At 54.8% G+C, this 285,170-nt stretch overlaps 1 protein-coding gene across 1 annotated transcript; it reads right to left on the reverse strand.

Moving 5' to 3' along the window:
• Positions 1–43,903: 43,903 nt before the first annotated feature.
• Tcerg1l (transcription elongation regulator 1 like) lies at positions 43,904–212,438 on the reverse strand. Its single transcript, XM_077105456.1, has 12 exons — positions 212,115–212,438; positions 210,099–210,245; positions 209,171–209,348; positions 175,513–175,710; positions 104,067–104,161; positions 100,983–101,071; positions 88,384–88,538; positions 76,535–76,604; positions 61,939–62,074; positions 53,605–53,694; positions 49,762–49,880; positions 43,904–44,140 (listed from the first exon to the last, which is right to left on the reverse strand). The coding sequence occupies exons 1-12, from the start codon at positions 212,436–212,438 to the stop codon at positions 43,984–43,986; spliced, it is 1,758 nt and encodes a 585-aa protein (XP_076961571.1). The 3' UTR covers positions 43,904–43,983.
• Positions 212,439–285,170: the final 72,732 nt, after the last annotated feature.

A 285,170-nucleotide genomic window follows, 5' to 3' on the forward strand; every position in this document is an offset into this window, starting at 1 on the left:
CTATTATCTGCCTGCTTACCTGTCAGCTTCCCGTCCACACAGCGCTCTGGCTCCCGGGTGACTGCCTGTGGCCCCGGGGACTTGCACTTGGATGATTGAGTGGTTTAAGATGATTGAGGTCTTAAAGCCTCTGGGAGCGGGGCAGACACTGTGGGAGCTGGGGAGGCACGTGGCCTGGAGCAGCTGCAGAAACACATGACCCTGGAAGGACAGTGGCAGGGGGAGCCAGCAGAGGAGCAGGGGAGGGCAGCACAGGTCCAGTGTGAAGGAGGCTGTCCACGGGCCAGCCGCCTTGGGAGAGCTGCCCGGTGCAGTGCTCGCTTGGTCATGGAGCCCATGGGGGACGGACAGCTGGGGAGGTGGGGTCCAGTCACAGGTGGAGAGGCCGGGTCCAGTCACAGGTGGAGAGGCCAGGTCCAGTCACAGGTGGAGAGGCCGGGTTCAGCTTTCTACTGTCCCTGGGACAAAATGCAAGAGAAAGAGGAGGAGAGGCTTCTTTGGGGCCACAGTTTTAGCGATCTCCGTCCATAGGCCCTTGGCCCCTCACTTGGAGCCTTAGGTGAGGCAGAGTGACATGGGGCCCGTGGTGACAGAGCTGCTCCCCGAGGGAGGCTGGGAGGCAGAAGGGAAGGTCCCCTTCAGGACGTGACCACTTGGCCTTCTTCCTCCCAGGAGGGAGCCCCCTCCTCTGAAGTCTCCACCATGGCCGTAGCCACAGGCTGGCGGCCGAGCCTTCCGCACAGGTCCAAGCCACGCGAGGACAAGGGTGACCATCTCCAATCACTATGAGAGGAAATGGAACCCGAGGAGCAAGAATCATTTTCTGCCTCAGCCGGGGGCTGAACCTGGGGCTGTTGGTGAGGTGAACCCCTCCTTGGCTGTCCCGGCTCAGGCTGGAGAGGGCAGGACCCACTGGTGACCCTCAGGTTGACAGGGTTTCTCTTCATGCCAGTGCTGCCAGTTCTGACCCCGGAGCCAATGCCACCCTCCGTGTGACGCTGAGTTCCTCATTGCACAAGCTCAGGCTGACCACATGTCCGAGTCCACTGGGCCAGAGGCATCCTCCACACCATGCCTCATGTCCTCATGACGTGCAGAGCTAGGATATGGCCGCCTTGAGAAGAACGTGGCTGTCCTCTGCCTCTGCTGCAGACTGCGGGCTCCGGCATAGAGTCCCCAGCGGCCCCGGAGAAGATCTGCAGGCTCAGAGCAGGACTCGCCATTCCTTCTTGGCAGGAGGGTGGGTGAGCACCCTCCACCCACTGGTTGGCCACCAGTTCTCTCTCATGTCCTCGTGCCAGGGCTCAGGTCCCTGTCTCAGGTGTGCGGCGTCCGATGGGCCAAGGCAAGCGGCCTCTGGGGAGGGCTGGCCCCGTGGGCCTTGTCCCCGTCAGTTTTCCTGGTGGCTGAAACCACGAAGCAGAAAAAGCACCTCTCCAACAAGGCTGCCCACCCTGAGGGGCTCCGGAAAAGTCGTCAGCGCTGTGCAGAAGTGACAGGCGTTTGGACACCCAGCAAAGGACAGGTATGCTCCGGTCAGTCTGAACTACCGGAGCTCTGCAGAGCACCTTCCCAGTCCCTGGGCCAGCCCCACACGACTTAGACCCAAAAGCCCTCGGGTGCTGACAAACCAGCTTTGGGACTTAATATCAAGCAAATGTCACATTCTTTTAAAAGATGAAGTTGGGGGACAGAATTGAGGGTGCCCCGTTCCCCTCATGGTCCCCACCTTGGTGGGCAGAGGGGTGTGACTTGCTTCTAAACAGTACAACCCGACAAAGGTGAGGGATGTCCTGATGACCAGAAGTCTGCCCCCTCAAAGACTCTCCCTTGCCACTTTCAGGAAACCAGCCACCGTGCTGGGAGGCCATGAGCTGCCCTAGGGAGTGACCGGCAGTCATCAGTCTGTGGGCATCAAAGGCCCCTAGCCTTTAGCCCAGGAGTGAGCACTGCTGACAGGAACATGGGCTCAGAGGCCTCAGGGAGACCTGCCCAGGCTGGCACTTTGCTGCAGACCCACAGACCTGGGGTGCTGTGCTTGGGTCCCTGACCCGTGGGACCTGAAGCCCTACTGCCTGTGCTCTCAAGCACCAAGCACGAACACATGGCTGCCCGGCAACGGACAGCACAGGGCGGGTGCCTCGCTGGCCTCAGGGTTGCATGTGGAATAACGGATCATGTGGAGCAGCAGGATGGCCAGAATCCCGCACCCCAGCCGGGGTGCCCAGGGCCTCCGCAACAGACGAGGTCAGATGAAATCAGCTGCCAGCGGTGCCCTAGAGATGCACAGCACCCTCGTGAATGTCTGCACGTCTTCAGGAGTGACCGGAGGTCAGGAGCAGCCCCGCAAGGCAGATGTGACACTTTGGAGTTGACAGCCAGCGGTTCCTGCAGGGTCAACACCTGGGCTTGGACTCGGTGCCCAGCCCCGCTCATCAGCCCCATTTGAAAGGAACTCTCTGAAGGAGACACTGCAGACCCGATGGCGGCCGGAACCCCCCAAGTTAAATACCAACACCACAGGCTGCGATCCCCTCCAGATTCCATGTCCAGGGAACGTCCCTCAAGCCAGTTCGTGGCTAAAAAATTGATTTTCTTTTTTCCAATGAGATGAAAAGGCTTTGAAAACAAGGAGGTGTTCATCTGAGCCTTCTCTGCATCCCCTCCCTGCAAAGGCTGGGGGCCCACGGGGGAAACGGCCCCCAGGCCCCGGCTCCGCACAGCTCAGTCCAGGCGCAGCCCTGCTCAGAGCCCCGGCCTGCTCTGCGTGGGTCCTCCACACTGTTGGCACTGCCGTCCTACCTGCCCTGGCAGCCGTGCCTGACCACAGTGCGCCCTTCCTGGGGCTGAGGTGGCCCTGAGGCTGCCACCTCCCCTGCCCATGCAGTCTTCGCCCAGGATGGCTGGTGTTGGGCATTCGGGGAAGAAGGTCACGTGGAGGGAGCACGGTGCAGCAGAGTGGCTCCTCGCCCTGACATGTGAGCCGACACCGCAGGGCTGCAGGCCCTGCCCAGCCCAGCCCAGCACTGCCCGGCCCAGCCCAGCACTGCCCGGCCCAGCCCAGCACTGCTCGGCTCTCCATTATTTTTTGGTGCCAGCTCCACTGTCCTTGTTGCACTTGGTAAAAAGGCCCTGAAGTGTGGCCTTGTCAACCTCCCACAGCCGCAGCTGACCATCCAGGAGATAGCTCACTCCCCTGCTCCTTCTGAGGCACTGCGGAGAGCCTGGGCAGCGGAGCCCAGGAGGGAATGTCTAGTTTTCATTTAACGTGAACTTAGGGGACCAGTTGCCTCTCCTGCACTGGCCAGAGAGGCACCAGGCGTTGGGCACCTGTGAGCAGCCAGAGTACCCTCCCCTGAGGCCTGGCAGGCTGGAAGGCAGACCTGTGCCCAGTCCTCCTCAGTGCCACCTCTCCACCCAGCCTGGCCCTGAGCCCCAGCTCCCAGGAGCTCCTGCCCCTGAGCGTCACCTGCACCTCGGGCAGGGACACTGGAGCACGTGGCATGGATGAGCTGGCTTTGTGCACTGACACTGTGGATCTTCACGGTGGCCCTGGGACAGGCTCCCAGGAGTGACAGGAAGAGGCCGCGCCCTGCCCTCCACCAGGACAGTCTACTTGACCTTCCTGCTGGCCCCTTGCTTTGCCTGTCACTGTCCCAGGTCACACTTTGGTGTCCCCAGTCTCCTTCCGTCACTTCACGTGACCCTAGGTTGGGTCCCCAAGTTTTCCTGTCACCCCTGGTCCTGTCAGGGGCCTCCTGTCCTCTTGCCTTCCTGCCTTGGCCTGAGGTCAAAGCCGCGGGTTGTGGCCACCTGAAGTGCTCTGCTATGGATGTGGCTTGAGTGGTCCCTGAGGTCCCCACACAGAAGGCTTGGTCCTGAGACGTGGTGGGTCCTTTAGGACGTTCTGTCCTCAGTTCTCCTGGGACCCTCAGCCAGTTCTCACAGGGGCTGTCACCAAAGGACCAGACTGGTCCCTCCCAGCTCCTTGGCTCACAGTCTCCCATGGGATCTCTCCCTCACGCACACTCCCACTATGTCATCTGCCATGGGGTCCATGCCTAGCCAATTGGTGCCGGCACAGTGCCTTTTGCCCCCCAGAACTGTCAGCTAGGTAAACCTCTTTTCTTTAGGAAGTCACCAAACCTCAGGTATTTCATTATAGCAATAGAAAACAGACTAACATAAAGAGCTTCTCAATTTCTTTTCTTTTATCATCCCTTCCCCCTCTGGAACCTTTCAGACATTTTTCTGAACTTACTCACCATGACATGTTAAGATCAGACACACCATATATCCGCTAAGTGCTATTTACATTTCTGTGCTAGATATGTAGAAAGAGTAAGAACTTTACGCCTTCCAGGGACCAGTGTTTGCCACCCCATTACCTCTGCTGAGGTGCACAGCTGAGCGACAGCACTTTAAACAGTAGGCTGCTTGAAGGGGTGTGGGCAGAATAAAGCCTGGGGAAGCCCTGAGGGCAGCCATCAGGACCACAGGGTCCCTCCCATGAAGGCACCAAAGGAGGCGGTGGTGTGGCCACCACCCCGAGAGCACCGGTCGCTGGAGATAGTCCCTGAAGGCATGGGGACCCTGGAAGGACTGGACATGCAGCAGCCCAGCCCAGCAGGTGGAGCAGCAGTGTTGGGGAGACAGGGCCTCTCTTCTCCCTGGCCTTTCCCGGGGGCTCTCCTGGGTGAGCTCTGCGCAAGCCAGCTGTGTTGGTTGGCAGCACTATCCTTCCGGGGTACAGGGAAGGACAGGGCCAGCAGAGAACAGAGGGTGTGTGGGTGGAGGGGCCTGGAGGCCTGTCCTGTGGCCGTGGCCTCCTGCTGTCCTTGGCCTCTACTCTTTCCCTGTGGACCAGTGCTCCCTGACGTCCAGCTAGGCCTTCTCCCAGTCTTACCTGAGTGAGTCAAGCGTGTTCTTGCCCCCACCAGCCCCTGCAGGAGCCTGGAGCTCTCCAGTGCCTAGGGCTCATTCACTCTGCTAGGACAGCTGCAGGCCTCTCTGTCCAGCCTCGCTGCTGCCCACTCTGTCCTGGGTCCGTGGCTGTGTCATACTCATGCAGTAGGGGAGCCAAAGGGCTCTGCCCCGCTCTGTCCTCGTCCTGGGAACACTCTTCCCTCTGGGAACAGGAGCACAGCTTCCTGCAAACCGGCACGTCCACATCTGCCTCCGGCACGGCCACTGCTGCCCCGCTTGGGCCTGGGCTCTGGGACCTTCCTCCGAGGGCCCACTGCAGCTGCAGTCACAGCAGGCCAGGTAAGAGCTCCTGGGCCGGTGGACGCCCTCTCCCCTGGGCCCCCTTTGGTGTGGGCTGGAGACCAGCCTGGGCATGGTGGCCTCGGTCCCTGCGTGGCCTTGACTCCACACTGGCACCCGATCCTCAAGGCTCATCCGGCTTCCAGAGTCTCCTTGCAAAAAGAAGCTTGGTCTTGGGCCGTCTGAAAACTCTCCCTGAGGCCTCCCATCTGGGTCGGGTCTTTGTGTCCTGGAGTGCATCTGCCACCACTCAAGGTCACAGGGGAGGGCAGGTGCTGCATTTGTAGTAGGAGTCAGACAACGCATCCCAGGGGACAGAGTGCCTGGTGTCCTTGGGACCCGGCCAGTCCTCCTTGTGGGCTGTGCTGAGTTCTACAAGTGGATGCAAGCTGCCTGCATGGAGCCCTCTGTCCCTAGTTGTCCCTTTGGCCAGCCCTGTGTGGGGTACGCTCTGCTCTAGGAGGGCCTCCCAGGGCTGTGCAGGAGGCCCTCGTGGGCACACCCAGCCCCAGAGACACCAGGCCTGGCTGTGGACCCTACAGAGCAGCTCATACCCCTCGCTCTTCCCAGGAGGGGAGGGGCAGCTCCATGCTGGGCAGGAACAGCCCCGAGGAAGGGCCCAGGTGCCAGGGCTGCAGTTGTGGGGAGGCCAGAGACGAAGGCAGACAAAGGGCACTCTGCAGTGATTTCAAGGGTCAGCACGTGCAGCCCACAGGTGAGCAGAGAAGGCACCCTCCGGAACCACACGGCTCTGCCTCCACGGAGCCTCTGACCAGAAGTCGGGACCCCCAGAACCATGCGGGGGCTGGGAGAGGCCAAGATCCCCCCGTGGGAGGACCAAGGTAGCACCCAGGGCTCCCGAGGACAGCAGGACACTCCAGCCCCCTCCTGTGTCCTCCCGCGATGGACGATGGGGTGGGGGAGATCAGAGGTTGTGAGAGGGACCAGACTCACTTTGAAAACAACCTCTTGTGCTAAGAAAGCCCCTCTGAGACCATGACTGTGACCCCTCCCCAAGGCAGAGCCCTGCTGACTGACCACTGCTTACGGGTCCCACTCCCAACCTTTGGGGGACACATTCAGACCAAGGCGCCACTGAGGCAGCCAAGGCCTCAATGGGTCACAACCGGAACATTCTCCTGATGTAGAGGCAAAGCCTATAAATCGATTTGAGAGTCAAGAGCATTAAAACTGGGAGTCTCTGTAGGTGAATAGAGAATGTTGTAGCTATCAGTATCATTCTCCCATACAGTTTCAGGGCGATAACCTCTAAAGAAAGCGATTTCAGTGGAAAATGACATCTTGAAGCAGTCTGTCCCTGCAGACTCTGCCCCACACCACACCATCCAATGTCACTGCCCAGGCAGGACACAGAGGTGTCCAGAGGTGTCCGGGCTGTCCTCTGAGCCAGCTGGGGTCAAGCCCTGTGGGTCTCCTGAGCTGGAGGCCTGAGCGGGGCTCATTCTCACCCCTTCACCCCCTTCTCAACCCCGGGGCTAGAATCAGAGACACGTGGACTCCTCACTGGGCCAAAGCAGAGAGCATGACCAGGCCAGGCCACAGCCAGAGGGTGACAGACAGCCAAAAGCCACCACAAATGTGACCATTTTCTCCTCCTTTTCTAATCCTGGGTCCTGAGGAGCTGAGTGGGTACAGAGGCCGCAGGACCTGCCTGGGCTCTGGTCCCAGGAGAGCGACCTGCCTGCTCCTGGGAGGACAGACTCCAGGCACAGAGGAGGGAGAGCCAGGAGCCGGGGCGGAGAGGCCAGGGCCAGCCCGGTGTGGGAGCCCCTGAGGCTGCAATGAGGTCGTCCTCTCACCTGACCTCACATGAGGTCTGCACACAGGTCAGCAGCGTGTGGGGTCATGAGGCCACCCAAGCAAGGAGGGCAGGGCAGAAAGACCAAACAGGGACAATAATATGCCATAGCCCAGTGCCATGGCATGTCTCGGGGACACTGGGAGAGCCTGGCACCAGGCCCAAGGAGGCGGCTGGCCCACCCGGGTTTCCGCAGGTGTGTGGCGGCCATCAGGCTGATGGCCCTGGTGCCCCAGAGTGGAGACACACTCTGAGAGACTTAAGTTGTGGTGGGAAAGAGATTTGAATTCACTTTATTAAAAGAGAAATACGTGCTGTGGGTTGTCACTGTGCATGGGGAGACTGGGAAAGGCTGAGCCAGTGGCCTTGCCTACCTGTGACCAGCCCTTGAGAGATCCAAGGGACAGACCGGGGTGAGCCAAGCCCTTCGCTGCTTCATGAGGAGGGGGCGCAGGCCCTCCTGGGCTGGCTTCAGGGGAGCTCTCGTCCAGCCCCTGCATCTCTGCGCCAGGCCAGCCATGTTTCTCCTGGAACCTCACCACGGAGCCTAGTGGTGCTCAGTTCCCCAGGAGTGCCTGCCTGGTGCTCCTGTCGCCATTTGTGACCCAGAATTTTGTGGTCACTACCCTCACCCTCATCTAGGAGACAGGGCAGATGGGCCAGTGAGCTGTGAGCTGCCCTTTGGCAGAGAAAATGGGGAAGGAGCTGGCGCTCACAGCCCTGAGGTTGACTCACACATGCATGCACACCTGTGTGCACCCACTCACAGATCAGCTCCAAACACGCCATGCAGTAAATGGGATCTTGAACCTTGACCTGAGTTTGGCTGTGAGTGGGGACTTTCTGGGAGTCATCAGCCAAGTAGGTATGACAATGTCCTTGCCAGCGTACCCCCATGTTTCTTTAGTGGAAGGACTCGTGGAAATAGGACATTTTGCAGCGACATTGCATGTAAGGTGACCTTGCTCAAGGACCAGGGCGGATCCGTGTTTAGGGTGTTCCCAGTTTAGCATAATACGAGATTAGGGCGTTCCCCGTTTAGAATAGGGCGTATCCTGCTGCCTGAGTTCCTCTTGAGTTCTTAGGGTCAGACAGTATATTTTGGGAGACAGAAGCCCAATGGAGTATGGATTTGGGCAGAGAACATGGATTTAGGCAGAGAACGTGGATTTCCCCAGAACGTGTTTGTAGACGGCCGGTTAACTCAATTGGTTAGAGCTTGGTGCTAATAATGCCAAAGTCGCGGGTTCACTCCCCATACGGGCCACCAGATGCCGCAGTCTCTGGCTGGGCACAAATCACGAGCCACCACACAGCTTGTAGATTCAAACAGCAATTCTTTATTCCCGATCTCACACTGGCCATCAGGATCCGCCCTGGTCCTTGAGCAAGGTCACCTTACATGCAATGTAGCTGCAAAATGTCCTATTTCCACGAGTCCTTCCACTAAAGAAACATGGGGGTATGCTGGCAAGGAAATTGTCATACCTACTTGGCTGATGGCTCCCAGCAGGGACTCACCATTAGGTCTCATGACTGATCTGCACAGGTGGCTGTGGGTGTCCCCTGAGGGGTCAGCCTGCCACTGGACATGGGAATTGTTCCGGTTAGTCACATCTGAAATGATAGCCATAAGAAGGCATGAGAAGCTCTTGTGTGACGTCCTTAAACAGAGGGTGAGACCCAAGCTGATCGCATGCTGACTGGTCCCTGCAGCTGGGGCCATGGCTGGGGGCACAGCCGGCCACTTGAGTCAAGCCTCACCGTCACCATAGGAAACCGAGCGCTTCCTAGTTCATGAGCCACCTGGCGCACCTCCACTCCCAGCCTCTGTTGTTTGTGCCTACAGCTCACTAGGTGACCAGTCAGGCCATTTGGCCACCCTGGAGGTGGACTCGGGGCAGGGGGTGGCAGAGGAGCAGCACTGGAGTGTCCAGCCCCCTGTCCTTGCCCCAGGCCTGAAGCTGACCTAGTCGCTAAGAGGAATGAGCACTGGGGCGTGTCCTGGTTAGCACCTACCCAGGAGGGACACTCAGCTGAGGACGGGTGGACACCACAGGGAGTGTGGCAGGTGGTGCTCTCACTCTTCACACTGGAGACCACACGGTACCTGCAGTCCTATTATTTTTCTATAACTAAAGATTATTTAAAAATACCAATTCTTATTCAATAGAAACAAGTGTTTGTAGTCGTACTCAAATGTCCCTGTCTCTTCTGTAGCAGAGCACAGTGGCTCTGCTTCTCTCCTGACCAGCTTCACACCGCACACGGACACCAAGTCAGTCCAGGAGCTGGTGGGAGGAGGAAGGAGAGAGCCGAGGTGTGGGGGACAGGAGCCCTCTCCAGCCGCCCCCACCCGTGCTGCAGTGGTAATTTGCTTCGTGCTGGTTCATCATCACAGACAAAGCCACAATCTAAAAGCCATCAGAGCTGACCTGACGCGGGCTTCGCCAGCCTGCGGCCCCTCCTCCCGGCTCGTCCAGCGGATGGCACTGGCTTCTTACTGGCTGTTATGTATGAAGAGACCAAATGCTTTGGAATGTCCTTGATTCCATAGCAGCTCATTTGCCTCTCAAAGTACCCTTGGAGGTAAGTCCTCGTCCCCTTTTGAATGGACAGAAGGCCAATGGCAGCTCACCTAAGGGCACTCACCTGGTATTTGCAGGTCAGACACTGAAACGGGGCTGAGCTCCCGACCCAAGCCTTTCCCTTCAGGTCCAACCTGCACGAGGCTTCACCTGGGCTGAGTCTCCTCCCTCACAGGGCCCCAGAGCCACCTGGGGCATCCAGCCCTGCTGCCCTAGAGGTTCACTGCCCTGCGGGACTGGAGAGAGGCTCCTGTGCTGGGCGGGCCTGCATCTACACCTGGCAGCCACAGAGGGAGGGAGCAGAGTCGTCCCAAGAAGATTGGGATCTTTCCAGAGAGACAGACCAACTAGCAAGAGCAGCTTGTGGGCAAGGAGGAGGCCAGGAGGTGCGCTTCACACCGCTGAGCCCTGCCTGGCTCTGCACGCTGTGGGAGGGCACCTGGCCCCGTCAGGGACGGGAGACGGTGGTCCCACTGATGATGGGGACTAGGTGGTCCATGAGGGCAGAGGCACTCGCGCTCTCCTGGGGACACATGGGGCATGTCTAACAGGCAGAGTGTGCCAGAGCGAGGGAGTGACAGGAGAGGGACAGGCTGACTATCCAGCAGGGTCTGGGAGAGGGACTGAGCAAGGGCTCTGCAGGCATTGGTTCAGGTGAGTCCCCTGAAAGGCCAGCTATCCTGTGCACCTGAGGGGTGTGGAGAAGCTGGGGGGGCCAGGTGACTGCTGTTTCTCTGCTCCCTGAGATTCCCCAGGACAGAGGGCAGCCAATCATCTTCAGGACAGCAAAGGCAGAAACACTCCCCCCAGCGACCCCTGCCCTACACACAGCAGGGTTCCCCACCTGGCAAAGGTACACGGGCAGGTGGAACCACGGCAACCTGCGGCAGTGACCACGGGGGGCACCCACACTCGGCCCCTCCATGCGTCCTCCAAGGACACAGGCAGTGCCGGGGAGGCCAGTGCTCACCCAGGGGGCCAGGCTGGGAGGGTGGGCTCCAGGGAGAGCAGTGCCAGGGAACCCTGGCCCTGTGCTGGAGGCATGGTGGTAATGGACAGATGGACAGGCATAGCAGGAGGCCTCGGGAGGAGGCTCCGGTCTGCGAGGTCACCGCGCTCATGCTTTAGTGTTGGCGTTTAGCTAAGCAAGATTTTAAACACCACCGGCCGCCGTGGAGAATGTCGTCAGAACACACAGAGGCCCCTCAGCTGCTTCAACAGTCAACACTCTGGCCACAGTTCTGCAGGTTTTAAGGTGTAAACTGACATCAATTTGAGAGAGTCCCCTGGGCTCCTCTCTGAACCCTCCACAGAGATCCCCTGCCCCTGCATGGCCTGGGATCAGTGCCCAGGTCCTGGATCAGCAGCCCAGGTCCTGCCCAAGGCGCCTGGCCAGGCCCGGGGGGCCACAGAAGGCTGAACACACTGTCCTCGGGTGTCTGCCCAGAGGGGCCCCTGACCCTGTTAACCAGGGGGAGCTGGACAAACCCATCCACGACTGCAGGTTCTAGCGTTTGCGGGAAGGCCCCCAGGCTCTAACGGCTCCCTGGCTCCAGAGACTCCCCGTGGAGACAGGCATCTCTCTGGAGTGTGTAGAGGTGAGTCCTGGGGTTGCCCAAGCTTCACCCACACGTTCTCCTACTCAGAGATTCAACTGTTTCCCTCCTCAAATCCTGCTGCAGGGCAGGGGCTGGCCTGTGTCCCCAGGGCCTTTGGAAGCCTCCTTCTGAGAGCACTGCTTAGGAACACGGCCGGGGAGCGAGTCCTCCAGCTTTTCCAGACTGTTCTCAGGAGTGGTGGAATGCTTGGCTCCCCTCTGTCCCTGGATGTGGCTCCTGTCACGGCCCTTCCTCATTGAGTGTGACTGGCTGCGTGGAGAGGCTCCTCTGCCTGTGCATTTCCCTGGGGACTGGTGAGGGCTGAAATCAGGCCTGAGGCGCGCTCCGTGTGCCTGCTGTGCATGGCTGCCCATCTGCACGGTCCTGTCTTCACACTGACCGGTGGCCGTCTGTGACCTTCGACATCAGGCAGGCGCTGCGAGGTCTGCGTGTGCCCCGTGTTCACTGGGCTCCAGGATCCTTTGTTGTTGGGAATGTGAGGCTCCCCGTCTCCAGGCTTCCCTTGACTTCTCTGATGTTTTCTTTATATTCTCTGCTAAGAAATCTCCCCACCCCCACAGTCAAAGATACACTCCTAAAAATCAATCTGAGACTTTGAAAATCTGTCTTTTACTTCTTTCTTTGGGTTCTATTTCTGACACACAGAAGCATCTTAGAATTATGTTTGTGCCTGCTGCGTTCCCGTGGCTTCCTCTCTCTATATTTTATGTGTCATTGATCCACACGTGGAGGTAATGGAGTGCAGCCGGTCGCCAGCCTGCAGCTCCTCCTGTTCGGCCTCAGCCCTGGAAATGGGTGGGAGGACTCTCGCTGGCCAGTGAGGTGGGGAGGCAGAGGAGGGTTGCCCTTGGCCTCTACAAGGAGCCCAACTCAAAGCTCAGGTCCCCCCCCCGACCTCTGCTCTCATTCCCAAGGTCAGCAGAGGCAGCTCGGAGTCTGTCGGGGTGCATGCCCCCAGCGGTGTGCTCAGGGGTCCGGTGTCGCGCCCTCCAGCCAGTCTCCTAGTGTCCCCACCTTCTCTTGCTGGGCCTTGGGGGCTCTATCGGGACGCAGGACTCACTGTGCAATTCCTCTGTCCTCAGCAGTCGCCTCTTGAACATGAAGCTCCTGGCACAAAAGCGGGCACAGAGTGGGGGGCCAAGGAAGCTGTCCCTGCCCCGGGCTCTCCTGGAGCGCTGCTGCGACTTGCCCTCGTCCTGGCTTGGCACACTGGACCCCCTGCCAGGTCCTCAGGCTATTTCCTGAGCTCTGACCTGGGCACCACTCATCGCAGACACGCAGTGGGGCCTCCACTGAAGGACGTCTGTGCCTGAACACGGGACATGGCCACACTGGCTGGGCCCAGGAACGGCAGGAGAGATAAGGCCGCTGGCAGAGCAAGGGGCCACTCGTCCAGCCCACATGTTTTCTCTGCGCTCTCACCCACGAGTGCTCTGGTTCTCTCACAGGTTAGCTCAGGAGACAGGAACGGCCAGGCAGAAGCACCCCTTAGACTCAATGGTGACCTTGGCTCAGATGCAAACTCAGGTGCTGCCCAGCTCTCAGGCCCTGGACAGCTCCCGTGACTTCCTCCAGCACTGGTGAAATCTGAATCTTTAAATTTCATAGTACACCTGTGGTGGCCACTGCAGGGTCTGCTGTCCCTCCTATGGGTGCCCCCTCCTCCCATGCAGTCCTCTCGGGGGTCCTCTTCCCACGCCCTCCTGAGAGCTCAGACCCACGGAGCCCCAGCACCTCAGCTTTTACTCCTGCTCTCCGGCTGCTCTCTGCCACGCCACCTCCCTGGGTATTCTCTCCTCAGAGAGGAAGCTCACCACCTGCCTCTGGCCCCGACCACAGCACCTGCGAGGCTGCAGTCAGGAGCGAGGCCAGATGAACTCTGGGTGGGCCGTGAGCCTGGGTCAGAGGGGCCCATGGGTCAGTGGACTTTCTCCCATCTGGAAGGTCCGGCACTTGCAACTCAGGGTGCTGGGTGATGCAGGGTGCCTGGGCTTGTACTGCTGCCAAGCAAGCCTCAAACACATCCAGCCACCTCCGCACAGTGCGGACCTTGTGCCAAGGGAACAAGCGGCCCTGCTCAGGGCTCCCCTGACCAGCCCTGGACTCTGGCCTTCCCACTTCAATCTCAGTCTCAGTTTTACGTTCAGGACTCAGACCCTCTCAGGAGTCCACGCTGGCGCTGCAGACGCTGGGGCTGCCTGCCACGGCCCCTCCCGGCCCCTCCTCATGGCCAGCACGTCCTGCTTGGGCTTGGACAGTGACATGCACAGCCCAGGAGAAAGAATCAGAGCAGGCACACGGAGGGCTGAGCTGCTCCTCTTCCTGCGGTGGGCCTGGGGCAGCCGCGACCCAGCTTTGACAGAGAAGAAGCAGAAGCCAGAGGGTATTTTGTAAACTATATTAATATATATCCTGTCACGTGTTTACGCTATGCAGTGATACAGGAATGCATTCATATTTTAAATTGCTCAAGACTCCCAAGAGTTGCCAACTGGTACAGGAGTTCCTGACCACCCTCCCCAGCTGCCCCTACGTCAGAGTCTGGTGAGAAACATAACAAGACTCATGGCGTGAAAAGGAATCACCCCACCTCCTGAGGCCCGAGACCTGCAGGCCTCCTGCTAAGTGTCCAGGCCTGTGTGATTTAGGACACTCCTGGGGATTCCTTCTCCTTCAGGTCAGTGCATACTCACAGGCCATGCTGACCTAGGAGGTGCTGGACACACCGTCCATCCAAGAGTCCAGATTCACAAACCCAACTGGGAAAAGAGGAACTTCTCTCGTGCATTTCCCAACAAAACGCAGCTGAGGTTAGAGGAGTAGCCAGCCCGGGCTGTGTGCAATGAGGTGAAGGCCCACAGCTCAAGGTGGGCCAGCCCCTGCCTAAGAGCCCCTATTCTGTCACAATGTGAGCTCCTTAGATGTTTCAGGTCATGCTCGGGGTTGAGTTTGGCCAAGGCTGACAGACATCCAGCAGGGCTACTTTTGTGGAGCAACAACTTCCAGACGAGGCCACTGTGGGAACCCAGGAGTCCCTCTTTTTGCATGATTATAAGGGGTTTTAAAAGGTTCCAGCATGAACTCAAATCAGGCTGCAGCTCTGGAGATATGGATCTGAGTTTGCTGAGTGGTTAATTGTGGCGAACAGGAAAGTAGTGGACATATGCCAGTATTTATGCAGATAGCAAAGCTGCCCAGGGACGGTGCCCTGGGGACTTCAGCTCAGCATGGCCATCATCCAAAGACTAGGGCCTGCTTTCACAGAGCAATTTAGGCTGCTTTGCAGATTGGATGGAAATAAATTTTGAATATTAATGTTAATGGTGTCAAAGGTTTGTAATCAGACTCCTCTCTCCTAAATATAGCCCCAGTGGTGTGTCTCTGAAGGAGCAGGTTGGAGAGCCTTGGAAACCATCCTGGCAGGAGGCTAATAGCTCAGCTGTTCACCTCTGCTGGCATCTGGAGGGCTTTGTGTGAGTATTAGGATGTAAGAGCCTGAAACGTGAAAGAAGCAGTCTAACAAATCCCAAAGAGCCAGAGTTTGCAAAATCTGCTTAGCTACCTGGCGTGATCCCTAGAAGCAGAGCTGGGAGAAGGGTGCATGTTCTGCTGATGCGTTGTGGGGAGTACTCCCAAGAAGTGGGGGCGGAACGAGAAGGACGAGGCAGGGGGCTGAGCGCTGGTGGGCTTCCTGGAGCCTGGCGTCACTCCTGCTAGCTCCCAGCATCTGGGTGCAGAGGCAGCAGCCAGGAATGGCACTGGGCAGGGGGCACCTGTGCAAGCCCCCACAGAGCCAGTGCCTTGCACTGCCCCAGCCACTGGCTCCTTTCAGCCCATCTGCTCTGTGCAGCAGAGGGCAGGTTCCTGCAGCCATGGCTGACCAAAGGCCTTAGTAGCTCCTCACCTCCCTCTTCACCACCTGCTCTAGACACCCGTCTTCTTGGCTGGCACTTCTCCTGGTCCCTGTGGCTTGTCTGGTGAGGTCACTAACTCCATCCCTGAAGGCTCAGAGCCTCGCATTACCATGTCCCTGGGACACAGGCTCTGAGGTGCCCTTAGGGTCACAATGGGGTATGGGGCAGCCAGGGACTCACCTGAGTGTCCACACTTTTCTCTGTCTCCATTACAGGTTCTGGGGGCCACAGCCAGGAGTGGAACCCCACCTAATCCTACGGAGGGCTGAAACATGGTGGTGAGGCGCTCTTCTGCACAGCGGATCAGCTGCTGCAGAGGGTGGGGAAGCTGCTCGCTGTGTGGGCAACGGGCAGCACACAGTGTAGAGGGCAGGGCGTCTTGGTGGGCACCAAGAGAGACCAGGGCTTGCCCAGAACCACACATCTATTTGTTAAAGATCCAGGGGGCCCCACTGCCTGCCCTGCCTCCATTTAGGACCACCACCCTGCAGGGTGCCATCCTGGTGCTGGCTGGAGGCCGGTCACAGGGGGAGTCAGGCAGGCCATGTCCTGAGGGAGCATATGTCCAGGACGGACCTGAGACAACAGCATGAGGAGCAGGAAGCAGGGCAATCGAGTCCAACTGGCTGTAAATATGAGGGTTTCGCGACCCTCTGAGGTTTGAGAATCCACGAGAATGTCTCAGAGAATTCAAGTAAATACCATGCTTAGGATTATAGCTTAACTCTTCAGGGTATGAACAGAGACCAGCCAAATGGAGAGACATAGATGGTGAGAGCTGAGATCCCAAACAGGGAGTTTGCTTCCTGCCATGGAGTCAGGACGTGTCTGCCACCCGCCACTGCTGCGTTCTCCAACCACGACATTTGTCTGAGGCCCCCTGTCCAGGTGTTTATTGGAGTCTCATTACACACATAGGATTAGTTGGGTCATTAATTCATCGTCAGGTATGAAGAGCTGAGCTCCATCTCCACTTCTCCTTTCCTTCCCACCAGCCAGGTGGACACTGCTTGGCTCAAAGCCCAACCATAAAATCACACCACTGGTCTCCACAGCAGTGCTAGCCCCCACCGCGAGTCTAGCAGTGTCTCCACACCTCACCAGTTGGCATGAACTCAAAGGTGAACCTGCGGTCGCACCCAGAAAACCCAAAGTGTCAACCTCCATCAGTGTTGTAGTCAGATTGCATCATTGTGATCAAAAGCCCCCCCAGAACAACATGGCGGAGCAAAGTTCATCTTGATTCATGGTTTCCAAGGTCTGGTCCATAGTCAGCCAACTCGGTGGCACTGGGCCCAAGGTGAGGCAGAGCGTCATGGTGATGGACACAGTAGAGGAAAGCAGTTCAGGACACAATGACCAGGAAGCGGGAAGAGCCTCCCTCACCACTGACAAAGCCCAAGGCCCACCCCAGTGCCCAGCCTCCTCCAGCCACACCCAACGGCCTACTTACCACCCGTTAGACCATTCAGGCGGATTGAGCCACCAACTAGGTTACAGCTCAGTCCAATCACTTCACCTCTGTGCATTCTTGCACTGTCCCACACATGAAATCTGGGGGGACATCTAAGCCCCAACAATCAGGAAGCCAGCGTTTGATGTTCCCTGCAGGAAACAGGAATAAAACCAGGTTCACTGTTTATTATGCAGCAGTTGGTTATTCAAGGCGTGTCGAAAGTTGGTTCATGTTCACAGTCACCGCCAGCACACCAAGAAATATCAAGTCCTCATTCTAAGATTATGAAGGAAAAGTGGAACACAGCACACACGTTTTATTGTTTGCTGTTGGCAGTAATAACCCCAAAGTCACTTGGAGAGATGGGTCCCCTGAAGGCCACAAAAGAGAATGACATTACAGCTCTCCACACAGAAGGTCGGTGCATGAAGAGCATTCTGGTGATGGGCTTACTTTTGAGCCTAAAGATAATCGTTTTCCACAATTGTTCCCCTCAACATCCAGAGAGTGAGCCACAGTTTCAGATCAGATTTCTGTCCCCAAGTTAGTGGGTGGGGCTGTTTGTCATGCGGCCCTTCAGCTTTTCATTTCCCAGCCACGTTGCCCGGAGGGGTGAGGAGGGACGCAGAGTCAGGAGTCTCAGGCTTTTCCCCTCAGAACCACTGCAGCAAGTTTTGCTATTAGGATGGAAAGTTGAATTTCAAAATATGGTAATTTTGGCATTTGAGAGAAAATAAACAGGTCAGGTTCTTGAGGCTCCGGTTCACTTGGGTTTCATTCTAAGGAAGTTTCTCTTGGTGAACGGATATTCAAACAGGAAATCGGTAGCTCTTCCTCTGAGGTCTCCTGGGTTACAGGCACCGCTGCAGCTGGAGTTTCTACACAGCACAGTGTCACACAATCTCATTAACACGTGGTGTCATTTCCACACACAGGACCCTCCTGAAAAACCTGGGTGGAACAAGCCATTACTGTCCCGTTGCCGCCTCTGTAATCTTTGGCCCTGGGGTAGGAGTCACAGGAAGCTGCTTTGCCCTGACTGGTGACCACCTGCCACATAACGGAGTGCACCAGGACAGACTCACACGGGTGGAAGGGTCGTTCAACTTGATCTTGGCCCAGAGGGAGCAGTGGCTCTGGTTGGGGGTGGTGACAACAGCAGCGTGCTCCTTCCCTGCAGGAGTCGGGTGGCAGAGCGTGGCTCCTTTGGCCCTTTCTGAAGACTGGGGTTTAAGCAGCACCCAGACCGGCCTGCAGGCCAAGGCCACACCTCTCTTGGAGAGGTCCTGCAAGCCAGGGGCCTCCCGGGTCCTGGGTGCTGGGAGGAGGCACCAGGTGTGTGGCCTGGGCAGAGGTCAGGGAGAGCTCTGTGCAGGGCGAAGGCCTGTCCAGGACTGCGGTCACCCCAGGCGGGATTGTGCCTGTCCAAGCCCAGCTCATCTGGCCATCTCCTCACACGGCTGCGGCTGCTTCCCGTCGCCCTGGCTCCTCCATCGCAGAGCCTGCACTCCCGGGCCCTCTCGTCCTCCTGCTTTCTTCTAACTTTAAAGGACGATCATATCTTTGAAATCGTGGAAGCTTCTTTTCCGAGAGCAGCTCGGCCAGGGAGGCCTCCGTGTTAGCATGCGGAGAGTGCACCACGGAGCCCGGGAACACGTCTGTGGGGGCCGTTGTGTTGTGGGGAGCTCCTTGACCACGGCCATGGCCACGGTGTCCTGCGCTCACTCCCAGATCATGCCCAGGGATGTCCTGCCCGGAAGTGTCTCACCCAACACCCGGGATTCCACCAAAGCCGGGACCACCTGGTATTACTGCTGGTCAGGAGGTCAGGTTTTCTCCTCTGAAAGCCTTTTGCTTAAGAAGAGCTTCTCAGAGCTTTGCTTGAACTTGGTACACAGACTGCTCTCAGGGAAAAAGGGAGCTGGCTCTAGGACTGATGGGACCTGTGACCCCTAGGGAGGGTGTCATTGCTGGCCCAGCTGCCTGGGTGCCGTGCTGATGTTGCCCAGGGTGGACACCGTGGTCACAAGCTGTGGCCACCAGGCTTGATCGGAAGAATGGACTTCTACCCTGTCCTGGCCGTGTTGAGGGCCCACCTCCATCCTCTCCTGTGGGACCAGCTCATGACCAGAGTCTCATCACTCTCCAGTGGCTGGACATTAATAGAAAACCACTCATTCCTAGGACCAGATGTTTCAAACTGAACTTAGGAAATCAGTTGGTGCCCAGATTGAGAGGACCATGACGTGAGAACAGGGCAAAGGTCTAAATCAGCCCGCATATAAATGCTTCATGAGCAATTATGAACACACTAAAAAAAGAAGAGAATAAAAGTATCAATGCAGAAATAGAAGGTTTATAGAACAAACGAGGGCTGAAAAATCTATCACTAGCAAAATAAACCATTAAAGTGAACAATGGAGAGAACCAAAGAGAGAATCACGTGGTATTGCACCTGGACGATTCTGTGCAGTGGGAACCTAGAAGCAGACCATCCAACCCCAACAGAAAACAACAGACAACTGGACAGACTCGGGGCCTACAGGACAAGAACAAAGACCTGACCCTTGGGCCAACATCCTGCAGGGGGAGAGGGGGAAGGTGGGCTGAAGAAGCAGGGGAAACGCACAGCTGCGGACACAGGGTGGGCTAAGGCAGCCAGCAGACCTCAGAGACAGCAGGCGGAAAACAACATCCAGGCGTGTGGTTGTCAAGCTGACGAAAACTAAGAACAAAGAAGATATTTTAAAAGCAGCAAGAGAAACGAACCCCTTGTCTATGGGGAAAATAGCCGAATAAGAGTCATTTTCACAGGACTCCCCTGCTTCACTGTTGGAAGAACCAACAAGAGAATCCTGAATCGCAGAGTGTCCTTCAGCCAGAAGGAGAAACAGGACATGCACAGACCGTGGAAAGCTGACGAGTGGCTGCCCGCAGGCCTGCTTCAACAGAAGGCGTCGAGGAAGTTCCCCAAAGAGAAGCTGAACAGTGGGAGAAGGGACAGGAAAGGAGAAGGCACAGCAGGATGGCGGTGGCTTCCTAACCAAGGCAAAGCACCTGCACGTGGCGTCCTCCAGACTGGAGCTGCGCTCTGGGGTGTTCATCCCCAAAAATTGGAAACTTAGGTTCTCACAAACCCCAAGCCGCATGCTCCTGCTCAAAAAACCAGAAACAACCCCATGACCTTGAGCAAGCTGAGGGGGCACCTACGCCTCAGAACACTGCTCCACAGTGAAGAAGAATGACAGTTGATCCACTGGACGACCTGAGGGGCTCTCCAGAGAGCACTCGGCAAACGCAGCCCACAGGCCAATTCGTTTGCATGAGGCATGACTTCATTTATCCAGCCCACTTGAAGGGAGAAAATCACAGGTAAGTCTGCCAGACATGAGGGTGGGCCTTGCAGTAACAGGCCACCTCAGCTGTGTCCTCCCCAGATAGGAGTGTTCCATTTCAACTGCATGGATAGGGACATCCTGGTCACGACACTGTAGGGGGTTTCCTGAGATGCTGCCACTGGGAGAAACCAGTGAATGGCACTCAGGATATTTCCATATTGTTTCTCAAAATTGCATGTGAACCTATAGCTACGTCAAAATCAAAAGTTTAATTAAAAATGTAAAACAGAAGACAACGTGCAGATACCCAGAGTCTCCGCGGACTCCTGTGATGAGCCATTTGCTCACATGACATCACCAAGGCGGGAGCTTCAGAAGGTGATTCCCAGGGCGTCCATGAGGGAGTGCGCTTATCCACCAGGCCCCTGGGAGGCGGAAGGAATGAACAGCCTAACCCCGCCGAACTCAGGAGCCTCCTGCCTCTGACAAACCAGACCCTGACCAGGCAAATGTGATCCTCTGAGCTCTACGACTGTCACAAACGGAAAAGCTGACAAATCAGCATTTTCAGCATCTATAGCCAAAAAATGAAAGTCAACATCAATTACATGTCAAAAGTGACAGTTGCCAAGCCTGGCTCCCTTCTTGCTTTTGATTTTGAATTTAAGCCCAGCTTTTAGAGCCTTCTTGTGCATTTTTTCTTGGTATGTTGTTAAAGTTCACTTTTTTCTTGCCCCAGCTAACAGTTGTACCAATGATTTTAAAAGAATTGGGAATCAACTGTTGCATAAGAAAATAAAACCAAATGATACTTCCTACTAATCATAGTCATTTGTCTTCATTGAAGATATTTATTTATTTATTTATTCATGTATTATGTTTTTTTTTTTTTGGGGGGGGTACTAGGGATTGAGCCCAAAGACTCTTAACCACAGAGCCACATTCCCAGCCCTTTTTAAATATTTTATTTAGAAAGAGGATCCCACTGAGTTGCTTAGGACCTTACTAAGTTGCTGAGTCTGGCTTTGAACTCGTGACCCTCCTGTCTCAGCCTCCCAAGCCATTAAGGTCACAGGTGTGCGCCAGAAAATATTTATTTCTAATGCTATACAATGACACAACTTGTTGTGAGTGTGACTAGGTAAATTATAGCTTTCTACAGAATCTCACAGGTCCACGATAAAAAAGAAGAAAAGGTTAAGAATCCCTGAAATTCTAGAGGCATGATTATATTAATGGGTTTCCCAAAAGGAATTACTCAAGGAGCATATTTCACATCATCTACATATTGTGTACCTTAAAGCAGAGGACAGTGGATGCTGTCCTCGGGAAACAGAGGTGATGCTATGGGTTTGGTGCAAACTCGTGCCTGAGCCTTCCCCGGCGCACCACCAAGCCCTGGCGGGACACTCCGGTCCAGCACACTGACCACGATCTATCTGAGAACTACCTACCAGCATGTGTGAAAAACGGGGCGCTTTAACTCTCGGTGACAATTTCCATCCCTGGGAAATGTGAGGCAGGGACCCTGGCTTCCAAAGTGAGGGGCGGGAACTGACGACGACCAGGTACCCAGGCACGAGGACCTTGAGCTTCCAGCAGGGGCCAGAGCCTCGCGCTCGTTGAGCGACCTCGCACCTTGGCTCTGACCAGGACCGAGGCGACTCTGCCTCTCCACTGAGAGGGCTTAGGGCTGAACCAGGCAGCGGCCCTGGCCCCACTTCCTGAGTGCCCTGAGGAGGCGGGCCTGGCGCAGAAGACGGGCGTCTCGGCTGCCCCCTGTATTCAGTGCCACCTGTCCCACCAACCGGTGGAAACGGGCCATGTTCTAGGTGGCACGGGAGCCAGAGGCTCGACTTACCAGTGGGTCCCCATCGTGGAAAAACCATAGAGACTGTCCTCTACCTGCCCTCCACAAGGGACAGCCCTTCCCTCAGAGGCCGTGTGCGGCCCCATCACACTGTGTCCACGCCCCTAACAGACGTAAGGACAGGTTGGACATCTTCTTGGGGCAGGGCTGGAGGGAGAGGGCAGCGGGAGGCACAGCCATTTCAAAAGAAAAGGGGGAAAGAGCTGACCTCCTGGTCCTGCTCACGCCCATTTGTACAGCCGGGCTTTATCTCCAATGAGGACAAAGGACCACGTTTAGTAGGAGGTCCGTTCAGCTTCCTCACCCAACAGTGAGCTCCCGGTTCTCGTAAAACAATTGGCACAGCCTAATGACAAGAGGAAGCCCTTTCTGAACTCGGCGTCCAGGCCCTTCTCCTGGGAGGTGTCCTTCTCTGGTTCCACTGAGGAGCCTCCCACTGAAAGGCCCGGCTTCCTGGGTGGGCCAGGACAGGGCTGCGGGGTCTGCACTTCCATCCTTCGTGTGTGGCAGTGCTGCGGGTGGGGTCAGGCGTGCGCGGAGTGGCCTCACTTCATTCTCTGCTGGAGTTGCAAGGCCACCCTCTGTTGTCCCAGGACAACATCCTGGAGCCCTGCGCAGTGCCTGAGTTAACCCGTGGTGACCCTGTCCATTTGAAAGATGCTGACAGTGAGATTGCAGGCTGCTGGCCCGGCCACCCAGCTGGTGAGCCCTGGGTCCAGATCTGTTGCTGAGGTGCCTCCTTCCTGGCCTCTGCCCATCTTCTTCTCCCTCCCAGGGGCTACGAGGTAACTGCTTGGAGGGGACACTTAGGGAGGCCCAGGGCACCCCTCCTCCTAAGGTGACCAGTATCCCCAAGCCTTGGAGAACACAGCCTAGCCCCGGAGAGGGACAGGGAAAGAGCCCTGGAGGGGACGCAGTTGTCCCTTGCTGCTTCTGGAGAGGCTGCAGTCTACATGAGCTCCAGTGGCAGATAGGTTTAATTTCTAAGGAGAAAACTACAGAAACCTAAATTGTGATTCCATCAAAGTATAAAAACAACTGAGTAACAATAAACCAAGAAAGGAAAAAACATCAGGCTGAAAAAAATCCGCCAATGCCTAGAAATACAGGATTTTGCAGAAGGGTATGCAGACGGTGGATCTGGTTGACATCGTGATGTGGGTTTGATGCGCCTGCATCCAAGTCAGTGTGCATGGCCCAGTTCAGCTCTGCATTTTAAAGGACTCTTGTTGGTTTTTCTTGTTATTACTATTATTTTTGGAGAGTGATGCATACTCATGTGAAAATATAAAGAAGAAACATTGTGTCAGACTGCGCTGGTGGAACCCAGGGGTAAGTGCGGTTAGATCCATCTGCATTTTCCTATAGTCTATGCACATAGATTTACATAATTGAGATTATACTGCATGTGCAATTTTATATCCTGACTTTTTTCACTTAATATAGTGTTGTAAAATTTTCTACCAGTCGTTGATGATTTGAGAGAAGCATCTTAATGGCTCTGTAATTATCTATTATATGATATAGTACTATTTAATTACTCCCCATTGTTGAACACACAATTTTTGCATTTTTTCACTATTATGGATAATACTGTCATGAGTATCTTTGCTAGAAGTCTTTGATGGTTAATATGGCTGTTTTCTTAAAATAGATTCTAAAGAAATGTGATTTTTGAATCAAATTGCAAATGTCAAGAAGCTATGAGCCAGTTGATTGTCCAGCAGAGACATAGCTTGCTGGCTTCCTTTTCCCTGGTGGGAAATGATGAGTCTCTTTATCTAAATTTTTTTCTAATTTAATAAGTAACAAGTATCTTATGTTGTGATAAATTCTCTACTTAATTACCAGAAAATTTGAATAATTTCATGTTAATTTGTCAATAACCTCTGTAAATAACGTATTCATTTCCTTTCCTTTTCTGTTAAGCAAAACAAAATTATTTATTGCTTTCTCCCGAGTTTTTAGACTTCTGAAAATTAGCTTTTATTTATGCCAGATAATGTTCTCTTGGCATATTCATGTACATCCTCTTCCCTAACCTCACTTCTCGGGTCACAAATCATGTGATGTGCTTTTGGAATACCGTGTTCACTATCCCTTTAGTCACATTCAGCAGACAGTAAACTTCCTGTGATTTATCTTCCTGCTTATATACCTCAGACACACCACAGCAACCAGACAAGCCCTTCCTCCTATGCAGGGAGCAGGTGAGACTCTCTCAGATTTCCTTCTTCTGTTGCTGTTTTGTTCTTTCTTCTCGTCTCGTGCCAGCTTTTGTATTTGACCCCCTGGGGCTTTGTTTTAGTGTAATAGTGTGATGTGAGGACCCTGAGCCCCTCTTTTTTCCCCCAAATAATCAAATTTCTGGATAGGCTGCAGGAACCAGTGCCCCCCTTCCTAATCCTGGTGTAGCTCCCTATTGAATATTAAGCCTGAATCCAGTTGGGGGTATTTCTCGATTTTCTTTTCCGCTCCGCTGATCTCTTTGTTCCTTCAATAGTATTACATGATTCTAGCTATTCGAGGATTATAGCATTTTAAGACTTTTTTCATGATTATCTCAGCTGTCCTGAGCTGTTTATTATTCAAATACACATTCTACAAATATCCGGGGGAGCAGTGGTCCTCTGGACCTCCAGGAATGGAGACAGCATCACCCCTCTTAACTGCAAATGCCTTTTTGCCGTAGCCTTGCGACCCCTGGGAGCAGAACAGTGGCAGCCAGTGGACCCGAGGCCCCTCTGCCCGCTGAGCAATGTACGCTGGCACCACAGCTCTCAGGGCTATGCCAAGCCCCCTCACACCCACCCAGCTTGTGCCCCACCGAGCCACAGGGGCGAGAGGAGCCCGCTCCATGGGAACACGTCTCAAGGTCTGGGGAGCCAAGTGTGAATACCCCAGTGTGCAGGACAGGGCACGTTTGAGTGCAAGAACCACGTGCTCTGGGGACTTCATCTGCTCCAAGACCACACAGGAAATGTTTCTAAGGGACCAGAGCCCTAAGTCCAGAGTCTCTGTCCAGCAACGCACCAGGGTGTCCAGAAGAGCAAACTGGGCTGGGAAGACATCGTTTCTGACATGAGAAAGTAACTAGAGTAAATACAGAGTTGACTTAAAATATGAACATTGACACAGAGGTCAAAGGAAAGCCACTATTTGGGAAATAAGAACATTGCAATTTGGGCACACAGAATCAGGGCAATTCTGAATATTGTCCCATAAGGAAGATGCAGGAGAGGGGGTCTGTAGGGTGACTTTGGAGGTCGTTCAGTGGTTGGATGGAAAACCTGAATCACAAACCCATCCCCTTGACTAATTAACTAGGATTCTCTCAGCTAAGAGGTGTCAAAGGTCAGGGTGATGGTTGACCTTGACTGATCATTTGGCTGGAGAGGCCCAGGAAACTGGTACAGCACACTCTGGGTGTGCCCATGAGTGTTCCAGAGATGACTGGAGTGTGGGCGGTGAACGGAGCCAGTACAGACACCCTGAGTGTGGGCAGCACCATCCCGTGGTGGGCAGCACCTGCGTGGAGGGCAGGAGGAAGGGCGTGCCAGCTCCACTCTCCTCCAGCAGGCGCGTCTCGGGGCTGCTGCCACCCCGGACCTCAGACTCAGCGGCTTCAGCATCTGGACCTGGGCTCACTCCAGAGACTCTCCAGGGAGCTCCCAGCCCTCCGCCTCGGCTGCGTCACACTGGTCCTTCCTGTTTTCTTGTTTTGGTTTGGTTTTTTGGTACCGGGGATCGAACTCAGGGCCACTCAACCACTGAGCCATATCCCCAGCCTTATTTTGTATTTTGTTTCGAGATACAGTCTCACTGAGTTGCTTAACATCTCACTTTTGCTGAGGCTGGCTTTGAATTCATGATCCTCCTGCCTCAGCCTCCGGAGCTGCTGGAATTACAGGCGTGAGCCACTGCGCCAGGCTAATCCCTCCTGTTTTGAGGCTCCAGCTTCTAAGGATGATTAGCTGCTGGGCTTCTCAGCTCTGCAGCCTGCAGACGGCATTGTGGGACTCTCCAGCCTCTGACCCTGAGCCAATCTAATCACTCCCCTTATAATTATATACATATGGGCATATACAGCTATATCTGGTTCTGTTCCTCTGAAGAATGCTGAGTAAACAGGCAGGGATACTGACTTGGGTGTCCATCCAGGCCTCCTGGACACTCGTGGTTGGACTCTGCAGGTCTAGCACACTCTGCTTGCAGCCAACTCTACTTTAGAAAGCCTTGGCTTTAATCACTCCGTTTTCTTTCATGATAGGACGGCAAGGAAATCGTTCCTGAGAAGGCTCCCAGTGCTGTTTCCCATCAGGAGACTGGGACACTCCTCTCAGTCCATCTGGGACACTCCTAAATCCACGTGGGTGACGCAGTCCATCTGTGCACTGTCTTCCAACAACAGGGACACAATGAGAATCAACAACTGATGGAAATATAAAACGACAGATGTCTGTTTTCAAAAAAGAGGGAGGAAGTTACTGTACTCTGTATACATGCTTAGTGCAGTTCACAGAAGGAAAACTCAGGGTTGGCCAGTGATAATCTAATGCAACAGATTCTGTTGAGAATTTTAAATGCAATCAGTCTCAGGGAAACAAAAATAAGTAAGCATGGTCCTATACCCTTAGGTATAAGCAGAAACTAAATGAGGCCTGACTCAGAGCTGTGTGAGGCAGGGACCCGGGCTCTCGGTTAGCTTTGGGCCCCCATCCTGCACATGCAAACACTCTGGAGGGAAACAGCCGAGCTCCTTTGCAACTCAGACCTTTGCTGTTCATGAGTGATGCTCAGGACCACTGACTCCTTTGGTTCTCCTGCAGTGAGGTGGGAGGAGCCTCATTACCCCAAGTAGGTCACCAAGAAGAGGCCAGCCACCACAGCAGCTCTGTGACAGCCTTCCCAGAGCCCCTGTGACCAACACGCTCACCAAGGTTGCTTCTAGGGTCAGGTTGGACACCCTCACAACAGGAGAGGCCTGGGAGGCAGGAAGCCACTCCTAGGAAGGCCTGTTCCCCAGTGACAATCAGTGCACAGTGTGCTTTGTGGGATCAGTTAGGAAGAATGGGTCCCCGTGTCTGCAATTCTGGCTTAAACCCTGGAGAGCCTCAGACCATCCCTGGGCTTCCCCAAGGCCAGGCCCTGAACAGTAGGTACACAGTCAGTCCTGGGCAGAACTGGTCCCACTCATGGGCAGCTGTATTGTCTAACAGGGCCTCTGGGTGCTCGAGGAGCCCTTCCACTGCAGGCTGTCCAGTGGGGATAAAGTTCAGGGGCAGAGTGCTGCTCCCGGGCAGCTCCCCCAGAACCACACAGCCCCTGAGCAGCAGGTGCAATACCCGAGTGGGGAATCCGTCAGTGTTCTCCCAAACCAGTCTCACCCCATTTTACTTTTAGAACCTTGGAGTCCAGAACGGAAGACCTTGTCACAGAAAGACAGTGCACGGCACTGGCTCTGGACATTCATGGCAGGTCACTGACTCTGGACATTAATAGCAGATATTTGTACAGGCCTTGAGCCCAGCACGTCGATGAGTTCAGGTGGCATTCAACTGTGGGGGCAGAGTAGATGGACGTTAATCTCAAACCTCATTGTCTCAGCATTGTGGAAGGGCCCAGGGCAGGGGACAGCACTCACAGGGCCTTCTGCCCATGGGGAATTCTCACTGAAACATAGGAACAGGTGTCCTGGACTCCCACCTGTACCTGAGCCTGTCCAGCAGCCAGGGACAAAAGTTGTCATGTGTGGGTTCCTTTCTGCTCGGTGGCCTGTGACCAGCATGTGACTGTAAGGTCTCAGGCTACTCTGCGGGGCTTTCTCAGCCCAGGCTGCAGCTGGAGCAGAGGTTTCCGAGCAAGCCGCTTTCAGCCCTGACGGAAGGTTGGTGCTTTGTTTGTGGCTTCTACTAATGTCAGCATCCTCCCTTGACCTGGATGTGGGGAAAGCTCATCTGAACTGATCTCAAGATTTAGAAGCAATCAAATGACATATGGCTAAGTGGAGTGGCAGGCCCTCCTAGGCACACGGTGCAGCTCACAGCAGGCACGTTCAGACAGCGGGGAACTGAGAGGAGATTCGTGCGGCTCCACTGTGATGGAGGGTGACATCCATCAGGACTGCAGACAACTCACACCCGGCCCCACTCACATCATACCGCCGGCTTCTCCAGGGGCAGGCGTCACTGTCACGTAGCGCCTCAGGCTGGTGCAGGCCCAAGCTGTCCTGTGGTGCAGAGGAGCCTGGGGTTGGGGGGCCTCCTCCCTTGGCAAGCGGCGTTCCCCGCGTTGGCCCTACCCATCACCATCCAGGGCAGCAGGGCTGGAGGGAGCCCAGAGGCCTCAGCTGCCCTGCTGATAGGGCCAGGCTCTCGCTGGAGGAATGCAGGGCTCCACCAACAGGGGAGGTGACCAGGCCTTGCTCTTTAGTGAGAAAAAGGAAGGGCCCAGGTGGAGGAGCCTGGAGCCCAGAGCCGGTCAGGAGGGCAGGAGTCAGACCTCTGGCTGGCCTGTTAGCCGTGATCCCAACCACATAAATATTTCACATTTAAAAATTAGCTAAGAAAGGATGAGGACGAAAGGAAGCCACAAAATTAAATTCAAACCGTAATACTTGAACCAAAGTATACATCAAATTTATAGCACAAAAAATAATTGATATACCTTTCAGGATATTTTTTTTAACTTAATGGGATATATTCTGAGGACACCAACAAAAGGTCTTGAATTTTAATTAGGATTTTTGTTGATAGTGGTAATGATGCAGTGATTCTGAAACTGTTCCTTGTACGTTGTGGGAAAGAGCAAGTGAATAGGGATCTTAGTTGATAAAAAGGTTCTTACTTTGAGAGAAGACAGACACAAATTCAGGAAGGAAGGAGGTGTGTGAGGCATCTGAGTCACCGGTTTCAAATCAGAGGTATTAGTAGGAACCCATGACTTTAAAGGTCTCAATGTTTTATAAAATATAAATAAGCTGGGGGTGGTGGCACATGTCTGTATCCCAACGACTTGGTAGGTTGAGGCAGGAGAATTGCAGTTCAAAGTCAGTCTCAGCAATTAGTGAGGACCTAAGCAACTCAGAAAAACCTGTTCTCTAAGTAAAATATTTTTAAAAAGGGAGTCTGGGAATGTGGCTCAGTGGTTAAGTGCCATAGGTTCAATCTCCGGTACCAAAATAAAAATAATAATAAACAAAAAATAAAATATAATATAAATAGACAAAACCCAATAATGATATGTGTATGTGTGCATAATGTAGTACACATGATGTGTGTGTGTGTGTGTGTGTGTGTGTGTGTGTGTAGGCATACATGGGGTGAGTGTATGGAGTTATGTATGTCTTTGCAAGTATGATGTGTATGTTTTTGTGTAAGCCTGATGTGTATGCATATGTACGTGTAATGTTGTAGGTGTGTATTTAAGTATGCATGGTGTGCACATATGTAGGTATGTTTGCACATAACTGTGATGCATGTTTCCTGTAGACATGACATGTGTAGAAAGGATGTGTGTGGATACATGGATGTCATACATGTGCATTGTGTGTAGGTCTGATGTCCGTGGATGTGTGCGTGCTGTGTGCTGTGTGTAGACATGACGTGTGCATGGTGCATGCATGAGGGGTGTGTGTATGGGGACAGACACACGTACATCATCTCCTGTCTGTCTACGACAGGAGCCAGGCTCCATGGAGAAACGACCGGTGCCCAGTTTGGGGCTGGTGAGCACCGGGTGAGCCTGGGCCCAGGTGCCAGGAAACAGGGAGATGCCCAAGACGAATGAAGGGAGCACACCCAGCTGCCTCCAGGGCCTCCCACAGGCTGAATTTGACACTTTGGGCGTCACAAAGAATCGTGACAGTGGTGGGTTGCAGCACATTGAAGCTTTCTCCACCATGACTGCGGGAGGCAACGGGCAGCAGGAGCTGTGGAGAGTGCCAGCACAGCCACGTCACAGGAGACACACCCGCTGCACAGCAGGCCTCGAGGGACACTCGCAGCCAGCTGCCGAGGGCAGGAGGTGGGGGACAGGGTCCTGAGGGCACAGGTGTGCACCTCGGGTGTGCACACTTTACAAAGACAAAGGGAAGAAGGTAGGCTTCTGGGGCAGAGGAGACGGCCCAGGGGAGTGATGGGATTGCACGTGGTCCCCCAGAACACAGGGCCACCGGTGCCTCCTGGAGGGAGGCACTGAGGAGTCAGCCTCGCTGCACACTCAGCAGAGACGCCTGCAGAAGCTGCTATGGCTGGTATGTGAGGTGTCCCCAGAGCTCCTGAGTGAGACAATGCAAGAAGGCTCAGAGGAGAAATGACCTATCAACGAACTAATCCCTGGTGGGATTAACTGAGTGGTCGCTGGAAGCAGGCGGAGATGGCTGGAGGAGGTGGGCATGGGGGTGGCTTTGGATTATACATTTGTATCTGGAGAGTGGAGTCTCTCTGCTTCCCGATCACCTTGTGAGCTGCTGCCCTCCACCATAACCTTCTCCCACAATGTCCAGCCTCACCTGGAGCTCCACGGAGGAATGGAGCCTGCTGTCTGTGGACTCACACCTCTGAAACTCTGAGCCCCCAAATAAACTTTTCCTCCTCTAAAATTGTTCCCTCCAGGTCTTTTGGTCACAGCACAACAACAACAAAAAACTGACTAAATCAGACCCTGGTCCCAAACAACCCATGAGGAGAGCGCGGTGATGTGGTGGTGGGAACTCTGGATCTTAGTGTCCAAAGAGACCTGGCAGCATATGGAGGGAGTAAGGCTTGATTGGATTGTGAGGAGAAAAAACATGAAAACATTTATTTAAATGGGTGGAACCACACGTGTCTCTCAGACGTGTCATCCGGTGGATGCAGTGTGCTCAGGGAGACATGGTTTGGCCAGGAGGACCAGATACTTGCTAAGGGTTCAAGGGTAAAAGAGGTTTTAAATTCACTTTTAAATGCTCTAGAAAAAAATGGAAGTGTTTCTGTGGGTGGTTTGGGTGGGTGCTGCACTAGCAGTGCTGAGATGCAGTGGCTGTTCCCAGGACCCCAGGAGAAGGGGCATGGTACCTGGTGCAGCCTCAGCTCCCTGAGTACCTTGTGCCTCGCCTTGTGGGCAGGTGCTGCAGCCCAGCCTGGCCAGCCCAGCCTGGCTCCATCCCTCCCTGTCCCTGTGCTTGGTGCTATTGCCAGTGGGTGCCCAACCCAGGGAATTTGCTCTGTTCTTCTCACTATCTGAACCCCAGATAGCTGACACAGAGCAAGAGCACAGTTTGACAGAATGCTGAGAAACCACAAACGTGGGAGGGCACGTTGTGTTGTTTTACAAACTTTCTGTAGTTTTAGGGCTTTTCCAAAGTAGAAATTGGGCAACCATGATGGTGTGCAGAGAGGGCCACTTGTTTACCCTCATGTGAGGAGGGCAGAGGTTGGAAAACCAGACCCTCAGGGGCAGTGCAGAGGCCGAGGCGGGCCTGGACTCAGGTTTGGGAGGCCCTAAAGGTGGGGCAGAGGTTCCCTGGCGGTCGAGCCCTCCTGGAGGCAAGCAGGTCCTGCCCCGCCCAGCCTGCCCTCTGCCAGCTGACTTCCTGCTGCCGGCCCTGGCTGGTCTTCAGGCCCAGGAGAATGCTTCAGAACTGTCCCTGCCCTGACCACCCTCCTCTGGAGATGTCTGCAGTGTTGCCCACACCAGCGCACCCGCTTGAGATCCCCTTGTACGATAGCTGCAAGATGTTCCCTGTTCATGCACTCATTAAACAAAAGACTTTTATGGCAAAATAAAATTAATATTTAAAAAGATAATATGATTTCATAATTCCAGGGCCCAAGTTAGGGAACACTTGCATCTTTCAGAGTAGAAGCAGGCACAGGACGGCTCCTGCTGGGGACGAAGCTGCGTCCCTCTGAAAGGAAGCCTGGGTTCTGCCCTCTTTCTTCCCAGAACTCACACGTGTGAACACACAGGTGCACAGGCACACACATGTCCTTGCTGCCCAGCTCTCCTCCTCCCTGTGGCTTGCTCCACTTGGGCGTGCGCTCATGGGCCACGTCCCTGCAACGTCTGTGCCTGGAGAGCAAGAGAAGAGCGTCCTGCCCCGGGCAGTGCTCCCAGCAGGCCGTCCTCCGTGCCTTTGAGCGGGTGGGAACTCAGCTCGCCCAGCTTCTCCCTCAGAGAGGTCCATGTGTCCAGGCCACTGAATACTGGTGTCCAGATAGTGAGAAGAACAGAACCAATTCCCTGGGTTGGGGACCCACTGGCAATAGCACCGAGCACAGGGACAGGGAGGGATGGAGCCAGGCTGGGCCGGCCAGGCTGGGCTGCAGCACCTGCCCACAGGGTGGGGCACAAGATACTGAGTGGAGGCTGCACCAGGTACCATGCCCCTTCTCCCGGGGTCCTGGGAACAGCCACGACATCTCAGCACTGCTAGTGCAGCACCCACCCAAACCACCCACTCTTTCTGTGCCAGAGACAGCCTGGAATGCAGAGCAGAAGGCAGCTCAGGAACCCAGGGACCCAAACTCCCAATCCCAGGGAGAAGGGAACGGCCCAGGTGGTGTGCACCACGGACAGCTGCTGCCCACCAGCCAGGAAGGACCTGTCCTTCTGGGAAAAGCCATGCCTCAGGTGTGCTGGGGGACAGGCTGGGACGGGACTCCAGAAGGACTCTGGAACCCGAGGCAGAGGTGCTCCACGGCCACTAACCCCCTGCAAGGTTCAAGACCCTTTAAGGGACCCACCCTGCACTCGCCTCCAACATGTGGCTTCTAAATGCTTAATGTTTTCACACACATTCATCTTTAGGCTCATGCTAAAATTACAAATGGTCCTGGAGGTAAACACACAGCTAAGAGGCTGACGTTTTTTTCTGAAGATATTTTCATTATTTGATAAGGATTTAAATGGATTTTAACTACCTCCCTAGATAGTTCTTTTTAAATGTTTTAATTTTAAGGCCTTCCTGGCTTAATACATTATATGGTGCATAATCAGGTTATATATTCTCTATCCTATCTCAGCCTGAAGAATAAGAGGATGGGATTGTAATAATACCTCTGCAGGGCAATTAAACACAGCCACCACGGCCCAGGGCTGGTGTCCTCCCCCTCAGGCTGGTGGAGGCTGACTCCCTTCCCGCACCTGCCAGCTCCCCAGCTGCCCCACCCCCAGCTCCTCCAGGTCCAGGGCAGCCCGCCCATAGCCCCTCCCTGGGGCACAAGGACGTCTCCAAGGCCATGCCTACAGCCTGGAGCCACTCTGACACAGTGCAATGCCTCTCACCTTGCAGCCTCCACAGCTCGGGAACTGCTACCTGGCGGAGAAGCTCAGGCTCTGAGTTTAAACACCTTGCCATGCCAGTCGGCAAACCTGGGCTCTCTGACCGTCTGCAGGCCCAGGAGGGTAACTGAGGTCTGTGTGCAGCAGATGGATTGCGCTGGGCAAGTTGCTTCTGCTGAGCTTCAAAGGGGCATAGCGCAGCCCTGAGGGCTAGGTGGGCACTGTGGGGAGACCCAGGTGTGAGGACACGGCTCAGGGACTGAGAGCAGAAGCTCTCTGTGGGTCTCACCTCCCACCTGCTGCTGGAGGCCTTGCAGAGGATTGGCTGGGCACTTAGGCATCCCTGTCGGCCTGGACATGCTCTGGGCCCAGCCTGAGTCCTCACTGCCTCACCACGACTCAGTTTGCTCAGCATGAAATGGGAGCAGTCGCCTTGGGGGGGTCCACGTGAGGACCGCACAAGTGGCCCACGGATGCTCTCAGAGGAAGCCGCCCAGAGGGTCATGCAGCGTGGTGGCTCCCTCTCACCGCAGATGTGACGTGCTCCTTCTGCCTCTTGCTCTCTGAGCCTTCCAAGAGCAGAGGCTGGTCTGAGTGTTTCTGCCCCGGGACACATAGGCTCTGGCATTTGGTGGCACCCAATGTTTGGGAAGTGACCCCACGTGACTCAGATCTCTGTGGTCCACAGCTGGGGAGAGGGTGGGGACCCCCCCGGGCAGGCACCCTCAGCTGTCACCCCAGAGTTTACTGGCCTGACTTCCTGAGAAGCCGCCACAGTGCCAGAGCGCTGGCTGGCCGAGGGGGCAGACCCGATGAATCAGCACAAGGAGCGATTTACTGCTGCTGCTGACGCCCGCGGCTGCCGAGAAGGGCCGGGAAAACTTCATCTGCTTCCAGGGCACTGAGCCGTGTCCTGCACTCACAGCAGAGCAGCTGAGGGCTTTATGGACCATTTCCATCCCTAAAGTGTGGGCTAGGTCGCAGCGACGATGCAGATGGCAAGAAGTATTTATTATGTGTAGGACCATAATAAATACTTCTTTTATATCCTAAATAAAACCTAAAAATTCAGAATATTTTGTGGGCCTCTTTTATGTCTTGCCATTATGGTCCTGGGCCGGTGATTTAACCAAAATTTAATGGCAGTGAACATGAGCTATAGTGGCCGGCCCCGCACAGAGCCCTCGTGAACAGCATTCAGCAGGTGATCCCTGTGTCCTGGAGGAGCACGGTCCTGGAGGATCACGGTCCTGGAGGGAGCACGGTCCTGGAGGATCACGGTCCTGGAGGATCACGGTCCTGGAGGGAGCACGGTCCTGGAGGATCACGGTCCTGGAGGATCACAGTCCTGGAGGGAGCACGGTCCTGGAGGATCACAGTCCTGGAGGGAGCACGGTCCTGGAGGATCACGGTCCTGGAAGGAGCACGGTCCTGGAGGGAGCACGGTCCTGGAGGATCACGGTCCTGGAGGGAGCACGGTCCTGGAGGAGCCCCGCCCAGAGGTGCACTGGAATGCCAGGGGGTAGCTGCTGTCCAGCAGACAGGTGACTTCTTCCTGTGACATGCACATCCTCACTCAGTGCCAGGGGCAGATCACTATTGGTCTTTTCATCCCTGCGAGGGAGGACACAGAAAATGAAGACGACACCTTTGCAAGCACATTTGAATCGAGAGCCTTTCAATTCTGTCAGCCTCAGCTACCAAAAAATGAGGGCGCAGATCTCTGACTCTGTTATTAAGTGCGAGCATCAGAGGAGTGCAGGAAGCAGAGATGGCAGTAAAAATGATTCATTCCTCAGCACACTTCGCCAGGAGGTGATTTATTGTAGAGAACATATGGCACGCCCACATTTTGGGACTTCACAGGAGGAATTAGGGGACTAAAATGGAGAGATCTGTCTTGGATGGACGTGCAGATGAATCAAGTGAGATCCCGGCCGAAGCCGATGCCGCACTCTCTGAAAGTATGGAGAGGTAATTTGCTCTCTCTCGGGAAGGAGCTTCCTGTTTGTTTTCATTTCCTCGACTTCTATCTGCTCTGGTAGAGTTTATCTCCAACAACGATCGCACACGGCCAAGGCCAGTCCCAGGGGAGGCCTCCATCCAGAGGAGTTTGCGGAACTGACAGCTCCGGGCAGCGCTGCCGGAGGCGGAGACGCGGATGCCTCCGGGTTCCCTTTGTGAGCTGTGCCCATCTGGGGGGAGAGCCCCTGAACCTTAGAGGTGGGAGAGGTGGGAGACGGCAGGGCATGTTAGTCTGCTGGTTCACCCTGTGACCGACAGACCCGACAGGAGCTATTTGACAGGAGGAAACCTGTGTTTGGCGTTACTGGTTTCAGAGGTCTCAGCCCACAGGCAGCTGACTCCATTGCTCTGGGCCTGAGGTGAGGCAGACCGTCAGGTGGAGGGGGTGGAGGGGGACAGCAGCTCAGGACAGGGCAACAGGAAGAGAGACTCACCAGGGACAAAATAAATACCCTGAAGGCAGGCCCCAGGGACCCGCCTCCTCCACCACACCCCACCAGCCAGCAGTCACCACCCAGCGACCCACTGCTTAGATCAAGCCTCTCATAACCCCATCTGAACCTTCTTGCACTGGCTCACACAGGAGCTTTTGGGGGACACCTCACATGTAAGCCATAACAGAGAGTCAAACTATTTTGGACCTTTGGGTATGCACACACACACACATTCACAGGTGTGCACACACACGCAGGCACCAGCCCCACATATATACCTGTGTCCACATCAGTGGGACCTAGCTTGCCTCTGCTGGCCCAACCCAGGGTAAATGGTACCATGTCAGGAAAGCTTGACCCCAGGCCCCGCTCTCCAGAGCACACAACCCCCAGGGGATATCTGTTGTTTTTTTTTTTAAGAGCGGGGGGAGGGGGGCAGAATTTTTTTTCTAATATTTGTTTTTAGTTTTCAGCAGACACAACATCTTTATTTGTATGTGGTGCTGAGGATCGAACCCAGGCCGCACGCATGCCAGGAGAGCACGCTACTGCTTGAGCCACATCCCCAGCCCAGGGGTATCTGTTTTTGATAACCCAAGAAGACTTCCAATATTGGAAAGTTCCACGTAGAACATCTTCTTGCTCCAATTGGCCAACTTAAATCCCAATTCAGCCTGTTCCTTGCACAATCCCTGCTTGTTGGGATGGGTGAGCGTGGACAGGCCACTCTGTGATAAAAGAGGGATAGGCTATGGCAGCAGGTGCAGGAATGACATATGCTGGGTCCAGTGATCTTCACTCTTAACACAAATACCTGCCAGGAAATGTGGCAGGTCACAAAACGCAGGGGAAATCAAAAGGCACGAGTCATAAAACAAGAGAGCCTTCTGTGTGGGCACTGCGGGTCCATCTGTACCCGGCACTGACCGCGCCGTGGTGAGCAGGCGCCTGCTTAGTGGGCAGGAATGGTGGGGGACACCCCTGTGCCCCAGCAGAAGGGACATGGCCTTACGTGCAACAGGCCAGGACCAAAGCTGCTGTGTGCCACGTGAACTGAGCCGGGGCCTGGGCCAGCACTGGCTCCCAGCCCTCCCAGCAGACAGGAGCTCTGGAGGAGTCGGGTTTGCATTGGCAGAGGAGGGATTTGGGCACAGGGGTGTTAAGGAGGAGGCCGAGGCCAGTGTTAAGACTTTTCCTCCCCCATGACCTTCAGCGAATGTCCTGTAGCCTGTAGACTCACGGAGTATTCAGCGGTCATCTGGCCCCACATGGGCCTCCACACAAGGACACCTGCCCAGCAGCCCTGCCACAGGAAGAGACAGCATGAGGCTGTTGGGCAGATGGCGCTCAGGAGTCCAGGGTATGGGGTCCAAGTCTCTTGGCCTCCAGTGAGTGTACATGAAGTGGACACAAGTGTCCCTGGCCACCGTGGAGCACCAGGGCTGTTCCTGCTCCCTCCCTCCCAGCCCTGCCCAGATATAATAGCAGCAAATGGCAAAGTTACATGTTCATGAGAGTCCCAGCCACCTGTCCCCAGATGGGCTGGTTTTTGCCAGGACACTAGCTGGAGCCTACAGTCTGGGGCATCCCCACCAGGTGAGCAAGGCTGCTGGGCCCACTGAGTGTGCTGGACCTCTGGACAGGGGCACCTCAGGAGGGAATCTATTTTTTTTTGTGTGTGTGTGCCAGGGATTGAACCCCTGGGCGCTTAGCCACTAAACCACACCCCAAGAAATTTTCTTTTTAACATTTTTTTTTAATTTAGAGACAGGGTCTTGCTGAGTTATTCAGGGCCTTACTAAATTCTGGGGCTGGCTTTAAACTGGCAATCCTCCTGCCTCAGCCTCCTGTCAGAAGGGAGCCTCTGAGAGCTGCCCAGGTGGAGGGCACTGGCTGTGGGGAGCTGAGCCCTGGCTGGCCGTGCGTGGGGCACTGAGGGCGGGTGTGAGCCTCACCACCTGGGTGCAGCACTCTCAAGAAGGGGAGCCCCAAGCTCCCAGGGAGGGTGTTTGGGCCATCAGGAATGGGAGCTGGTGTCCTCAGGGACTGTCTGTGGGTCCTGGCCAGAACCCTGTCCCACACAGGAGCAGCGGGGACGCCTGCACACTGAGGACTGAGCCGTACAGAGGGAGTCCTGTTGCCACCCTGGAGCCAACTTGGACTTCCAGATCAAGCCGGCCTGGCAGTGTATCTCAGCTCCCGAGAGCTGTGGTGGATGGAAAAATGGCATTGCTGTGTGCCAATGGGGAACCCCCACCTCACCCCCAAAGCTCCCTCTGCTTCAGAAAACTCCTGACCACAACCATTCCTGAAAGTGTCCCTTTTGCCTCTTCGGTGTCAAAGAACAGTGGCTGCGGAAGTCCTGGGGCAACGGTGCAGCAGGACCTCTTGATGTGTGCGGGCAGCGGCCTGGCGGCTGGGGCGAAGGGAGAAGGAGCTGGCTCAGCTGCTCGCCTACAGAGAGTGTCCGTCTCAGCCCAGTCTCTGACTCTGGCTTATCCCTGCAGTGCTCAGAGCAAAATGCCTATGCAGGGCTTTGGTGAGGGTCACTTGAATACAAACTTTAACACACAGAGGAGCAGGCCGCAGCAGCTCTTCTCATCGTGCTTTGCAAACCGAGGTCACGGTGGGTTGAGAGCGCCCAGCGAGTGCCTGGGCTGGACGTCGTTCGTCACTCCAGGATGGCCTCGGCCAGCACTGCAAATCCACACACCGCCCAGCACAAACTGTACTGGAGACCCAGCCGTGTGTGCTAAGTCAACGGGGGCGGCCCGCTCTCCCGCCTGACACCTCTTGTCGGGTGCCCCGGGGTTCAGAGCAGGAACAGAGCTGCAGTGCGCGTTTCCAGCTCGTCCCTCATACTGCCAGAGCCTCTAGCCGCCCAAGTCACCTGTGGGCCTCCTGGTCTCAGGGCAACAGACATCTCAGCCACCGGAACCTGGTCCTGTGGGATGGAAGGCCACACGGGGAATGAATGTGGAGATGCCCCCATGACTGCTCCCAAATTAAACATGAAAAAAACTTACAGGTAACTGATCAGGGACAAGAGATGCCCAGAGTCACGCTGAGAATGTCTAGTAAACTGTCCAACTCGGCTTTACTGTGACAGGGCCACACTTCTGCAGAAAGATACGCTAGTGTGAGCCGGGACACTGGGGTGTGGAAGGATGGGGGTGGACAGGGAAAATCCAGCAGAGCTCTCGATGGGCTACCTGGCCCCCGGGACCAAGGGCTTGTGTGAAAGGCCATCCCCGTGGGAAAGAGATGCAGCCCTGATGTACTCCTGCCACCCATGTGCCACCCACGTGTGCCCCTGCCCTGGGAGGGCCTGCTGGCTGTTAGTCTTTGGATCAGGTGGCTGTGGCGGGCGCCTGTCTCCTAAACCCCAGGGTCTTCTGGGTAGAGAGGGCAGAGGAAAGCTGAGGGACCCCATGAGGCAGGGGCAAGGAGCCCAGCCCAGTCTGCTGGGGGAGTTCTCTTGCTGAATTACCCACTAAGGTTACTTTCTGAGTTCTTCACAGATCAAGGGTCACCTCTCAGTCACAGAGGCGGCACACCAAATTCCCCTGAGACGCAATGGCTTACAGCAGCAGCAGCTCTTGGTCTGCTCATGGCTGTGACTGGACAAGGTGGACGTCAGCTACCCTGGCTGTCGGCTGGCGTCTCTCAAAGGCTGGGCTAGAATCCCCCACGGCTCACTCCCTTGCTCACCTATTGATGCCACTTGTCCTGGAGACGAGAGCTGACACATGGCCAGCCGGTCAGCTGGGCCTCCTCACAGGGTGGCAGCCCCAAGGGAGGTGCCCTGAGTGAGGAGCAGGGCCTGGCCTGGCACGCCATGCAGTTCAGTGCCCGTCCCCCACTGTGGAGAAGGTTCAGGGGAGCAGACCCCCCATCAGACCAGGCCAGAGGAGCAGAGCCACATGTGCAGGTGGCACATAGGGTGACCTCAGCTCTGCCTGGCCTGTCCCTGGGCAGAGCCCCGGAGTCCTGGAGGACCACCTCAGCCTGGCTCCCCCATTCCACACCCACGTGTTGCTCTGATGACCGCAGACTGCTGTCCGTGTGACGCTGGGAAACAGAGGAAGCAGGGGGCTGGCATCACAGGAGGTGAGACTCAGCACTCGTGGAAACTGCTAGCCTCAGGTTCTGCTGTCCCGGGCAGTGTCGATTCCCTCTCCTCCCAGGGCCATCCTCCGTCCATACCACCCAGTCATGGGCAGGCTCTCCCAGGTGGGCAGCGGGCCCTGCCTACTGTGCAAGGGGAGCCCAGTGGCTGCGAGCACCGGCCTCCAGGTAAACTCCACACAGGGTCCTGACAGCACCTGTGAGCCACCAGGAGCCTCCACAGGTCCCACTTTCCTCACCTGATGGGGAAAGGTAAGCAGAGCAGAGTCTAAGTGTTCAGAAAATGCAACTGAGCGAGTTTCCCTTATGTTGATTAAATTCTGGAGCACATCACACGTTGAAGCCACACCAGGACGGTTAAGAGTGGGGCCCAAGCAGCGAGGAGGAAAGAACCGCTTGGCCCCTGGGACCCTGGCCAAGTCACTCTAAGGTGAGGTCAGCTCCCACAGCCCAGCCATCCACAGGACCCTGAGAAGAAATGGGGAAGGGTGGGAGCAGGGGCCACGAAGAAGGCCGTAGAAATGTCGCCCCAGCTCCCTCTTCCAGAGCCAGGGACCTCAGCTCTAGCCAGCGGCCCGAAGCGCCTCGCCACTCCCCCGCCCTGCAGAGCAGTGACCCGTCCTCTAGGTCTCCCTGCCTCTGACTCTAGGAGTCCGTGAGCTCCTGTTGGCCAGCGCTAAGCCCCAGAGCCCTGCCCACAGAGCCTGGCAAGCCCAGACCAGATGCGTCTTCCCTGTGAGCCAGCCGGCAGGCCGTGTCCAGGCAGCCAGCAGCCATGTGCTCCACCCAGTGCTTCAGGACAGGAGGCGCCTGAGGGCCAGGAAGCAATCCCAGACCTCAAGGGAACCAAGGTGTCCCCGAGCTCCGGGCTGTGGGAGGGAGGGCTTAGTCACAAACGAGAGGGCCATGTCTCTGTACTTCGTGGTGACCAGAGTCACGCACCGTGACTCCAGGGGGTCAGCTGCTCATGTGGGCACTGGCCTAAGGCCTGTGCCATGACCCCGGGACAGCATCCTGCCTCCTGGATTCGGGCTTCTCAGCCCTTCCAGACCCCGGAGCCGGCTGCACCTGGGAGGAGGGTGCTCGGGGATATCCCTGGCCATGAGCCCATGACTGCACTACATCCTCCTAAATAAAGTCCTGGGCTGAAGAAACATGGCAACAGAGGGCTCATTCCACCTCCATTGTGGAGACTGTGGAGATGGGAGAAGCAGGTCCAGCACCTGAGGGGTGCTTAGTTAGGAGAACAGGCTGTCCCAGCAACAAGAGAGGATCCCACATGACCGGCCTGCAGAGGGTGCCCAGTGGCCACAGCCTTGGTGAGTGCTGCTGTCCAGCTCAGGTGTCCCTGCACCCTGGACACCAGGGTTGCTTTGGCATTGGTCAGTAAGCTATACTCAAGGAATCCAGGGAAAGACACTGGCCAAGGCACAAGTCCACTCTCCATGTGCACCCCGCATGTGACCCCTCACTGCAGGGACAGGAGCATCTCCGCACCCTGCGCCACCCCACTGCTCTGCTGGATGCGGCTGAGAGGTCCCACAGGCTGACCTGCTGGGAGGCCCTGAGAGGCGAGGTCCACCACTGTGACGGAGTACCCAATGTCAGCACATGCCAAAAGAGGAAAGGTTGGTGGGGCTCAGAGTTTGCAGTTTCAGTCCCTGTTGGTTGGCCGGTGACTTTTGGTCCTGGGGCAAGGTGGCACTTCATGGCAGGGGCATGTGGCAGGGGAGGTGACTTCACCTCATGAGAGCCAACAAGAAAAGAGACGTCAGAGGGGGACCCAACATCCCCCTCAAAGTTCCCTCCCAGTGACTAGCTTCCCTTACCTCCCCCAAGTGCCTTGGACTGGGAACCATGCCTTTAACCAGGGGACTTTGGGGACATTCATCATCCAATTGATTGCATTAAGTCATTGAGGGCCTGTCCACCAATAGGGTTAGTGCAGTTCACACGGGGACCCAGGTAGTACCTGCTGACTGTCCCTCCAAGAGAGTACGACAGACTCTCCTCACACTCTGACCTCCTGCCTCACCATGTCCCTTTCTCTTCTGCCACTGTGATGCCATCAGCCAGGTAGCCTTCACCAAAGCTCTCAGACTTCCAGAACCATGAGCTAGATAAATCTCTTCACTGTAAAAACTGCCCAGACTCAGGTGTTTTGTTTTAGCAATGGAAAGCAGCCCTTCACCACTGACCTTCAGCAGATCTCGTACTCTCCAGATCCCCAGCAGCCTCGTCAAGCCCCGCCCACACCTCAGGGCCTTTCACATCCAGGAGGACACAGTACACAGAACTGCCCTCCTCTACAGCTTCGGTTCCCTGCACAGACTTCCCTACAGATGCAGGCCGCTCTTGATGGAGCAGCACTAGAGAGGTTCGACGTGATCCGCCTGCACACCCCTCCTCTGTTGGGAGGTGCCAGGGAGCCCAACCCCAGGCAGAGGCCACGCACCGGGAACAGCCCCAGGGGATGCGAGAGCTGCCCAGGGCACCTGGTCCAGGCCTTTCCCTCCCTGTGAAACCCTCGGAGCAAACCCCACGTGAGGCTGGTGGATGAGCTCCAGCTCAATGTGGCCAATCAGGTTGCGGCCGGTTGCTCTGTGGTCAGGTCAGTGGCCCCTGCCAGGGCATGGGCTTGCCAGAAGGCCCTCAAGGGGCACCTCTCCCTGGTGGGTGGGAGAGGGCCTCCCTCCATGCAAACCCAGGGGCCCAGCAGCTCCTCCCACCCAACCCTGCAGCACCTGGCCACCCTGCCTGGGCCGGGTGCACCCACTGGAGTGCCCACGAGGTGACCCTCCCACCAGGCACCAGCAGACTCGCCGCACAGAACCGCTGGGCCAAGCCTGTGCCCTCTCCAGCAGGGCAGCTGCTCAGCTTGGTCAGGCTGGGGCCCTCTCTCCTGGGCTCGCTGAGCCCTGCGGGGGCCCTGCTCTGTCTGTCTGTCAGTCCTGCATTGCCCACGGTTGCCTGAGCTCACCAGCCCCGGCTCCTTCACCGGGAGAGTCACACCTCTCCCCATCAGGAAGGTCCCTGTTGGGGTGACGGGCGGTTTCTAGCTCCCACTTGGACCCGACTGGTCCTGAACTGGCACTGGGTCCTTGGAAGTCTGGTCCTGCCATGCTGCCCGAGCCGTGGCCTGGGCAAGCTCGCTCAGGGCCCTGAACCGAAGCCCAGGCCCAGGCAGCTGGAGTTGCTGACGTCGGCGGTGACACGCTGACCACCCAGCTGTGAAGGCCAGGGCATGTCCCAGGAAGGTCCAGCGACATTCTGGTACACGCGGCAGAAAGTGCTCTTGTGCGTACTGAGGAGCAGGAGGCCCTCGCTGCTCCCTGAGGCCAACAGGCCATAACTGGCCTGCAGAGGTGAAGAGCCCTCTGGCCATCTTTGCCCGCCCAGGCTGAGAGCCTGCCAGGGTTCAGGGCCCTCAGCTCCCGCGAGTCACAGTCCCCGCCCGAGTCTTCTGAGATCTGTGTCTCTAGTCCATTCGATTTTACTGCTGACGATAGAAATCTCTGCCACAAAAACACACTGGCTTAAAATATTTATTGATTAAAAAAAATTTAAAATTTTTATACAAAGATGATGAGAAAAATCTCATGCAAACTCTGGGCATACAATAAAAATAACTCAAATATTTAATATGATGATTTTGTACAAAATAATTCTCTGTCGTAGGACCTCTGACGGACGGCCAGCGTGGCTCCTTGCCTCTGGCCTGGACGCCCCTCAGGGAAGAATGGGCAGTCACCTGTGGCCACCGCAGCTGGGGCAGGGTCCACGTGTGGAAATGTTCTCTTGTCACTATGATGAGCGATGAGACCCTATTCTACTACTCAGAAACAAGACAGAGACCAAAGTGCGCTGGAGCAAGGGGACTTCCTGCCACACAGAGACCCCACAGGGCGGAGCAACTTGCAAAGGTGCCCGGGAAGTCACAGGTAATCTTTTCCATGAAGAAAACACCCCAAGGTGATTATAGATGGTTTCTCCTTGTTACAAACCTGCAGTGGGCTTATAATTTGTGTATATTACAAGTAATTTGCATAATTAAAACAATTAAGGAATCAACATGGCAATTAGAAATGCGTCAAACTCGGAATGTTGTACAAAAGAGAGCTTCAATATGAAACAGTAATCCTCTGAGAAGGAGCCCCCAGGCCTCGGCCCCCCCGCCACCGTAGGACCCCGCCGGCGTGCTCCATGCCTGGCCCCTCACCACGCTCTCAGCTGCCCGTGGTCTTACTGAATTTTCCACAGACTCATCTCATTTTCCGTAGCCTTAGTCTGTTTTCTTTGTCCCGTTTCTTAAGGATAAGTATAAATTGATTGAAAAAATGCTCCTGATCCTTTCTTTTCTGAACAAGTCGAAACCTCTGATCCCGACCATACTTCTCAGCAAACTCCTTAAATGTGGTCCTGAAAAAGAAAGAGTTCTCTTTATTTTTTTGGAACGGGGATTCAATCCAGGGTGGCTTAACCACTGGGACACATCCCCAGCTCATTTTTTATGTTATATTTTGAGACAAGGTCTCGCCAAGTCCTTAGGACCTCGCTAACTAAGTTGCTGAGGCTGGACTCAAACTTCCCATCCTCCTGCCTCAGCCTCCTGAAGCAGCACAGAAGGAACTGGATACCTGAGGGATTTCAGGGAGCAGGTTTATTGGCTGCAGCCAGTCCACAGTGCTACTGGACAGTCTAAAACATTCTCTGGACCATGAGTCTAGAAATTGTTTAAACTTTATACCCAGCATGGAGGGGTGGGGCTTGGAGTTTACATACAGGAGGAGTCTATATAAAAGTAACATTTTTTTCTCTCTTTGAGTTCTCAGAAAGTGCTTTTTAGACCAGACGTTTTATAAGTCTTTACCAAGAAAAGAGAGATAGTATCTTTTGTACAACAAGCTTACAGACCCTAACCCTGTCACACCTTTTGTGCACAAACACGGCATTTACAAGAAAGAGGAACTGCCGACCTCATGACCTCTGCAGACATCCTGCTGATCTGACCCGACACTCCCATCACTCTGCACCCCCTAGAATCTTCTCCCCGCTGCTCCTGCCACGCTCCTACCTGCTGCTGAACTTTGCATATGCTGTTCCTTCTGCACACCCTTCCCTCTTTTCTTCTGCCCACACCTCATTAGAATCCAGGGCCAGCATGCCTTCTGTGGGACATGCCCTCTCTAGAGGCCCCAGTAGCTGGGACCCACTCCTCCTGGCCCTGGTCACAGTTGAGATCTTGTTCCACCTTAATGGACGGTGGGTTGGACCTTGTCCACTGCAGTGGAGCTCTGTGATCCCCCCAAGGGACACGCTGAGTATGCAGCACGCTGGGGTAGAGCACCCAAGGTCAGGGGTAACCCACCTGCTAGGCACCAAGTCCTTTGGTGGAAACGTAAGGGGCCATCCTGGGCCGGCGAGGCCAGGCTCATGGGTGGTGAGGGGGACACGCGTGGGCCGTGGGTCTGTCCTGCCAGCTTGAACTAGAAGCCAGGGACAGTGACACTAGAGGGCTGAGGCTCTGGTGGGCTGTGTGAGCCACTGTCCTCCTCCCAGCCACAGACAGGTCTCCACCCGCCTGCCGCCTGGGCCCTCACCAGGTGGGGCTCCTGGGGAAGAGCCCAGGGCAGTGGGGATCGGCTCAGTCCCTGTCAAGGGTTTTCGCCATGTCCTCCTTTCTCTCTGCAGATCTCATGTTTCCTGCAGGCGTTTCACGACTGTATGAAATGTGGCTGCACCTGCACAGCTTCTCACACCCGGGCAGGACCACTGCCACGCTGCTCTCACCTGTCCTCATCAGAGGAGCCCGCGCCCTCCTTGGCAGCTGCCAGGCCCTGAGGCCTCCTTCCTTCCCGTCTTCCTCTTCCTGGCGGCTCCCCTTTACCCCTTCCTCTCTCTCCTTCGTTCTCTAATGTTTAACAATTGTGGGCCACAAAACTAGCATGCTCTTGTGCTTCTCCACTCCCTGCACCTGACAGGTGAGGGCTGCCATTGTGAGGGCTGCCACTCCTCTGCCTGTCTGCTGGGGGACAGGCATGCCCAGGAGCCTGCACAGGGGTCAGGCCTGCCTGGGAGGCCTGCACAGGGTCGAGGCATGCCTGGAAGGCCTGCACAGGGTGGAGGCCTGCCCAGGGTGGAGGCCTGCCCAGGAGGCCTACCCAGGGCCACTCCCACTCAGCCCTACTGACATCTCTGCAAGGAAGAGGCCCTGAAGAGGAGGGGACTCCAGCTCTGTGCTCCTGGGCTGTGCTGAGGGGCAGTGCTGGCTTTCTGCAGATCTGCCAAGCTGTCACCAAGCTTGCGAGGCCATCTGGCTCTGCAATGCACCTCTGTAACCAGGGTCTCTGGTAAACAGGGCCTCTTGCCTGCTGGCCACTGAAGGAGGTGAGGCCGTAGGGCCAGGCATCAATCCTGCTGCCCAAGAAGTGCACCTGGCTCGGCTGACCTGGAGTTCCCGGGACTGTCCCCGAGGCAGCTGTTTCCACAGCTTCTCAGGAGCCACCTGAGGTGGGCCACGGGGATCAGCCTGGATGACCACAGGATGAGACAGAGCCCCAGATGCTGCCCCTGAGGCCTGGGCTCGGTTGCCCGGCTTTCTAGAGCACAGCCACCTGTGTCACTGGGATGGCTGTGACCCAGCTGGAGACAGGGAGGGGAGACCCTGGAAGGGCTTTGGGGATGCTGAGGACTTGGTTGCTTTTAAAGTCAAAACAGTAACATGCCAAGTACACATGTTAAAGGCGTGTTGATTTGCTACGTGTGCGTGTGGACCATGGTGTGTGTGTGTGTGTGTGTGTGGACCATGGTGTGTGTGGTCCATGGTGTGTGTGTGTGTGTGTGTGTGTGGGTGGGGTGTGTGTGGTCCATGGTGTGTGTGTGTGTGTGTGTGTGTGGACCATGGTGTGTGTGGTCCATGGTGTGTGTGTGTGTGGTCCATGGTGTGTGTGGTCCATGGTGTGTGTGTGTGTGTGTGTGTGTGTGTGGACCATGGTGTGTGTGGTCCATGGTGTGTGTGTGTGTGTGTGTGTGTGTGTGTGTGGACCATGGTGTGTGTGGTCCATGGTGTGTGTGTGTGTGTGTGTGTGTGTGGTCCATGGTGTGTGTGTGCGTGTGTGTGTGTGTGTGTGTGGTCCATGGTGTGTGTGTGTGTGTGTGTGTGTGTGGTCCATGGTGTGTGTGTGTGTGTGGACCATGGTGTGTGTGTGTGTGTGTGTGTGTGTGTGTGTGGTCCATGGTGTGTGTGTGTGTGTGTGTGTGTGTGTGTGGTCCATGGTGTGTGTGTGTGTGTGTGTGTGTGTGGTCCATGGTGTGTGTGTGTGTGTGTGTGTGTGGACCATGGTGTGTGTGTGTGTGTGTGTGTGGTCCATGGTGTGTGTGTGTGTGTGTGTGTGTGTGGTCCATGGTGTGTGTGTGTGTGTGTGTGTGTGGTCCATGGTGTGTGTGTGTGTGTGTGGTCCATGGTGTGTGTGTGTGTGTGTGTGTGTGTGTGTGGTCCATGGTGTGTGTGTGTGTGTGTGTGTGTGTGTGTGTGTGGTCCATGGTGTGTGTGTGTGTGTGTGTGTGTGGTCCATGGTGTGTGTGTGTGTGTGTGTGTGTGTGTGTGGTCCATGGTGTGTGTGTGTGTGTGTGTGTGTGTGTGGTCCATGGTGTGTGTGTGTGTGTGTGTGTGTGTGGTCCATGGTGTGTGTGTGTGTGTGTGTGTGTGTGGACCATGGTGTGTGTGTTCCATGGTGTGTGTGTGTGTGTGTGTGTGTGTGGTCCATGGTGTGTGTGTGTGTGTGTGTGTGTGTGTGTGTGGTCCATGGTGTGTGTGTGTGTGTGTGTGTGTGTGGTCCATGGTGTGTGTGTGTGTGTGTGTGGACCATGGTGTGTGTGGTCCATGGTGTGTGTGTGTGTGTGTGTGTGTGTGTGGTCCATGGTGTGTGTGTGTGTGTGTGTGTGGTCCATGGTGTGTGTGTGTGTGTGTGTGGTCCATGGTGTGTGTGTGTGTGTGTGTGTGTGTGTGTGCGTGGTCCATGGTGTGTGTGTGTGTGTGTGTGTGGTCCATGGTGTGTGTGTTTGTGTGTGTGTGGTCCATGGTGTGTGTGTGTGTGTGTGTGTGTGTGTGTGGTCCATGGTGTGTGTGTGTGTGTGTGTGTGGTCCATGGTGTGTGTGTGTGTGTGTGTGTGTGTGTGTGGTCCATGGTGTGTGTGTGTGTGTGTGTGTGGTCCATGGTGTGTGTGTGTGTGTGTGTGTGTGTGGTCCATGGTGTGTGTGTGTGTGTGGACCATGGTGTGTGTGTGTGTGTGTGTGTGGTCCATGGTGTGTGTGTGTGTGTGTGTGTGTGGTCCATGGTGTGTGTGTGTGTGTGTGTGTGTGTGGTCCATGGTGTGTGTGTGTGTGTGTGTGTGTGGACCATGGTGTGTGTGGTCCATGGTGTGTGTGTGTGTGTGTGTGTGTGTGGTCCATGGTGTGTGTGTGTGTGTGTGTGTGTGTGGTCCATGGTGTGTGTGTGTGTGTGTGTGTGTGTGTGGTCCATGGTGTGTGTGTGTGTGTGTGTGGACCATGGTGTGTGTGGTCCATGGTGTGTGTGTGTGTGTGTGTGTGTGTGTATGGTCCATGGTGTGTGTGTGTGTGTGTGTGGTCCATGGTGTGTGTGTGTGTGTGTGTGTGTGTGTGTGCGTGGTCCATGGTGTGTGTGTGTGTGTGTGTGTGTGTGGTCCATGGTGTGTGTGTGTGTGTGTGTGGTCCATGGTGTGTGTGTGTGTGTGTGTGTGTGTGTGTGCGTGGTCCATGGTGTGTGTGTGTGTGTGTGTGTGTGGTCCATGGTGTGTGTGTGTGTGTGTGTGTGGTCCATGGTGTGTGTGTGTGTGTGTGTGTGTGTGTGCGTGGTCCATGGTGTGTGTGTGTGTGTGTGTGTGCGGTCCCCCCCTCACTGCGCAGCAGCCCCAGGGGCATCATGGGCTGGCTTGTGGCTAACATTTGCTGACCATCTCTAGTGAGGACAGCAGCAGGGCTGATCCTGTGGCACCTGCTGTGTCCTGAGCATGCCATCCTCTGGGGGTCTCTGAGGTCGGTGTGGTCACCCCCATTCCCGTGAGGAGGCAGAAGCAGATGAAGGTCCAGCACCTGCCTACTGGCTGGGCCAGGACAGGAGCTGCATGGGCGTCAGGGCCACCTCCCTCCTCTCCCCTCCCTCAGCCACCCCTGGGGACGGAGACGAGTCTAGAACCCACTTCTCACAGCTGCGGGGCCACAGGAAACCCAGGCTCCAGACTTTTCCAGATGAGCGTTCCGTGATGGGGATGATTCATGCTCAGCTTCTCCCCATCTGGAAGGTAAGACGCTTTGCCAGGTGCTGTGAGCACACTGACTTGGCCACCCAGCCGTCGACCACGTGGGTCACACCGAACGTGGAACCCTACACCTCCACTGAGAGCACCAATGCCATGCTGATCTGCAGTAGAGTGCATCAGAACCCGTCATGTTTATACCTATGAATGCTGCATTTCATGTTCTAGAAGGAGCACATGTTCACTTTTTTAAAAGATGAGTCAGCTCAGGTGACTTTGAAGAACTAAGCTGAGGGGCGCTGCTGCTTGCTGCCACCTCTCCTACGGCTTTCTTTGCCCTCCTTGTTATCTTAGGCAGCCTTGGTGACCAAGTCAACACAGGTCACTCGCCCTGGTGGCCTTCAGTTGACCCTCACATGGCTCTGCTGAGTGGTCAGACGGAGGTAGGGTGGTGGGAGCTGCTGTGCCCTGTCGGCCTGGGTCTCGGGACTGCTGTGGGCAGCCCAGGTCCTGGACCTTCATACGTGTGGGGAGGACACAGGTGGTGACAGAGGGTTGACAGACCCGGGAGGGCCACACCATGGTGTGAAAGGCAAGCCGCTTTCCTTCCCAGAGGGAGGAACGGTCCCATCTTTACCGTCAGCGCTCTCAGGGTCCCTGGCATGTTAGGTCACCTGACTCGACAGGGAGAGTCTGAAGGCCTCCCGTGACCGCTGACAACCTTCTGGCCCCGGAAAACACCCTGAGTGCTCCCCCGGCCATACCTGGGTGACACTTTAGATTCCTCCAGGAGCTTTCTGAACTCTTCTTTGGCTAGCAGCAATTTACTTTTCTTTTCCTTGTATTCTTCTTTTATTCTCTTCTTGACAAACTGCTCAAATATCTTGAAACACACAGACAGAAGCATTATGGAATTACACAGGAGAAATGGAACCCCTGGGTGAGCCACCCCGCTCCTCGTGGCCCGGCCTGTGAGCCGTGGCCCTTCTGCTGCGCTCTCAAGGGCACCAATTAGTCCACAGAGTGGACCCCACGCTGAGGCCCAGTGCTTGTCCACACACAGGCCCCACCTCTGGGCCACACCGTGGCCTGCAGCCGGAGTCCCTGGAGCTGCGGGGTGGCCCTCTCTGAGCCCCTCAGGGTGTGCTTCTTGTCTGGACCCTGAGTAGCTTCTGAGCAGTCCCCGGCCTGTCAAGTTCCCCATCGCCAATGGGCACAGTGACCCTGGGTACTGAGCTTTCTCTGGTCTCCTCCTAAGGCAAGTCATTGGCTTCCAGGTCTCCAAAAATGACATTAACTTGGGAACAGAGGATTCCTAACCTCTAGTTTCCGAGAACCCCACCCTGCAACGGGGGCTGCCAGCACTCTCTCTTGAGGAGGGCAGGGGGCTTCCAGGCTGGGAAATGAGCACAAGGAGCCCCCGCTGGGCTTGCCAGACCCCTGCTGGGCCAGAAAGGTGTTCAGATGTGACCAAGGAAACCTACTCTGTCCTGTCTGCAGGGAAATCCCCCGAGACTCCAGGATCTTCCTCTCAGAAACCAGAGCCACATAAAATGATGAAACCTCTCTGCCACGGTCCGTAGAAGCCTCATGCTTTTTATTAGAAGAAGATTGCTCATCGTTCTAACATCTGAAAAATTGTCACAGACTATGAAGTTGGCAGGGAGGGGACAAAGTCATTTCGTTCCTAATGCTAACAAAATCTCAAAAATATTAAAAAAATAGACTGGAGGTAATTTAAATTCTTATGCAAATATAAATAAAGCATCAGTAAAAAGCCCACACGTGGTGCCCCATCTGTACCAACCCACGCAGGCCTGGGGGTCGCACCCAAGTGCAGGCGGCTGCAGGTCTCCAGCAGCAGCAGCAGCCCGCTGTGGGTGGAGGTGGGAACCGGCAGGAGCCAGCTGGCCCTGGCCCTCTTTGACCTTGTCTTCATGTTTCAGGTCCCTCTTTAATGGCAAACATTTATGGGATCATAAACACAGAGTGTTACTTACCACCCGGGACGCAGCAGTGCTTACGGCTGAGCCTTAGAGCAGGGGACTGTCTATTTAAGAATCTGACTGGCTGATTCCACTTTTAAGGCAAATAATAAGGTATGGAGTCTAGTCACCTTATAATTTAAACTAATAAAAGAGGTGAATGCAAGGTTATCATCCAAATAAAAGCATGTGGCTCCCTCATTAGCCAGAGTTTTGCTCTATTAATTTTAAATCTGGGTAGAAAGGCTGGCTGGCTGTGGGGTCAGAGCTCCCGTGGAACACCTGCACCTCTCTGCCTGGAACCATTTATCCATCTAATCAGATTTTTCTCTCTTGTCTCTCCTTTTTCTCAGTTGCTTTATTTATGATGCTATAATTTAATATAGCAGGATTTTTTCCTCCTAACAATCAGACCATTTTTTTCCAAAGTGGGGCATGACTTTTTAAAAGAGAGAACGTTGGCCATTATCTTGTTATGTGAGCTCTGCTGTGATGAGCCAAACAGTACTTGTTGCCATGGAAACAGGCCCAATTTGCACTCTCTGGCCCTGTTCTCTGTTTAGGCTCTCTCTCTCTCCTCCTCTGCAGCCCCAGGTGGAGGGAGGGTGGCCTCCCCATGGAGGCACTGGGGAGGCAGGTCCTCAGCACACGCTTGCTTGCACTATTTATTTGTCAATAGGGCTCTGCTTTTTGCATGAGGCCCAAACACTGTTTCTTTTCCCAGTCCAGCTTGGTGCCCTGCTCACACAAGCTGCGGAGCTTCTGTGCCGGCGCAGCTGCAGCCCCTGAGCTGACGTGGGCCCCGATGCTGCAGTCTGTCCTGCTGGTGGCTGCCTTCTCTTCACTGGGCCTTCTGGGGACCACAGCTTCCTCTGGGAGACTCCACAAGGACATTTGAAGGTTTCCCCCAATAATGACTCCGGATGTGGGCTGACATTCCCACTGGATCTGTCTGCAGGCCATGGACGAGGGCAGGACTCCCCACCAGCGTGGGCAGGCACGGCCCTCAGGCTGTCTGGCCCTCTGCCTGGCCTGCCCCCGTGCAGCCCCCAGCTCTCTGCCAGTGGTGCGCAGGACAGCTGTCTCTAGCATCGAGGGCAGTGGCGGCCCTGCTCCTGAACCTGCTCCAGCTGCAGCGGCCAGGCCCTGCCTCAGGTCCTCCCTGGACCTCCGGCTCAAGCATCCAGCCGGAAGTGTTCAAGGGGCCTCTTCTCTGCTGGCCCTTCTCTTGGGGGTGGGGGGTCTTCCTTCTTCACCTTCCTCTTGAGAGAGTGGTGGCCGCTAGAAATATCTGTGACTTAGAGAAAGGACCGCTGACAGCAACGGACGGCAGCAGGAGCCGCCCTGCAGGTGGCGGTCAGACTCCAGCCGCTGGTGGCTTCCAGGGTGCAGGGCGCGGCTGCCACGTGGACCAGGCTCCCTGCTCTGTGCCGCTGTGGTGGGCGCTCGAACCTTCCCATCTCATGATGCAGCAAAGGGGTGAGACGGTGTCAGCGATTAAACTCTGGTTTCCCAAACCAGCCCCCTCAATGGCAGGGTTCTCCGGAGCTTTGGCTCACACCTCTCAGGTGGTTAATGATGCTTCTTTCTCAAAATTGAAACTCTGCTAAAGGTAATCAGTTCCCAGTTCCTGAGGACTGTGGCCATCTCAGGAGCCTCCCACTTCCAAGGCCACCTGTGTCTGCTCCTGGACTTTACGGCTCCAGGGGTGGCAACCGGGCTGAGACTCTGCCTGGGCTGCTCCCTGCCATCGTCTGGCATCTGCTCACAGGGACTTCATGAGCTGGTGACTGAACTGAGAATAGAAAGGCAGTCTCCCCGCTCGCCCTGGGTCTTGACCACACTGCCATCTGAGAACCCCGGAGGAGAGCCCGTGGGCCCACGGCAATGGACCTTCTTCTCTGGGATGACCCCCAGGCCCCTCTGCAGTCAGTCTTGGTTCTAGGTGACTCACTGCCCAGGGTATAGTGAGAGGGAGGACGTGGCCTCATGTGAGGACTCAGGGTGAGAAAGCCGGGCCTTCCAGCAGGCATCTCGGGCCCTTCTCAGGCCCCGGTGGTGCCCTCACCCTGCCCTGGCCATGACACACCCCTCCCAAGGCCCAGTCATCTCAGTGTCCTCTCCATCTGCCTGGTCAGCCTGGAAACAGAAGGCTCAGTGACCTCACCACAAACAGAGCCCTGGCCAGTCTGTCTTTAAAAGAGCTTCCAGACTCCTGTCTCCAAGCCAGCCCTGCTGTCCTGGGACCTGCTTTCCAGAACACCCACCCTTTGCTTATTCCAGGAGTGTGCCCTGGACCTCTCCCAGTCACTCACATCACGTGGCATCTTACATGCCCGGTGACTTTACACACTGAGTACAGTCACTGGAACATGGCTTATGTCCCCCAGTTTGCATTTTTACCTCTGGTCAAGTCTGGACGGTCAGGTAAGAAGGATTCCCAGCAGAGACCCCACTGCACCGCTGACCCCTGTTCACAACTCGAAGCTCCAGCACGCCCCACACGCTCCCCCTTCCCGCTGCACGGGCAGTCAGCGGGCAGCTGTCCACCAGCAGTGACAAGCCCAGAGCCACCGCCTAGCCCTGTGTCTGCAGTGATCTTCCTGCTGGACGCCACCGTACCTGTTTCCGCTCCTCAGAGTTTAGCAGGAGATAGCGCGGGTCAAACACAATTTTGTGCAATTCTTTCTCCCAAGTAGAAAACGCTGACACCTGGAGAAAGATATTCAATGGAATTGGTATTAGCATCAGATTCTGAGCTGGGGTTGCGCTGAAATGATCAATGGTTAAAAAAAATGCAACATCGGAGTACAACAGATCAGCGACATGGCATTGTATGAAAGCGTGCGAACATTTCGAGAAAATCAATGCTTAGAACATTAGGAAATTTAATTTCTAGACTCGTGACACTGTTCCTTCCTTGGGAGTCTCCAGGGCTCAGCTCTGGTCTGCAGGCCCCGGTCTCCATGGAGAAAGCACTGCAGCCAAGTCTTGAGAGCAGAGAGGATATTTGCAAAAGTTCTCAGAACCTGCAGGTCACAACAGAGGGCTACGTCTTGCAAACAGGCTGGGTTAGCAGAACTTTGGTTGGTATTTTAATCAACCTCAAGCATCTTTTAGGTGGGTTATTGTTAAAAGCAACGTATTTTATTTTATAGTAGTTTTAGCATTACTGAAAATCTGCTAGAACCTTTCGGGAGGCTCCCCTGCCCCCAACTCTGCCAGTGGGCCAGGCTTGTCATGCCGTCACCCTCCCGCCACTGTTAACAAAGCCACTCATCCTGCGGTTGCTGCAGGACTTTCTCTTTTCTTCTAGGGACCCCTCCTGACGTCTACTCTGGGTCTCCAGAGGCTCCTCTACACTCGGGGGTGTCTCAGACTCCCTGGTTTTTGATGGCCTTGCTGCTTGGGGTGCTGACAGGTGTGTGGCAGGATCCCCAGGGCTGGGATCATCTGGGGCTATGGGTTTGGGAAGAAGACCACATCTTGTGTCATGTGTAATGCATGACATCAGGGGTCCCCACCATGCCCGGCTCTCAGCACTGGTGCCTGGACCCAATCACCTTGCTGAGGTGTGTCCGTGTCTCCACCTCCAGGTTACTCTGCCCTTTGCCCACTGCACCCTGATGGAGGTGGACACTTCAGCCCACACTTAGCAAGCTCTGCTAACCGAGGGAAGTGGCTACATAAGTGATTTGGATTCTTCCACATTCACTCATTTATTCAGCTGTTTCTTTCATCTGTGAGGACACATGGTATGCAGCGCGTACTCTCATGATCCAATTCCACTGCATACATCTTGCTGCTCACACTGCTCCAGCGTCAGCCCTGGGAGTTCTCCGTTGGCTTCTGCATGCCTGACATGTGCTCCTGAGACTGCTTTGCCAGCCCCATGCTCTGCAGCTCTGCACAGGGCTCCAGGCTTAGCTGAAATGTGCCCGCCTGAGCCCCAAGCCAGTCATTCCTGCAGGAAGCCTTGGATCCTCTGTCCCAGCGAGCTGTGATAGGAACCACATCCAGATGGGTTTGCTGCATGGGACTCGGCAGAGAAAGCAAGGGAAGGCTGCCTAAGTCATTTAAAAACGATTCATTTTCAGAAACATGGGCTTAGGATAAACTCTGCCTTGGTCCTGTGCTGGGTGCTGAGAATTCAGAGAAAATGATTCAAGGTCCCATGATATCAGGAAGCCCTGGTGTAGGAGAAGGCAGATGGGGAACTAAAGGACCTCTGAGAGGGGACTGGCACCACAGCAGACAGGCCTGGATGCCCAGGGACCCAGGGCATGCTGACAGCCTGCAGGGACCCAGAGTACCAGCTACCGTGGCGCTCTCCTCGTGTTCCCGAGCACTCACGGCAGGCGGGGACTCTGCAGGGAAAGAGCCCTGTCATGCCTCAGTGATGGCTGCCAGGCACCCCCACTGGGGACGGATGAGCGGGGCCTCTGTCACACCCACTGGAAGGTGACTGAGGTTTGGTGCATAAAGAAACCTCACTCGGTGGAGACCACGCAGAAGACAGCCAGAGAAAATTGCTCTGGCCTCCACCGAGCGCCAGCAAAGCCTCTCCAGAAAGGGGTAAAAGGATTTTGCGTTGCTCCTGGGGACAATTCAGCTTCAAGACAAATGGCTTCCATTTAAGTAAAGTGGCCGGGAGAGTTCAGAGAAGGCTGAAACGTGTGAAGACAGAGGTGCTGACAGCGCCCGGTGCCAGCCAGTCATCTCGGGGTGAGGACGCGGTCAGGCCTCAACAGGGGAGCAGCCTCCACGGCAAGCACTGGGCTTTCAGTCTTCTCCCCTAGAAAGCCGTCGAGTATGTTTCAGTCCTTGGATCAACAAGGGCCAGCGATCCTAATGGCCAGCGGAGAGGGTGAGTGTCACGGGTTGTGTATTGGAGGGTGAGTCCCCAGCCAAGGAGACCCCTGCAGAGGCAGCCCAGGGCCCCCCTCACTGTCACTAGGCACCTGGCTCCCACCTAAGGCCAGCCCTGGGGACACCATCGTTCCTGTGCATGCACAGAAGCACGTGCCATCCGTCTGTCTGCACTGGCCCCCGTGCATGTCCCAGGGGGAGCAGCAGCTGTTCAGCCAGGTCATGGGGAACAGGCTGATTTCCACCCTAGATATAGACCCAGTTACTTCATACATTGTCCCTCACCAAGTTTGATAAGCAAGACACACACATTTGGTCTCTCACTTCCTTGGCATATTAAAATGGTGATAGTGAAACTGGGACGTCAACTGTTGGCCAAGGTCAAGGTCCTGTTTCCTTGTCCAGGCATGGATGTCCTGCAGAAGAAGTGACCAGTCTCAAGGGCGCTCATCTCTGGTCCAGGCTCTGGCCCCTCCAGGGCTGGCCCTTTCCCCCAGCTTGTGCCCCAGTGGGGACAGCACTTGAGCGGTGACATTGTTGCCTTCAGAGCCTATTGAGGTGAACAAAGGAGGGAGGTGGCCATGTGACACGAGTTGTGATGTGTTAAAGACAGAAGGGAAAGAGGCACAGACAGTGCCCCTTCTTGCCTTGTGTGCAGTGGCCTCTCCTTGCAGCTGCCAAGAGAGCCCCGGTCCCTGGTCATTGACAGTCCCCTCCCCTGAGCCTCTGCCCAGCTCATGCTGGGCCCTTGACAATGGCTGGGGCCTTCTTCCCTTTCTGACACTTGTCTCTCCTGTCCCTTCTTGTGCCCGGCTCTCAGGGAATCAGCCATAACCCTCAGCCAGGGATGCAGCAGTCCTTCCTCCTGGAATGTGCGTGGGGTTCTGGAGTGTCACCGAGACCACTGGGGGCAGGTGGAAGTGACACCCAGCCACACAGAAGTGGGTTCTCCAGTCTCCCTCAGGCCTGAGCCCAGGAGCACCTGGGTCCAGGCACCCGGGGGTGGAGGCAGGAGGGCGTCCTGCTCTGTCACTGTCCAGCCTCTCCGCCCACCCCTGGACTCCACATGCACACTCAGACTGGGAACAGGGCCTTTAGTGCCAGCGCGCTGTACCCCACTTTCTGGAGCATGTTGCTGGGCCTTCTCTTTCTGGCTATAGTGTCCCAGTGATTGAAGGTGACTGCCCCAGGATAAAGGGACCAGGCTTGGGGCAAGGGGCCAAGCCCTGCCTCGTCCTGGAAGGTGGGCCCCTGGTCACTGCCTCAGCTCTGCCAAGAGCAGTGCTGCATAGAGGAGCAGGTGGCCCGAGTAGACCCCACTAGAGAACATGCCCACTCTGACAGAGATCTCTATGACCAGGATGAGCAAGCAGCATCCTGCGTAGGACTCCCATCCCTGCTTGGATACAGGTGCCCTTGGAGGGCTCAGCATGCAGAAAGCCCCGTGAGCCCAGGTGAACTTCAGGTAAATGCAGACGTGGGCAGAGGGGCCTTCAGCAGGAATTGCCAATTTTTACCAATTTCAGCATTTTTTTCCTATTTTAATAGGTGAAATTTCACTGTTATTCCATAATGTACTCAGTCCACTTCATTTGGTTTTGAGGATTACTTTCACATTAGGGACAGTTAAAATCCTATCTAGAAGCTGCAGTGGGCAGGTCACAAGCCCATGGGGGCAGCTCTGTCATTAGAGCTGATTCAACTGCTATGAGTGAGGCGTCTATCCCAAAGCCTGAGCCGACAGCGGAGCTCCATGTCCATCGAGAAGGGGACGCAGGCCACCGAAGCCCAGAGGAAGCAGGAAGGAAGGAAGAAGAGTGTGATTTTTAAAAGGACACATGGTAAATATTTACATCCCTTAGTATTCAGTGTGGCCAAACACGTTCTGCAGGAACCTCAAACATCGCTGCTGGGAGAATAAGCTGAATTTCAACAACCTTCTCAAAACAATTGGGTAACAGAGATCAAATGTTTACAGCCCAGAGGAAACACATTCCACTCACGTGCATGAGCGTACACACACTCACACACACACCACTATTTGTCTATATGATCAGCCAAGTATTATTTAAAGTAACAAAAATTGGGAAGTATACTTAATAAATTAAAATGCAGGATATTTGAACTGACAATGAATGGGGTAATATGAGCACATCAGAAGTGTTTTCTGAGAGTTTACCCTAATGAAGAGGGAAGAGGGTGATATAGAGTATGAATTAGGTTCAACCCTGTGAAATCCATTGACGGCTAAACAAGCCACTGGCTCAGCTGTGCTCAACTGCAGTTCCATATTGGTTACGCTGGAAGGTAAAAATCTTTTGTTTTGATTTTTCAAACTCTGTTTTCATCTTAATTTAGTTTTTCAGTGCTAGAGATGGAATCTAGGGCTTAGTGCATGCAAGACCAGAGTTCTATCACCAACTTGTATTTCCAGCCCTTAAAAATCTATTTTTAGAGGAATAAAATTTTGAAAGAACATAGACCCCAATGGTAGTGATAGTCACCTCTAAGGGTAGGATTTAGGTGGATTTTTTCCTTGATATTCTTTTCTTGATTGACCACTTTACTAGTGCAATGTCATTTGTGTATTTAGGGCATGCAGCATGGTGTCATTCACACTCTGAGTCTCTCTTCGTCAACGTCTCGTCTTATTAGCAATGTGTTAAGTGCCTGTGAGGCTCAGGGGAGCTGTCGTAGCTGCCGTGGGAGTGTGAACAGCTTCTCCAGCCTAGACTTGGGCACAGAGCACCCAGCACTGGAGCACACAGCCTCCTCTGCACAGCTCAGCCACTCCCCGTGAGGACGAGCAAGTGCCCTGGCCTGGTGCCTGCCACAGCTCTGACTGGCAGTGTGCTCATGTGCCTGGGGCAGGGAGGGGCCAGGCGTGACTGACAGTGGGGCACAGAGCTGGGAACCAGGCTGCCCTTCTTGCTGCCTGGGAAAGGTACCCGCTGCCCTGTTAGCCCAGGACCTGAGAAGGAGCCGCTGTCTTGCCTACAGCAGCCTGGCACCACTCCCTGTGCTGGAAGGCCATCTCAGGGCGGCTTCAGGCCACGAGGCCAGGCCAGGGTGGGCCTGTGAATTCCTTCCTCACTGTGACAGGACGTGGGCCCAGCCCCAGGGGCTCTCATTCAAGCTGGCCAGGGTCATCCAGGGTCCCCAAGGCTGACCCCACTGCTGGAACGCTGGCCAACGGTCGCTCACAGAGGAACATGAGAGGACTCTGGGGGCACTCTGAGACCCAAGTCGGGTTCTAGGGTCTCTAAGGGCCTTTGCTCTCCTGGCCCCTGCATAGGAACTGCCTACTTCCAAAGGATGCTGCAAATGAAAATGTTCCCAAGGAAAGTGTCCTGCTGGATTCCCTGGACAGGCCATTAAAACTTGCTGCTCAGTCAGATGTGCTCCTTTATAGACCAAGTTTTAAGAGAAAGCTCCATTGCAATTTGTACCAAAATAGAAACAGAACATACTATTGACCCGGGGCAGGGGCAGGTAACCAGAGCCCCTGCCCAGGATGCCCAGGGAATAGCTCCAGCTCTGCCCTTGGTTAACCACTAAGAAACCCCGGGGCCTGGCCTCATCATTCCATGAGCGCAGGAGCCTCTGAGCTGAAGTATTGAGCAAAGGCAATAAAAGTCTTATTAATCACTTAGCCATGAAAAAAGTGACCTTTTAGGCCTCATTCTTTAAGCAACTACAACTCTTACAAGGCTCAGCTCTAGAATTCTCATGAGCAGGAGCAACTTAAGAAATCTGCTGGCATAGTTTATAAAGTCCCAAATCGTAAATGGTGGCAGTGCTTTATGGCATGGGCTGTAAATTGGACTGGTCTTTCTATCTGAGTGAGCGTGGGCCCTGCAGGACGGGGCACAGCTCCTGCCTCTCCCAGGAAAACACAGCACGGCACTGGCTTCCTTTCCCTCCTGCCTATTTTCACTTAAGAACCTTAGAATCAGAGACTGAAATGAGCTGCTCAGGTCAAAATGCAGGTCAAAAATGCACTGCAGCTGGGCACAATGGTGCAGGCCTGTAATCCCAGTGGCTCAGGAGGCTGAGGCAGGAGGATCGTGAGTTCAAAGCCAGCCTTAGCAACTTAGCGAGGCGCTAAGCAACTCAATGAGAACCTGTCTCTAAATTAAATACAGAAAAACGGCTGGGGATGTGCTCAGTGGTTGAGTGCTCCTAGGTTCAATCCTGGGTACCAAAAAAATAAAAAGGAGGAAAGAGAAAAAAGAATGCACTGCAGAAGTCATTGGTGAAAACCCTCAGCAAGGCCCTTTGGCCAAACTCCAGAGCCTGTGTGAACCCAGCCCTCCAGCCTCTCAGCCCCTGGTTGTGTAAAACTCTGTTGGTAAATTGGGTTTGCTGGTTTCCAAACTAAAGAGATGGGAAGACTTGACAGTAAGATGAAGTGAACTGTGCTGCTCCTATTTCTCAACAGTTCATGATGCCAACGTGTCCTAGGGAGGGAGATCCCTTCTCCTTCCAAGTAATGCCCTTGGACCAGCCTGGCTAGGGCCACTCAGAAACACAGGTTAGGGGTACTTCTGCAATGTCCCCAAAGTGGGAGATAAGGAGGGCATAAGGGCAAGAGGCTCTGGGCGGGTCTGACAGCCAGCCACAGCCCTGAAGGCTCACAGGAGCATCCGGTCTCCTGCAGGCCCAGGACCCACAGCTCTGGGCAGAGGGTGGGGTGCGTCCCGTTCACAGGGTGCTTCTGGGACCCTGTGCTTCAGCTGCTCTGCGGGAACAGGAGTGCGGTGAAGCAAGCAGCAGCGCTCGTGGAAGGCTGAAAAGCTCCCCAGGACTTGTTGGGGACCACTGCCGAGCCTGTCCAGGGGTGGGGAAGGGGACATCAGCCCCACCTGGAGCAGCCTCCACACACAAGGGGGAAATCCTCGGGAAATCCTGGAGCACGCTCTGGGATTCCTCTACCCTCCAGGAGCATGGCCTGGCAGAGGGACGGGTACTGGGGCAGGGACAGGACCCCGCATGGCAGTCATCAGCAGCCTAGGGAGGGCCTCCCGGAGAAGGGACCCTGAGACAGATTTGTGTGACACTGCAGCCTGGACCCCCTTTCCAGACCCGACATGGGTTTTGTTTTGTTTTTTATTCAAGGGCTCTTGTGGCCCACCTCCTTTCTCCAGCTCCTGATGCCAAGGCCTGCACCTTCCCGTCAGGGGCACGGCTGCATGGAGAGGCACACCTTGGCATCCACAATGCCAGGGAGAGGGCCCAGGCAGCGGTGGGAGGCGCTCCTTCCTGCTGAATCCGGAAAGGCTGGAGCCGCCTGGGCTCTTTGGGTCTCAGGTGGGGTGGGCGCTCAGACTGGGCTGCCCTCACTCTTCCCAGCGCCCTGCACCAGGCTCCAGCTGCACCTGCTGCGGAGGGCCCAGCCAGGAAGCAGCCTGGGGGCGGGTGGACCGTGGAGGGAATTGGCTTTGTATTCAGGAGGCCATTCCAGTGCTCATTATAATTATCTTCCCTCGGAGGTTCCACTGCTACCTTCTGTGTTCAGCCTCATTTTCTAAGGAAATCCAACTGGGTCACAATATTGTATCTGGCTCATTTTATACCCAAAAGCCAAAGCAAGAAATTAAAAGTTGTTGGAAAGAGATTCAGATATTACCCCCTCCATTCAAAATGAGATTCAGAAATTGGCTGCAATTAGGATATTCTAATTTTATTCACAAATAGTCCTGTTAATCCGAAGGCGTGGGAGTCCCTGGTGGGTAAGATATCCCCAGGGGGGCATCCCTGTGGTTGGGGCACCAGGGCCTGGCCCAGCGATAGCAGCAGTTTTCCTCACAAGGGCAGGAGCCTCCTTCTGTCTTCCTGGAGACCTGTTCCATGGGGCCTCTCCGCCTCCCTGTGGGGCTTTCACATGGGGACACCCCACACCTCATGGCTGCCTCTTTTCTCCTTTAAGACAAGAAGCAGGGGCCTTTCTCCATGCCAGCTTCCCCGCATTCTCAGATGATCTAGTGCCCACCACTGCTCCATCATGGACCTGCAAGGTGATGTCCCTGCTGCTGTCCCCGAGGGGCCTCCCAGGCTGAGGCCCGCACCCGCCCTGCATGTCCTTACCCCTCTCTCCAGGAGCATGTCTCGGAAGTGGGTCGCGCGCTCCTCCAGGGGCAGCAGAATCTGGGGGGGCGGTGTCCGTGTGCCCCTGTCCTCTGGCTGTGGCTCCTCAGGGCCAGGACTCTCGCAGCCTTCAGTCCTTCAGGGGAACGAGAGCAAAAAATGACACAGGCCCTGGGAGGCCCAGCCGGTTTTCACTGCAGCTTTAAAACTTCTCCGAAACAAAGAATCTTTGGAAACTCTTTCAATAAAGCCCTGTGCAGGCAACAGGTGAGTGGGGATCTCTGCCTTTGGCTGCAGACTGCTTGGCTGCACTGGGCAGGAGATGGAGACTGAAGCCCGGCCCAGGGCACCAGTCGGGGATGGTGGGCGCGTGCTAGTGGAGCTGCAGGAGCTGCCGACAGGGCGCCTGTGGGTGAGACCCTCACTTCAGGTCCCTGTGATGGCCACCTGCACAGGATAGAGGCTGAGGTGCCCATGTCACTGCACAGATGCTCTCAACCACTGGGAGGGGAGACCTGCCACTCACCACCGGTTCCCTTTATTGGACAAATGAGTGAAAGAGTTTCTGGAACGGAAGTCACTGCCCTGAGGTGGACCAAAAGGGTGACTTAGTGACAAGGAGGGAGTGGGAGTGAACACCAGGTCCCTGGTAAAGTCCCCAGCAGAGAGGGGTGGCTGCAGCCAAGGCCCCGGAGGCTGGCTGCCATGGGGGGGGCCTATCTCACCAGGCAGGGAGCTCACCACAGCTCCCCCAGGATCTCACAGGGGGGACCTCCTTGTCCTGGAAGGAAGGGAGACACCGACCCTGCACAAGTATGGTGCTGCCTCAGCGCCACTGGCCCTTGGCAGACCTCTGCAGGGCTCCGTGCCTTATGCTCGAAGAATCTGCAAGCTCCTTCCAGAAAACCTTGCTGAGTGGGAGAAAACAGTGGGCAAAGTGCAGACACTGCTCCCTTCAGGCCAGGATTCCCCTCCTCCCCAGCCTGGCCCAGCGTGGGAGCAGCTTCTGACCAGCCGCCATCCCAGTCCTCGTGGCTGCAGCCTGCACCGGCCTGCCACGGAGGCTCGGCCCACACTGGCTTCCGGCACTGCTCACGGCAGCCACTCTGACCCTGGCAGGGCCTCTGTGCAGCATGACCCTGCTGCACACCTGTCCATGCCCAGCCCCCCACAGCCACTGTTCGAAGCAGCAGGTGTGGAGGCTCCCTGGTCAGCTCCAGCCACAGGCCACCGCTCTGCAGCCCCTCCTCGCTGCACTGGGTGGAGCTGGCCAGGGGTGGTGAAGTGCAGGGACTGGGAGGGGCACCTCGGGGCTTCCTGCACTCTGGGCATGTCCCAAGGAAGTGGGCAAACCTGGTCTCAGGATGGGAGACAGAATGTCGCGTCCCTTAGGCCTCACCAGCCTGGATTCCCTGATCCTGGGCTGGAGATAAGGCTTCTCTCCTGGACCACACCCCACTCAGCTCCTGTGCTTTCTAGTAGCCTGGAATCTGGCCTCCATAATCTGGCATCCACGTGCTGTGCACTGTGCAATATGAGTGCAAGTAGACAACATCCGATCCCGCTGTCCTTCAGGGTCCCCCCACCGACCCTCCCCAGGGGCTGTATGGACACTCTGTCCTACCTTCAGCAATAACCTGCAGTTAGCTTTGCCAGACCCTGCCCACCACTGACCTGTCTTCTTGGTAGTTTTCTGTCCATGACCTCCACCCTCCTCCCTGGCTGCAATTTCCTGCTGCTCCTGCTGATTTGGAACTGAGCCCTGTTCTGTGCTGGGATCTCCCCATCGTGACAGCCCTGAGTGCAGCGTCATCACCACTTCACTGCCTGGCTCTGGCTTTCTCTGACATTCGTACAGCAGTGTCAGTGGGGGATCTGCTCTGGGAAGACAGGGCCATGTCGGCAGACAGCTGGGGAACGCCTCTGGCATCTAGAAGGAGATGTCCGTTAACCACCACGCGATGCACAGGGCAGTCACCGTCGTGAGATTAGGTGGCCCAGGTAGGCCTCCTCCAGGCCATTGACATCAGGTGGAGCCTGCACCATTCCTCCTGGGGTGCAGGACAGGGACACAGGTCATTCAGCTGTCAGGCCAGGCTGATCCAGGCTGCCCAGCTTGCCAAGTGTGCTTCTTCCCTGCACCGACTGACCCAGGTACTTAGAGAATGTGTTTGCTGAGAATGCCCAGCTCTGTCCAGCAAGGGGTCCCCACACACGGGGGCTGTCATACCGACTACTGGATTGTCCTGTCAAACCAAAGTGAGTGTACAGGGAGACAGAGGGTTGCTGGCCCATCAGGGATTTTATTTATAGACCCAGTGCTCACAAGAACTTACATCCTGTGCTGCTTCTGCAATGATTTGGAATTTTGAAATAGAAATTTCTAGCATTTGCAATTGTACTACACTCCAAAAGGGGTATAATTAGGATTTCTTTGTAATAAATTTTCATTAGTTAAAAATAGAAGAGTGGAAACAAGGCTCATATTGTTGTAACTTGAAATAAGATTAAGAGGAGCATTGTGAGCGCAAAAATGGTCGCACATTACCACTTGTTCAACAAAATACTCTGTGCAGAACCATGGGACGCGTCCAGAGTGCCCAGCCACCAGCTCCATTAGAAGAGGTCAGAGGCAAATGCAGATGAGCTGAACGTAGTTTTTATATTCCTGGGACTGAATGATTTTTGTACATTTAGCCAAAAGTAACTTCTGATACTTTTTGTTGAAAGTAAAGCTGGGTGGGCCCCGAGCGTCACGGAGGGTGAGAGGCGCTGAGCACAGGACTGGCTCCTGACAGCCCCACAAGGTCTGGCTGACCCTGGGGGTGGTCTGACTGCAGCACGGGAATGACGTCACGGAGCGTCACGGAGGGTGAGAGGCGCTGAGCACAGGACTGGCCCTGACAGCCCCACAAGGTCTGGCTGACCCTGGGGGTGGTCTGACTGCAGCACGGGAATGACGTCACGGAGCGTCACGGAGGGTGAGAGGCGCTGAGCACAGGACTGGCCCCTGACAGCCCCACAAGGTCTGGCTGACCCTGGGGGTGGTCTGACTGCAGCACGGGAATGACGTCACGGAGCGTCACGGAGGGTGAGAGGCGCTGAGCACAGGACTGGCTCCTGACAGCCCCACAAGGTCTGGCTGACCCTGGGGGTGGTCTGACTGCAGCACGGGAATGACATCACGGAGCGTCACGGAGGGTGAGAGGCGCTGAGCACAGGACTGGCCCCTGACAGCCCCACAAGGTCTGGCTGACCCTGGGGGTGGTCTGACTGCAGCACGGGAATGACATCACGGAGCGTCACGGAGGGTGAGAGGCGCTGAGCACAGGACTGGCTCCTGACAGCCCCACAAGGTCTGGCTGACCCTGGGGGTGGTCTGACTGCAGCACGGGAATGACGTCACGGAGCGTCACGGAGGGTGAGAGGCGCTGAGCACAGGACTGGCCCTGACAGCCCCACAAGGTCTGGCTGACCCTGGGGGTGGTCTGACTGCAGCACGGGAATGACGGCGAGGACATCACACCCTGCTTAGGGGAACGCTCTGGGTCCAGGGTTGGCCTGGGCTGACCTCCCACCCATGCCGGTGTTCCCCAAATCTGGGCACCACACCCCGGGGGTTCCTCGCTCCAGAGCCACACGTTCCTTGTCCTCTTTCCCACACTCAGTGTGGACACGATGGTGACGGTCTCCACCCAGACGGAGGGTCTGTTCCTCCCGACTCTGTCCCTCAGCCCCCCTGTGCACACCCACTGACACAGGCATCTCCCCTGAACCCTCACCCAGGCCTCTTCCCCTGGATTCTTCTGCAGAGTATCCAGAATAGTTTACCTGGTAAAGAGACGACAGCGCCACCAGCCACCCCTGCAGGCCCAAGCAACAGCTTTTGTCACTCAGCGTTCCCTGCAAGTGCATGGCATCCACCTGTGCTGTGCTGAGCACAAGGATGGTTTGGCCAAACCAGTGGTGCCCTGCCCCCGGGGTGCAGTCTGGTGGGCCTGGACTGAACCGTGGCGTGCCATAGCAAATAGCCACCACCAAGAGCCAGGGCTGAAGTCCCCATGTTCAGGGGCTGGGTGCAAGGGTTGGCATTCCCACCAGCACTACCATTCGACAGGCTTTGCAGGAATTGAGGGCGTTTGAGTTGCCCCAGAGGCACTTGAGGAAAAAGTCTGCCTTGGGCTGAGGCTGCAACAGAACAGCTGGGAGGCCACCGTCTTGTGCAGAGAGCCCTGCATCTTGGGAGAGGTCTGCAGAGGTCCCCATGGGCCCGTCAGGTCCCAGGGCTCCTGAGCCTCGTGGGGAGGCTCACTTGCAGGACAACCTGGGCCTGACTACGGCCACTCTCTGGACCTTATTCACAGTAAAATTCATGGTAAGACAATAGGATATGAAGCGCCATGCTGCACCACGGCTCTGACCAAGTGTGAGCCTGTTAAGTTCACCCTGTAGAAGTGTCCCCACGTCTTGGCTCTCCACGCGCTCAGCTCTGCCTCTCGACCTTTGCAGTTTAGATAAACATGATAGACGGGCCTCTCGAATCTTCTTCCAACTTGTTCATAAAAGTGTTCAGCAGGAAATGCCAAAGACAGACACCTCCAGCAGGTCCCACCTTGGGACTCCAGGGCTCCTTGCGGCTGAGACCCTGAAGCTGAGGTCTGCCGACGTCCTCTCAGACATGTTTCAGGCCTGGTTTCCTAATGTGTGATGGTTCCTGATGAGGCTCCTTGATGCGTTTTCAAGTCCTCCATTACTTGGGTGGATGTGCACTGACGGCTGCTGCCCATGGCAAGGACAGCACCCCGTGGAGAGCCGGTGCATGTGCCAGCCCAGGTGATGCCTCTGCAGGGTGCAAGGGACGCGATTTTCTGTCACTGCACTTCTTTCTTTGACCTGCTGATGCTGTAAGGTCAAGGCAAGGCCGCACAGGACAGAGCCTGGCCATCCTGTTTGTGCTTTGACTTCTGAGGTAGCAACAAGGCTGTATTTTGGGGCCCTGTTATCAGACTGTGAGCTGTGGAAGTCCATCAGCAACTGATTAGTGTCCTGGTCATTCATTTTGCTATTCCTTCCTCCCCTGCTTCAACCCAGAGGTTTTGGAGTGATACAGTTTAACTTAGAAAAGTTCTTTCCTCGTGGACGAGAGAGTGGGGTGCCCACCAGGGTTCTCACTGAGTGTCTTCTGTGGTCCAGGTGGAGGTGCTGGGCCAAAAGCTAGGAGCCCTGGGTTTTCTGGGTGTGAGGCACAGGATGGGACCCTTCCAGCCCAGTCCAGGGGGCACGGTCACCTCCCCACACTCCAGCGGCCACCCAGCCTCAGGGTTTCCTTGGGAACTTGCCTACAGTCCCAGTTGCTCTGCTGCATGCCCCTGGTCACCTCGGCTCCTCGGGGCCTCCCTTCAGTGTATTGCACCCTTGCATGGTCATAGGGCCAGGGTGCCCAGTGGTCCAGGTCACGAGCACCCAGCCTGTGACTGCTCGTCTGGGTTTTCCCGACACAGCCCTGGCAGAAGGACCACGGGCTCCTCCTGGCCTCATCCTCACCCATCCACAAGACCCTCCTCCCTCCTCCCCTGGCTCTGGGCATCTCTGTGCCTTTGTCATGAGGACCTCTCTCCCCAGGTGCTCTTCCTGCCCCTGTCCACCCACAAGCCCTGGCTCAGCTTGTAGCTGGCCACCTGCCTGTCTCCCCTGGAGGTGGCATCCCCCTTCCAGTGGCTGAGCCATTCTTTCCTCTGAGCTCCCAGGACACGGCCTTCCTGCAGCAGGGTGTCACCTCCTGTAACGCAGGGCCAGATCCCCGAGGGCAACCAAGTGCTTGTTTGGTGGCCATCAACAGCTCTAGGCTTTGTCTTTGGTGCCCAACAAGCCGTGACAGGTGCTTGCTGGATTAGATTTTGTGGTTTATTTGTTTCTTGTAACTTCCACAGAGACATTTTAGACACCGCTGAGCTCCAGGTCCCAAGTGTTGTCACATTTAGGTAAGTGACATGTGACTACTGAGTTCTCTTCTCTGATACCCACTGCTTCCCACCATGCAGGAGCTGAGAGCAAGACTGTGGACTCACACAGGGCTGGAAGCCCTAACAGGTCTCCTGAGGGCGAGTGCACCTCACCTTCTGCCCCCCATGGTGGCACAACAAGAAAGGACCTGCTCTGAAGGGATGGGAGAGGAGGCCGACTGCAGGGAACTCATGGAGAACTCCAGCTCTCCAGCCACACAGGCCTGCCCTTCCCACGGAGATGCTGTGATCTTAGACAAGGCTTCTCATTTCACTGACTGTCCAGTTACTTTTCATCTAGAAAGTTGAAATAATAATAGTACCTACCACTTAGGACTTGTTTGTAAAAATTAAATGAAATAAGGACACCTGATACTTGTTTGCAATTTTTGGCAAACACATGGAACTGAGATATTGCATTTAATTTATGTAGCAGGAGGCTGGTCTGTAAGTAGCACTGGTGAGGGTGGTGGTGCTGATGCAGGTGAGGACAATGAGGCCAGTGGTGGAGGTGGAGGTGATGATGGTGTTGATGCTGCTGCTCTTGCGGTGGTGGGGATGATGATAACATGGTGATGATGGTGGTAGTGACGCTGGTGGTGGAGGTGGTGAGATTGTGGTGATACTGCTGCTGGGGGTGGTGGAGGTGATGATGGTGTTGATGATGTTGCTGTGGCGGTGGTGGGGATGATGGTAACATGGTGATGATGGTGGTAGTGACGCTGGTGGTGGAGGTGGTGAGATTGTGGTGATACTGCTGGTGGAGATGATGACAGAGATGCTGCTGCTGATTCTTCACCCTCGTTGTCTCTGGAGGCTTCTGACCATCCATCCATACTAGCTCCTCTCAGGCTGGGTTCCAGGCCTCTGTTCATCTGGGGGACATCTCATCTTTTATTTGATTTAATGGATGCCTTCCAGCAAATAGGTCTGGGAATTCATCATCGAAACAGCACCCTCCTGTGACTCTGGTGTTATATCTGGTGTTAGACGACAATTCTACAGGAATCAAAGTTTCTATGAATCTTTTTGCCACGGGGCCTCAGACATCCTACCATGTGTTATAAAAAATGATCTTAAGATGCAACACACTCTGAAAGATCTGCGTTCTCTGGTTCTCGGCTCAACACTGTGGTGCAGAAGCATGTGTCTGGCAGCTATAAACAGGTTGTCACACTAGTCAGGGACGCTGGGACCCTGGGCAGCAGCGGAGCACAGGAGTGTCAGCCCTTCCACACTGTCCTGCTCGGGTGGGGTCTACAGCCAAGGACTGCACCAGGACAGATGCCTCCCCAGGTTGGATCATGGCCTTGGGCAAGACCTGACTGTGGGGCCTTGGCACAGGACCCAAGAGGGGATGGTGCAAAGAGACCTCTGAACTCGGCAGGAATGGCCATCCCCTGACTATACTCAGAGGCAAGGCTGCCCGTGTGCAGGCTGCGGGGAGCAAGGACTCCAGCCGTCCAGAGGAGTAGGCCTGGGCTGAGCCTCCACTGGTGCCAGGTGCTTGTCCCCTGGCCTCAGCCTCACAGTGGCTCAACTGACTGATGCCCATCCACCACCCCCTGCTCTCCCCACCTACTGTAGCTTTGCCCTGAACCCAGCCCCTGGACCTCGATATGGGTGGTCCTCTGGCACTGAAAGCACTTGCCAAGTGGCCCTCAGTGGTCACCAAACCCCTTCTCAGCTCTGCCAGGTCAGGCAGGCCCTTGTGGGTGAAGACTCCCCATGCATCATTGGTCATCTTCATTCCTCCCTCTGCCTCGTTCCCCACATAATCATGGGAGCTAAGATGGGCCACGGGCCACGCGAGGCAGAGGGCACAGAATGGGGGCACCACCACGGTCAGGAGCCACTGCTGCCCTGGGCTCTGCGGCCCAGCCAGCAAAGGCTCTGGAGGCTCTTGTCACTTCACCTGCTCTCAGAGTGCCCTGGCATGATGCACAGTGCTCTGCTACTGACAGCAGGTGGCCCCTTTCAGACTGGGTAGAATCCAGCGAGCAGGGAGCCCGCCCCGTGCTCCCTGAGCCACGAGGAGAGTCGGCTCTGGTGCTCTTGGGGCAGTGGCCCTGGCTCCAGCACCTGCTTCACAGCGTGTCTCTTCCAGGAGCTTGTCTGCTTTGCTTCAGGGCTTGGCTTGGCCAATCTGGAGGGTTTGCCCAGGAGTTGAGAGGTCTTCCAGCACCGCATAGGGACGTATTTTTGCACCTGTGACCCCTGCAGCTCCTCACCTGGGAACACACAGTGGTGGATCCAGGGAGCTATCTCCTGTCACCTGCCACCCACCCACAGCACAGGGATGTGAGCTGGCCACCAGCCTTCTTCTTCTGCAAGGGTTCCAGAGCATGCTCAGAACACCACAGCCCTCAGCCCGGGGTGAGTCTCGGCCAGCGGGAGTGGGAGCTGCCTCTGGCTTGAGAGTCTGGGGCAGGGCTGGCAGCAGCTGATTGATCACTTAAAACAAAGCCAGCGACAGCAGCAGCAGCAGCAGCAAGCATACTTTCCTGCCTGAGCTGCTGTCTCCAGCTGCTCTTTTCAGGGACTCCTAGAGAAAAGAGATTAGCGCAGTCACGTACATCTCAGGACACAGGCCTCTAGGAATTCTAAAACTCAGCAGCAAAACTTGTGACACTAAGTGAAGCCAAGGCCGAGGGAAGGGTCCAATCTCCCCAGACCCACACACAAAAACAGATGGCGCTGTCAGATGGACAGGACAAAAGGCCCTTGGAGGACACCTGCACAAACTGAGGACTGAGGGAGGCGTCCCCAAGAACTCGGACTGTGAGCAGGTGCAGCCAGACCACAGGCCACCAGGGACCAGCAGGCGCTGGCAACCACCAAGGAGCTGGAGAGGGCAGGGGCACCTCCTGTGGCCCCAAGCACAGGGAGCCTGCAGCGTGGGTAGGTGGAGTCCCCAGGTTACAGGTAGCCCTTGGAACTCGGCCACTGAGCAGCTCATCGGGGTGCCTTCCAGGATCCAAACTGCAGGGCAGCCAGGGGGCCCAGGGAGGATGAAGCATGGGATCTGGGCCCATGAGCGCTCCCTTCAGGTGATAACTGGCACTACAGAGAAACTGGGGTGAGCACAACCTGAATTAAACAGAAATGACCAGGCCAGGTGAGGCTGTGCAGCAGAGAGGACCTAGCTCCAAACAGCACCTCGCCCCAGGCCCAGGGGCTGTGCAGAGCCAAGAATCCAGGAGCACCCTACCAGGCCCCTGCCTCTTCAGCATCTCACTTCAGCACGGGTTAGCAAAGGACCGCAGTCCAACACCACCCACAACCACTCTGAGCTTAAGGAGACGAGGGGACACAGGGCTGTGTCCACGGCAGTGGCCTCAAGGCAAAAAGACGTGATGAAGTCTGGTGGAAATCTAACTGTTTGAGAATGAGCTAAATCTTAAAACAAATGATAAATGACATAAAACAAGAGCATACACAGAACAGAAAAACTGAGAGAGAAAAAGATATTAGATGCAAACAAGCATTAGAGAGGAAAAAAAAGGTATGAGAAAATCCAGGAAATAATTAGAACAAAAGGGACGAATAAGAAATGAAAGTGAAGCAAGAGGAGCAAGAGGGAGTGAATATCACGGTGCCCCTGGAGAGGAAGAGCAGGGCAACAAGGACGCAGGAAGGGACATGTGACCAGGGGCACAGAGAGTGGCGCCATGGGAGGGAAGAGCCAGGCGGCCTGGAATCCCGCAGGAGAGGAGCGGCCACCCAGGAGCAGAGCAGTGGACAACACCCTCTCAACTGTCCTCCTATCAGGAGACACCCGCTACGTTATGACAAGGAACACGTTGCTCCTGTGCCTTGGCCAACCACCACGAAGAGTGGCAAGTGGTCCGTTACTGTCTTTTAAAAACGGCAGATGACAGCTGACCGCAGGGGTGGTGAGGGAGAGCTGGGGACTACCGTGGCCACGCAGCACCCTGTGGAGTCTGTGGACGGTCGCCGCCCCAGGAGGGTCGGGAGCCAGTACCCTGCTCTTAAGTCGATGGCACAGGGAGAGTTGAACATGTGCCCCGTGTTTCTGCTCAAGCCACAGCCAGGGAAGGCAGACGGTCTGCGGGGAGAAGTCTCTCTCTGTGGAAGAGTTCATGCTCCTCTGCGTCAATGAAATGGAGAACTGAGAGGTTCCAGCTAGCAGCCCCTAAGGAAATAATGGATCAGACAAGTCACCTGCTCACAACACAAAAAGACAGATGGCCAAGATGCGGCAGGCTGGAGAGGGAACGCCGCACCACTGCCAAGAGTTCTCGCCAAAACAAGAGCCCAGCCTTGTTTACCAGGGAGGAAAGACAAACAGGGACCCAAGAACACGGTGAGCAAACCAGAGACGGGGACAACGATAAGCTCCAAGCTGGAAAAACTCCACAGGAGAAGAAACCACTTGTTACAGAACAAATGGAGAAACGCGTGGATGGAGGGGAGGGGCTCGTCTCGGGAGAGTGCGGCCACGGACCTGGGGTGGAAACTGGCTTGAGATACAAAATGCAGAGAAAGGAAGCCATCCAGGAAACGGGAGCAAGGGGCACATCTGAGAATGTTGAGAATCACTGGTTTTTACCACACTTACGTTTTTTAATCCTTATATTTCAGTCATTATCCTAAAATATTTACAAGTGGTACTCACATGATAGCTGCGATTTGTTTAAGGTAGTTTGGGGGACAGGTGGACAGCACCTGCCTTTCCAGTGGTTGAGGCTGAGAGGTGGGCGGGAGAGGAAGCATATGGCTCCAGGTTCCCAGTGAACTCTCCCTTAATTAACACCAGACGATAGCCAAAGTGACCACTGCTTCCTTGTGGGCCACCCATCCCCTTGTCGTCACGTTGGGCCCTTTTCTGCAGCGTCTGCTAGATGTGTGCCGAGTCCTCGTCCCCAGCTTAAGACCCGCTTGCTGACTTTGGGTCTCCCCTCTCAGAAATGCTAAGGTTCAGGGTCCTTTTTGCAAAGAAAATAAGCACCCGGGAATATCTTCCACATTTCAGCCTAAAAAGACACATCGAACCCCCTGACAAATGGCTGCTTCCACTCAGTCTTCTCACAGACAGATCAAAGGAAGGCCCCATACAACATGCCCTGATGACATGTGGCCGGGCTCAATACCGCGTAGACAACCACAGGTTTCTTTACAGAACTGATTGAACTACCGAGGATGACCTAAGAGGTAAGTGGGCCTTCATGATCCTCTCCCTGCACGTTAAGGACCAGGAAGACCTGGTGCACCCTCCTATCTTGTATCCCAATCTTACTGCGGGGGTCCCCAGAGAATTCAACCAGACCCCCCGTGCAAAGATTGGGATACAAGTAACCCTGCCGTTATCCAGCCACGAGTTAAAGACATAAGTTTATAACGATCTTCATTTAGAGTCCACTTACTTCATAGGATCATCATGCCGCATTTTCAAATGTTCCCACTTTCTCAAAAGTCGATTTTCCTGGGATTCCAGATATCGAGGGCACAGGGAGGAGAAGGGCTCCTTCTCACTATGAGAACAGAGGCCTGGTGTGCTGGCCTCCCGCCTGCTGGACACACTGGCTGACCTCTGTTCACCTCTGCCTCGACAGCAGGGCTCTGGCTGTACAGGAGTGTCTCCTCCCACAGTGAACTGTGCAGGTGTGGGCTGGGCTCCAGGACCGTCCTGGGTGGTGGCAAGTCTCCAGACTTGGCCTGGCGTAACAAGGATCGAAAGCTGCCACCAAATTCTTCTATTTGCCCTTGAGATGTGATGTGCTTCTTTTGCTCTGAAAGGACCCACCCTGCCCCAGGTCACCTGCAGGTGAAGGGCAGAACACAGGGAGCTCCATCACAGTCACCCAGCTCCTTAGAGGGCATCTCAAGGTCATGCCTGGGCAGGAGGGTGGGGAGTCCTTGTGGGAACTGCCTCTTGAGGGTGGCCTGAAAGTCCCCTAGGTCCCAGATCCTTCCAGAGGAGGAGCTTCAGGTGTCCTGTGGCCACTTGGTTTCCTGAGAGTAGGGTCATGGAGAGGGATGTGGAGAGTTTAGGAATATGGGCCCCAGGGGCACATGATGCCACCCCAGGCCCTCAGATCTTCAGCCAGAGCTGAGCACAACCTCAGGAAAGCTCCAGTGTGACACCCGGGCTATGGTAAGTCCACTGGCCATGCACGTCCAAAGCCGGCGACGGACCTTCCCAAACCCCTCAAACCACCACAGTAAACAATAGGCCAAGCCAAGAGATTTCCTTGGGCCTCCTGTAGTGCAAGAAACCCACACCAAATGCCATGAAAATGTAAGAACACTTCAAAGTCATTGGGCCAATGATAACTGAGGACACAACAGAGCAATTCAACTCTCCAGTGCTACGAAAAGCCGTCAGCAGAGCAGAAATCCCAGCTCCCGAGGCACCCTGGCCCCAGGAGGGGGCTAGAAGACACGCACGTCCTGGGAACTTCTCCAGGGTGTTTGTGGATGCTTTCATTCTGGTTTTTTAAACACTTGACATACTTTAGCTGAATCCCTAAGACAATCCGACTGTTTGAAAACAATCCCAACTCCTTAAAATAAACTCGAGAAGCAGACACAAGCTATGAAGATGTGCGCATCAGAACCTCCAGGACCTCCCGGCACCCTCAGAAAGGGGACCAGCAACAATCAGCCACCTTTCTGGTGGCAGGGAGGGGGGTGGCCCTGCCATGAGCACATCTGCCAAGCAGTGAGCAAGCCGCTTTCCCTAATGGCCTGGCCAGGGCGCCGACAGCTTGTCATTGTGACACTTTTCTCTCCAAGGGAAGTTTAGGAAAAGTACCATTTGGGCCTCAATTACTGGCCCAATCCACTTTGCTCGTTTGCATATGAATGCCCTGAACATGCCTAGGTTGTGCCAGGGTTCCTAAGAAACCAGGAGGCAGAGGTTACTTCCAGAGCCCTCTCCTCAGCTTTACTCCTTTTTTCCCCCAAATATCATAAAATAGCTGCTGAATAGTCCCACCTTGAAGGAGGGTTTTAAGTGCTTTTTGATGAGGAAAATTCTATTATTTACACAAAAAGGGCCAAACAGACGGATTTCAGTAGACCCCACAGGCATGTTCCTTGATGGACAGGTCAGATTGCCCAACAGGAAACACAACCAACACCTTTCAAACTCAGCATGCGTGTGCACAGACAGCAGGGCTGGCTTGCGAATGTCCACGGTGTGGCCCTGGGGCCAAGAGGCAACCCCCCCCCTTCCTGGACCTTTGCCATCATCAGAGACCCCAAGTGTCTACCACTGGTGGCCACCCAACTTTACCCCTAGAAGCAGCCTTCTAAGGAGATTTGGGGCAGCAGGAAAATAGGCCCTGAGGTGGGCAGAAGGCCCACCCTGGGGCCACATGGAACTGGTTTCTGCTGCATGGCTGCCCTGGTATCCTCCAACCGCAGTCGCTGGCTCCAGGGTGCTGTAGGTGAGGCAGCAGGTGACCAGGGAGAAGAGGAGGTTCCCACCTCCTGCCAGACCCCTCCTTGAGTTGGGGAGGACTGTGCTTATCCTGCCCTTCTTTGTTCTAGAAAGTTCTGTGGTGTCTGCTTATCATAGAATGCAGGTCTTGTTCCTGTCTAACCTGGGGTACCCTTGAGTGCACCCTGAACCCCCACTTGCCAGAACAGTGGCACTTGGTCACATCAGTGCCTTCATCCTGTACTAGGACATCCCAGGAGGAAGGGCCGGGAGGTGGGAAAGGCACGGTCTGAGAGCATCTCCTGCTTGCTGGGCTAGGACAAGTGTCGGTCACAGCACATTTCTCAGAGAAGGAAGCACCACAGCGCCACACTCGGCCCCTGCCCTAGGATCCCTGCTGCCGGCCAGGGTGGTGGTTCTCATGAAGGGGGCTGGGTAGAGGGACAGTGCTCGTGTGGACGCGCCCACTGCAGGAGACCCAGGCTCCAGGGCCACGGATGACCAAGCCCAGGAAGCAGCCTGTGAGGGCGCGCCTTCTGGAGTCACTCCGCCTCCTCGGCCAGGACGGTGTGCAGGCCACAGCCGCCTCCCTCTGTGGGCCACACTGGGGAGCTTAGACACCTGCTCCCCAACTCCGCCTTCTATGTGGAGCTCAGTGTAGGAAGAAAGGCTGACCAGCTGCCTGCAGGAGGGACCAAGGAAGAGCCACGCCCTGCTGGGAGGAAAGGCCGGTCCTACGGCGATGGGCAATGGGCCAGCTGGGATGGATCCCGTCACCGAGTGCCACAGGCATTTCTCAACCCTGCAGTCCCATCTAACAGAAGAGGCCCCTGGGACCAGGCTGGATCAACCGCCCAGAGTCACTCAGCCGGTCAGGCACGGGGCTGGAGTGTCATTCCACGATGCCCACCGGAGCCTCGCCTGCTCCTCAGCGCCTGGCCCACCCTGACCACTCCCTCCACTCCAGAAGCTCAGGCGGGGTTGGAAGTGGCCCTGGGAGGACAGGGATGGACCAAGACTGTCCACAGTGTCTCAGAAGCCAGAGCCTCTGTGAGGTGCCCAGAGCAGGTTCCAGGACGGACCCCAAACTCTCTTGCCATCCTTCATTTGCAGTCAAAGAGATCTCTCTGCACACCACCCGAGTCCCCATTAGGGAAGCCCCACAGGAAAGGACACTGCCACCTACCGATTCCTCTTGGTTTTCACACTTTGGTATTCCCTGCCATCTTCCGAACTGGATCCATCGCTGCTATCGGCTGAAAGAAAATCAAATGAATGAGGCTGGAGGGTCAGACTCAGTGCTCGGCACAGCAGCAGGCTCGTCTGGAAACCAAGGAAACAGACCTCCCTTAGAGGCTGACTCCAACCCAGCAGCTAGCCTTCTCCTCCAAGGGCACATGCCTGTGTCTCAGCAGAAGAGGGCCCTCATGCTGCCGACCTGAAGAGAGGTTCTTTTGAGCTGGTGTCCATTAGAGGCTGCTGCACTTTCCAGGGGGGTGGAGTGTTCAGGGTGGGCAAACACCGGACCCTGGGCCCGGCCCCAGGAGGAGCCTCCTCCCACTCCTCTGTCTCCCGTCCAGGTGGTAAGGGAACTGCCAGCCCAGCCACCTCCCTGTCCACTGGCTAATGAAGAGGAGGACGCTCAGCAGCTGCCTCGTGGTGCCCCAGAGCTTCGACCTCCTTCCAGGGAAGCTCACATGAGTGCACCCTTGGGAGGGGTGACTCTGTACTGCCTGAGCCTGTGCGTTTTCTCTGTCAACCCGACCATTCACTTCCCACCAAATCCTACTGGTGACCTGCTGCAGTCTGGCTGGGCACAAATCACGAGCCACTCAAGCAGGAACAAACTGTATTTCCGAACCCCCTCGATCGCCACCCACAGGGCTTTCTCTGGGACACACCACAAACCAACCGGAACTTCCTCCACCGGAACTTCACCAACCAACGCGAACTCTCCAGGAATCCCCGCGAGAGCTCAACTGGAACTCAACGGGAACTCCGCGAGAACTCAAAAGTACTGGCAACATGCTGGGCGCCATCCCATCGCCTGTGGCTCTCAACAGTGACCCATTCTAGGCTCAGCCCATCTTATCAGAGCTCTGCTGTGGGGTGTACTGGGCTGTGGGTGAGAGGGAGGGTCGGGTTCTGGAGGCTCACGGCCTACCTGAGCCCTGGCTGCTTACCCTTCAAGTGACCTCGTTTCACCAACAGCCTGCCCACACCCCCTCCTTCCTGCCATGCACACAGCCACATGGTCACCCTCCCAGGGGACCCCAACTGCTTCCCAAGCAAAAACTGGCTGTAGGCCAGCCACCCCTCCTCCTCCAGCAAGGCCAGCAGTTGTACGTTGCTTGGTGTGGCGTCTCCACTAGGAGCGGGACACAGCACGGGGAGGGTGGTCCTTCCAAATGCAGCTGGCTCAGGACCCAGGCTTCTCATAGGGCAGCAGGTGAGCACGGCGCTCGGGCCCCAGTGAGCCCACAGGGGCTTCCCAGGCTCTTGGTGGCTCTCTGTCCCTCTCACCTGGAGCAGTGTGATCTGACACTCCCCCGGCCATGTCCGCACTTCATGCTGTGTAGACCTTTCCCCAGGCCTGCCTCCTGCCTGGGTGGCCAGAGGTATGAAATCCTGGCTCGATTCTGAAGAACGATCAGATTTTTGGGGGAGGGGGCTTATCCATTCATCTTCCAGGCAGATGAGGTGGGAGATGAAGGGGAATGAAAAGGTCAACCGTGGGAGGGATTCAAAGCCCACTGACACCTTGGTTTATAAGGGCCCACGTGACTCGATAATCCTAAGCCGGATTGTGCTCCAGGGAAGGCAGATGGGGAACACAAAAATCCCTTAAAATGTGAAGAACGGAGCCGCACACTCACACTGCTGTTATGAAGAGGACTGTGCGTACTGCCAGTCAGGGTTTAGACTGAATGATCTCAGCACCAGTGGGGGCTTCTTTGCCTCTGAACACACAATTCAGAAACCATAAAGGAAAATATCTGCAACTTGTCTAAATTTAAAAGCAGAAGACCAATGGGCGACAGCTGAGAGGCGCTCTCAGGTAGCCTCTGCACCTGCCACCGAGCTGGAGGGCTGCCTGGAGTCACCACTCAGAGCTGACCACCACAAGCACAGTGAAGAGAGCAGAGGGGGTGGCTGCCCTGATGACCACAGGTAGGGACAGGAAGAGCTGTGACCAGGCCATGAGAACAAGGTCCTCTGAACAGTACAGACGAGGGTGGGAGCCCGCGACCAGCCAAATCAGCCAGGGCCTGAGGGGGTTTAACAGAGACCCCCCAGAGGAAGCCCACGCTCAGAAGCCAACTTGGGATAGTTCAGAAACAGAACAAGGGGCTGAGAGTTCACGACTCCTACAAGAAAAGGGGAAAGCTGCCCCACCCTGGGCAGACGACTTCCTAAATGTGACACCATAGCAGCCAACAAGACACCGATGCACTGGACTTGACCAAAATGAAAAAGTCACTTCTCAAAAGACCCCGTCAGTACAGCGAGGAAGACGCACCAAGAAAACATCAGTGGGTCCCAGACACAGGGCTTCCAGGGCCCAGAGGACTGGGGCACAGGGAGCTCACGCCCAGTCCTCGGGAGACTCTGGTCCGTCACCATGTGATGACAGACCACATCGTGGACATACTTGATGCCACTGAAGTAGACACTTAAAACTGGCTAAACGGCGAGATTCATGTTGGGAGTATTTTACCATAATAATAAAAACACAGGAATGGCTCATCTCATGGCAAAAGGAAATCAAAAGACAAGGACAAATATTAGAAGGCTATTCCAGCCGAAGCCCACTGACACCTTGATTTACAAGAGCCCACCTAACTCAATAAGGAAGACGAGAGCTGAAGCGCTTCCCAGGAAGACAGAACAGACAGGGGCCCCAAACCTGCGAAAAACGATTCCATTTTGCTCAAAATTAAAGAAATGCCAATTGAAACAAAGAATGCCTTTTGGAATTAAGTTTTGATGACTGACGGCGCTGACACAGAACGAGTTCGTGGGAGTGGGAACAGATCGGTCCCTTCGAAGGAAGATGTGCTGCTACTTGTCACAGGCGTGTAAGATGCATGTACCTTTTGATGCGGCAACTCCAGTAAGGCCCAATCACACAACAGATGCACTTACAAAACGTGAGTATATGTGCGTGTGCTTCTAAGTCACCGAGTTCATGGAATGAGGTTGGTGGAGAAGTCCCCAGCCTGTGAGCCCAGGGTCTTCCCTGGGAGGGGAAGTGTGGACACCGTCATGTCTGGCCTTAAGGGGGGAGGAGTCCCTGCTAAAACTGACTTAAGTCTCAGGAGATGAGTTGTGGGTGAGGCCTCTAATCCTAACCCTAACCCCAGGGACCAGGTGACTGCCACGTGGTGAGGACGAGGGAGTCTGTCCTAGCACCACCTGCCTGGAGCGCAGCACTCTCACCCAGGCATTGGACAGAAACTTCCGGTCCCTCCCTTCAGGGTGGGTGTTCCATGAGGTGGCAACGCTGCCCAGCACCCACACGGGCCTGCCAGGCGTGCTCACAGCCCACTTCAGTGTCCCTGCCTTGGCTTCAGGAAGCAGCTGTCCCCCAGCAGAGGTGCACCCTGGAGCGAGCTGGCTGCAGATATGAACTCCTGGGAGCTCTGGGGCTGACTGCAAAGATCAGCAGGGAGAGACTATGGCCAAGTGACTTCAACCAGAGCAGCCTAAGGTCACTCAGAGGAACAAGGCATCAGGCCTTCTCCCCATCCCCTGCCGACCCGGGGCAGTCCCTGGGTGGCTGAGCACTGCTGAGAGGGCCTGCTGGAGTGGGGTCCAGCGTCTTTTACGGGGAGTCTGTAAACAGAGAAGCTGGGGAGCCTGTGGACGAAGTGGCTCTGAGCTTCCATCTGGATGTGGAAAGCCATTGACCCTGGTGTGGCATTGCTGCAGTGGCACCGAGTACCACCTGGGCCTGCACACAGCCCCATGAGCCCACAGGGTGCTGGCTCAGTGGGAGGCTGGCTGGACCAGAGTCCCACCTGTGAATCTGCCTGTGGCAGAGACTCAGTGCTCGCCAGGCGCAGGCCAGGCCACTGGCTCTGCTCCCTCAGAGCTGGGCTCTGCCGCCGATGGCTCTCTGCACCTGGTCTGAAATCCATGAGCCCCTCAGTGGACTGGTCAGCCACTCGCAGGCCATCTTCTTCTGTTGAAGTTTTGCAAATATAAATGAGAAAAAAAGGGTGATGAATGGTGTAGTCTTATCCCTGTGAGGGGCACCTGGGCTCCTTCAGGGGTGCAGAGGAGTGACTGCTTCCAGCACACAGAAGGCCAGATGAAGCGGCTCTCCCTGTCGACGACAGAGAGCACCCGCAGGGCAAGCCTGGGCAATGGGCCTGCCAGCAGGTGGCGGGTCTGACCTCATGTCCATCAGCAGTCTCCCCACCCAGCAGGCAGGACAAGTGGGCAGGTGGGGGCTGCAGCAGGACCAAGGCCCTGGGTGAAGGAGCAGATCAGGCCCACCCAACGGCAGAGGGGCTGCACCTGCAGGTCCAGCCAGACACCGACAGACACTGAAGTGGCTTCTGCGTTCTTCTGGGGTGCAGTCAAGACCAATGCCAAGAGTTCAATTTAGGCAAAGAAGAGCCTGCTGACCTGGCTGATGGCTGCAGCTGCCGGCACGGTGGCTCCAGGGACATTCTGTCTGGGTAGACTGGGGTCCCCAGCTGAAGCGCAGGGAGGAGGCGCTGCGTTTGGTTGAGAACCGTGGTGGGCAATGCACACAGACAGCCCTGGGACGGGGAGGCAGCAATGTGCTCTCGGTCCAGCGCCACAGGCATCCCAGAGCTTCCCAGGCCCTGGGCACCCTCCTCTCAGCCCACGGCCTTTTCCCTCTGGCCTCGGGGGCTGCAACAGACTTCTTTCCTGCACCCCATCTTCTGGGGTCTTGTGTGGGTGCCTTGCTCCAAGGAGGACGCTGGGCCAGAGTTTGAGTGCGCACTGTGCTCCGCCACCCACCACCCTGACCTCTTCCCGCCCCCAGGGCACGTGGCTTCCTGCCCACAAATGCTCCTAGCGGGAGGCCTGTGCTGGACCCAGGGCAGGTCACCAGAGTCCCTAAGACTTAGGAGGGAACTGTGTCCCCACTCCCCACTTCCTTCCTTTGCTCCTGGGCATTAAGTGCAGGGCACTACTCTGGAAAGTGCTGCTCCAGCCCTCCCGTGTGACAGGGGCCCAAGGCACAGAGGGTGAGGAGGCCTCCAGGAGGTAAGAAAGTGCAGTGCTAGAGCCTGGTTCAGCCCCTGCCCTGTCCGTCAGCCTCCCTTGTGGAGGCCAAACAGCTGAGAGGCTCGTGACAGGAGTGAAGCTAAGGCCCAGCAGAGCCCAGCACCCAGGCTGGTCCCTTCCCTAACAGGAGCTACCTGGAGGATCCCACAGGTGCTGAACAAGAGCACCACCCTCGGCTTCCTGCCTCTGTCAACGGGGAGCCTCCCAAGGGACCACCTGCCCCTTGCCATTCATCTGGCATGTCACATAGAGAGGCTGACTAATGTGGCCACTGAAATGCAACTTGGTAAATAGGGCGCTCACTGTGCCAAGAGCAGGCCTGACCCTGGGTGGCAGGAGGTGACCGTACTGACTGCAGCTCCCTCTCGAAGGGCCCCTCCCTCAGAGAGGGGCGATCCTGCTGTGTGTGGGGAGCACCTCCCACACGCACCTGAGCCCCTGGACTCAAGGAAGCACCTCGGCTTATGAAAGCTCCAACGTGTGTATCTTGGTGGCTCTGGGTCCTGCTGAGTACCAGGGCCACCTGGTCCCATTGTGATGTGGAGACCCAGTACATGCTGTCTGGACCAATTAATACTTGGACAAATGACCATTCACTAACCGCAGCTGTGTTTACCCACAGGCCAATTTCATACCCTGCTTGGTGGAATAAACGTCATCATGAATCACATTCGTCCTGAATATCAACAACTGAAATGTTGGCAGAACAGTCGAAGCTCAGGAGCCTCCTGACTGTACCTCAGGCAGGGGAGGAGGGGAGGGACCACAGGGCAGCCCACAGCAGGCCTGGCCAGGCCTCCTTCTCAGACCGATTTGGGGTGAAAAGCCCAGTTCACAGGGATAGCAGCGTGACCTTGGCAACTTGATTAATCCCTGTTCTTCAATTCTGTCTTCTTCACAATGGGCATGAAGACCGTGGGGCCCAGAATAGTGCCTCCCAGAACGTGGGCGTCCCGACCTGGAACCTGATCTGTCCAGTGTTGGTAGGGGCAGTCCAGTTTGCTCCAGCTCGCCTTAGGATGGGAGACCCTCCCCACCACCCAGGTGAACCCGTGGGAGAGTAGGAGAGGATGCAAGTCAGACTTGAGATGCCAGGGTGCTAAGCTGAAGCTGGAGGAGGGCACCGTGTGGCAGGGGAACCAGGTGCCTCTGGAAGCAGGAAGAGTGGGGTGGGGATCCTTCCCAGAGCCTAGGAGCACGGCCTGCCCAGGCCCGGGGACTCCCACTGGACTCCACCCTCCATACCTGGAAGCTGGCCGTGTGTCTTGTTTGAAGCCTCCTTTTTGGAGATGATTTGTTATGGTAGCAATTGGTACCCAATACCCAGGGCACTCACCTGCAGCCACACATGGGAGCTCCTTGCCGTCCGTGTCCCCCGACTCTCCTGGCCGGAGGACACTCACCTCTTCAGTTCTCTCCCCAAGCCTCTACTCTACTTGGCCAAGCCATCCGAGGCATTGAAAATACAGGGGTGGGGCTTCCACTGCCTATTTCTCCCTGCTTCTTCTTGTCCCCCAGAGGAAGAGCCCAGCTCCCAATATCCAATCGCCTCTGCTGTTTCCCACTGGCTGTAGGGGCTCCCAGCACGGAGTCGGTATGCGCTCGGTGGACAGGGCAGGCAGGGCTGCAAGTCGCTGAAGCCGCGGCACCCCAGCCAGACTGCAGGGAGAGAGGCTCCGCAGCTGCCTGGGAAGGCGGAGGACCTCGGAGAGGTTTGAGGAGTAGAGCTGGTGGGAAGACCAAGGCCAGTACTCACCACCGTGAAGAGCTGGTAATCTCCCCAAGAATGGCAGGGCATGTAATGGACGGGCTTGGGGTGAAGCCTGGTGCTTCTCATTTCACTTTAGTTCAACAGGCATTTATTCTCAACTAACAGCAAAGCTACAGAGCCATAAAGAATCTGGATGCATTGCAAGGTAATTAGAAAATAATTCAGGCCTTCACTTGAATCCCTCAGCAATGCTAACAGAATGAACAAGCGGCTTCTTCCCTAATCTGCCGGGTGATGAGCAGCTTAGTGCTCTGGGCAGTTCTGGATCCCACCCATAGACTTCCTAATACCATGTGCTGCCCATCCACACACCGTGCACACCCAACAGCAGTCCATTTAGTGGACATCTATAAAATCCACTTATTCCATTTGTCTCTTGAAAAATAATGGGGGTCAACTGGAATGCTTAATTGTTGCATTTCAGACTAGAAACCAGAATTAATAGCCTGAAATCTGGAATGATTCATAGATGAACAAAATGTGAAAGCAAAATTCTCCACCAAGAGCTTATCAGTCTCCCCAGAGCGTGTTGCAATAATGAGGGTCAAAGCACTCCATGAGTCGTGATGAATGACCGTCAGGATGGTGCCACACTGGCTGGAGGTCATCCACTCAGCTCCCTCATCATTAATTAATCCTCCAGAAACAACTTCTGCCCTAATTGTTTGGCTGCAAAACTCTCCAGATGAATTTTAGGAAATAGAAATTACACTCTTCAGGACCAATTCTACCCTGGCAACTGGACATTGAAAGTTGAGGTCATGGTCATTTGCATATCTTTAAGAATCATCTAAACAAAAAAATAATGTTTTAAGACCATCTCTTCCTCTATTTATAAGAGGAGGTACTATTAAAAATAGTTTTATAACCAGGTGGTAGAAAATAGACCCAAGGCCAACATCATACTGAACAGAGAAAACCTGAAATATTTTCTTTAAACTCAGGAACAAGACAAGGATGTCCACTCTCACCATTCCTCTTCAACATAGCTCTTGAAACTCAACTCAGAACAATCAGGCAAAAGAAGGAAGCTCAAGGGATCCAAAAAGGAAAAGAAGAGGTCAAATTACCTCTGTCTGTTGGTGATATGATCCTATGTCTACAAGATGCAAAAAATTCCACCAGAAGACTTTACAGGAAAATAGCAGAATGCAATATCAACATTCATAAATCAATAACTTATGAATATAATATCCCTATAATGAATCTTCTGAAAAGTAAATTAGAAAAACTATCCCATTCACAATGACCTAATAAAATACTTGGGAATTAATATAGGCAAAGAGGTGAAGACCCCCACAATGAATATTATGAAACACTGAAGAAATAAATTTAAGAAGACCTTAGAAGATGGAAAGACCTCCCATGTTCTTGTACAGCAGAATTAATATTGTCAAATGTTCATAATACCAAAAGAGATATACAGACTCAGTGCAATCCCCATTCTGAATACCAATGACATTCTTCACAGTACTAGAAAAAAAAAACAGTTATACAATTAATTTGGAAGAATAACAGATCCAGAAGAGCCAAAGCAACCCTATTTAGCAAGAAGAACAATGCAGGACACAGCACAATATATCTTAAATTCTATTACAGAGATATAGTAGCAAAAACAGCAACACGCAGACATGAAACCAATGGAATAGAATAGAAATGTAGACACAAGCCCCATGTTGGGACAGTCATCTGATATGCAAGAGAAAAGATGATCATTTTAACAAATGGTGCTGGGAAAACTGGATATCCATATGTAAAAGGAGAAACTAGATCCTTTTTTTCATCCTGCATGAAAGACAAATTAAAGTGGATGGAAGTTGTAGGAGTTAGAACAGAAACTTTGCAACTGGTAGAAGAAAACTCAGGGTCAACACTTCAACATATTGGTATAGGCACTGGCTTCCTTAACAAGACCCCTAAAGCTCAAAAAATAAAATAAAAAAATCAACAAGTAGAAGGCCATCAAACTAAAAAAACATCTACACAACAAAGGAAACAGAGTGCACAGAGAGAGCCTGCAGAATGGGAGAAGATCTCTGCCTGTTCCTCCATAGAAGATGAATATCCACAATATGTAAAGAAGTCAAAAACTTCAACACCAAAAAACAAATGGCCCAATTAATAAATGGGCAGAAGAACTAAACAGACACTTCTCAAAAGAAGAAACACAAATGGCCAAAAATATATGAAAAATGTTCAACATTTCTAGCCATCAGGGAAGTTCGAATTAAAACTACATTGAAATTCCATCTCACTCCAGTCAGAATGGCAAGGTCAAGAATACAATTAATAATGAATGCTGGGAGACTATGGGGGAAAGGTACAAGGTTGGTGAGACTGCAAATTAGTACAACCACTCTGAAAAGCAGTACGGAGATTCCGCTAAAAACTAAGAATCAAACCAAATGACCCAGCTGTCCCACTCTTCAGTATTTATCCACAAAGAATTAAAATCAGCATACTATAGTGAGGCAGCCACATCAATGATTTAGCAGTGCAATTCACAGTAGCCAAGTTGTGGATCCAGCCCAGGGGCCAGCAGATGAATGGATCAAGAAAATGTTGGTATATATACACCATGGAGTTTCACTCAGCCACGAGAAGAATGCAGTTGTGGCATTTGCTAGTAAATTGATGGAACAAGAGAACATCCTGCTAAGTGAAAGAAGCCAGACTCAGAAAACCAAGGGTTGGATGTTCTCTCTCATATGCTGGAACTAGAGCAAAATAAGGCGTGGAAAGGGCGGTCAGATATCAAGAAGTCAGAGGGAAATCAGTCAAGTAGAAGGAGATTAAGGTCGGGGAGGAGGGACAGGAAAGAGGGGTAAATGCCAAATGAACATGACAAAATCATACTGTGTGTATGGCATAGCATACCACGACCTCCACCTTTATGTATATCTATAAGGCACCAAGTAGAAATAAATATTACAGATAACAGGTGTAATCCCAGCAGCTCGAGAGGCTAAGGCAGGAGGATCACAAGTTCAAAGCCAGCCTCAGCACAAGTGAGGCACTAAGCAACTCAGCAAGACCCTGTCTCTAAATAAAATCCAAAATGGGTCTGGGAATGTGGCTCAGTGGTCAAGTGTTCCTGAGTATAATCCCTGGTACCTCCAAAAAAGTAAAAATAGAAAAATAAGTGAAAGACAGACCAGTAGAATAGAGAAAGGGGAATAGGGGGAGGGAAGAAGGGAGGGAAAATGTGGGTACTGGAGGAAAAACAATAACCAGTTCGCAAATTATGGAACAAAATTTGTGGACAAAAAATGTTTTTACAACTACATACAATTTTGTACTCTCTCGTCTATCTGCATAGAACAGTCAGGTCCACCAGGATAAAGTTGGTGGGAGATAGAATACCATGGGCATAAATTTAAACTAATGAGGTCTTTCCAGTTGGGTTGGGCCGATTTAAGGCTCAGCTCTCTATTATAAGCATGAAATGAGGGTCCTGTTAACAGAGGGAAAGGGAGCATCGACCTCTGGCAGGCAATGCAGGATCCTGTCCTCCACTCTCAGGCCCTCAGGCCTTGAGATGGCAGAGGACCCTGCTTTTGCTCAGACCCGGCTGGTGTCCAGATGATAGAAAAGGGAGAGCCATCATGCACGGCCTTTAACAAGTTCATTTCTTTCTTATTTCTACTAATTCTTCGGGGAAAAAATGGAATCACATCCAATTATCTGGAAGCATGCAAGCTGAAGAAGAGAGCAGGGAGTCTGCCCACTCACTCACCCTCTGCCAGGGGATAAATCACCATTAGGGTAAACTGGCCTTAATGCTTCCTCTAGGCCTGGAAGTTCTCACGATCTTCCCCAGCTAGGCACTGTTCTGTCCACGAGGAAGAACCTTGAGAGACTGATTTCTATAATGGTTTTTGAGCCTCTTTCAGGACACAAAACATCTCTTTTAATACTGGATGCCACTTGATCAAAGGAGGAAAGAGAATCACCAAATCTATTGCTATTGTCCCTGAACCCAGGGCCATTTTTATGTATCTTACAGTTAAACATGTACCTAGGACATCTTTGACTCAAGCTGTCTGGAGGATGTTCTCAGTATCTTAAGTGAAATAAATAGTAAACCTGTCACCTCTCAAATCTTAGAAGGATAATACTACGTGGCAAGAGCACATGTCCACACCTCTTGGCACTGGTAAAAGAAAACTTCAGTAACACCATTTTCTAAAGGCCTCTGGATTTGACAGGTGCAGGCTGCTGTCATGCTGTGTTAGCCCCATATAATGTGAAATGAAAAGTAGCATTACAAAAACCATAAAATAACTCCCAGAATTAATCAAAGACCCTCTTTCAGGGGATCGAGACCCATGTCCACTGGCCTGCCTTTCAGCCATGCATGCCCACCTCGGGGTGGCAGAGACTCCTCTCAGGCACCTCTCTGGAGGAGCGCTGCTAATTTAATCCACGTGCTCAGCGAGCAGGGCTTCCCTGGCACGGCAGTTCATAAAAAATGCATCAGCTCTAACCGGAAAGCAGCCTTCTGGAAATGCTGAGCGTTCTTCTCTGACTCTTGGTGAGACAAGATCTACAAGGGCCTCCTCACAATCAGCCGCCTCCCGCCCCGCAGCCCAGTCTCTAAGGGAAGAGGTCCTCGCCCCTCCCGACATGGGCTGCCCTTGCTGCCGCGCTGTAGGGACTGAGCGCCAGACTCAGGGAGCCCGTGGCAGACCAAGGGCAGGGTCTGCAGTGACGCTCAGCAGGCCTTTGGAACAGAACAAGAGACTGGCCAACGGCACATTAGACAGGAATGTGGGTGCAGGGGGTGGCCTCCCCGCACTCACAACACCCAGTGCACAGAGAAGCCGGAGCCGAGCACCCAGAAGGGACAAGTTTCTGCCCTGAAAACGTCAGCAACTGCGCCCCATGCCGGGAACGTGGCCCCTCGTAGCCAGTCCCCAGCCGACCAGGAACAGCGCCCTGTCACGGCCCGCCCTGGCACACGGCCCCAGCACGCAGACGTGGCGCCCCTTAGTTACTTGCTGAGGCCTGCAGCTTGCGTTTGTGGGGTGGGTCCTCGAGGATCCTCTTGAGGTCCCCACGGTTCTCCAGGTCCACAGGCTTCTCCCAGACGGACAGCTGCATCGTCGGGTTGAAGAAGAAGACCCGGTCATCGCCCGTCCAGACCACGCACCTGTGGAGCCGAAACTCCCCTCAGTCACTCTCAAAGACACTAAGACCAAAGCCGCTAGCGCGTGCCCTTCATGGCTGGAAGCCACAGGTTGGTGAGGTCATTCACGTGAAGCATGAACATGTCTCATTGGCAGGTGAATGTCCCCAGGCCTGTTCTCCTCCCAGCCAGGGACCCCAAAGCTCAGGGCAGGCCAGCAGCTCCCCAAGGCTACCCCAGGTGGGGCTCTGTTTAACGTCATTCCCGCTCAGACCTGGGTGCTCTGGGGCACCTCTCGCGGGGAGGGAGTAACTTGGAGATGGTTTCCCTAAACCTCCCTAGTTTGGCACCTCAGGGCGATGGAGGAGCCCCCAAGTCACAGGAAGAAGCTCACTCTCTCAAGGACCACTCCACCAGTGTCTGAGCCCTGCTCCTGCTCACCTTCAGGAGAACAAAGAATCCCATGAAATGGGATTTTCGCGTATGGAGATCTATATAATCTGAAAGGCATCATCTGCAATCATCAAACCCCTCACTCGTGGAGAGTTATCAGAAAAGATTAAGAATTTAAAAAGAGAAGAGAGAGAGGAGAGGAGTCCCTTCCTAAGATCACCACCAGGTAATGCACAGGGGAGTCTGGGGTCCGACCTCTATGAACCCTGCAAAAGCAGCCAGCTGAGGCCAGCTAGGGTGGCCCTGGCCATGAGCTGCCCCCAACTGCTCTAGGGGTGCTGCAGAGTGAGCTCCTTACTGGCCCAATCCTGTTTCTTGTCTGGGCCTCTGTGAGGTTCTCTTGGACCAGGCGTCCCTGGGCCTCAGCTTCCTTAGCCTCTGAGTGGCCTGGGGCTGTGATTTTCTGTCGACCTCTCAGCTGCTGGGGCGATGGGCAGGGGTCAGCCACATCTGCAACCATCAGGCTAAAGTTCCCTCAAGAAAGGACCCTGACCAAAGGGGAGCACTGCCAGGCACTGCCCAGGCCCAGCATCTTGCTCACACCTCACCCTGCAGCCGGCCTGGGTCTGTGCCCGCATTGGTCTCTCTGTCCTGCCCTGAGAAGACCTCCCATGCTCACCCTTTCAAGGCTAGCCATGCTCGTGGGCTGCACAGAAGGCTCAGGGACCCAGCCCACATGTGATGACCTCCGGGCAGATCAGGGCCCTCCAAGAAATAACCCTGAGAAAATCTACTGGACTCCTATCCTGACCAAGCAGGGTTCAAGGATGTGGTAGACAGAAGGATGGTCCCAAAGATGTCCACATCTCCTTACTTGTTGGTCCAGGTGTGCAGACCAACAAGTAAGGAGCTCATTCTGCAGCACCCCTAGAGCAGTTGGGGGGCAGCTCAGGGCCAGGGCCACCCTAGCTGGCCTCAACTGGCTGCTTTTGCAGGGTTCATAGAGGTCGGACCCCAGACTCCCCTGTGCATTACCTGGTGGTGCCGTGATCTTAGGAAGGGACCTTCCCCAGAACCCAAGCATGAATCGCTGACTCAGCAAAGGGACTCTGCAGATGTGGTGAGATCTTGGGTGGGAAGAGTTGTGGATGATCCAGGTGGGCCTAAATGTAATCACAGCTGTCCTTGCAAGAGTGACACAGGAGGGGAGGCTTGAGGGCAGAAGCAGAGGTGGCAGAGAGAGACAGGAAGAAGCCAGCGACCCGCCGTGCAGGTGGAGTAAGAGGCCAGGAGCCCAGGAATCCAGATGCCCTCTGGAAGCTGGAAAGGCAGCTGGAGGAGCCAGCCCTGGGCAGCCGGGCGCCATCTTCCAGGCACTCCCTTCCCTGTCCTAACAAGGACCCTCCAGCGCAGGCCCTGGGTGCTCTGGGCGCCTCTGGCCTGAGCCAGGGATGGATTGGTCTGGAGTGGGCTTCCCTAGCCCTCCCAGCGAAGCACTGCCTGGCCATGGAGACAGGCCCAAGGCCACACCCACCGCCCAGCAGCAGAACCAAGCACACACTCTCATCAGCCAACGCTAGTGGCTCTGGCCTCCAGAACTGGAGGAGCCCTGGCGCGCAGACCAACATGTGGCTCTGTCCCCAGAGGCTCAGACCGAACATGCAGCACCCAGGCCCTGAGCAGTGCACCCAGAAACACTGGCCACGGCAGGCCAGCTCATGACACCCAAAGAAGACTGCAGCTCCCCTTCCTGGCCAGCATGCCCTCGGCCTCCTGGGGACCTTGAGAGAACCTCACTCCATCTTCCCTGCAGGTGAGGGGGATGTCCACCTCATTAGGGGAGAGGGGACTAGGGCCGAAGAGCAGGGTGCTCCGGGCAGGACCCGTCTCCCACTGACCAGTCCTGTGCCGGGGGCTAGAAGACCAAGACAAGATCCATGAACTGAACCAGGACCCCTACCCAAGTGGTCAGGTCCCTTTCCTGTTCGCAGGCCAGGCAGACCTCTGCCCTGGGAGATGGTCAGGAGAAGTAGAGCCCCGTGGGGCCTGGAGGGAGGCTGCAGGCCTCCACAGGGAGACCAGCTGGCACTGAGGGCTTTGCTGAGTGCAGAGCCGGAGGTGATTACGCAGTGCTGAACATCATGCGGGATTCATCTGCTGCATGGACTCCCTAGACCGCATGGCCAGCAGGGAGCACAAACCCCTCATGGGAGCCACGCTCCTTCCCCTGGACGCAGGGCTGGGGAGGGCTGGCCATGTGCATAGCTTGCCAGGACCCCACTAGACCCCCCCGCCCACTGGGCTGCACCCTTGGGGACTATTGTGCCGGGGAGGGAGCCTGCTGAGAGTCAGGCCAGCTCCAGCTCCAGTCCCCCACACGGGCTTCAGACGCCCTCCCATTTGGGCTGTGATGGAAAACAGCTCTGAGAGGAAGCCCAGGGAGCTGACAGTCCATTTGCAACAGTGTTGCTCGAGTTCTCTCTCCTTCAGGACCTTTGACTGGACTTGGCTTGGGTAGGAAATTCTAGAAGTATTCCTTGTTCTCTATATCCATCTGTCCACTCATAAGGTCTCCCTAGAACAAGGACTGCTTCCTGTGGTCTAGCCACAGCAGGCAGACTGACTGGCATGGCCATCATGTCAGAAGGTCATCCTGCCCTGAGGTCCCACAAGCACCCGTGACCTGGGCACCACACCCCAAGGTAAGGCCCCATGGCCTTACCAAGGAGATAACAGACCTGTTCCCTCCTCTGGAGCCCTGGGCTGGGAGTCCAGTGTGGGCTTTGCCCCTCTGTCTGAGCACCTTAGAGCACAGGTCCATGGCTGCAGGCCTCCAAGTCCTCATTCCCAGAAGAAGGCTGCTTTCTTCCACCCTCAGTCTCCACCTCGGTCCTAATTCTGGACTCCTTTCCTCTTATCTCCCAACTTGGAACCAGGACCCTGGTCACAGCCATTGCTGAGGCCGCTCCCTGCCAATCCACCTCACTGGCAGGATGCCCACTCTGATCACCATGAGCGTTGGCTGTGCCCTTGGGAAGCCTGCAGGCCCTGACTGTCTGGGTGGGGGTAAAAGTGTGGCCAAGTCTCTCTGGTGCAATCACAGTCTGAGGCATGGCTGGGCTCCGACCAAGACCACCTGTCCTCAGCGCCCCTGCCCGGCCTCCTTTCCTCCTCTCTGGCTGACATCCCCTATAACTTTCAGGCATGGGCGCTGCATCCAGGAAGGCCTGCTCAGGACCAGCCCCACAGGTAGGGAAGAACCAGGTGTTCTCGGGAAGCCTCCCAGTAGACTGGGAGGAACTCGCAAACCTCACCTTCCTAAAACACCTGCACTTCAGGTTTTCGGAGAGAAACCCGAGACCTCCCAGCATGGCACAGCCTTTGCCGGACCCAGGAGGTAATGAGAAATGCTCACTGAGGTGCACCGGTTAATTAAGATCTGGTGCTTGGAGAATGCATCGGCTCATTTAATCAATGCCACCGTGGACAGGGCATTTCTGTCCCAACTACTAAAAAGCTGGAGGCCTTGGAGAGTCAGCCTCAAGGCAGAGGGCCAGGTGGGCGCCAGCTACCCCAGCCTCCAAGGGCTCCGCAGGCTTTCCCAGTGTGGGCCAGATGGGCTCTCCAGGTGTTCTGTAGTACCTGCTGGCTCTCCTGAATGTGAGGGCCTCCTGGGTTCTGAGCAGGCCCTGGTTAGAGGAGGGGACGAGGACAAGGGACTAGGGGCTGAGAAGCAGGTAAGTGAAGACGTCCATGAGCAGGCCAGGAATGCACAGGACCCTGTGGTGGATGCTAACCATGGGGGGTTCAACTGGGGGCCCCAACGGCCACTCACAGATGTCCTGCCACCTGGACCCCAGGCTGTGGTCAAGGCAGAGGCTCTGGGCAGGTGGACTGGTGGTTTGGGAAGCCACAGTGGAGGGTTAGCCACACGGAAGCTTCCCAAGGGCAAGGCTGCATGGGGAGGTGCGGGCACCTGGCTTCCTCTAGAGGAGGGAGGGCGGGGCTGCCCAGATCAGGCTGAGCCCTGGGGGAGGCACCTGGGAGCCTCCCATTTCCACTGGAAACCAGTCACCAGACCAGAGTGACCCAAGGGAGCCAGGCCTTGACTCCCTGCTGGGGCTGCTGGCCTCCACCTGGCATGCCTCTCTCCCGAGGGGCAGAGGTGTGGGGTCCCTGAGAACGTGAATCCCCAGGCCCTTCTGATGGCTCCATTCATTTCCTCATCGAGTCCTGAGGTATTTTGCCTTCTCACAGCTAACTCTAGACAGGGGCTTCACATTCAGGAATTCATATTTATTTGTCCAAATTCTCCCCGATTCCAGATCAGTCTTGGTTTTAAATTTGCTGCTTCAGTGGATGCACTGGTGCTGGCTCCTGGTGTCCAGAGCAGAGATGCCCATGGACCATCTAATGCCCTGGAATCCTGGAACACCACCGGTGCAGGAAGCATCACACACCCCTACTTGCACCAGCGAACTTGAGCTTCTAATGCCAGAAGGAATGGAGCTAATTAGGGACTAATGGGGGAGTGTGGTCCAGGAGCGGGAAATGGCAGCAATTAACACCGTGCACATTAATATCCAATACAAGGGCTGGAGTTGTGGCTCAGCGATAGAGCGCTTGCCTGGCATGTGTGAAGCCCTGGGTTCAATCCCTCAGCACCACATAAAGATAAATAAAAAAAGGTATTGTGTCCACGTACAACTAAAAAGTATTAAAAAAATATTCAGCTACAAGAACCAGCTCCTGTGCTGGAGAAAGTGTGTGGAATTGAACCACAGAGCTGGTGGCAGGTAAATAAATATGGTTCCCGAGAGAAATCTGCCCCTCCACTTGTTACGGTTGGTTTCAACTAGACGGAGCCAGCTGTAACATGCAAAATTAATTTTATGTATCATTTTATGCCCATTTTAAGTAACATGGAGAGCTCCCCTTCTTTAATCATGCTGCATAACTCCTGGCTGGCCGCCACATCCCTCTTCTCTTTAACTGTCCCCATATCCCGGAGGATGTAATTAGTGCATCAGTTATTTAAGTCTGGTACGGGATACCCACACTGAGCCGCTGAATATAAGAGGATCTGAATTGTATCCGATGAAATTGGAGACGTCACTTTGTTGCAGACAAGACTTATCAGGAGCTCCCTTCAACAGCAAACCCCACGTCTGTAAGTTCTATGGGTGGACTCCATCTCTGTTTCTCTCCCAGACCTCATCTCAGCCCACTGGGGAACTGGTGCCTGGCCTCAGGGATTCATATTTATTTGTCCAAATTCTCCCCAATCCCAGATCAGTCTTGGTTTTAAAGTTGGTGCGTCAGTGGATAGCCTCTGGCCTCGGGCTTCTGGCCTCCTCGCCTCCCACATGAAAGCCCACCAGAGGCCCTTGCCATGGATTGTGCCGCTGTGTGCCCTGTCCCAGGAGCATTCTGTATACTGGACAGAGCCTGGTGCACACTGGGTCTCATCTCTGGCAGGGGCTGACCTGGGCAGGGCTGAGGGTTCCCCCTGCCCCCGCATCCACTTCCCAGGCCAAGAGAGAGCAAGGACGTGAAGATTCAAGAAGGACAGATTAAGTGTGTTCTCTGGCCATGGCTTCCACCACCATGATTCAGGAAGAGTGCACAAGTGATTGGCTGGGTCTGACACTGGACAAGGATAAAGACCAACATGGAAATGGGCTGTCCCCTGATTGACAGCAACTCTGTGCGCAAGACCTGCTGTGTGTGTGTGTGTGTGTGTGTGTGTGTGTGTGTGTGACGTGAAGGTTGTCGGGTGAAGGTGCTCCAGTTGGTGGCAGAGGCTTGGGATGCGCAGGGCCCCTGAGGCTGAAGTCCAGGAGGTCCAGGGCCTTGACTCCCAAAAGCAATGGCTTGGCCCCTTACCTGTTGCCCTCTTTCCTCCGATTCTTCCTTCTGAGGCTAAGCACATGCATAAAGTTTTCCATGCAGACGTGGAAGGAAAGAAGCCTGGGAGAGGGTGGGAGTGCATCCTGCCCCTGCTCAGACGCACTCACTGTGGCTTCCGGGGAGGAGCCGGGCTCACAGGCCCTGCTCCTGGGGTCTTCCTGTTCAGCTTCCCTGCAGAAGTCCTGGCAGGTGGTAGTTATCCATCCTTAGCCATGTTTTTTTCAAGTCTAGAGCAGTAAAGACTACAGGTCTGCGATCAGCAGATGCTGTGGAGCCCTGGCCAACTGTCCACCTGGTCCTGCAGAGAGTGGACACAGAGCCCTCTGGAGCCTGTCCTCAAGGTCTGTAGGGAACCAAAGTCTTCAGTTTTGGTCCAGGTGATGGGCTTCCGCACGTTTCTGCCTCCGTCTGCTGTAACTGAGCACTTTGACATTTAATTCAGCAGTAGACTCCCCTCCCCAGCAAATATCACCTCAGCTGTCCCTTCCTGACATAATGAAAGACTCAATTATGCAAAGGGGACAAAGTGACATTTGGTTTCCCTTCAGTGGCATGTACTCAGAGCAGAGTGCGTTGTTGCTAAGCTTTGTGAGCCTGGTGGCACATCAAGTGACTGTGAGAAATGAGGTGCTTAGTGGCAGCCGGGCCACCACCTCTCTTACTGACAATGACTCCTAAGGACCTTGCTTTGTCAGTCGCCATCCTCCAACCGCACCCAAGCGCAGGCTTTCGTGCCAGCTCTTTTCCAGTGAAATGATTCAATGCTTGTATTTTTTAAAATGCAGAGAACCATTTTCAACATCTCATACCCATTAAATTGGTAGTTATAAATTATTTGAAAGATATCAATAACAGGTGTTGAAATATCAAGTCTCGGAAGGTCAGAATTAAAGCCCTGCTATTCACATGGCAAGGATGTGCCTGGGATCTCAACATGGCTCAGCTGTCAGAGGATTGTCACCAGCCTGACGTCTGCAGTGATCCTAGCAAAGCTGGCCTCTCACATCATCAGTGTCTGTGACCTGCTTACTTCTCCCTGGCAGAAGTGTGGATCAGCCAGAGGCCTCTGGGCTGTGACACCTGGGAACGCACCTGTTGACCTGTCGGCTTTGATACCAGCCTCGCACAGTCCAGCTGCCTGCGCTTCTGAGGCCAGAAACCTGAATGGGCTCCACCAGGAGGCAACCTCTCAGACACCGCCTTCCCCACCGCCGCGGGGGGGGGGGGGTGCTGCTGGTCGTGGGAGCGCACTGCCCCTCTTCACTTTAAAAAATACTCTATGCTGTGCTATTCATAGATCAGACTAACTGAGCGCTACAATTTGGATTTTTCAGAAAATGCTATGATGCTAAAACCAAAGCTCAATATATATTTTCAGTTTCATGAGACCAGCTAATTATTTGTACATCCATAATTTTTAAGATAATTTTTAAGGTGCTATTTTATCATCCTTGCTGACATTTATTGTCATTTTAGCCCAAAGCTCATGGATTTTACCCTTGTTTAACAATTACCTCTGCAACCTCCCTGTGACATCAACACCACGAAGAAAAACATTTTAATTACCTCCAATGAAAGAGTGGTTTAATTCCTTCAAAATTACCATTGGGAGCAAATTCCAAATTATAAAGAGGAGGAGGAGCAGGAGGAGAGAAATAGAAATCTCCTAAGAGACTGAAACAGTGCTATTCTGCTATGGACATACCTAAAGACAGAGCAGATCTGAAAAAGTCATTCAAATTCCACTCCAGAATCTCAGCCTTCTCCTTAGGGTCTCTTGGCCGCTCTGCACAGAAGTGGGGGGACACCCTGCACTTCCTGCCTCTCCCTGGGAACCATCCAACAGTGTTAGGCTAAATGCCTTTCTGAATTGCAGAGCTGGCTGAGGAAGTCATTCTGAACTCTGAAACCATTTCTAATGGTTAACTGGCACAGGCGGCAAGGGGAGAGTGAGTGGAGGCTCTCGCTCCACCGTGGTTCACCGACAGGCACTGATGTGCGTTTCTCAGGGTTCAGCATGACGTAATATGTCCAGGGAGCCTGTGCATCTGGCCGGCTCTCCTGCAGCTGGGATGTCAGAGGGAGTCCCACACAGGAGGAATGACCAAGGCGCAGACCACTTGCTGGGGCCCTCCATAGGTGGCTCTCCATAGGCTCCTCAGGTGGCTCTCTGGCACAGACAGAGCCACCATCGGAGAAGGAGGACAAATGCCCCTTCTCCTCTCACCACTTGTCAACCAGTTTTACAACCTCATCACCTTCTAGGTGTTTTCCACACGCTGGATGAAAACAGAAAAAGCACTGGGCAAAGTGCTTTCCTTCCCCACAAACACGCCTGAGGCTTAGCGCCCAGCTGACCTGCTGTCCTCTGAAGCATTCCGTTTCTCAGTCACCATGCTGTCAGCCCAGAATGAGAACCACTGCGTGTTCACTCTCATGGGTTCCAAGTCTTCTTACCTCCTGTGACTGCAATTGTGCCTGGACAGCTCTGAGCTGAGGACGGTCCTCTCTGAGCCACACCAGCCCTGCTCACGTGGAACCTTCAGGAGCCAAGGCCTCCTCAGGAGCGTTTGGTGGGAGATTGAATGGGAAGCTCTGCTGCCAGTCTCCTCCTGGGATCTGACCTGAGGGGGCTGCCTGGACCCTCCCCCTGGCCTGCTGAGCCAGCTGGCACTTGACTGGCATGGAGCGCCTCTGAGAGGGCATCCCTCACCATGGACGAACCCAAACAAGATTCCCCTGAGATGCAAGAGGCTAGTCAGAGCTCCTGCCAGCCCGTCCTGCTACCTGCCACCGGACAGTACTCCAGGGACTCCCTGGTGTCCTGGAGCTCCACTTCCAGGGACCTGTCCCTTCCCCTATCCTTTGACCACTCACATGGGGCGGCTCACCCTGATCCTCAAGTATGAGACATATTCCTGCCCACCAGCAGCCACAGTGACCGTCTGAGGGCAGCTCTGGGTGGACAGGCAGACTGTGACAGCCAGGCCAGACCTTTAGAGCCACACAGGTCTCCATTCTTGGCCTGAGCTTCTGTTGCCAAGATGAAGGCCGAGAGCTCTCAGTTGGGCAGTAACGGGCAGCTGTTTCTCTGGCTGGAGCTATCGATGGGGGCCCTGCTCATTCCAAATGCCTCCCCAGTTCTGGTGGGCTGTCAGCCATCCTACTGGGACCTCCTGTGCTCTTACTTGTCGAAGGGCCACCCTGGAGCATGCTCCTCAGGACGAGGGCAGCCTTCTGCAGCCAGGGCTCTTCCAGATGGGCAGCAGAAAGAAGGCCAGTGATGGAGCCACAGCTGCCTGTCCCCCCGTGCCTCAGAGGTCCCACCCAGCACCTGGCTGGGTCGAGCCTCACATCAGCAAAGCCCAGGAGAGACTCACAGTGGAGAGTCTGAGTGACGATATAGAGTGACAAAACAGCATCAGCCCTGGTGGCAGGAGCTCTGCTCCTGGTGGCAGATTGCCGTGTGGGGAAGAGGCATGGTCCGCCATGCCAACGCGAGCGAGGCTATCACTCCCACACACCTGTGCACAGCAGGAGAAGCGGGCTCTGGCTGCCCTCACCCCACACATCAAGGCCCTGCACCTTGCAGGGGAAGTGCAGATCTGGCCTCTGGAAGGTGGGCTCTTCCTTGAGCTGCAGGGCTGCTCAGCAAAGCCAGAGGCTCGGGTTCCGGCTTCCTGAGATAGAGGGAACAAGCGAAGGGCCCTGGAGAAGGGTCAGCAGCTTGGCGGTCACCTCTGTGACACTGCCCAGGCCCCAGCAAGTGGCCTGGTTCTGATTCACACCGTGCACTCCACAGATTGAAGCTCCTCCTGGCACGTGTGGGTGTCTGGCTCTTCTCCCGGGGCAGGAGGACACGTCCACTGCCTGGCTGGGCTCCTTGGAGAGTCCCTTTCTCCATCAGGACTGCCGGTCAGAGAGAAGAGCATCCCCGGTGAGAAGACCAGCAGTCCGCGGGTGTGGCCTCCACAGCTCTTCCTGTTTCCTCCAGGCCACCCCCAGGCACGTGGCCCTGTCCCAGCCACTCTGCCATCCTGGGAGTTCTCAGTACCAGCACCAAGTGCTTGTTCACTCCACCACTGGAGGTACTTGTGCTTGGTTGCTCCCCTCTCAGAAGTCTTTCCCAGGGTCAGGGTCTTCCCTCCCAGTGTGTCCAGCCCCCACTCTACTCCTGACCCCAAACAGCTGCTGGCACAGAACTGGGCGCCTTCCGTCATGATCCTGGGACACTTGAGGTAACCCCCACCCAAGGCAAGAAGGCCACACAGGGATCTCTGATTCACAGACTGAGGGCCCCAGGAGGGGCTGGGCCAGATCAGGGCCCTGCTGACTTCCAGGGTCCTGCTCAGCGCCCTGCAGTGCAGCACCACACCACAGGTGGGGAGACCGCAGCTTTCATGTTGGGATGTCCCAGAGAGCAAGACACTGCTGTGGTCACACCCCCAGGGGAGCTCTGCCAGACTGTGACAGGTCCAGAGGGTGTCAGTAAGCTGTCCCCCAGTGTGATGGGCTGCAGTGCACCTGCCCCTGAGGCTCACATTGGCAGAGCTTGGCATCCAAGATCCCACACAGCATGTGTGTCGTGTGTGATGGGATACACTCGGTCCATCTGCACGGTCCGTCCCCCAGGCCCCTGGACAAAGCTCCTACGACTGCCGGGCTTGCTGAGGGAGAGGAGGGTCCTTCACAGCTCCCAACAGGCCCCCCTGACCACACCTGAGTTTTGCTAACTTGAAGGCCTGGAGAGTACAGGTTGGGGGCTGGTGTCCAGAGACCAGCCCTGGGATCAAGCCCCTCCCCAGTCTCCCAGGGGAGTCAGAGGGGCTGAGGCTGAGTGGCCACTTGGTTAGTGACTTTTCAAATCATGCCTATTGAGGATACTCCACCCATTTGGGGATCTGGGGGTCCTCCTGGGCTGTGCACATGTTGAGGTGCCTGTGCGTAGGGCGGCGACACCAGCTTTAGGTCCCTGTCTGTGCATCTCTGCCCCCTGGCTGCCCATGTCCCTGGTGGTTAGCCGTGATCGTAATCATGGCACTCTCCTGAGCGCTGCAAGTCACTCTAGAGAATCATCATCAAAGCTGAGGGTTGTAGGGGAGCCCCTGAATCTGTGGACAGCTGAATGGAAGTGTAGGTGGCCTGCCAGGGCCACTTGCAGCCAGCATCTGCTGTCAGTGGCCTGTGAGGCAGAGCCCTGAGCCGTGGGTCTGAGGCCACCCCCACACTCCTGGTGGGCACACTCAGATGGAACTGCAGACACCAGGGCACTGAGGACCCGGGGCCTTGGGAAGCTGCTCCCCAGGGTGCTCCTGGCACAGGGCAGTTTCCGCTGAGGGCAGAGAGCCAAGGCCACCGTGCTGCAGACCTGACCACGGCCACCAACAAGGAGGGGCGTGGACTCTCCAGGCAGGCAGGGTCTGCATCATCAACGGTGACCTTGGCACAGCCACAGGCAGAGAGGCCGGTCACAGGAGCACTCCCACCCAGTGTGCAGAGTTGGGCAGTCCCGCGGGTGGCCAGCAAGTCTCTTCTCTGAGCCTGGATGGCATGGTAAACTGACACAGGCTGGGGCCATTTCTGGTCTCTCCCTGATCTGTTCCTCTCAGCTGTACCCTACGCTCTAACCTTCAGGTTTTAAAACTTAATTTTTTCTATAATAACCTTTTTATCCTGGTTCCAAATGACTCCATTATAAAAGGGCACTTTTAAAAACCAAAGACGGTGGCTCCCTGGTGGAGGGTATTTTTGAGTATAGCACACTCAAAGATCAGGAATCCTCACAGGCCATGGAGGGAGCCTGATGCATCTTTAATTAACAGCAGCTCCTGTTCTTTTTCTTGGAGGCGAGGGGAGAAAACCCTGTGAAGCTTCAGCAAGCTGCACCCACGTCAGGCCGCTGTCTCCCCCTGATCTATATGCAGGAGCATTACTGTTTTATACACATTCCCAAACACATCAGAGCAGGAGAACTTATCACTTAAGTGCCGTTTTTCTTTCTGCAGGATGTGACAATGGTGTAGATTATACCTGCCATGAGTTGCAGATTCATATATTAAAACACAATATACCTGGGAAGCTCTTTTTTTCTCTTTGGCTGCACCAACCAAAGCCAGGGCGACAGGATAGTATTTCTCATTGCTCTGGGGTTTGGGGGCATCTTACCAGGGGGATCCAGGCACTGGGGTGGAGGCCACAGGTCTGTTGCCTTTTGGGGTGCTGTCCTCCCCACTTTCCAGCATGGATGGAGGCTCCTTCAACAGAAAGAGAGGAGAGAGCACTGTCTGTAATTGTAAACACTCAGTTTCAGCATCCGAGTGAAGAACTACAACGTCTCCTGCAGAGAGTCTGCCCTCAGTAGCCACTGGATAATGACCTTCTCAGTGCAGCTAGAGCAGAAAATCAGGGCTGGGCAGTGGCACCAAGGACAGAATTAAGAACACAGTTGACCGTAAACAATAACTCAGCACAGGTGCCCCTAACTATCTTGAGATGCCGTTCCAGAATCAATCAGAGACGTGCAGAGAGCCCCAAGGAGGCTTCCAATCCCCAACGTCTGTGGCACAGAAATCCCAAAGGATTCATCTCTGGGAATGAGCCTGTCCCAGTGTCTGGAGTCACCATGTCACCAAAAGCCTGTATAAGGTGGCAGTATCTCCAGCTACTAGGACCCTAGACACAGAGGGACCTGGCAGTTCAGGTCTGCTATGGCAGGAAGAGTAACAAGCCCCCATTCTCAAATGACAGCTGGGCTCTTGCAGCATTGGGTGGCTCCTGGGCAACACCTGCCCCTGGGGTGTGTCTACTGGGGCGGGACCCCAGGGGTCCTGATGGCCCACCAAGTGTGAAAAGCCCCACTCTGTCTCTATCCCACTTGAAAAGCAAGAGAAATGTTTGAACATTACACCACCTGGAAGACAAAGAAAATTTACTTCCTAAAATTAAAAAAGAAAAATACAACTATGATTGGGAAAACCTGGAGAGGAAAATGGTTGTTTGAAATAAGGAAATGTGACAGTCCTAACTGCAACAGGAATGTAGTGCCAAGGCACAGACGCTGTGCCTCTCTGTGTGGGAGCTCCAGACGTGAGCTCTCTGTTCAGACAGCTACTGCACCGTCTCCACCTGGAGCTGAGAAGCATGAGGAGGAAGTAAGGAAAAAGAAGCCCCCCTGCAGCTTCAGATTGACTAACAAACAAACCACAGAGTCAAGTCCATTCTAGGGGTGAGGAACTTTTGGCCTCCCCAGAGATTTGCCTAGCTTTGACCTCTGATCTAGACCTACTGTGACCCAGGTGGTGTCCTCTCTGCAGGCTTAACAGGTAGCTTGCTTGCATCACCCAAGCAACACTTCAGTTCTGAGCTCAGAGTTTAACAAACTGGTTGCCATCTTCACATTTGGAATCCGTGTTTCTGACAGCAGTGACATGGCTACTTGGGAGAGAGTGCAGATGAGATGGCCGACCACCTGGCCAACAAAACCAGATGGACTCCGTGCTCATGCTGCCAGGAAAGAAGATCTACATTACAGAAGTACGACGTATTATATTGCAACAAGAAGTAAAAGATCCTCAAAGAGCCGGGAGAGCCAACAGCAAAACATGCCCACAGAGGTAAACCTGTTGCTGACCACCTTAGCAAGAACAGCCCGTCCAGGAGACCCACCACGAGGGCAGGACAAGAAGGGCCGAGGCCGATGCACAGCCACAGGACCTCTGCCAGGCTCTGGGGGGTCTGGGAACCCAGACGAGCCTCACTCACGCCCACTCCTCCCGGTGTCCCTCTGCGCTCAGCTTCATGGTGATTGATAAGTGCACTGGACAAATGGTCTGTAACTTAGGCAACCATCCTTAAGATCATTGTGGGTTTTTTTTTTATTCCCTCAGAACTTTGTGTAGTAGAAAATATCTTTTTTTTCCTATGAGAAAATAAGGTCAGGATAAATAATTAGCTTAACAAGGAGTATTCAGAAACACTTGTCTCAAAAAATATATATTAAGACCAGAGTTTATATTACTAATCCAATTAGGAAAACTGGAGGGGATTTTCATTATGAAGTTAATTGAACAATAGAACTCAACGAGGAGTCTCTGAGTACTAGATTACCTCCACTAATTATTCAAGTAAATATGGAAGGGTGTAATTTGTGTTGGAGAAGAACACTTAAATTGGGCGATGCTGGGATTCTCTTCACTAATTACCAAGGTCTTCTCCACGAGGCGCACGCTGGTTATGATTTCCTGTTGGTGATAAAAATGGCTAATCATGGCATAAAACTCCTGTTCCTCACTGGAGTAATGGAAGTGAGTCAGCCTCGAGGAACTGGAGATAGAGCGGGTATTTCTGGGCGGCACCAGCAAGGCCATCTTTGTAATTAATATGGAATTCTGGCTCCAGTGCTAGTCCCTTATAGAAGAGCCACAGGTTGGGGGCAAACACGTAACTCACGCTAACATCTGTGGTGAATGTTCCCCCCTTAACCACACTGATGACGGTGAGCAGGGGTGGGCACAGGCTGATTACGTCCCCAGCTGGGGCCAACAGGGAGCTGGCACAGAGACCTGGAGGAAGGAGAGCTCCCAGGGAGCTGCGGGGCAGAAGACTGACAAACAAAGCAAGAGAGAAGGTGAGTGAGATACTAAGTTGGACTGGAGGCTCCAGGATGTTCGACAGATGAGGAAAGACAAAGTGCCATTTGGTATTTTCAAATGCAGAGACAAAAGTGAGTCCCTGAGGTCATCCAGAGGAAAGGCCATGTGACGGTGAGCCTTAAACGCACCAAAGGCACCATCCCGGTGAGTCGTTAAAGGGCCACTTGGCAAGCAGGAAAGGAGAAAGACCTAAAATCAGATCTCACAGCAGTCCATGTGCCTCGGGCTTTCTTTTTTCTCTGATGGTAAAATCTAACTCTGACCAGCACCCGGGCTGCAGCAGCCTGTCTTGACACAGCCAGACCACCTCGCGCATCCCCCCTTCATTCCAGAAATGGACAGGGTGAGAGCAGGAGGCAAGTCCCTCCCAGCAGGGTGCTACCAGGAGCCAGGAGCCCAGCTGGAGAGACAGAGGCCCCTTCCCAGAGGCTCCCCTTGAACTGCTGGGCTGCATCAGCTGCTGCTCACAGAACCAGTCCATAAGTGCCTCCTGGGAAACAGGTGGGTGGAGGGCACCCTGGGCCTGACCTCTGACCCTGGGCTTGGTGCCTCTAACACACACACACACACACACACACACTTACACAGCCCGACCCACCTTGTCCTCCTCGACTCCAGCGGGGCTCTTGCTCTCTGCGCTGTGCAGCATCAGGGCTGGGGGGCAGGGCGCTCGGCTGAGCTCTTTGCTTCTATCTGTGGGACCAAAGCAACCGTCATCAACATTCCAACTGCCACTGTGGTTCTGAAATTCAAGCCACCAAAGATAAAAGGTGCCCTTGAAAGCTCAGGTCTATGGGCACACGCTGCAGTCTGCCGGCCGTTGTGCAGGCCTGGCATTCCCACTGTGCCCCGTGACGAGGCTCTTGTCCTGACCGGGCGTGTGCAGAGCATCACGGGCCAGGCCTGCACAGCTGGCCACTTTCTGCCACAGCTGGGCATGCCCCCTTGACACCCAGGCCCACCCGCCGGGCAGCCCTCTCCTGTGCGTGTCTCTGCTGGTGCTGACTGGGATCCTCGGCCTCCCACTTTCCTCCCACTGGAAAGCTTGGTGAGCAAGTCCTATGCAGAGGCCCTAGAGTCAGCTTGTCCCCACAGGAACCATCGAGGACAGGGGAAGTTGTTCTGGTGATTCAGCAGGCAAGGGGAGGCCATGAGGTCACTCCCAGCAAATGGCTGCCACTGCCCATGGCTCACAGGCTCGGTAGACCCAGAGCAAAGGTGCCATGCCAGGGTGTGTGGGCCGATCAGGCTGCTGTCTTGAATTCCCAGAGGTGCCCATGTCCTGGGCAGCCAGGAGCTTCCTCAAAGCTGCCTCAAGACTCCAGGACCATCCTAATCACTGCTGACCACATGGGTGGCCAGGCAATGTGAGCTGAGGATGGTCAGGACCTAGGCCCCACCCTGAGGCAGGAGAACGTGAGATGGGGCTTCTCCAGGTAGCGCAGCCATCGTGAGCCAGGGGCACAGGAGAGCTCCATTGGCTCATCACCAGGTCGACACTGACGCCTGTCCTTGGGCTGGACGCACCTCGCGGTGAAAACTAGCTGGTTGCTGTGAGGGAAGTGGGGAGGGAAGCCAAGAGTTCCAAGTATCAAAACAAAATGCAAAATTTCACTTCCCCAAATTCCTACCCTACTCTCAAAATTGTGCAGACAGCCAACACTTCGTATCAAGAGCCTGACGGATCATAATAAAACTAAAAAGGCAAACCAGCCCACCACCTGCCCACGTGGCCAGGAGGAACACTCCTGAGGGAGGGTCCTGGCAGGCGTCCCTAGACTCAAAGGTCAGCCCACTTGGGACAGAAAACTGCTTATCCTGGAGTCCCGGCCTTGTAGCCCAGAGGGGGCACTCCACAGAGGAGCATCGGGGACAGAGTCGCCTCACGTGTGTGTGCACACACATACGCACACTCGCACACACACGCACAGCACAGAAAAACATACAGGCACACGGACTGGTGCCTGTGGCCTCCCTGGAGCCACACGCCTGCGTGGAGCGGGGGCGAGCAGGGGGAGCAGATGCAGAGTTGGAGGCCAAACCCTCCCTCGCCTTCCAGGCTTCCCACTGGCCAGCTGCCTACCCCACGGCCCTGCTGCCTGCTGTGCACAGGTGTGCAGGGCCCACGAAGCCCAAGGCCTCAGGGGCTGCAGCCACGCCCACAGTGGGCCTCTGCAGCTGGAGGGTGCTGCTGGAGAGCTGGGCGGCCAGCTGCATCCCTCCCAGAGCTACGGGGCAGGAAGCCCTCACTGAGAGGTGCTCAGGCAGTAGTCATGCTCTGACCCGCAGCAGCAGCCCAGGCAGCACTGGGCCAGGACCCAGCGGCCCTGCGTCCAGACCAGGCAAAAGCACATGGACTCCCCACCCCAGCTGGGAATGGATGGATGAGAGGCCCCAGGACACCCTGGGCACAGCAGGCCCTGTCCACAGCCATCACCCTGAAGCTGTGCTGTCCTACAGGCTCTCCATGGCAGAGGGCTGGTTCTTGCTATTAAAGCAGCAGCGGCCTCAGCCCCAGCTGTGGAGAGTAAGCAGAGCAGAGTCCCGGTGCCATGGCCTCCCTGCCTCCACACTACAACTCATCCAGGCTGAGCCTCTGCTGGCACGTGTCCTGCCACCCAGAGGCCAGCTCTGCTGACACAGGGCTCTAGGGCAGCCGTGACCACCAACAGGAGACACCCAGGCCTGCCAATGCCAGAGAAGGTCCCATTTCAAGACTGGACTTGGGGGTGCAGTGGTAGAGCACTTGCCAGGCCAAAAAAAGAAAAGATTGTCCTTGGGAGGAACTGTCACCTTTCCGTGTTCCCATGGAAGGGGGTGGAAGCCCAAGCCTGGGTGAAGAAACTAAGTCCAAGAGCAGTGGAAAGGTTTTACCATCACTCAGGACAACAGGCAGGGCCACCGGGTTGCAGCGAGATTTCCAGAAATCTGCAGAGCTGCTCCCCAAAGCCCACACCTTGTCCAGGTGCACTTGACCTTGACCCTGGGCACTGCGTCCACGCTGGGCAGTTCTGTGCCCAGCCTCATTCCTGTCTTCCTCCACAAGACAGATCGGCAGTCACTAAGGTCTCATCACAGACAGGTGCTAAGAGATGGAAGCCTCTAGGAGTGGTCCTTCGCCACATGACTCCAAGGGAAAGTGCTGCAGAAACCCAAGCGCCATTCGAAGGAACAAAGGCAAAGAGACCAGTGTGGCTGGGTCAGCCAGAGACTGGGGAGAGCTGCCTCCCGGGCACACACGCACACATCCCCAAAGCCCCATGCTACACCTGGGGACACCTGTCCTCAGCTCCCGCAGGTCCGAGCCACCCCATGCACATGTCTCCACCTGGCGGCCTCCTTTCTTTGCTCAAGGGACTTAACGGTCCTGAGTCCTGCCACTCCCTGCCCACAACAGTCCCTTCCTTGAGAAGAGGCAAAAAGCGGTGTGAGGCCATTCAGTGATGTCACCTAGATCAGGCCACCTTGCCACCCTCGCCCATCTCACTCCCCATAGGGCACGTGTGCATAACGGGCTGCTCCACCCAGGGAGCTCAGCCAGTGCCAACACTGGGCCAGGGCACAGCCTCTGCCCAGGGGGCCTCTGAAGGGTGGACATGTCCACCTTAGCTCTTCTCCCACCTGCAGCCCAGGGAAGGGGATGGGGAGAGGGCACCGTGGGTGGCCACAGGTGGAGTGAAGTCTGGGGGTGGCAGGTTGCTGTCCAGAGAACTGGGATAAGTGTTGGGGAGGTGTCTGGAGAAGCCACAGGGCAGCTTTCGAGACAGAGAGGGGGCTCCCCAGCACTGCCACCCTGAAAACCATGTCAATGGAGCATCAGAACTGGCCAGGCGGGGCCCTGGGATCCCTGCCCCTGTGCCTCCATCCTGTGGCTTAGGGTGAGGAGGAGGGGACTAAAAATGAGCTAAGCCATTCTGCTGCCCACTGCAGTGACCTCGACAGACCTGGGCAGGCCCTGCAAGGAGGAGGAAAGCTGAACTCTCAATGGAGTCAGGAGTTCCGATGATGTCCCCGAACTCCTCAGACTTAACTGCTGAACCGAAACCTCTTTTATGACTGAAAACGAGTGGATGGATTTTTACTGCTCAAGAATGAGCCGAAAGTCGTTTGGTTTGAATTTCACCCAAAGTGGGGCAAGGAGCAATCCCACAGAGTGGGACCGGACAGGCCCACGGGGCAGGATGTGCCTCATCCTTGATTCTGAGCACACACCCTGTTGTCACCCAGTGTCACCTGCAGAACACAGAGCCATGTTAACAGGCAGATCGCTAGTCAGAGCAGCCTGGGGGCTGACAGAGGGCCCCGCCTGCAAGGCTGCTCTCAGGATAGAGGGCCGCGTGGGCTTATCCCCGTTATCTTCAGGAAACATACTGAAGTCTTTCTTTTATTGAAAACAGTTGATCTTTGTGAAAATCAGGTCTTAAAACCTAGCTTTGAGATAAGCGGATTGATGTTGCTCCCCGAGTGCTTCTCAGAGAGGGTGGCGCTGACGATCATCTCGAAGCCCTGATCACAGCCGCACGCCCCAGAACGCCAAGGACACCTGCTGCCCCATGTCCCCGTCGCTCCTTAATAGCCGGCACTTTTTAACAGCCATTGATTTTGCAGGCCCCGGGGAGGCGGGGGAGGCCCCGCCGCGCACACTCTAATTGGGTCTGTTCCTGGCTGTTTCACCATGGAAGCGCTTGCTGGACGGCTCTCTGCGGGCCACTTGGGGGTCCACTCTGGCCTGCTGAAGTGCTCTTTGCTTTGGGCCTGCCTACAAACTCTGATGATGGGGTAGTAAAGGGCTCCCTGGAGTGGTGAGGAGAACTAGTTTATGGAGGAAACTCCACAAGTTGCAAGACTGTGGGCCCCAGTGCACCTGGGGGAGCACAGGATATATTTCTGCCCTGCGGTTCACCATTGATCAAACCCTACTCTGCGGCCTCAGTGCTGCCCGTCAGCCTTCACTTTGATTTTCCTCCTGGCAGTGCTGAGTGACAAGGAGAGATGGGAAGGTCACATGGCAGTTGGGGACAGGAGCCTGAGCTGCAATAGTCCAGGTGGCTGGTCTGTGTACTTCTCCTGTGATCCTGCGCAGCCTGCGCCGGGGAAGAGCTGAGGGAAACCGCGTGAGTGGTTAGCTCCTCATGGGCTGCAGGAATCCAGGGACGTCCAAGAGGGGAGAGCCCAGAGCCCTGGGTGCAGTGTGGCAAGACGTCTCCCTGAGGAAAGCACAGAGGAAGCCTGGCTCCCTCCCTTGGGCCAGACGTAGCTCCACAAATTCCCAGAGTGCAGCCGTCCACCCGTCTCAATGACAGTGGGCATCTTGCTGGCCTCCTGATCCAAGGTCAGGGCTCTGGTATTTGCTTCCTGGTCATGAAGTCCAGAACTAAGCCACCTGTTCCCTAGAGTCTCTGAGTCAAAGGTCTCTGTCATCATCTGGTATTGGACTATGGGTCAGAGATAGGGCTTGTGGGAGGGCTGTCAGGCGGAAGGCACTGAGAAACCACAGCCTGACTTGAGCCAGCCATGCGTAGACTGAACAGGGAGCCAGCAGTCATTATTTCTTTAATTATTAAAATGAAAACCCCTGCAGGCACCAGGAGTTGTCTCACTTGTCAGAAGACACAGAAATGTATCAGATCTCCCGATTCAAGAGGTGAGAAGCCCATCTAGTTTTAATGCCTTTTAAATATTGACCTCTCTGGCCTCTGGGTCCTTCTCCATGCCATGGACTGGTTTCTTGAGTCTTCGGATTCCGGGTTCCAAACGTCAGCCATCAGGCGGGGTACATCCCACAGCCGACTATGACCCAGAAGGCTCCCATCTGGGAAGGGGCTTACGCAGGGATGAAGTGACCCCGGGGACGGGAGGCAGTCAGCCCTTCTACGGAAGCTTGATGGCGACCGCTGAGCTTCTGTTCTTTGGAACAAACCTCTTCTAATGAATTTGGGGTTAGGTAAGAAATCTGCTGGGGGGACCCCAGATCCACAAACAGCTGCCACTATGTGACTCTGACAGTGACTTCCTTGAGGTGCCCCAGAGGTAGGGGAACAGCAAGATGGCCTCCTTGGACAGTGGCCACTATGGGAAGGGTCTACAGAGAAAATCATACTATTGGCCTGTCCAGCACATACTGTCCTCAGCATGCAGGTCGTACAAAGAAATGGAGACTTGGTCCTCCAAAAGGGGAGATCTGTGTGACCCTTCAGCAACCTCCCCCTGCAAGGACAACCAGGCCTGTGCCAGATGTGTGGGTGGCAGGAGGCGACCAGAGCCCCATGAAGCTCTTTTCCTGTGTTTGCACAGGCTACAGGGCCATCCACACGGAGGAGCCAACTCAGGACAGTGACAACGCCTGGTCCTGCAGGCCATCTCCCCACGAGCACCGTTCTAAAACAGCGTCTGTGATGCTTGAAGCAGGCCAGAGTTCTCAGTGCACCCAAGGCGGGCAGACAGGGTGCACTGCTTCTGAGGTACAAAGGAACCAGGAGGGAGGGCTTGCGGCAACATTGGACATCCCATAATAAAAGAAGGGGAAATGCAATGTATGCCTAAGATAGTAAAAATGACCCCTGGGGGGTCCACTGCCTGTGGCAAGGAGGCCTGGTGAGTGACCTGATTCACAGTCCACCTCCACATCGAGACCTCAGTGGTCAAAGGAGAATCCTCCTTGGGAAGGCTCAGCTGAGCCCAATCTCAGCACTGCCCAGTGTCATTAGCAGGAGCAAGGAGGGAGGGACACAGAGCTCAGGGATTCAAAACAAAGACAAGGGAAGCCCAGGGATGGAAGGGGCTGGAATGGCGCAGGGCTGGAGAGACTTGGCTGCAGCTGGCCCAGGGTGCTGGGAGCAGGACCAGGGGTGCTGGGAGCAGGCGCTTTTCTCTGCCAGCCTCCCCACTCCCAACAAAGACCCAGGTGCACAGAGTGCTGCTCAGCCCTCAGCATGTGCAAAGCCACTGCGGCAAAACCAGGCTGGTGGGGAGCTGTGGAGCTGCCCGTGGAGCAGCTGTCCTTGGATCCTCAGGCAGCAGCTCAGGGTCTGGAGAGAGGAGGGGGACTCCTAGAGGCCTGGTGCTGCAGAGGAGGGGCCCTGAGGTGCAGGACTTCTCCCCTCTTCCCTGTGGGGGCTCAGTGCCAGTCACCACGTTGAGGTAACCAAAGCATGCAGGTCAAGCCAAGGAGAGCAGGCACGAGTGGGTGTCAGCAGGGGACAGGACTGTCCCTCTGGTGCACAACTCCTGGGTGCAGGGCAATGAGCTTACCAACCCATGGAGAACCCCAGTTACAGAAGGCATAGCCTCAGCACTGGCCTGGCCACAGGGCGGAGGTCACAGCCACACCTGCCAGGACACTGTGTGCAGGGGACCCAGGCTCCTTGACAGCCACCTGCAGCACACCCCTGTGGCCCCCCACTGCCACTTCTCCCCAGCACACCCGGGGTGCCACTCTGAACTCTGCTGAAGATTGTTTTCATAGAAACGCAAATCACTTCTGAGTCCTCCTAAATTCTGCACAGGTAGCGATTCCACAGCATGACAAGCAGCAAAGAGGATTAATTTTCCACCCATTTTTAAGACCCTGGATCTCCCCCGTGCCAACAAAGGCTGTGAAGCACTGCCACAGGAGGACGGGCCTGGCTGCCCTAGGTCCTTCATGGCGGCATGCTGCTGTGCTGCTCCTGCAGGCCACCCACGGTGAGGCTTAGATCTGGACTGTGAGGCCAGCCACTGTGCCCTCCATGAGCAGGTGTTCAGTGATGAATTCTTGAGCTACAGGTGGGTCTCATGAGATGTCAGAACTTGTTCCCAAGTTCTACTCTTCACCCAAAAGCAGATGGAAAAGGTGACACAACGCCTCAGCCAGAAGGTTCCCATGGGAAGTTAAATGTCCCCTGAGCACCCTGGTGCCAGGAACTGGTGACGAGCGGGACCTGGCCAGAGGCTAAGAGCAGGGACGGGAGACAGATAGCCAGGGGTGGCTTGGAGATGAGATGGGACAGAGCTGGCGATGGAGAGAAAGAGGAGACTAAAAGGAGAGATCAGTGTAAATCTGCAGCTGTGTCTGAAAGGTCTCCCTGCGACTTGGTGGAGCAGCGCGCAGCATTCAGCTCCTGCCCAAGAGCATCCATCCATGTCACAGGCGCAGGCTGAGTACCTCCAGCAACATCCACCGCTCAATAAGCGCAGGCATTATAGCCACTGAAAGAGGGAGGACAGGGCCTGCCCGCCATGTCCTGGGCTGCTGACCTCTACACCTGGCTGTGGTGGTTCCACTAAACTGGCTGTCATGACAGGGACGGTCGGCTAGAGCTGGCACCTCATTGCTGAGGTGCCCAACCCTCCGAGAGGCAGCACTGCCCAGACAGGCAAGCACAGGACAGGCTGAGAGACCCCTGCACACACAGAGGTGGGTGTGCCCCGGCCTCGGCCACACCTCCCTTCCCGGCAGAGCCCAGAGCAGCGGGTGCCCCCAGCCCTCCAGCCACCGCAGCTGGGACTCTGTTCCTCTTGTTCTTCCCTCCTGGAGACGGCCCGGCGCATTGCTGCTTTGCACCTGAGAAGCCCCTGCGCGTCTCTCCTCTCCCTCCCTTCAAGCCCTCTTCTCTCTTACTGCCTCCTCCCGTCGACTTTCAGCAACCACTGCTTGCCCAGGGACCAGACGCCACAGGGAGGGCGGCTCCCAGGGTGGGGTGGCTCTGAGAAGCCACTCCACACCATGCAGCCCATGAGCTGCCAGAGTACAGGGACCCAAGGACCCTGTGTCAGCTGGGTCTCTCCAGGGAGCAGGGCTCCACCTCCCCACCTGCAGAGTAAGCATCTACTTTAATGGCATCCTGGATTTAAAACAAGACAATGGTGCAAGTGACCTTCCCCAGAACCTGGGCATTTTCTTGGGTTAGGGTTAGGGTTAGGGTTGGGGTTAGGGTTCAGTCACATGCAACCCTTGAAGTGACTTGATGCTGGAGTGTCTCTGCTCCTCTCGGCTGAGATGCCATAAACACACAACCCCCTCGAGGCCCTAGTTCCCAGTGAGGCTCAGACAGCTGGAAGGCGCTGTGGCCTTGGGCATGCACGGGGGTCTCCCTGGAGAGGGCAAGGCTTCCCCACGAGCCTCATCACCTGGGGAGGGACCTGGGCCTCAAAGGAAACTGGGTGTGGGACTTCCCCAGGTGGCCCCAACACTGGGGTGAGCACCTGTCTACCTGGAGGCTCCAGGAGACACAGCACTGGGCTGTGGTCTGCCTCCCCCCAGGGCCCAAGATCCCTGAGCCCCTCTCCTGAAGCCCTTGCTCAGATGCTGCAGGGGCTGAATATCCAGTTTCCACGCTTGATGGCCCTCTCTCTCATCCAGTTAAACCACAGAAGCAACAGATGGGACTCCACTGGACACCCCAGAGAGCCACACATTACTGTCTAAGGAGGAAACGAAGCAATTCCAACAGCACCGTGCTGACTCCTGTAACCCGCCTGCTCACGGGGACACACCCTGGCATGGCCATCGAGAAGGTTCCATCTCACGGGGCCTGAGTCCCTCCTTGATCCCCAGTAGCCAGTGCCCCTGGAAGCTGGGCCCCCCTGCTATCCCTTGGCGTCCTCCCTATGGTGGGCAGAGCAGAGAGCTGGACAACCTGAGGGTCATGAGCCGCAGCATGGGCCCCTCAGAGTGCGAGCAGGGCCAGACAGGGCCCACCTGTGGCCACGGGCAGAGCCCAGTGAGGAGGCAGCTTTGGCCCTGGTCACAGTGAGCGACCTCACTGAAGGGCAGAGCCGGGTTCTCAACTTACACAGAGACACCAAAACCTGCGTCACCTCAGCTGGACTTTAGCTTCCTTTCAGTCCAACAATGTCCTGGCCAGGTGTGAAGAGCTGCCCTCGGGGACCTTTGTGCCCCTGGGGGAAGTCTGAGGACGGCATCCCTGCCCTTCCAAGAGGCCACGGGCAGCCCTGGACAGCTCTCCATTACTGACCGGTCAGTCGCAGGGTGGCAGAGCCAGCAGACGAGACCTGGCCAGGTCCGGCACCTGTCCACCTGACACCACACCAGGGCTGGTGACTCTCCAGCACTGGTGATCTTGACCGTGAAGTCAGTGAGACCCTTGCCGGTCCACGGGGACAAGCAGCACCCCCCGTCCCCGTCCTCCAAGGAGGCAATGGTGGTGACCACCACCGACAGCCTTGTCAGACACTGGAAGGGCTGTCTGTCGAGGCCCTGCACCTCCACCTCGCTTCCCCAGCAGCCCCTCCAGGCCGACCCAGCGAGGGGACCACCACGGCTCAAAAGCCCGGAGTCCCCACCTCTGCCCCTGGCACCCACACACGGTCTTCCCTTCTCGGTTAGAAGCACATGCCAGGCTTCGCCCACGCTAAGCCTGGGCTCGAGGCCCAAGGGGGTTCCAAGGGAAAACAAGTCCCAGCCTCAATCGTCTCATGGGCACTTGGTGACCACCAACCCCCTAGGTCACTCATGCATATGTCCCATGTGGAGAGACTCTGGGGACAAAACCTTAAACAAAGAGCCTCAGGATGGGAAGGAATCAGACACAGAAAAACAGAGATGCATCCTCTCTACATATGGGTAGTGATGTGGGGACCAGCAGGTCCCACAGCTGAGGGCACAGGGACAGGGGTGGTGACAGAGAGAGGGACGAGGCCAGCTCAGGGTCAACCTTCAGACCAACCTCTCCAACCCCCACCCATCACCAGGAGCACTGAGAGCCAAAAATACACAACACACACACACACACACACACACACACACACGCTGACTGGCTGGATTGCGGACATGATGCTAATGTGACATGTACCTAGAGTGTGACACGTGGTGTGTTGTGTGACACCATATAAATACAAAACCAGAAACATTCACATTTGATTCTCACAGTGAAGACTTTTTAAGGCTACTGTCTGCTGTCACTGTGATTCTGTAGAAGGGGGACCTCCAGTGGGGGCTGGGTGTGGCTTAGGTGTGTTTGACAATATCAACTCAAGTGTTGCAGTCCTAAAGTTCAGTGCCGTGCATGACACCTGAGTCACTTTAGCAGGAGCACTTATGACTTCATATTTTAAAACTTAAAGTACCTCTCTATATGACCTTGAGTTAAATGTAGAAATGTATGATTGAATATATTCATTTTCTAAATTGCATCATTAAATTTTATCAAATAGGAACATTTTGTTAAGGAAAGAGTCCATATTAGAGCAATTGTAACGTAACAGGGAGATCTGGGAAGGCATGTTTCTAGAATAGGAATTACAATGATCACCGAACAAATCCTGCTGTCAGGGAAGGTGGCCCTGGGCCTCTGAGTGTGGTGCTCTGTTCAGGAGGAGTCACTGCCTGAGACTGCTTCTCATGGCCGGGAAGTTCAGCAGGAGGGCGCAGCCCCTGGCTATGCCCCCTGGATTTTGGGAGAGCTCTGCTGCCGTGGTCACCAGGGCCTGGAGCTGGGAGAGGCACGGGCAGGAAGCAGAGAGCTGAGCCCGGGACCAGGCCGCTCACTGGGCATGACGTGTGGGGACAGCCAGCTGCCGTCTGTGAGTTCTAACTTCTCCATCTACAGAACAGGGGAGAGAATGCCACGTGGAGGATTCCGGCTATGGACAGGATACTAATTATTCGATGCTGTGTACGATGTCTGCTCAGCGGGGTGCTCCCTCCCCCTCGGCATCCCAGCAAGTGATGAGGCAAAATCCAGAGGACCCAGGCTCAGCCCCCACCCAGGTCTGCCTGCGGCTGGACAAGCAGGGAGCCTCCCACCCCCACAGGGAGAGGGGGTCAGCCCATGGTTCAGGAGCATCAAGGGCTCCTGGTCCCCATTCAACTCATGTGCAAACTTAGCCTCTCAGGACCACGTCTCGTCTTAGGAAAATTCAACTATCCGTCACCTAGGTCTTCTGAAAAATTGTAGTAGTGATTATCAAGAACATTTAAGGGAAATCGCCGATGAACGTTCTTGTAAACACACGTGGAAAGACAGCTCATTCCCCCAAGGCAGCATTGCCCCTGTTAAGATGCGGCTGTGAATCAGGACACGACACCCATGCCATTCTGAAGCAGGGTACACCTGTGTGTGTGCACAGGCACAGGGCGTGCGGGTGTGTGTGCATGTGTGTGTGCTGAGGACTCAAGCTCCTTTCTCAGGTTTCCCGCGTGAGTGAGCACGGGAGAAACCACTGGAGAGCCTTCTCTTGCCTCTTGCTAAATGCCTCCCACGTTGTCATGTGGCAAGAGGAAGATTCTCATTTAAGTCCTATCAAAGCCACACTCAGCGTCTTTGTGTCCGCTGCTGCTAGCTGTGGGCCTAGCACTATAGGGCTTGGGAAGTGCATCACGTAAACTCTAAACTCGTGAAACATCTCTTAGCTGTAACCACAACTTGCAAATGGTCCATTGGCAAGATTTAAATGAACACACACTTAGGGGGCCGGTGAGCCCACTACACAAAGGAGTACTCATGCTTCTGGTAACCCTATAGGACCAAAGAGCAAGGTGACCTTGAGGGACTGTGGGGGTCCCTCTGCACCTTGGGCTGGAGCAGCTTGATTCACACGCGGGCTTCAGCAAAGGCCGGCCACTCTGCTCCTCAGAGCTCAGAGTGAGTCCACTGACTCCTGCAGCCTAATCTGCATGAAGATGCAATCCTTACCAAGCGGATTTATTTTCACATTTAGATGTAATAAAATTAATAGTGCAGTTCTCATCTCTGTTGATGAAATTAACTCAGACTTTCTTTTTTAACCTTCTTTCAGTTATTTTCTTTATTTTCAAAAGGGAAGTTATTCCAGTCATTGGATACAAATGGCTTTAATTAGCTGAAGGCAAACATAACCTTTAGCGAATCCAGGCTTGGAGCTCAGGTCTGCGCTAAAAACTGGAAGCGCTGCCTCTCCCAGGGATCTGTGACGTCAGCACTAGGGTTGGCATCAGAGCAGCCCACCCAGCACCGGAAACAGTGACTCCTCTGCCAAGGCCATCAGAAAGCCAGCCTGTCCCCAAGTACACACAGCTGCATGTTTGTGGCAAGGGCAGGTTCATTTTTCAAGGGGTGGGAAGGAAGAGGCCCAGGTGACCATGCTCTATCTGCCACTTGCCACGTCGGGGTTGGCTCTGCCAGGGTGCACAGTATGTTTTCCAGAGAGCTTGCATTTTTAATGACCATTTCTTTTAGAGCTATTAAAAATTTAAAACAATCAATCCTCTACCTACTGCGAAGCATCTGGTGAAGAGATCCTTTGTGTGGGAAACACACCGAGGAAGGTTTCTATCTGGGACGGGCCTTCCCCCAGTTCTGTTGGGCTGCTTCCCCCTCCGGCCAGCTCACCACCAACTAGCATCAGAATCGGGGTCCACGAGCCAGCAAGCCGACCTTGGGCTTCCCGCATCCCCCAGTGGCTCTCACCCTCCTTGTGGAAGCTGACCCTCACCCTCCCCGCTGGGCACCTCATTCTCCAGGAGCTCCCCACCACCCCACCTAGGACAAGTACTCCCCTCGTCGCTGATGGGCTCTCCTCCTCTGCAGGCTGGGCTCAGGCTCCTCCTCCCTGAGCCGCTGGACCCCACATTGTGGGTGGCACCCCTGCTCCACATCAGCCTGCACCTCTACACAGATCCCACTAAAGCTACGAGCTCCTGTGTCTGCGTCCTAGAAAGACAGGGACCTCGTCTGCAGTATTCGGTTCACCAACTACCTACACAGGCAGCACTTGACTCTCCCCACTCCTAAGAACGGCCCCTTCCCCAACATGTCTGCATCAGGAGGGGTCCAGTGTGGGAGGCCCCTGGGATTTACTCTCCCCACTCTCAGCCTCTTTGCCTCCATACCTTCTAGTACCTGGAATTTGCTTCCCTTTCTACCCGAGACTTTCTTCTCTTCTCAAGAGAGAGCTCCAAACACTTCCCCTGCAGCCTGCACTGTGCCTGCTGCCCCCAGCAAGGACCTCATGGTCCTGAGACTTAAAATGCGTAATGCTGGTTTCTATCCTAGCACGTCATATTTAAATGACCCATTTCATGTCTGCAAGCTCTCTGGAAATGGAAGTCATGTCTTTTAATCTCTGAAGCTACTTTAAATCAACTGTGTGATTGACACAAAATAGATGCTTAATAAACACTGCACGGCTGAGTAAGTGTAGACCGAAACAAAGAACCACTGTCCAGGGGACGCAGCAGGCGGTCACCTGCACTTCCCACGTGCAGAGCAATCAAACGAGAGAGAAGCAAGTCAGCAAACAAATAAGAGGGCAGTGCAGCCCTTGACAAGAGGTCAGCAGCCGGCCTGGGGTTCTCCATGCTGGAAGGAAGACTGCCCAGTCATTCAGGAACCCCACTACCAAATGATGGCTCCTGGTGCACCCAACCTCGAGGACAAACTGGATCCAGCAGGTCTGCAGAGCTACAGTGGAGCTGGACACTGCCCTTCCATAGTGCGAGCAGGCAGGGGAGCACCACCCGTGCCCAGAGCTGCTCAGCACGGTCAGCAGGTGTCAGTGGGCCTCATGGAAGAGAGAGGAAAACCTACCTCCCCTGACCATGGTCTGCTCAGAGGCTGTGCAGTGAGCAGTGTCCCCCAAGCGAGTGCAGAAGGTACCTTGTCCATGCGGCAATTGCCTAAGCACAGCACTACTACCAACTCGGTTAGAAAGCGTGATAAGCTCAAGAAAGCTGCATACGTGTGCAAGTGCTGTATCTTACTGTAGTTGAACACACTATGTCTCTCAGGGTGCCACCTAATCGGAGCCCTGCCACTGCCAAGGGGCATGAGGTCTGCCCTCCACACCACCCCGTTGTTCTGGACACAAGGATGGGTCCATGGGACCCAGAAGGGAGGATCCTGCCTGCCGCCCGGCTCCTGGGTGCTGACACAGTGGGCCTGGCTGAGGGCTGCCCTCCTGCACTTGTCAAAGGTCACAGGCTTAGGGCCATGGCTCTCATGCCGCCACGGCTCTCTCCAGCACTTCATCCTGCAACCTCAGGAGCGAAACCCAAGACCAACACCACCTGCCCCTTTTGGATAGCAGGGGCACCCCCTCCTCCCTGCTGCCTCCTTCATTGTCCATTAGCCACAAAACCACCTCAAATGCAGCTGCAGGTGCCGTGTTCTCCTTGGAGCTTCCACGCCAGGCTGCTGCAGCCCTCAGGGCCGAGGACTCGGTTGTTAACAGGCAACAGAGGAGAAAGAACAAGCCTGTCCCAGGTGAGTGCTCCGGGCACTGGCCCCGGTTCCCAGTCTCTGCTCCTGTGCTGAGCCCCATGCTGGAGGGAAGGGGTCCACACAGACATGAGCTCAGCGCTCAGCCTGCTCTTAAGCTGCACTTGGCCTCCCACAGGACGGCCCCTCCTCTCCTTGTCCCCAGCACACGTCCCAGGCAAGAGGCAGGTGGGGGACATCGCCATTCCCTGCCTCCGTGCAATTAGAGCCGCACGCGCCCGCTTCTGACAAGAAGATGGAGAGCTCGGGCGCGCTGGCAGCTAATTGGCGGTGTTATTTATGTGTTTAGAATGCTCGTGAAGTTCCCTGGCTGCTCCTGATGCAATTAGTCTCATCGATGGCAAGGTTTATGAGTTGAAATAGTGGGAATTAAAGTGCAGCCTAACACAATAGAACACAATCAAAATGGGTGTGCTTTGCAGAATGGTTAGAAAACGGGCTTCAAAGTTTTTCCAGGGAGAGAAAAGATCCCTCTTGCCTGCACAATTGCCTAGTCCACGCTGGAAATGCACAGACCATGGTCAAGAGAAATGACTTCTGAAACAAAAGACAGAGCCCACAAAAATCTTTACTTTTGGGAAGCCCCCAATGTCTAGTTAGAATGGTGGAAACAACACTGAATTTCTCAATTTCAGTTGCTCCTACTTTCAATGACATGCATGTAATTAGCATTGAGTCAGGAAAAAAATTGTTACAGGACACGCAAAGATTTTTCACACAAATGTGTCAATAGTTTTGACTGAATTTTTTAAATATGCATAAATCATTTATATGCATGGGATATGACTGTATTTTAAAAATCTATTTAAACTACTACTGATTTTATAGTCACGATTTAAATTTCAAAAGGTAGAGATGGGTAGAGTATGTAATATCCCCCTTCCACCTCTAAGTCCAGCCACATGATTCACAGGAATGTCACCACCCTCTTATGAGTTCCTGTCAATATCCATGCGTTTACAGACAAATAGGAGTCCGCATCCTTTCTATCCTTCCTCCTGTACATAAATACACAGCAGCGCAGAGACTGATTTTGCATCTTTCAAAGAATGTGACCTTCTAACTTTGAGATCTGGCTGAACACAGGGACATCGTGATTTCCAGAGGCTCACAACACCCACTGTTGGAGGTGCCCACGCTTGTGTAGCCTTCCTGGAGGGATGGCCTGCCGGTGCCCCTGGTGCTACAGACTTCCTTGCCAAGAGCAGCCCTGTGCACACCTCACCTAGCACCCCAGGGCATTCTGTGACAGGAGCCCTGGAAGGGGACTGGCTGGGTCCAGACTGGGACCTGAACACATCTCTGTGATTCCAAGGGTGTTGCCAAGCGGACCTTCCAGAGAGGGAGCGGGTCCCCACCATACCTCTCCCCTAGCAGGAGCACTGGCTTCTGCTCCCAGGCCATGGACGCAGCACTGGGCTCTTGCCCAGGCCAGTCTGCAGGCCCCAGGCTCGTCTTCACAGAGGCTCCCTGGGCTTTTCTCTCCTCCATTCAGCAAGTGTCCTGAGAACTCGTTGTGGGCCAGGCCTGTTGGTGTCTGTGGCTGGGGAGTGCAGGAGGGGACCAGCAGAAGCACTCCCTGTCCCTGGGACTTTACAGACAACAGTGACGGCAGCCTTTGAGCATGTACCCAGGCTCTGTGCTCTGGCCCTGCCCGACTCTTTCTTTTCGAGCATGGCCCTACAGGAAGATGGGCCCTTCTGTCTTGGCCGGGGCCTGTGGGTTGCTGCTGTCTTGAGGGCGCTGTCCTGGCTCTGGCAGCTCATGGTGGCTGTCCCTTGCTTTCCTCCACCAGGTGCGTGATTCTGTTTTCTGCAGACATTCTCAGCTTCGTCAGTGTCGTCCAGGGAGGGTGCAAGGTGGGACCCGCCTTGCCTTTCACCCGGGCTGCTGTTTGCTGAGCACCATGCCTGGACTGTCCATCTCCCCCTTGGTCTGAAATGCCCTCCTTTCCGAGCCCTAAGGGCCTGGGGGTGTCTCAGCTGCTCCTGGACACACACGCTCATGTTCACGATGGCCGCACGTCTGTGAGCATGTAGGCACACGTGCTATTTGAAGACCAAAGCAAGGGAAGTTGATGGTAAAGTTTGGCTGCTGATACTCACATGTGACTGAATCCAGCCAAGTTTCCACTGTGCCATTAACTGAGGCTGTGACGGGGCAAGACTCTGTTGGTCCCAGGATGCTGCCCGCAGCACGGCAGTGGGAGTGTGGGCTGAACAACCCAGGTGACCACAGAGGGTGTCACTGCCCAGGCCTGTTTCAGGAGCTCCTTACACTCGGGCTGTGGCCTGCTCACACCCACCTCCCTGCTTGGTGGCTTCCCCTGCTGGGACGTGCACCCCTTGCCTCACTGGATCTTCATCTGGTGGCACCACTTCACAGCCAGCCAGGCACCATGCCCTCTGCCAAGCCTCCTGCACTTGGGGGCAGAGGCCCCTCTGCTGGCCGCCCACCTTGCCATCCTCGCTCAGTGTGATAGAGGCCATGGACTCCCTGGCCTCCCCTGGCTCTGGGCTCCCAGAAGAACCCTGTCACTGGATGCAGGAGGGTCCCGCAGAGCCCGCCCAGGCCTGTCCTCTGAGCACATGCTGAACCGGTGAGTGAAGAGAGCACCTGGTCATCGACCTGCCCTCCACTCACCACGGCTCCGTGTGCCTCAGTCCCCCTGATGCCAGTTCCCTTGGGGTTCGATTTGCACGGTGCTCACATCACAGAGGACAAAAAGAAAGGTCTCGATGGGATATTCAGGCTCCTGTGGATGCAGGTGGAGGCTGACCCAGCCCTGGGGAGGAGTTTCTTAGCAGGTGTGGCGCCCTCTGCAACGCCCCAGCCACCACGCCAGGGCAGGCTCATCATGTCTCCTTGAAGACGCAGAAGGAGGACATGCTGGCATCTCCCCAGAGAAAGACGTGGCACCAGGGCTGGGCACACGGGTTAGTGGCACTGGCTGGGGTTGCCATGGCACGGCTGGGTTTCACCCCTCACCCACAGCCAGAATGTTCTCCAAAGACAGCCCCCACACACAGGCAACTCCCCTACTCTCCCAAACTGGGTGTCCAGTCTCCATGCCCCAAGCTCTGCTGGGGACGTGACCTGGGCTTTCACCCAGAAGGCCTAGAGTGAGGGCTGGGCAGCCCAGCTTCCAGGACCTGCAACCACCGCCCAGAGTCTCCATTCTGCTGTCTGAATGGACGCGCTTCACCCGGCTGGACTGGCTGGGCTGCCGCTGCGGAGCAATCTGTTACAACTGATGCGCACTCCAGAAGGAGAAGTCTGCACCTCTGCCATGGTGATCGGCTGGCAGCCGTCCCGCTTAGTGGAGGATTGGCAAGAACTGCAGGTGTCTTAATCCCAGGTGTACTAAGAGGGAGAACCTTTTAGAGAACAGGCATTTAGGGAGGGCAACTGACCTGCTCTAAAATGAGAGGCTCCTGAGTGTCCTGGGGATAAGGACATTGGAGGAGGAGAGACCCTCAGGGAAGTGGAGGCAGAGAGGTTGCCACAGCACAAGTCCCAGCCAAGCCCAAGGACCCGGACCCGCCTCTCCAGCCCTCGAGGCACGGTCCTTCCCCAGCTGTCCATCAGCATCAGGGACCAGAAGTTTCATCTCAGCTCTCCGTGGGAGGCCCAGCTTATGTCCTGCTACTGAATATGGCCAAAGGGTTTCCTTCCCTTGTTTTTTCCTGACACAAGCAACAGGGGTTTGTAAAGGAACAAATTGCAAAATGAAGCAAAAAATAAATTGGTCCCAAGTTACTATCAGGACACAGCGATGTAAACCCTGGGGACATTTCATCAGATTCTGATTTTTACCAATGCATAGGGCTGCCCAGTGAGATGACCCAGAACAGAAGACACCTCGCAGATGGCCAGGCTTGCTGCCCAGTGCTCACACAGCCAAGGAGCCTTTTCCAGAAAAACACTCAAATTAGAAAAAACAAAATCAGATCCAAATGGGAATCTTCATTTAGAGTGGGGAAAGAAACCACAACACATCCCAAACTCTTAAAAAAATCAAATCTCACAAACATCACAAAAGCCAGAAAATCATCCTAAGAATTGTTACCAACTGCCCACTATATTGCCAAGTTGCTTTTTGTTCCTACATTTTTGGACTGAATTCTTGCCAATCACCTAGTCATAGGAATCAAATTTTATAGCATTACTTTCTATACAAGGAGACATACAATGAGGTCTCGGCTGCAGCTTCATGGCTCATCCTTGAGTGTCGCCAGGTCTAGGGGGACGGGCCTGTGCGTGCCCAGCGGCCTGGGAGCTCTGTGAGTCTACCTTGGGTTGCCTGGAGGTTCCAGAGGCCATCGGTGCTGTACATGCTGTAGGATCAAGTGGATCTGGACAGAGAGAACCCGAATGTGGCCAGCTGGTGCTGCCACCTGGAAGGAGAGCTGAGACACACCTGCCGATTGGGCCTAACGGAGGGTGGGGTGGCCACCCAGGGAGAAGCATGAGATCCAGTGGCCCAGAGTAAGTGCTCCAAGATGGTGCCTGACGGGCCTCGGCTCACGGTTGAGCAGGAGGATCGAGCGGGAAGTTGAGAACACCCATGAACCAGAGCGGCGCGGGATGCTTGCCCGCACCTGTTACTTGTGTTACGTACCCCAGGTAAGAGACGCAGGAATGAGGCCTTCTCCAAGTGGGGTACCACTCAAGAGACCTGTGTCACTATGTCTTCAAGGAACTCAGGTGAAGTGGTTCAAAATCAAAACTAAACATCTCAGTGTTTCAGTGTCTGAAGGGCATGACACTTTCCCACACCCATCCCAGCAGCCCGAGAGGAGTTTGCAGATGCCCTTTCTAATTCCTACACCTTTGATGTTGAGAAGTTAATGCTCATCTCACAAGTTCACACACCCAGCAACAGGAAGAGTTCCCCAGGGGTGACCTGGAACCCACCTTCTCCCTGGGGGCGATAGGGCGTGTTCACAGCAAGACAGAACCTCCAGCCCGCACCATCAGATCAGGACGCAGGGTGAGGAATCCTCGGGAGTCACACCCAACCTGGCACCCTGACTCGAATTCACCGGAAAATGATAGTGAGCCCATAACACCCCCACTGCACCACTACATGACCCCAACTCATCCCCGGCCAGATCCTGCCATGCTCACAAACACCACAGGCCCTGGACAGGATGGGACATGCTCACCAGGTGTACGATCCTGAACCGAGTTTCTGGGAACACCCTGGGCCTGGGAAGAGCCAGGGGAAGCCAGGAAGTGGGCCTCCCTGGCGTCATGGTGCACCCACCACCTGAAACGCAGGACTCTTAGTATTTTCGCATCCGATCCCCCTGTTGTGCAAAGTCCCTGCAGTGTGACTTCTGCAGAAGCCCAGGCTGCAAGGCACCCAGCCCCTCCCTGCAGTGGGCACTAGGCGGCCATCGTTCTTAGCTCCCTGTTTAAGTTGTATTCTGTGCGGGGTCCTCACACATCATTCTCTGTGGGCCTGCATTTGTCCTGGTGCCCAGCCGTCACTGAGGTCAGAGATCTACTGGCCACCTAGCTACATCTTGTCACCCATTCTTCTCCTCCACGTCCACAGTGCCCTGTGCTGAAGGACACCCATCACTTCCCCTGGCCACATGAAAGGCTCTAGAGAGACGCCCAAGTCCCAGGGCCACGTGGGGCAGGGGACAGGACACAGCTGGTCCACCCAGGTCTAGAGGGTCCTGGTCCAGGGGCAGACCTGATGGCAGTGCTTCTGGGACCAAGCCCCGGGACTGGGACTGCTGGGTCCAGTCGTACAGGAAAACCAGAGTCTTGAGCCGTGCTTCCCATTTCCCTCTGGACACGTGCTAAACCACGTAGCAGCAGCTGCCCAGGAGGTCCCTGGCTGCAAGTGGAAGCCTGGCAATGAACCCATAGAGCACCCACACACCCACCACCACCACAGCGCAGCTCACGCCCACCCAGGAAGCACTCGGAACGCCATGCAGGCACCCGAAGCGGTGATGGCAGGGAACTGTTACCAGAAGGTTCCTCTGCAGGAAGGATGGGGAGGCCGAGGTGGAGTCCATGTGCTTCTAAACTGTTTCCATTTTGTTAGAGAGAATGCTTTCCGTTTTATAACTTAATTAGAAAGCATTTAGATGATTCAATCTCTGCAGAAACATGCAGCCCAGGCTCTGGTTGCCTGGTGATTTATTGGATCAAACGCCCTCCTACGTGGAAGTTTGGGGCGGAGAGGCTTATTCTGGTTCACAGATTAAGGGCAAGGAGTCAACGCTGCGCTGAGTCCGGCATGCTCGATTTGCCACGCAGCTGCCAGGAGCGCTGCTTGTAAATCCAGCCGCAGCCCCCGCGGAGCCAAGTCCCCGAGGACCAGCTGCGCTCCCAGGGGTGCTCCAGCCCCATCACTGCAGCTGTGCGGCGGGTGGTCCTCTTAGGACCCTGAGCAGGCCCTGCAGTCAGCTCACCACTCACCGCCTCCCACCAGCTGGCTCCAGGAAGGACCTGGCTAATGAGGTCAGTGGAGAGAAGGGCCCCAAGACAAACCGCTTCTAGGAGACTCTTGGGTTGGTCCCAAGCACGAGCGGACATTTCTGTCTCTAGGAAGTGCTTGCAGGCCTTGCTAGGTTCTGACGGGAAAACATTCCAACTGGTTAAATCGCTGAGTTTGGAGACCTGGCCTCACAAGAGGGCCAGCAACAGTGACTCCCGGGACCCTGCCACCTCACAGCCTGGGGGCAGTCAGAAGGCAGAGGCTGGCAGAGCACAGAGCGGGTGCAGGAGCCTCCCTTTGCTGGCCCACTGGCGCCACGCCCCTGCGGCCCCCGAGGCAGGTGGAACTCTGGGATCTCCTCATTCTCAGGAGGATGGGCAGCAGCGTGGCTGCTGACCCAGACCCACTTTCCAGGTATGACCCTGCACTTTGGGGGCAGTGCATTTCAAGGGGATAGCTGGCCATCTCCAGCACAGCTCAGCTTGGACTGGGAGACGGGAAGGGACATGGCAAAGGATGGCCAGGGGCTGCCGTGACCACGGCACCTGCTGGTGGTCCACAGCTCCTCAGGTTCCTGGTCACCACACCTCAGGCATCTTTGCTGGGCTCCCGTAAGAGTCCAGCAGCCCCTGGAGTGTCCAGGCGGAGGGTGTGGAACTGGCTGGTGTTCTCTCAGCACACATCTTTACTCTAAGAGGACAGGGTTTGTCTGATGTGGAACGTGATTCTTGTAGAAGAGAATTAATTACAAGTCTGTTCCTAATTATAGTCATGTTAATTGGGACCCTTGGCCCCCGTGTGTGCCTGCTAGGAGTCGGTTCTAGTCAGTCGCAGGGATAAGTAGAGTGTCTGGCCATGTCTGTGCCGGGCGTGAAGCTGCTGAGGACGTCTCAGCCACCCGCTCCTCTCTGTGAGATTCCGCCCCTTTTGCTGTTAGTTCCCCCCTCGGCTGCCACTGCCTTTGTGTCCAGTGCCCAACAGAACCAGGCCTCTCACCCTGGGAGAGCCCGCTCCAGGCAGGGCGGGCGGGAGGCTGTCAGCATGGCCTCCGGGGTCAGCTCCTCCTGTCTAGAAAAGCCCTCTCCACTGGAAACCGAGTGTGCTCTGGATCCAGGAAGGGAGGGCGGTGGCTGGGTCCAGGGAAGAGGGCTGACCCCGGCCAGACCCAATCCTGGCAGCGTCGAGAACCCTGACAGGCCACGTGCTCTCAGCCTGCTCCTGCACAGTGGAAACTGGGTGACCATGGATCCCTGGGAGGCACGGCCCTCCAAGCACAGGGAATGTGTGTCCAATAAAGCAGTGAGCCCAGGGATGGTTTTCTGGGGGACAGAAGACTCCCTTAAGGGAGAGCCCCCTTGGTAGGAGACTGCCCACCGCCCCTTCCCAGCCTGGGCCCAGGCGAATGAGTCGGAGACCAGCACTGTAGCTATGCAGGGGAGGTCCCCTGGCCCACGTGTCGGGGGCTGAGACACACAGCAGTGGGTGGGTCACCAAGGGGCCCTGTGCCATTCCCTGATGTTTGTCAGTTTCCTGGGACTTTCAGAACAAATCACCACAAATTTGACATCTTTTTTTTTTTCTTAATATTTATTTTTTAGTTTTCGTCAGACACAACATCTTTGTTTGTACGTGGTGCTGAGGATCGAACCCGGGCCGCACGCATGCCAGGCGAGCGCGCTACCGCTTGAGCCACATCCCCAGCCCCAAATTTGACATCTTAAAGCATCAAAAACTTTAGCTGGCAGTTCCGGGGCCTGGAGGCCTGACATCACAGAGCGGGCTGGGCAGCTGTCCCTGGGCAGCTGTCCCTGGGCAGGCTCTGGGGAGGATGCTCCTTTCCTCTTACAGCCCTCAGTAGGCCCTGACCACATCGCTCCAGTCTCCATCCCACATGGCCGCGGTCCCTCTCTGTGTCCCCTCCTCTCCTTACAAAGACCAAGACGATGGATTAATGGCCTGCCCTAAACTCAGGGTGATCCCATCTCAGATCCTTAACTCTTACACCTGCAAAGACCCTACTTCAAAATAAAGTGATAGTTGAGGTTTGGGGTAGGCTGGATGGGGCTCCATTCAGCCCAAGACACTGTGGAATGGATTCAGTTCAGAAGCTGCCACACAGTACAGTTCCTGCCTCCACCTCGGCTATCAGGAAGTCCGCACAAGAGAGTGGTAGACAGTGGATACCAGGAGACATCTGATGTGCGACAGAGAATCAGGTCCTCTCTGGGCAGAGGCTCACCCTGTCTGTTGTCCAGGATCTGAGCTCAGGCCTCCCTCTGGGTCTGACCCCCAGCCCCCACCCTGCCCCTCTGGGCTGCTCCAGGGATGGATCCAGTGGAGCAGACCAAGGGCCCACCTCACAAAGTCAGACCCATCCTCTCTCCCCATCTAATGTCATGGAGCCTGGTTTTATCACCTTTTGTGACTGATAAGTGGCACCTAAAAAGGGAAAGAAAATGTCAATCTTAGCAATTTATCCCTCATCCCAACACTTTTCTTTTGTGGAAAGCCACCTAATTAAAAAGCGAAGCAAAGGTCTCACTGTGAATCACACTAGTCACTTCTGGCCAATGGCTGTGTCCTTTCCTCTGAAATGTGAAGCTGTGAAATCTAACCAGGTTTCCAATTTCTCCTAATGTCAAAAAATGGCAATAAAACTAAAAAGTGAGAGCCAGCCAAGAGGAAGTGGGCTCTGGATGCAGCTTCTCTCCGGAAACCACATTAGATGAGAATTGTCCCCACACTGATTTCTCCACGGAATAGCCTCGCTCCAGCCTCTATCTCATGCCAGAAAACTCTTCAATGGCTCAACTTTTATTAAAGAAAATCCCTCCTAAGTGGCTCCCGCTAAGCCCTGTCAGAGCCGAGGTGGACACACTTTCTGTGGCCTTCTCCACGTGTGTCCCCAGCCTGGGGCCATGGGGCACTCTGATCCTCCAAGGCTGTTGCCAGGAAGGCAGCAGTTCTTGGAGGTATTGCCAAGAACACCTGGTCCCACAGGCTCAGCGTCACAGAGAGCTTGTCCTTCCCAGGTGGCAGCCCACAGGAGGCATGAGGCCTTGGGTGCCCCGGGGTGGAGCCGAGTCCAGGAAGTGGCTAGTGACAAGGCCGAGGACACAGCTTCCAACCTACCTGAGGTCTCCACAGGGGTCTGCAGAGCCCTGGGCATCTGTGTGGGCAGCCCTCGGGACTCCGCAGGCCTGAGAATCAGCCCGTGCTTCTGCACCTGGAGTAAAAAACCACCGTGGGAAATTAAAGGACGCCTGGGGGACACCTGAGCTGCCCACAGTGTGGCCACCGTCTAGAGCAGAATCCTCACAAGGCAGGCCTGAGGGGCACCAGGAGTGTCCGTCTGCAGACAGGCTCTCAGCCATGAGGGCCTCCACTCAGTGAGGCGCAAGAAGAGCCAGCCTGCAGGGGCCACACAGACCCGGGGCTGGGGGTGAAGACGGGCTCAGCAGCCCTGGGGGCCTCTGAGGGCCCCAGTCCTGTGTTGACCGGGTTTTCCAGAGGATCAGAATCAACAGGAAGTATGATTATAAAAAGGGGATTTATCAGGTTGGCTTCCACGACCAGCAGTGGGACAGTCCACAAGGCCTTCTGCAGGCTGGAGCTGGGGAAACCAGTACCTGTGCAGCCCAAGAGGCTGAGCCCCAGAACAAGGGGGATCAAGGTGCTACCCTAGTCCAAGAGGAAGGCTTCTGGGGAATCGCTGGCAGAGTCCCCTTTGGAAGGGTGAAGAAGCGAGAGTCCAGATCCTCAAGGATCCCGGCAGGAACCAGGATCCCCTTCAGGAAGAATCCCGCTTGCACCTGCTGCTGCGTCCTTGTTCTTATTCCACCCAAGCATCATCCTATTGGTCGGCGCTGCCCACACTTAGGGGAGTCTCCATTTCAGCTGGCTATCCCACATGCCAATCATTCCTAGACACACCCTCATGGAAACACCCAGAAGCCTCTCGATCATGGGCATCTCTTAATCCAATCAAGTTGACGATTCAAATTAGCCATTGCAAATCCCCAGGCCACCCAGGAAGGACAGAAGCCTTCCACAGGACACAGCCCTCTGAGAAGCAACAAGCCTCAGAGAGAAGGGCAGATGCCAAGCAGGGAGCCACAGGAGAGCAGCTCCCTGACACGTCATTCGTCTGGTAGGCACCCCGAGGGCCACCCTGAGCCAGGCAGGGCTCGGGGGCAGGCACCTGCAGGAGGGCAGAAGCAGCACTCTGGTGGGGAGAGCACAGGGTCCCCTCGGAGCACAGGGGACCAGCACAGGGCACTCAGGAGCCCGGGGGCAAAGCTGAGTGCAGGAGGGGGAAGGGGGCAGAGGCAATCCCTTGGCAAGCCAGCCTCCTGGCTCAGGCCTGAGGTCACCATGAAGGGGACGAGGCCGCTGGGCCCATCCCAGGGAAGATGAAGTGGTCCCTGTGGGTAAGTGAGGGCTAGTGGCAAGGGGGACAGGTGTCCTTTAAAACTCTCCCTCAAGTCTTCCAGCCTACCTGTGACCATGGGGTCCACTCAGGCTCCATGGGGAGGAGACGGTCAGCCACCACGGTGCAGCACGGAGGCCCTGCAGGACTGGCCCTGCACAGCACAGGGCAGGGGTCGAGTCCACATCAGCCCGTGGCACAACAGCTCCATGTGAAGACAGACACGCCCTCGAGCTGACCGTGGGCCTCTGCCTGCCCTTCATCTGGCACCAGCTGCCACCACCCTGTTATCCCCCCCGGTTCTCACCAGGCGAGGAGCCGAGGCAGGTTTCAGAGCATCCATGGAGCACACTCTTCAAATGGGAACAGCTTTCTCCACCAGCATGAAGCATTGTGCACCCTCACCCTGCGTCAGCCACACCTGACCCTCAGCCTGAGGGTGTCCACCTGGCCAACCAGAGCTCAGACTTCAAACTGGCCAGGCCCAGGAGCTGGGTCCTGCCTGAGCACCTCCCACTCCTGGCCATCTTTGGAATGCCCAGCGCCTAAGCTCCCCCTCAGCAATCTTTCACAGGGTGGCAGAATCCGAGGAAAGAAGACAGGACGTCTAACTTGAGCAGGAGCCCTGTCTGTGTCCAGCTCCAGGCAGGCGAGCTCAGGAAGAGCCCTGCTGCCGTCAGGCCACCAGGTAGCACAGCCAGGGACCCTAGGGACAAACCCAACCACAGAGAGACCAGCCCCAGAAGGGACCCTAAGACCACCCTGAAGGTGCTGAGAGGGCAGGTCTGGACATGGTCAGTGTGAACATCCCAAGTCTGCTCTGACCCCTTTTGATGCCCAATCCAAGGCCCTTTCCTCTGGAAGAAATCCCCCCAAATCCAAATGATCCTCCAAAAGGGGTTTTCTGATTATGTGACCTGGGAAAAGCTCACTCTCCTCTCAGCCACCATGGTACCTCCGTCTGTCCCCTCTGGCTACATGACACAGTGCCTCAGAGGGGCTGTGCAGCCTGCTGTCCCTCAGCTTGGCCAGGGCACGTCCAGAGCTGGATGGAGCCCTGCCTGCTGCACACCAGGGTTGTGTGATGCTGGAGACAGCCCCCTGCAGCCGCCACGCCTTCCCAGTGTCACTCAGGGCTCCCGTCCTCGGGTCCCTGCTCACTGTCTGTCACAGGACAGAGCAGAGCTAACACACTGGCGCCCGCAATCTGCCCCTTGCCCACCTGTCCCAGGGAGGAGAAAAGGTCATTGTCTTCCTTACAGTGCAGCTTTAACAAACAACTGGGAATCTGGAAAGATGGGACACTTTCCATAGAAATGTGCACTAGGTTTACTGAGAACTTCTAGTTACACCAAGGAGAAAGCGGACACTTGCATACTCTAATTACGATTTTAAATAGCTCTGTTTTGAAAGCATTAGGGAATCACCCTCACAACTTCAAAGAACAGACCTTGCAATGTGCACATGGAATGATTGGGGAAATCATCACTGCAATGTAAACGTTCCAGAAAAGTGAACTCATGGGTATGAAATATGCTGCCAGAGCTATTCCTGAGCCTGCCAGCCTCCTCCAGCCACCCCTGGACTGCAGGGACACGGCCTCCCTGTCTTCCTACCACAGTGACACACAGTGTATCATAGCTGGGCAGTAACTACATTTTATAATTATTTAAGTAGTCACTAAAATAAGTAATAAAATAAACCATTTTGTAATTATCTAAATACATATAATTATTTAAATGATTTTAAGCTTATAGAAGTTTTTATGTTTCAAATATTAATTTCCAAATCTAAGCGCCTTCAAAATGCCATCAGTTAATATATCAGAATTTTAATGATACAACACCCAAAATAGCAAGATGATAAATATACTTTCCATCCACTTTTTCTACTGCATCGTGATGCCACTGTAATTTCACAGGGCTGGTCCTTCCAAAGATGTGAGAATTATAAACCTAGAGGACATTTTCCTAGTTTACAAAAAAATGTATTTTCGCTGCGCAAGGAACACAAGTGAGATGCAGATCACCTGGGGGGAAAGAACACGCAAGACGTGAAATTCCTCAGCACACGGGATCTCAAGCATCTGACCTCTTCCTTTCTCTCTTTTGTTATTACCACATGTCTAGAAGAGCCAGCAGAGCCATTACTGTGCCCACTGCACACATGAGGAGACTAATGAGGGCACAACCACCCTGACGTGCAGCTAGGCAGGCAGTGCCACCGACAGACCACACCAGACACCCCTGGAGCCTCCTCCCACACACCGCCCAAGCCTCAGCCATCACATCACACTCCTCAATTTAGTTCCCACAGGAACTGAAGCCAGCTTTGGCTGTACCCTCCTCCAGAGCACCCCAGCAAGCGGACTCCCTAAGGACCGGGCCAACATAAGGGTCGAGGGCCAGAACTGCCTGAGGAAGCTCCCCTGGTGAGCACTTGGCCTCTCCGTGTCATGTGGGCAGCTTTTCTGGGTCATTGAAGCCTCCAGACTGTGCAGGATGGACACTGAGGGGGATGGCTGGTGGTGCAGGGCCACAGGGTCCACCCGCAGCCCCCGGCAGGCTCTGAGGTGGAGCCTTCCTCCCCCCTCCAATCCCACGTTTCTCTCCCTGCTTGCTGACTACTCCATCAGCCCAGTTACACACAGATTGTGCCTATTAGTAATAAATTATATCTGAGTCGATAACTCATTTTCCAAAAATTAATTTGAAGGCGACAACACACAGCCTCCCCTGTAAACCTAGCAGGCCTTGCAATCCACCCAAACGGAGGCCTTATTTCACGTCCTCACTATTTTCTCATTTTCCTCCAGTAAAGATTTACAATTTCCATGAGGTGCTGCCGTGCACTTTAATGTTTTAATCAAAATAAAACGTCTAAAGACACCGATCAGTCTCCCCTTCTGCCTCGACCCCACAAAGCCCTCTGAACTACGCAGCAGCGCAGTCTGTGGCCTGCGCTTCTGCAGTCAGCAGGGACGGTGGACAGGTGCCCCTGGCACTCTGGGGAGGGGGCGGGCAGGGCTGCAGGACCCTGTCCTCCCTGCAGGAGGCGCCTCAGCCTCCACCCACAAGTGGAGGACAGAGGCCATCCTGGAGGGGGGCTGGGCCTTGCTGGGTCCTCAGGACGAGCAGATGGAGCCAGAACTAGATGAGATGCCTCAGATCAGGACGTGTGGGGTGAGCCTTGTCACCCTGTGGCCAGCGTGTGGCCAGTCACCGCTCTGCCTTACCCTGCACATCGCCCAGGGTTGTGGGGGCTCCCCAAACCCCGTCCCTGTGTTCTGAACCAAGGCTGTGCAGGAACTAGATTTGTTAGGACTCCTATTTTATAAGTTGCCACTGAAGCAGTGTCCCCTGTGAAGGGACATCGTCACTCACATCCTACAGTGAGCTGATAGACAGCAGGGCCATTGTCAGGCAAAGGGCTGGCACCGTCAGCACCCAGAGAGGAGAGACTGGGTGGCACAGAGGCTGAGGATGGGCTCCCCCAGGAGTGTCAGAGAGCAGGGGCCACCTGCCAGCAGCCCCCGTCCCATGTCCTGCAGCCAGCAGCATCCACTGCTCTAATAGGAACAGAGTGTGAAAGATGAAAAAGACCTGAAAATGCCCAAGTGCCCAATCAACAGGAATCTGCACAGCACGATCCCTGTAAGATTCTCTCTCCTGTTGCTGAGGATCAATTTGACCATCTTTAGTTATTTCTTTCTTTTCCAGGTTATGAAGCAACGAAAATAATAAAATGAGGCAAGCCTCAGGTTTTGCTCACACTTTCCCAAATACATTTGCGGACACTCTTTCCCTCTGTGGGAGCCAGGGACAGGACTTCAGAGAGCCACCTCTCTGCCCTCCAGCTGTGTGGCCTTGGAGAGAGGCACAAGCTCTCTGTGCTCCAGCTTCTCCATGTGAGAGGGAATGACAAAGTTCCTCACAGTCCTCCCCCCACGGGGCTGCAAGGAGAGCAGATGAATCCCATACCCACAGTGTAGCTCTCCTGACCTTGGTCTGAGAATACCAGATGGAAAATTCCGGAAGTAAACAATTCAAGATTTCAAGTGCACATCGCGCCAAGTGGCATGATGAGATCCTGAGCCGTCCTACCCGGGACCTGTATCATCCCTTCATCCAGGACACCTAGCCACCTGCTCACTGGTCACTCGGCAGCAACTCTGGGTATCAGATCCACTGTGGGGTGCCACAGGGCTCAGGTTCAAGTGGCCTCGTTTTACGTAACAGTGGCCCCGAGTGCCAGAGCAGCAACGTTGGCAAATCCCAGGTGCCAGGGAGAAGCCGTGATGTGCTTCCCTGAGTGAGAAGGTGGAAGTTCTCAACTTGGAAAGAAAGAGTTGCCCGCTGGGGTGGCCAAGATTGACAGCCACGACAAGTCTTCTATCATAAAGTTCTGAAGAAGGAAAAGGACATTCGCGTTAGTTTTACTGCTGCACCTTGAACCGCAGCAGTCACGGCCACCGTGCGAAAGTGCTTAGCGAAAACGCCTTGGAGAGGCGTGAAATGTGTAGTACAAGACGGAGCAGGAGACGTGGCCGGAAGGGTGAAACGGGCAGTGCCAGAGGCACGGAGCCGGGCAGGACTTCAGCAATGGTGTCCCGCAAGCCCTGTGTCCCCCACGTCGTCACAGGAAGGGTGAGCACAGGGTGGGATGTTGGGGGGCATATTCACGGAGCCGTCACTACAGAGTATGGTCATAATTATTCGATTTCATTATTGGTTCTCATTGTCAATCTATCGCCAGCTCTAATTCATGAACTAAATACTGCCATGGACAGGCATGTGTAGGGAGAACAGTGTGGGGGCTCTGGTACTAACTCAGGTTGCAGGGATCTTGAAATGCACCCCCGGGGATGAGAGATGCTGCAGTCCATTTTGTGCTGCTATGACAGAATCAATGAGGCCGGGGACTCTGCCTTTTCAGGTTTATTAGAACACATTCCTGGGGCTGCTGAGCATGGTGCCAGCATCTGCCTGGCCTGGTGTGGGTACCCTGGAGGGCATCAGAGTAGTGGGAACACATACAAGAGGGTGGGAGGTGCTGGGGAGGACTCTGGGCAGGTGCCAGGCTCCCTTAGAGCAACTTCCTGTGGAAACCAGCCTGGTCCTGCAAGAACTAGACCCATCTGTTCTGCGGGTGATGTCCCATGACCTGGCTGCTTCCCAGTAGCCCCGCGATTAACGGCTCCTCCACCTGGACATTGCTACCCTGGAGACCGAGCTCTGGCACATTGACCTCTGGGATGTCCAAACCGTAACAAGGGGGAACTGTGCAGAGCCCCGCCTAACCCGAGCCCTCCTACCGCTGTTCCTGTTATCTCATGGTATTACTCAGAAGACAGTGAATACAGGGGAAACCTAAATTTTTGGTGTGATTTAGTCAGCTTGTTCGTTGCTGTAACTACGATACCTGATGAGAACAATTTTAGAGGATGAAAGTCTATTTTAGGGTTCACAGTTTCGGAGGCCTCAGTCCATAGACAGCTGCTCCAATCCTCGGGGCTCGAGGTGAGGCTGAACATCAGGAGAGAAGAGTGTGGTGGAGGGAAGAGCTCAGGACATCACACCCGGAAGCAGAGAGGGAAGGGCCTGCTCAACAAGGACAATGTACACCCCGAAGGCACGCCCCCAGGGACCCGCCTCCTCCAGCCACGCCCGACCTGCCTGCACACCCCACTCAGCTAATCCCTATCAGAGGATTAATCCGCTTATTAGGTTAAGGCTCTCATAATCCAATCATTCTCTAGACCTTCTTCGATGTCTCACGCATGAGCTTTTGGGGGGCATCTCACATCTAAACCATAACGGGGGCAGGGGGGGGGAGGACAATTTAGAATCACAATTGGCTCAGAGTGAATTCTATTTCCAGGCTGAGAGCTTACAGTAGCCCTGCTAACACCTGCGGGCTGAGGCAAGCTCTTGGTCTCATGCTCAGTCCAGGGAAGGTCAGGGGTACAAAGTACCAAGACCCTGTGACTCCCACCCTAAGCCCCAAGGAGGATAAGAAAGGCCACTCACACCCTGGGGGCAGGTGCGGGAAGCCACCTTGTGCAAACGTGTGGCTAAGGTGGAGTGGCCTGTCTGGTCACGCCCCTCACCAGTGGGATCACCGTGACTCTGACTCAGACAAGAGGCAAGAAGGAGCTGCCCACTGGCTTCAGGCTCATGCACAGTATATTCTGCACCACTGCCACAAAAGGTCTTAAGGTCCCTTCCAGGTCCAATCCCGTGGCCTAAATTTAAGATTCTCTCAAAAGATTGTTGGGAAAGTTCATGCATCTAGCCCACAGGCGTGACGGGAGACTTCCTCCAGATGTGAACTCTAGGCTTCATGTATAATCAAATGTCCTTCCAAAGTGGAATGCGAATAAGAGAGGAGTCTCCAGGTGATTTGACAAGTCCACCCAGCTAGCTCCTTGTGGTCGTGGATTCCTCCTGAAAGCGCCCCTCTATTTTCCACTTATGAGTCTGTTGCTAAGATTCTTAATCACACTGGAGAACATCAAGTTAGGATGATTTATGGGTGACTCACAAATCTAGTTCATGGGGGGTGCAAGCGAGAAGCCACAGATGCAACTAGACGGGTGTGTACAACAGAGGGAGGCAGACAGGGCCTGGGAAGTGGAGAAGTGGCAGCGGGTGCCAGCCAGCCCCCAGGACGTGTGTGGTAGGGGAGCGAGGGCACCCTGCCTGGGGCCGCCCCTGGAGCACGTGCTACAGAAGGTCGGGAAGGTGCTCTCCTCTAACACCCACTGGGCGGCCTTCTGAGGGGTCTGGAGACCTCACTCACCAGCTTCAGTGCCCCTCCTGCCTCTGAAAGGCAGGCAGCCAAGAAACCGCTCCCTAGTCAGCCTCATCAGGCTGCATCAACAAGGAGGGTGCAGGTCCTGGCCACAAGGGGCCAAGGGCTGGCCAAAGCCCCCTCTAAATGAGACCCTCTCCTGGGGCCAGAATGGCCACCAGGGGGAAGCTGGCTCCACCAAGCCTCAGGCCCGGGCACCAGGGAGATGCACAGGGCAGGGGGAAGAGAAGCCCAGACACTGTGGAACCCACACTGCACCCAACTTCTAATGAACTCAGGAGGGCTGGATGTTCAGGGGCTCCCTTACTGGAAATTTCTACAGAAATTCAAACAGAGAAAGGAGATATTATGGGAACAATATTTCATGTTGCAAAATTATTCTTCATTAGAACCAGATATGTGTAACCCCCCTAAGGTATTTACACATGGTTCTCTTCTTCAAATTCTTCATAAAATATCAGTGGGCAACTACACTCTCAGGGATCCAGAGCCTCACAGCCTCAGTTCAGCTTCCAGCTCCTGGGCAGGGCATCTGGGCACCTGGGCGGCTGGGCCTCAGGTTCCCGCTATGCAGGGGGGATGACAGTGTGGTCAGCAGGGCTGTGGTGAGTCTGATGAGTTCATCTGGGCAGGGCACCTGCATCGGCCTCTGGCTCCAGCTGAGCCTTGAGCCAAGGCGGTGCCAGTACCCCCACCTCCTAAAGTCCAGGTGTCTGCTGAAGGAACCCTACATGAAGGAGCAGAGGACACACCCGTGTGAGGATTCACTGCCACACAGCGTTGGGCTGGCGGTCAGAGGAGGTCAGGGCTTGGCCGGGAGGATGTGGTTTCCCCAGGTCCTGAGCAGGTGCTCGCGGCATCACCGTCCCCTCCAGCAAGGACAGCTCGGATGCCCAGGGCCAGTCCATTCCCCAGGCAGCATGGCCCTCCCTGTGCAAGGCCATGTCAAACAAGCAAAACGAGATGAGCTCAGGGACTCACTGACTGCAGAACCGGGCACTGTCCCTGCTCACAGAGCTGCAGCCTTGGCTGCCGTGGTCAACAGCGCAGCCCACGTCCCCTCTTCTCCTGCACACAGAAGATGTCAGGCCCCAGGCACAGGTTAGACTGGACCAGGTGGGCAGCCTGAGGGGCCACACATGCTTATGGGCTTGTGACTGGCCACCTCACTCCTTCACAGAATGCGGTTGGAGCTGGTGTCTCAGTGAGTCCCACAGTGTCTGCCTTCTGCCCTCGGTCAGCAGCGTCCCTCCTGGGGCTGGAATGCCTCTCAGGAGTCTAGAGCCTCCCGTGTGCTTCGTGAGGGAGGCTCGTCCTCCTTGTTTAAGCCTCTGTCTCTAAGTAACCAAGTCTGCTGGGAGGCAGCCCCTGTGCACACACGTGTCTCCCACAGCTTCCCGCTCAGCAAGGGCCAAATGCTGGTTTGGAGGGGTGGGGGGCTTCAGTTCGGCTCAGAGGAGGGTTTCCAACTTTGATGATGTTTGAAGGTGGAACTGGTACCTGGGAGGCAGGTGGAGTCCACTCAGTGAGGACAAGCTCACAGATGGCCAGCTGGACCGGTCAGTGCTGGATCATCAAGCCTACTGACCATGTGCCAGGAAGAGACAGTTAACAGCAAGAGCCAGCAAGTACAAGCTGATACTTAATCAATTTATTTAATTTATTTAACAAGCACATTTAACGCTTACCCGGGCCAAGGCCTCCTCTATGGCCTTCGTGAGAACCACCCTCCTGAATTTCCACAGTCCTCCCCATGAGCACGGATACTGCCCCACTCACAGCCAGAAAAGCCGGGGCTCAAAGCTGGCACCAGCGGCTTGCCCAAGGTCACAGGTAAGGGGAGCAGCCAGGCGGCCAGACCAAGACCTGGGCTGACCTTTCCCAGCTCTGGCAGGGCCCATGCAGGGCTCCTTGATTTAAAAGCATCTCTGGTCCTGACCTGCCATCGATTTCTCACCATTGAAAACCTCCAGACTGTGAGTTATTGAAGGCCCTTTCCAACCCTGCACACCTGTGATGTCCACGCTGCACCAACAGCACCCCACAGGAGCCGGAAATGAACAGCTAATCAGAGAGAAGCCGTTTCAAGGCAAATGTAGCATTTTAAATTGGGAACTCACCACTAGACAAACACATCAACTGCGGAGAGAAAATTACCTTAAAACTTACACTTAAAGATGAATGGAAATGTTTGATTAAAACTGAATAAAAATAACTGGTGAAAGACTAATTCTCTGTGGGGCTCCGTGTTGGTTGGCAGCAGGAACGGATCCGACCAGTGCTGGAGGGGCAAAGCCAAGGCTGAGGGGACAGCCACCTGGAGGACTGAGAGGGGAGACACAGGCTCTGAGGGTGCCTGGTGCAGCCCGGGAGGGTGCTCAGCCACAGCCAGGCTGTCGGGAAGCCGAGATCCGTCATGACAGGGACAAAGGCTGTCCTGGGCCAAGGGTCCACTAGGACCCCTGATGGATCCAAAACTGGAAAAGTGCCCAAGAAGAGGACAAATTAATTGTATTGTAGGGAAGCATGAAAGCACTGTCCTTGGGGAGCAGCCACCAAATGTGATGCCAAAGTGGCCCATTCACTACTTGTGCAGGAGCAGGAATTGGAGGCCACACTCTGCCCTCCACCAGGAGCCCTCCCAGGTAGGAGGAACAGACAGACAGCCCTGTCTCACAGCAGCCGGGAAGGCCCTAGCTAGTGTCAGAGCATGTTGGTTCTTGCTTACTCTCACCTCCTTCAACAGGGGAACCGGGAAACAGTCCTCCAGGGCACACAAAGCCCTGGGACTGGCGGTCAAGGCAGAAGGGTGTCCAGGCCGTGAACCTGAAGAAAATCTCAAGGCAGGGTGGTCACCTGGGCCAGCACCAGAACGGAGCCTGGCAGCCATTGGCTGAGAGTCCCGCACTTTCTCTGGTCCTGGAAGGACCAAGAACTGAGCCTGCAGCCCTGCTGAGATATCAGCCTGTTCCAGCCACCAAGAGAAGCAGCCAGTGGAAAGGTGTCTTCACCCCAACCTGCCGGGTCACTGCTTGCACGCGGCACCCCTCAGTGGCACAGGGTCCAGGGGGGTTACCTGGGGGGAACTTGCTCTGTAGAAGTCTTCAGAATGTACTACTGTACCTGGGGCCGAGTCTCCTAGTTGGCAGACTCCTCCTTCCTTCCCTCCCTCCCTCCCTTCCTCCTGCCTTCCTTTCTTTTATGAAATGATGTCCCTCCCTTTTTCTTGAATTCTGCCCTAATGCGTTTTGACTGACAGACAAGAGACAATAGGGTGGAGGAGATTGGGCAAACTAGGTCTCAGGGAGCCCCTGGGCAGTGCTCCGAGGCAGTCCACTGATATGCACCCTCTGCGGTTGCAATCCCTGCCCCTGCGGCCTTCAGTTTGGATGGTGGTGGTTTGCCTCTTCCTGGGGTTGAGAATCTGGGGAGGAAAGTGGCCACAGGCCTACCCTGGAAACGAGGTAGCCCTGTCCATCTCTTCCCCATACGCCGCAGAGGAGGAGATGGCACCTTCTCAGAGCTGGAGACGGGGTTTTTCTGTTATTTTGGAAGCTTTTTTCCTTATTTGGCTCCTGCGTCAGAGGCAGGCTAGATCTGGCAAAAGTGGGAGCTCACCTGGCCCCAGGAGAAGAGGTCAGGTCAGGAGGAACCTTCTGGGCTGAGCTGACCAGCCTGGGGAAGGAGAGTTTTGTCAAGTCCAAAATGCACGGGGTAGCCCTCTGGGCTGGGCTCTGGCCAGCTCAGGCTTCCTGGGTGCCCACTTCCCTGAGGTCCGCTCACAGGGAGCCATGACCCAGCCAGCCCCGGCTCCTCTGGGTCCTGTATCTCTTTCCTGATGCAGCCTGGAGCAGGCTGATGCTGAGCCCCTGAACCCTCAGGGCCACCACCCCTGTGCTGATTCCCAAAAGGGATCCACTGGTTCACCTACCATGTTCATCTAAGGCAACCGCAAACTGCTCTGTGAGCGGAGATGCGGCCCGGCTGGCCACGAGCAACCTGGCTGAGCCCAGAAGCTGGCCCGAAGCGTCCAGCACCTCTGACCTCGGGCTGCTCACCCCTCAGTGGGCAGGTGGCTGGGTGGGAGGCAGAGAGGCCAGAGACAGCACCTGTCTATACAGGTGAGAGGGGAGGCCAGGGAGACAGGAGGGAGTGGCCCCAGCCAAAGACCTTGATGCCATGAACTGAGCCACGGGGTCACCTCACAGGGAAGCAACTGGGTTTCCTCAGACTTGATGGGCAGACCAGAGGGATCCTCCCAGTCAGGTGCCCTCTCTGTCCTGGGGCCAGGGTGGGCCACTGGCCAGGGCTGAGTGACGGCCACCATGCATCCCTGCACAGCTGTCATTCATCTTCCACCCCCCACACAGCGTCCCCTTCTCTGATGCCCCATCTGATCACCACTCCTGCGGGCCCCTGGGAACCATCCACAGCGGCAGTGACCACCAGCTACGGTCCACCTCTGGGCAGTAAACACATATGTGTGCAACAGGGCCTTGTGGTGCTGGGGACTGAACCCAGGGCACTTCGCCACTTAGCTGCCTCCTGGACTTTTCCATTTTGGGGACAGAGTCTTGCCAAGTTACTGAGGCTGCCTTCAACCTTGTGATCCTCCTGCCTCAGCCTCCCTGGTCACCAGGGTTCCAGGCATGTGCTACTGCACCAGCATATGGGGGCTTGGTTAGGAGCACCCCCATCAGAAACCCTGGGGCAGGGAAACCTTCCCTGGGGAGTTGGGAAATGGGGACGGGGGTCAGCGAGGAGGCAGCTGTAGGCCTGAGCAAGCACAGTGCACGGTGGCTTGTCATGGTGCTCAGGGGTGGAGCCGTGCACTGCGTTAATGAGCCCAGGGAGCCAACAAGCAGGGGCTGAGAGGCCATGGGATGCTCAGAGGAGGCCAGACCCATCCTCGGGCCAGGACTCCTGTGGTGGCCGCCCGCTGCGTTTTCTCTCGACCTCTCACCCCAGCCCAGCCCTGCTCCCCACCAGGGACCTGGCTAGATTCCACCAGGCTGTGTGGCACATCCCTGGGAGTAACCCTGTGGTGTAACTTGGGAGACGTAACCTGCTGAGATACCGGCAAAATGGACATCCCCAGCAACACAGGCTGCTCCTCCACGTCCTCAGCTGCCTTCTCGCAGCCCTAGCTCCTCTGCACAGGGCACTGAAGGCCAAGGGCACAGGCTCAGGGCCCACACAGCCTTCATCTCAGTCCTGAATCTGCCTCCTGGAATCCCCAACCTCGCGTCTGTTCCCCACCCTGGGTGCAGACCTTCCTGCTGCAGAGCCACCTGTGCTCTTCCCAGCACCTGTCAGGAGACCAGGCGGGTAGGTGGAACCAAAGCTGCACGGCACGTGGCTGGCGCTCTCTCGGGGGTGGCTCTGCAGCACTCTAGCTGTCCTGTCTCTCTTGGACCTTTGAGAACCAACCAGAAGGTCCTGATCAGAAGCCTCTGCCCGCAGTCGGGTGGCACAGAACAAGCAGCAGGGCCCTTCTGAGTGAGCATCTCCACTCTGCAGACGCTGGAAAACTGACCCAATATCCTGAGCTGACTCTGGAGCTCAGTCAGGTTCAGAGCTGCTCCTTTCCTGACCTGTGTCCAGGCAGCAGGTGAGGCCCTGGTTTCCCAAGGAGAAGTAGTGAGTTCAGAGTGGTTTTCTCTCCCGGCTGAGATCCAAACGTCTCACCTAATTCTCTAGAATTTGCAGCCCACTCCACACTCATTGTCTGAGTTTAGAGAGAGAATACATGCCGAGTTCCCAATCCCTGCATTTTAGACATGATTTGAGCAGAATGCAGCTGAAATATTTATCAAAGAAATGATCGCCTTTTCAGAGGTGAATTTCACTGGCAATGCCAACTGTACATTTATATGCCTTTAATTTATAAAGATTCCCAAAGGATACATTTCCTGCTAATTTTTAAAATTTAACCATGGTTCTTCTTTTGTGCTAAACGAGGCTAGTCATGTATGTGCAGAGATTGTTCTCATCCTAACAAAAACGCACAGGTTGAGCCTGCCGCAGAGACTGGGTGACAACACCAAAGAGAACAGATTCTCTCATCAGTTTGCTACAGAAACCACCAGGAGGTCGCCCCGAGGGCTGGGGCGGGAAGGCTGGAGGGGCAGTGGAGAAGGACCCCTCGGGTGATGGCCAGGGCCCTGCAGATTGGAAGACAGCATGGAATCACAGGGCCTCCCAACTGTGGCCGGGATCCAAGTGGGGCATCACCTTGCACCAAAGGGATGCGGCCTGCAGAAGGGAACACACCTCTCAGCCACCAGGCCTGTGTCTCGAGTCACTCTGGTCATTGGGGCTCACCAAACACAGATGGGAGCTCTTCCCAGGACAACTGCATCCCAGGGGGTCCCCCAGGCTTCCACTCAGGGCTTGGACGACCCCTGGACACACAGAAACCAAAGGCAGGCCTTTGGATTAGCTCCTCCTGGGGCTCTGATCCTACAGGAAGAGGCAGAGACCTGCAGCCCCTGCTGGAGTGGCTTGTGCCGCATAGAATCCGTACAGTGCAGATGTCCCAGCGAAGTCCCCTCGACCTCCAGGTAGCAGATGAGGCACAGCATGGTCAGATCCTTTTCAATTTCCCTTATTTCCCGTAGTTCACAGAGCTTTAAATTCCCATGTCTCCTGAAAGCACGGAGGGACAGTCAACCTCTCGTGTGGTTAGTCACATCCGGCCTTCTATGTAAGATGGCCTTACACATCCCAGGCTATTAAGACACAGGTCGCTGGGCGTGCCAGCGTGAGCGTGGCCAACAAACCATCCATCAGAGATCGATGCAGACGCAAGCATCGCACATGCCCCAAGTCTGACAGATGCTTCAAAATCACCCACAGAAGATGCTCGGTGAGGCTGCCATGGCTGCATGCCGGACCAGCTGACCAGGCCATTCGTGTATGAACCAGGGCTGCTGCGACGGGCCTGATCTGAAAGATGGATCAGCAGCCCAACAACACTCAGCCTCCTCAGAAAGGAGGCGCCCTCCCTCGGACAGGCGTGGGACTCACAGAGGCCACCTCAGGCTGCTGAGAGCTCTTGGAGGACACGGGACCCCCAAGGGGAAAGGAGAGCGTCCTGGGTGTCCAGACTCCGCCTCGGCTAGAGGACGTGCACAGAGGCTCCTGACAGACAGGAGTCTCCTTGGGAGTTGGTGGCATGGCCTGGCTGTCTGGGGTCCCCCTCAGGACAGCTCCCCGCTCCTGCAGCCGCGGATATGGTCATTAATGTGGGCATGGCCCCTGCTGTCCCCCTGACCCTGACATGTTGGCTTAGAGGGTGGAGCGGTCCCTCTGGAAGAGGTCATGAGAGAAGTCTAGAAGCCGGGTTTTCAGCCCTGGCAAGAGGAGTGCTCCACCCTCCAAATCAGCACACAGGACGGCATACGGGTCCTGGTGAGGACAGCCCCCTGACTACAGGGACAGATCTGACCACCCTCTGAGCCCACCAGGAGGGTAGGCACTCCAGAGGCTGCAGGTCTGGGGGAGCAGAGACCTGGGGCCTGAGAACATCCTCGGAGCCGGGGGACGCCCCATGTCCACGAGCCAAGGAGCCTCACTGCTAAGTTAAGGCCTCAGCTATGTCTGGATCCCGGCAGGAACCAGGGGCTCTCCCGCCCTGCTCAGTGCACAGGGGAGACCCCCACAGGCACCCAGGGGAGGCTGGGTCCTGCCCGCCCCGCCCTGCCCCGCCCTGCTCCAGTCTCCAGCCCAGGGGCTCCCTCAGGCCATCTCTTGCCTCAGGAAGGCAAAGCGGCAGGCTCTCTGATCTGGACAGGCGTTTCTTTAGGTCCACCCTCCCATTCTACTAGTTGGAATATGGATATAAACATATCCCAATATTTTATACCTAAAAGTCTGACAGGTACGACCACAAAGCAAAACAAAGCCCAAGTGTGTAGGTGTGCACACGCCAACACATCTGCACTATGACTCACACCCGCCCACACACGCACACACCCAGTGTGAGCACACCGGGGTCCAGCTACTTCTCCATCAACTTTCCTTCTTCCAGAGAACATTCCTGAAACCTCAGTCAGCCCTGCCGTGAACTCCCACAGCCCAGGTACAGAGGCCACCAGCTGATGCCCCCCTCCGGCCTCCCAGGCCTCCGTGTGATCCTCTGCATGCTCCCCAGTGGGCAGCACAGCATCCCTCATGCTAGGCACTGGTCATTGCCCACTGCCGAGAAGTGGGCCCCCCACACTGCCACACTCAGGGCAGCAACTTGGCCAGTTGCTGACCTCGACAACTTTGAGACAGGAGGAAGGCCATCTCCTGACGCCGTTCCCCGCAGGAGGCCTGCAGAGCTCCTGACCCAGCACCCTCCATGCTCACAGAGACCACCCTGCCCCCGAGTCTCCCCCACTCTCCCAGGAAAACACCAACTGAGGAAGTGGCAGTGGCAACCCCTTCCTGCCCTCGCTATGCCCCTGAGCACCAGGAACTCTGGGCAGGCGTGGGACAGGCATCACTGCTGGAGACGACCGTGGGGTGACCTAGTGAGCACCCTCTTGCTACCTTGCTGTGTACCAAGCACTAACCTGGGCACTTCTGCTTATTGACACCAGGGACATGTCAGCTTGGGTGCAGAGTTCTGAGATGCCCAGGCCCTGCCCTCGGCCTAGAGACCCAGGATTCCACCTGACTCCAGGGCTTGGCCTTCCTTCCAGGTCAGGCATTACTTTAGCTCATTGGAGCGGAGAGAAAGCGCCTGTGCCTGCTCAAGTCTCCTCTGTGAAGACCGCACGCCACAGACCATGAGAAACTCCTCCAACACACAGCCGAGCAGGCTCCAGCCAGGCAGCTCACGGGCACACAGAGCCACAGCAGGATCACCCATGAGGGCCAGGAGCAACAGGGGACAGGGCCATCACGTCCAGTTTGCAAGCACATCACTCTACCCATGAGCAGAGAGGGAGGCATCTGCGGTATCCCTCATCTTCCAAAAACAATGGTTTCCAGGACACCAGTCAGCCCTGAGCCCAGGCTCTGAGCTGCCTTCCCCTCCCGTTTCTGTCTTGGCTCCAGATGGAGGACGCATGTTAGATGATTTCAAGACTCACCACTGAATGCTGATGAGCAAAGCCACAGGCGGAAGGGAACCCCACCTCCCAGCTATACAGCCACCCTCCCCTCGAAGGGTCCGAGGATGGGCTGTGTGGGGCGCAGGGGAAAGGGACATCAGCACAGCCCATGTGACCTGGCTAGCTTCAGGATGCTGGTACATGCCATCCATCTCACAGCATGTTCCAAAATCAGTGATTTGTTTGAAATCTTTGTCTTCTTTGCAGTACTGGGGATAGAGCCCAGGGCCCACCATTAAGCTACATCCTCTGTCCTTTATTTATTTTATCTTGAGACAGGGATCTGCCAAGCTTTATATCATCTTAACGAGACGCAGGGATTTGAAGAATGCATCTCGGAGCAGCACACCGGGACCCAGGCATCAGTTTCCTTGAAGCCTAACTTTCCCAATAATTCTTCACTCAGGACTCTAGCCTGTGTCTGAGACAGGTGACCACCTTCCAGAATCGTGCAGAATCCAAAAAATGACCGGGCTTTCAGGTTTTCCTTTAGAACCGTAAACATCAGAATCACAGCCACGGAAATCAACATTCAGCAGAAGTGGGTTTCCACTCTGCAGAGAACCGAAGCATGCTCTTATTAGGCAGACAACTAAAGGAAGTAGAAATAATCAATAGAACAGCTGGTGTGAAAGGGAGAAAAATACATCCCACAAATTCAATTTCAAGGCATTCAAGGTAAATTAGCCACATGGTAAATACAGGTAATCAAAAATAATTATAGTTTAGAAGTTTAAAAGCCCAGGCAACAAAACTAGGCTCATTTTGAACAAAAAGGTGTCCTGTCTCACTGGGACAGATGGACAGGTAAAGCCCTGCATTCCCACGTGTGGAAACTCAGAGGAACTGAAGGGCCCTTCAAAATGGAAACACAGAAGCCAAACCGAAGCAGAGCGTGGGTGCTCCTGTGCCTAGTGGCCCTGTCAGCTCTGGGTCCTGCTGCCCGGGACCAGGAAGATAGCCCTCCAGTGCCCACCTGGCCACCCAGCTCAGTCCCTGCTGCTGGCCTCCTCACAACAGCACGGCTAGACACTGGCCTGGCCCTCTGCCTCACAGGCCCAGGAGAGAAAAATGCCCCATCCAGGGACCAGTTCTCCAGATCTTTCCAGGAGATGGCCACTGGCTGCAGGAAGAAGCCCCTTTGACGTGGCATGTCCTGCCATAGTTGGAAGTGACAAGGGTTCATCTAAGCCCAACCCAGAGACTGAACCCAGGGAAACTCCCAGCTCTGTCCCTATCCATGGGTAGTCCTTGGAGAGGTGGACCCAGTTCCCATTCTTGCTGGCTGGGCTTGGGCCAGCAAACTGGAAGAGCACAGGACACTGGGAAGGCCATGAGGTAGACAGAGTGGGCTGCACAGTGACCTCTGGATAAGGCTGGGTCCATCCAGTCAGGACACTCCCCGTTGCCAGGACTTGAGTACGAGAGCGACCACCAGCCTCAGCCCAGCCCACAGCCAGGGCAAGCCCGAGACAGTGGCACTGCCCGGGGGGTCCCTCTGACCCAGGGGAGAGTTGGATCCATGCCCTCTTGCACCTGTGGCTTCCCCTTGGACTGTCCTATGAGCTCGGCAGCCAGCAGACCACCGAAGTGCTTGACTCACCCTGCCTGTCCCTCTGGACTGGCCATGATAGACCAAACACATAAACGAGCTACAGATGTGAGCAAACAGGCCACATTTTGATTGTTACAAAAAGATTACTGTCACATTCATCAAAATATTGATCGCTTATGAATAATGTTCTTTTCTCATTTTTCAGACAGAAAAGGAAAACTCTTCTCATGGTCTCCTGTCTCATATTTAAATTTTAATTTGAGCCTGGTTCTCTTTGGGGCTAATGATCTGGCACAGTCTGGAAGCATCAGCAGAGGCCCCTGTGGCTTGGTGACCTTCAGACTGGCCGTCCAGGCCCCTCCTGCCTCCCTGCACCTGACTCGGGTCTCCTCTCCTGGGTCAGGCCACCATCTGCTCACCCCTCCCATCCTTTCTTTCCTCATGGAATCCCGGCAGGACCACAGTGGCCATCTTCACAGGCCTCAGAGTCCAGCAAGGCAGCTGTGTGCCCGCGAGAATCAGCTGCCCATTTAACCTCCACTGTGGACTCACACTGGGGCCACACATGGCCAGCACGACATTGTTCAAAGACGAAGCCTTTGGCACTAATTCTCCCTGCAGAGTTTCATTCCCATTTCTTAGTTCTGAGTGGATGGCTGGGGAGGAAGGTGGGTGACTTTGCATACAATGTCAAGGTCTTAAAGAAGCATGTATCTTGGCCTCCGTGCCCTGGACACGTTTACGTTTACGTTCCCACCACAAGCCAATTGCTGCGGCCAGGCAAGGACCGTGGAATTAACTGTCCAGCAGCAACCCAGCAGTGAGGGCCGAAGCCATGGAAGGCTGAGAAGGCAGAGTGCAAAGGCCAGCCACCGGCCACTCTTGACTCCAGGAGTAAATGAGATCCCCAACAAACAGCCAAGAAGTGCGGGCAGCTCTGCAGCTGAGAGAGGAGCAGAGCGCGGCTGGGCAGCCTCGCAGCTCGAGTCTGACCAAGGTGGCTCTGCCCGCTGCAGCTGCCCTTCCTCCGACACACCTCGGGGGACAGGGCAGCAGCTGTCACTGCCTTCCTCAGCCTTCCTCAGGGCTGAAACCCACGGTTCCTCTGAGTGGACAGGTGGCAGCAGTCTGGGAGGTCCATGAACTCAACTCTCAGCAGGAGAACCGAGAGCCAACACTCCCCACGCCAAAGGCCGCGCTGGATGGCGCATCTGTGTCACACGGTGCCTCCGTTCCCAAGGACCTTCCGTCCAGCAGTGGCCACCTGGATGAGCACTTGGGTCCATGGAGCTCTGGCCCTCACCAGTCACCGCAGGGAGAGGGGCTTAGTAAGTCAGTGATTTGCCTGTTTTCCTTGGATCCTGTCTGACCAGCGCCCCAGGGAGCGGCTGCCCCGCATGTGTCCAAGAAGTAGCTTCCCGCGGACAGCATGACCTGCCCTGGTTCTCAGCACACACGGGGCTGGGGTCTCTCTAGATGACAGGTAGCTGGGCATTGTGGCCCAGCTCTCAGACCCCTGGACTTGGCTAGATTTCTGCAAACATTCCTTCATCTGAGGGACATGGAGCTGTACTGTCCCCCTTTTCTTAAGAATGACACACAATCCAAGAATGAACTAGTAGAAGCATCATGGTCCACGGGCAAGGGGGACAGCCATGGCAGGGAGCCCAGGATGTTGAAGAGGATCCCTCAGGTGGCCCTGGCTTCTGTTGAGACCCTAAATCATCACCCACAGAGCTCCCCAGGCCTAGCAGGCTCACTTTTAGAAATGCACCAACAAAGTATCTTTCTAAGGCAATTTCAGCAATGGCCACATGACTGCACCTGGGACACTGGACCTCAGGGAGGGCAGGCATAGACCCCTCTAGAAACAAGGACCCCCGGGGAAGTGGCTCTTCTTGGCTGGTGGGAGAGGACAGGCGGACACTTTCAGGAAAGCCACCTTCCTGAGAGGGAGAAGGGGCTTCACTCTGGCTCCCACAGGACAGGCGTGCGCCTCTGCCGGGAGGAGTCCTAACGGCTCAAAACCCTGGAACACTCTGGTGCACTTCAACAGAATGAGGTCGATTTCTAGGCAGTCACAGGGAAGCTGTTCCCACGAGAGTTAAGTTTAAGAAATCAGCCTGTGGAAGAGCATTTATAGCATGACCCCATGGAGGTGAGCCAGGCAGACAGACCTGCACACGCCGGGCAGACAGCAGGCCAGGTCTCCACCCTGGCTCGGTTAGAGGTGGTCAGCTGGAGTGCCTTGCGTGGGGTGTCCTGCTCTGTAAGGACCTTATAAAAGGAAATGCATTCCCATGTTTGTTTAACAGAGCACAAATATCCCTAGGAACAAAGAACTCTACAGTAGGTGTAACAGGATGGTGGTGCAAACTAGGCCCCTCGGTGGGAGCAGAGAGGGCACCACCGCAGCCAGCGAGGTTCACCTGGACAGCTGTGCCCGCAGCAGTCACACAGAATCGTCAGTTAAAACGCCAAACATCAGGCAGGATCCTGGTGTCTCACTAGGACACCCCCCATCTGTCCTCATGTCATCCCTGCAGGGGATGCTGGGCCTCCATAGGACCCCGTTTCTAGTCTGTGCCTATCATCTGATAAATTCAACTATGAAAACCCCTCAATGCTCTCAGTAAATTAGTTACAGTCGCCAGTTTTTCAAACAAATTAATTAATTAAAACAGTCACTTGGTCATCAGCTTCAGAAATCAGCCCCAAAGCCAGGCACAGCGGAGCACACCTGTAATCCAGCGGTTCAGGAGGTCAAGACAGGAGGATCACAAGTTCAAGGCCAGACTCAGCCACTCAGTGACCTTTGTTAAAATGAAACATAAAAAGGGCTGAGTGTGGCTTACTAGTGAGTGCCCCTGGCTTCAATCCCCAGGGCCAGGTCAGGCAGCGAAGGAAACAAAAAAACAAAAAGAAAGAAAGATGAGCCTCAAAGTGGCAGCAGACGAGAGGATGCGCCATGTCGGCGTCTGTCTTAGTGGGCTTTTACGCTGCTGTGACTAAACGATCGCCAGAACAACTGTAGAGGAGGAAGTTGATTTGTGGGCTCACGTTTTCAGAGGTCTCAACCCATAAACAGCTGCTCCATTCCTCAGGGCTCTGGTGGAAGAGTGTGGCAGAGGGAAGCAGGCTCCACCCACCAGATACAAATATGTACCCAAAGCCACGCCCAGTGCCCACCCCTCCAGCCACACCCCCTGCCTCAGTTTCCACTCAGCGCGTCCCACAGGATCAGCTCACTGGCTGGATTAAGGCTCTCAAAACCGTCATTTCTCGGCTACACCTTCTTGCGTTGTCTCACACGTGAGCTTCTCCGAGTCAGCCCCCCAGGCCTCGGGGCCACCCGTCGCCCCTGCCCCAGAGTTGTCCTGGAGGTGGAGTCCCCATCCCGACTCTGTGCCTTGCAGCACAGGCCTCCTGCTGGACCTGTGTGGGGTCCCGTCGGCACCTATTCAGTGACAACGCCCAGTGAGTAGGGGGCCTGGGTCCTTCATCAGCCCTCGCCCGTCTGGGAGCACAGTGTCGACTATCAGGAGGGGGAGCGGAGTGCAGGTGACTAGGGAACCACAGGGCTCAGACTCAGGACGAGCCCCAGGCCGGTAAGTAAGAGCAAATACACACACCCCAAAATGCCGAGCCCCGAGGGCCTGTTCTCAGAGGACGTCACACCGCTGCCCGGAACCCTGCAGGGGCCGCACCCCACTTCACCCTCCTCTGCCTCCGTCCGTGTCCCCTCCTCCTGGCCTCCTGACCCACCTCCTCTGCTCCCTCCCCAATGTCTCACTGGCTCCTCAGCCTTTGCACCAACCATGCCCCCTCTGGAACGCTCTTTCCCCAGAGCCACACAGAGAACCTCTCCAAGCCATGTCTGGGGGTCATCTGCTGGTGGGCCTGCCCTGCCCTGCCCAGCCCAGCCCTAGCTTCCACATCTAGTCTCGGGACCCACGCAGCAGAACGCTCGGCCCTCTCGCTCACCGTAGAGTTCACCCCACACCCCGCCAGGCGCTGGGTGTGTGCTCTTTTACTCGGGTGCAGCCCCCAGGCACAGAGGTCTTACTGCATTCCTCAAGTGTTTCCAAATTCCAAAAACCATTCCTCACACTTAGTCAGGGTTAATGAGCATTCATTGAAGTGAGTGAACGCGTAAACCAATGAAGATAAATTCGGGCACCGACTTGTTTAATAATCGAGTTTCACTGAAACTGATTATGTAAAATTGCAGATGGATTATTTCCGGGACACACATAAAATTCCATCATTTATGTAGAACTCTAAATGAGTTCCAATGACCCCAAGACGAAGAAGCTTCCCAGGTGTCCTGTGGTGGTCTGTAGTCCACGAGGAAGTGCTCAACAGAGTCAGGACTGTGCTGGGCACAGCCAGGGGCAGTGCGGCCAGCCCCCACATCCAGCACAAGGCAGGGGCAGTAAATATCGCGGAGCAAACAGAGGTATAAAACTGTGGCCGTGTCACACCTGACCAGGCCCAGGGCTGAGCGGGCCGTGCTCACCCAGAGAGTCGGCAGAGAGAGCGGAATGCGGAGGGTAGCCGCTCACTCCCCCGACTCCCCATGGCTTGCAGCAAACACACTGAGGGGGCAGCTTCGTGGACTTACTCTGAGAAGTGAGGGGAAGACACCAGGCAGGCTGGGCTGCCCAGGGGCCATGATGCCATCGTCACCCTTTACAGTGGCTTGGAGAGTCCACTGTGAGTGCCAGAGGGACAGCCGCCAGGCAAACCGCTACTCTCCTACCTACCGTCCGCAGGCAGAGGGGGCTGCCCCCGTGCACCTGGGGGTCTGCAAGCCCCATCCCCCCTGGTGACCCCTGGGGCTGCGCTGCTGCTCCCTCTCCAAGGGCTCCTTGTTTAGACACATCGGTGGCAGAGGTGCCCCTGGGGTGACCCTCCCACTCCACTGTCCTACTTCAGAGTGCCCAGATCCTAGCACAGTGCAACAAATCACCTTATTTTTATCAAAACATTGCTTTGTTTTAAAACAATAGGGTAACCACCGGCGAGGTCAGGGCCTGCCTGGACCCTTCCCAGCTCAGGCTCTGTCTCTCAGGGTCTGTGTCCCATCCCAGGCCAGGCACTTGCCCTACTCTGACCCCTGAGGTTTGTGTGCCATCTCACTAAGGAATCCACAGCAGCGTAAAAATGCTGATTGCTAGAAATGGGATCAGGACACATTTCGGCAGGAGATAGGAAGCTTCCTCCGGAGAAGGGTTGGAGGAAAGGCGGGCCCTCCGAGGGCAGGCAGGGTCCCAGCAGGGTCTCCAGGCCCTGCACAAGTCCCCCCAGGAACCAGCTGCCGGCAGTCCTGGCACAGGACCCAGGATGTGGTGGTGCACGAGGGCCAGGCCAGTCAGCAGGGAGGGTTCACTTCACACGTAAGCGTCACGAAGCCCAGGAGACGCAGAGGCTTCATGCCCACCCATCGGGAGCTCCTCCTTGTTCGCAACCCCTGTTAAGCACCCGTGTCCCCTGACTCTGGGATGCAGAAAGCCCACTGGTGCAAGTACGGACAGCTGCATGCTGTAGACGGGCCCTCGCAGCCGTGCCCAGGTGGCCAAGGCATTTGCCATCATGTTGCTGAAGCTCTGACTCAGCACCACGGCGTCTGGAAGCCTGTCTCCACAGGCAGTGCAGGGAGACAGCATGCTGAGCGGAGTCGGAGCCATTACTTTGATCACTAGAGTGTTCCCTGCAAAGTGTGGCCCCAGGCTGATGTCTCCACTCGGGGGTGAGCAGGACGGCTTCTCTCGCCCCACTGCCTGCCACACTCTGAAACTCTGAGCCAAAGCCCCCAGGTCCATGCAGACCCTTCCTCTGCTGCAGACCCAGAGGCCGTCCTTCCCAGAAGATCTGCTGCTGGTGTCCGGGAGCCGGGCTGTGGCCACACTCAGACAAGCCTGGGACGGGACCCTGCTCTCCTGCCCTGGAGCAAAAGGAATTGTGCAATTTCCTTTCTGGAATATAATTCCATACCTTCACTTGGATGCAGCCTCAGTCAGCTATTAAAAAATAAATAAACAACAGCCCGTAAATTGTTTGCTGATACGGAACCAAAGATATGCAGACAGAAAAGAGGCGGCTGTGGAAGGCATTCATAGCGGTGCCCAGAATGAAAATGAGAATGAAATGTCAACATAGAGCTTATCTCCTAAAAATAAAAGCATGTAGAAAAAGGAATATGCTCCCTTGTTATCTGTTTATTTATTTATTAACGCTAAAGAAAGCTTTTTGCAGATTTTGACAAGTGGTCAAATAATGGAAGCAAGCTTGGCAATAATCAGATGTCTTTCACAAACCCCAGCTCAGCACTCCAGAGTGGAGCTCCTGGGGCTGTCAGACGTGTCGGCCACTCAGAGCCCCTCATGCTGAAGAGGAAGGGTGAGGAGGGTCAGCAGAGCCGGGCAGCACAGGTGTTTTTATGGGGTTGACCTTGAGGGCTTCAGACACAGCGCACCAGGCAGGAACTGCTCCTGGCTGCAGAATCCTGCCGCTTGGCTTTCTGCCCGGCTCCCGCATAGAGAGAACCGGGTCTTCTCCCTAGTGTTCAGATGCAGCACCGGCCTGTGGTCAGAGCCAAGACCCTCCCAGGCCCCTCCTGCCCCTGGAATGGGGTGGGGTGTCTTCCCGAGTACAGAGTGAGCTATCTCTACCCAGGACACCGCACGTGGTGTCAGGAGTGGGGTGGCTGGAGCTGGGGGAAGAGCCTTGGCCCACACCACTCTGGTCCCTATGACGGGTCACACCCCAGCCATGGACACCAGGCCCTGGGAGTCCAGCAGCAGCCTGTCATCCCCGTCATTAATTCTGTCCAGAATCACATGGCTGCATTCCAGAAACACATCCTGCACAGGATGCGAACCTCCTCAGGCCTCGCTCTGTGTGGGCCGTGGAGCAGGCACTGGGGCCGAGTGTCAGAGCCCAGGCAATACGAGCAGAGACCGCGGCCCTCTGTGCAGGAGGAGCTCGGTGGTCTGCTGAGGATTCACCACCCCCAGGACGCCCTGTCCATTCGCCTACGGAACACACTTGTGGAGCTGGTGGTTCCTGTGTGCTCCCCTCGCTCCTAGAGAGCAGGGACTTCTATACCTTGGCAACGTCAGGCACCCGGCACAGGCGCTGGCACGAGCAGCCCTGGCAGAATGTGCTGAGGGAGTGACCCCGTGAGTCGGACAGTGTCCTCGCGCCCCCTCCCCAGGCCCTAGTGCCCCTGCCCAGCACACCCACCCACCAGGCTCACGGCTCCCAGGGAGACTGGTCTCACATTTGGGGACCTTTCATGGTCACAAAGGAGGTGGAGTGCCGCCATCCCTCTGTGGCCCCTCCAGAGGCAGAAGGACCCAGAGGTGAAGAGGGAGGGGGAGGACAGGAGTCCAGAGGCCTCTAGGAGGCGAGGATCAGAGGGGGCCAGCCATGACGGAGAACTGCTGCCAGGTCACCCCCAGGGGCACATGGGCATCGGGGCCTCGGACTAAGCTGAGAGGCCCGGCCACGGCTTTGCCAAGCAGAGGAGGCCCACCCACGCCGAGCCTTCCCGCCTGGAGCAAGCAGACGAGGCCCCAGGGCCACCAGGGGGGCTGGCAGCGAGAGGGCGGGAGAGCCAGGTGCCGAGGGAGTGAGGGCAGGGCCAGGGTGGAAACCTGAGAGGCCGGCGGGACGGGCAGACCGCACCCAGGAGCCCAGCACCTGCCCGAGACACAGCACACGCCACAGGGGCAGCTGGTTTCAAACCCAGTAGAGCTGGAAAAGAAAGGCTCCAGACGTGGGCAAAGGCCAAAGAGGCAAAGGGGCGAGGAGGGACAATCCACGGTGCCTGAGCCTGGATGGGACCCAGGACAGAGACACCTGTGAGGGGAGGTGCACAGAAAGTGGACCTGTGTTAGACTGCACCATGTGGTCTGGCCTGTGACAGGCAGTGTGACAGGAGGTGGAACAAAGACACATGTACAACAGGTGTCAACTCTGTGGGCACAAATGACAGCAGAGAACTCCCCAGAGGCAAGAAGATCATGAATCTTTGGATTGAAAATGACCACAGTTTCCCACTGAATTAATATTTTTTTAAATAGTCTCAATATCCTTATAAAATCACTGAAAACCAAAGGTAAAAAGATACCATCTCACTCCATTTTCATTACCGTGATAAAATACCCAAGGCAGGCTACTTTACACACACAAAAAAAGACATTTATTTAGTTCGCCCTTCTGGGATTCAAGGGCATGGTGCTGGCATCAGCCTGGCCTCTGTGAGGGACCTGTGAAGGGGGCATCATGGCAGCAGGAGTTCATGTCACAGGGGGAGCTCAGGTGACAAAGCCTCACTCAGCCTTAGGACAACTTGCTCTAGTGCGACCAGCCCAGGGTCCCACAAGAATGACCTCCAGCCTTGGCGGGCGTCCCCCCATGGCCAAGGACCTCCCTCCAGGTCCACCTACAGGTTCCACATGGCCACCGCCTCCTAGCCTGAGGACAGCACAGGAGCCTCTGGGGACCACATCCAAGCCGCAGCTGGAACCGTCCCCAGGGCACAGCCACAAAGGGGGACCCAGAGGCGCCTACAATGTAACAGACACAAGTGAGACTTCTTTCAAGTTTGGATTTTAGAAGATGGAGCAATTCCTTTTAATTTTTGAAAAAACAAAATTCAAGTTAATATTGTCCAATCCTGACATTCTGTCAATCGAGTTTGAAGTCAAAGCCAGGATTTTAATCATCAAAGGATCAGAAATACCTTTTGTCACTATTTTAGGACACATTGGCCAAATGAGGTTTTGACCCAGTAAAGGAGAAGTTCGTGAGATCGTGGGCCCAGGCCAGTGGAGCAGGGCAGGAAGGTCCACGTAGCAGCCCTCAAAGTTGGGGGCAAGGCGTGGGGAGGGGTCCCAAAAGGGAAGAGGGGCCACAGCCAGAGGCGGGGGCAGAGCTGGGAACAGACCTGACAGTGCAGGAGGGGCAGTGTGTCAGTCAGCATTTTGCCGCTGTGACTAACGGACCCGACCAGAACAATTGTAGAGGAGGAAAAGTTTATTTGGGGACTCATGGTTTCAGAGGTCTCAGTGCATAGACAGCAGACTCCATTCCTCAGGGATCGAGGTGAGGCAGGACATCATGGCAGAAGAATGGCAGAGGGAAGCAGAGAGACTCCACTCACCTGATACAAATATAAACCCCAAAGCCATGCCCCAATGCCCGCCTCCTCCAGTCACACCTACCTGCCTCAGTTTCCACTCAATCAATACCATCAGGTGATTAATTCACTTATTATGTTAAGGCTCTCATAATCCAGTCACTTCTCCTCCGAACCTTCTTCCATTGTCTCACACGTGCGCTCGCAGGGACACCTCACATCCAAACCGTAACGGGCATCCAGACGGCAGGCCCAGCCCCAGGATCCCACCATCACCGTCCGCCTTCACCCCAACAAGGGCCGCTGAGACCCGGCACAGAGATGCTTGGGGGCGTCTGTGTGGCTGGCCCAGAACCCAACCCCGGTGGGTCAGTGAGCGGCACCGGCTCCCCCTCCCAGCCCGCAGGCTCAGTCTGTGAACCAGCCACTGTCTGCTGGGTCCCTGGGGCAGCCTCCAGACAGGAAGCACAGTGCGACGCCGAGGGCGGGAGGGCAGAGCAGCTGCCCGCGAGTCATGGGGACAGGGGCTCAGCAGAGAGGGCATCCGCAGGGGACCTCGATGGAGGAGCAGTGAGAGGTCTGAGTCACGGTCACATTGTGAGTCACTTAAAGGACTTTGGTTCTAAATGTCTAGAATTAATAAGGTGCCACCAGGAAGCCGTGAGCTGAAGGTGGAGGACGGGGCTCTGGTATGGGCCTCCTGTGCTCAGACCCCTGCACCCTGCTCTGGCCTCCTCCCACCCTGGCCCAGGCGTGAGCAGTGGACCTGCCCCGACCCACTGGACGGTCACAACGTCACCGCGTGCAGGTGGGACCCCCACTCTTGCTGCTCCAGAACCACCCCCAGCCCCACGTGAGAAAATGGTCGTGGTGAGACACAGGGGCCAGGGGACATTCTGGGAATGTGCCACCCCAGAGCAGTGTCCCCAGGCAAAGGGGAGCTGCCAGCAAGAGGTGCAGGGACACAGCAGAGACCACAGAAGAGCACCCAGCCAGGCCTGGCTCCAAGTGCTGAGCCCGCGTCACTGCACTGCAGCCCTCTACGCCACTGCGTTTTGGGGCAGCGTGTGAGGCTGCAGTGGATGACTGACCCAGGAACTGCGTGTGGCCAAAGCAGAACTCAAAAACGTCCCTGAAGATCTTTCCCTGCAGCCCAGGCAAGAGGCACGTGCTAGAAAATGCAGGGAGACCTTGGCCAGGCTGCAATAGGGGTGAGAAAGCCCAATCCAGGGAAGCAGATCCACGTGAGGTGCGGCTGGGACAATTAGCAATGACCCCTGGGGCAAGTCCAAAGATAGAAATCAACCCAATCACCCAGGGATCTTGGAAGAGGTTCCAGGGAAATCCTGAGACTGTCTCCAGCCTCCTGTGGCTGCCTATGAGAAGATGCAAGAAGAAAGAGTTGTCCCACTTTCAGGCAGACTTGAGAGGGGTTAAGACTTACTGGGTGAGGAGAAGAAAATATTTTTAATTCCCAATCTTCCTGTCTTAGTGCATTTTCCATTGCTATAACAAAATACCTGAGACTGGGAACTTTATTTAAAGAAGGTTTGTTTAGGTCACCAAGTTGGACTGAAAGCTGTTTGGACTCTGAGTCCAAACACTATGGTCCAGGCTCTCACAGTGGCCACCTGGCTGCATCACATCATGGAGGATGGCCTCGTGGTGTGGGGCTGAGAGAGGAAGAGTTCACGTGGTGACCCAGGAGGCCAGAGGGTGGGGTGGAGTAGGCCTTACAACCCTCCTGTGAGAACTGGAGGTCGGAGCTGCGTCAGTCCTGAGGGCAGCGCCCCCACTGACCCAGGTGCCTGCCCTGGGCTGCACGGCTCAGAGGTTCCTCCATCTGCCACACACCACCAGAGGACCAGCCTCCGACAGGAGACCCCGCAGCACCCAAGGCAAACGCTCCTGCTGTGGGCTGGGGCCTGGGCCGAGGTCCCCGAGGAGTGGTGCTGGGGTTCCTCCTTCAGGAAACAGGGTGGCGTCCAGGAGGCCCTGCAGCTGGAGACAGTGCTCTGGAGACTCTCTCAGGTGCGACCCCACAGAAACCCAGCCCTGCAACTGCTCTATATCCAAAAGAGGCAGGTCTCGCACCTGCACTTGGACTTTGTTGAATCTAATGCATGAAAACACACGACAGCTTTGAACCTGTCTCAGGACCCCCACCCGATCCCAGGCCACACTGCTGACCCACGAAAGTGAGTCACACAAACAGCCACTACTGGGCCACTACTTTAAGCCCCTCTTGCTTGGGACAGCTTGGTATTCAGCAGGAGCTAACTAACTGTGTAACTCTCCTGTTACTCAGTGGTAGAGTAATGAGATCTTCGTCTTCTGCAGAAGGTCGACAGCTGATGTTGAAAGCTGAGGATCGAGAAGTGAAGATTCAACGACGGGAAAGCCTGTGCCCAATACAGCCTGGCGGCTCCCACCGAGGGCTGCTCCCGAAGGAGTCCCCCGGGAGCACTCTCCATCAGTCTTCTGCCCTTGGGGACTGAGCCAGAGACACCACGCAGCTGAGACTCCCTCCCACCTGTCACCGTCCCGGGGGCTCGGGGAACTTGTCCAGGGGACAGGAGGTGAAGCTGCAGGTGCAGCCTAGGGTGGGCTCTCGAGGCGGGGCTTCTGGGGGTGCAAGGGCAGCACCCTGGCAGCCTGCAGAGGTGGGTGGGTGCTCTGGGTGGCGTGGCTGCAAGAACCCCCTCCCTCTGTGCCCAGACTGGTCCAGGGCTGGCCAAGGGTCAGGGAAGACACTGGGGGGAGGCTTCCAACAGCTGGTGACCACTAAGCTCACGGAGCAGTGGGAGTGCTTTCCCTCCAGAGGAGAGGGTCACCTGTGTGGACGAAGGGCGCAGCTGCCCAGCCCAGGGCCTGGAGACACTGGGCAGGCCCTGCAGACACTGGGCAGGCCCACTCCTGTGTCCCAGGGGGCAGCCTGCTGTCCTGCCCCCAGGGCTGTGGGGAGCAGGAGAAGATGACAACCACAGGAAGAGGCAGGAGCTCAGGGGTCCCAGGTGGGGGTCAGTGGCACAGGAGGAAGAGGCCACCACAGAGCAGTGGCCTTTACAAGGCCAGGTGAGACCCCAGGAAGGAGACTGCAGATGGGAGCATCCCTGTCAATCATGCCGTTTCTGTAAAAATGAGCCTGACTTGAGGGACGTCCCCCTGTGAGAGGACACAGGATTCCTTGCCGTGATGAAGCCTGCCAGGGCCTGAGCCCCCTGAGGTCCCACTGGCATCAACGCACCAGCGCCCGGAACGGGACCCGTGACTGCCCATGGGCTGGAGGAAGAGACGGCAAGACGCGATTAAAGAGTCAGATGAGGGCAGGCCACTGGAGCGACATCCATCACAGCCCTGGTCCAGTAGGAGGCCGCCCAGCTCAGCCTCCATGGAATTCTTCAAGTTTGTCTGTGATTAATTATTTTCAGGGATAACAGCCCACACTAGCGCTCGTTAACAGGTTACAAATAATAAACTAAAACCAAAACAAAACCCGGAGACTGAAGGTGTGTCCGCATGCTGAGGGTGCGGCCACTGTGCCTGGAGTCCTCTCCCTCAGCTCACAGCTCGGCTCCAGGCCCTCCCAGGCAGCTGCCCCGAGGGAGGCCAGGCTGCTCCGGAGCCAACCTCCAGCTCTGAGCCTGAGGTGGGCTCCAGGCCAAGTTCAAAATTCACTCCCCACAGGGAGCCTCCAGGTTCTCAGCTGGCAGCAGGCATGCGGGGCCCCTGAGCAAACGTGGGGAATGTGGGCTCAGGGAGGAGGGCCAAGGGGCCACAGAGGGCCAGACAGGCGGGCGGCAGGAGACCTTCTCCAGGGTCATGCCGCAGACGGGCAGGTGGCAGGCTCTGGCTGACACTCACTGAAGCCCTCCTTCCAGAACATGCAGAGGATGTGAAGCATGAGGAAGAGGCAGCACAGGGGTGAGGGGCAGGGCCAGGTCAGGCCAGGGTCCAGCCCAAGCCCGGGGCGTCTGGAATGATGGATGATTTCAGGGCACAGGGCTGGGCCCAGAGAACCCAGGTCAGAGCAAAATGGTGGATGGAGGAAGGCGTAGGCCCCAGGGACGCAGAAGAGGCTGAGCATGAAGAGGGAGGTGGCAGGAACCCTGGAGCGGTCTGCTGGACCCAGGGACAAAGGGCAGAAGGTCAGCAGAGCAGAGATCACAGGGCGGGGCTGCCCAGTACAGCAGGCAGCTGGCCATGGAGAGGACAGACAGAGCAGGCTGGGGAACCCCGGGGGCTTGTACCAGCTGGAGAGGGGAGGACTGGAGAGCAGAGGGAACGTCAGGGGGACGTGAACACATGCCCATTCTGCACTGCACAGTAACCGCCGTGCCTCGGTCCTCGGTCATCTCCAAGTTCTGCTTGTTCTCTCTCACCAGCATCAGATTTCAAAATGTGTGTCTGTGAGTCAGTGTCACCTGCCAGGCACAGCGAAGATTCTCCCTTAAACCACTCGGGCAGTTACAGGATGATGCTTGGACCCCCCAGGCCCCTGCTGGCCAGGGCCTGGGACACACAGATGTAAAAAAGGCTTGGGCCCCTGCAGAGGTCACCACTTGTTAAGAAGGAAAAGATGTGACGGAAATGATGAAAAGAACTGTGAACGAATAAAGTCATGAACGTCCTAACAGGTGGCTTCCCTGCTACTGCCCACCCAGGTGGCAGCTGGTCCCTGGCTGCTTTCCACCCCGCCCCACATCTGATGCCAGAGCTACCTGTCCATCCCGCCTGCCATCTCTCCCACCAGGCTGCAGCCACACCTGTAACCACGCACACCCGCATCCACGCACACCCTCAACCACGCACACCTGCATCCACACACACCCTCAACCACGCACACCCGCATCCATGCACACCCACATCCACACACACCTGCATCCATTGCACACCCACAACCACACACATGCTAGTAAAAACCCTTCTTGGGTCCACCAGACTCAGGTGCATGCACACGTGCCCACAACCTGGCAGACACGTCCTTGAACACATTTGCATGAGCGAGTTCACAAGAGAACCAAAGCAAAGAGCATGAGTCTGGGTAGAATGCCTTCTCCTGACCCGGCTAGTCTTTACAATGACCAACAAAGATGGGGGAGACGTGTCGGGGCTCACAGGAAAGCTCGTGTTGATGAGAGTGAGGCTGTTCTCCTGGGAGACGTCTAGCTGAGGGACCTGCCCAACTCGCCCAACTCCTCTTTTCCCAGTGATGAGCTCTGCCAAGGGGCCCTCTGGCCACGTCCTGGACGGCCCAACAGGGACAGCTCAGGGAGGGCAGGTGGGAGAGTGAGCTCCTGGCTCTGCACCCAGGGCCCTGAATGCCCCTCATGCCTGATGGAGGAGGCATAGGTGGACCCTTCTAGCATCTATTGTGCAGGGAGCAGTGGAGCTACTGAGTGTCATGCAGTGGTTGCAGCACCCCAATTGTTCAAGTAATGCTCCTACAGCACCCCAAGTAATGCTCCAACAGCAGCACCCCAAGTAATGCTCCAATAGCAGCACCCAAATAATGCTCCAACAGCAGCACCCCAAGTAATGTTCCTGCAATGGCACCCCAAGTAATGCTCCAACAGAGGCACCTCAAGTAATGCTCCTGCAGAGGCACCCCAAGTAATGCTCCAACAGAGGCACCCCAAGTAATGCTCCTGCAGAGGCACCCCAAGTAATGCTCCTACAGCAGCACCCCAAGTAATGCTCCTGCAGAGGCACCTCAAGTAATGCTCCTACAGAGGTACCCCAAGTAATGCTCCTGCAGCACCCCAAGTAATGCTTCTGTAGTGGCACCCCAAGTAATGCTCCTGCAGAGACACCCCAAGTAATGCTCCTACAGAGGTACCCCAAGTAATGCTCCTGCAGCAGCACCCCAAGTAATGTTCCTGCAGCAGCACCCCAAGTAATGCTCCTGCAATGGCACCCCAAGTAATGCTCCAACAGAGGCACCTCAAGTAATGCTCCTGCAGAGGCACCCCAAGTAATGCTCCTGCAGAGGCACCCCAAGTAATGCTCCTGCAGCATCCCAAGTGAACAGTTCAGCAATAGCCCCACAAGTGAATGCTCTGTCCTTGCTGCAGGTGGAGGAGGGGCAGGGAGGACAGTGGGAGGCCCTTCAGTGACAGAAACCTGCCGCGCTCAAGACAAAGCCTGTGTCTCTCAGGCTTCTGCCCTTTCTTGGGGCTAGAAATGAGGAATGGGGAGCAATCATGTGGGTCCTTGTCCTCCCTTCCACGGTCTCAGCCAGAAGCAGTTTATCCATAAAGGAAGCTAGAATATAAAATCACCTTGTGACAGAGTCGCCATGAGAAGGGGACTTGAGAAGCCACTACCGTAAATATGAACACGAGTGTTAAACCATTGTATACGCCATTGAGAAAATAAGAAAATCAATGTTAAAGCTCAGGTTTGCCAGTGAGTTAATGTGTGTGAGCACCTGCAGGGATGCACAGGGAGACGGGTGGGTTCCCAGAGCCACGCAGTAGGTCATCTGCTTGCAGCAGCACCCTGGGTTTCCACCTACTTCCCTACTTACTTATTTAATTTGTGCTTGATAATCGTGCATGTTTCTGGGGTGCAGTGTGACATCTCAACACATGTATGGATCGTGTAATGATCAAGAACCATCTTCACCTCGCCCCTGCCGTGTCCTCCAGCTGTCCTAAGACACACACAACACTGCAGACGACTCTCCTGCTGTGCAGTGGGTAAGGGTGGCTGACAAGGGGACGTCAGAGAGGGGCCACTTTCCCTGCAGCACACAGTGACCCCTGAGGGGCAGGGCAGGACCCGAAGGCCCTTCACGGCCCTGAAACGAACCTCTCAGTGCTGCTTCTCACGCCTCCTCTGCCACCGCCTCCTGAGGTCCTCTCCCAGAGGGTCCTGTCCTGTCCTGCAGCTGCCCGGGTCCAAGGCCCAGGGCTCATCCAGTCATCTCTCCTGCCTCCCCATCCCTCTGCAGCCAGCCCCGTCTGCTCTCAGCCTGAGCCGCTCCATGCACCCATGGCTGTGTCTCCTGCTTGGGTCCCTCCAGCCCAGCTCAACCCTGTGCCTTGGTGGTGTGACTGACCCCGACTTCTCCCTCACACCACACTGCAACACCAGGTCTCCAGGATCACAGCTCCTCATTCAGAAGCCTCCAGGCCCCAGTGCCCCGTGCTCTTGCTGAGCAGTGGCGTGCAGCATCTGAGGGGCCTGGAATCACCCCAGAAGGCTGTGCCCACGCCCTGCACACAAGGAGCTCCTGGGAGCTTGTCACACACCCCCAGGGCTGGAGGGAGGTCCCTCCAGTAGGAGGTGAACACCTTTCTGACAAGCTGGCACAGTGCTGGGCTCGTGGGCACATCCTGCCACCAAGGTCTGCTGGTCCTCCAGGCTCCACCTGCCACGTGCTCTGGCCAGGTGGTGCTGCTGTGCTGACAGGACTCTACACGCAGAAGAGAAACATGACTCCCAGGGCCTGTGCCCGCTGCCGTCTGCAAGGCCCACCCCATGACAGGCTCTGTGCCATCCTTTGGTTTTTCCCTCATTCTCATGTTTTGTGCAGGGCCTCTCTGCTCTGCTCTTGATGGCCACAATGATAGACACCCTGCAGCCCTTCCCAGCCATCCCAGAGTCCCTTGCCTGGTCTTGGTGAGGGGCCAGGAACCTCAAGAGTAAGAAAGGTGCAGCAAAGCAGAGAACCACTTTTCAGCAGAGCCCACCCTGCAGGCCCTAGGGGCTGGAGGGTGTCCTGGAAGGAGCAGGAGAACCTGCACATGCTACATGTGCTGCACGTGTGCCCTGCACACATGACACATGCCACACAGGCTGCGTGCACTGCACACGTACATGCTCTGCAGGCACCACACATGCTGTAAGCAGCCCAGGTCCAGGCTGCCAGGCTCCCTGGGGCTTCTCAGTGCATCCTCGCCCTCTGCCTTGCTGAGAAGAGATCCCAAGGGAACCCGGACATCGACTCCAGGCCATTCCCATCACAAAGGCCAGCCACACAGGTCCTCACAGCTACCAGCACAGACATGAGGTGAGCAGAAGACACACTCAGATTGAAAAGCATTGAAAGTGGCCTGTCCACACACGGGAGTTCAGACTCCCCGGCACAGAAGGGGTGTGCAGTGTTGGGATCTGGGACAGTGTCCACTCCTCCCTCTCTTAGACAAATGTGAACATGTGGCAGCGTGCAGCTTCGCACCCTCCCAGCAAGCTGCACGGAAGCAGCTGGCACGTAGGCGGGCACATTAAGGCACAAGTCACATACCTTTCAACTCACTCAAAGCGCGCGCGTTGGTGACTTTTACCAGTTCCACAGGGGTGTGCGGCCCTCGGCAGTCGATTTCAGAGCACCTCCTTCCTGAGCCACCTCCCTGTCCCCGGCCCCCAGGACACTGCTTGCGTCCTCTCTCTGTAGCTGTGCCTGCTCTGCACCTTCACACAGACGGAAAGCACATGCCACATGCTCCCGACATGTTTTCAGAACTGATGTGCTCTCCTCAGCAGGGGTTTTCAGTGTCCACCCATGCTGAAGCACGTAGCTCATTTCCTTATGTTTTCACAGAACATGGCATCGTGTGGGTGGACGACCACACCTAGCTGACCTTCATCAGCCAGCAGACATCTGGGCTGGGTCCACTCTGTGGCTCCTGTGGGAATCCTGCTATGGGCACTTGTGTGTTTCCATGGCTCTCGGGCACATACCTGGAAGCAGAACTGGCAGGGCAGGTGGCCCCTGTGTCACCTGTTCCAGGAACTGCCAGGCTGTTTTTCACAAGGACTGTGCCAGTCTGCGTTCAGCCAGCAGCGTGAGGGTTTCTGTCCTCAAACCCAGGCCCGTCATTGCCCACTGCTCTTTCTGAGCCCCCTGGAGGGTGTGAGGACAATGCTTGTCACTGCCCACCCTTTTAATCTTAGCTACTTAAGAGTGTGCACAGTGGCACCACTGTGGCATCTTGGGATGGCGATGGATCCGAGTGTCTTTCCGCGTGCTCACTGGCCACGGTGTGTTCCCTCCACTGCTGTTTATTAGTTGAGTGTCCTGCACCTGTGGTTTTGCGAGCCCACGGGAGTCTTTCACAGACTCCATGATTCTCCGACACCCGGGCGGAGGCAGCTCCCTCTCAGGCCTGACACAATTCCCCGGCATAGGTGTGGTCACGAGCTCCTCCCTGTTAGACCACCGGCCTTCCCGAAGCCTCCCGTCCATGTCCAGGACTCTGTGCCAGGGAGCCAGGCAGGCTGACTGCGGGCCACCAGATCCCCGTGCCCTCCCCGCCATTCTCCACGGCGTGTCCTTCTCCATTTCCATCCCAGACACCTCGCTTCTGTGATTTCTGTCCCTAGGTGCTGCCTTGAGAAAAATGAGTATAATAAAAATCATAGCTTATTCAATAAAGTTATAAGGATGTCTGAGCTCAGTTTAGGATCCGCTCATTGCAGTGTGGGTATTAAACATGCAAGAGGGAATGTGAGCAGACTTGGGGAACACAGGTTGTGTGGAGGGAATCAGGAGTCGGTGTGGGCAGCAGCAGGACACGGCAGCTCCGGCTGTGGTGCTGCAGTAGAGACTGTGGACGGGGAAAGGAGGGACCTGGGGGAGGGGTGAGCCCAGAAAGGAGGACAAGCAGCTCACCGGCAGAGGTCCCCCAGGAAGTTCAGATTATCCAGGAGTTAACCTAGAGACCAATGAGCTAACATTCAACAAGGAGAAAGTGACAGACCATCAAATGCTGGTGCAGTGTCAGTGGAGGAGCAGAGAATGGACTGCTAGGATTTAGGACAATGCGAGCGATTGGTGGCCTTGATAAGAGCAACGTCAGGGGTGACCAGGAGCCAAAGTCAGCTCCAAAAGAAAGTAGGCGGAGATGGGTTGAGCCCCGGCAAGTAGGTACGCACCTCTCATCTGGAAGAACTCTCAGGAAGAGAGCAGAGGCTGGGAGCAACAGGGAAAGCAGAGACCTGCCCCCCACATCTGCAAGGCACAGATGTCCACTGGTCAGTGGCATTCCATCCACCATTTGCTCAGGACCAAGCCTTTGAAGTCATCCTTGAAGTCATCATTTCTCTAACATGCACAAGCACCCTGCTGTCCACCCTGCTGTCTACAGCTTTAAGTTAGACTGACCACTACTCAATGCCCACACTTCCCTGCCTAGTCTGAGCCTCTAGCACCTTTGATCCAGATTGTCCCTCAACGCCTCCCTGCCTGGTTGACTGTCTGAAACCAAATCATTCACCTAAAATGTCCGTATCAGAAGGGCTAGACGGGGTGCCAGAGCACCGCACCTTGGGGACATCTGTGGGCGATTGCACCTGACCGCCCAGCTGTGGTCCTGCTGGGATCTTGTGGGCCATCCAGCATGTGTCCCTGCCTCGCCTGGACCATGGCCTCACTCCAGGGAAGCAATGCCCTGCGGAGCCAAGTCTGCTCTGCCCTCCGAGTCACCAGCTCTTGGACTGCGCCCCAGCCCAGTCTCCACAGACTGACTGATTCCTGAGAGGAGCGGAGCTGGAGGGGCAGCCTGTCCTCTGCTCTGGGTGCTGGCCTCCTGCTGGGGCAGGGTGCCCTCTCTGCACTCACTGCTGAGTTCTAGAGCACCACCTGGAAGGGCCTGGGGAAGGTGGGGTGGACATTTGTAGAGGGGGATGGCAGGTGTTATGGTTTAGATATGCAGTGTCCCCCCAAAGTTCAGAGGTGAAATGACTGGGCTTGAGAGCCTCAACCCAATCAGTACATTAATGTCCTCGTGGGACTAACTGGGTGGTGACTGTAGGCAATAGGTGTGGCTGGAGGAGGTAGGTATTGGGGGATTGACTTGGGGTATGTAATTGGGGGTACCTATTTGTGAACTGAGACCACTGAAACCGTGAGCCCCACATAAACTTTCCCTCCTCTGATTGCTCTTGTCGGGCCTCTTGGCCGTAGTGGGGAAAACGCCGACTACAACAGAACACGTGGTCCACTTAAGAAAACCCAGACTTTCTCTGTACGTTTGCTGCTGAGAATCCCATGACCTGAAGTGTCTTTCCTGCCACCTTAGCAGACACAGTCCCCTCTGAAAGAGAGCAGGGAGGGAGGCCGGCAGCCTCTGGAAAGCCATCCTGGGGGACCATGTGGACAGCCCAGGAGGACGCCCTCTGGGGGCTGCAGGTGCTCTGCTGGCCTCCCTGCAGGAGAGCATGCTCCTGTCCTCTGCCACCCACTGTGCCTTCAGTTCTTTCCTGAAGGCCTCACACGCAAGCACACACCATGGACCTGCCGTGGATTTGCTCAGCTCCTGCTTGGGCTTCCGCTTGGGCTGGGAGCTCAGCCTGCAAGCCTCCTGGCAGGCGCTCGCGCGCACGCGCACACACACACACACACACACACACACACACACGGCTTGTTTACCGTGAGCTGAGCAGCAAGGCCTCCCCCATTTCAAAGCATTCAGCCTGGCAAATAAGAACCTGAGGACGGAACACAGCACTCTGTGCTCAGAGAACAATCCAGACCCCAGTCCTCTCCCAGCCAAGACGGCGCTGCTTACGAAAGCAGCACACCCTGCCAAGCATCCAGAAAGACCGCGAGCAAACCCTGGTCCTGCCAGGCAGGGGCCCTTGAAAGCAGTGAGGTTTGAAGGTGTGTTAACAAAGAGGCCGAGGCAGGCCAGGGACATGGCCTGCAGACTTAAGGCGCTGGAAGAGCCCCCCTTGCCTGTGCAGATCCCTCCAGAGACCTCCAGGCGAAGCCCCAGCCTGGCTGGCTGCATGGGGTGTCCCACCTGCCTGGTGAGATTTTAACTGTAATTTTAAAGAGGTAAATGGAATTTCAAGAGTGTAGGCAGGGAGCAGCCTGCTACTCACACACTGCCTGTGCCAAAGGGGGGCACAGGGACGTTTGGTGGCTTTTGCTGAAAACACGGGTTCTGCATATGGCCTGCAGGTGCCCCGTGGCTGGAGTGGTGAGAAGAGACTCGGCCCCTCTGCCTTCATGTCGTGTCTGTCCTCTGCTGCCTTCTCCTTTGGGTCAGAGTCTACCCAGCTCTGCATGCAGATGTGTTGGTCACTTGAGAAAGATCCGTCCACAGCGATGACACGGGCTGACTTGGCCTGGACCTGCCAGCCCGCTCCCTCCCAAGGTGGCCAGGTGACTGTCATAGACCCTAAACCTTGTTGGAATCCACGTACTTGCTAAAGGACACACCCTCCAGGGCCGTGTCAGTTGACAACCGCCATGACAACCGCGGGAAGGAGCAGGAGAGGAGCGGAGGAGGTGGCACCGTGGTCCTGGAAGTCTCTGGTTCTTGGCGCGTGCTTGTCTTGGTAAGGGCCGTCAGTACCCGTCACAGTGTCACTGGTCAGCAGACCCTCCCAGGGAAGAAGGCCTGCATGTCCCAGCACAGCAGCCTCCTCCCGGGAGCCCTGGGAGTCCCCAGGAGACATGGGTGGAGGCAAGGGCTGCTAGACGTCACCCAGAGCTAGGACCCAGCACAGCCGTCCTCAGCCTGTCGCAGGGGCGGAGGGGACAGGCGCTGCTCCTCCTGGAGCTGGAGACTGCGGGTCAGCACGCACGGCCCCTCGTCACGTGTAAGACGCTGTGCATGCTGACCCGCCCTCTGCCTGCCTGTGTGCCTGCTTAGCTAACAGGGGCCCGGCCTTGTTCTTCCTCAACCTGGGGGCGTGGCATGCTGGGCACCTTGGCCTGCACCAGGTCCTGCGTCTTCTCGGCCAGGGGGCTTCACTTCCACCCCTGCCTCAGAAGGCCGTGCCAGGGGCACTGAAGTCGGGACGATGGACATCACTGTGTCCTCAAGCAGTGGGTAAACTGCCAATGTCCCAGAAAAACACTTGAGAGCAGAATGTTCCAAGTCAACCCTGCCCCGTCCTTGGTGCTCTGGGCCTCGCCCTGGTCCCCCCCTGCCCAGTGTCAGTCCCATCCTCGCTGCCTTGACCCCTACCCATCCCTGCAGGTCTACCTCCTCCCTTGGGCCCCTCCCAGCCTCTGTGCCCCCAGACCCACCCCAACTCAGGACAGCACTTCACCCTATTGCTCCGGGACCACACCCTCACCCAGCACAGACCCCCGGGCCAGGCTCTGCCTCTGCCAGCTCCCTGTGGTCCCCACTGAAGTCTGCCTAGCTGCCCAAGAAGAGTGCAGGCGCCTCCTCCTGTTGGTGACCTCGCTCAGTTACGGGGCCCAGGTAGGCAAGGGGTGTGGGGCATGCATGTGCAGAGGGGGGAAATGCCTCATCACCGCCTTGGATGGGACAGGCTGGCATGGACACCACTGTGTCTGCTGAGACCCACCCTGAAGTCCAAGCACTGCAGGACAGAGCTGTGCTCCACGTGTCCACGAGCAAGGTCCTACCAAGGGAAGACCGTCCCCACGTGTTCTACTCGGTGGTGAAGAAGGCAGGGGGGCCTGCCAGTGGCCCTGACTCCCAGCGAAGGAGGAAATGTGCAGAAATGGACACCAAGGATGATTCTGAGCCAAGATGAAAATCTCCAAGTAAATGCCCAGCAATGAGGAGGCTCTTATTGCAGAGGACGCTGCTGGGGCTCGTCTCTGAGTGGGGAAATAGCAGAGCAAAGGTCCTGAGGCAGCCAGGCTATTTCTTGATATGTAGAGGAGCCAGCAGCAGCCGGCATGCGAGGGCTGCGGGGCAAATGCGGGTGGCTTGTGCAGGCCAGGCACGAGAGCGCCCAAGGCACGGTGGGGGGGGGGGATGCTTGCTCTAACCCGTGGAAGGCAGTGCCAGGGGGGTGAGCAGGGGGCTGGTGCATGACTCCTAGAGCTGAACGCTGGCTCTTCTGTGGGTTGTGCAGGTGCTGTGGAGGCAGAGGAAGTGTGCAGCAGCCTCCGTATGAAGGTTGTGCCGCTTGGACAAGAGGAGAGGACAGAGAGGCATGGCCCTCCCCCCCACCCCAGTGTTGGGGAAAAGGAGGGACAACGGTGCTGACCAGTGGGACGTGAGGAGCCAGCAGGAGGAGGATCCGGGTGACCTCCAGGCGCTGGGCTCGGCTCCTGGACATGCTGGTGGCATTGCCTGACTGGAGCCCACGGGGGTGGGGTGGCTGGAAGACCTTGGGACGGAGGTTTGCCGGCTTCTCATGAGAAGACCCTGGGGTGGGAGTCAGCCCTTCCTGTACAAGACAGGGGAGCTCGAAATGTCCTAGGGAAAGTGGGGCGCCCACCAAGAACCTGCAGCCCAGAGCCCAGAGAGCAGGAGGCCTGCTGCTACCCTTACGACCCAGGGGGGCTCAGGGGACACAGAGCAGGGCCCGGGGCTCCTGAGCGCTTGACCCAGGGGGAACCCAGCAGAGGAGCGTCAGACCAGGAAGGCGAGTGCATCCCAGGGACACAGGTGACAACTGTGTCTCGTGTTCCACGGAGCAGCTCAAAGGGCGCCGCCTCCTGTGCCCGCTCAGAAACCTCTGGCCATAGGGGGCAGCGCCCAGAGACACCTCCCTGACAAGACCAGCTGCACCAGGTGCGTACCCAGGGGGCACTCTGTGAACTTCAGAGGAGACAAGTCTGCAGGCCCTGGAGGGTGTGGCGAACAACTGTGGAAAGAGCGGCAGAGGGTGCCTGGCACGCACGTGGCACAGCGGCAGGGAGGCTGGGCACCGGGCGCCGCTGCTTCCCCTGGGAGGGCCACGTGGCCTCTGGGGCACTCCTCACTTTACTCCTGACGTAGATGCACAGGCTTGGCCAGCAGCAGCTCCAATTTTTCTTTTCAGAGAAAGAGTGGGTCGTATCTAACGGTGGAGATGGCCAATGCAGACAGAGTCCTGGGGGACTCGGTCACAGGAGCACCTTCTGGGTGCGCCACCTAGACCTGGCCGAAGAGGGAGACTCGTGTGAAAACGGGTCCTGCCCTTGGGTCCCAGGGACACTCTCCACTTGGAGAGGCTGCCGCACACCCAGTCCTAGCGCCAGCCTGGAGACCTGCACAGGCGTCTGGACACAACCTCGGTCATCACGGGCAGCAAAGCGCACGAAGCCCATTGCCTGTTCAGGTCCCCAGGCTTTCTCCTCACGGTGGCTTGATGCCTCCGTCCAAGACGCACACGCCTTCCCCACAGGAAGCTGGGCTCCTGCATATTGGGCTGTGAGTAATTATGTTGTTACCGTGTTCCTGTATTTTTGTCTCAGGAAAACTCTAAAATGTTAATATGTATTATGACATTTTTGATTATAGTGGAGGAGAAAACAATTCCTGGATTAAAAAAAAAAAAAGAAAGAAATGAAAGCCTTCATGCCGCATGGCTGACGGCGGCTGTCGCGGGGCCTGCCTGAGCATCTGCAGGCTCCCTTACGAGGGAAACTTGAAAGGCCGCGCTGGCTCTGGCCTGGAGACTTCTCGGACTCGTTACGCGGCTTGGCTGGCAAGTTACTGGCAGGAAAAAAATAGTCACTCCCAGCTGTTCTGTGGCAGGACAACACGTTAAATCTAGACCATTAAATAGTTCTGGAAGCAAAAGAACAGGTGGCAAATGATCTCCAAGGCAGATGGCACCTTTTAATATTTGTATTTGATGGTAATTTTTGCTACTAGAGACCGACTCCTCACTCACACAGCACCTTTCTCACTCACATGCTTAAGAAAATGGCAAGTCACGTCGCAAAAATAGACAGGATCATTCTTAAAAGAAAAACCACTTCATTTATCCCGTCCTGTGGGGCAGCTGCCAAGTTCAGTCAGCTCTGAGCCCACCTCACCGTTCCTGGCACAAGGTCAGGGCAGGACCCTGTCTGGTGGCTGCAGGTCTGGAGAGCTCTGGGGACACCCCAGCCCGCTCATCCCGTCTCTCACTGTGCCCTGGCCCACAGCTCCTGACGCACTGAGCTGGCCTCCCCTGGAAGCCCCTCTGCAGTCTGAAGCCAGAGGCCTGAGGGAGCAGGGAGATGCCAGCGGCTGGCTGGAGACCTGGTGGACAGGGCGCCTTTCTGTCCAGCCTCCTGGTGGCTCCTCCAGCCGTGCAGCCCAGCTGTCAGCAGAAAGGGCAGGGCTCATGACTGCACACGCTGTCCCCAAAGCTCTGTGCTCACCAGGCACAGTCAGGGGTGAAAGGGTTGCATTGTGAGAGCGGTAACTGAACCAGCCCCCGGGAGTCTGAACGATGGGGTGGTGACTAGGCAGGTGGGCGTGGCTGGAGGTGGCAGGTCACGGGAAGGCTTGGTTTTCCTGGGGCCTGTTCCTCTCCCCCTGATTCTCCATCCTGAGCTGCTTTCCTCCTCATGACCTTCGCCATGATGGCCACTCACCTCTGACCCAGACTGTGGGGCTGGCTGGCCACGGACTACGTCTCTGAAACCGGGGGCCAAGACAGACCCTGCCTCTGCTAAGCTGTTCTTGTGGGGTCTTTTGGTCACAGGGACACCCATCTGAGTAACAGACAGCACATCTGCAGTGCGCTGTGCCCTCCACTCTACGCTGCCCCCACTAGCCGTAGCAGACCTGAGCAGCGGCATTCAATGCAGAGAGCAGCTCTGCTCAGCCTAGCCCTGGGGACAGTGGTCCCTGAAGGCAGGGCCCTGAAGTCAGCGGAGTTCAGTCAACCCACTTGAGCAGAGGGGCCAGGAGAGAAAGACCCAACCCTGCCTGCAGGTAACCTGGGGCCCAGGAAGGGGACCAGCAGGAGGCTGAGGGCCCAGCAGCAGAGAGGCAGTGCAGGGGTGTGCTGAGTGGCAGCCCAGGAGGAGACCCTGCTCACGCTGCGGGCGGAGCCAGTCCCGGACATCCAGCTGCTCCACCTGAGGGCAAATAACCTGAGGTTCTCCTGGCTCCCTCCTCCCAGAGAGCCTGGTTCCTTCAGGGTTCAGGCTAGAGGAACAGGAACTCCCAGGTGGTCCGCACCTGCCAAGGCCTCAGGTTCTGGTCGGCACTCTCCTGGCATGAACCAGGATTTCCTGACGGCAGCCTCGCTGGTGTTGGCCGGGGGATCACTGTTATCATGGGGACTGTCCTGGGGCCATGGGACACGGGCTACTCCCAGCAGCAGCTCCTGAAGTTCCGACAACCAAAAGCATCTCCTGCCACTGCCAGCTACGCCCTGGGGACCAAGGTGCCCCGAAGAAAACCATTGACCCCGCCCTGTGTGGCCTCTGAGGGCGCCCGGCTCTCTCACCAGCAGGGGAGTCATCGCCTTCGGGCGCACACGGGTGGCTCCCCTCTGGACTCACCCAAGGCACCAGCGTTCACACGGAGCAGACTCCACTGACGCCTCCCCTCTGCTCTGGGTCCCCCGAGACCTCCCAGGGACCTCTGTCCTTCTCCTGCCCCTCGCCGTCCACCCGTTTTAAGGGGCGTCAGGAATTCCCCAGCGCGCTGCTCGTCAGAACAGCTGACTCCAAGAGCAGCTGCCTGCACGGGCTGCGGGGAGTGGCCTGGAGACAGCCTGCCTGAGCAGCCCTGGCCGGCGAGCTGCCCGGCATCTCCTGCAAGCCTCGCTTCTCTCCAGCTTGGTGTCACATGGGCCTGGCTGACCTCCCTCACTTCTGAGATGGCTAGAGGAGGTGCCCTGGACAGTACTGCAGGTGGCCACCCCTCCAACACCCTCCCTGCGCACCCCTGGGAGAGCTGCAGGGCCTGGGCTGCCTTGCAGCCCGCAGCTCAGTGAGCTCCTTGGTCCTGGTCCACCCCCGACTGCATTTCAACCTCACCCTCCTCCGGAGCAGGGCTTTCAGACCAAACGTTCAAGGCCAACACCCCCATGGGGCAGAGACTACATCACAGAGGCTTGACCTTTTCCAACTGAGCGCATAGTGTGGCTGATTCGGTTACAGAACCTTTGAAAAGGCAAACCCAGAAGGGGGCTAATGTTTACGATGTCATTTCCTAAGTGCCTGAGAGACAGAAAGTGAAGCCCCCTGGCACCCAGGTCTCCCTTCTAAGATGGATTTCCCAGGATCAGTGTCAGCTGATCAAATGTCGGTGACTGACAGGTCTCAGGCAGCATCTTGACACAGCTGTGAGCTGAGCTCCATACAGGATTATCCACACACTTATTTTCCCAAACTCCAAATGTGAGTTCACTCACACACAGAAACGCAAACGGGACCTGGTTCTTGAGAGTACATTGACCAAACACTCGTCAAACCAATGTGGAAACAGAATGCCAAGCCCAGCGAGGAGAAGACCACACTAGGTTTCAGGAGGAAGGGTCCCAGGGCCAAACCACGCTACAGAGACTGGGAACCAGGGCACCAGCCCGCCCTTCACCCTGGGCGTGACGCCTGGACACACTTCCCAGCCTCGAAGGCAGCGACGCAGGCGGAGCATCCCTCCTCCTAACTGCTGGGGACCTCGAGGGTTTGGATCAGGGATTTTTTCAGATTTTTGCACATATGTGTGAGACATCTTGGGGATGAGACCCAAGCCTAAAAGGAAGTTATTTATGTTTCACGTACCCATTGTACACACGGCCTGAAGGTTTCATACGATATTTTTAAAATAATTTTGTGCAAGAAACAAAGCTTTATGGTGTGGAAATTCCACCGGGACACCCTGCCGGCACTCCAAAGGGGTGGATTGGGAGCATTTCAGATTGTGGACTTTCGGATCCAGGATGCTGTTTCAACCCCCGTGTGTGTCCTTTTTCACAGAACTCCCATTCAGGTGAACAACGAAAGCCAGACCAATCCTGGAGGGCTCACCCAGTGCTGTTCTACCCTAACGGGCACCTGAGGGAACCAGCGTTTCACAGGGACACCCGGTCGCCGGGCCTGCCGACTCCAGCAGCCACGCTTAGTGAGCACGGGCAGGCATGGATCCACGGCCAGCCTGTCTCCCTCCTTGGCCCTGCATCCACGACTCCTAGCACCTCCCAGAAAGCCAGCGTGTCCGCCAGCCCGACGCCCCCGGACAGCTCAGGGGCTCGGGGCCATCACTCGTCCTGCCCCAGTCCCAGCCTGGCCAGGGAGGGGTGAGTGGCTCAGCACTGTGCTCTAGTGCCTCGCGGGCTGCTCTTGCTATTTTGTGTGCCCCACGCGAGGAAAGAACAAAGGTCTGGGTCCCTGCACCACCAGGCTCCTGCACTACGCCACAGAGTCCTAGGAGTCAGCTCAGTTCTTCATCATAGGCAGAAAATGCCGGGTGGCACAGCAAGGCCTGGCTCCTGGTGGAACCCAGGTGTGTCTGGGCAGTCTGACGTTGAGCAGACCCTGCGTGACCTCAGAAGAATGTCCGGCAGCACAGGCACCCCTGGCCACAGGCACTGACCAGAAACCAGGGACAACCTGATGTCAGGAGGCTGGCCGCATCCTGCAGCCACAGGCCGGGTCCTGTGAGCCAAGAGGCCAGCGTCCCTGCCTCTCAGCGATGGAGGATTCTGTCTGCGAGCAGCGCGCGGCTCTGTGCCTACCTGAGAAGGGGGCCGTCAGGAGCGGTATTTTGATGGGCGCCAATGTCAGGAAGTGGCAGGGCTGCACGCTGGCGGGGGATGGACCCCGGAGTCCCTCAGGGTCCACGGAGACCATAGCGGCGGCGGCAGCTGCAGCGGCGGCTGCAATGGCGATGGTGGGACTGTTGCTGATCGGCTTAAGGCTGTTATGGCAACCACCTGCGGAAGAGGGACAGGTCAGAATGGGATGTGCATCATCCACGGTGACAGATGCCTGCTGCACCCAAACCCCGCGCCAGCTCCCTCCAGAGAAAGCCCATCTATGGGCCTCCCTCCCCAGAGGAAGCACTTGAGAGTGGACTATGTAACTACACACGCCCTGCAGGATGTCCAGTGCACTGCAGAGCCCGCGGTCACCCGGGAGAGGAGTGAGACCCCTGCACCCTAACAGAAGCAGCCCAGCTGCGATGCACATGGGTAGTGCACAATGTCAGAAATCACAACACGCCGGGGCAGGGTGCACCTCTGTGACCCCAGCAACCAAGGATGGCAAGTCCAAGGCCAGCCTGGGCACCTTGGTGAGACCCTGTGTCCTGGGATAAAATAAAAAAGGCTGGGGATGTGGCTCAGTGGTAAAGTGTCCCTGGGCTCAATCCTCAGTGCACAACAGGATGAAAGGAAAGGGAAGCCACGGTGACAAGAGCGTGGTCACTGGAGCCACTCAAGGCCACATACATGGGGTGGGGAGGGCTTGCTGGAGGGGGCAACTGTGGGTCAGGGCAGACATTGAGGGAAGGGCCAGCCCTGACCCTTGTGGATGTCCTGTTTGGCTGTTTGGGGTGACAGGCAGGGCTCCGTTCAGCCCAGGCCCAGGGACAGTGCCTGCCGATCCGCGTCTCAGGGAACCTTCCACCAGGGTGTCAGACGTGTTTAAAAAGCTGCCTGTGGGGGACTGGAAGTCAGTCTTGAGCGTGGACGTAAAGCTGGCTCCTCTCCTTCCGGTCTGCCTGGTTCCTGAAGTCCCTGTGACGGGCAGACATGGATTCTAAACCTGAGTTGACTCTTCACCAAGCAGGTGTTGGGCTGGGGAAAAACCAGCAGAAGGTGCTGCTCCCTCCTTGGCCACCCCAGGTCCCTGCTGACACCTTGCTCTGCCGCGGTGTGTCTCTGCCGCGGGGAGAGCTCTCGGGGACACACGGTGACTCACTAAGACCCAGAGTTCCCTGCAGGATTCGTTGTCATTGGTGCTGAATGTCCTACGGGTTTTGACAAAAGCACACTGACGCGTATCTGCCACCCCAGCCTCACCCAGAGTCCTGCGGCCCCAGAAATGCCCACACTGCACTTTCCCCCTCCTCCCACCCCCACAGCCCCAGGCCTGTCCACTGTGGCCGCGTCTTCTTCTCTGAATGCCCTGTGATCAGAACCAAGCCTTGCCCAGCCATATCAACTGGCTTCTGTCCTTGGCCATGTGCACTTAACATCCCTCCATCCCCCACTGAGCGAGGTGCACGGGAGCTCCCTTCATGTCTCCCATTGCGCGACAGCTCATTCCTGGTTATGGCTGAGTAGTATTTCACTCCAAGGACGCAGCAGTTACCCACTCACCCACTGAAGGACATCCCGGGAGCTTCCAAGTGTTGGTGATTATGAATAAACTGCTACAACAGCTGTGCCCAGATCCTAATGTGGACATGAGTTTTCAACTCCTCTGGGTAAATACCAAGGAGGGGAATTGCACATCACAGGTACGGGTAGCTTTGTAAGAAACCACCGACTCCTCCCGAGGGGCTGACTGCCCTGTCCCCAGCAGCCCCGCAGAGTCCTGCTTGTGGCACTTGCTGTCCCCAGTTCCGGACCTCGTCTGTTACCATGTAGGGATCGAAAGTCAGAGAACGTAAGCAATACTGAAAACCCTACAGCTTAATAACAAACCACCCCACAGCAGACCCCGTAGATAAGTGAAAACGACCCGGAGCCCCCTGAGCACCTGACTGTGCTGCTGTTCTCTGCTGGCACGGCCCCTCTGTGCTGGCACCACATCGCGGTCACAGTGCAGGCTGCTTTCCCATGAGATGTCACAGATAGACACCCCCTTTACCACTGAGTGGCCAGCTGCTTCCCAGGGCCCACTGCTCCTGGGGGTGCAAGTGCCACATGGACCTGCCATACTCACTCCCTGCGTCCCAGGAGACGCCCAGGCGAGCAGCATGGCAGAGACCACTGTGCCCCAGGTGGACACCTGTGTGTTTCACCCAGGACCAGGCCAGGGGTGAGCCTCTGCGAGCACTGGGGCATGCAGCCATCAGTTGAATGACTGATTTGGGGAAATCTCGACACACTTCAAAGTCCCGTGTGAGTGCTTCTTATTCAAAGTGGCTTCTCCCTCTCCAGAAGTCCTTTCTCCACTGCCTCACCACAGCTGGCTGTAACCACTGGTGCCCTGCCCAGTGCTTCTCCAGACAATGGCAAGGGGAGTCCTCAAGGGCTGCCCAGGAAGAGGTGGCTCAGAGGACCGCCCAGTCCTGAGCTGCTGGAAGCCCCCAGGGAAGGGCCAGGGGTGGGAGCAAGAGCAGAGCCCCTCAGGCCCCCTGAGCTGGCCCTTCATCACCCCAGGACCCTTGTCTTGCCTGGCCCAGGAGCCCCAGGCACCAGCCCTAGGGATGGGCCCTGTGTGGACACCTGACTCATGCCCACAGCAGGACGCATGTGTGGCCCAGCAGTGACCAGCAGCAGCAGGCCTCTATTCCTGCCTCTCTGCAGGAGGCTCAGAGCTGCACTGAGGCTGTGAGAGCCCGGGAGGCGCTAGGCCTGGAACCCTGGGCTGCAGACAGGGGAGGGGCTGGCAAGGCCCCCCACCCACACAAGGAGAGGTGAATGCAGGTCACCATGCTAAGAGAGCAGCCTGGTGGGATAGGGTGCAGACTGGGGCTGGAGGGTGCAGCTTCAGTCCAAAGACCAGGTGATGTCTGGGGCCTGGCCAGGCAATTACAAGGGCTGTGCCTGGCGAGCCGCCATGACTCCTTTCTCTCCATGCCAGGAGGGGTGCAGGACTGGCACCTGGCAGGCTCCCAGACAGCAGCAGCAGACAGGGCCTGGGGCAGGCTCCCTCCCAGCAGTGCACCCAGCAGGGGTGGGATCTTCCCTCCTAGGTGTCCACCAGAGGCCTCAGGTCCAGGGCAAATCCAGGCACCTCTGCAATGCATCCTCATGGGGCGGGGGGCCTAGAGACACTCCCCACTGTCTTCATCATGGGGACAGGGGGCCTGGACACACTCCCCACCCTCCTCCTCATGGGGCGGGGGGCCTGGACACACTCCCCATCCACCTCCTCATGGGGATAGGGGGGCCTGGACACACTCCCCACCCTCCTCCTCATGAGGTGGGGGGCCTTGGAGACACTCTCCACCCTCCTCCTCATGGGGCGGGGGGCCTGGACACACTCCATATCTACCTCCTCATGGGGCGGGGGGCCTGGACATACTCCCTCTCTTCAGAAGAGAGGCCACCTCTGTGCTGTCCACGTGGCCTGGACCCTGCCCTGCCCCGTGAGGGAGGGAATGGGCTAGGGAGCTGGGGAGCCTGCACCAGCCCAAGGGGGTGAAGCCAGGGCCTTCACTCTAGGCTTGCGTTTTAATCGGCTCCTCTGACTGGCTCACCAGAGCCCCTGAAGGGCTGAGTTCCTACTCAAAGCCCCTCCCATTGGCCAGGTGTCCACATGGTCGCCAGCACCCCCAGGGTGCAGGGAGACTGGAGGCCCTGCAGGTGGACTCCATTCCCTCTGTCCTGCATTGCCGACCACTCCCCAGAGGTTGGCAGTGGTCTGCACTGTGCCAACAAGACCTAATTTAAACACGATTTTTAAAACATGCTACAAGGAGACAGGGAGTGGCAGTGAACACCCAGGGCCAGGCCTGTGGGCGGACACGGTGCTCGATGCTTCTGCTGTAAGACAGGCCCGGCCTCAGGACCTCAGTGATGCGCTACCCTTGCATGTTTTGAAACAAATTTGATCCATCATTCAAAATGAAGATGACCTTTAGCAATGAACAGGAAAATAACTAGAGTGTTTTAAACAGATGTTAAGGTCAGAGTGCTTTGTAGATGGAAGTGTGAAGATATTTTTATCACTATGTGATTTTCGTGGCCAAAACTCATCTGTCAACTAAAGATACAAGCAAGCCTACCTTTTGAATTGCCCTCAGACACGAAGCTTGGAAGGAGCACACTTAACCTGCCCTGAGCCCCTCGGCTGCATATGGAAATGGAACTCCCCGCGTCTCACCAAATCAGCCGACAAACTGATTTTCACGACTGGTGGCCGAGCAGGAAGGACGAGGTCCGGTCTCACTGTATGCTTCCCAGAGCTCTGGTCTTGGGAACCCTCAACCTGAAGCCATCACCCAGCCCGTCAAGGTAAACGGTGCCTGGCCCTGAGCCCCCAGACACACCCTAAAGCCACACACACCTGGAAGCTCGGGCACTTTCACAATGAACAGCACTGCATGGCGGGCAGGGCCCGGCTGGGAGGAAGGGCGGGCCGCCTCCTGTTTTCCTTCCTCTCTGCCTCCCGCACCTGCTAGTCAGGCAGCCGGCCTTCTGTACCCAGGCCTTGGGCGGGGCTGGGCCTGAGACACAGAGCAGGAGGCACCAGGCCAACAGACAAGCACCCTCAGGCACCTGCTGCTGAGGGCACCAGCCGGGAAGCGCAGGGCGCCAAGGAGAGCCCACGCCAGCTGCTCCCGGAGAGCGCGTCTCAAGCCAAGTTGGAAGAGGAGCAGCAGCGCTCAATAGATTGGGTCGACTGATAAATAATGATAATAACTTGCTTTCCCCAAAGGGCTGCAGAAAACCCCTTAGTTGGGTAAACAGTGAGATAAGATAGGACCAGCCAAAACCCTGCTAAGCCAGCGAAGAGATAGACCAGAAATGCCGCCCCATAAGCATCCCTTATGAAATCAATGCTTAAAGCCACAGTCATTGACCATGCACGTCCCTCCTGGTGGAGAGCTGGAGGAGAGGGCAGAGGCGGGGCTCCAGAACCCTGCACTCAGCCCCAGCCTTGGCGACCACTGCCACTGCGGCCATGTGAGTCGCTGCCACCGACCTGCTTCTCCAGTTACCACCTGACAAAGGAGCTCCACCCACATTTATCTACAGTAAGCGCTTGGCCAGCAGCGAGCAGGACAGCTGCTAGCCACCCTGTTTGCAGTGGGAGAGAGAGAGGCTTGGGGACACAAGAATCACACAAAGGCCACAGTGAGCAGTGGCATCTGCCTCCACTAGTCAGGCCCGCCCGGCTGGGTCCCCCTCTGCAGACCTGCGGCTGGTCCCCATGGCTGAAGACACACCTTCCCTGTCTGACACACCTGAGGACAAGTGCTTCTCAAAGGAGCTCCTTGGTATCCCCAAAGCCCCCTGGCTGCGTGCACAGATGGGTCTGGCCACGGGCAGCATGACTGGTTAAGACTCTGGCCTCAGCAGTGCGGAGAGCAGCAGGCTCTGCAGTGGACCCTCTGACCCACTGCCACTGACCCCTCCAGCCCCGGCTGCCAGAGCCTGCAACCCATCTAGAATGGGAGTCAGCAGAGGGAAGGAAGGGAGGGACACTGTCCAAGGGAACTGGGTGGTGGCCGGGCAGGCGCTCCAGACCCTAAATGTCAGGTTGAGCAAGCTAAGCCGGCACTGCGCCACTCAGGGCACCCACGAGTGCTGGGCAGTACCCTGGGCTGCCCACCTCTCTGGGCACACCGAGAGCAGCCAGGCCTCCCCTTGGTCTCTCCTGCAAGAAGGCAGGTGTCAGAAGAAGATGGGCGGGACCTCACGGGACCCAGGCCTCTGTCACTGCCAGAGCCACCAGCCTCAGGGAGGAGCATGCCAGCATCAGGCCCTGGGACCACCTGGAGGGTCGTCAGACGCCATGCTGGGAACTGTCACCCCCAGCAGGTTGCAGAGCAGGTTAGGGCCTGGACATCTGCAGAAGACTGCACGGGGGCCTGCGAGGACACCGTGTGGGGGAGGACTCGAGGACTCAAGGTGGCAGAGAGTCAGGTAAACAGTAGATGTGGTGAGTCCTCCTCGCAGAGGAGAAAACCGGATCTGACAAGCACCCCGTCACGCTCTCTATACACAGGGACATGTACAGCCTGCCGTCCGCGTCTGCTTAGCAAGTGAGCTCGGCTCCAGGGGAAGTCCTGCAGGCCTCCCTCTATCAACTGGTCATGATTTCTGCAGAAGACTGTTTGAACAGGACACTGGCTTCAGGCCCATGGAGCACACACAATGGGCACTGATTAGGCTGTGACTGTCACAATCTAATCATGAGCTTTCAGGGACCTGGAATCAAAACCCTGACACTGGCTTCCCACTGAACCAGGGGTCAGCTCTGACTCTAGACCTGAGATCAACCAAGTCCCTGCTCTCTGGGACCCTCCACCAGGGGACCCTCCACCAGGCACAGTGACAGCCTGGTCACTGCCAACCGATGTACCTGCTCACCACATGTCCATGACCCCCAGCCTCCAGCTGCCCCGAGTCATTCCCATAAACAACGAGTGAAGACAGCCCCTCCTCCTGGAACTGCTCCCAGACAGTGGACACCAGCTCCCTTGCAGCACCATCTGGAAGGCACCTCCACTCCCTCCAACACCCACCCACAGCCATGCCCACAAACACTGCTGAGGCCCACAAAGCGAAGGTGCAGCCCACACTCCCTGCCTGCTGCCCGGGGGACCTCTGTCGATGCCCTTTGAGCCCAAGACCCCAGTGAGCCCAAAGATCCAGATTCAGGCCTCCCTCTAAACGCGGCTCCCAGTCCCCGTCCGTCCCCACAGAGGGCCCAGAGAAGCCGCAGGCTCAGGCAGCAGGTCTCCAGCCACGGCCTGGGCACAGCAGTGCCTGGATTGCCCCTGCTCAGGACCTGCAGGAAACAAGGACATGATGTCAGACGCCACCCAGAGGGAGAGCAAGTGTCCAGGAAAGTGTCTCCCCGTGGAACTTCCCCAATATGAAGGTATCTTTAATACATGTGCATCAATAAATGTGCCGGAGAAACCTGCTTTCCTATTTAACCCCCCTTCTGTCCCCTGCCTGGCATGTGTTGGGAGAGTGGCCACTGTCGGGCCTCTGCTAGGGTCAGTGAGGAGGGCGTCCACTGCTGTTCTGCAGCTGCAGGCAGCTGGTCCACACAGCAGACACGGGGAAGGAAGGAGCCTGGAGAAGTGGAGAATCGCCCCAGGTTTACCTTCTGCAAAGACCACTCTGTCTCTTCAAAATGATACGCAAACTGGGCCCAGAGGGACTGACGGAGTCCAGGCGACGGCCATCCCCCAGAGACACTCACCCAGGGTGAGGTGGTCCACCGTCCCCGCCCGCATGCCTCAGCTCTGTGAGGCAGCCCATCGCCATGAAGCTGAGACGGGAGGACTTGCTGGTCCTGGTGCTGGACCTCTCCCAAGCCCTGTGGGCAGTGTGCGCAGTCCTTGGCCCTCACTGACTCGCGGGCCACTTGTCTGTGCTCAGGAGATGATCTGCACAGGGCTGCTGTCTATCCTGCCACGCTCCTGGCCTCGGAGGGACGCTCTTCCCAGCGAGCTGCTACCTGGCTTCCTCTCTTTCTGAGATGGGGTTCAGTGTGCAGCCCAGGCTGGTCCTGACCTTGTGAAATCAAGGGGTCCTCCTTCCTCAGGTCCCCAGGAGCTGGTGCCACAGGTACGCCACCACACCTGGCTCCGTCTTGCTTTCCACCTGACGCCCTGCTGTTCGGCTCACTCGCTATGAGTCAGGTGGGGCTCCCCAAGGCCCCAGAACTAGAGGTTCTGCCGACCCGGGATGTCCTGTCCCCCTCTGCTTTTCCAGTGGAGATCCACCTGTTGGGCTTGCCACCCACCGACCGTGCTGTGTGGACCTGCTCAGCCCACCTTCCTGTCCCCAGCCACAGGCCAGGTTTCCCCAGACGGGACTGCTGCCTCGGTGGAGCTGGTGGGCTCGCGGTCTCAGAGTGGTGCCTACCCGAGAGGCGCGGCGGGAGCTCTGAGGCCCCAACCTATGAATGGTGCTCCCTGCCCGGTCCCCGTCCTGTCTCCTACTGACGCGCTCTGCTTCCCAGCCCCACCGTGCATGGTGCAGCCAGGATCCCTGCCCTTCTCCCCAGCACGTGGGGACTCAGCCAGGTCTCCTCTGCAGAGCTGACAGGCTAAAAGTCACAGTTCTGACGTGCGTCTCACCAGGACCCTGATGTCATGACCCAGAGGCCCCCGGGGTCCCATCCACACGGATGGCAGCCGTGACGTCCATGGCAGGGACACTGAGAGCCCCACATGGGAGACCTGCTCTCCAGCCTTCGGGTGTCGATGGTACAGGACGAGGGCGCACGAGCTCTCCATGCCAGGAAGGTGGGGATGCACTCTGCTCTGCTCATCAGCTTAGCAATACCAATTTATTGTTAGTTTTATGGTTTCATGTAACTGCACAATAATTTGAATATTCATTTTATTAAAACTAGAGATTAATTACACTACTCCAAAGAACAATTGCCGCTCATACTCGGTAGAGCAGACGTCCTGATTGCTGCAACAAAGCCAGTCAGAGCGGGCAAGGGGCAGGAAGGCAGGAAGCAGTTTTCCTCAGGAGAAACAGCCTGGCTCCAGGAGCTCCTGGCCCCACACTGCCGGCCTCGCCGTCACCCCGGCCAGCACCGCAGAGGACCAGGCTTCCAGGAATCAGGCCCGTAAGGAAGAAGCCAGTGTGCAGCAGCCCAGGCTCAGGTGCCTCAGTGGGACAAGGACCATGGCAATGTGTGGGCACCCTGGCCAACCTGGACACCAGCGTTGGCTTGGAAGAGCCCCTGGGTCCCCTAGACCACATCCTGCCAGAGCCCAAGACTTGCCTACCCATCTCACACACATCTATACCCTGGGGCAGTGCTGGGCTCAAAGCCACACCCCATTCTGTGCATACAGAAGGCACTTAAAATGCGTGTTAAGAGGAGACAACAATGGTCTCCTGAAAAGCTCACCTGGTGAGTAGCTGCAGTGGGGTAGGAGGCGGACCAAGCCTCCTGGACCTCTCAGTGTGCTCCTGAGACTGTTTCCCTCGGGGGATCCAGCAGCACCCTCCACATAGGGTGCAAAGAGCAGGCCAGTCTGGCACCAAGAAGAGCGACCTCTGCACCACGGTGGCACTAAGGAAGGTTAACCTTTTGCCCTAAAATAATAACCGCGCTTGCTCCCTAAAGCTGCAGCCGGCATATTCTACTCCTAACAGGAAGATAGCTCTCATTGACCTTGAACCCAGCAGGATTCCCTTTGCTCAACAACAGAAGTTTTGTGGAGAGCTCCTTGATGCGTTAAGCCACGTGCTGCGGCTCATCATCAGGGGGCTGCTTCAAGCCACTTCATTATGTGCGACACACACGCCGCACACTCACCTCTTACCCGCCTCCTAATATCCCACGGCAGTAATGAAGTGCAGGAAATGATGCTCAGCCCGAGCCTTCCTCTTCGGAGATGCAGTCAGACGGCGATGCAATCAAGCTGCTGACGGTTTTGAGGAACGTTGCTGCTTCGCTGTGCCGATCTTCGTTATGAAATTAAGATGACTGAATGCCTCATAATTGAGATACCAAATATGCTCTCCTCGTTGCCACCTGCCTGAGTGGCTCTGGTGCTGGAGCCCCAGGTGAGCGCACGCGCGGTGCACTGGCAAGACATGAGGACGGAGGACACAGGTAAACGTGTCCACTCGGATGATTTCATTCCTCAAACCCAAACACTTCCACAGGAAACAGCCTCCAGACCAGGGTTCCATGCATGTCCCCAGTGAATACACACAATGTTTAAAAACGAAAGTCGAAAACGACATTGTCAGAAAGTATTTCTCATTGTTTTCAGCTGCTGAGACGTGTCTCGCTGAGTTCCTGCTTCAGTGTGGCATGACTGGGCTAGATGGGGTCCGTCCTTGTGCACTGGAGCCCTGAGCGAGCCGAAGCCTGAGCCGGCAGCATCGCGGCGCTGGCTGGCTCTGACTGTCCTTGCTGAGCTCACAGCTGCAGGTGACAGGAGAGCCCTCCTTGTGCACGCAGACCTGTCCCAGGACCTTGCACAGAGCTGTGCGAGGAGGGAGCGAGGACCACGGTGGACAAAGGGGGCTTAGCACCGGCAGGCCAGTCGCTGAAGAGACTGGAAGGGACAGGGGGTCTGAGCCCAGTTGGAGGCCCAGCCTGAGTCACCAGGCCTCCCAGCCACAGCGCTGCCTGCTCCAAAGCTGCAAGAGCCCAGTCGCTGCATCTGCACAGACTGACGGTCACAGAACGTCCTGCAGGCCAGTGAGGGGGGCTCAGCCAGACCCAACCACACCAGGGCTCACCAACGTCCATCCCCAGACACTTCACAAGTGTCCATGGTGCCCTCCCAAGTGTGGGCTCAGGTTCAGCCTAGGAGCCATGGACAAGCCAACAGGGGAGTCAGTGGAGCAGTTGGTGGTGATGGGACAGTGGCTGGAACGAGTGGTGGGAGCACAGAGGCCAGGTGCCCCTCGTAAAGGGACACAGGTAGGTGAGCCCCCAAGGTCAGCTCAGCAGAGATCTTAAGAAAGCAGGATAAGCAGCCGTGAGAGCATCTGAGTAAAAGTGTCCTGGGCCGAGGGACATCCCCAAGGGACCGCTGGTCCTGAGGCAGTGACTTGGAGAAACTCCATTTTCCAGGAGAAGCCCACAGGGCAGGAGCTTCCTACCCAGGGGAAATCCAACAGCTCACAGGAAGGCCCGGGGACAGAGCAGGGGCCCACATGGGGTCTGGTCAGCCCTCAGGAGGAAGGTGTGGGAGGATGCTGAGATTGCAGCCCAGGGAACCTGAGTTCACAGCGGGCTCCCAGTGACCACTGCCTCCCACTGTCCTCTGGGCATCATGGTCCCTTCTGGAGCTGGAAAGCTCCAATTGAGCACTCAAATGCAGGCCCTGGCCAGACTCCACTACTGACCAGCTGAGCCGAGCAGCCTGGGCCAGAGCCAGTCTCCTAGACCCTCCTTGGATTTCTCACCTGTGAGATGGGGACAAACCCTGCCCCAGAGCTCATGGGTCCCCTACCACATTGAGCTCGACTCTCAAGACTCATCACCTTTTCAAATGCAGCCTGAGCCGTGCTTCCTGCCCAGGACCACGACCTGACCAGGCAGCTGGTCCCTCTCTCTCTGTGTCCTCCCAGGCCCCTCTGCATGGTGCTGGTGCCTCCTCCCGAGTGGCCATGGGGCCTGTTGCGGGCCCTGACAGGGAGGAAGCAGTCGGGGCTGTCTGTTGAGGTGTGACCACTCTCACAGGGCAGCTGGGGGGCCTTGATTCCCTGGCCAGGCTCAGTTCTCTCTCCTTCCTCTGGAATTTCATGGATTCCAGGCTAACTTGGCCCATGGTCTTCTCTCCCATCTGGACACATTTCCGGTGAGGTGTAAGTCTGTCTGGCCAAATGTCATTTTGTCTGGGATCCCTCACTTTGCTCCTAATGAAGTGGGTTTCCAGTGGCCCCTCCTGGGACAAGCAAGTCCTGGGGAACCCAGGCTGAGCAATGTCCAGAACCCTCTGGCAGGAAGGGCCTGTGGGACATGCCCTGGGGTGCTGAGCCTCTCTGCTCCCTCACCCGCCCGCCCTGCCTTCTTTCTCTCCTCCCTCTCTTACCCACTCCCCACCTGTCCCCAGAGAGCTCCAAGGAATGGCGCCTGAATAATCTGAAGGAACGGAGGACGGGTTCTGAGACTTAGCAGGTCTCAGGCGACAGATGCTGAGGCCAGCTGATCTGGGGGACCCCCTCAGGGGGCGTCATAGGCAGGCTTCTCCTTGTGCTCTGGCCCAGCGAGCGGGCACCCAGGCCATCTTAGCTGCCTATGAGGCTCCAGGGGCATCTGTACCTGGGTGGGGGAGAGGCACGGTGCCCACACACCTATTCTCCTTGTGGTGCCTGCTTAGCCACACATACTTGTGGGCACCCCTGGAGGGGTACTGTGACGGGCTCCAGGTGGGCAGGGTGAGCCCTGCTGCCCACGCGCCACCCACCACACCAGGGGCAGCCAGGGGATCCTTGAGTCAGGCCCTCCTGGGAGCCACCGCCTGCTCACCCCCAGGTAAGATGTCTGGCTCTCCAGGGAACCTGAGCCCGTCTCTGGACCACCTTCCTCTTCTGAGTCCACATTCAAATCTTGACCTTCAGAGCAATCTCAAAGTGCCATTTTTTAAAAAGTCACTATTCAGGTGATCGCTGTGGGCCCCTGTGAGAATTCTTTTTCTCCTGTGCCTCTGTTTCACGGCTCAGTAAGCCACCACTGACCCTCACTAATGTTCACGTCTACTGCAGATCCTAGAACCCACCTGCTGCCCAGAGGAAGCAGGTCGCCCCTGCGACGCGGCTGGTGTCTGTGCGCCTTGCAGGGGTGTGGGTCTGTGGGTCAAGGCTCGCCTGGACCTGGCTGCCTGGGGAAGCTACCTGCCGGCTGCATCTATCATGGAGAATGAATGCAAATAGGCTCATCAGAACAAAGGAGATCCAAGGTTAATTCCCAGGTTTTAAGAATCCACCGTACTGAGATGATGCTACTGAAGCGAAGGCTCATTTTCCTCAGAGGAGGGAGCGGAAGGCTGCTGGTGTCCAAGGCATTTCCAGTGCACCTGAGGAATGGGGCGGCTGCGATAAGACAAGACCACCGGCTGTCCCTGCAGGAGCACAGGGGCGCCCCCTGGCTCCCCGGGGAGCTCCCGTGGTGCCGCCTCCAGGCACCTCCAGAGGCTCCGATCTCAGGTCTCCACTGGTGTGTTCTAAAGAGACCCTCCCCAGAAGCTATAGACATTCAGGGTCCACAAGCCTGGACTGCCCTGGCCTCCCACCTTTGGCCCTAAAGTGAAGACCACCCCACGCCCATGAAGACCACCCCACGCTCACCTGGCTCCTACTAAGCCACTGAGGAAATGACCCGAATCTCCACCCCAGGAGCACGGCACAGCCAGGTCTGCCCATCGGACCTTTCAGATTCCTCAGCAGCTATCTGAGGCCACTTCCTCTAGGACCCCACTGTTCCTGAAAGGCACCTGTGGATGACAACACTGAGAGGCGGAAGGAACTGATTCTCCCACGCGGAGCCCAGCCAAGGTGGCCTTCCCAGAGCCGCAGGAAGACCAGACTCCCCATCTGGGAACCTTTCACCCAAAGTTTATTAATCTACTAATACAAGTTAACACAGTGCAGTATTTGCCCAAAGAGAAAAGAAACGTGTCTGTAAGACCCTCAGAGCAGACCCCTTTCATCTCCCTGTTTGGCTCACGGTCTGTCCCTGGCACCTCCACTAGCAGGTGCGTGGCAGGTGCTCGGCCTGCTGGTGTGGAGTATGGAGAGGACATTGCAAGCCCTGGTTATGCCTACTCAGGAGAGGCAACACAGCCCAGGGCTCTGCTTCCCGGAGCTCAGATCTTACCTGCAAGACTCCGCACCTGGTTTGCAAAGGAAGATGATAATGGGCCGGTAAGTGGAATATTCCATTTTTATCTAGCATCACTTCCCACATGTTCATTTCATGCAGGTCTTGAACCTAACTTTCTGGTGAATTAAAGCTCTGGTGATAGCTGTAATTCAGAGGAATCTGTGCACCAGCTTATCTGGCTTTTTGCCCAGCTATCAGAGTATATAATTTGAGGGTGTATAATTTGAGACAAAAATGTATCCTCTGTTGGAAGAATATTTCTTACTATACAATTTAAAAAATAAGTGCATGCACACCCCAGAGCTGACCAGTATTCTCAGAAAAAGCAGCTGAGTTGAATTTGGTTTTCAAAGGAGCTACAAGCAACTTCCCTGAGGGACCCCAACCCTGGGTAGGAGGCAGGTCTGTGCCAAAGAGAGAGCCAGTCTCCAAGGTCCACCTCTCTCCACTTCCCCTGGAGACTCGGGTCTTAGGCCCACAGGTGCAGACAGGAAAGGCAGGTCTCCCATGTGGGCAGAGGCAGAGGCCAGCAGAGGACTTCAGTAGCCCACTCCAGGACCTGAGATGTTCCGGGGATGGGTCTGGGCTGGTGGTGCCACTCAGCTGTGCAGGTGTAGATCTTTAGAGGAAGGCATAACCAACCTAGCCAGCAGAAGTTTCACAAACAGAGGTACGATGATAAGCTCCCAAATAAGAACACCAGATAGATCAACGAGCAAGCCACCATGAGCGACAGCCGGTAAGTCAACACTCATCAAACCTGCACCCAAAACAGGGATATCAAAATCTCATGTGCAGAATATGAAACAACTGCATGGGAAATGTTTTCAAGAGGAGCCAAGATCAAGACACTGTAAGGAATGGAGCAGATCTGAAAAAGAAAATCATGGAATTTCTAGAGATTAAAATTATTAACATTATAATTGTTGGAATAACAAACTTCTTAGGGACTTGAAATAGCAGATTAGACATCGATGAAGAGAGATTTAGCAAATGAAAAATACAACTAAAGAAATTATCTAAGTAAGTATGGAGAACAAAGATAAGTAATATGAAGGGGAAAGGAAGAGATATGAAATTTGGGATAATGAGGTTTAATGAATCTCTTACCAACATTTTAGAAAGCCAAATGGAAAACAAAAGAAAGAAAGTTAATATTTGAAAGATGCCCCAGAAATGAAAAAAGACACACATCCACAAAAGCACAACCCACGAAAGATGTGGATTTTTACAAGGCTCACATCTAAATACATCACGAGGAAGTTGTAAATCCTAAAATCAAAGGTGAAGTCTTTAGGGTATGTATAGAGAAAAGATGGATGTCGTACATGGGAAAATCATTTCGACTGGTAGAACACCTCTGCAGAAATTAACAGACGTCTTAAGACATGAAGAAAAAGTCATCAAACAGTTGATTAGAAAGTAACTTCCAACCAAAAATCTATACCTCAACAATAAATGTGCATTTTTAGATAAAGAAAAATAGATTTACTGGTAGCTGACCTTCATAAGAAGAAATTCTAAAGGATCTAATAACAAAAATGGTTTCAGAAGAATCACCTGAGAAAATAAAATATCTAATAATATAGAATAACAATAAGGATGTTTTTAAGAAATAGCTGTCACTATCATCTTGTGACAATGTCCTTGTGACAATGTTCAGTAAGATGGTGCAGCAGCATGACATTTAACTCTAGACTTTCAAGTTAAATATTTGTGGCATAAATTTTAAAGTATTTTAAATCTATACTAGAAAAAGATATCAGAACAAAACGACAGAAACCAGGCACAGTGGCACACACCTACAATCCCAGTGACTCTGGAAACTGAGGCAGGGGGATTGCAAATTCAAAGCCTGCCTCAGCAAATTAGTGAGGCCCTGTCTCAAAATAAAAAATAAAAAGGCTGGGAATGTGGCTCAGTGGTAAGGCACCCTTGGGTTCAACCCTCAGTAACAAATGAGAGGGAGGAAGAGGGGGAGAGAGAGTGTCCGAGTTGAACGTAGTGGCGTTTGATCACTAAGCCACATCCCTAGCCCTTTTTACTTTTTTTTATTATTTTTTATTTTGAAACAGGTCTCCCTAAGTTGCTGAGGCTGGCTTTGAACACATGATCCTCCAGCCTCAGCCTCCCAAGCCACTAGGATTACAGGTGTGCATCACCACTCCCTGCTGACTTAGGACGTTTTCAAAAGTTGTCTCTTTGAAGAACAGATAAAATGGACAGAATTACAATGATGTTGAACAAGTAGATATTTTCAATGATGAGGTGAAAACACTCCTATACATTAAACAAGACAACTACTAACATAACATATTGAAAAGGTGAGCAAATATTTAGCAATCTTGCTCCAAAGACAGTTTGCAAACTGGGTTGCAAGTATGAATTCTAAAATATGTATATATGACCTGCCAACCCAACCAGCATGAAAATACAAGTACAGATAGTCATACAATTCAGTGCATTAAGTCAGTGGTTGGACATCTTTCCACAGACAAAGACCAGGCTTTCACATTGTAACAGGCAGACCCTACAAATCATCTCCAAGGAATATTCCTTCTAGTATTGTAAAACCTTCAAAGTGTTAAAAAGGAGGGGTCCCTTCCCAATGTATCCTAGGAAGCCAGTGTAATTGTCACACCATGCAGGTGAGCACAGTAAAAGAAAGACGGAATTGGGCAATTTCACACAAGCACAGAGGAGCGACCCCGAGCAAGCAGCAGGGAGCCAGCACCCGACTCACGAGAGGGACTGAGCCCACGGAAACGGCAGTGATTTCACATCACGATGCGCTTAAATGCCATGCTGCGCAGTGACCAATTAGAAGGAAAACAGAGAAAGCAGAGCAGGGAGAATCCCGCTGAATTAAGGTGACAGAAGCAACACACGGGCAGCTGGGAGCCGGGGGTGTGGGAAGGCTGAGGGCAGTCAGAGGACCCGCACCACGCGTGGCTGCCGCTGAGTGTGACCACACCTCAGGGGTGTCCATGTCCTCAGCGGAGACGCTGCGTTCAGACGTGAGGCGGTACAGGTAAAAACAGGCTTTGCAGATCTAAACGCATAAAGCACGGGAATGGAAAGAAGAAAAACCAGTGTTCCCTGAACTCAGCTCCTGCCAGACGCCTTCCGCTGACCTTCAGGTGGGGAGATACCATGACAACTCGGATTGAGAGGTCTTTAGGAAGACGGGAAAATTATTACAGAGAAGTGACGATCAATTCCTATCCAGCATGTACGCGCGGTCCCTGGAATGTTTATGATAAGGAAACTCTGATCTACCGCTGGGTTTGTTAAAGCTGTTAAAGGTGAAGTAAACTAAATTTGAATATCATGGATGAATAAATATTACAACATTGTCAGAGGAGAACAAAAACTGTGGGCACCGTGCTGCGCCCTGATAGTGATGCACCATATTTGTAAATATTTCCTGAGCTGTGGGCCATTTTATTCTTTCCTTCCACATTTTACTCATTTACAAAATTTTACACCTAACAAATATGGATTATCCTTATATTGGAAAAAAGTAAAATATGTTAGAATAAAAAGTGAATCACTTTTGCACATGAGCATCGTACAAGCTTACCCCACTTAACTGCTGTTTGTGTAAATTAAAATAGACCTTCCTTCTCATAAGGTCATGGACACAGAGAGGTCACACCTGGGTTTCATTTGTTCACCGAATGAATGTCTTTGAACCCTCCTGAAAGTCTCTCTCAAATACACTGACTAATAGGGTTTTGGCCTTCACAATTGAACTTGGGTATTATCTTCCAGCACTGTCTTGTCCCTGAGGGGACACAGGGACATATGTGGCTCTGGAGCACTCAAAATGTAGCTGATCTGAACTGGGGTGTGTTCTAAGTGTGAAATACACCCTGCATTCCCAGGGAAATGTCAAAGAATGAGCCATTATTAGACAGATTAATGATTTTGTATTGATTACATGTTCAGATAATGCTCTACATATTTTGGACAAATAAAATAAATTATTAGACTTTAGCTGTTGCTAAACTTTCAAAAAATATGAATGCCAAACATTTTAAATCCATACCTACCTAGTTTGTATTTTATTTCCACCAGCAAATGCTGCTTCAGAATAGGGGCTGGGGACAGGGGTCTGGAAACTCCCGGTGGGAAGGAAGGCGGGGTGCGTATGTCTAGGGGTTGAAGCCTGCAGGCGAGTTCTGACCTCTGCTCAGCTGTTCTCTCAGGGGCCCCTCAACACTAATGCAGAGTTCAGGTCCCTATCTGTGAGCGGGGCTCTCCTCTTTTGATAACCTGTCTCAATTTGTGGAACATCACCTATAAGTTAAGGAAAGTAACCATCAACAGGAGATTGTTCTTTAAAATAATAAACTATGCCACTATAAACAAATAGCATCTGATTTTAATTATCTAGGCACTCCTTCCTTCAGTTTTAGCTGATGTTTTGGGTCTGGGGACCCAACCACGTTTCCTCTGCCTGGCACCTTGCAGAACAGTCAGGGAGAGTGCAGGTGAAGAGACCCAAGAGCGGCTGGCTTGCAGGACAGTGCTCACCCCACCCGCACCTTGCTCAGGGAGCATCTGGGGGATGCTTGGGATGTGGCTGGCATCACAGAGGCCTGGGAGCAGGAGCCATTCCCGTTCGTGATTCATGTTGCAATCATCATGCATCTAATTCCTGCCATGACCTGCTTTTCTAAAAACAACGTCACTCACACAACTCATGAGCCAAAATTTTTCACATGCAAGTACATTGTTTTATTTTATTTTTTTGCTTCCTCCAGATGGTATAGTTCACTTTGGGATTTGTTTCCCTACAGTTTTCTCTGCAACTGAAGGCAAGTGTGACTATTTCAGAGGGGTGAGGGCGGAGCCCAAGTCAGCTCAGTGGAGATGCGCCCCACGCAGGAAGGCAGATGCGAAAACCTGCAAGGGCCCCAGTGCACACCTGCCCCCGAGGGCCAGCAGAGTTGTGTTTCCCTGGAGCAAGTGCAGGACCCGCCACACCTGAGGTCCTTCCAGAGACTGGGTCTGTGACTGGGACCTGAGGTGGACACAGCCCTTGGATGCCATCGTGAAGATGAAGTCACACAGGATGAGGTGCACCCTGCCTCCAAAGGCTGGCATCACTACACAAAAGAGAGGGACACAGAGAGACACCCCAGGGGAGGCGGCCCTGGGACTAAGGAGTCAGACCTTAGAGCAACATGTCCACAGGCCAAAAAACGCCCAGGACTGCAGGGACTGGGGAAGCAGGAGGGCCAGGGCATCCCCTCACAGCTCCAGAAGGCCCTCGATTCCAACCGTCCAGCCTCGGGCCGAGAGGTCTGCCGCTGGACCACACCGCCAGTGGCCCTGAGGTAAGCAGGCCTAGGAAACCCTGGAGGACACCAAAGGTGAGACCGAATGTCTGAAGTCAGGGTTATTGAACTCCAAAGAGCTCTTCCTGTTTCCTGAAATCACATGGTAAAAACAAACCAAGCTTAGAAACAAGAGCAGGGAGACAGCAAGGCGCTTGAAGGGTTTAGAAGTCAAGCGGGCCCAGCGCAGGCGGCCCTTATGGAGCAGGAGGGCAGCTCCCCACCTGTGCTCGGCAGCAGGTGGCTTCTCCTTGTCAAGGCCATGTGCTGGTGGCACTTTCTGATTACACAAGCAGTGCCTGCTCATGAAGAGTGGAAGACGATGGATACTGCGAAGCTGAAACAAGGGCACCCAGAATGGATCGCTCCCACCCTGCCGGTGTGGGCCCTGCTCCTTTGGTGTGTGTGTGTGTGTGTGTGTGTGAGTGTTGTGTACATTCCCCTGTGTGAATGTGTATGTGTGCACACACTCGGCAAGTGCTCTCAAAATCAAGACCCTACTGCTCACAGAGTCTGCAACCTACTGTTAAAAACTGACTCCTAGAACAAAACAAGAGGGTTTTCTTCTGCACTTAAATAATCTAAATGGGATCTCAAGAGCTGGGGCTTCTGCTCCGTGGAAGAGCGCTTGCCTAGCACGCCTGAGCCCCGGGGTTCCACTGGCCCTGCAAAATACAGGAGCAGCAACCAAAGGACCAAAGCCTAAATGTGATTTTCACAGAAGAGCATCTGTTTTCAACCCGGTGTATTGATAGGTCTCCTGATTATCTACCACAGACGTCGGCGGCTTTACTTTCCCTTCTGGCATTAGTGACAATGACGACACACTGCATCATGATGTGCTGCACGTGTGCTCTGTTTAACCTGCTGCAGAGGCAGTGAAATTATATGAACTCTTCCAAAGGCCTGCAAGTCCCCTGCAGGACCCTTGCACATGACTCCCAAGGACGCAGCAGCTCTAGTGAACCGTGAGGTGGACGCCGGGGCAGACAGCGCCTCTCAAAGTGTGGAGTGTGTTCTCCTTCAACAGGGAGAGGCACCCGGTGGTTGAAACCTGCATTCCTGGAATTACTTGGGAGCACACTGTGTATTTCATATGACCACTTACAATCATTCTGAATCATCTGTTGATTTCTTTTTATTAAGGTATTAAAATAAATAGTCCTATGTAAGGATTCTTTTAAAATGTCCTATACTGACCTCTGTGTGGATTTCCGCAGCAGCACCACAATAAATAAGCTGATGTAACTTTAGAATAATAAATCAACCCCTCGTGCTTATACGTATGTGTAATGTGCATATACAAATATGTAGGTGTACACACAAATACACAAACACACCACAACTCTTCTCACATTTCAAAACACTCGTGGGGAACAGACGTTCTGTGGTCATGGAGTGACCTCAGCAGCACTGAGGCTTCTCACGTGCACTTTCCCACCTGGGGAGTGTCGTCTCCCCACAGTGCTCAGAGATCTCTTTGACAGACAAAGGTCACAACCCATACACCCAGATGGCTGTTCACAGGTACCCGTGCACTTTCCCATGCTGTGTGACAGAGCTGCTTTGGTGACATGTCTAAGTGATTGTGTAGGAAATGTGCTCTCCTTGGTATTTTATCAGCCCATTTTGCTGAATTGCAACTAATTTTGAGAGTATGGGTTTTTGAAATATAAAACATGTAATCTTCAGGTGGTATTTCTTATCTTTTTTGTGGGGGGCAGGTTGGACCTAGGGGCTCTTAACCACTGAGCCACACCCCAGCTGGTTTTATATTTTATTTTGAGACAGGGTCTAGCTAAGTTGCTTATGGCCTCACTGAGTTGCTGAGGCTGGCCTTGAACTTGTGATCCTCCTACCTCAGCCACTCGAGCTGCTGGGATTACAGTCATGAGCCCCTGCACCCAGATAGGTGGTATTTCTTATTCCTGTTTCGATTCTTATTGCACCGGCCAGAACTTGCAGAACACAGTTAAAGCCTGTGATAAGCAGTGATTCTGGTGACCCACAAATGCCAAGCTGTGCCATCACGTGAAGCTTTTAGGTCACTATTCTATCAGGTTCCACCTGACCCCTCAGTTTTCTGGTTTTTGTAAACGGCTGTTGGATTTGCATCCCATCAAATGATGCCCTGTCACATGGCCTGGTTGACGTGACATATCTTATTAAACCAGGGCATGATGTCGTCGCAAACACCTATCTACCACACAGTCTCTGCTATTGTGAACCCTGCTCCATCGAGCCCAGCAGAAGCGGTCATGGCTGCCCCGGGACATCCTCAATACTTTTACAATTCCACAACTATATTTATAACTCAGATTTGTCTACATAATTTGCTGCTGATTTTTCTCTCATTTTTGAAAAATCGTTGATAAAATGGGTGGCCACCTTCCTTACATATATCAGAGTCTCACTGTTTCCTATGATCTGCAGGCAACCCTCCCTCATGAGAGCCTCCTTGGAGATGGACAATTTCACTAGCAACACCCTAGAGTCACACGTGGGCAGGACCTGACCACAGGCAGGGACAGGGTGGAGGCCGCTGAGAGGGGCTCCAGTTAGGAGAGACGGGAGGCCTGTGGACGCCTGCCGCTGTCCCAGCCTGGTTCATGCTGAAGCGCTCCCGGAAACAGCTCCTCCAGTTAGGGGAGGCCACCCAGGCCCAGCAGAGATGACCACAGCAAGCTTCTGCTCGTCATGTACTCTGGTTTGGGATCGGGGGGACACCACCTTCCACACTCTGTCCCCTGCTCCCTGCTGTGGAAGCCTGTTGATCACTTGCTCCTTTGCACTTGGTTTCTCTTCTCCAGTTTTCCAGGTCTCGGCTCTCAGGCCGACATGCTGTGCTCGTGCATCAGGCCACCTCCTCCTCTCGGGCTCCAGCTCTGCCCCTAAGTCCATCTTGGAGGCAAAAATATGATCTCTGACATGTGCAGCTCGAGGTGGGCTACTTTGAGACGGTGGTTTTTGTAGCCCTGATTTTTGCTGCTTTTGATTTTGGTCGTCGCACCTTCGGGGCTGCTGATGCTCCTTAACGGCCTCATGGACCTCAGGGCAGTGCCCCGTGGTCTGCAGTAGGGTCCACAGGGCTCCAGCTGTCCTCTCCTGAGGGGGGCTTCATCGTGTCAGGAGCGCATCTTTCACCTTTTCATTTTTTCATACTTCTTTTAAATTTTATCATGAAAAATTTCAACACTAGCACGACAGGATTGTGGCCAGGAAGCAGGGAAAGAGGAAGAGCTGGGTCCAACGTCCCCTCCAAGGGCACCCGCCCAGGACCCAGCTCCCTTCCACCAGGCGCCCCCTCCTTCAGGCTGCACCAACCCCCACAGCACGCAGCTCAGGGACGGAGCCTTCAGCACACAGGCCCCTGGGGCTCTCAAGATCCACACCACAGGCGTCTCGCTGCTCTTGGGTAAGTACACAAGAGTGAGATACTGGCTGAGGTGGGTTGGTAAGACTCTGCAAGCGGATCTGCAAAGCACCTGGTGCACTGCACTCCCTCCAGCAAGTCACGGAAATGCCAGCTGCTCTGGTCCCAACCACAGCTCGTCCTGCCGGCTTCTTTTAATTACAGCCATTCCTATAGGGATGCGGGGCCTGATGTAATGCATGCGTTTGCATTTCCTAGTGATGCGTGATGCTGAGCACGTTTCCACGTGCTTATTTCCAATCCGTACTTCATAGTGGCCGATGTGTCTGCACTCATTTTATTTATTTTTGTTGGGTTGTTTGTTTTCTTATTGACAAGGGTTCTCTGTATAAGGTGAATGCCGGCTCTTTATCAGATTTTTGTTTTACAAATCTTTCCCCCAAGTATGCAGCTTTTCATTTTGTAAAGACACTTTGAAAGAACCACAGCTTGGAATTTTGCTGAAGTCCAATTTATTGATGTGATTTCTTTCGTAGTCCATGTCTTTGGTGCCAGATGTAGGAAACTTTGCCTGAACCAAGACCACAATGTTTTCATTCTATGTCTTCTTCCAGAAGACCTTTAGACCTCTGGTTTTCTATAAGTCTATATTTCATTTTGAGTTTTTCCGTGGCACAAGATATTGATCAAGGTTTATTTTGAAGATGGATGTTCAATTGTCCCCAAACCATTTGTTGAAAAGAAAACCTTCTATTGACTGAATTTTCTTTGCACCTTTTCAAAAATTGATTGACTGTCCAGAACTTGTCCCTCTGATGGTCTGCATCAGTGCCCTGTCAGTCTTCATCCCTGAGTTCTCCATTCCAATTCCTCAAGAGCCTACGCCCCAGTCCCTGATCAAGAGATCACATTAGCCACACAGGAGTGCTCACATTTGGTTTTCTTCCTTCAAACTCTTGGCTTTTCCATATCGATTATTGAATTAAGTTATCAATTTCTTTGAAACTGGGGTTTAGTTTAGGGTTCCCTTGAATACACACAGATCAATTGGAGCCAACTGGCATCTTAACCTTATTGAGTCATCCAGCCGTGAATACAGAGTACAGGTGGGTGTTTGTTTTCAGTCTGAATGGATGCTGAGTTTGGTAAATATATACTTTCGTTTTTCTTCTTTTTTTGCTTTGTTCTTTTGATAAATAAGATCAATTGATTTTCTAATATCAATTCAGCATTACACTCCAAGAAAAAAAGAAGATCCACTTGGTCGAGATGTACCATTGTTTCTCTGGGTCGCTGGTTTGGTTTGTTAGGATTACGCTGGGCAGCTCTGCGTCTATGTTGGTGAAGCCCCCTGGGGCTATGCCCCCCCCCATCATATCCCCGTGGTTTTTGTCTTAGGGGAGAACTGACCTCGGGAAATGGCTGGGGAATCTTCTTCCCTTTCCTGGACCAGTTTATTTAAATGTGGGTATGATTTCTTCTAGAAAGGCTGGTGGAATGTCGCAGAGGGGCTGCCTGGGTGGGTTTTGCTGATGGGAGGCTGGCCCACGGAGTCAGCCTTGTGCAGACCTGGTTCTACTCGGGGTTCCTAGGTCCCACCGCAGCGTGGAACTCACCGCCAAGACGTGTCAGATGCCTTCCCACCACGTTCTCACCAAGCACTCAGGGAGCCCTTCCCTCTGGGTGGCGTCCCTGGGTCCCGTTCTCCTGCTCTGCCTAGGCAGGAGTGGGTCAGCCAAGCTGGTCCTACAGAGCACTCGTCCCTGGGTCATGATTTCATATTTCTGTTTTTAATTTCTTTGATTTCTGCTGTCCATGTTTTAATTTCTGCGCCTTTTCTCTTTTCTAGTTTTCTAAGGTGAAGCTTAGGTAACTACTTTCGTAGATCCTTTTTCAATGTCATCATTTTAATACTATAAATTTCCATTTAGCATTGCTTAAGGTAAATCCCACAAGATATTTCATATTGGTTTTCATTTTCCTTCAATTTAAAACATTTTTGAATTTTCTCTCTTTGAACCATTTGTGGCTTCAGCGTATTGGCTATTTCAGATATTTGAAGATTTGCTAGGTATTTTTCCCTCTATTGATTTTTAACCTAATCCTATGGTGGTCTGAGAGCAAACAGCGTAGGCTTCTAATCCTGCGAAACGGGTTGGCTTGGTTACAGCTGAGGCCGTGGGAGCCGTCAGCACTCCAAGCAGGTCAGGGCCTCCGGAGCGGCCTGCACAGAGGGGCCGGGCCCTAAAGCCCTGCGCTCTGCACTCTGCCCCTCACCCAGGTGAGCTGGTCTCCTGCTGAAGCCCCTTGTCCTCCCTCCTGCCGCTGGGCCGGCCTTGGCTTCCTGCCCTTGGCCGCTCTGGGCCCTTGGTTCTCACAGGCCAGCTGTGCTGTCGCATCCCCAGGTCACCTCTCCTGAATTCTGACGTCTGTGGCCTCACTGCCCCTCGGCTCTTTCTGGGTGAGCATTTGCAAGGGATCTCTCGTCCTCCTTGTGTTCACTGTTATGGGCTCTGTGAGAGTCAGTTCTTCTTGATGCTGTGCCTGGGACTGAAAACCTGAAAACCTTGGCTGGTTAAACAGGGAGTTGGACCTTCCATTTAAATCTACCGTTTTACAGTTTTACAAATAGTTGTTCCATCTGTGCTTTGGTCTTTTGCTCTTGTTTTCTGCCTGTTTGGGAGCTGATCTGAGTATCTGTTATGATTCCATGTTTATCTCCACAATTATAATTCCTTTCACAATGCCAACTGCCTGCTCTATGCTCCACCATAATTAATATTATAATAGCAAGTCTTATTGTAATATATATTATGCATAAAGATATGTCTTTATAAATATATATGCATGTATTTTCATGTAAATATATGAGGCATATCATTTATCTATCAAGATATTGATCCTTGAATATCACTACCCCACGTCACACATGGTGTGATAGCCACAGTGCTAAACTTCCAGTCCTTCCCTCCAGTCCTTTGTGAAACTGTTGACATGCCTTTCTGTTTTACATATACACACATGTCACATCACTGTTCTTTGTTCTTCATACAATTATTCTTAGAGAAATTACAAATAAGGAAAGTAAATATTTCACCATCTCTATCACTCTATTTTCCTGAGTAAAGGCAAGTTTCTCTCTGCTATAATATCATTTCTTCCTGAAATTTCTAGAACTGCTGGTCTCTAGGCAATAAATTCCGTTCAGTTTTAGTTGTGGGGGAAAACACTGTGGTTTTTTATGTTTCTATCCATGCATTACAGCCACCCATGGCACTGGGGCTCACTCTGACAGGATCACACAGGCATGGAGTAGGATTTCCTCCAGTCCAGGCCTCCTTGTGTTCACTGTTGTGGGCTCTGTGAGAGTCAGTTCTTCTTGATGTTGTGCCTGGACTGAAAACCTGAAAACCTTGGCCGGCTGTCCTTCTCCCTTCTCCTTTTCCTTCTCCCTCCGTTCTCTCCTCCCGACTCCCCCACCTCTCCTCCACTGGCTTCCCATCTATTTATTGGGCTTATAAGATCAGGTATACATAAAGGCGGAATTCACCACGGTGAAGCCAGATTTAAACTTAGGTAGTCAGTGTAGTTAGGTAAATCGGGTCTAATATGAGTGAGATCTAAAATGGAGGCCACGTTGAGAATGAATTCCGGGAAACTGGACAACTCATGGAATGTAATGAAGTCCTGAGAAAAGCCCTAGGTCCAAAGTCCATCCCAAAGGAACGTTAATGAAGTCCTTCCTGCCCAGATTACTTCTTTGGCCCACCTGTGTCCCACCCCTCTTCCAACCTACATTCCATCACTGAAAGAACTATAAAAAGGGGAGACAACCGCACTTCCACAGATTCCACCTCTTGGGTCCCCTTCTTCCTCCAGGAGAAGTCTTTTCTGCTGCCTTTAATAAACTTCTACTTTCCACTCTGACCTTGCCTCGGCGTGCTTCTCTGGTGTTATTCTTCAACATTGGGGAAGCAAGGACTCGTCACCGGTCAACAGCGGTAACAACAGTACGGTACATTCACACATGCACACAGCCCAATGTGACCAATTTCCTTCTGCCTCTCCTCCCTTTCCATCTCTCCTCCTCCCCTCAACCCCTTTCTGCACTCCACTCATCTCCCTTCCATTTTCAAGGTGTCCCTCCCCCTTTTTGTACCCTTATTTTGTTCCAGCTTCTGAACATGAGAGAACATTCAATCCTCGACTTCCTGAGTCTGGCTCACGGAGCTGATGTTCTCCAGATCCATCCTTTACTGGCGAATGCCATCGTTTCCTTCTTCATAGCTGAGTAGAACTCCGTTGTGCACACACACACATTCTCTTTATCCGTTCATCAGTTGGTGGGCACCTGGGCTGGCCCCATAACGGCTGCCGTTGGCATCTTTGCTTGGTTGAGTTCTGGATGGAGAGCTTCTTTTCAGTAGGTGAACACGTCACTTCATTGTTTCCTGGCTTGGGCATGTTCTGACTTTGAAACTCCTGTGTCTCTCACCTTTGTTCCTATATATACCTAATGTGTCTTTTCTCTTTGTCTGCCTTCAAGATCTATTTCTAATCTTTGAATCACAAATTAGACTATGGCTGGTCTGGTGTTCAGTGTCAAAACATATGTTTTGTTTGTTTTTGCTACATCTCCCTCGTGGGGTTTGCTGAGCGTCTTGGATCTGTAGCTTGACAACATGGATTATATTCCTATCGCCTGTTGTCATTATCTCTTCAAATATTTTTTTCTGAGTGTTTTTCTCCTTGTCCTCTTGGGACTTCAGTTATGTATGTGTTGAACTTTTGGATCTTATCTCATGATACTGAGGAAGCATGCTTGTTTTTCTAATATTATAATTTGACTTTTGCATTTATCTCTGATAAAATTCCACAACTGTTTGTTCAAAATGTTCTCCTTTCTATTACACCGATTTATGCACTCATCAGAGTTAATTTAAAGTCCTGGTCTTATAATGCCAATATCAGCACCATCCTAGGGTCTAGTTCTGTCCAGTATTCTGTATCTTGACAGTGGTTTATCATTTCTTGTTTGACTCGTGTGTCTTGTACTTTTTATCAAATGCTAGACCTTGAGAATGGGACAATAGAGGATGTGATTGCAGGACTCCCCCCAGGGAACAGGCCCCCTCTTTCTTCTGTCAGGCATGACATGAAGTACATGAAGCTGAGTTGGCCTATCCAGGAGTTGTCCCAGATTGGGATTTTTGTTATCATGGGTGCATTTTCTGCCCCACAGGCTTCAAATCCCTGTAACAATGACTTTTGCTTAAGGTGAGTTCTGGGGTATCTGACAATCTCTGGGTATTCATGCTCCAGTTGCAGCCATCATGATTCCTGCACAACGGACCATGAACCTACGCCCCTTCCCTGCAGGGTGGTAGACACCTGGCCCAGGTTCAGTCCTGGGTGACTTAATTATCAGCCTGGACTCCGGTTGGGGTGTTTGACTGTTTTACCTTCTTTCAACAAAGCTGAGGGATGTGGAAGAGTTTACACCCTCACCTGCCTCCCTTTACCAGCGTAATCTGAGTTTATTGAGATTACAATTATTATAGCAACCTCTTTCCCACCAAGAAAATTGCTTGGAGTTTTTCACTTATTTCTGTAATCAAATTAACAAATATTTACATATATTCTCAGCAATTAATAGTAATTGCTGATACTACAGATGCTTGAAATGTGACTTCATCATTTTTAGTTCTAGTATTAGATTTATATCTTAGTTGAGGAATAAATAAAAATAAAAAATAAAAAGAAAGAAAATTTTACTATGAAAAATTTCCCCAAATTTTTCATGTTTCATAAAAGAATTCTAATAGTGTTGTCATGATTTGGAAATTGAGAAAACATATGCTCAAGTCAGTTTTTTTAAAAAAAATCTTACAGGTAATTGCTTGAGAAAATAAGATCAGTGTGGACAAATTCCAAATAATAATATAGACAAAAGTAAACAAAATATAAATGTCATCCAAATGCAGAAACAGAATAAAACAAAGAAAAAACCAGAGAACATAAAAACAGGATATAATAATGGCAGAAAAATTAAAAAGATAGTAAGTCAAACAGCTAAGCTGTATTTTTAACAGGCAAAAACAGCAATTCTGCTTTTGCACCCTTTCCTGAGCAGATGGAGGGGTGGTACCGTCAGTGTTAGACAACACGGATTCATGATGGAGCATTTGCACAAACATTTTGAGGGGCATGAATTTCTTTACGGACCCACTTGCTTCGTCCTGACCCTCTGAACTTCTCTGCAGGAGCTGATCCCATCCAATTCTGTGGGATGAGCTGAAACCACAAGGCCATCAACCCCATTTCCCAGCGGAGGCCTGGGCATCTTCAGTACTCTGCTGGTAAATACATCTGTCGCCTGTCTTCTGGGTTCACACATTCATCTCCTTCCATTATCATCTCATGTTCACAACCACAGCTATTTATGCTCATGAATGCTTCTGTACCATGTTCTCTCAGTAACGTCACAATTAGTCCTTCTCTGTGAATATTCTAATTGCTAGTTTCCGGAAGTTTCCTTGCATTCTTTTCCAATTGCTTCAAATCATCTTTTCAGATGGGCAGCTCCCACTTAATTACTGATTTTTACTGATCAGACATCTTTTACTGCTTTTCTATGGTCTTTTGTTTATTCATTTCCTTTTGCCTGTTAAGGCAAATAAAAGTAGATCTATACTAACTTTCCTCCGTCCTGTTCAAACCTGCTTCCTCTCCCCATGGAGTGCATGCCCTGTGCCTGGCTGAGCCCTCTCAGTCGCCCTCCTCGGCTGCCACCTTCTCCCTGCCGCTCTTGACTCATCTTTGAACCAAGTGAGCCCTTAGGTCTTCAGCTGACGCACAGCACAGTGTCCCCCAGGCAACTTTCCCAGGAGTCCCAGGTTTCCAGCGGGACTCTGGCTCTGACATCTCACTGGACAAAGTGGAGGGGGGTCTCCTCCCCGCCCCACACTCTCCGCCTAAGTAGCTCTATTTCTGAAGAACTCAGGGCTCTGAAGTTCTCTTTTCTGGGAGTGGACTACAGAGCCCCTGGGAGCGCCACCGCCACCCTGGGCTCTGCTGCGCCTGTGAGTCACCCTGTGTCCACATGTGCTCAGGGAGCAGGAGGGACAGAAGCCAGCGGTAAGTGAAGCTCTCCAGGAGGAGGCACTGCCCTGAGAGGCGGCCTCCCTCCCGCCTGGCTGTGTCTGAGGCAGCCATAACACAGGCGATTTCTTAAAAGCCACTGAATTGTCATTGCAGACCTTTGTTCCTAACGTAGCTGAGACTGTGTATTTTTGCATGTTTGGACTCACTTGTCAGTGACAAGGCTCCCTCTTCTCCATACTTCCTGGGAGGGCTGTGGGTCCTCAGCAGGAAGGTGACATGAAAATCCCTTGACAGCCCCAGCGGAGCTGGAGAGCGTCTCCCTGAAGAGACCCAGGCTCAGCTGCCCTGGCTCCACCTCTCCGCCCTGTACCACCCCGGCTGCTGGGTCCGCCTGGTGGCTCCCCTCTCACACCTTTGTGACTGAACATCGCACTCCCTTGGCTTGGCATTCCACCCTCCCTTCCTCCTCAGGGGTCTTAGCCCAGGAGCCCTTCTCTGAGGACGCCCTCCCCCAAACACCTGCAGGGATAGGCTGGCACCAAGGTGCTGCTACCTACTGCTGAGCTCTTTAGCGGAGCAGGGATAGACCTGAAGGTGACCCCCAGATCCAACCCCCGGTGACGGCACCAGGAAGAGGGCCTCAGGACTGGAGGTCTAGGAGCATGGTCCATGATGGGACTCATGTCTTTATACAAGGAGCTCCAGAGAGCCCCTTGTCCCCTCTGCCAAACCAGGACACAGAGAAGGCAGCCACTGTAGGCCAGGCAAGACCACCCTCCTGCCTCAGCCACATGGAGCTCCATCAGGACATCCAGACTCCAGAACCGTGAGAAGTAACCGTCGTCTAAGCAACCCAGGCCACTCTGTCCTCCACACCACGGCAGCACGAGCTGAGCAGGGGAGGAGCCTTGACAGTCCAGCTGCCCACACCAGGACCACTAAGAAGATGCCAGAAGACAGTGGGGTGGGTGAACACAGAGAAAATGACCGCTAGTCACTACTCAGCTCTCCCCAGTGGTCAGCGGGCCCTCCTAGATCTGAGCATCAGGCAGGTGGTCATCACTGCCATCATGGATGAGCCCAGTATGCATGCAAGGTGAAGTCCTTTGTACTAGCTATCCAATCTCAGATGGCTCTCCAAGGTCATTCAAGCCACACGCACGTTCTCTGGCCCCTGTGCCAGGCAGTTACTCCTTACTCAACGTCACCATCTGAGCCCCAGAGACCACTGAACAAGTCTGCCCAAGGCCACCTCCAACTAGGGTCACGCGTGCCTACTCAGACACCAGTGGCCAGGGGTACACTGCTGAGTCTGTGGTCTAAACTGCCTCAACCCCTGAAATCGTGTCACAGCGCTTACAAAACAACCCTCACACAGGAACTGCTGTCGACCGAGAAAAGATCTCACCACGAGGCCTGTTTAAGATGAAGGCTCTTGACTCACTTCCCCCGTTCTTGGGAATGTTCAATATGCTTCTTAATTTAAAGGGGATCGATAAGATACATCTGATTCTAAAGCCCCTTATTTCTGAACATAAGAGTGTATAACAAAGCCAGGCACAGTGGCCCACACTCATCATCCAGGTGGCTCAGGCAGCCGAGGACGGAGGGTCGCAAGTCCAAACCAGCCTCGGCGACTTACGGAGGCCCTAAGCAACTTAGCAAGACCCTGTCTCAAAATAAAAAAATAAAAAGAGCTGGGGATGTGGCTCAGTGGCTAAGTGCCCCAGGTTCAATCCCTAGTACCAAAAAAAAAAAAGTATATAACAAGATTGAAGAATGTAATATATCAATTATAAAATATATTTATATCTTGGGGCTGGGGTTTTGGCTCAGTGGTAGAGCACTCGCCTAGCACATGCGAGGCACCACGTAAAAATAAATTTAAAAAATAAAGGTACTGTGTCCAACTACAACTAAAAAAAAAATTTTAAATATATTTATATTTTATTTATATTGCATTTACATTTAAATGTATATATTTATAAATTTATACAGTTATATGATAATTTGTTTATAATTAAAGAAATTTATCAATTTAGAATAGGATATAGAAATTTAATAGGATTTTAATGATAAATGTCTGAAAATTTACATGTAAATGTTTTAATAGAGGTGTAATTTCTATCGATGGTAAGATTGGAATGAAATATTTTGATTTTTTAACTGGCTTAGAGTTTAACCTACCTTCCAGCTTTATTTGGTCCCCATACAAGCTCTTTGTCAAGCAGTTGATAGCACACAAACAACCCCTTAAAAATGTCCTTTGGATGAAGGGACATTTAACCCATGCTTTTCAAAGGCAAATAACTTCTAAGAATTCAGAAATTTATCAAAAAAATGAAAATTGTGAAGCAGTTCTGAAATATTCAACTCAAAACAAATGCATTGGACAGGTGCATTCCTTCCCATCGGGTAAGGAGAGCTGTAAGTGTGGTGTTCTGTTGTTGCTCATAAGTCTAAAGCAGAGCAAGAAACGGGAGCGGGGGAAAGCATGGGTTTGAAAAACGGTGAATGAGGTTGGTATTCGAGGTTATTCCAATACTGATGGTGTTTGTAAGCAATATCTTGGGGGGTATCAGGGATTGAACTCGACCACTCGACCACTCGACTACGGAGATAGACCCCAGCCCTATTTTGTATTTGATTCAGAGACAGGGTCTCACTGAGTTGCTTAACGCCTCGCTTTTACTGAGGCTGGCTTTGAACTCTGGATCCTCCTGCCTCAGTCTCTGGAGCTGCTGGGATTATAGGGGTGCACCACTGCACCCAGTAATAAGAAATATTTTTTTTATTCCTTAAAGTAGATTAATTAAAAAGTAAAATTAATGAATACTATTTGAATCAAGTATTACATATTCGCTACATAATAGTAAGCATCAAAGTCCACATGACAGAAAATCAGTGGGAAGCTACCACAGGCTGCTCCTACCAGATGGATGGCCAGCACATTCACAGACTCAGTCCCTGGGGAGAGGAGCAAGCACGTGGGAAAGCGTCTATGTGACCTTCAGTGATGGGTAGCGTGCAGAAGTCCACTCAGGATGGAGCAGGGAACTCATCTTACTGGCTCCATTTTTTAAACTAAGCTGGCTGGTTGTTTTGGTGACAGTTCTTGCCAATGCATTAGGAAATTAAAATATTATTCTTCATATGCTAGAAAAGTGATTGACAGTCAGCACACCCTCGTATCACACATGCCATTGAGTCATCCTTCGTCTCCATCAAATTAAACAGGAAACACGATCATCTTAGTGTAAAGGGCTCCGAAGTGTTTGATGCTCAGTCAGGCTTTGATTAATCAGCAAAGCTCAATCACAAGGAGCAAGGCAAGGTTCAGCCAGGAATCCTCAAGTCCTGCGAGAAGCTCAGAAAGCTCAGAGTTGCATTGTTCTTCCTGACTCACTGCTAAACAAGATTCATCGCAAATTGGAATGAATTTGTAGGCAAACAGAGCAGAAAATAAATATATCTCCCACACCAGCACTGCATTATCCACAGGAACATCTCCTTATTACTAAATTTCAGAGACACATATTGAGATAAGCTTGGTAGGTAGGAAATTACAGGAAGATAATGTAATTCTGAAGTCATAAAATATTCCACAATGGAAGGGGCTGCAAGGCAATTCTGGCATTGGCAGCATTTGCTTTTATAATATGATCATATGTTAAGGTGATTTTAAAAATCAATTTAAAAATTCATAAGATGATTTTATTCTCCTGTTATGATACGGGTTTATTATACAATCCTTCATCCAGGGATTGTTTCATGGAGCCTGTTTCAGGACAAATGTTCTTTCAGGTCACTAGACTCCAAAGATAGAACAAAATCCATCTTCCCAACAGGGCATTTATAGCCCATCACCCCCATCACCCCAATGTGAAGGCAAAACTTACAGAGAACACGCCCGAGTCCTCAGACAGCAAGCACCCATGCACACCCTCAGCCCAGAGGACAACACTTTCCAATGCGTGGGAGATCGATTAGTGCCCCTATTAAGAGCTCTCAACAGACAACATGGTCCAATTTTAAAAACAGAGCACCACAAATACCGTTCTGTGCAAATCCCTCCATCATCTCTTCATCTTAAAAATAACTCTACATTCTTAAAAAAAAAAATTGGGTGAGCTCCCCAAGATTCAATCAATTTTTTAAATTTTATTTATTTATTACCACCATCTTACCTGCCCCCATACCCCCTCCCCTTCCCTTTGCCCAATCAAAGTTCCTGGCATTTTCAAGACTCAATCAATTTTAAAAAACATACACACACCATGAATGAAGTATGAGAGGATTTACTAAGAGACGTGTGTCACTAAAATGACAAATATAGTTTCCATACCAACTCATGACTGAAACAAACAGAAACTGCATTGCCACCGTGATTTGGGCACCGACCTGGCATTGGCTGAGGCCCTAGCACCACAGCAGGACGAGGCCTGGAGGCAGCAATGGGCCTGGACAGAGTCAGAGCCACTTGATCCAGCACAGGAGGCTTCTCGAGCAGGTGGAGCAGTCCGGAGTCCCCAGGGTGTATCCACGTGGAGTCCAGAGCAAAGGAGTTATTCACAAAAATCTGCCCAGAAACAATGCAAACAGAACACTGAGCAGGAGGCATGTGAGAAGGGCCACACATTCATGTTGTCTCATGTTGGTCAGTACTGGGCGTTCTGATTGGACACTCTATAAATCACCATTCTAAAAATTAAAGGGCAGGACTCGGATGCCTGAAGTGTCCTGGGCTAGTCCTCACATGCTGACCTGGTCCATTCAACCCAGCAGCTAGTTTGCAGGTGGAAAAATCACCCCAATGAGATTACTAATTGGTGGTGTAGAACAAGTCAATGCATCACTTTGTCAGTATTCAGGTCAGCAAAACATACTGGGTGAATTTGAATGTGAAAGCTAAAACAGGCCATCAGAAAGATGAAAACTTAAAGCTGTAATAACAAGAAAAACTCCCTCTTACGATTTAAACTTACATCATATGATGCCTAATGCTAGATTTCATTCAATGGTTATAGATTTTAAAACTGAAATTTTTTTAAAATTAGATTTTAAAAATCGTTATTCAGACAATTAAAACATCTTACATTTTTGGTGTGGAATCCAAGTACTTCAAGCTACAGTAAAATATCCATCCTCCCTGCACTGATGTTTTTTGAACAGGTCAATCTAATTCTGAAATGATTTCTCTCTATTCCTCCGTGGTCCATCATTGCAATTAGAAAATACAAGGTGTTTCCTTTGCTATACCAACACGCAACAACTCAACAACTCAGCAACTAAAAGTCCACCTGACCAGGCAGACCCCTTGCGTTTTTACCTTACAGTTAGGCATCCTTTTATCTATCCAACTTCTCCCAACACGAGGTGGTAGAGCAGAAGGGCAGACGTGTGGGAAAATGGGCACCAGCTCCACCGTGGAAGAGGGGGACAGTCCTGTCTGTGGAGAATGGCCACTGATCAGCCACTGTAACAACAGCAAAAGACAAGGAACCACTCATTAGCCCACACTGGCCAACTCTACTTGTACCAAAAGTTGTTAGAATAATTGCTTTAAAAAAGAAATTTTCAAATGTACATAATGTGAGTATAAGAAAAATCCCCTCTTTCCTTAGCCTAGAAAAATTGTAGATGTTTACAGATCAAATAGAAACGTATACAAGTTTTCATATCTGAAGCATCACAGGGCATTGCCTACATTGCACTCTTCAATACTGAAAGGGAAGAGTCATAGGGAAAGGCAGAGCTGCTGGCTGTTCCACTGGGGTCCCTGAATCAGTCTCAGAAGCAAGCACAGAGCTGTGTTATGACATTCCTCTCGGTGCATGTCATGTTAATTATATCTACCATTTATAAAACACTTAGCAAATATTTTCAAAATGAAAATAGCTAAGGAGTTAAGATTCAAAGTTTCCCAAGATTTGTCAATAAAAATAGGTCCTACAGCAAAGAAAATGTAAGCATCATATAACTGAAGAACACAGTGCACAGAACAAAACAGCAAACACTGAGAGAGCAGACAGGAGAGGAGACTGTCTCCCTGAGCAAACTAGTGGAGTCCTCCTCAGGGGATCCAGAGAGATCCACTGCTCAACGATAGGGAATGGTTCAATATCTATTGTTGTAAAATCATAATGCATTTTCATTTTTCTGATATTTGAATATATCCCTGTCATTCCAAATACTGTTATTTGACAGAATATGGATAGCACAAAATATTTAAAAGACAAACACTTAAGTTTTTCTGGATTTTTCTTTTTAAATTTATAAAAGAAAAAAAATGCAGTTTTCTATATGGAAAAACTGTAGTTCCTTGACATTATGTACCTCTAGTGGTGATATTAGGATACAACAACCCTCCGAAATATGGCAAAAGCTACCAGCATTTATCCAATAAAACCCAGCATGAACCGCATCACACATCAAATACATACCCAGTACCACATATGTGATGTGTCAGTTAGCATTAAAGACCATTTAGGAGGAGTTCAACCACAGCTTTTAGGAAAGCTCACAAGATACTATTGAAGACAAATTAATGAGAAGGTGCATTCTAACGTGACTCTCATTTGAATATGCTAATGAGGTCGATTTTGGAATAAAATGCATGTGATTCCCTGATTTAAATGCGTCTGCAGAGTTAGATGGCAAACAACGGACCTGGCCAAAACCTGCCCGCCGTGGTCTGTTGCACCATTAATCAAAGGCACAGTCACTTTTTCTTTTTGATTCCAAGCTTTAAACGCCCAACTCTCGAGAAGTGAAATATGGCACTAGGGAATCCGGTGGACCCTGCCTCGGGCAGGAGGGGAGCCGCCCTGGGCTCACGGGCGCCCGAGCCGGCTTCCCCTGCTGGCTTCCCCGTCCCAGTTCTCCCAGCGCGGCCCTGGTCCATGTGAACGGGGGAACCCGACCAGAATCCGAATCACTATTGATCCTCAGGCTGCCTTTCAAGTCCGGCGGAGACTGTGAAAGTCTCAACTTCCAGGCGGCGTCGGCCCGGCGCTGGCTGCCTTCCTGGGCTCCGGCGGCGGCTTTCAGCACCGCGCGCTGGACAGCGACCCGGGCCCGGGCCAAAGTTGTGGCCGGACGACTCTGGCCTGGGGTGTGGGTCGAGACGCTCCGTCCAGAGACCCGGGAGAAAGAAGGAGAACTGCCCGTGGCGGAACGGGACGTCGAGCTGGAACTTTGGGGCCATGCCTGGCTGCCAGGCTGCGTCCCGGGGCCTGGGGGGCGAAGACCCCGGGAGCAGGAGCCGGGCCACAGCGCCCTGCCCAGGAGGGCCGCGCCCGGGGGCGGGGGAGCGGCGCCGCGGAGCGAGCGGGGTGGACGTTACCTGTCCGTGGAGCGGGGGACAGTGGTGCACGGCGTGGTCCGGCGCAGAGGGCAGAGGCAGCAGAGGCAGCAGGGGCTCGCCCGGGGCTGGCCAGCCGGGCAGCCCGGGGAGCAGCGGGGCCGCGGCGGGCTGGGCCGCGGCGAGCAGCAGCGGCGGGGGCGCGACCCCGGGGCCGAGCCGGAGCAGCCCGGCCGCGCCGGGGACCATCCAGACCCAGGGCGGCGGCGGGTCTGCGTTCATCGGCCACAGGAGGGGCGGCCGCCGCCGGGGCTGCTGTGGCTGCTGCAGCTGCCGCCGCCGCGGGAGCCTGGCGCCCGCCCGCATCCTACATCCCCGCGCGGGCGGCGGCGGGGCGGCGGGCGCCGAGGTGCGGGCCGGCGGCGGCGCGGGCTCCGGAGCAACTCACTTGGTTCCGCGGCGCGGCCGCTCGCTCCGCCCCTGCCCCGCGCCGGGAGCCCCTCCCCCTGCCCGCGCCCTCCCCTCCCAGCCCGCCGCCTGCGCCGCCGCCCCCCGCCCGCCCGGCCCCAATCCCCGCCCCCGCGCCCCTGGACCCCGAGGCCGCGGGGAGGAGACGCGGACCCGGAGGAGGGGACCGGCGGAGACCCGCAGGGTGCCCAGAGCCGAAGGCGCGGAGCGGCGAGAGTCGTGGGCACCGGGAGGCGAGGGCGCGCGGGGCGGCGAGGGCCGAGGGCGCGCCTGGCCGGGGCCGCTGATCCAGCCCGACCCTTAGCCTCCTGCCGGCTCCGGTGCAGCCGCTGGTGGCCTCTGGCTCTCGCGGACGGTGCGTACCACCGGAGAGGCGCGCACGGCTGGGCACCAGCTCCGGGCTCCAGGCTCCCGACGCTGCATGCAATGGCGAACCGAGGCTGAGGTGGTGGCGCCGGAGCCGGCACGTCCCACCGCCCGGGCGGAGCTAGGGGCACCGGCTCTCTACCAGGTTTCATTCTAGGGTGCACAGCCCTAGGAGATACTGGACTGCTGGTCCGGACGCCGGGTGGACACCCGGACACTATTGGGCACAGGTAGATCTCCCTCTGGGACAAATCTGCCAAACATTTTCCCAAGCCCCCATCAGCGTCTTGTAACTCAGAGCTTGAGCTCTCAGCACCAGGTCTAAAATCTAGCATCCAGATGTCTGCTGCCCTCAGGGCTCTCCTCTGCCTTGGCGGCCCCCCTCCTCCTTTCTCCCACCCCCGCCCTGGTGCAACGTGTCAGGCAGGTGGCCTCAGGGCCTTTGCACAAGACCCTCCCCATGCCAGGAAGGATCACCCTCTGTGAAGTCCTGCAGAATTCCCCCAGTCATAGGACTGTGCTCCTCCAATAGTGGCCACACGCGACCGCTGTCTCTGCACCCCCGACTGACTGTCTGAAATCAAGAACAGACCCTTCCTCCAAGTATCTTCGCTCCACCCAGAGCTCACACAGCCGGGGGCGCCTGCCAAAGGGAGCCTAGCTGAGCTCTGGTCACACGCAGCCACCGCCAGGAGGCGCCCATCCCAGCCGCTGGGCTGTCCTTGCTCCTGCTGCAGATTGCTGTCCCTTGGATGCCCAGTCTCCTCCTCCTGATCCTCCAGCACAAGGCGGCAGCGTGGACAATTCTTGCTGAGAGCAGGGCAGAGACTTCCGTGTGCAAATGAACCCCGGAAATCCCTGCACCAGAGAAGTCCAGGGCGCGGAAGCAGCACTGTCTGGAGCCCCTGAGAGGCCTTCCAGGGGCACCAGCAGAAGGCGGCTTCAGGATCTACGCTTTCCGATTCAGCGTGAAAAGCCAGCGACAGGTGGGAGGACACGCCCGCACCCCGCACCCACAGACCCGCGGGCCTCTCCGTGTGGTGTTCTCACTCTTCCAGGCCCTGGCAGCCCCTTCTGATTAAGCCAAAGGACCCAAGTGCTTTCCACTTGTTCTAAGGTTGCTTCCTCACTCCCCTGATCTGCTTAATTTCCTCCTGGCCTGGCATGATTTCTTTTGGATCTGGGCATATGCTAATTTACATAGCTGGCATCTCCGTATTTTCCTCCATGTGAACATTTTTCAATTAGCAAGTTTATATCTCTCTTTGATGCAAAAGTACTGGCAAGATTTTTTCCCCTCACCTAAAATCAGAAAGCTCTGCAGATTAGAAGGCTGGTACTATTGGCTTAAGCCTTAATTCATGTGCATATATTTGTGTGCACACATGTGATGTAGCGTGACAATCGTGGTCCTGAGTCTCACAGCCACACTAAGGTATCTGGGTAGCCATCTTGGCAGGCTCATGTGGACCCTTTGGATCATCATGTTTGGTTTTAGAGGCTGGGAACAGAAGACCCCTGGTGTCAATGTCCAGCTTGCATGCAGCTCTCAGCAAAAGCAAAGCATTCTGTGTATGGCCCCAGGCTGGGAGAGGTCACGCCATGATCTGTGGGTGCTTCCCTGTCCCCTTCAAAGGGAGTCTTGCTTCACTGCTGCCCCGCACCCTCCTTGGTAATAGGCAGCTTGGCAAAAGATGTGTCCCAAGCCCTGATGTCTTGGGCCACTCTTAACTCTGCACAAAAGATGTGTCCCAAGCCCTGATGTCTTGGGCCACTCTTAACTCTGCACAAAAGCTGGAAAGCCAGGTGTCTGTGCTTTCAAAGAGCCTCAAAGTAGCCCACAAGCTTTTGCTGTCTCCTGCTGGAGGCCAGCTGGGTCCCTGTATCACAGTGCTGTGAGCCCCCTTCTGGACCGTGCTCCATACTAAGTTCCAGATGACACAGAGTAACGTCCACTGTTTACTTGCTGTGAGGGGATTCAGGAAAGGACTCGTTCTCTCTTCCCGGTTTTTGTCTCAGTGGGATTCACTGCAGGACATTCCTTATGCCCCACAGAACCCAGGACCAGCGGCACCCCTTGGGTAGAGCTGCCTTCCTCAGAGACATCCTCTTTTGATGATTGTTTAGGAATGATCTCGGTGATCCAGTCCTGCGAAGGTCACTGTGCATCACGAGGGTGGCTTGAAAGACCAAGGCAGAGAAGCTGCAAAGGTGGCACAAGTGGGTGTCACCATCTCCTCACAAAGCCAGGAGCCTCGTCCTCCCCACCCACCAGAAACCAGGAGTCCACCTCTGGGCTGAGGCTGCCTTCCTGGAGATGTGTGCTGCCAGTGGACATCTTATGGGTCAGTGTTCCCAGGGCACCTGCCTAGGCAGGATGAGGAGGGCTGATACCCCATAAATAGGCCCTTTCACTCCCTGTGAAAGTCAGGGAGAAATTTGCTTTATAAAGGGTTTTATATACAATTTAGTCTCAAGCTATCCTAACCAATAAAAAACAACCTGAAGTCTGTCCTTAGGTTTAAGAAAAACCAGCAGAAATTTTCAGCTAAGGTGAGACAGAATATCGCCTAAGCAGACGATCCGCAGCAGGAGGGAACATGTGAATTATCTACACCTGCTAATGAGCTCTGAATTGTGTATTACCTTTCAGGAAGAAATAACGGGGGATGTTAGGGAGAGATCAGTGGGATAAGATTTTGTAGCCTGGAGAAGGTAGTTTTAAAATTTTATTTTCTTTTGTTTTTCAAAGTAAAATCGAAAGAATCTAAAAAAAAAGAGAAAGATGAAACACTTCCGCCCCAGCCTGCAGAGTTAAAACAAGCACCAGGGCAGGGGGAGGAGGGCTAGAACCTGAGGCCCCTCAGCTGCCCCGGCCTGGCCCACCCACACGCCAGGACATCTTTCCAAAGCAAGCCGGGATCTGACCAGTCCCCTCCCCACAGGACCCACCAACTGACCAGGAGGAGGCCCTGGGTGAAAGCCACGGAAGAAGCTGAGTGTGCCCTACCAGGGACTGGCTGACCTGGAGGGGACTGAAGGTTGACACCTGAGCTGGGGTACACGGAGGGAAGGTGTGGAGAGAGGTCCAAACAGGTCCCATGAGGCGAGAGGCTGGGCCTGTGCCAGCATGCCCCCGAGAGGAGGAAGCAAGCCACGCTGACTTTGAAGGCTCCCGGACACCTGGGAAGATCTGGGTCACTGGCTGGACTCCAGTCAAGAGCTGAGGAGAGAGGTCTTGGATGGAGCTGGAATTAAGAGTGACAGCTGTCCATAGTCATTGAGATCACAAATGTGGATCCACTGCCCAAGGCAAGCACAGCGTGGGCAGAGGAGGGGCTGTTCGCAGAGTCAGGCAGCGGGGGATGAGGCGCCCTAGCACACAGGGCAAGAGGAGATGCACCAGGCCCTTCACTACCTCGCACTACTACTTACTTGTTTCATAAGGGGCATTATTATTATTATTATTATTGTTATTATTATTGTTATTATAAACATTTACTATAGAATATCAGGAAAATATAGAAAAGCACTCAGGGAAAAAGCAATGGAAACTTTTGGTGGACTTCTCTCCACAATATTTTTTCTACATATGAGGTAGAAATGAATGTATATCCACACACACACATATCCATATATATGGTGTGTGTATCCATATGGTATCTTGTAATATTACATTTTATATTAAACTGCACTGTTTAGTAAATAGCTTTCCCTCGGCAGGTACCACACCTAACTGCACATCTCATTTTCCCTGGGTGATTTAGCACGAGCACCTCCCAGCTGTCACCAGCGAGCATCTATGGCACTGAGGAAGGAGGAGGCAGTGGAGTGTGCGCTTCAGGGGACTGATTTACTTCCCTTGGTCAGTCTTTTGCCTGTGGCCACCCCTGGCCCATCTGACCATTCTGGTTGGATAAGACTGCTCCCCAGACAGACCCTAGCATTGGCCAGGGTCCCAGACCCCTGCCTGCTTCTTTATGCTGCCACCCAAGTCTCATGACATTCTGAACACATTGCTTTCGCCTCCTTCAACAGTCCTGAAAGGGGCCCCAGAACTACTTCTGCTCCTGTTGAACAGAGAGACCCTGAATTTCCTTGTGCTGAAAATAAAAACTACCCCTTCCCTGGCCGGGCACCACTGACATGATCCCCGGCCAGCATAGCCCAGTTCAACTGCATTCATTTCTCACCTGGCTGTCAGCTGTGATGCTTCTGTAGAAAGGGCAGAGAAGTAATCGAGCTTCTTCTCCCCAGATTGAACATAGAACCCAACTTTCCTTTTCCCATCCTTTTCCTGTTCTTGTGCAAGACAGCAGCTGAATCCAGGCGGGCTCCCTGGGTCTGCTGCCAGTGAACTCTCGCTCAGAAACTCAGTCGCAGAACAGCACCACTCCTGTGGGGCCTCATGCCTACAATGTCTCCTCTCCCCTGGACATCAACTGCCAGGGTCCTCAGAAAGCCCCCTTGGGAGCCTCACCCAGAATCTCCAGTTCTTGAGAAAGTAGGTCACCAGCCTGCTCTGGGGGTGGCCTCACGCCTCCCACACCTGCTTGGCAGGTGCATCCCCACTCGGAGAAAGTGTCCTCTCCAATGTAACTTAGGGAGATTGAAGTAGCATCCTGATGCCTCTGGTACTCCGAATCAATAAATCCAATGTTAAGACTTTAGTTTCAACTTCATTAAAATATTTTGTAGTATAAAAAATTACTTACAAGTTCTGGTTATAGAAATGATGGAATTTCCGTCTGATGGAATACTATTCTGCTATTCAGGTGTTATTACAGAATGACATTAATTGAGCTTTAAATGATTATGTGCTGTATTTTTAAGTTTTAAAACTGACCAAAAATAAAATAAAATAAAGACAAAAAACCACTAATATGGGTCTGAGCAAAGGGTGGGCTCAAAGTAGACTCCAGCCGCTCTTCCTATCTGGGCTGCCTCTCTGCATCTTGCTCACTTCCTGCACATTCTGAACGTGGGTTTCTTCACCCTTTTGGTGCATCTGGGCAGAGCAGGCACCTTCTGGAGGGTTCCATTTGGACGTCAGCAGTTCCCTGGCTGCGCAGAGCACCTGTGGGAGGCTCCAGTCCCGAGTGGGGATGCTCCCTGCCCTCCCCTGGCCCCCTTTCCTCTGTGACTGGGCGATGGAAGTTAGAGGAGAGAAACTAGGCAAGGCCAAGGGCTGGGACCCCGCGCGGGACCCACACTGGCTGGAGCTGGGGTTGGTTTGGAACTCGGGCTCCAGAGCTGCAGTTCCAAGGGGTGCGTGTGAGCCACCTCTGTGCCCAGGTTCCCCGTGGAGGGAACCCACCCTGCCTGAGTGCCCACCAGGAGCCACGGGCCGGACTTGCCGTGGAGCAGCCTGGACTGGAGGAGCCCAGGAGCAGCTTGTCCCAGGCTGCCTTCCCTTTCAGGCTCTCTTGTCTTGAAACCTGTCTTATTTTGAAACTCCTGCGAGCCCAGGCGTCCTCCTCCGGGCAGCGCCAGCCCCTGGCCCCCTGCGGGCCTTCCCCTGTCTATGCAGGCCCACCAGCAGTCCCTGCCTGCTAAGAGAGCTGCCCTTCCCCAGGGGCAGGCGGAGCCGAGCAGGAGGAAGAAGGGTCTGGCGTTCTGTGTGACAGGTGCCCACCACCTACTCACCCACCTGAGGAACTCAGCAACCAAAAAAAGAAGGCATCCCCCAGGCTCCTACCACTTCATAGATACCTCCCTCCCTCCCTTCCTAATCACCACCTGCCTGCTCCTACCTCCCACCTACCTACCTATCCACTGTGTACCTACTGCCCACCCACACACCTCTCTGTGCATCCATCATCTGTGAACACACCCCTCTAGCTGTCATTTGTCAGTCATCTCTCTACCTATTCCTCTATCTATAGATGCTTCTCATCTATCACCCATGTATCTATCCATCTGTCTACCCCCACAAAGATGTCCAGTGAGGAGGGAAAGGGGCTGGGACCCAGCAAGGCCATTTGCCAGGCCACAGGCCAGGCACAGGGCTTTGTCCTGAGATCCACACAGGCCCGGGTGCCAGGATCCTGGCTGAGCACCGCCTGCCCCCATCCACTCACTCGCCTCCTTAGACCCGGAATACATGGGCAGAGAAGTGTGGTCAAGCAGGTAAGAAGAGAAGAGGAAAGGTGTGGGGTGTCCAGACGGACGGCTCCTGGCACCTAGGGTGCTCACAGCCCCCCCATGCCACCCAGCCTCCTGTGCCCTTTATGGTCCCACCACTGTCTGGCAGCAGCAGCTGCGGGGGACGGGGAAGGGTCCTTAATCTCATCATACAATGATTTACAGGGCACTTACACCCGCGAAGGAAGAGAAGGGCACACGGTGCTGGCGTCCTCACGGGCTGCGTGATTTCTCCGCCTCGTTCCCAGCACACATATGGTGACATGATTTGTGGGTTTGAGAGACATAAAATCATCTGCATTTTCTCCTCAAAGCCCAAGCAAACAACTAGAAAGCCATAACGATTCCCGTTAAGTGGGCCTTTTGCCAGTCAGCAAACACGGAAACTTCCCATTTTGACACAAACATTTATATTCACATGTAGTTTCCTGATGCCAAACCATGTTGAGGCGTACCAAAGGAAGCACCTGCGTTAACCCTGCTCCCATCTGTCTGACATAAAGGAACCATTTCCCGGTGTCTTAACTAGAGATGAGCAGGCGGTGGGGCCTCCCAGCACCCAAGTCCCTGTAGAGAGGCACATTTGGATTCCACTGTCACTCAGCTTAATGACAAGTGGCATGCACTACCAGCTGGCAGTTGGGGGACACAATTGGAAAATACTTCACAACAACCCCACTAAGTGGAAATAATTCAGAAGTGGATTGGTCTGAGCTGGGGGAAGGTGTAGACTAATGAGTCTGTTCCAACTCAGTTTTCCTGTTCCCAGGCATAACGAGCAGCCAAGGAGAGGCCCCACTGTGCCTCCTTTGAGCAGGTTCCAGTCCTTGGCAGCTAGCACACCAAGAGGCAGCAGCTTGGGCCAACCACCATCCTCTGTCCAGGGTACACTTTGCTCAGTTTCCTTTCCGCCCTCAAACCTCAAGAAAAGAGGAGGCAAATTCCAACCCAGTTCAGATTGCCAGGGGCTCTGAGGGTCGGGGTCTGAATTCAGGACTTACAACAGCGTGCACTTCCTCAGAGGCACCAGAGAGCGAAACTCTGGAGAAGGCTCTCTGCACCATTCCCGTCAGCTTGGCCTCTGCCAGCAGGTGCTTGACCTGTCCAGGATTCCAAAGGTTGGCCAAGGCACCTCCCTTCCATTCACAGCCCCTAAGTCGGCAGGAGGCCAGCCTGCTGTGCCACACGGCAGAGACCCCGACCGGACTCAGCCCACAGGTGGGCAGCATGCCAGAGCTCAGAGCCCGGCGAAGAGCAAGGTGACAGTGGCACTCAGCTGGCAGACCCAGCGAGGGCCAGGTTCCCTGTGCAGGACTCCTGAGGAGTGTGGTGGGAAGTTCAGTCAGGATGTCTGCAGGTGAGTAACAACGTGGCCCATGCTGTTGGCCACGCCCCAGGTCCCAGACAGCATCCCAAGTTACTAAACATCTTGTTTCATGAAATCCATCCCAAATACCATGCAGAAGTGCTTTTGTGTCTGCTTAAAGGACAAAAATTGAAGCAAAGAGGAATATGGCAATATGTCCAAGAACCCAGAGCTAATAATTGGCAGAACTAGAATTCAGACCCAGTGAGCCTAACTCCAGAGCTCTGGCTTTCAAGGTAAGGAGGCCCAAGTGTCCAGGACATTGCAGAGGTGATGGGGACATCTGGTGACCAGACGATGCATCTTCCTTGGTTGCTTGCTTTGGAAGAGTGTTGGGCTAGGCAGCTGCTCTCCATACAGCCACAATTTCGAAGCAGCCTGCATTCTTGAGAGGTGACATCTCTGAATTCAGTAATCATAATCCTTTAAATCCAAATTCTCTACTCTTGATAGTAAATTATATTTCAACGAAAAGAAAGCGCTGAATAAATGTAGCTCTGCACCATTGATTGTCTTAATATATTTCACCTTGATAAAATAGTCTCAGGGTAAGAAAAAATGATATAATTCCACAGAAGATGGTCTGTTTTTTACCCTCCCTGAACATCTAACTTAAACAATTCTGTGCATTCAGCAAATTCTGCCACTTAACCTTTTCTCTGACTCTTCCAACTTGTTAATAAATACGTTGAAATATTCTTACCTGGAGACCAACCCCTGGGGCACCTGACTTCTCACCTTTCTCCATGTTCAGCATTAGACAGGGCAAGTTTTCATTATTTAAAGAGCAAGTGGTGAAGTAAAGGTGTGTAGTGGAGCTGGCGGCCTGAGAGGGGTTTCCATAGGACCCTGGTAGAAAGCTGGGCCAGGGCCATGGGAACAGCCTGTCCAGGACAGCTGGGAAGTCAGGCACATCTCCCCAGTGTGCTACCCCGTGACACACCCTGAAGTTGTTGGAGGCCCATGCCCTACGGGCCACCTCCACACCCATCAGGCAGGCCATGGGATCTGCCTGTGCGCACCCCTGCAGGTGTTCCCAGGCTAGGACAAGGACAGCACGGGGCCTCAGGGCCCCCTCAGGTGAGATGGCCAGTCCACCATCATCACACACAGTGGGGCACATCAGAGGCCATCTTCAGAGCCGCTTGCCAGGGTCTGAGCAGAGGCTGGGCTTCGCTGAAGCTGATGGGGTGGGGGGAGAGAGAGAGAAAGAGAGAGAGAGAGAGAGAGAGTTCGACTTGGGTTCCCAGGTCAGCAGCACCAACACTGACTCCGGCCCTCCACCCACGGCTGTGCCTCCTGCCAAGGCGGGATCCCTGGGGCTGAGCAGCTCTATGGATGTTTGCTGGATGAGCATGTGTGCACACAGAAAACAGGAGATTCTTCCAGGTCACCTTAGGATCCTGGAGGGTGACACCGGGGGGCCTAGAGCTGATGCTCCTCTTCCCATCTGGCACCTGACTCAGGTGCAGGAGTCGGGGCCACCCAGCGGGAAGAGTTTGCAGCTGTCCTCCTGGGAGTGACCCCAGGATTTGGGGGTGGGGAATGGACCCCTGGGGACACACTGTGACCCCAATCCATTACAGGCACAGATTGGAAAGCACAGTGTACAGGAGGGCAGAGGCCTGGAGACCAAGGTTTGCAGGAAAAAGACTAAAACTAACTGAAGTGATCCAGAAGACGGCCAGCTCTGGAAGGACAGCACAGAACACGGAATGAGTGTGCAGATGCACTTACGTAGAACCCAACACGGAATGAGTGTGCAGATGCACTTACGTAGAACCCAAGTTGTCAAGAATGTTCAAAAGTATTTTAAGTACTTAAAACTTGTATCTTAGATACTTAAAACATTTTAAAATAGCATGCTAACATTGAGCTGGAGAACGGGACTTTATAGCAGATGGCAAGGTGAAATTGTTAATTAATTTAACAAGCCCTTTAGAAATGAAAAATATTCGGTTTGAGGCTTAAAACGCGATGTGTGGATTAAGCAGCAGATTAGACTCAGCTGAGGAGACAACGGGACAGGAAGAGAGACTCGGTAGTTACCCAGAGAACGCACTCAGGAGTGCGCGACACACTGAGAGTGGGGGAGGCAGGACCCTGTGCTGGTGGAGGGAAGGAGGAGAGATGGCCCAGTGCCCAGTGTCTGGACGCACTTCCTGCCTTCCCCGAGGGACACGCGTGTGGTTGTCCTCCAGGAGTGCAGAGGCAGGAGCGGGCGCGGAGGGCCCGTTGGACGCTGGAGCTCCTGGTGGCCCGAGCCACTTGCATCACACACGTGCCACAGATACAGAGGCTGGTAGACACTCATCTCTTCCCACCCACGGGTCCCAAGGGCCGGTGTGAGGCAGCAGAGCGGGGCCTGGATGTGAAATCAACCAGAAAAGGTGCACTTGGTGACGGGGAATGTAGAGTGGAGGCCCCTGGACCTGAAGGGACGTGGTCCTGCCACTACCAAGGACCCGCGTGAGCACCATCAGGACCCACCAGGGATAAGCACCTTCTCTCCACCCTGGCTCCAAATCCTGCTGCTAAGTCACTGTGCCCCAGGGGACTCATGGCCTTTCCCATATGTTGTTACATCAAGTCACTTCTGTGGACAGGGGTACCACACAAGATAGCCACCCAGGGCCACTATGGGCCAGGCAACCCCAGCCCAAAGAAAGCAGTGGCTCACCTCACAGGACTCACCAAAGCAGGCATGCAGAGAGCATTGGCCAAGGACCAGCCTGGGAGCAGGAGGACAGCACCCAGAAGCCAGAGAAGTCCTGTGTGGGTGTGTGGCACAAGGAGGCATCAAAACGTGCCCAGGAAACAATAGCAGAGTTCTTAAAGTGATAAAGGGAGATTTTAACACGTTTCTCTTAGTAACTGATAGAGCAGCTGGATGAATAGAGTAAGCGCACAGAGGAGACGCCCTGGACGGGAAGAAGGTGCCTTGCTGGATAACTGTGGGCACAGCACCCAACACCGCAGAGTGGGAGGCGGGCACAGTGAAGGTGTGTGCCAGGCGAAGAGAACTGTGCGTCCACTCCACAGACCTCTCCAGGGAGGCCGCAGCGCTGCCCGAGGGAAGGAAGGAAGGTCAGCAAAAGAGTAGCACCCCACTGAGAAGTAGAGTAGTGTGGTCCCAGGCAGAAGACAGACCAGACTCCGAGACCCGGGGGCAACGTCTGGAGGGACGCTCTGTGGGGTGAAAACTAGGTCAGCCCTAGAGAACTCATGAAAATAACCCTTGGTATGGAAGTGAAGATACTTATGAAAATCTAACTTTGTCAAATTAAATCTGCATGTTTGAATTTCTAGAATAAATACTGGAAGAATAAAAATAGGATTTGGCAAGTTTTTAAAAAATCAATATATAAAAATCATTTGCATTTCTATAATGCATACAAATAAATGGAGCATGTAATTTAGTCATATATATATATATATATATATATATATATATATTATATTTACAGTAGCAACAAAAATGATGTGGTCCCTAGGAGGGAACACAAAATGTGTGTAGCTTCTTTATGGATAAAACTGTCAAACTTTTGAGACATTTAAAAAGCTCTTAAAAACTGGAAGAATAGACTATATTTTGAATAGGAAGACAATGTTTTAAAGCCATCAGTTATTCCCGGATTTATGTAGAATTTTAATGCAATCAAAGCAATCAGAAGGTTTTTAAAATAGACCTTGATAAGCTGATTCTAAGGTGCATCGTGCAAGTGCAAAGGGCAGGAGTAGCCCAGACTACTGCTCAAGAGGGAAAGGGACGTCCTTCCACACGTGACGCGGGAGCTGCAGGGTGAAACCATGGAATCCTCCAGCAGAACAGAGCCTGTTCCCTTCCTCCGAGCACAGTGTTTCACAGAACTGCAAGTGAAACCTAAGACCTTGAAGCTCTAGAAGAAAGCATGACTTCTCCCCAGCCTTTGGGTAGACACAATTGTACAGGACACCCAACCACAAAATATAAAAAGAAACAATGTATACATTAGTGTCAATCAATACTGTATTTAGAATTTTGTCCTTCAGAAAACATCACTAGGATACTGAAAGGAACATCACAATAATAAATCTAACAGAGGGTCCAGAACCTATAAGAAAAAACCAACATATAAGAAGACTAATAGCTCCGTCAGAAACGACTTGTCTAGACATTTTATAAAACAAGGTGTACAGATGGCTGCAAAATATATGAGAATGTTAGTCACCAGGATAATTATACATTAAACCCCCAGGGAAATACCACTGCACACCCACCGGGTGGTTAACATCAACAAACCAAAAAGCTAAAACTGGCAAACACAGTGAGGCTGTGAGGCGGCTCTTCACCATGGCAGAGAGGGGCCTGGAAATCCCACCTCCCTTCATATTCCTTCATTTTCTCCTGTGAAAAGAAATTGCATTTATTGTTTCCTCTACATACATTTAGAACCACATGATATACTGTTACGATTTGTGCTTCAAGGGAGAAATTGAAGGGAAGAACAAAGTCCACTGTATTTTTCGCATCTTGCTTATCACAGTCTTTCTTGCTTCTGTACATTTGTCATTTCCTTCTGTTAGGAAAGAATATCCTTTGGCTAATCTTTGGGTCAGTCTCCCAAGGACACATGACCTTGATTTTCCTTCATCTGGAAATGTCTTGATTTCTTCTTCGTTCCTGAAGGATATTTTCACTGGGTATAAAATTCCGGTGACTCTTCTTTCAGAGTCTGGAAGACGCCGTCAACTCGACCTCACCCTGGCCCCCAGTTCCTGATGACGGATCTCCTGTAATGTGGCTTGTTTTCCCCCAGGTGACTGCTGATTTCCCTACTGCTCCCAAGAACTTTCTGTCTGGGGTCCAAAAGCCTGCCTTGGCCGTATCTTGGTGCCCTTCATTGATTTCTGTCCTGCTTGGGGTTTCCTCAGTCTCTTAAGTCTCTTGGGTCTTTTGTCAAGTCCAAGAGGTTTCCAGCCAGTACTTTCCTTTTTCTTTTCAACCAATGCTCCTTGTCCCTCTGTCGGGGACTCTGAAGACACGGGGTTTGACTTTGCCATGTTCCACAGGCCCCAAGCTCCTGTTCTTCCTTCTCGCTCTCTTGCTCTCTCCTCTGTTGCCATATGGGAATTTCCATCACGTCCCAGCCCTCTGCCCTCCACTCTCTGTTGCGTCCACACATTGGTACTTGTGTTTCCCGGGGCCCTCCTCCCCAGCCTTTGCTGGTGTGTGCAGTGGAGCTGCAGTTGTGCTCACACCTAGAACGTCCCTCCCTTGGATCTCCCCTTTCCTGGTTCTTTGGCGCCTGGGGATTTTTCTTGGTGGCCAGTGGCACTTCCGGGGTCATCCCTTGGTCCAGGCAGCACAGCCCGTCCTGCTCTGTACTGTGCTCACATTTGCATTCTGTCCCATGTGGGGATCCCAGCTGCATTCCAACACGGAGAGGAGAAGTGGGCAGTTCTTCCTTCTCAGAGGCAGGTGCCTCAACACGAATTGTGAATCTCCTCTAATTGAGAATGGCCAGGCCCACCTAGTACAGAAACAGGCCAGAGGTACAGAGGGCTCAGCAGTAATCCCACGATCCCTGCTTCCAAGACACAGAGGTGGCCCTGAGGACATGTGCCTCAGGACCAGGGCTGGCTGCCCACTGTGAAGACGAACTTCACTCTTGTGTTTCTTCATAGTCTGAAGGAACGTGGGGCGGTCTGGAGACTTCATAGTGTAAGGCACAGCTCTTTGGCAATCTAAAAGGAGTTATCAACTAGTAGCTCTGAACTGAGATGTAGACGGCATTTCTAAATAACACTGACAACGGGCTAGCCATCAACTCAACTCTGATAAACTCAGTTACATTGAAATCACAACATTAAAATAAAAATACACAAAATGGTAAATGCTACAGCACACACAAGAGATCAGATTTCCACAACATTAAGAAATTCTACAAGTCAATAAATAACATATAGGCAGCTCTCTCACAGCAGCGGGAAATCCTCGACACCAGAGGCTGAGCAGGAGACGGGTAAGAGGTAGGACAGAGTGTTGGTCAGCAGATGGGAAAACCCACTTAGTCAGGAGGAGTAGGTCCAGCAGTCTGTAGCACATGAAGGTGGCTCAAGTTAACAGCAGTTAATTGTATGTTTCAAGATAGCTGTAAGGGAGGATTCTGAATACTTCCAACACAAGAAATGATAGACGTTTGAGGTGGTGGATATACTGACTCTCCTGATTTTATCATTACACATAGTATACAAGTATCAAAGCAACACACTCTACCCATCAATATGTATAATTATTATATGTCAATTAAAATTCTGTTTTATATTTTGAAAGATAAACAGTTCAATTTAACCACTGAGTAAAACAACCAAGGAACATTTTCAAGAAGATAAATTACGTTGTAATTCTAGCAACCTGGGAGACCACCACAAATCAAATATTTAAGTCTGATTAAGTCAAGTATTGGGAATGATCTGGAGCAGAATGGAAATTGGCATGGCCTTTTAGCAGAGCGTAAATACCTACCTACAGGTGCTACTGTCCTAACATCCCTGCTCTCCAGCATGTGTGCCAGGATGTTTCAGTGAGGTCAAGGAACCCTGCTCAGAAGAGGAAAACTGAAAACAACATGAACTCCACCAACAGGAGGAAAGATCCATCAGGCAGAGCTGTGTGCTGGAATACTACACAGTAGTGAATAGGGACGACCTGCAGCCACTCCTCCACATGATATTGTTTGTAGTTGCCAAAGTTGCAGAAGAATACATAAAAACATTAGAGGGTTTATACAAAACAGGGAGATGATTTAAGTTCAAACAATGTATATATGGGGAAAACATAGGGAAGGCTAGGGCTGGTTAGATAGAAGACTTAGATGACGTCCCACCTGCGGGGACAGGGAGGAGTGAGCTGTATGGGATGCCACAGAAGCGCAGTAGCTAGCCACACTTTGCTGTGGGCTCTCCACACCTGCACCTGGTACCATAACAAGGTGGGTGGCAGCCACCAAGCACTCTTTGTTCCAGTGGGTGATTCTTCCTCCCTCTCCCTTTGGTCTTTCTACCCTGTCCACTCCTCATTCTAGAGCGGTGCTCCATGTCCTCTCCGAGCCCAAGTGGCCAGTGGGTGCCTTTCCAGGTAACCTGTGGGAGCTGTTTTGCCAGCTTGGGGCCCAGCCTCTGTCACGTCCTTCTTTCTCCAGTACCTACCCCAGCACCCACGTGCCTTATCCACTGTGGCCTGGCAGGTCTCGGATCCTCGGACAGCCCTCCCGTGTCCCTGGGCAGGTGAGCTCTGCCTTCGCCCGAGAAGCACCCAGGCTGGGGCTGGCTTCCCCCCAAGGAGGCTTGGATGCTGTGGGGCGCCTGGGAGTGCTTAGCCACAGTGTCATCAGAGAGGCCGATCACTGCCCTCCTGGCCAGGCTGATCAAGAGACTTGAAGAGGGATTCCTGAATTCCAGGGCTCTGGTTGCAGGTCAGCCCTTGGCAGGCTGGGGCTGGAGGAGGGAGCCCAGCACCCAGGCTGTGTGGGCCGCCCACACACCTGGGTGCTCCCCGGGAGCCAGTGCGGGACCCAGTACGTCCTTAGCTTTCCAACAGCTGCGTTTGCTGGTCTGCAGGGCAGGGGTAAGGACAGAACTTAGCTGAAGGGTTCTAAAGGAGGAGGCACAAAGCCCCCCGGGCAGCAGCTGGGACGTCCAGCCGGCTCCATTGGTATTTCTGCATTTCTTTTACCCTAACCATCTTATCTATGAATCCTCCTCTCCTCGGGATGTTCTGAACCCTAACAGGTCAGTTTGTGTGCGGCACTCCTGCAATGCCCCCGGGACACCCGTGAGCAGGGCGTCCAGTACTGACTACCTCTGCCCTTCCTACCTGCTTTCAGGTAGGAAACCCCCAGAACGGCTCTTCCAACTGCTTCCCTCCTCCCCACATGGTGCTGCAGGAGGGGAGCGGCCGGGAGCAGCACTGACCACTGTCGTGGTGACCAGAGACTCTGGGCCACAGCACCCTCCCCCAAGTCATGTCCCCAGGAGTAAAATCTCCAGCACACACTGAGGTCCAGCACCACGGAGGAGAGGGGCACCAGGAGGACTGTGCACTGTGGGCTGGACAGCCACTCACCACACTGACCCACAGTGAGAGGGTCACCCATGCTGACCTGCTGTGGGGCACTGGAGCAGCTCGGGCCCCTTGGGGACCGTGTCCTGACACGGAGTCCTGGTCTTTGCTGGACTGGAGCGCCTCTCAGTGTCTGCTCTGCCAAGCACCACGCCGCGCCTGGCAAGTGTCCCCACCCCGCGCTTGGAGCTCTGAGTCCTCATGGGCAGCACTCGGCCTGGCTGGTGAGGCACCCTCTGCAGGAGGGCCCAGCTCTGGCCTCTGGGACTGGCACACCTCATGAATGGCCTCGTTCCTGCCCCGCACAAGCGTGGACGGGACAACATTCAGGAACTTTCATGATTCCTGGTGTCACTGGGCACGGAACCCAGGGGCTCCCAGGGGCTGGGCTAGTGCTGTCCCACTGAGCTGCGTCCCCAACCCTGGGAAAGGGTTCCTTAGGCCCATTCCTCATACAAGGCCGTCGAGGAAAGCACAATCAGCCCAGAGGTGCCCCTCCTGCTGTCTCACTTGACCTTTCACAGGAAGGAGGGGAGCCCCACAGCTGGAAAGGGGTGTCCCACAGCAAGAACCTTCCTGTCAAGCGTCAGGACCCTTTAAGATCACGTCCTTCCTGCTGCTGCTGCTGCTGCTGCTGCCACTAGGCAGGTCCCTTGCTCATGAAGAGCCCAGGAATAAAGGCGACCCCAGTGGCCCCGTGTCCCTGGGCTCTGAAGAAGCCAGGAGGGGGAGGGGGAGGGGTGAGGAGGAGCCTCACTCAGGAAGCCCAGAGCTTTCTGGTGCCAGGAGCGACCCGGCATCCACGGTGCAACCCAGGGGTGTGCAGGAAAGGTGGTTTCAAGGTCAAGCCGTCCTGAGGAGTGTGGTGCACCATCCAGACTGCTCCTAACCATTCAGCCGCTGGACACAGTGACCGTTGGCTTCTCGGGAGCACTGGTGAGAAGCAGTCGTGTGGTTCCCACATCTATGCAAACCTGCCCCGGGGGCCACAGAGAAGAAAGGGGCTGGAAACCCACATCTGTCCCACCTTGGCTCCCAGAGCCCGTGTTTCCTCCTCCGCCTACAAAGGCTTGCAAAGCCTGGCGGATGGTGCCCTCTCACCTGCATGTGGGAGCCCACCCCAGTGTGGCAGTGCCTGGAGATGGGGCCTCTGGTCAAGGACGAAGTTCAGACGGCTCAGGGCGTGGAACCTGTGATGGCATTAATGTCCCTATGAGAGGCCAGAGACCAGTGCTGGCTCTGTCCACCAGGTGAGGACACAGCAAGCAGGTGATTATTTGCAAGCCTCTCCAGAGCCCGACCTGCCGGCACCTCTGTCCTGAGCTTCCAGAACAGTGAGGGGTAGAATATTACTTAGGCCACACAGCTCTACAGTGCAGCTGCCCATACAGGAACAAGGGCATCTCTCCACAGCAACCACAGGCACATGGGCCAAGCAGGGAGATTCCAGGGATGGTGAGTGGGGGGGGGGGGTCAGCATCCTGGGATGGGAGGGGAGGAGGGGGGAGGGGGAGGAGGAGGAGGGGGGAGGGGGAGGAGGAGGAGGAGGGGGAAGAGGAGGAGGAGGGGGAAGAGAAGGAGGAGGAGGGGGAAGAGAAGGAGAAGGAGGGGGAGGAGGAGGAGGAGGGGGAGGAGGAGGAGGGGGAAAAGAAGGAGAAGGAGGGGGATGAGGAGGAGGGGGAGGAGGAGGAGGGGGAAGAGAAGGTGGAAGAGGAGGGGGAAGAGAAGGAGGAGGAGGAGGGGGAGGAGGGGGATGAGGGGGAGGAGGAGGACATATTTGCCTGGTGCAGGAGAGATGGGGCTGAGCCTGAGTCTCCTGGTTCCCCAGTGGGTGGTCATGGGGTCAGCCCACAGTTGAGTTCCCCACATGGCCAGCCTGGCCCCGCCCTCCCCACCACGTGGGCGCTGGTTCTGTTGGGGCCTTTGCCATCCTCTTCACCTGCCACGTACTTTCTCCGTCTCTGTCCCCGCTCCCCTTACTCCAAGGCCTGCCCAGCAGTCCCCTCCTGGGCACCTGGGATTGGCAGGCAGGGCTGGCCACCCCAAACACCAGGAAACAGAGCAAACAGAATGCCCATGCCCAGCATCTTTACAAACACCGTCGGCAGATGGAGGGGGAGCGCCCGGTTCCTTCCTCATCTGTCCGTCTGCACACAGAGCCCTTTCCATGGTTACGGGGTCATCCTAGAGAAGTCCCCTCAGATCCCCGGCCTTCCCTAAACACACAGTCTGTGTGGAAGTCGGCTTGGTTGGGAGAGGTGGCCTCAGAAGCTGACAGTACCCCTGCTGCTCCAGGAGCTGGGTGGGAGGCTCAGAGCTCATGCAGCGTCCCCCACCCCCTACACAGCCTGTCTGGGTGAGCCGTGCCCCCACAGATGAGCAGGGAGCCAGCTCCGTGCCCAGGAGCTGCTTACCATTGGCCCACACGCCACCTCATCCTTCTTCACAGTGTGGCGAAGGGGTTCTCGCGAAGCCTCAGCTCTAGAGGACAGTTGGTACGTGGATCGCTAGAAGTTATTTAGGATACTTTATGGGGGTGGGTGGTGGGATTCAAAAGACACTGAAAACATTATATATACCTGTTTTCCCCATTATTTTTGCTGTTACCCGTCGGCACCCACTGCGGCGTGATGCATGAGCTCGGGTGCGTCCAAGCCAAGCGGCTTCCCTCCCACACTGCCCTCCGTGTGAGCTCACTTCTTCCTTCTCTTCTCTCCCACATCTTTCCACTGGGAAAACGCCAAGCCCAGTGCTTCCATTCACCTCCATTCAATTTATTCTAACATTTTAAGAAACAGGGGGTCATAGGCCCAGAAGAAGAATGCGGACCATATGGAATTCTATTTTTAATCGCTTCAGGGAACAACACGCTGTTCTCCACGCAGCTCCGCCCTTCCCTCTCCACCAACCTGCACCCGAGTGCCAGTCCCGGCACATCTTTGCACGTGTGCCACGGCTGTGTTTCACGATGCCACCCTCGTGGGCATGAGGCCCTGTCCCGCGGTTCAGATCCTGTTTCACTAATGATTAGTGATGCTGACCATCTTCTCATCACCTTTGCATGTCTTCTTTGGAGAAGTATCTTTCCAATCCTTTCCCATTTTAACAGAGCTGCTGGTCTTGTTGCTGTTGAGGGAAGGGATCATTCAGGCAGACTGGACGTCACCTTTGGTCAGACACCGCAGACGTGGGGTCTGCAAACCTTTGCTCTGCTCCTCGGCTGCCTTTTCAGCCTGCTGCGCGTGCATCCCTGGGTGCCGAGCTTGGCAGTCTCCTCTAGTCCTTTTCTCTGCATGGCCTCCACGCATTTACATCCCTCTCTGCTCCTCGGCTGTCACTCTCTCTGTCGTCACCGATGACCTCAGAACCACCAGGAGGCATCTGGCTTTCGGGACAACGTGGCTGAGGGTCTAACCACCAGGCTTCAGGACCTGGTGAGGCCTTCTGAGGAGCGCTGGGCAAAGCGCTGCACCCCTGGGAGGTACTTCCCCCCAATACGCAGAGTAGGCTTGCTGCGGTGACCTCCCCTATCGAGGGCACCAGTGAAACCAGGCGAGTGCTGTTCCTCAGGACAGTCCTCTGCACCCTGCTCTCAGGAACACTGGCTCCGTGGGCCTGGTGCGATTCCACCAGGTAAATGGGAACCCCGTCTGTCTTCAGAAGGCTGCCTCAGGCCTCCCTTACTTATCCGTGGGCCCCGCTCTGTTGGGAGATGAGCGTTTGGAGATGAGGATGGTCTGTCTGCAACTGCACTCCGTGATCCAGGTGATCTAGGGAACGAAGGTGCCCACGTTCCTACCCTGAGTGATATCGGTTCAGCCAGCAAGTGTCCTCAATGAAAGTCCCTGCTCCGTCTGTCCTCCCATCTGGGATTTGTCACTCAGAGCCAGAAGTGTTGAGGACAGCAGATGGGGACCTGCTTCTGGTGCCCTCAGGAGCCTACTGTACTGGGTGTCCCTGTGTCCCAGATGGGTCTAAAAGGAACTGCAGCCATGGAAAAGCAAGACGAGGAGGAGAGAAGTCAAACACTCGTACCTTCCACTAAGGATGATTGCAATTGCCATGTCCCCCTGGAGCCCTGTGGCCGCTCCTACGTGCCATGGAGTCTGGGAAATGTGACTTTTAGACTTGTAGGGGTGGGACGTCTGAGGGAGGGCTCCTGCTCTGTAAGAAGGAGAGGCTTCAGAGGACAGCTAGCCATCTCAACAACGGGGACCCTTCCATGAGAGTTCACACTTTACAAAAGAGAAGAAAATAAATTTGCCGTGAGCTGTGTTCCAGGTTCCAGAGCAGCACTGGCCTCAGTCGCACGGGAAGTGAGCCGGTGAGGCCTGAGTTTGAATGTGACCCTGCTACCCTTAACTGGACCAGGAGTGTCCTAGGGCACTGTGCCCGGGAGTATGGCAGCCACATTCCGTCTGCGTGACAAATCCAAGCTGGCTTTTCTGCCTCCTGGGTGAGTGTCCCTGGCTGTGCGCAGGTCCCCTGGCTGTGCGCAGGTGCTCCTGAGGAGAGGCAGTGGAGATGCCCACTCCAGGAGCCTGTCTCTCCAGCCCAGGCTTGGGTTGTCTGGGACCAGCTGGCTCAGGCCTGTCCCCTTTCCACTTACACCTTCCTGAAAGCGACCCCTCACCGGCTGCTTGAGGAGGTTCCAGGGGCTGCCGCACAGCCCACCACTCAGGGACCACAGCCAGCCACCTGGCCCCGTGGAAACCCGGCTCTCGTGACAAACCGTGGATTCTTCTACAGTCTGCAGAGGTGCTTGAGCCTTCCCCCATTGAGGATCTTAATCAGGGGGATGCACTGCAGAGGAAGACTAAGGGTTGGGGGTTTGCTTTTCATAGGTTTGGGTTTTTTCAGCTTACTAAGGGAGCTTCACTGAGGTGCACGTTGTGTGCTTAATGTGACCCATTTTAAATGCTTTGAGACATGCAGCACCAGGGCCACCCCACAGTCAGGAAGCAGATCCCCATCACCCCAAGAGCACCATGGACGCCATCTCACAGAGGGTTCCGCCTGTCCTAGAATCTCACAGAAGACAATTTTGCAATATGTTCCTATGTGTGTCCTGATTCTTTTGCAAAATTGCCTTCTGTGAGATCCATGTGTGTTTTTATGAGGACTTGCAGGGCCTCCTCTTTTGTTACTAAGCCATGCCAGTCTATCTGTGCAGACGCGGCCACTCGTACCATTGGCCCATCTGCTGATGGACATATTAATTGTTCCAAGTTTCTGGCCATTAAAATAAAAACGAAGTAATCGTTTTTGTGTAACTCACTGTGTGGACATATGTTTTCATTTCTTTTTTGGAAATACATGAGTGGGATTTCTGAGTTACATGAAAAATGTATGTTTAAATTTATAACAAATGGCCCGACTGTTTCTCAAAGCATATTCAATTTCTCCAGAAATGGAAGAGGGTGTCAGCTGCATCTCGCATTCACCAAAACTGTTATTTTGAAGTGTGATCATGGTGCTGCTACCCAGCCTGCCTCAGTGGGGCTTTAACCTGGCTTTTGATGGCCATTGATGGCGCTGAGTGGTCTCTTACAGGATACTCACATACACTCCCTTGGCAAGTACCTCTTCAAATATTTTGCTGAGTTTTAAAATGAAAATTTGATATCAGTTTCCATAGACTTAATTTACATGGAATAAAAGGCACTTATTTAAAGTGTGTAGTTCAAGTGTGCAACAATATTTTATTGAAGTGAGTATCCAAATATTCTGACCACCTTTTATCAGATTGTTTATGTTCTTATCAAGTTATAAGAGTTATTCATGGGTTCTGGACACAGATTCAAGAGTCAGCCATTTTACTTGAATAAAGGCTCCCGAGACACTTGCAGGCAAATGTCAATTTACAGAGTTCTGGGGAGGTCGGTGCTGACCCCTTTTCAGGGTGCTCACATGGAGTGGCTGATGTTGGGATCCCTGGCCAGTGGGGACCAGCTTCCCAGTGGCTCTCCACCCTCCACTGGACTTTCCATCCACTGTTTGGCCTCCCTGTCCATCTCTGTGCAAAGTGCACATTTCCTTGTTTAAGGGAGATCTATCTTAAGTTATAAAATTAAACAGTACAGTCATCAAAAAGAAAAATTTCTACAAAAGTCAAAACAACTAAAAAAAAAAAAAAAACCACTGGGGTAAGTACATCTAGAAACACCAGAGAACCCAGGGTCACGGCTCTGCCAGGGTCCTGGTCATCGGGCCCCGGAGCCTGCTGTTTGCAGTTTGCTGACCACTTCATCTGAGATGGATGCTGGATTCTGTCCAATATAACCTTGACATAGATCGAGGTTGATTTTTTCTTATGGTTTTAATATAGTGAACTAAATTGATTGATGTTTAACGCAAGCCACTCTTGTGTTCTGGAGGGGAAACACCACTTGAAAACAGTGTCTTATTCTTTACAGGAAACATGCATAATTAAAAGCCACAGGTGACCTTCAGCTCCCGCACAGCTGCCCTTTGGCATAAACACAGCGCAGCGCAGCGGCAACAGCGCCTGGACTTCCACTCCCCACCTGGGCGTGGCTGCCGTGCTGTGACCTCACGGCCCGTGACGTGAAAATGGGCTCATGCTACCAACTCCACAGCGTGGTTTTTGAACCGTATTTCCTGGGGTCTCTGGAGAATGCCCTGGTGTCCAGCGTGGCCACTCTCTCTGGTTAGCCTGGTGAGAACCTGACCTCTGCGGCTGAGGGCCACTCCAGCTGTGCTTTTGCCAGCTCCATCAAGTCCGATGTTATGCACTTTCCACTTAATGTCCAGGCAAATGCACAGTGGGGGCCCATGACACTTTCTGGGGGTCTTTCTGGTGGAGTTTCCTCCTATCTGCAAAGTCAGCCACGTAAAAAGTAAAGTGGACTCAGCTCTGGTTGCACAATAGTGCAGAGATGACTGCCGGTGAAACCTGGAGGGTCCTCTCCACCCACCGTCCCTGTGCATCACGGAAGGCCCCTGGTTGTCTTCTCAGCTGTCAGAACCCTCTGCTCGATTCTTTCTGGCAGAACCCTTGACTTCTGTAATGGCCTCTCTGTGTTCCCCCAAGTTTTATGAGCTGAAGCTGGAACCTGCCAAGTGGCCACCCGTGGGGACAAGGTCTATGAAGAAGGAATTAAACTTGCATAAACTTGAGTCCCTAATCTGGTTTTCCTGGTGACCTTCTGAGAGGAGGTTAGGATGCAGCACGAAGGTGACCAACTGCAACCAAGAAGGGAGGGAGGCCTTTGGGGCAACTGAGCCTAACCACACCCTGAGTCTGAACTTGCAGCTTCTAGAATTTTGGGACAATAAATGTCTGTTGCTTAAACTGCCCAGCCAGTGGTATTTTGTTATGGCAGCCTGAGCAGGTTCAGAAGCCTGGGTCGGGTCTTAGGCGGTTGTGACTTTGTGGGACATGACATCTCAATCCACATTGTGCTACTAAGAATACCCGGGGCCAAGTAATTTATCAAGAGTGAATGTTTATTTAACCCACGGTTCTGGAGGCTTGGAAATCCAAAGGTGTGGTGTCTGCCTCTTCTCAGCAGGGTGAGGGTCCCCTTCCTGCCCTCTGACATGGAGGAGGGCCGCGCAGAGTGAGACAGAGCAAGTGTGTCAGAAACGGCTGGACACTCCCTGCCCCGGACACCCCACGCGCCCACTCATCCGTGTGCCCACGAGCCCAGGCCCTTGTTCGCCACTCCTGATGGCTCCAGGTTCCACGCTGGGACCAAGTGTCCAGCCTGTGCAGTCTGAGGGCACCACAGCACCTCGCCTCCTGCCCTCTTCACAGGGTGGGCTCTGCTTCGATGGTCTGCCTCACCAGCACCTGCTGTGGCCACGGGCGCTGTGTCATGGCCCAGGAGACCCGAGAGGAATGTTAAAAGAACACCGGGTTAAAAGAATCTCACACACCAAGAGGAGAGAGAGGAGGGCTGGTGTTTGTGGTCGACATCTTGACACGGCTCTGCGAGTCCCGGATACTGACATCGCCCCAAGACACCCAGGACTGCAGGAGTGACCAAGAGGAAGCACAGCGTGTCCAGCCCTCACAGCTGATTCAGGGCCCTAACTCAGGGCCCCTCTGCCCAGCGTCATGCAGTGGATGACCCTCAGCTGCCGTCACCTGAGGCCATCTGGGTCACACCTGAAGGCAGCAGCACAGTGCAGGACCTTCATACGGCCAAGATGGCCTTGAGCGGGCACCCTGTGACGCCAGTGTGTGCACAGCACGATGGCTCTGTGCTTGCCTTGTCCTTGTGAGCTCCCACAGCCCCGTGTGATGCATGCATAGACTCTCCATCTTCCTGTCCTGAATAATCAGGGCTCCAGCTCCGCCCAGATGTGCCCCGGGTGACAGTGTCCAAGTACAGAGCGTGATCTTCAGATCACAGGGGCTACATGGCTCGCTGGCTCCGTGTCCCCGCATGTGCCCACTGCTGTGTGTCGTGGGTGACGTCCTCGTCACACCCTGCTGAGGGGCTCTCCCACTGAGAGCCGGCCGCACCGTTTCCGTCCTTGCCTCCTCACACTAAGCCCTGCAGCGAGTACCTGCTCCTAGGAGAGGCCTTTCCCTACCTCGGAGGCACTTCGAGCAGCACACGGTGCTGGACTCCTGGGGTGATCCCGCCACGTCTGCCTCACTCCCCCTCCTTCAGCTCTGCCATGCAGACTGCACCAGGGCCTGCTGGGTGAACCAGCGAGAGCACGTGCCACCTTGGGGGCTCTGTGACGGAGACACCGCTGCACTGCCACGGTCCCCAGCAGCACGCAAGCCCACAGGCAGAAACCTGCCCCTGGCAGCTACAGTTCACAGAAGGGCCAGCCTGCCGGTCAGGGCTCCGCTGGCACTCACAGGTGTGGTCAAAGGACACACCCAAAGCAGGAGTCCCCAGGCTGCCCCGCAGGGGCCTGTGCACCCTAGGGCTTCTGGCCTGGCCCCCCAGGCCTTCGAGGGAGGCCAGTGCCTCCCAGGGTCACCCAACCCTCGTTCCTGGGTGCTGAGAGCTGTTGACAAGAACAGGGTGCACGCTGCCCAGGAGAATCCAGCCCCACCTCCCTGCGGGCCAGCAAAGCTCCGCCCACTCCTGTGGCTCTCAGGGAACTCAGGCTTCATGCCCCAAGCCACCGAGAAGTGTGTGTGGCTCCTTCTTTGCACTTCCCTGGGATTGTGGAAAAGTAAGATTAGTGACTTGTTCTTCATGAGTCTGATAAGTATTTTTAAACGTTTTTTTAAATGTCAACCGACTGTGCGAGAGGAGACGCATGTTGACGGACACAGCGCCCTCCCGAGAGGCAAGGTCTCTTCAAGGTCGGCAGCCGGGAGTCTGGCTTCTTCAGATGGAGTTATCTCCACGTTTCCCCTTGGCACTGAGGAGCTACGGGAAGCTCTTTTAAATTGCCAGTTGTCTCATTTCCAAGAGTAATCGAGATCCTGAAATAACTGGATGAAATCTGTTTAAAAAATGTTTATAGAAATGAATTTTTCTACAGCTCAAATAATGGGAAGTCAGTGTCTTGCTTCAATTTCAGATTTTTGTTTAATTTGACTCCGCCAATCAGGTTCCTCCCTGGGTCATCGCTGTCCAAACGCATCACTTTATCTCCGTCGTATTGATCATTACAGCGCCGTGCTGTAAGCCGCATCGAATCACGCAGCTGCAGTTATGGGGAGATGAGACAGTCCATTTCAGAAAGAAAAATGGCCCTCTGCCTCTCCTCCGCTCGGGACAGTGGGCCGAGCGCCCTGGCAGCACAGCTGTCCCGGGAAGCCTCGGGCTTTCTTCTTAGGAGGAGGCAGACCCAGCCCTTCTGCTGTTCTTTCTGGGCAAAATGCTTGTTGCTCTCGTTCAAGTCACGGATGGGGCGGCCGCTCTTCCCTCCCAGATGAGAAGGTCTGGCGGGCCGCTCCCCCCCCCTTTTTTAAGGGAGCACAGAGCACTCAGAGCCCTGTGTGAGGCAGGGTCTGCACAAGGGAGTGGCAGACCACTCCATGGGGACGGGGCAGCAGGTTTCTCCTCCCAGCCCTCCTGGCCTTGTCCAGCCTGGCCCCAGAGGGAGCATGCTCTGGGCCCGTGGGCGCAATCGTGAGCTCGGGTAGAAGAGGGGTGACCGTCATCTGCAGCCATGGGACCCACAGAGTGTCGGGCAACTCCACCCCCCACGGCTTAACACGGCAGACACCATTTACCCTGAGCCCCTGGTGGGGCTGTGGCTGTGACCGACAGTAGGGTGGAGACGGGAAGATGAAGATGTGCCTTTGAAAGTCATGTGATGGGGAAGCCAAGCCTGTGTGCCCCGTGGTGTGGCCTGCGGCTGACCTCTGCAGCTTGGAAAGGAGTTTCAGTGAGGAACCTCCTCAGCCCACTGACCCCTGGTTGCCCCTGGGATGGTCAGGGCTCACGGCCCTGTTCTGAGGGCAGCTCTTGGGGCAGGAGCTCCGCAGAAGGGAAACCGCCCTGGGGCTTCTTGTCTGTTTTCCCACCTGAGCCCACAGCCCCAAAGGCCTGCCGTTCTCCCGGGTGCCCCCGTCATCACGTGACAGCTTGAGCCATTCGTGTGGGGCCAGTAGCCCTCTTCATCCTGCCTGTGAAGGAGAGTGGGGAGTGGGCTTTCCGGGCTCACTGTGAGGAGGAGACGGATTTCGTGCACAGGGGAAGCTGCCTGTGGAGCGGATAAGACATCAGCAACACGTGGCTTCAGCTTTAAACCCAGGGTCCTCAAGGAGCCTGGGTTGTCCGCATGCTTCCGCCTTGTTATGCAACCACAGTGTTGGGTCCAGAGGTGTCCCAGCACAACTGCTCCGAGTGTCAAGGTGCCCAGGTTGGCTCAACCAGAACAGCCTCTCTTCTCCAGCTCAGCATGTTCCAGAGCCTCTGCGGGACATGGCAGGGCTCATGGCTCCACAGAAACGCCTCCCCAGAGCCCAGAGAGTCAGGTCAAGACCACCTCCACGTGGACGGTGGACGGGGACACCACACCAGAATACCTGCGTCCAGCCCTTGCAGTCTTGTTCGCATCCCACACAGGCACCTGGCACCAAGCAGAGAGGAGCTGAGCACCCACCCCAGTCCACTGTGAGTGGCTCCCTGAAGGTTCTCTGGTCCTCAGAGCCCAGCAGAAGGGAGAGCAGCAGGCCGCCAAGAGGCTGGGAGGCCTCACAGGGACACCAAGCCGTGCCTGCACCCCACGTTGCACAGCCTGTGTTCTAAGGCCTGGGCCAGGTTCTGGGCTGGGCTGCAGGTAAGGAGCTCACCAAGACGGGAAGACAAGTAGAGCAGAGGCTGGGCGCAGTTGGAAAAAAAAAAAAAAAAGAAGAAGAAGAACATCAACAACTTCAGCCAGGCGCGGTGGCGCACACCTGTAATCCCAGCAGCTGGGGAGGCTGAGGCAGGAGAATCGAGAGTACAAAGCTCGCCTCAGCAAAAGCAAGGCACTAAGCAACCCAATGAGACCCTGTCTCTAAAAAACAAAATAGGACTGGGATGGGGCTCAGTGTTCAAGTGCCCCTGAGTTCAATTCACGGAACCTTCCAAAAAAAAAAAAAAATACCACCACCAACAACGACTTTTCTTCACCTAAGTGATTTTTTTGTGACTCTAAATGATTTTTTGTAATTATGATTTATAAAGGACAGAACACTTAGCGGCCAGGAGTCAGAAGACGGAAACTCTCCACGGAGCTGGATTTCTCGCCATTGCAGCCAGTTGAATGTGTGTCTCCAGAACCCACCTGCTTTGGTTAAGTGATCTGGGACATGCAGGTCCTGAAGGGTGACTTTGATGTGGAGATGCAGAGCCTGGTGCAGCTGGCCTTGTGTCATAATGTGACCAAGCTCTTCGAGTCAAGGTAGAGACGCTCCTTGCCACACCCACCGTCCCCCCATTCTGACCCAGGACTTCCAGGGGAATTCCGCCAGGAGCCGGGCCCTGCTCTTCAGATGAGCTCCCTGGGGCCCGGCTGCAGCACTCATGGGGGCCCCAGAAGTCCAGGACGGTGGTTCCAGGAGTGGGCTCCAGGCTCCAGGCAGCACCTCCCGGAGCCTGTTGGACATGCAGATCCCAGCCCTCCTGGGTAATCCCACGCTGCTCAGGTCTGAGGCCCGCCGACCACGGGCAGGTCTTCCCGAGGGACCCAGGCGTGAAGTGTGCGCACGTCACTGCATTCAGGTCTGCTCCTCTTGAAGAGTGGGGCTTTGATCGCCTGGTGGTTTCCTGCAGGCTTGGGGCATCCCAGCAGAAACCCCACCTCGGGGACTCAGGACTTTCCATCTCATTAAAGGAAGTGGCTCAGTTTGGCCCACGTCAGAAAGTGGTGACGATGCTGATCACGAGCCTCACTCTCGAGTCCCACAGCGAGGTCAGAGTGGCACTTGCCTAAGCACAGTGCCACTGGGGCATACTCCCTGGGTCTAAATGAACCTGCGAGACAGCGGACAAGCCTGTTAGCACGACGCAGGTCGCGGAGGCCCTTCTCACGCAGAGTGTGAAGAGTGCACCAGGAGCAAACCACTTTCCTGGTCCCACAGAGAGAAGAGCTCTCACGGCTGCGCTCAGCCTTGGGTCTGGGGGTGGGCACATGGAGATGGTCACACCAGCTCCCGGAGTCCTGCGTGAGCCCAGCAGGCTCCACGCCCTTCAGTCTGTCATCAGGCCAGCCTCCGACAGGCTCAGGGACAGGGGCTGAGATGCTGCCTCCTTTGCTGGGGATGAAATGGAAGCAAAGCCCTGAGAAGCCCGACGCAGCTGGGTAAGCTCACAGGTGGCAGGATTCAGAAGGAGGAGCCATGACTTGGGGTCCATGCCCCTAAGCCCCTGGGCCGTGCCCACCTGCAGCTCCCCACCTGCTCTGGGAGGGGAGCAACTCAATCTGTGTGCCCAGGCCTGGTACTCTCCAGTAGCCCCTCAATAGCACCAAGGCGGGGACACGGGGGTCAGGAGGGCACTGTGGCCCAGGCTGGTCACCTTGGCTGTAGGGAGTCCTTACACTGGTGACTCTCACAGAGACCCACCAGGCCTTGGGAGAATAATGCTCTGGTCACTCTCGTACACTCCGTTGCAAGGTCCAAATGAGCCTCAGGCAGCTCTCCCGGGCTCCAGCCTCTGTCTCCGCAGCTGGGAGCCTGAGTGTTGCCAAGCAGCACGAGAACGGCCCTGGGTGCTGTCCCTCACCCTCCTCTCCAGCAGCACCTCCACAGCGTGTCCTCTCCTGCATCAGACTCACTCACTGGGCCTCACTGGACACATGGTACGAGGCCCAGCCAGGCTTTGAGGGGCAGACCTCTCCAGCAGATGCCACCTGTGTGACCACTTGTGTACTTACCTGTCACCACCCATGTGACATCAACTGCCCTCCCTAAGCTGTGGTTCTTTCTCCCAGAGTGAGGGAGTCCTCTGGAAGGAGCCTGGAGGAGGAAGCCCCAGAGGTGCCCGCTCGCTGTTGTCTGACCCCAACACTCTGGGCTGCTCTGGGGACTCTGGTTGGCCCCGGGTTCCTCCCCACCTGCTGCCGGCACATCCAGGGGCCCTGTGAGCACTTCTTTATGTGTGCGGATTTCTTCATGACTCATAAATCTTGAAGAGCCACACTGCTGTTGTCCTTGCTAGAAGGAGATGGCCGCTTGGTGAAGTCCCACGGTCTCTTAGGCATTGACAGCCCAGATACGAGGAGGACAGGTGTGGGCAGGTGGGAGTCTGGCTGCTTGGAGGGGAATCCTCTCACTTCCTGGGGCAGGGGGTCTCTGAAGCTCCTGGCATCGCAGGGAGGCTGAGGAAGCATGCCCACTGACGCTCAGGGAGCCTGCGGGAGTCGGGATGGATGCTGGCATCCTGGCCCTGGGAGGCCCTTGTGCTACAACAGGCCTGGTGAGGGGTTGGGGGTGCAGGTCAGCAGAAGCCCTGCCAAGATGAGCCTGGCTTCTGCTCAGGTGGTGGCCCTCTAGCAAGGCCACTGCAGCTTGGACAGAGCCACTGACCTGCAAGAGGCCCATCTGTCCCCTGGGATCTCACACGGATTCCTAACTTGGCCTGCCTTGGGTCCTTCCCCAGCCAAACTCTCCCTTCTCTCTCTACCTAATGAGAGCTGTTGAAGGCTAAAGCCCAGGGGAAAGTGAGTTCGGTGGGAAGACATTATGTGTCTATTAATTAATTATGATTATTTCATCATTATATTATGGTACAACTGTAATAACAGATGCTGTCCACGAGGAGCCAGTACATGACTCACACGTCCATGTCCCACACCCTCCTTTCCACTCTCCCCACCACCCCACCCTGGTCCCCATCTTCCAAGGAGGCAGACCTCTTCCTGCTAGGACTTTGGCCTGCTCTGGGCCTGTGTCTCTGCTGGATGCATTATTGAGCGGAGGTGCAGGGAGTCCTGCTGCTCTCCAGTTCTCCTGGGGTCGGGGTGGGGACTTACCTCAGGCCCAGGGCTGTGGCTCCCTGCTCTGCCTGGTGTTGAGCTGGTTTCCTCAGACCTAAACCATAGGAGCCACAATTTCCAAATGTTTAGAAAAGTTCTCTGAGGAACACTGTGAATCAGCTGCTGAGTCACAGTGGGTCTTGGAACAAGGACACTGTTGTGCGGGAGGTCAGCTGTGCCTAGCGCTGTTCTGGCTTCTTTGCACCAAAGGGCAGGCCTGGGAGGCAGGTGCTTCCAGCGTTATCCCCACTCACCATGGAGGATGCTGAGGCACAGACAGGTGAAGTCACTGGTGGAAGGCACAGAGCTCTGCAGGGAGGGAGCCAGGGTTTAACCCCAGGCTCAGCATCTGTGCTTTGCCACATTCCACAGCTCCAGGCATGAGCACTGTACCGGGCAACGTGGCAGATTTGGCCATTCACCGCTCAGAACCTGCAAGCAGAGGGCAGCAAGCTCCCCTGCCTCTGCGTTCACTCTGTCAAGGACTCGAGTCCTCCCAGCCAGGGAGCTGTGCACACAGTGTGGTCTACGCCAGCCGCAGAGCTGCAGTGGGGACCCACAGTCCAAGAAACAGTAACCGTGCTGAGAAGATGGGCGTTCACCGCTTGGCCTGGCGGATCCAGCTCAGACCACTCCCTTCCCATCAGGTGCCCCCACTCCTGGGGTTAGAGAGTTGCAATTTGGACCTTAGAGTCCAGCCAGCTCGGCACCCCATGGGCCACTGGCCCATGGAGCTGGAGACCTCTGTGGAGCAGGGGGCAGGCTAAGGAGAGGCCTGGAGGAAGGTGCCCCAGAGTGGGAGAAGGCCCCGAGGATGCCAGCTCCAGGAGGGTAAGAAGGGTCCCACCTTGGGCACGTCAAAGCCTCAGGCACAGAATTCACTGGTGGATCTGGGAGTCCTGGGACCTGCTTCTCTGGCCCAGGAGAACAGGCAGGGTTGGTCCATGACAGCATTGTGTCTCTGAGTTCCCCGACCCTGTGTCTTCGTCAGGCCAGCCCTGTCCTTGACTGTGAGGACCAGTAGGTGACACCATTGCTGACTCCACATGCAGGAGGGCAGCGTGGGCTAGTCTTCAGCTCTGGTCACTGCGACGGCAAAACTGCAATCCACTCCATTAGCATTACCCACTCCTAAGTGTGAAGACCAAGAACCTGGACATCTACTGTAAGCATCGTGCCGTCGGTGCTGCTGCTTCCTGCCTGGCTATTTTGTCGGAGCTGAGATGCACAGTGAGGGCTCATCCCAGGCTCAGCCCCTGGCTTCTGGCCTAATGAGCAATTCCTGTCCAGGGAGACCCCTGACCTTAGCATGGCCCAGCAGCTGGCCACAGGGGGAATGATTGTGTTTTGCTTTTAACCATAAGTAGTTGAGAGAGAGCCATCCAATAGAAATCAAATAAATGAGCTAAATAAGTGTTTATTTATTGTAAAATTAGAATTCTCAATTGCAAAATAGCCTGGTGAAAAATTAAGTGGTTGACTCCCAGCTCGATAGAGTCCCCCAGAGGCGGCTTCTAGGGAGCAAATTAAGAGGCAAGTGGATGGGACTCAGCGCCACTCGAACAATGTGCTGATTTGTAACTTTGCTTTCAGAATTAATAACTTGACACAGGTTACCCCACAGGAGGAGTGGCTCAGAGCTGCAGATGACAGACCGCCTAGGTTCCAGCCCCTGATTAGATCCCCTGTCTGACATCTGAGCCGACGTTTGGGGAGAAACGATGAAGATACGACTGGTATTTGCCAAGAGATAGGAATAAAATGTTGTTTTACTTGTATTTGTTTGTTATGACTAATTGTATCAGTCGGGTTCTCTGGAGAGACACCACATGGGGTGTGTGTGAGAGAGAGGGAGGGAGAGACTGACAGGCTGAGTTTAGTTTTTAAAAATTCAAGGATGGGGGCCTGGCAGTCTGAGGCCTGCAGGGCAGGTGGGGAACTGAGGTGGCAGTGACTCCGCAGCCTCCAGGCAGAACCTCTCCTCTGGGAAACCCTGGTCTTTGCTCTCTAGGCCTCCGGCCCCTGGTAGGAGGCCCACCTGCATGATTCAGCCCAGTGACTGCAGATGTTCACCCACCTGCAGAACACCTGCGCAGCACCCTGGGCAGAGCATGGCCTCCGCCCCAGGACTCCAGCCCAGCAGGTGGGCACACAGGACTGATCCTCACACTGACCAAGGTTTCCAGGGCTCTGAGAACAGACACACCCTTGCCTTTGTGTCCTAGGTGAGAAGCATAAACATTCTCCCACCAGAGGCCAGCTCGTCCTGGAGCCCCGTGGGGGCCTGGGAGGTGAGCTCAGTCCTGTGCTCGCGGCCTTCCCCAGGGGAGTGTGGAGGCCTCCTGGCCTCTCTTCCTTTAGTGTTCCATCTTGTTGGCCTTCGAGACAGCCCAGAGACAAGAGAGGTACGGTCTGTAGAAGGGGAGCAGGTAGAAGCTGGCCCTTGGGACTCCGCAGGCAGGGTCCTCTCAGCTGGGCCCTGTGGGGCAGGTGAGTCCACGTCTCATGAATGACTCTGGGAGGGCTCTTGGCCTCTGACTTCCTGGAGGCTGTTGCATTGCCCAGGCTGGCCAGGACCCCCTCTGGACCAGGCAGCCCTTCCTGAGGGCCACTGCCTGGGTGGCTCTCTGCCAGCCCCACAGGAAGGACCAGTGGGAGTGGAGAAGGGTTCCAGCTCCTCTGGGTGGAGCCACGGGGGTCACCTAAGCCCTCTGAGCTTCAGTCCCTTATTTAAAACACAGAATCAGGTAGACCCACCTGCCTAAGAGGGGAGGGCCGAGAGCGTGGTAGTGGCCACAGGGCTTCTCTGGTCCATGTGGAGTGAACCAAGGACCTGAATCTTCCTGTCCTTCCTCACCACGCTCTGCCCCACAGGCCCTGCCTCTGATGCCCAGGTACACCTCTGCCAGGGTGTGCAGCAGGCCTGAACGTCAGGCTCTGGAGCTCAGCCACTGAGCGTCTGCCCGTCTCCAAGTCTTCAGGCTGAGCCAGGCCGCAGCAGGCTTGCCCGACCCTCTATGGGGCAGGAGGGGAGCAGACACCTGGGTTCCCTGTCAGTTTCCACAGTCTGGACCAGTCTGACCACCTGATACACCGCAGATCTCACTGATTGCTGAGGATTGACGGTATCTGTGCACTGAAGGATGCAGGCTGTGCATTCTCTTAGCACAGAGATGTTTGCTGGGTTTTGTTTGTTTGTTTTAATACACTCCGCACTTGCTGTTGTCCGTGAATCTGTATTTTAGCATGAATTCTGCAGCATGCAGTGCGTTGATCTGGGTTGGACGAGGTGTCTCCTCCTGGATGTGTTATCAGCACCGCGGACAGCACCACACAGGCCCTGCTTGATCCAGGAACCTCTGCTAATGAAGGAGCCTTGGTTCAGATCCCTGACTGCAGGGTGAGCTTTCCTCTCACTGTAACCCAATTTTGTGGCATCCCTGAAATTGGGGCCAGTCCTTTCCATTTGCCATCTTACCATTAATGACACAGAAATCAAAGGCGCCTGCAAGACTCGAGACTCACTTCTCCACTCTTCCCTCCTGCGCTTGGCAGAAAATAATGATCATGTTCACTATATCAATTTGGGGTTGAAGTCACAGGGTGACCCAAAGAGCACTTGTCTTATAATTTAGAATTCCCTCACCTAACATTTGGACTTATTTTTATGGCAGGGAATACCTGAAGAGATTTTTCATCTTCTGAGTTTGAAAAGAAATTTGGGGTTATTTTCAATGTCACCTTATTAAAATAGAAATCGGAATGCTTTGAAGCAATGCCAAATGCACTGAATCTCCCACTTATTGAGGCTTTTTTCCAACCTGAGCCAATTGCTTCCCTTCACCTCTTTGCCTTGTAGTGGGATAAAAGTCCTCCTTCCAAATTGGTTGATCTCAGACCCCTGGAGCCATAGCAGAGTCATAAGGAATGCTTCCCTTGGGTGTGCCTGAGCATGTAGGGAGAGGGACAGCTGCAGGAAAACGTGCCCGTGAGAGGCAGCAGCTGACCTGTCCACCCTCTGTCCCAGACATCTCTGCAGGACTAGGGCTGGTGACAGGGATTAGACCCTCTGTGACTCGCCAGCTTCCTTTCCACCCTGAGCCCCAGCTTCCACGGTGCCGGAGCTCCACCCCTGCCCTCCAGCCTTGCAGAGGTTGTCTGGGGACGGTGGACAAGGGGCTTCCACGGTACATTCTAGAGCTCTCGCCCCAGACGATTACCTCGAGAGAGAACATGGCTGTGCGAGGACCCCCATAAGATAACTCCTTCCCTCCTGAAGCTGCTGCCTCTGCCTCCCACCAGCACCAAGTGTCTGAGGAGTGGGGTGTGATGAAGTTCAGGATAGGGAGACAGCACCCGGAAGATTCCACAATGAATCCTGAAGTCTGGAAACGAATCCACAATCCCACCAGCTCTGAAATTCCATTCTCCATGGCAATTTAAACCAAGAGGGGCTACGGCCAGCACAGTAGAGATGGCTTCTGGACACACACACGGGGCTGAGGCCAGCAGGGTGGAGGTGGCTCCTGGACGCACATAAGCCCCTCCGACGTGCGAGGCTCAGGTCTCCAGAGGTAGAAGGCTCTCGTGCAGGATTTCCTCTTCCTGCTCATGGAGGCTGCCTGTGGCCCCCCACCCCATGAGGATACCCTCCCGCACCGTGCTCCCTGTTTGCGGTGGAGCACCTCTGCCCAGCACCTGTGGCCATGGGGTGCCAGCTGCTACCCTTGCTGATGTCTTGAGGCTAGACCGAGAAGGAATGACGGTTATCAAAGATGACAGTGCCCTCACAGCGCTGTCACATCTGGGCTTTCAGAGAAGCCACGGCTGCTCACATCTTGATAAGAGGATGCCCCAGAATTACCCAGAATCACACACACGACTCATTAAAATCAAAAGATTTAACATGGAATCCTGACACCTTCTGAGACCAACCAGACCTTTCCAGGCTTAGCTCCCAAACGACTATCAAGGTCCAAGTGACACAGCCTCTCCACTTGCCAGAGACTCTGGGTAAACAGAAGCCATTCTCTTTATTAATTCTGTGTCAGTCATTTGAAAACAAGTGGACCATTGCCGTGATTCTCTGTCATTTTTCAAGAACGGTCTCTGGCTTTGTCCTTCCAGCTCTGGAAACAGCCTCCAGCTTCTTGCAAAAGATGCTTTAGCTAAGGAAATATGAGGATGTATCACAGCAAAAGAATCCAACACGATTGTTATTGTCATGTAGGATATGGGGGACTGGTCCCCAAATGTGGAACTCTGCAGAGAAACCAGCAAGATCACATTGGCTGTTGGGGCTTTAAAAATGAAGGGCCGCAGATTTCCAGGGGGAAATGTGTCCACTCAGCATTAACTGCTTTCATCCTCCACATTAGCAAGAAATATTTTGCTGAATTTCTGACTCTGCAGCTCACAACCAAGCGTCGCGGCTCCAGGGGATGAAGGAGAGGGCGGCGGGCCTTCTCCCCTCGCATCTGGAGGGCCAGGTTCAGTTCTGCCGACCACAGGCTTTCCCGCCCGTTCTGTCACTTTGTTTCTACAACACAAATGTCCACCTGCTGAGGATGTCACCAAGAAAGGCACCAAGTGGCGCCTCTCTCCCGCCCCTAGCTAGTGTGCTTCTTTTCCAGGCCTGTCAATCGTCTGCGACTGCAAGACAGGAATAACAAACATCTCGCTCCCTTCCTGCTGGGCCTCTGCCCACCCCTCACCCTGGGCGCCTCTGCCCAGAGAAGAGGTGCTCCTGACCAGGAGCGTGTTCCATGCGTGAGACACGAAAATCTTTGCTAAGCATGCGTCTCCACCACGGGGCCCTGGATGGGACGGTCCTCTTCATTGTTTGGATTCTCTATCGTAGAAACTATGATTCAACGACTTACAGTAGGATTGTTTGAGTTGGTTTCCACGGGAAACTTTCAAATAAGAAAGAAAACAGAGGTATGGGTCTTAATTTCAGAAGTAATTCATCTGCCTCTGTGAACAGACCCCCATGGCTGTGTATCTGCCTCTTACCTACACGGCCTTGCTTGGCTGGCACGGTAGCCGCCCTGGGGCAGGCGAGCGCAGAGGCCTCCTGCTCTGGGTCCCCGAGCTGCGCCTCCTGTCTCAGCAGTTTTACTTCTGGAAGGCAGTTGATTATCTCTTCACATGGTTGGCACGCTGAGCAGACTTTCTTTAGAAATCAAGAAGGAAAAGCACTTGGTGAAATTCCCCAAAGCAGATAATGTCCCTTCCATTAAGTAATGATTACAGTATCAGCACTCAGGAAACTTGTCAACTTATCACAGTGACAAAAGCACTCCTGTATCTGCTTAAAAATAGTCCACGGCGCTCTGCGGCTCCTTTGAAGGTTATCACAGAAACTGATTCAGGCTTGGCTCCCGCTGCCGGGATGTCCTGGCCTTCCCACTGCCCAGCGCATGCTGTGCAGCCCGCCTCCCCCAGCTCTGAGCCAGTGCTGGTGCACACGTGAGCAGCCAGGCGTCTGTGTGGGTGCACACAGGTGTGCATATGTGGTGCACATGTGCTGTGTGTGCATGCGTACTGTGTGTTGCTGTGTCCCAGTGGGGGGCCACCCCCCCCCAAGGGCAATGACTTGTCTTCCAAGGTCATGCAGATGCAGGCACAGGGGGAGTCCTCTGTCCATGGTGGAGGGGGTGGAGATAGACCAGAGTGGCAGTTAAGGAACTAGAGCTAGACTCTCAGTGGCTGAGGCCTAAAGGAGGTCTCCCCTCAGGTGTGACCACCTTGCAACTCCAGCCCCCCACTGTTGGATGCCCTAGCTGAGGACCACCAGCCATGCCACCCTGAGAAGCACCTTTTGGAAAGTCATCCACTCATGTCGGAGTCGACTACTGTTGCGGCAGAGTCCTGTCCGTGGAAGTCGGGCTTCTCCAGTCTCTCACGTTGCTGGGAAGAAAATGTCAAACACCATTGTTCATGAATTATTGGAGACATTAAAAGATCAGACTAAAATCAACTTTAGCAGAAGTGTCTCATTCAAATTAAATCCCACAGCAGTGCATTATGCACACTGCATTTAGACACACCAACACGGGCAGAGGACGCAGCTGAGTGGCCATGCCCTCGCCTAGAGGAGCCAAGCCCTGGGTGGGATTCCAGCACCATGAGAAAAGAGCCAGACCAACATGAAATGCTCCTCCCAATCCCCGTCAGCAGTGCGTGAGCAGGTGACACAGCCTCTCCTCTCTCCGTCACGGTCTCATTCTTTCATTTGTCCCCCACATACTCTGAATAGGGCCATTTCTATAAAGCTGATGCCTGGCTTGTCACCTGGCAGCTTGGCAGGAGCCAACGCTCCCCACAGCCTTGCTGTGGCACAGGGGTCCCTCCCTCCACACTCTCCCCCCAGGGCTCTGTGCTGAGCCACGGTGAGCCAGGACCTCTCTCCATCTCCACCCACGTGCACCATTGGAGAGGCAGGGCAGATCCTGTCTCTTCTCTGGTGACAACTGTCTGCAAGTCCCAAAGGGATGGCCTGTCCTCTTGGTGTTCATCAGGACCCTGAGGACTTCCCTCTAACCTGCGTGCATACACCACAGTTTATCCATTCCTTCAGGTCAGCTCCCTTTGCCCCAGCAGGACCTGGATAGGGCAGGGCATGTGTCTTGGTGGGAGAAGAACTGGGGACACAGTGACCTTGGCAAGCTTGGCATTGAGTGTGAGCACATGGCACCCAAGAGCCCATGGAAGGGAGAAAGCCATGCCAAGCGTCCACACAAACACCACATGCCCTGCTGGCCAGCCCCTCGTGCCTCTTGACCCCCTGACTCTAAGCTAAGTACATTCTGTCCCTGAGATAAGTAAATCCCTGAAGGCATGTTCCTTCCCTCAGATCCAGGTCTCCTGCTACAAGTACAGAACACTGGAAAACGGGCTTTGCGACATGGCTGACTCCACCTGGAATGTGAGCTTGACCAAGTCTCTTGCCACCTGAGGTCCCAATCCTCCTGTGACCTGAGGACGCAGAGGCCCAGCGAGGGCCCAGGCAGGGCTATTCCATGTTCACAGCAGCACCTGCGAGCCGCAGAGACGCCTCCCGCTTGGCTGTGGTCAGCATGGCCGTTGGAGTCTCATATCGGCATGTGCCCCCAGAGCCCCTCTCAGGGCCAGGTGCATGCCCCAGGGAGGGACACGGGCTGCGTCAGCCTGGCCCCAGCTCTTGGGGACTCCCCTGCGGGACCTCCAGTCTTTCCTCAGATCTCTTCTTTCTGGCCTGGGCCTGGGAACAGGACCACTTCTTCACCCCCTTTGTGGAGCCTCTCAGTTGTGCTGTGGTCTTCCTTCGGCACCCCAGGGACAGCACACAGTGAGTGACAGGTCCCACCCCCAACCTCCCCTCCCTTCTGTGGACAGTGGCCATCTGGGGCGTCCACACCAATTACGACATGGCCTGCACCTTCCCAGGTGAGTCCAGGTGCCAGGCTGTGACTTCCACCATCCTCACCAGCCCCAGCCCCTGGACGTCACCTCTGCCCCCTGCAGAGGTAGGAAGAGGTCGAGGTGAACACCTACGTCACGCCACCCGGCTCCCAGCTTCCTCGGCTGCTTTTCTCACGTGTAAATGATGCTCACGTCCCTGCCCCAGCTAGTTTTTCTTCTTGTGGTTCACGGAACGAGGACTTTATGAGTCAGTTCTGCAGAAGAACTTGAATGTGCCAAGCGCTTTGCTCCTGAGTTGTTGAGGATACGTTTCCCCAAGCCAGCCAGCTCTGTTTCCAAGAACTTCTTCCTCAGCAGCTAGCTGAGCGTTGCTGTCAGACACCTTCAAACTGGGTGTCTGAGGGCCGTCGGCCGCCTTGCTGAGGCAGAGGTTCACGGAGCGGAGGTGCCCGTGTGAAGAAGTGCCACCACTTACTTCTGGGACAAGAGTGCTCTGGAACCTGTCCTTCAGGAGACACAGGAGGTCTCCAGTATAATCAGCAACCTTGACAGAAGTGCATGTCCAGTTACAGCCCATGATCCAGGCCCCCTGTGACACTTGAAAAACAAAAACCAAAAGTCTTTTCCAAATTGCACAGAGGCAGGGGAGGGAGCTGTGGGACATGGGGTCAGATGCCGTGTGCCTGAGTCAGCTGGAGCTTCCCCAACCCACTTTCTTCCTTTATAAAAATCAGCACAGGATTAAGTCAATTGTTGGCGGAATGTCTAGAACAGGCTGAGATGGTTTCTTCTCCTGCATTTTGTAATTAGAGGTTCAATCACTCTGAACAGAGACCGCAGCACCACGGAGACAGCCAAGGCGACGGGCCCGCCTGCCCTTCTCAGTCTCCGCTGAGTGCTGGCATTCAGCCGGCTGGAACGATGGAGGCCATGCTTCTCAACTCTTCCACCTCTCCTCCTTGCAGAAGTCGTGGGGAGGCCCAGCCTCACCCTAGTGGGGCTGGACAGAGGCCTGCCTCACGCTGACCGAGGTCCTCTGCTTTTGCTGGATGGTATTTGCCACCACCACTTTGAATAAATGTCCCATGTCTGCAGAAAATGTGTGTGACCTGCCTGTTTCTTCCTGGAACGTGTGGTTTTGAAAATTTTTTCCAACACTAGAACCATCACTTCCTATAGGACAGACCAAGTTTTGAGAGCCTGTTCTATAAAATAACTAAGACACCACAAAGGGAACTGATATGCCAAGTAAGCAGGGGCTGTCCTCTGTGCTCACCGGTGAGCCAGGCTCCTCCGCCCCGAGGTCCTCCTGCCTCTGCCCACAGTCTCGCTGTGGCTGTGCCACCTCCCACGTCTGCATAGATTTATCCTCCCTTACATATGGGTTCCTTCTGTCACATTCTCTAATGAACATAAAACAGAGCTATTGATTTGGGTGATGATGAGGTTGCTTTGCTGAACTCACACAGCTTTTTATTTTATAAATGGCTAACGGCCACTGATGGTTCTAATGAAGGATCAATGAATGCCTCTCTCCCACACAGCTGGCTGTACCCCTCAGGAGCAAAGCAAGAAGAATTTCAGCATTACTAGAGAAATATTTCTGCATATGAAGAGCACACGAGCAAACAGAATTACAAGTTGTTCTACAAAAGGAAGGAACAGAGGGAGGAAGGCAGGGAGCTGGGGAGGAAGGGCCAGTAATTGTATCCCGAGAGTCTAACAGGGATAGACTCCATGGCTCACGTGGGCTGCCGGGTCCCTAACTGGGCGCAATGCTGGGGTTTGGGGTCTGCCACGTGGATCCCGAAGGAGTCCCAGGTCCCTCTCTCTGCAGACGCCAGACGTTGCCTCCGTCTCACTCTCAGCCTCTCTGCCGTCAGGGAAGGAGCAGCACTCCTGGTCATGGAGGCGGAAGGTCAGTGACCTGTGATGAGCTCACTGGTTTCAGGCTGCAGGGTGATGAGCTTTAGCAAATGCACCCCTTCTCCTTGCCTTACCCGGGTCCTCAGTCCGCACGGTCCACGCTCCTGCCCCACCCACCGACGTCCCTCTCTAGAGCAGCTGTGTTCTGGATTCTAGAGAGTCTAAGTGGTGCAGCTCAGGATGCACTCCATGTGTCTGCTTCTTTTAATGACAATAATGTGTTTTGAGATTCATCCACAAAAACCAGCACTTTATTCTTATTGCCGAAGTTATTCAATTGTGTGAGTATTCCGAAACACGTCACCCAGCCTGCTGCTGAGAACACTGGTGTCATTTCCTGTGCTCTGCTGGCAGGCGCAGAGCTGTCGCGGGGTTTACGGTGCATCTGGGGATTGCTGGGTCCTGGGGCACATGTGAAATTCACTTTACCAGCAACCACCAGACGGTTTTCAGGTGGGCTCTGGGGTTCCCCTTGCCCTCCACCAAAGTCACAATGTTTCCAATTGCTGTGTGTCCTCCCCGGTCACTGTCCTTAGGACAATCGTGTTAGGTTTTCCAATAGCTGGATAGCAGTTCCTCCTTGATATTGCAATTCTCATTCCCCCAGTGACTAGGGATGTTGTGTGTCTTTGACTTGTGACTGGGATGCAAACATCACCTTTTGAGGAATGACTGTGTTTTGCCAACATTGAATTAGGTTGCTTTTATCTTACGAGTCGATCTCACGCTCTGGACACAGGTCTGCTGTCAGTTACATAGAGTGTGAATGCTTCTCCTGGTCTCCATCGTGCCCTTCCATGTTTTGGTGTTTTCCACCTAAGATCAGTCTTTATTTCAGTGAAATCCAACTTAGCGAACATTTTCATTTGTGTTTAAGAAAGATTAATAAATCTTTGCTGAATTCAAGGTTTCCTCCTCTAGTTTCCCTGGAAGTTTTACATTTTAAGCTTTCACGCTTTGGTCTATTTCCTGTTTGGAGTTATCCCATTATTTGCCTGGTTTTGTGCCATTTCAGAGCACATTTCTAAGGCACAGTCCTTCTGAGTGTCCACCCAGCGCCGTCTCTTCAGCTAGACTGGTTGGAACTCCCGTGTCTCCTGTGAATCCCGACCTGCCAACTCCTCTCCCAGCTGACACCCTTGTCTGGATGCACGGACCACATCTGTCCTCAGCTTAGAAATCAGCTGGAGACGCACCGGGGCCCACGCACATTCCTGGAGCTCTTTCTCGGAGAAACTCCTTCCCGTGAGCAATGGCCCTGCAAACCCCAGCCTCCTGACACCCGAGTCCCTTTCCGGCTTCAGAAAACTCTTGTCCATTTTGCCCCGGGTCCTCCTTCCTCCATCCTCCGTCTCCTCTTTCCGGGTGCTGCTTGCAGACGCTGGGACTTCACGGCGACACCGTTTAGCTCTCCCTCCTGCCTTGTCGCTCAGCCCTCTCGCTGTGCTTTTGTTTGGAATGCCGTAGACCTGATTTCCAGAGTTTCGTCCTTTCTTCTGATATTAAAAATCTGCACTTACATGCTCCAGTGAGCACTGGCTTCAGTGATTATTTCATCAATTCAGGTTCTCTACTTGCCTTGTGTTCATGAATTCCCATCTGCAGTCACACCCATTCCACGTGGTCCCCCTCCTCCACACGCTCCTCAGTCAGGCTGGAGTCCTTGTCTTTGCATCATCCACTCTGACTCTTTGACCTTAGCGCTGCGGCCTCCGGAGGCACGCACACTGCATGACAGACCTTGGGCATGTCTAATGACGCCACCTCTTTCTGAGAAGGCCCGGCTTTCCTTCACTCAGCTGACCGGGGGTGGCTGACCACCTCAGTGCAAGAAGGAGCCCGAGTCTCAACCTGGTTCCCTGTGGCCCCGCCTCCTCTCTGAGGGTCACCAATGCTCGTCCTGGGCTCACAGGACGGCAGGAAGCTCCTGATCATCAGGTTTCTGCACCGGCTCTCGTCCCTGGGTCAGGGCCGCCAGGTTCCTCAGCTTTCTTGAGGGAACCTGGCCGTGCCCGCCATGCCTCCTGGGTCTGCCGCAGGCTCTTCTGGTTCACCCACACCTGGCGGCAGGTTCCCCTGGGCGAGGCTGGGGTCTCCGTCTCCCACCCACACCCACTTTGGCTGGGCCAGGGTGATTTCCTGCACAAGTCAGTTCCCTGCAAGTTCCTCCCGTTTCCCTGCAGCCTGCCAGAAGGTGGCTTCTTTCCCTTACCTCAGTCGCCTGATTGCCCAGTGAAGAAACCGCTCTTCTGTCTCCAGAGAAGCTTTGCTCTGTGTGGCTGTATGAGTCTTTCCCTTGGGATTTGGACCTCGGCTTCGCCCGCCAGTAGGTTTTCTCCTTCATGTCAGCATTGAAAACAGCCTTCTACAAATAAATACCCTTCTACAAATAAATACCCTTCTACAAATAGCCTTTGGCCTCTGCCCGGGCACTGTTTCTTGTTTCGCGTCCAGCATTTCGGTGCTTAGCACATACGTAGAACATGTGAAAATCCACGTGTACCTCGTGACATGAGTTTCAACAAAAGCCCTGGAGCGGGGGGAGCCCAGGACTCGGCTGACTGACCCTGCCCCTCTTCCGGGTTGGAGCCTGCCTTCTCCTGGGTGGTCTGAATGCATCTCCAAAAGCAGGTGCTGAAAACACATTTCCAGGGCAGCATGGCAGGACCAGGCCAGGAGGGCTCTGCCCCCCAGTGGCTCGGTGTCCTTACCCAGGAGTGGGCCCAGCATGAGAGGACAAGTGTCGCCCTCCCCTCCCCCTCCTTCCTGTTCCACAGGAGGACCCAGCACCAAGGCCCTCACCAGATGCCGCTCCTTGGTCTTGGACTTGTGGACTCTACGTACAGTAAGCCCACCTGGACCCTGTAAAAGTTGCCTGGCCTCAAGTCCTGTGTCATGACAGCCCGGGGGACGACGGGCGTCACCCGGGACACTCTGCTCTGCTGCAGGGCCCAGTCTGTCCTCCTGCAATGCTGACGCGTCTCTGGGCACCACAGCTGGACACGCTGGTGGTGAACCACGAGTTCTCTCCCTCACTTTTCCAGATGAGTCGTAGAATCCATTACAGTTTTCTCAAAGTGTAGCATTAAAATTTTGATAGAAATCATGTTAAATTATAGGATAATTACTGGAAAACTGGCATTTGATGGTATTAAATTGTAAATATTCATTGTAAGAAAAAAATCTGCATTTCAAGTTGCCAACTAATAGACTGGGAATATAATGGGCCTTTAAATACAGTGATACCTTTGATGTCGGGGAGGTGCCCAGGTCTTACACACAGGTACTACCTGATGGTCCCTGTCTGTGCCCCTCTGTGAGAAGCACGCAGGTGCAGGTCCACTGGCAATAGGGATGCCATGGTGAGACCCCAAATCCTCTCCCTTTAGGACAAACCTGCCTCCTGAGGGTCGTTTCCCATGGCTGTCACAGAGCACTTCCGTGCTGACTTGTACAGGGCAAGGCTTCTGCTGGCTCATGGTTTCCAGCCAGTGACGGGGCAGTCACGTCGCTCAGGCCTCGGGTGGGGTAGCACACGGTGGCAGGAGTCCGTGGGGGACAAAATACTCACTTCACGGCCAGGAAGCGAAAGAGCTGGGCAAGTCCCCTGTGAGGCACAGCCAAGGACCCGAGGACCTCCCACTGGGACCCACGTCTTAAGGACCCGGCCACCGCCAGCGGCACCACCCTGGGGACCAGGCCTCTATCACATGGGCCTCGGGGGCACCCCAGGCCCAGACCCAGCTTCCTTCCCAGAGCCCAGGAGTGTCTGGGGCTCCAGCTGGGCCTCCAGGACTGCGCGTGGCCGAAGGCCGCATCCCTACTGGTCCTGCTCCCTGGGTGGTGCAGAGCTCTGTCCCCGGCCGCGGGAGGCACTCTGAAGAAGCACAGCTCAGCTCTTCCCTGCACCACCGGCCTCCTTCCTCTCAGGAGGGATTGCAGAGAGAACCCTCCAGGCAACTCTGCAAGCGAATCTGGGCTCCCCGTTTCCTAGGCAACCCTGCCCAGGAAGGAAGGTGGCCTGAGAAGCGGTCTAGAGGCTCATTGTCCGGCTGGCAGGCAAGGGCACTCGGTGCCCCTGGCACACAGTCAGTGGCACCATGTGTCAGGCATGAGAGGGTGTCCCACTCGAGGTCACGCCCCTTCCCAGTTCCCCTTAGAGCACCATCTCGCCGCTCTCCCCTCTCCACCTCCTGCCTGCCTCCGAGTCCTCCCCAGGAATCAGAAATGAACTCCCCTTTGCTTCCTAGTTATTATTTGTGTAGAGAACAGCTCACTTCATTTTTTTTTTTTGCATGGCAGTTAAAATTGGCAAGAAACTGTATTTTCTAAAGTGTGTTTTCTGCAACAATAGTCCCAAGAGATGCGTTTCAGGAAAGAAGCATTCTAGGGCCACCTAATCTTGGAGATGCTTTATAGGATTTCCCTGTCCCTCAGGAAACCAAAGTGCACATTAGTCATTAAAGGATTTGAAGAATTTTGCCACAAAGAAACTATTTATTTTTAACATGAAGTTTCCAGATTTAATTAAACCTGAGGTTTTACATCACCCCTGGATGATGGGATAGCATAGTGGTCGCTCTTCAGAAAAACCCTTGGGAATTATTGCTGTGCAACCTCACTGCAGTTGTTCAGGTGAAAGGGAGCAGGTGGCGGGCGGGGAGCGGGATGCAGGGTGCGGGTGAGAGGTCCTCCCTGGACTGTGCCACGCTGGGTTTTCACATGATATCCTCAGCCATTCTGACCCCGTGTTTCTGAAACGCACCCTGCGTCCCTCCTGCAGGAACCCGGGCTCCTGTGCACCTGCAGGCCTTCTCTCCAAGCCCTCCTCACCTGCTGACAGACCCACCAGTGCAGCTGGGCCAAGTGTGGAGGGCAGACCTCACCCAGGACCATCCCAACAGGCACGGGCCTCTGCAGCACTCTTGCAAAGGGGAGAGAGACGGGGCTCCACTCCGTACTCAGCAGGGATACAGCCAAGGAGCAGGTGGGGGCGGAGGATGAGTGAGGGCGTTCTGGCCACACCAACCTAAAAATTCTTGCTGAAAGCAGGGTGACCAGACATCACCTGGGAGGAGTGGGGGGTGAGGAGCCCGATCCCATGTCCAGCACAGTTGGACGTGGGGTGGGTTCTTGCTGAGTTGACTTAAGGGTTTTTGCTAAAACTGAGTTTGGCAAGAAAGCACCCAGAGGGACCTCGGAGAAGTCTCAGGAGCCTGATGACCATGGGTCAGGAGGAGTTTCCAGCATGCCCTTGCTCTGAAGCCCTGGGTGATGGTGAGCCCCATGATCCGGTGCTCACAGGAAACAGGTAGCAGCATTGCCACCAGAGTCCAGTCTTCTCCCTCTTGCAGTGGACTTGCTTTTGGACAGTGCTGGGGCTGCGTTCTCGGCTCGATTTCCTTCATTGCTGACCTTCTGCTCTGGCTGTACTTGCAGAAGACATAGGAGAATCCTGATCCTCTCCCACCACAAGACCTGGGCTAGTAATCTGCTGGCATCTTCCCTGAGTTATAAGAATCCCCACTGCAAATCCCCTCTTTTCTCAACAAATGCATGCTGAACTGCACAGGAGCCCTGGAGCCACGAGAGGCGTGGGCGGCAAGAGCTCCACACCTATCTGGAGCGGGAGCTCTCCCTGCCTGGTGGGGTGGCGCTCCAGGGAGCCCCTGAGGCCAGCTCCCGACACTGGGCATGGTCACAGGGTGGCAACCAAGATCCACGTGCACCTGCAGCATCTTGAAGAGAAATAGAGGTTTGCATCCCTGGACAGGTCACTGTTCGAGGCTCAGTGGAATGAACACTCATGGAATCCAGACTTGGGAAGCCCCCCGACCCCATCCCAGACCCTGCAGAACTTGCGCAGCCTCGGTGCCTCTGTCCCACGGCTGGAGAGAAGACAGGTGGAGATGCACGCTCCTGGGCAGGGACAGCCAGCTACAGCCACTGCCCCTTCCTCCCATGTCCCCTTGGCTCCCCCTGAAGCCCTTAGCACAGCATGGGCTCCTGGACTCAGTCCTGGGCACGTGCCCTGCTCAGCCAGGGAGCCCTGAGCTGCCAGTGTCTGGGTCCCTCCCCTGGGGTCTGCCTCCGTCATTCTGGGTTGTGGCCCAGCTAGTTTTCAGGTGGTTCTACTGTGTGGCCAGGACTGAGGACCCTGATCCCAGGAGGTGCTCCCTGCTGGGCCTCCATCCCCAGGAAGGGCCAGGGCTTCCCATCCGGTGTGTGAGAGCCACCCTTAGAGAGGGAGCCTGCACCCCGCCCACCTGGGGTTGTTGAAAGGCTCGAACCCAGAACTAACCAGCGGCAGGTCAGTGAGGATGGCGCAGGGGCAGAGGGTGGGTTTCTGGGTCGGGAGGGGTCTCGTCTCCATTCTGCGGCGCTCAGCACGTCTCCCGAGCTTTCAGGCCGAAGGGAATGCTCGGTGAGGCTCCCAACACTTGGCCACGTGCTCCAAGGATGCAAGGTGCTTCCTTTCTGCATGAAGTGACCGGCACGGCCAGCCCTGCTCATCGCCATCTGGGGAAAGGTCCACGCTCTGGTCAAAACAGCCCCAGGACCCAAAAAGGCAACTTGTAATGACCTGGCAATTTTCTTCAAGCCGGCCCCAGTCTGCAAAGTCAGGGCAGGAGCAGGCACTTCCCCGAGCGTGAGAAACAGAGGAAGTCTGTCCAAACAGAGTGCAATTTAAAGGCATACCAGACATTAACTAGATGTGACTTCCATAATTACTAGAATATTCTTATTTTATATTATTAAACTTGGAAATCATGAATGAGATTTTCTGTCCCTGAGAAGCCCCAAGTGTGGTTCTGTAAATAACTGAATTCTTCCACATTTTGATTAGACCTTTAACCAATATCACCATGTACAAGTGATGAAATTAAATCACCTTTAAAACCACAGTCGACTTCAAAACATTCCATCAGTGACCTGACTTTATTAATTCAGAAGCCTAGACGGGGAGCTGCGACCCCCATCCCTGATCCTCTGGGTGGACCCTCCCCAGCATCCTCCTGCACCAGTTTTGGCTGTTCTGTGTCCAACCCACCAGCTGCCTCCATCCATCCTGCCTCCAGGCCCTTTGCACATGCTATTCCTTATGCAACCCTGTTCCCCTGAGAGACCACCCTGTTTGCCTGCTTGTTGTGGAGACCTCATGCCTAGCCCCTCGTCCTCGGAGAAGACCTCCCAGGGCAGGCCCCTAGCTCTGCGACCCTCCCCTCGCAGCGTTTATCACCTGGGACCCTGTGTGGAGTCTGTCCCTGTCACTGGACAGTGACATCCAAGGCAGGGCTCTGTCTCTGCTGAGAGCTGTCCCCCTGGTGTTCCCCATCCGTGGCTGGCCCAGAGGGGGACAAGGGCTGAGCAGTGTGGGCCATCCTGCCAAAGGAGCCAGAAGTTCTGGTCTGCCTCAGTTCTGCCACCATCGAAGGGGACCGTTGTCACCCTTCAGAGGCACTTTGCCTCGTGAATGTTCCCTGCGATGACAGCCGCGTCTCTAAAGGCACCTAAGGCCTGGGACATCCAGCCCGTAGGGCCAGTGCCACACTGCAGGAGCCCCGGGTGTGCCTTTGCTCCTCAGGCTTCATTCAATTTTTTTTTCTGGTGACAAGACTGTCCATATTTTCACCTCCTGAAAAAAATTCTTTGTTTTTACAGAGTGATTTTATCAGAACAGAGTTTAAAATGTGCATCTTCACTCTGTAATGGGTCCTCCCCTCCAAGCCGGGTGTGTAAGAGATGTGCCCCTGACCGTCCCCCGGGACGCCACTGCCCAGCACACGCTGGCCGGCCTCCCCACCAGCCCACCTCTGCTCCCACGGCAGCTCCCCTCTGTCCTGTCTAAATCAGGGCAGTGCCACCAGAGCTGACCACGGTGATGAACAGCAGCAGGAGGAGCGTCTCCTGAAAGACCCACGTGAAACCCCACTGGCTCCCGGGATGGGAGGGGCCGCAGGCTGGAGAGCGCCTGGCTCCCGGGGCGTTGATGGGATGCCCAATGGGCCAGGGAGCTTTTGCCAAGTTTGATTGACAGGGCATCGATTTCTCTATTTGTGGATCTGCTTGTCTCTGGGAGGAAGTAAATGGAGACTTACCTTGCGAAACCTCCTATTAGTTGCTTTAAAGGATCCACTCCCAGGAGGCTGCTGTGCCACCCAGGCTGAGAACAGGCTGAAATCAAGCAAAGCTCAGCAGTCAGCGGCCGCACGCCTGGGTTTTGTCTGTCTCCTTCCAGACGGTGACCCAGGGCCTCCCACCTTCTCCCCAGGGATGAGGTTCTTTGTAGAGTTTGTCTTGATTCCCATCACACAGGCCTCCGGCTGACCTGTGCTGGGCTTTGGGACTTGTGTGACCCATGGATCTTTAAGCAGGTGGGCTGACATGGTCACTAAAGGCCCACCTGCCCATTCTTCCTGGGCATACGGTGGCTGCAGTGATTCCAACATCACGTCTGAGTTAAAGTAATCCCAGGGCATAACCTAAAGCCTGAAGAGCTTGGGAAGTGCAAACCCATGTGCATACATTGGTTCATCTGAGAACATGCTTTTGTGTGTGAGAGCACGTGTGCTTCTCTGTACTGCCCCGTAAAATAGCGCTCAGACTTAAAGTCACGACCTGCGTGCAAGGGAACACAGGCCAGTCTGTGTCCGCAAGCTGCTGTGCCAAGGACCGGGATCATCACGGACAAACAGAAAACGAACATGGAGACACAGAGGCAGCCCCAGGGCAGCAGAACGCAGCATGTGTCCCCAGGGTGCAGCGGGTTCGAGGACCTCGCCCGACCTCGCCCTCTGCTCTGGCGGGTCGGACAGTGTCGGGCTGTTCAGGTAGGTGGCCTGGCCCCTCACTCCAGGACTAAGACGGCAGGATCCAGGAACGTCCTGAGCACAGCTCCTGCGTGACACACCAGGAAGAGAAACAGCAAGAGGGTGGTTCAGTGCCGGGAGCTGCGATGGGTCAGGGGACGTGTAGGCGGCACCCTCCCCATGTGAGGGGCTCATCCAGCCCAAGGAGGGCCCCGGGAGAGACCTTCTCTCTGGCTGGCGTTCCTCGGCTGGGACACAGTCTCCCTGCTTTAGGCTCTGACTCAGACCAGAACCGCATCACTACAGCCGTGGCTCCTCGGGTCTCCAGCTGGCCCCTGAAGACACTGGACTCCTCGGGCTCCAGTGCCAGCAAGCCAGTTCCCCACAGCCAGCAGCTGCAGAGGGATGACTGAGAGGTGGCCAGTCTGGTCGCGCCCACTGTTCAGTCACTGCACATAGTGATAACGCCACGAGGGACGATATCTCAACGTCATCTTAAAAGATTCAGTTTAAGAATAAAATATTTTGCTTCATGTTCGCGTGTAGGTATTCAAAAGAAATAGTTAAAGCTTAAAAGTTGAGTTTTATTTTCATAAACCCCTGAAGTTAATACCAAGGAAAAGAATCTCATCAGGCATTGTTTTGTTTTTTTGTTGTTGTTTTTTTTAATTACAGGGCATGAAATTGGCTGTGCTTTCCTCGATTCTCATCCTAATCAGGTGGACTTTCCAACAGCCCCTTTGACATCTTGCTGTCCTGACTTCTCAGGTCAGGCCCAGAGAAGCGTGGCCACCCACACGCGCTGCCCAGGATAGGCCCGTTTTAGAAGGCACCACTTGAGGGGCAGGTGGTGGGCGAGGCTGGGGTGCAACTGACTGGGAGGAATTCTCCAGCCATCAGGAGACAAGGGGAGGTGCTGCTGAGGGAGGCACCCCAGAGCTGCCCAGCCCCCCGATCTCCTGAGGCAGAGGGGACCCCAGCTCCCACTTCCCTCTCCCGAAGCCTCGGCACCGACACGCAGCTCCCAGGGAGGGTTCAGGGCCTTGGAGACAGTGTCCGTCCCACCTGCCACCTGGAAGCTCCCGTCCAGCAGAGCCACCAAAGGCCCAGATCCTTCACTGGCGATGACGCTGGCCTTTGCAGCAAAGCCCAGGGACACAGCTTTCCACCTCCTCATGACCGGTGCTGTCACCGTGCTCCCTGGGGCCCCACCTTGGCTGGCCTGCTCCCTGGAGCAGCAGCCAGGGTCCTGAGAGCCCCCATGCTCAGCACAGGGAGCACCGCGTGGGACCCCCAGTCCTATGAGGCCAGCTCAAGCGGTCCTCCACTGAGGTCCTCCAGAGCTCCTCAGGTCACTCCTGCTGAGGAGGCGCCTCAGGTCACCTGGGCCTGGATGAAGTCCCGCTGGAGACCAGACCTGCCTCCGCCCCACATCTACCCCAGAGCGGTGCCCAGCCTCCCTCTGCACCAGGAGCTTAAGCCACGCAACAGGAGTGTGATCTTCCTTCTTGATGGTCTTTTTTCAAGTGACCAGCGAAGCCCCAGCCAGGCGCCTGTCAGGCAGGCACCTCCTGCACTGGGCAAGCTGGAGCAGGGTCTGCTCCCTGGGTGTCGGGGGCTCAGCAGTAGCCCTGGCATGGGGGGGAGGTGGGAGTCTTTGCAGACAGGGGCCTGCTCTGTAGGGGAGGCGGGCAGCCAGGGAGCAGCACAGGAGTTGAGGTGAGGCTGGAAAGCAAGGGCGTGCTGGGCCAGCTCCCTCCTGGCCTCCCAGGCCCACGACACACCTATCCTCACTGGCCTGGACTGGATACAGCCTCCATGAGGACTCTGTCCCCACGTCATCCAAATGGAGTCCAGAGCCACCTGGGGACTCAGGAAAGGCTGGTCCTGGAGGCCATCTGGACAGCTCACCGTGCACAGCTGGACCACCAGGTCACAGTGAGCCCAGAGAAGAGGTGCACCCAGCGCCCTCGGGGAGTCTCAGCTAGTGTCTCTTGACATTCTGGAAGGGCCAGTGCCTTCTCCACTGCAGTCCTTCTGGGCCTGAAGGCCTGCGGGTGCAGAGGTGGCCCGACAGAATCTTAAACTGCTGGATGAGTGTCTCCTCAGTTTGGGAACAAGTCACCACAATTTGGTGGCTTAGACCACCCAACTCAACCTCATGGCTCTGCAGGTCAGACGTCCACTGTGGGTCCCCTGGGAGAACCTGGGTCCTTGCTTTTCCATCTTCTCAGGCCACCTGACTCCTAGACTATGGCCCCTTCCTCCCCTGCAAATCCAGCCTCGGACCTGCATCCCCCACTCCGCTCCCTCGAGTGTCTTTTCCCGCCTCCTTCGTGCACTTTCAGGCCCACCTGGGTGATCCAGGCACCTTTCTCTTTTTCTTTTCTCTTTTCTCTGCTGTGCATCAAACCCAGGGTCTCACGTGTGCCAGGCAAGCGCTCTGCCTCTGAGCCACCTCCCTGGCCCTCAGTCCTTCTGTCTGAAGTTAAGCCAGCTAATAATCTGAACGCATCTGCCACTTCAATTCCGCTTTGCAAAGACACCTTGCTGTGCACAGGCTCTGGGGTTGTGGACAAGGACAGCTTCAGGAGGGACATGGTTCTGCCCAGCCCACTCACTGACTGCGAAAGATAGCTGACTGAGACATACTAACAGCAGAATGGTCTCAATGCTTCTTTTGCAAACTTTTTGAATAAAACAAAATAATCTAAATGGAAATATTTGCTGAAATACTCACCTCTTATGGGTATTTGTACTATGTGTAAAGAAAAATAAGAAAGATTAAACACTCCATCCAGGGCATGGTGCAGTCATCTTTCTAGGTTTGAGGGTCAATAATCAGTCCTTAGTTTACATTTAGGGGACCTTAGAGCATCATAAACTCTTAGTTAAAAAAAAGCCCCTTTGAATTCCCGATCTTCAGCCCATCAAGAAAGTAGGCCAGACCCTGTCCCAAGGCCCTGTCCCAGCAGCTCTCCACCAGTGTTCCAACAGGATCAACCCAGCAGGGAAGGAAGATGCACATGGGGGGGGGGGGGGGGCTCGGGGAAGAGGACAACCAGCGTCCCAGGGGGCCAGGGTCTGGGGGGTCTAACCCTGAGAATCCAGGCAGGCTGGGGCAGTCCCCCGGCTGGGCCCACTCCCTTCACGGTTAGAGAAGTAGCATGCAGGGAAGCAGAGGAGGTGTCTGGCCTCCTGCAAGCTGCAGACACCTGTTCACCTAAGACACAAACTGCCACATCTCCCAGGAGGTGTGCAGTGCCCAGGGGTCCGCAGGGGTCTACTCAGCCTCATCACGAGGGGGACACCAAGGCTCAGCACCACATCTGGGACATGGCAGAGTTTAGGGCTCCAGCCCAAGTTTTCTGATGGCAGAAGCCAAGCCTCACCCCCATGCTCCTTCCAAGTCGTCAGCTGTGCCCCGTGCACCCACCTCATCCACCCACCTCCAAGCAGTGGCCACTGGCTGAGAGAACTCAGCCTGGTGTGTGTGGCTGCTCACATGCGAGTGTGCGAGCACATGTACACACACACGTAGGAGGTTGTTTAATTCCACCAGGATGTTTCATCCTCTCAGTTTTCCTTGGCTCTTTTGTATCCCTGTGTCATAATGAAGCCAGAATCAGGCAGGCAGGCAGTGTAGACAGGTAAATTGAGTCAGGTCGGATCTAGGAGGTCAATTTTGAGTGAGTCTGGGAGGTTGGAGACTGCCCCAAAGGATTGAAATGCTAATTCCTCCAGAGCCCTTCCTCCACCCTGATCAAGAACCTGTCCCTGCTCCAACCTGTTGCCAAGGTAACCTGTCCAGGAATGGCCCTCCCTCCAGGGAGCTCTAAGGTTGTTAATGTGTCCTGGGCTGCTCCATCCTGCCCTTCCCCCTTCAGCCCTCCTGTTTCCACCTTTGGGCCACCCCACGGAGCATTCCTAGGTCCAGTCACCTAAACAGGGAGGAGAAAGATCAGGGGAAAGGCAGGAGAACAGAGGAATCCTAGGACATATAAAAAGGCACAACACCTCACTTCAGGGGATACCAGGACACCAGCTATGGTCGCTTCTGCCTCCTGGGAGAAGCCGATGTGACCCCTTTTTAAATAAACCCTGCTTCATGTGCCTGCCTCAGCGTGCTTCTCTAATGTTCAAACTTCAACGTGTGGGAAGCGGGCCTTGTCACCGATTACCAGCGGTATCAGTAAGAAGCACCCTGTGCTCCTAAGCTGCAGCCACCAAAACCAAATGCAGCCTGCTTCCTGCCAGAAATCGTCTGGGTCCTGTATGTTTGGGGCCTTGGAGCTGGAGCTGCAGACTTGGAGCTGAGGCCCTCGCTGGGCCCCTGGCCATTTCGCTGGGTCTCCCTGAACGTGAGCCCTCTGCTGCAGAGACTGTCTCAGGCTCCGACAGCGCCCTGCTGCTGATGTAAGCCACAGAGGAGGAGGGGTGTTGGATTTGAGGAAACAGTCAAATGAATAAACATGAAGGAAAAGAACGGCCCGTGGGCCCATAACTTGGAACAACACATACTATGAGAAGGTTTGGGGGACTTGGCTGTGTCGGGTTGGCCACCTGCAGGTGAAGCCACAGAGGCTGCTGGTCTGCAGCTGAAGCGGCCCTAGCCCTGCTCATGGCCAGCCGAAGGAGGCCTCACCTCCCATCCGGCTCGCACACGGTCACCTTCTGCTGTCCCTGTGACGCAGGAGATCCTCGCCCTCCCTGTGGGCTGCACAGAGGGGAGCTGAATTTTCTAACCATGAGTGGGAACGGGTGCTGGGGTGTGAGGTCTTCATCGTCCCCATCCTAGTGGTGAGACTTTCTGCAAAAAGTTGAAACTCATGCTGCAGGTAATGGACGTGAAATGTTTTCAAGTGATCACGCATCATGACTTCCTTAGCAGCTCACTCCTGGACCAAGTGCTCTGCAGGTGACTCTCTGTCCCCCAGGGGAGGTAAGGGTGGCTGGTGGCTTACCTCCTCCAGCCTGCACCCCCCCCCCCCGTCTACCTTTCTGGTGGCCAGCCTCTCACAAGAGATCCCATAACTCACTTCCCTTGCATGTGGTGGCAGCCCAGGCGCCCCTCTCACACACATGTATGTACCCATGCACACCCCCCACATACACACATGAGCATAAACACACATATATGTACCCATATACAAACTCTGCATACATACACACACCTATGCACACGAGTGTACACATACACCACATGCACACACACATGTGTCCATGCTCTCATGCACTACATACCCATGCATGCACATATGTGCACACACATGCATATACACATGCACGTGCATAAACATTCCTGTGCACACATCATCATACACATACAGTGCCCTGTTCTCTAGGATGGAAGTCCCAGCAAAACAGATGACTTCATGTCAAATAGGGCTCTTAACCCATAAATTACATAAGTCCTTATCTTATTCTTGCCTTTTTTCAATGATAAATGATAAAAAATGTCACTCTCTTCAGAGAGCGTTCTGCTAGACTCAAGGCATCTGAGAGCTGCTGGCTGAAGGATCTGGGAAGACCCCTGTTCTTGGAGTCCACTCTGCATGTCCCCAGGCTTCACGCTGGCTTCTCTCAGTTCTCCTTCCACTCTGCACCTCTGTGGAGTGGACAGAACACACATGCATCTGGGAAACAGTTATGAGACACGGCTGAGCACAGGGGAGAAGGCCTGCAGGGACAGGAGCTGGCCGCAGAGCTGGCCTGGGCGCCAGGCCACGCTGCCCGCACCCTCGGCCTCCTCCACAGGCCGTGCTGCAGTGTCTCCCTGTCAGCCTTCCTGCCTTCCAGGCTGGACACCGCCCTCAGGAAGGGTGAGGGATGCGCAGTGCTCTCCCTCTCGGGTTAGCTCAGCCTGCTTTGAGGGGAGGGAGCACCTCTCCTCCTTCTGCCCCAGGGCTGATTGTGTCATGCCCAGAAGCAGCAGCATTGACCTCCTCACCAACCAGCACTCAAGCCCTGAGCACTGACGGCTTTTTAGACCCAATGTGTTCTAAGATCCAGATGTGAAGCAGCTGTAAGTGGTCAGACACGGTGCAGTTATGTGACCACAGAGTCATCAGAACAATGTAACACTGATATATAAACTCTGCAACATGATTTCCAACCTTAATGCACTTGTGCCAATTTCTCCGAAGTATTTGAGAAGGGAAAACTCCAGACCTAGGGGGTTTTGAAGACCATCCTCTGGGGCCAGCTCTGGTCCACAGCAACATTTCCAGGCAGGCGCAGGGGTTCTCCACAGACCCGCTGACTGCACCCCACCACATCCCCCATCCATAAATCCACACCGAAATACCACTGTTACCGAGGCCCCTGGTGGGCACTAGGGCGGTGTGCACTCTCCGTGGTATACAGTCTGTGGGTTGTGACAAAGGTGCCGTGGCTTGTGGCTGCCATCAGTGTCACAAGGAGTGTTTGCACCCTGCACTCCAAGCACCATACCCCCTTTCCTGCCCTAGCAGAACTGACCCCCTGGCCACTCCACAGTTGTCCTTTCCCAGAGCATCTTATAGTCAGAACCACACAGAAGGCAGCCTTCCTCAGATTGACTTTGCTCCTAGTAACACCAATGACTTTTCCTCCATGTCTCTTGGTGGCTTAATATCTCCTGTCTTTCAGCAGCGACAAAATCCCATTGCCTGATGTGCTATGTCAGCTATGGGAGACAAATCAGGAGCTCCCAGTTCCGACAATCATGAACGAGGCTGCTACCACCATGTGCACAGAGCTATCCTGATGCCTTAGCACCAGGACGCATGGCCACCAAAGGACAGAGAGCTGGAGGAGATTGGGCTGTACCCTTCCCTCGGTGACTCCGTGGTATACAGAACAACAGCTCTCAGGCTGTTCCTGCCCTACTGACTCCATGGTGTGTAGAACAGCAGCTCTCAGCTGTGCCTGCCCTAGTGACTCCATGGTGTGTAGAACAGCAGCTCTCAGGCTGTGCCTGCCCTAGTGACTCCATGGTGTGTAGAACAGCAGCTCTCAGGCTGTACCCGCCCTGAGTGACTCCATGGTGTGTAGAACAGCAGCTCTCAGGCTGTGCCTGCCCTAGTGACTCCATGGTGTGTAGAACAGCAGCTCTCAGGCTGTGCCTGCCCTAGTGACTCCATGGTGTGTAGAACAGCAGCTCTCAGGCTGTGCCTGCCCTAGTGACTCCATGGTGTGTGGAACAGCAGTCCTCAGGCTGTGCCTGCCCTAGTGACTCCATGGTGTGTAGAACAGCAGCTCTCAGGATGCACCCGCCCTGAGTGACTCCATGGTGTGTAGAACAGCAGTCCTCAGGCTGTGCCTGCCCTGAGTAACTCCATGGTGTTAGAACAGCAGCTCTCAGCTGTGCCTGCCCTGAGTGACTCCATGGTGTGTAGAACAGCAGCTCTCAGCTGTGCCTGCCCTAGTGACTCCATGGTGTGTAGAACAGCAGTCCTCAGGCTGTGCCTGATCCTAAATTACTCCATTTGGTAAAGCAGTAGTTTGCCATGACTGACTGACTGTATTTTGAGACAGGTGCCAAGGTAAGATGACTCCACACATTCTTTGTACAAGTAAACAACTACCAGCTGCCCTGTACCACCATAGGGCACACATTTATAAACAACTCCTCCATGCCAACTTATCAAACTGAATCCAGGGGCACCTGGACAGGTGGACATCCCTATTCCAACAGGACACCTGACCCAGGAGCTCATCAACCTCACCAGATGAGACCCACAAAAGGAGAAGCCCCTGACACTGAACACAGCGGCACCCTGATGGCTGGTCACTTATCACAGCCTTGTCCAGGAAAATCACCACAGGACAAACCTCCTATGTCCTGTTCCTGTCAGACTTCAGCAAAGCCTGGTTTCTGCTGCCTGTGACGGCCACACAGCCCACGTCCAGCTGACACCCCAAGCCGACACTCTGAAACCAAACCTGCCAACCCTCCAGACCCTCTGATTTGACAACTCTGGAACTGGTTCCTTAAACCCAGTCTGACCCTGTGTGACTCTGCCTCTGCACCCGGTCTCTGCCTTGGCTCAGCTTCCTGCAACCCCGGGGCCATCTTAGCCCTCCCTTCGTCCTTCTGTGACCTGTTTATATGCCACTGTGTGAAGTGCGTGTGCCTTGAGTGTTAGTGATGTTAGACATTAGGATGGGAATAAAAGAACCCATGACTGCCTGGCTTGTGACCATCAGGTGGCCTGTAACTGCTCTGTGAACTGCCACCAACAAAAGTGGTGTGGCCTGTGGATTTATTGCTGTTCTGTAAGCTCTCACACTGTGGAGACACAAGGTGTTTTGTCTGTGTTAATAGCACAACCCACTCATGACAGGGGCTTTCTGTGGACAAACACAACAGTACTCTTCAGCTTCACATGTCTGAAGAGCTCCTGACACAATTCAGACCAGGTGGTGGTGGCCCTGGCTCACTCTCAGGTGGACTGACAGGTGTACGTGACCACCAGGGTGCCATCCAGGTTGAAAGCTCCAACCAGTGCCCGTGCCTCCTTTGCAAAAGTGGGGGTGGGCTGGAGGCCACAGCCTCAACATGAGAGCTGTACACGTGCCTGGGACAGGTCCAGGCCAGGTGTGAGACCCCCAGAGCCTCCTGCACATGTGGCCCCCACCCACGTCCTCACAAGCTACCATGACGGCCTGCATCAACAAGGAAGGTCTGAGGGGTCTGTGGCTGAGGTGGTTCTAGAGGCCACGGGGCCACGCACCATTACAGCTGTCTGTGGTCTGGGCCTCAGCAAGCCTCCAGCCTCTCCAACTCTTTTCTAACTTTATTCTAGGTTTCTATCCTATTTATTTTTCTACATTCTCTAATAAGAAGCAGGGCTGCTTTGGAGAAGGTCCATCTTGGGGCTGGAGTGTGTTTCCTGAGCAGCTTTGGTCCCTGTCTCCAGGTCCTTTGTCACCTGGCGCTCCTGGTTGGACTCCCCAGGATTTGTGACTTCTCTGGCCCCTGGCTAGTGGTTTCCCGCCTGTGACCATGACTTACCAGCCCTCTTCGGTGCATGGACTGTGGCCTCCTCAGGCTGCCTCCTCTGGAGCCAGCAGCCACAGGACATTTGCCAGAAGTGAGCAAGGCTGAGCCCCCTGCTCGCTCTTCCTGGTGTCACCAAGGTCTCCAAGTGCACGGCCAGCAGACTGGGATCAATTAGAATGGTGACTAAAGTTGAATGTGGGTAATCATACAATGTGAGTGTGGGTTTTATCATACAAACCGCACCACACACCTGGGGTGCGTGAAGGGTCCGTGTAGGAACACAGGCTCTGGGTGCCCGTCCCTCCCACCATCAGACCCCTCACTGCACAGAATGTGGCTGCCCAACCACACCTGCAGCCCCTGAGGAACCTACACGGAGGCTAGCCCACCTCCCTGGACATGGGGGACCTGCTCCTGCAGCCCCTGGAGATCAACAAGCAGACCTCAGGCCAGGCAGTGTGACCTTGGTGTTGCAGGTGGAAGGTGGAGACGATTGCTTTGTCAGTTGTGGATCTGAGGGAGGTTGGTTGATAAAGGAAAATACATCATAGTGTTTTCATTTAGCTAAAACTTAGTCCAGACTCCAACTTGGCACCTCTGTGGTATGGGATGCTCTGAGGAATGGTCATTTGGTTGGAGGACTATCACGTGGATCACATCCCCATAGGATCAGTTTCTGGCATGTTCTCGGAACCCCTGGAGAGCAGGGCGCTTGCTTTGGCAGGGTTACTCTTCCTCGATGTACCCCGGCCCGCTCCCTGACCTGGGTGAGTACACAGCTTGGGTTTGCTCCAGTGTGAATGGAGAGCAAGCCTGCCCAGCAGTGAGTGCCTTGTGGCCCCTCTGGCCCGGTTCCGTGTAATGGACACAGAGCCCCTCAGGGAGGAAGCCTCACTGTAGCACACGTGCCTATCAGCCCTGCTGACCCAGGCATGGCCCTGCCCACCACGGCCCACCACACTGGGCACTGCTCAGCCTCTGGCCCCTCTGGACAGCACATCCATGGGGCAGGCTCTGGCACTGCAGGTACCAAGAGATACCTGCTGAAGAGGCTCGGGGTCCTGGCCCTGGGCTGCACCTTGTGGTGCAGGAAGGGCCAAGACTGGCAGCTCAGGCAGCCTCTCAAGTAACGAGGGGCACCTGGGTTCTGCCTCCCGGGGCTCCTCCACCCCCACTGCCTGCTTCTGCAGCTTGTCGTCTGGACTAATAGTGCTGTAACCCTGTCCTTCCAACTTCTTCCCACCCTCCCAGACTCCGGACCATTTCCTTTTCTTAAATTGGCTCCAACCCAGATCAGTGTGCCAGTGACAGCTCCTTGTAGCAGGATCTGTCTTTGTTCATCCTTTTACTCCTGGGCTCACCCACCTTGGCTCTGCGGTGTTGAGTGAGTGATCTCATCCTGAGGAAGGAGATCACCCATGACTGGGATCTTCTGTGTGAGGAGGGAATTCAGATGGTTGTGGGCAAGCTTCTAATATTTGGGGAAATTTTAGGCATTAGGATTTTGCATTCTATATTAAATTCTCCTGCATCCCTAAATTACCTTCAGGAATGTTGAACAAAATACCTTCAGGAATTTTAAAGGTAGGCAGCAAAATTTAGTAGGCAGAAAAGTGGATTGTTTCTATCACTAAAATGTCAACAGTCATTGGAAATTCTCTAATCTTACTCTGATGCCTACCACTATCACTCAGGGATCTGGGAGTTCAATTCCTCTTAAAGCTACAAAAATATCTTTAAGCAAATTGAAGCATTATCTAAGTGTCTAGATTAGAGATACTCAGAGACCAGCTCTGGCCATATTTCTGAATTCTTACCATTTGCAAGAGCCTCCTAGGCAAAGAGAGACCATGCTCAAGACTTTGTCATGCAACACCCTCCTGTTCGGGTTCTGCTCTTTCAGACAGAGTGTCCAGCTTGCACCAGGGCTCAGGGCTGTCAACAGTGTCTATTTGGCTTTATGTGAAAAAGTCCTTCATAAGTAGTAATTATCAACTTTGCCGACCTTCTTGCTTACTAGTAAATTACATGGAGCATCGATTCGGACTTCAACTCGTGTTTCTAAGACAGTGGACCAATGCCAAGTCCACCCTTTTACTCCTGGGCTCCCCACGTCTACAGAAGATCTATTTCACTGGGCTGTTTCTGTGAGGAGAAGCAAGACCATCACCTCCCCTCTGACCGCAGCCAAGACGCATCTTGCTGATTACATGCTGCAACCAGCAGAAACATGAGAATGCCATCCCAGGATTCGGGAGCGTGGTGTTTATAGACACATGGAGATTTTAAGATAGCATGAAGCTATATGAAGACTCTAAATCTCAGGATGTTCACTAAAAAATGAGTTTTCCAGTCTTTTCAATAATAACCCTCACTGCAAACTGCCCATTGTTCCTCAGACTTCGTTTTTAGGATGCTGAGATCTAGGACCTGATGGATTTTTTCCTGCAATAAAGCAAAATTTCTTCATGCTCCTGTAGAGCCTCTGGGCATTTCTAGTCGGTCCCACCGGGCACTGTGGGTTCCAGCAAATTATAGACAATAAGTCTGATTGAGCCAGTATTATTCATAAGTACAATGAGTGATAAAATCCAAGTGTGTGGAAGTGGTTGATGCTAAGTGCCAGCTCCGTCATGGTGCCTTGGGCAGCTTGCTGAGCACAGCACTCCAAAGGCAAGCAGGACATTGAGCATCTGTGGACCATGGCACCAGGAGACCCGTGCTGTCTGGAGCCAGTCCAACATCTCCTCTCAATTCTGAAGTGAATACAAACTCAAACAGGAAGTAATTCTTGGCCCAGAGGCAAAACTGGGGTCACAGCTGTCTCCAAGGGCCTGCAGGCCAGCCCTGCCCATCTCTGCAGCTGCCGACCTTGACTTCCTCTTGTGCTGTACTTCTTAACTGGATGGTTCTCCCCCGACCTCCCGATGATGATCCTGATGTTCAGGTCAACAGGCTTGCTCTGTCCTCAGCCCTTGCCTTACTGCTTTTGCCTGCCCCGGGCCAGGCATCTGGAGATGGACCCAAGGGCTAACTGAATTCAATCTCCTAGATAAGTTGCTGGATCCATTTTAACCCACTTTAAATGCTTGTGAACTCTTCAGTGCAATGGACTTGGCTTTGCCATGGACTTGGCTTTGCCATGGAGCCTCCACATGCTGATGTTCTCCAGTGGACGCTCCTGGAGAGGGGTCCAGGGAGCTCCTGTGAGCAGAGTCCTTGCTGTGCGTGCAGGCACATTCTCAGTCGCTGTGCTCTGCCCTCTGCATACAAGTTGCCAGTGCTGCCATTTGTCCTGCTTCATGGAATATATGAAACTGAGGTGGTGATGGCATCAAAGCCCCCTCGCTGCACGAGGCCAGGGTTGGGCAGCCAACCTGTCTGCAGTCAGAGCGCAGCGACCTCTCTGTCTCTAGAAGGAGTCCACCTGGACAACTGCATCATCTCCACACACGGAACTGGGGAGGAGCAGCTCTGCTCTGCTCCTTGAACATCCTGTGGGTCCACCTCTCTGCCTCAGTTTTGAGCTTTGTGTCTTCCTCATTCACATAATCATTGCTCTCAGTTTTCAGCACCCACTTCCAGGATGGCAGGTCAAGGTGGGTGGAGACCATGGTGCTGGCCCAGGGGGAAGAGAGAGGACCTGGGATAGCAGGAGCCTCTTCTGAGCTGTTTGAATTTTTATGAGGTGCATTTGCTGCTTTGAAATTGAAGATTAGTAACTCAATGTTGCGTGTAGAAGTGGATCATCACCTCTGGATGAGAGCAATACAGGGCCAACAATCTGATGGATCTTAGATTGTCCCCTGGGCTGTCTTCTGTCTTGCTCGGATGACCGTGGGATGCCCACGTCTCAGTGTGCAGGTGTGGAGGCACTGTACTCACGGGTGTTTCTTCCTGTTCCTGTGGAGCCTCTGGGCATTTCTAGTCCGTCCCATGAGGCACTGCCAGGTTCTGAGGCCCCAGGGCTCCCTTTATAAAAACACAGACTCCAGCCTGCAGGGATTCCTGGTCCAGCGGGAAAGCGCCAGGTCACAGCTTGCCTGCAGCCTCAGACCAGTGACCTCCTCTTTCTCTCTACTCCCCACCCCCCATATTCCCAAGGACTTTTCTGTTGATGTCAAGGTCAATAGGCTTGCTCCAACCTCTGGCCTCTGCCTTTACTGCTCCCTGTTCTGGTGACCTTCCAACTCACGCCAGTCCCATCTTCCGCCTAGATGCCCTCCCTGACCCCATGTCCACTCCGTCTTAGGGAAGAATCCTTCCATGAAGTCCTGAAGGGCCTGGGCCACAATCACAGCCCACGCCACTCCCTGCTCCAATAGTCAGTTTGGCTGCTCTGTGATGGATTTCCAGTGGCGGATACAATAAATGACCCCAAGTCTACTGGCCTACAATAACCCCAATTTATCACTTTACAGCTCAGAAAGTCCGAAGTCCAGAATCAGTTCACTGGGACAAAGTCAGGGTCAGCAGGACTGCCTGCCTTCAGGACGCTCCGGGAGATGGATGCCCAGCCCTCTCCTGCTGTGGAAGGCTGCCTGCGTGCCTGGGCTCACGGCCCCCTCCTCCACTCTCAAAGCCGGCTGTGTATCATTTTCAAATCTCTCTGATTCTGGTGGCTCATCCCATCACTTGCTCTCTCTGACCCTCCTGCCTTCCTCTTGTAGGAACCTCAGGATTAAAATGGTCTCGCTGAGATGGGCTCCCAGCAGGATCCTCCACTTACTCACACTTGCAGAGTCCCTCTGCTGTGTCAGGGACACATTCATAGGCTCTGTGCATTAGGGTGGGACATCCCCGGGAGGGGCCCTTGTCAGCCCACTACGGGGTGCGTCAGCACAGCATGAGCTCTGGAGTGCAGGGTCTGCTCGTGGGGGAAAGGGAATGCGTCCAGATCCTGGTGTCCCACAGCAGGACAGAGGCCAGTCTGTTCCTCAGAGGGTTTCCCAGGCAGTGTCACTAACAAGCCACCTCCCACACACATCAAACGCAGGTTCACGTGCCAAGAGTTTCTCAGGAAGACGACCAAGTTGTCCACACGGCCAGCACCTGCCTCCTGCTGCAGTCCAGCCCCACCCGCGGGCTTCGCAGGCCACCCACGAGGCTTTATGGGAACCAGTCTTGCCTTGGTCTGCCGCTGGGGTCCCGGGCGGCTGGACCCCGTGCCCAGTAGCTGGGAGTCAGCAACCTTAGAACTATTTATTTGACCCTTGTTCCAAGTCATTTGAACACTGAAATCATGAATTCCAGGTTGAAAACTTTGAACTCAAGATTTTGAGTTTCTTGTGTTTGTGGTGCTCAGCAATTGCTTTTGACCTAGAAAACAGCAGAAAAAATAAAATAAAACGTAAGCTGTACCCATCTATTGACCCAGGATTCTGTGCCTGTTGGCGTTTGTCTCTTGGCATTCTCGTCCTTTTGGATGGCTCTCTCATCTTGCACACTCACATTTGCTTGAGTGAATGCCTGAGAGCCTGCACACGGCACTTAAGAATGGCCCTCCTCTCCTGGAGACCTGCCCCTCTCAATCCCACCCTGGAGTGCACACCCTTCAAATGTGAGCATGCTCTTAAAACCAAACAGCTGCCGAGGCTGCTGCGGGAGAAACTTCAAAGTGGCCTTGGTCTACCTTGTCAGAGATCGCTCACCTCTGTCCCCACAATAACAGAGCCAGCCAACTGCGCAGAAGAGACCATCCACAGTCCAGAGAGGGCAGAGTCCGGACCGTCCAGCCCTCCATCTCCAGAGCAATGCACTCCTCTTCCACCACCTGGGCCTGTCTGGCTGCCCTGCACGGTGGCCTGGGGAAGGCTGTCCAGGGAGGCCTCGAGAAGGGAGTTGTGGGATAGCCAGTGACTGCAGGAAGGAGGGACAACCACAAAAAGGTTCAGGAGCAGGGTGGGCCTGCAAGCTCATTAGCAGTGACATTCAAAGGACATTGGCTTGGACCTAAGCAAAGGGCAGCCTGCAGGTGACATGGTCTCCATCCCACCTCCTGCGGGGATTCTCCTAGTTCCCAGGCAGGGGTCATCCCCTGGCCCCCTCTTCCAGCTTCCCCTGTGGAAGCAGAAATGAGATTTCCCAGGGTTCCCAGCTAATGAGGCCTGGAGGTTCTGGGCCGGGGGTCACTGCAGTGCTCTGGGCATGACTCCGTCCTCACAACTGCTTGACCCCAGTCAAGACGAGAGGACACTTGCTCATCTGCCTCTGCACCTGCACTTGTGGCGTGTGCGGGAGGCTCTGCAGGGAAACGGTGATTTTCAAACTCGATGAACTTGCGGTGTCTGCACAGTTAGGAAAGGTCCAGTGGTGGCCTGCCTTGTCTTTCCCTTCATTTTCATGACTCCACTCCACGCCCTGCCATCAGTTCCAGCAGGGTGGGCTGGGGACAGAGTGGGAGCCGGGCAGGAGGCTCAGCCAGACAGCAGGGGTGGACGCGCTGTGGCGACCCACATTTTATGCTTACATTCTGAACATGTCAAACTTTCTGAAGGTTAGCAGAGAGACATCGCTGAAACTGGGCACCTAGACATGCAGCTGTGCCTGCCACACATAAGCCTTTCAGTCAGATGCAGGACACCACGTCCAGTAGGGCAGCATGTGCCAGGCCGAGTTCCTGGCTGGGCTCTGTGCAGGCCAGCTCACCTTCGCCAGCACCTGTCTCCTTATTTCTTGATTATTTCCACTTATTGATGGCCTCTGTGGTCTAAAGAGTAGAGGATGAAGCTGAACATCTTCACAGGGCCCTAAACTCCCCTCTGCACACACACAGCGGGGGTGTTAGGAGTCGTCATCTGTGTCACACCCAGGGAGAGGATCTTGTTGGGGCAACACATGCTGAGCAAGGAGTGGCAGGTAGTCACGAGAGTGCCCCCTTCAGCCTTCGTGCACCATCTTGTTAGCCCTCCCACTATCTCTGAGTGGACATGGCTATCACCCCACTTTACAGGCAGGGATCACAGAGGCCGTGGGAGCAGAAGATACTGGCCACAGGGAAGCCTGCAGGAGCAGGGCCGGCATGGGCGCCCACACTCACCCTCTCCAACACCGTGCTCGGGTGCAGCCGAGAACAGAGGAGCAGCTCCATCCCACCTCCTGCGGGGATTCTCCCAGTTCCCAGGCAGGGGTCATCCCCTGGCCCCCTCTTCTGGACGGACGTGACTCCCCATGGACACCAGATCTTCTCCAAGTGGCTATGAGACTTGCTCTATGGAAAGCCAGGGCCGAGCAGACCCTGACGCCTCCTGGAAAACACAGCGAGTGCTCCTCCGGGGCCCTGTGCCCACGGCTCCACCTCTGCCTCTGCCTCTGGCCTCCCAGGAGACCTCCAGCCAGTGGGAGGACTCAGCGACGTTTTGGCTGCCTGTCTTGCCTATGCCTTCAGTCAAAGAAGGCAGGGACAGCTTCTTCACTCCAGAGCGTGGACAGAAACCCGTGCCTTTCTCCCAGTCGTCACTTCTCATGTAAGCGGGACAGTCAGCAAGGTACTCCTGACCCCTCTCTCTGCAGCAGCCTCTGCCCTACTCCTCGGGAAGTGGGCGCCTCCTATCCCACGCTGTCCATCGCATTCCCAAGAAAAGAGCAAACCAACTATTAGAAGGTCATTGTAGAAGATGCTTGTCCATCATTGATATTGGAGAGCAACGGGTGTGAGGGTGGGATGTCACCAGAGAGTGGAGAAGCTGCAGAAAGCCACACCACCCACGTCCGTCCAGAGCTGTCCCAGACCCACCTCCAGGCTGCGCTCCCCGCCCAGCAGCCCCACTGACAGCAAACCAAGAAAAAGGAAGATCCCTGGTCTCCATCAGACTCACTCGGACAGAGTGACGTTGGCTTCCATTTCTCTGCTCTTTAAGACCGTCCTCCTGAAGTGTCAGTTCTCCTGTCCCCTGAGATCTGCCCGGGTGGCCCAGGATGCAGGAACCCCTCGAGGGAGAGCAGGTTCCCATGGGGAAGGGTCTGCAAAAGCAGCCAGTGGTCGGGAGTGGGCCACCTGCCATGGGAGGGCCAGGGCACAGGCTCACCAGCCTGGCTTCGGGTGGACCTTCCAAAGCTGAGGTGAGGTGGGCAGGGGGCGCACCTGCGGCAGGAGGAGGGGGAACAGCGTGGTGCCAGAGAGGCAGGTGCCCTGCACGCTCCCTGCAAGCTGGGCTCCGGCAGGGGTCCCAGGCACGGGCGGGCCTTCACATGCAGGTGACACTCTGCTCCCTGCGCCTCCGGGAGCCTCTTGGTAAGCAGCTGTTGAACAGCAGAGAGGAAGCAGTGCAGGGACGCTTGGCCGTTGGCTGGACCCGTGGTGATGGCCGGGCTCTGTCCTCGTGGGAGACACTGCTCTGACGTGGAGGTGCGTGGGACCTGGGCCCCCTCTCAAGGACTCACTGCCACCAGGAGGAGGAGGAGGCTGAGCAAGAGACAGGACAGCAGAGCGTCCAGTCAGCAGGCCTCAGGGGCAGCAGGAGCACTGGCTATAGCTCTGCAGGAAGGAGACGGGGTGAGCACTGAGGAAGGGCACTAGGCGCCAGGCAGCCGAGGTAAGGGGCCAAGCAGGCGAGAAGCAGACCACTGCACGGGCCATGGGGGCAGGGCAGCTCGGGAGGCCAGCCCGCGTCACGGAGGAGTCTTGACACTGGACAAGCTGGTGACTCGTGTTGATGGCACCGGGCCTCGAGGTGCCCAGATGTGAGGCTGAACATTGCTCTGGGTGAGTCTGTGAGGGAGACTGGGTGAGACTGGCACGTGGACTGGTGGGCTGCATGGAGCAGATGGCCCTCCCTAGGGTGGGTGGGTCTCCTCCAATCACTTGAGGCTCTGGGTAGCAAGGGAGGCTCCTCCCTCCCTGACCTCCATTGAGCTGGACATCAGCCATTGTCCTTCAGCCTGGAGCTCACACCGCCTGCCCTCCTGGGTCTCCAGCATGTCCACCACCCTGGGCATCGTGGGCGTGTTGTCCTGGGATCTTTTGTGCCACCCCTCAGAATGCCCCTCTTTCTACGTGTCCACACACCGTGTGTGTGTGTGTGTGTGTCTAAGTGCATGTATGTGTCTGTGCACACGCCCTGCTTCCCTGGAGAACCCCAGCATGTGCATGGCCACCTCTGAGCCCGGTCCCTGCAGTCTGCAGAATGCACAGTGCGGGGTCTCCATTTGACAAGTGCCCTGTGACGTCCATGAGCTTCGCTCTCAGGACCTGAAGCGGTTGGAAAGGTCAGATCTCCTGTGAACCTGGGACTCCAGCAGCAGGAGAGTCCTCTCCCCACGGCAGAGCCAGTCGCGTCTCCCCAGGGAAGTCTGGGGACGGGGCAGGCAGGAAAGGTCACTGAGGAGCAGAAGCCCTTGGAAAGGAGCCACCTCAGAGGCCCTGGGGCAGGACTCTGCAGGGGTCACGTCCCCACCCCTGTGCTGGATCTCGGGAGACCCGTGTGCCCCTCACCCTTGCTCAGCCACATCCTCCTGCAGGACTGAGGGCCCCTCGTTTCTCACAGACCCTCCCACACGCACATTCACTGTGTCCCCGCAAAGTCTTGGGGACCCCTTCCCTGTTGCTGGTCACCACTGTCCCCTCTCTCTGTGTAGACTCTTTAAAGCTCCCCAGACAGGTGTGTTTTCACTGATCCCATGAGCCTGGGGCAGCTTGGCCAGGTCATCCTTGCACACCCGGTCACTCTAACTCTGACCCCAGCCTGGCAGAGACTCCCCAAGTCTAGGCCAAGCTCTCCTTCGAGGAGGGGCCTACCTGTTTAGTGACCGGCTCCTGGTTCTGAACGGAGCTGGTGGGGCGGGTGTGACCAGGACCACGTGGTGCAGACGTGGAGAGCTGTGAGCTGCCACGGAGGGCGGCCAGGGCCTTCCTTCCTGCTGACGTGACGACGGCTTTGCCTGGCAGACCCAGCCTCCGTACGGACAGAGGTCGGCCACTGCCAGAGTAAGCGGAGCCTCAGAGATGTTGGCACTGAGAGCCTGGTAAGGGTAGGGCGGTCAGCTGCAGTTGGAGTCGTAGGCCCTGCTCAGCCTCAAGCCGCGCTGATTTGCGAGTTTCCAAGAAGACCTGGTAGAGCTGCTCGGGTGCACGGCTGTGGCCAATGGTTGGCGCCAAAGTCTTCTTAGCATGCTCAGGAGTCCCCCTTCCAGGCCCCGTGACATGACCCCGTGCCAGGGAGGAGGACGGCTGGGACTCTGAGCAGAAGCTGCTCACAGCAGGGGACCTGGCTCAGGGAGGCTGCTGGCCAAGACACCACTGCCTGACCTGGGACGATTGGGGCACACTCACTCACGTTGGAAGAGCTGTGGACGCCTCTGGCCCCTGTGGAGGTGGCAGGCCAGCTCCGGGTCTGGGTGGGGACATAAGTGTGTAAAGTCCCCTGAACGTACACACTCACACCACCTCTTCCCTAAGGGTGAGGGTTTCAGATTGCTGTGGTGTGGACCTGAGGGGTGCAGAGGGCTGCTGACCTTCCTGCTGGACCGTGAGGCCCTGGCCACCTTATAGGTGAGCTCTGCTAGTTCCCTACGTACCATCACAATCAAGGGGACACACAGTGGGCGTGCCTAGTGGGAGTGAATGTGGCCAAGTCCTTCTTGCCATTTAGGACAACGTGACTTTTTCTCACCAAAGATGGGTTTTAAGAATCCTCCCCAGGCCCAGGCTCTCCTGAGTGGTCTCTCTGCCCCAGAGGCTCTTGTCGCCTCCAATCACCACATCAGAACAGATGGCCACCCTCCAGTCGGCTGCCCATGACCTTGAACTTGCTTATCTGGGATGGACAGGACATCTTGGGGCATTTTGGGTTTGAGGTCAAAAGGACTGCAACACCTGATCCTCAGAGGACAGGGCATGAGGCCCCAGCTCAGGACAGAAGGGCGCCAGCTGCCTGGAGAGCAGCTCTGAGAACAGGGGCGCGGAGACCTCTCATTTAATCCAAGCCCCGCTATCTGCCCACTCCAGCTCGAGACCATCCCAGCGCATGGCCACTCAGGGGCAGGAACTGCGCATTCCAGCCGTTGGGGACCCACAGAGCAGGGCCTGACTCAGTGGCTCAGAGCCTTGAGTGAACGGCTCCCGTGGGGTCCTGCTGCCACTCAGGGCGGCTGAGTGACCTGGGGACAACACGGACATCCCTCCCCAGGAACCTGTCACTCTAGGTGGCAGCACAAGACGGGGACAGTCATGCTGCAGACTTCACACCCCAAGTTCATCACTGGGAAAGAAAGTGAAGGGTGCGAGGAGCCCAGGGCAGAGCAGGGGATGTCGACCCAAAGACCAGCACCAGCTGGCAGCACTGCCCCTGCCACCGGCCAGCCTCCTGGTGTGAGGCCTTGCTAACCCTGGACCCTCATGGGCTCGCTGGGCGCCTCCCCATGGGGTGAGGAGCTTGGCACAGGTGCAGAGGTGGGAGACAGCACAGGACGGGCACAGATGAGGAGCGGTCTGGGTCCACCCCCTGGTGAAAGGCAGGCAGGGAACCAGGGCCTCCTGCTCTTTATCAACGATTTCACTGCTGGAGGGTCCCCAAGCACCAACAGAGGGCCGCCTCCTCTTCCTACATGCAAAAAGGCTGCGGCGTGCCTGCAATAGGAAACGCATCCAAGGGGCTTCCCTGAGCCCTAAGATCTGGGCAGCCAATGGTCAGCGTTAATGGTCATCAGCAGGTAGCACTGTGCAGTGCATGCAGCAGGTCACACAGCCATTGCATGGCAGAGGCATGAGGGCCACCATGTGTCCAGGAGCAAGCTTCCCCTCTGAACCTTCAGTGCCCAGCAACCACAGGGCTCCACAGGGGCGAATGCTGAGCAGTGTCCACTGCACACAGCCAGCAGGGAGCACAACCAAGCAGGTGGGTGTGGCCGTGGGCAGAGGCCTGCAGCCCCACAGTGGCCTTGGTGGCCCCATGTCTGCCTCACCTCTGTCCAGCTCCTGTCCAGCTCCTCGTACCCTCGTACTGAGCACCAGGGCTGCAGGAGGACTCCTCACGGAGACCCAAGGGCCTGGGGTCCAGGGGCCAGTGGGCGGCCCAGCTGCAGGAGGAGCCAAGGCAGGACCTAGGCAGCCCGTCGCTCAGAGCCCTGCCCCCTTGGCCCGCTGTGCGCCTCTGTGGGGCTGCAGGAGGCCTCCCTGGTGTCAGGACAGCCATGTGCCAGGACCTTCACCGCAAGTGGCCACCACATGTGGTCCCCAGAAACAGAACAACCAGGCCTGAGAGAGGGCTTGGCGGGGCCCCCACCTGGAAAGGAGGCCCTGGGCTGTCCCAAAGGGCAGTGTGCTGGAAAGGGATCCTCTGAGGCCACAGCGGCCTCATGGTTCAAGGGGGAGGTCACCTGCCAGAGTTAATCAGGTTGTCTACGCAAAGTGACAAGGGGACACAGAGCAGGACACTGTGCTCTCTGCGTCTGTTTGGGGGACTTCCCAGCAAATGAACTCCTGGTGAGGAGCCGGGGCTCAGCGGCCAGGCATGGTCTCCCTGAGCAGGGGGACACCAGGCAGCCAGGTGGCTTTAGCCCCTCACGGCATCATGGGGGACAGGGAAGGGGGGCTGCAGGAGGCAGGACAGAGGAGGCAGCCAGGGGCTGCGGTGACAGGGCTGGTCTGGTGTGCAGGAAGTGGGATCAGCACCATCCCACCTGGTGCCGTCCTGGGGCCCGGGGAGCTAAGCACAGGACCTCTCTGCCCCGGCCTTCCTTTTGAGAAGTAAGGACACACAGGAGTGCCCCCGCGCCCCGTGAGGATCAGGCAGAGGGGGGCGGTGAAGGAAGGCGGAGTTACAGGGTTCCCTGGGTGGAGCCCCGCTCACTCCTCCCTGCACCCACTTTCTCTGCCCTTTCCTGAGTGCAGCACCGTCCTTTGTAAATTCTCCCCGAGCTTCATGAACATTCGGGCGACTAGCACCCCAGCTCTTATAGACAGGTGCCCCTGAGGAGTCGCTGTGTGTGGACACCTGCTTTGAGTCTGGCAGGTGACCTCTCCCTGGAACCCATCAGGGTGGGGTGTTGGCCATTCCACGGCTATCCATGCCCATGCTTCATGTTAATGGTCAATATTAAATCAAAGCAGAGTAATTAGCACACATGACAGGTACGTCAATAGAAGATGAATTTGTGATAAGACTATATAGCCTCATTTGAAATCAATCCATAATAATGGAATACTTTAAAGACGTTTAGCTCAATGACACTGGACACCAAAGTGGTAGCAGGAGGCGGCAGACCTGCGCTGAGGTCAGGTGGCCCAGCCTTCCAGCCACGTGCAGAGCGCCCATGACCAGGCCCCCTGGAGAGGCAGCTGTCACATGAGCCTCAGCCCAGGTCTGCAGCTTGCCATCCTTGATGCTTGGTGTCCCTCGGGTCACTAGTTGTTCTTTGCAAAGCTAAGTCAGTTTCAGAGAATTTCTTAAAAGAATATTTCCTGGGTGTCCACTAAGATTGTACCCATCACCTTAGGTATTCTAATCAGATCCAAAACCTAGGGGCAAATAATAAAATAAAGATGCAGCCAATTTCCCCAAGTGGGAATGGAGCACATTACATTCTGTGTGTGCTACCACGTCTGCAGAGCACTCGGTACTGAGAACAGGGACTGGCCTCCTGTGTCATATGCTCAGGAGCCTTGGAAAGCCTGCTTTTGGCCCCGTCCTGGGGGGCATCCAGGCTTTCTAGCTCAGAGGGGCTCTGGGGGGCCAATCTCTGCCGTCCACCTCTCCTGCTGCGAGGAGAGCAGAATGAAGGTCACAGGCTGTGGCAGGTCCCCTGCTGCTGCCCCCCATCCTGGGCTGCACCCAGCCTGGGGGAAGACATGTGTGGTCCCCACAAGCTCAGCCGAAGACCCTAAAGCAGAAGACACAAAGAATACAGCCATTTGTTGTGGGTTGAATTATTTTTCTTCTTATATTTTTTCTGCTACTCTGGGCATCGAGCCCAAACCTTGCACATCTAGGTGAGTGCTCTACACCCCCAGCCTGAATTGTGCCCCCTTAAACACGTATCTGTCTTGGGAGCTCAGCTGGGATTGGGTGTTGCAGGTGTGGTCAAGTTTAAATGAGGTCACACTGGAGTAGGTGAGGGCTAGCCCATGCCCCATATCCTTAAAGGGAAAGGAGAAGAGACACCAGACCCGGACGAG

The sequence above is a fragment of the Callospermophilus lateralis genome, chromosome 15 (assembly GCF_048772815.1).
Source record: "Callospermophilus lateralis isolate mCalLat2 chromosome 15, mCalLat2.hap1, whole genome shotgun sequence".
NCBI lineage: Eukaryota > Metazoa > Chordata > Mammalia > Rodentia > Sciuridae > Callospermophilus > Callospermophilus lateralis.

What these genes read in the sequence shown, in the direction of transcription:
- Tcerg1l (XM_077105456.1), bottom strand. Translation starts at nt 212,438, where the DNA reads ATGCGGGCGGGCGCCAGGCTCCCGCGGCGGCGGCAGCTGCAGCAGCCA. An exon ending in AAAGGATGCCTAACTGTAAG is followed by an intron (nt 209,349 to 210,098) that starts GTAAAAACGCAA and finishes GTTTCTGGGCAG; the next exon opens with ATTTTTGTGAATAACTCCTT. An exon ending in GAATCTAAAGTGTCACCCAG is followed by an intron (nt 44,141 to 49,761) that starts GTATGGCCGGGG and finishes TTTCTTTTTCAG; the next exon opens with GACCACATTTAAGGAGTTTG.